We start from the raw sequence: 288,358 nt of genomic DNA on the forward strand, positions 1-288,358 counted from the left end.
TGGCTGGGTTTCTCTCCAATAAAAAAGACTCCTCTGTTTGGTGTCATGATGCTGATCAGGTATTCTCTGAATCTAATTTAAATATTGAACAATCCAATTATACCTTGACTGCTGGTTTCAATACATTGTCTAACCTTTATAAACAACAGATAAGATCAAGTTGGGAAATTGCCTCGCTTGAAAATTACCTTTAAAAAGGACTTATACCTAGAGGCTTGAGGGTTCCCACAACTCCTTCTAATCATGTTGACGAGGATGATTTCATTAAAGAGTGGGAGGAAGCAGCAGGTCAATGCTCAACCCGCTTTATGGAAATCATATGTAAATATGAAAAGAAGAAACTTTTAGACATAGAGACCAAAGATGATAAAGAAATTGACAAGATTGATCAATTTAAAACAGATCCCACCTTTGTCTCTAATGAAACTAAATTGCAGAATAACTTAGAAAAATACCAGATAATTATTAAACAGAGGAAACATCAAAAATTCCTTAGAGATCATAGGGATTTTAAAACTGGTAATGTTTACAAAAAATTGCAACGGAGGAGAAGAGTCGATAGTGACCAGTTATCTACCTCTGAGTATGAGACAAGTGGCTCGGATACTGATTCACAATCGGTCCTATCCACTTCAACTGATCAAAATAGAAGTATTCTTAAAAAGGGGGTTACTTTTTTAGAAAAGAACCAGGGCGAAGAACGCCCCTTCTTGAGACCAAGACAAAAGAGACAATCATATCGGAGAAGTCAATTTTAGAGAGAGACCAAATAGTGAATTTATCTAAGTATACCTTAACCCAGGCAGAATTGGACTTATTAGAAAGGGGTCTATCATTTGTTCCAGTCCCCAGATTTGATAAGTTCACCTGGGTTAAGGATATACACTTATTTGCCGGAAAATTGCTACTTCATAAAACACACGTTCTAAATGATGAAAAGAAGGCAAAAGCATTGGGTCTTGACTTTAAGGATTATCAGTTGACTTTACTCTTAGCAGGACTCTTGGAAGAAAGCGATCCTGTTGAAAGAACATTATGTCCCCTCACAGACCTCTGTCGTAAAAGTGAATATTGCCCAAGAATGGGAGACTCTAAATACATAGAGACTTTTGTAGAAATGGTTTGCAAGGACATCGATGCATTATCCCCTTTGAAGTGTATTCATAAGCCAAACTCTAATCTTCCCGATGCTGAATTAAAAGCCCTAAAAAGTCTTCAAGCAAGGGAAGAAATAACTATAAAACCCTCCGACAAAGGGGGAAATAAAGTAATTCTAGACACCTCGCACTATGTCACCATTACCCAGAAAATCCTCTCTGACAATACAACTTACAAAATACTAAAAACAGATCCAACAAATACATTCTTGTTAAAATTGAAACAAATTTTACAAAGGGGTCTTGATGATAAATTGATCTCTAAAAAAGAATGACTTTATGCTTAACATGAATCCACGCATATCTACATTCTATAGCCTACCCAAAATCCACAAAAGGTATCAAGACCTTACAGGTAGACCTATAGTGTCAGGAAATAATAACCTGACACAAAATGTTAGCATATATTTGGATCATATTCTACGGCCCCTTGTAGAGAAACTTCCCTCCTATCTAAGAGATACCAAACAAGCATTGGCACATTTTAATACCTTGACCATACCTATGGACTCCATGCTCTGTAGCCTAGATGTGGAGGCACTGTATAGCTCGATCCCTCACACCATAGGGCTAAAACATGTACAGTATTTCCTTAGACAGAGAGGCCCACATCTATACCATCACAGTGAATTTGTCATTGAGTTGCTACACTTTGTGTTAACTCACAATTTTTTTCTATTCAATGACATATATTACCACCAGGTGCAGGGTACGGCGATGGGGACGTCTTGTGCGCCCTCATATGCCAACCTGCACCTGGGATGGTGGGAAGAACAAATGGTGTTTACAGCCAATCCCAATCAATTTGTCCGATATATCCTCTCTTGGAAGAGGTATATCGATGATATCATGATTGTGTGGAGAGGCACCACAGAAGACTTTACCAGCTTTGTACAGTCACTTAATGATAATGACTTAAATTTAAGATTCACATCAGAAATGGGTACGCCGAATCTTAATTTTCTGGACCTCACTTTGATTCCAAACACAAAGGGCACCATTAAAACCGACCTCTTCAGAAAAAATACGGCTACTAATAGCCTACTTAACTGGGGAAGTTACCACCCTACCCCTTTGAAGAGAGGTATACCAACTGGACAGTATTTACGCCTTAGACGTAACTGCTCTGATGTCCAAGATTTCAAAGTGAGAGCCAGGGAATTGCGTGCAATGTTTCGAGCCAAGGGTTACCCACATAAATGTCTTAAACGGGCTTACCATAGAGCCCTTATGACTGATCGGAAAGATCTAATTAAAGAGGTATCGTTATCCCCAAGTAAGAACACGTTTAACTCCAAACACTTAAGAGTAATTGCTACATATGACGCAGGATGGGAGCAAGTTAAATCTATTTTAAATAGATACTGGCCCCTACTTAAACAAGATGAACATCTTAAAGAAGTCCTCCCCGCAAATGTGGCCCTTATAGCACGAAGGGGTAGGAATATCAAAGACACCCTTGTACATAGCCATTTCAAACAGTCTAAGAAGACTGCTACTCACTGGCTATCTAACAAACTGCTAGGGACTTATAGATGCGGCAGATGTAAAGCTTGTGATTTCATCTGCAAAGACTCTAAGAGTTTCCCTAACAGTACACAGACCGATACCTTCTATCCGAATTCATTTTTTAATTGTAATTCTAAGGGTTTGGTCTATTTGATAAAATGCCAATGCAACAAATTATATGTGGGCAAGACTTTCAGACAATTTAAAAGACGGATTTTGGAACATATAAATTCCATTAAAACCAGCAGACATATTGAAACCACAGTATCCAGACATGTCAAGAATTTTCATCAAGGTGACCATACGGTACTCCAATTCTTGGGTATAGAATTGGTCAAACTTGACAAAAGGAAGGGGAATTTGGATAAAATCCTTAGGAGGCGAGAGTGTTTTTGGATTTATTGCCTTAATACACTGTCCCCTATGGGATTAAATGAAGGTTTTTCCTACTCCCCCTTCATTAGTGATCTCTGAACATAATAACACCACCTATACATTTATAGGATCTCTATTTAATAAATTTCATGACACTCTAATCACACCATTTTTAATCACCATTATTTGTTATCACGTTTATTATTTTTTGATATTACCTCTAGAATTCAATGTGGGATCATCTCCTATTCTAGTCATACTACATGGGAATTAAAGATAACTCTAGATGCCTATGACCACATATGACATACATATGATATATGTGATATGTGGGTTCGCCCTTTGCCTCAAAAAGAACATATGGTTAATCACCAGATGATATATCTATAGAGATCCAGGTGAACCCTCATAATATACTTTCTTCACATATACGTATGCAGCATCTTAGCCCTAGATACATGACATCTTGCCTAGTCTATTCGGGCTAACATATCTGGTCTTGGGTCTATATATTTTTATTTATTTTTCATTATGACTCCATGGATTGCTGTTTCGAACTTTCGGCACAATATATTTCTAATACTTTGTAATCTGCCATAGTTGTCATATCGGTACTTTCATCCCCACCTCCCCTCGTACGTCCACTTCTTCGGCATACTCGAGCCGGATTGGAGTAAGGGAGGAGCAGATCCCCCCCCATCCCTCCCTTTTTTTGCCGCTCCTGGCTCCGCCCCCGGATACCCACGTGGGTGTAGACGCACACATTGGCGTATCGTTCAGTAGAAGCATCAGATGACGGCCGCTTGCTCCTCCCACAATATGCTCCGTGCATACACCGGCTGACACTTACCGGGTGATGGGACTGTTCATACGATTGGCTACTTAGGATTTAAAAGTCTTCCCACTGACAGAGGTATTTTCAGCCCCTGACGAAGGTGCAGCAGACGCACCGAAACGCGCGTCGGGTTCAATTTTATCACTTTTTTACACCAATGGTAGCACTAGTTGTTTGATTTATTATTTTTTGAAAGCACTGTTTTATTTACTTTGAAGGGATTTCAGCTGCAAACAGTCCGCCTTTTTTGTTTTTTTGCTCCGTTCTCCCATGTAGGGACAGCACAGAACACCCTCGAAGGTGTCTCCTTTAGGAGCTACAGGGATATCAGCTCTCTTTATTTATTTTCTTTTGTGGCAGGCTGTCTTGCTTTACTAGGAGTCATAGGGTTACCTCCTTAGGCTCTTTATTTAGGAGTAAGTAGGTGGAGCTGATTGTGTATATCTCTTCTCCGTTTTCCCATATAGGGACAGCACAGAACACCCTCGAAGGTGTTTTTCTTAGGAGTTACAGCGATATTTGCTCTCTATTTTTACTCTCTTCTGTGACTGGCTGTCTTGCTTCATTGGGGGTCTTTCCCTCCCATTATATAGCAATAAGGGCAGCTCAGTGCACCCTGGAAGGTGCTTTATACAGGAGCCATAGGGTTACTTCCTTGGGCTCTCTATTCAGGAGTAAGTAGGTGGAGCTGTTTCTTGTTATCTCTGGGGACTTACTTATTACTGCTCCTCTTTAAAGCTGCAATTTACCCCCTTATTTTTTGCTCAGTGGTATTTAGCCTCTACAGTTCATTGATATATTGTATTCAGTCCTATTTATTACATTCCATTTAAAGTGTCCTCTCTCCTTTTTATTTACTAATAAAGTTAGTTTCATTTATATTGAGCCACTTTTTGGAGTTATGTAATTCCTTATATCATGCTACATATCATTTGATGCATCTCTAGGTTTAAATGGTACAGTGCTTTCTGGTGTGGTCACCATATTTATTATTGTCCTATTAATTGTATTTAAAAAACAGTTTAGAATCTCTTTCTTGTTATCGAGACTCTATTTTCTTTTCTTTTTCAAATACAGGGTCAAAGTTTACTCAATGATGACGAATAGGGGGCGGATCGAACCCCGCCGCAGTGAACGCGAACACGCTATGTTCGCCAGGAACTATTCGCCAGTGAACCGTTCGGTACATCACTAATGAGATTAGATTATTTATTTACATGCCACACTGGGAGGCCTGGGATAGTTTGGGAAACAAATTCTCAAATTTTTGTGTCCAACTTGTGTCCACACACGCACATCTTGTAGTTATCCATATGGTTTAATCAACTTCATACCTTCTCTGGATAGGAAAGCAACATCAACTTATACTTTTCTGAATTCTGCATCCAGTTTTTAATAAACCCACTGGTTTTGAGCATGTTTTTTACTTCTTGTCCAGCTATTTTAAAGCTAAACTCTGATAAGACAAGTACGGCATCAACCTATGGGGTTAAAAAAAAAGAAAGCAGAAATTGCCGTTTACTATATAATGATATGCATTTAAAAAGTACGAAGATCACGTCAAAAATCATAAATGTTTTCTCAAACATTATGTGTACTTACTGTATCCAGAGCATCTTGTATAAAACTCATTGCCAGTGGATCAGAATTATCAGTTCCTGGCATATCCAAAATTTCTTTACCACCATATAGTAGTTTGCTAGGTACATACACAACAATGCTTTTGATTGCTGCTAATTTCTTTATTAGACCCACTGGTCTATCTTCTTGTTCACGTGTATGTTCTTTTAAAAGCTCCTGTAAGCACAAAATAGGTTTAAAACACACAATCGTGACCAAGATCTGCATTTAAACTAGCGGGATCCAAGTAATGCTTCAATATTCCAAGTGGGTGACCATCAAATGTCCCCTGCCTGTGCAATGTATCCTGAGACAAAGGTAAAGGAGGAGAAAACTGATGTTTGCTTACTTAGTGTGTTAATAGTTTCTAATATGCACTTGAACTGCCAATTGTTCTAGCTATGTTCTGGATTTTTAGTGTACTACAGAAATTCCAAGACCATAAAGGGGGAATCTATTTTTTAATCTTTGTCTTTTTTCTTCTTATTCATTTTAAAAGGAGTGTATTCTTCCCCCAGATGATATATTGCATTATTTTACTTACCTTTGGAGGGTTGTTATGGCTCATATCTCTACCCTTTTTTCCGGCTCCTAGCTAGCAGCCGCTAACAAGCTATTAATCATTGAGAGAGTCGCAGACTTGTTGCAGATTATTGTGAACCGCAGGGATTGCCTCAAACAATACACATTGCAAAGGGACTCAATTATATTTTATTACAGTCACTGAACATGACTAATTAATCAAATATCCACAGTTGCTGTGTACAAAATCAAACTGACGTTTCAACCCAATTCGGGTCTTTTTCAAGATCTTGAAAAAGACCCGGATTGGGTCGAAATGTCGATTTTATTTTGCACACAGCGACTATGGATATTTGATTTATATTAAAGCACCAGCGTTCTATTTGTGAGACATGAGAGTGCAGCCTATTTCTGCTTTCTTTGTACGTATACACACACATATATATATATATATATATATATATATATATATATATATATATATATATACATACTGTGTGTATGTGTACTTACATACACATAGTATCTCACAAAAGTGAGTACACCCGTCACATTTTTGTAAATATTTTATTATATCTTTTCATGTGACAACACTGAAGAAATGACACTCTGCTACAATGTAAAGTAGTAAGGGTACAGCCTGTATAAAGGTGTACATTTGCTGTCCCCTTAAAATAACTCAACACACAGCCATTAATGTCTAAACCATTGGCAACAAAAGTGAGTACACCCCTAAGTGGAAATGTCCAAATTGGGCCAATTAGCCATTTTCCCTCCCCGCTGTCATGTGACTCGTTAGTGTTACAAGGTCTCAGGTGTAAATGGGGAGCAGGTGTGTAAAATTTGGTGTTATCACTCTCACACTCTCTCATACAGAAAGTTTAACATAGCACCTCATGGCAAAGAACTCTCTGAGGATCTGAAAAAAAATATTGTTGCTTTACATAAAGATGGCCTAGGCTATAAGAAGATTGCCAAGACCCTGAAACTGAGCTGCAGCATGGTGGGCAAGACCATACAGCGGTTTCACAGGACAGGTTCCACTCTGAACAGGCCTCGGCATTGTTGACCAATGAAGTTGAGTGCACGTGCTCAGCGTCATATCCAGAGGTTTTCTTTGGGAAATAGATGTATGAGTGCGGCCAGCATTGCTGCAGAGGTTAAACGGGTGGGGGGTCAGCCTGTCAGTGCTCAGATCATACGCCAATCACTTCAACAAATTGGTCTGCATGGCTGTCGTCCCAGAAGGAAGCCTCTTCTTAAAATGATGCACAAGAAAGCCCACAAACAGTTTGCTGAAGACAAGCAGACTAAGGGCATGGGTTACTAGAACCATGCCCTGTGGTCCCAATGAGACCAAGATAAACTTATTTGGTTCAAATGGTGTCAAGCGTGTGTGGTGTCAACCAGGTGAGGAGTACAAAGACATGTTTGTCTTGCCTACAGTTAAGCATGGTGGTGGGAGTGTCATGGTCTGGGCCTGCATGAGTGCTGCCGGCACTGGGGAGCTACAGTTCATTGAGGGAACCATGAATTTCAACATGTACGTTGACATACTGAAGCAGAGCATGATCCCCTCCCTTCGGAGACTGGGCCGCAGGGCAGTATTCCAACATGATAACGACCCCAAACACACCACCATGATGACCACTGCCTTGCTAAAGAAGCTGAAGGTAAAGGTGATGGACTGGCCAAGCATGTCTCCAGACCTAAACCCTATTGAGCATCTGTGGGATATCTTCAAACAGTGTCACGACAGTGACCCCTTCACACAGAGTGTAACCCAGAGGAAGACGTTTACCGGACCTTAGAATGGCCGGGCTTACGTCAGAGAATAGTCAAAGGGAATAGCCAAAGGTCAAGGGAGTACAGAAGACGGACACACTAGATAAACCAAGCCAATAATACGGGAAACCAGAGAGGAGAATAGTCAGAAGGAGAGCCAAGAGTCAAATACCTAAAATCAGTAAGAAATATCAAGAGCGCTAGAGGGATCAACAAGAACCACACTAGGGCGCTGAACAAATGACAGGGGCGCCTTTTTATAGTGTGGGATCTTTAGCTTTGGAATCATGCCCCCAAAAGGTCCGGGAGCGTGGCCATGTCATAAAAATGGGTGTGTTGCGAGTGGCCGGCGTCAGTAAGACTGTGCCGCCTGCCGGAAGGGTGAGCAGAGAACGCCGCGCTGCGCGGGTCTGGCGGGGAAAGGTAAGGTATCGTCACAAACGGAAGGTGGGGGAGCGCAAGGTCTCTAACATCCACCAGCTCCGTGATGTAGTCATGGAGGAGTGCAAGAGGACTCCAGTGGCAACCTGTGAAGCTCTGGTGAACTCCATGCCCATGAGGGTTAAGGCAGTGCTGGAAAATAATGGTGGCCACACAAAATATTGACACTTTGGGCCCAATTTGGACATTTCCACTTAGGGGTATACTTACTTTTGTTGCCAACGGTTTAGACATTAATGGCTGTGTGTTGAGTTATTTTGAGGGGACAGCAAATTTACACTGTTATATAGGCTGTACACTTACTACTTTACATTGTTGCAGAGTGTCATTTCTCCAGTGATGTCACATGAAAAGATATAATAAAATCGTTACAAAAATGTGAGGGGTGTACTCACTTTTGTGAGATACTGTATATATAGATACAATTATGTGTATAATGATGGTTTATGTGCAGGGCCATTAATACTCCTTCCTTATTCATACCTGATGTTATATATATATTCATATCTGATGCTGGTTCATGTAATAATAAATAATGGTATCCTTAAACCCAATCTCATTGCAGAAACCATGGATGCAGAAACCTGCAGATACCTCTGCAGTTTCAAAAAAAACTTCCATTCTGTTTTTAACCATTAGAATGTAAGCATTTATTATTTGTGTACTTATTTGGCTCATGTTTTTTTTTCCAGTCTTTTCTTTGTGAGTTCATTTTAGCTGTGTAAGTCAAAGGCAGGAGTTGTGGTTAATGTTACATAAACAGTGATTTAACTCGTATAAAGGAGAGAAGTTATCAGTGAGTTTACAGAGGAATGATCTATACACCAATTGTTTTGGTAATTAGAGTGTCTCTTTAAGGTAACAATGGTAAAAAATTATAATAATTTAATAGAATACCTTAAGAGCAAGTCTATCTTCAGCTGCATTTATTCCTTTTCCAATGTATAATTCTGTTTTCCCTGCAAATTCTTTGACGTGCTCACAGAGCTGGACGTCTTTAGCAGATTTGAACGATTTGAGCTGACTTTTAAAGCTCTCCTAAATAAAATACAGAGATGAGTTACCGATATTCAGTTTTGTTTGTATTTTATTTTATATTACAATTAAAAGAACAACAAAACATGGAAACAAAAAAAAAAAAAGCCACCTCATCATACTCCGTTAAAACTTCAAGTCTTGCTGTCAACGATGTGACTGCTCTCTCGTTCATTTCTTTGTATACATGTTGAGTTTCCATTTCTTCTGATGCTGTAAAACCAGTTGAAGTTGCTGTTTAGTGGATAGGTGAGTGTGCTGGATCTTGTGTATTGTATGTGCTGTAAAACCAGTTGTGATATCACATTGCATTTTTGTTTTAAGTTAAGTACAACATACTCAGACAATTTTTAATGAGGCTGGACTCACGATACACTTTAAAAATTATGACATGAAATAATAATTATTTTTAAAAAGAGTGATCCTCATTATGGCATTAAATGGTGTAGTATTGAACAGGTCACATTGATAGAACAAAGGACGACAAGTAGCAATACGTTGTTTGGTATACTCCTATAAACTATGCTGTAATGATCTTTGGAAGCTGGTCCAGAGGGGCTGGAGGGGCAGCATGCCCTCACCCAGAGGGTTAACTACAAACCACCAGGCCCCGGTGTGAAAACTGTCCTGGGGCCCCCCATGTGTCTTATTCTCCCCCCCCCCCCCCCATCAATGTGTCTCAATCCTTTCCCCCATCCACTACATGTATATCATTCCCCCCCCAGGCACTCCATGTATCTCTCCCCAAACCCCTCCTGTACCTGCTCACCACAGTACCAAGGCTGACAGGAAGTGCTCTCTCAATGAGTACTTCCAATCAGATTGTGATCCGCTTAGCCACGCTACACACAGTGACAGGAAGGGAGCAGCACAGCACAGCACAGCACAGCTCTCCTTTCCTGCCGGTCAGCCAGCAAATGCAGGCCCTGGGACAGTGTGGGCATGCACTGGCTCTGAAGTTATGGCGGCCCATGGTTGCAGGGGTCACAACTACGGCATTGAGTGAGGGGCCCGGCCACAGCTGCGACCATGGTAGTTATGCCACTGCCCTCACCCACCTTGTAAAAATTAATCAATAAAAATAATATCACTTAGAGTGGAAAGGATTAGTGATAGGTGTTAAAAAGAAACATGTTGCGTTTGTCATGCAGTTTTTTTCACCATTCACTTTATTGATGGCTGGAGGAGATGTATTTCACAGGTATGAAACCCCAAAGATATTTTGATTCAGCACTAAAAGGAGTTCTAATGTGACCCCTAGCGTAACCTTATTTAATACGATTTTACATTGTACAACACCATGACATGCTGGGATGGATGTGGCAAGTCCTGAAGAGCATGTTTGATTTTGGTTCTCAATTGCTATATAAAAGTGGGTATGGAGCTCCAACTTGCTTTTCTCATCCTATCAGAAAACATTAATGTGTAAAAGCTCCCTTTGGTTTTATGTGGCTCTTGGGGCACCCATCATCACATTATGTTGGCTTTTTATTTAACAGGGAGTGGTCAGACCACAAACACATTCATAACACTAGTCATACTTGCACTGCTTTGCTGATCTTCAAAATATTAAGAGGAGTGCACAACAGCTAATATGGTTATAATGGGTGACGTGCTAATTTCCTTCTAAGCCCTTTATCACTGACAGATTGTTCTCACTCAAAACGCCCTTCATGAAACACCACGATTGCTAGCGAAACATGGGTGATCTCTTGTAAACCTGTAAAAACGTCTTTTAGAGTTTTTATCAACCCTGATAATATTAACTAAATTAAATAATATATTTCTACAATAAGCTTTAACAAGTCGTATTCCTAGTGTTTCCCACATAAATACTAATAAAGTCTATGGTACCTGATTTATTGGAATAAATCGTGTAATTGAACCTCCTGACATAGTAAACGAAGGGAAAATGGAAACCTGCATCTTTTGCCATCTGAACATAAGTGTTAGTCCCTCTTTAAATGGTGACAATTCCTTAGTGATATGATATATATATAATAGTGATATCACTGCATAACAATACATTCCATGTACTAGAACATACCTTGATATAATGATACCAGCTCAAACAACTGATTTTGCAATTCCTGCGCCTCAAAGTATTCCACTTTCATTTGGAATGTACAACCATATTTCACATGCAATACACATTTGGTGGTGGACAAAAAGGCTTCATCAACATCCTTCCTGAAAAATCAATAGTTTTACTGTTTGCATAAACTATTTCAATAAGAGCCTAATTGCACAACCACACATTCCTATGGAGATGCAAAGCACTAATTAAAAACATTTGGTATATATTACTGGACATTGAGCCATCATTCTCACACAAAGTACTTCCATTTTTTTAATTACATGGTTCTAATGTGAGCCCACCTTTTTCTCTCCCAGCCTCTATTCAGCTACATTCAACTGCTATGCACTCTGTCACATGCTCCGAACCTGTCGCATGCAATCAGTAGAACTTGTATAGTCCACTGCTTACCTAAATACAATATAACACAATGGTTCAAATCTTCTCTGGTAGATGTTATACACCAAACAGGCACAAGAAATACAATTAATTGGGTCATATTGGAAACGTATTGCCAGGTGCATAGCTTTGTGACCTCTCAAAGCAAGAGCAAATGTAAACATATAAATGTAAAAATATTCAATCTTTGCATTCCTCAAAGAAAAACTTGGAAAGTGGTATGCACCAAAAATATATTCTCTTTATTTACAAGACATAAAAAAAAATAACAAAAATTGTATTAGGGCATGTCTGTGGCACGCAAGTTTTTTTTTTTTTTTTTTTTTAATTTGGGAACACATTAAAAATACAGTTTTGGGTAATAAACAAATCCTTGTTTCTGTATTCCATCATTTCAGTAATTGTGTTAATGGAGATTTATTAAATTTCCAAGTACAAGGAATAGAGAAATGTAGACTTGGCCCAAGAGGAGGAGAATTTGTTAATCTATTAAAAAAGAGAAGCTTTCTCTATTATTACATTAAATACAGCGTCCCTCCCAATAAATCATAAATGGATTTGAGTTGTATATTCCAACAGTTTCATTTTTTTTAGATTGTGTATATACATCTATTGCATATGCATTAGCAATGATATCACATGTGCCAAAAGGATGGTGATATGAAGGAAATTAATATAGCACTCCGTTATGGATAGCATTTATTCATTAAGTGCATGATAGGATTATAATACAGTGGACTTCATTTCAATATGCTTTTTGTTGTTGTGTTCTATATGTACATATTTTTTATTGGGAAGCAGTTTTCATGTCTTTAAGTTTTATCTTATGTTAAACTGTTTAGGTAACAAGTGACCATTTAAAGATATCGGTGGCAGATGACTTTCATCTTTGATTAGAATGGAAGTATCCTTTTGTTTGTTGTATCGTTTCTTTTTGAATTTGTAACATTGTTTAAATTTTCAGATTATATTCTGTTTCTTGTCCCATATGTACATTATCTCGAAAGAAATTCCGACTTGTGAATTAAAAAAAGAATAAATAAATAAATAAATCACACCTGAAATGCTCTTTCTTTGCCTGCAGCATCCCTACTGCTTGCACGCAGCAGGGCTAAAGGCAAAAAGTATTGCCTGCCCGGCCCCCCACTACTATATATTCTGGGCATTGGGCAATAGGAGTTCCACCCCTATAACTGTGCTACGGTATATGAGATATGACTGCCATGGGACAGAGGAGAAGGCTCTGGATAAGAGATGTGACTGAATGAGAATGGAGAAGAGATACTTGTGAAATGGGAAATGGAAGGGGCAGGTCATTTGAGTGGCTGTGGTTGGAGAGCTGTGACAGATTTTGCTAACTGGGGATCAAGTGAAGGGAAGGGGCAGTAGATTAGGCTGACTGAGGAAAGCGAAGGAGATTGTGGAAGTGGCTGCCCAAGGAGAGGGAGGTGGTAAAAACAATGGTTGTCTGAATAGGAAGAGGAGAGTAGGGGAGGGGGGATTTAATGATTTCTTTATTAAAATAGAACATTTAGTGTTTGGAAAAACACCATATGAAAAAAAGACAGAAGATGGAGTTACCACGGTACTCCAAATAGGCAGTAAAATAACAAGGTACAGGTGCAGCTATCCCACCTCACTGTGGCTCCTACAGTGATATATGCAAACAAAGTTTAGAAAAAATGAGGGAAGCACAACCATAAGTGTGTGCAACAAGTGCTACAACTTTAATTGAAGAACAAGCATCTATACAAACATTTCTGGCAAAGCCCTTTCTCAAGGCATAATGTCCAAAATCTTGTCAAATTTTCACTTTTAGGGTGATTTAGGCCAGGGATAGGCAACCTTCGGCACTCCAGATGTTGTGGACTACATCCCCCATAATGCTCTTACACCCATAATGCTGGTAAAGCATCACGGGCGGTGTAGTCCAAAACATCTGGAGTGCCGAAGGTTGCCTATGCCTGATTTAGGCTGTTGGAAAATGGATCATCATTAATAGTGAACAAATGTATGGGGATGTTTGTTGTTTGTTCATTTTTTTTTTATTTCTTAGAGAGCCAGAGAGTTGAGTTAATCGGTATGGAACAATGGTTTGCGCTCTCCGCTGGCATGTGAAGAGTTATGTTTATACTTACTCTGGAAGTAAATAAGGTCCGATACTTAATTGCTCTTTGTCTGTAAAATAGCCACTCAATTTGCTAAATGAATCCTCAGTTTTTCTTAAATCCTGCATGCAAAAATATGGCACTTAAAAAAATAAATAACAGGGAATAAAATTACATTTAAACAAACTTGAAACATGTGGCTTCTTAAACAGATGAAAATATGTGTCTATGTATACTTATATAACTAACACTTCTCTACAGTGTTTGCCCAATGCCTTACCTCAAACAATGTTTAGCACTTTTATAACTTCAGTTTAGGAGTATGTGGAATTTATTCTGAGTTAAAGAAACATAGATTAATCAGACCTTCTTCTTCTTTCAGACCTTTTATGGGACTTTATCAAGACAATGTACGCAAACCAATTACCTAAATTTGTCATATTCTGCAGTGCAGAGAGGAACAAGCAGGAGGAGACAGAAGAGCCAGTTACCAGAGTACCACTGTCAGTGTTAAACTATTGTCAAATGGTGTAACACCCTGAGGTAACATGACTCTTACACATATCTGTCCCCTTAACAACTTTAATGAGCTTAAGTTGCTATGGGGGTTGGAGTGTTCCTTTAAGACACATATACACATTTAGAATAGATTTAGCACGAGTATTTAGAATATCCCCTGCAAACTGTGTAGATCACTGCAAGAGGAGGAACCTATTTGCAATTGCACTGACAACATTGCTGTGTGAGCAGTACATCTACACACACTGCATGTGAGAGACTGCATATATGTGGATTGTTGGTGGTGTTACGTTTGTGCGGATTGTGCGTGTGTTTGTGTGTGGGCTGTTTGTATTATTTGTATGAAGGGAGGCTTATTCTGCATGTCTGTGTATATTTAGCAGTGTGGGTGGCTTCCATGGGGTCCAGTGGGGACCAGGCTGGCCAGGTACAGATCCAGGACAGGCGTGGCAATAGCAGCTGCAACCTGCTCTACTCCAGTGTGCTGGAAAATGGTTTTGATCTTTGTAAATGTGTATGAGCATTGTCCTTCACCACATTTTTGTATTAGCAGATATCTGAAGTTGCACTGGGACTCCTGATAGGCCAGAGCCTGTTTGGCTTTAGCAGCCCTGAGTGCCGTGCAAAGACACCTCGGGTGCCGTGCATAGCACACGTGTCATTGGTTGCCTACCCCTGGTATTATTGCAAATGTAAAAAAAAATAGTAAATAAATAAAAATGCTTTACCGCTTGATCGGTAACTGTTAACAGTCTACATAAAGGTTGTATTAATTTCTTGAAGTCTTCCTCATCATCGTTCACATTGTTAAGAAAATCCCTTATCTGAAACATAAGAAGTTTGCATTCCATAATTGTATACATTCTACAAAATACAATTAAATATGAGAACATAAACTTCAATGCCCTATTTAACCCCTTAAGGACACATGACATGTGTGACATGTCATGATTCCCTTTTATTCCAGAATTTTGGTCCTTAAGGGGTTAAAGATATCTCTAGATATTCTGATGGCTGTATAATTTACATATAATTAGGAACATTAGACCCATTGATAACTAAATAAATGCCCTAGAATATTTAATTTTTCATATTTTCTCACATGATATTTACTGCGGGTCAATTGCATTCTTACCCTACATTCATGTGACATTAACAGATGAGCAGTGATATAATGAATTGTTTGGTGCAAGGATTGTTGGCTACAGAGGCAAAGTTGAATTTTGCCAAATCCCCACCCCCTTGTCCCTTAATCCCACTCTTGAATTTTTTATCCCCTCATGTGTTTTTTTATCCTCTCTTTCGAATGTCTTACACATGTAGTATATCTTATGCCCCATTTTTCCCCTTTGTGCATCTCTTATACCCCCTTTGTGTGCATCTTTCTCCCCTTCCCTAGCCTCTCTGTGTGTTTTCCCTCTCCCAGCCCCTGTATGTGTCTCTTTCTCCACTCTACCACTCTCTCTCCCCCATCCCCTCTGTTTCTGCCCCCAGCCCCTTTGCTTGTCTCCCCCTGCTCCTGCCTGTCTCTTTTGCCCCTTTCATAGCTACTGTCTGTCTCTTTTCCCCTTCCCCAACCCCTCTGTGTTTTTCTTCCCCTTAGCACCTTGTCATTCTGTCCACCAGACCCTCTGTTCGCTTTGTGTCTCCCCTCAGCCCCAGTCTGTCTCTTTTGCCCCTACCCTAACTCATCAGTGTCTCTTTGTGTATCCCCCAAGCCCCTGTCTGTCTCTTCTGCTTCTTCCCCAACCAATATGTGTCTCTTTGTGTGCCCCCTGACCCCTGTGTCTCTTTTGCCTCTTGCCCAACTCCTTTCTGTTTCTTCTGTCCCTTCCCCAACCCCTGTGTGTATCTTTGTGAACCTCCCCTGGAAAAGCCACTTAGTGGCGTAACGCGAGTCAGGAAGCTAGAGTGTGTTTGTGGTTAACGATAAGGGATGATGCTGCAGCATGATTTAAATATGGAGTCATTACCACTACACACCTTGATGTCTATTTTTCCTTTTTTTGTTTGTTTTTTTCTTCTATTTAAGTAATTTTTTTCCTATTGCACTTAGCTACTATTGGTGGATTTTTATTAGTGCTATTTTTTTTTTTTCATCTAGTAGGGACTAGCTTTCCTGCTACTCGATAGAGACTGTTATTTAGTAATTTAGTCATTTATTACAGGATATTTCTGGGGGGCTAGCCTTTTTAAAGGGGTGCCCTTAAAGGCACAGCAGTACAGCACAGTAAATATGGAGATTTCATTGTCTTCTCCTTTATCTGTATTCCCAAGCGGCCTCTACTATTTAGCAGTTTAGCTAATATTCCTTCCTTCACTTCTAGACATATATTCACACAGGTGTTCTGATACCTTGTTATCACTTAGGTGGATACTGTTTCTGTTTGTATAGATAGTTTCTCCTTACAACATTTCTGATACATATTAGCCAGACCAATATACTAGGCAGCTTTATGTGTATGAGTATTCATTTATTTACTTACTTTTGATTTTGTGTATTCAATATCTACTTTAACCCCTTAAGGACATATTATATTAGTATGTATGGTCACATTGTTTCATGTACGGGCATCCCATACAATTTTGGTTATTTATGTTAAGTATAAATAGTCATTCACACATGTTCATTCATAAATATCACAATGACAACGGTGGTACATAAACTGCCACCTACAGGTCGGCAATTTTCATTACTATTCTGAGATGTTACACATCATCTCTACTGATCTTTACAGGTCAGCAAAAAAACCAACATTAAAATAAACTTTGATTGTACAACACATTTTTCTGTATTTCATACGGTCTCTATCTATCTACCCCTATAATAATAGTACATGCCTTACGGAAACTGCGGGTTCATAGAGATATATTGCCTAGATCAATCATGTACGGGCACCACATAGAATTCTAACTCAGGACTCATTAAATACTGTAGTACGTAAACCATGCTACAAATATTTTGCTAAGCAAACTCAGTACGGGACAATTGCATGTTTAATGTATAAATATTACACTACAGCAAGACCAATGGGGGCCTGCGAACACGGCCACTTACAGGCCTGCAAGTACATTAATACATTTACGGAGATTTTACAAACATCATCTCCACTGACCTCTACAGATAAACAGCCAAACATAAATAAGGTAAACTTGGTTTTGTGCCAGATTTTTTTTTTTTCATACGGTCTCCATCTATTTGGTTTACAGGTACTACTGAAACCTATATGGATTCTCAGGTTTCAAAACCATACTTTCAGGTACATACACCTGCTTACACGGTATATACATACCTTATCTCCCCCGGAATAGAAATAGTGTACTGGCAATTAGGTTGATAGGGGCCAATAGGTATTACCCCTCTGTCTCTGAACTACTCCTAAGATTAGTGGTCCCGCGAGGCCAACACCCCGCCTCACACTCGGAGGCATACACCCTTCGGGCCACTCGTGAGATAGCTGCCTCGCACCGTATCATAGAGATGTCACTCTTTCCTATTTTCTGGATACTGTCACCGAGAGGTGAACATCCTGCCACTACGTTTGGTGGCCACAAAAATTCCCTCGCGCCAACGCATAGATAGAGCCTCTCAAGCCACTTGGCAACTAGCAGGGCCTCACCAGTCTCCAAAAACACCAAGCTTAATTGTTTCGCATCACGGCTTAGCTAGCAAGCCAGTACAAGACCCCTGGGTACAAATAATAATTGCAATCTTTATCGTTATTTTTTTTTTCAAGAAGGTGGCAAATAATTATCTCTTCCTAGCACCTCGGCTAGAATCGATACACCTTCACGCAGAGGCTCAGCAACACCAACTTAGGTGACACCCAGGCCATGCTGAAACTCGATTACCTGGTAAAATCAATCCCCCTGACACTCAGGACGTTAACCCTGCACATATGATCCCAGCACACAGTGACAGATATCCTGCAAGGTAAAATATGTCAACTTAACATCTCGACCAATGGCCATCCTAGGCCATGCTAACCTCACTCATGAACTCCATGAGAAAAAAAAATTAACGACAGACTGGCAAATCTCGAGCCACTCACCACAGCACTCAAAGGCTGGGCCTCCCGCTACCATACAACCAGCACCAACCGATACTCGGTTACCTGGTACATAAATTCTTATGACACTCAGGACGTTAACCCTGCACATATGATCCCAGCACAATGGGAAACAAAGCATATATATGTATGTGGGTCAGATCCAGGGATTCCAGGTAAATGGAATCTGACCATCCCTGAGTTGTTTTGACATTTGGCATATATAAAGATGTTATTTGTGCATGTACCCTAACTCTTTCATACCCACAACAAACTTTTCTCCCAACCAAACGGACGATCAATATCAGGCTCCAGGTACCAACACCTCTGGTAGTACGGAGCGAACTACCAGAGACAAATTGGGTGATCCCAATTTATTTTCGGCAAATCCCAGATTTTCAACAATTCTATATTGGTATGTATAGTTGCAGTGCATATAGACTGTTGCATACATGTTCAAATGGTTCAGGGCACATGACAAACCATGTGTCCCAACACAACGTACAAACCATACTTAACGTCTGTAAACATCAGTGCATTTTCAACACTACTGACTCATCACCCTTCCAGACTTTTAGTAGATTTACTTAGCTCTGGATTTTCAGAGGATTCCCATATAGGTATCATACATATACCTTCAGGGAATCAAGAATGGCCTATCTTGCAGTCAGCACTACAGAACCCAACGGCTGTAAACACACTCATAGCCTAAGCATTGCAGAGGGGTTTCTACATGGGCTTTCCCAATCTCCACCATATACAGCATGGTGCACAAACCAGTGGGATTGTCACAGGGAAAACTTCCCTTAAACACAGACTAACCATAGACTTATCGGCACCACACACCTCTGCTACCCCAAGTCTCAACTCCCTCATTCCCTCTGAGGTGTTTTCCCTGCAATATGCCACCATAGATCATGCCATTACAGCCATAACCAAGCAGGTGTCGGAGCCTGGTTAAGTAAGACGGACATCACTAATGCGTTTACACTTCTACCAATCCACCCCACACTCTGGCACTTACATGGCATCAAGTGGGCAGACAACTACTATTTCTTCTCCCGCTTAACCTTTGGGTCAAAAGGTAGCCCCCAAAATCTTTGACATTTTACTGGCTATTACTAAACATCTCCAGATGCACCACAGTCATACATTATCTAGATGACTTCTGCTGGTCGAAGGAAACACCTTTCCCCCAGAAGCCTGTAAGAAGCCATTAGTCTGTTCGACCAGTTGGGTGTCCCAGTATTCCCTAAGAAACCAAAGGCCCAGACACCAGCATTACATTCCTGGGCTTCAACTCGACTCAGCATCCATGCAGGCAAGCTTACCACAAGGGGACATAAAAAACAAACATTCTCAACAGCATCAATCACTACATTATGCTGGGTACTTGCAACCGCAAGGAACTACAATCTCTTCTAGGTTCCTTAAACTTTGCCATGCGCATCTGTTACGGTTGCCTCCAGGCTTGCTGGAAGTTGGACCGTAGAAAGGATGCTCCTAGCGCTCACCAAAGGACCATCAGCACTGCAGACACCATAAACACTGCAGAATCCACAAACCACCGCTGCTGGGTTGGTATCTCGCCATCTGCTATCCAACCTGGACCTACGACCAGGCCCCAGGTTCCAGTAGGTGAACCTCTTCCTTCTGTAGAGCGAAGCAGGATCAGGAACAAGAGCTCTTACAAGAACTCAGTAGCTAAGAGAGTATGAAGAGCATAGCAATCCCTGTAGTGATTATAGCTGTCCCCTACAAACATGAGTCGAGGCTGCAAGTTAGAGGGTCAAGTCATTCTGTTTTATTGGCACCCAAAGGGCCTTCTTTTATGCAGGTTTTCCTTACATAGGACCACCCATGGGCTTTTACGGAACAACCAATCACACATGTACATTACAGAAAACACTCCCAGCAATTACACACAAAATCTTCCCCTCTGCCTGTGATATAATTATGGTACACAATGGGTTAACATAATTATCAGAGGCAGGAAAAATACAGTTTTTATACATGTACTATAACTTTAAAACATACATCCAATCTTCATAAAAACACATATTATTGATCAGCATCCTTTAAATATAAACATACCCAAAAATCATAATCAAAAGTTAGACGGAAGTCCTTTATGACCGACCGCAAGCACATTTTCATGCCCAAAACAGTTCCATAGATTTGGGCTGTGCGGTCGGTCTATTTCAGACTGAAAAAAATCGCCGAATGGGACTCTGCGGCTGAAAGTTCAGTATGGGAGAAGGTACAGGTCAGCGGTGTTCGCGGAAATGTGCAGCCGATTTTAGTTTCATGAATTTGGCTTCACACACCGCTGACTGTATTTGAATGAATAAAGATGGCGCTGCCACGTGTTCGTTTGCGCGAACGGCGGCCACCAGCGTTCGGCAATTTACCTACAGCAATACCACAACCTGGGAGGTAAATTGCCTGCACACTTCCACTTCTGGGTGGTCCGCCTGTGTGGTACTTGGTTCAGTAAGCCCCATTTACTGAACCAAATGGGAAATAGCCAGGAAAAAAGGATTTTCACCAAGTCTGGGGACACTGGGGACACAGGCTTAAAGGGGCAGTGTCCCAAACAAGTCTGGGGACACCGTCTTAAAGGGGCATTGTCCCAATTTTCTCTATGTCCGAAAAATGTGCTTAAAGGGCCAGCACCAGTCCCATAAAAAACTCCATAAGCCCCAATATGCTCACAGACTGTTCTTAAAGGGCCATACACACCTGGTCCATAGTCATGGGGGAGGAGGCTGGCAATTAGGCTCCTCCATAATCCAGGGAAGCAGGGCAAATTGTCATTTAAAGGAACAGTTACAAAAGGCCTTTTGTAACAGCATCATACCACAAGGTTGGGCTTTCATATCCAGACTTCCACACTTCCGACACGACGACCATAGACTGTCCCTAGATATTCAAGCCACAGCAGACCTGCACATGTGTGTTACTTTTATCTCCCCACCAGTCCACATAAGCTCCAAAACTGCACATAAGTTCTAAAAACATGCACCTGTAGGAAAGTGAATACTCTGTCTAAAGGTAATTCTGCCTGTTATAAGTGATGTGGATTGAACATCTCAAGGGCCTTTGTCCTACTAGTTAACACTAATTTTCTCTTTGCTGTGCTGACTACCCCATCCCCTTGTCACAGCTCTAAAACTCTTTTATCTACTTTTCTTTTGTATTTTATATTTATCACAACCTTAATTTTGAAACTGTAACAGTTGCCTCTACATATTTGTGATAAAAAGCATTATTAATTTTATAGGAGACAAATTACTTATTGTATTGTCATTATATTTTTGTTGTTCTTAATTCTATTGTGTATTACAATATAATGCACAAATAAAAAATATAATAATAATAACAAGCACTTGCTTGATACATTATATACTAGTAACAAACGTTTTAATGCTTACCACTTCCGGCACATCTTCAATATGCTCATCTTTCACCATTTTAATTGTTGGGTTTCCTTCAATGTCCTGCATTAAATAATACATCCAGTGGATTTTATTACAGTGGACCATGGTCATATAAAGAACTATGTAGAATAAAACTTTGGTTCATGTTATAGGCAATTTTTCTGTCACTTTTACCACTCCCCTTTTTATTTTTTTATTTTATTGCACTGCAATTCTCTCCTTTATTTTACAGTTTCATATTAGTTCCCTTTTTTAGTTCACAAATTTGTGTCCATCAATCTATACAAAAGAGGCGCAAAAGTGTTGCGTTTATAACAACAAATGTTTCTGCCACTTTGAGATTTGCATGTTTCAGATACACAGTCACATTTTTGTAAATATTTTATTATATCTTTACATGTGACAACACTGAAGAAATGACACTCTGCTACAATGTAAAGTAGTAAGTGTACAGCCTGTATAACAGTGTAAATTTACTGTCCCCTCAAAATAACTCAACACACAGCCATTAATGTCTAAACCGTTGGCAACAAAAGTGAGTACACCCCTAAGTGGAAAAGATACTGTGAGATACTGTAGATAAGCTACTTTTTTTTGTCAATCTCTTTTTTATTGAGGCATAAAAGTATATGGGATACAGAATGAGAGAGGGGAGACGATAATGCTTCATACATAATGGGTATAATACAATGCAGTATATATCATCTGTGCTTAACTTTGAACCTCATTTTTTATTAATAGGAGTTGGTCTAGTAAGTTTAACGTAGTAGTAAAGAGAGTAGTGGTTGGACTTAAGTGAGAAATTAGGCAGCGTCATAGCAATAACACTAAACAGGCAAATAAGGTAAGCTATACATGAGGACATTCTATGTAATAACGACAGGCCTGAGTAGCTTAAAAACAGAGTAGGTAAAGCATTCAAGACATTTTAGAATTCGGTATGTCTATATGATACACAGCGCAAATATACTGGTGTATGACATGGGAGGCTTAGTTCAGTGCTAAAATAATGCAAAAAGGTGATGAGAAACCAACAGATAAAAAATAGTGTTAACTTGCGTAATGCGAGACAATATAAAGGTAGTCCAGGAGCCAAGCACATGTCGCCAGGAGAAGTTTGGCTGTTGAGCCTGTGGGGAGCCCCTGAAAGTTCAGCCTATGCCCTTGGGGTGCTGGATACTGCCCAGGTACGAGTGAGGGTACAGTTCTTTAGTGGCTGTGGTCCCAACATAGTTTGGTGTTCCGGGTTCCCAGGTCTCGGCGGTGTGTGTGCCTGTGCTCGGATCGTATGTTGGTCGTGGGTTTCGCCAGTCAAGGGGCCCGGCGCTGGTTCTCGCTTTTCTGAGCTTCGGCTCTGATGTAGACTGGAGGCCGCTCTGGCATGGCGAGGGGGGTTCCACAGTTGGGTGCGTCGGGTGGTCGGGCGTATCCACGCCGCCACCTCTCTCATCGCCTGCCTGTAGGGTTGTCTCCGGGCTTTGAGCAGCACCCAGAAATAGGTGCGTAGCCGATCAATGAAGGCCCCTATGTGCTTGGGTGGTTTGACGTGTGTGCGCTTGATCCCAAGCCGCGTCCGCGCCGCCATCTTAGCTGGGCCTGCAGGGTCCCGTGTGATTGAAGGAGTTGTCGCTTGGTCCAGTGTGCTTGTGGGGGTGATCGTCCCCAGCGAGGACCGGGATGACCCCCGCCGGTCCAGAGGGGGGGGCAGCAGGGCTGCGACGGGCTTCTGCTTGAGAGCATGTCCTGTGCCAGGAGATCGGCCGCCTCTCCCAGTCCTCAGGCGTAGCTCAGGTATAGGCCGCACGGTCAATTTAGGCTGTTCCGCGGCGCACCGGTGCCGGACTTGTGTTGTTTTGTTCCTGGAGCCTTTCTGCATTTTGTACCGGTCTCCGTTTGTGGCTAAAGCGCGTATTTCGGTCGGTAGCTCGACCATTTTGTCCATTGCTGCAGGAGCTCTTATTGTGTGCGACCGGCCATGTTAGCTGTCAGGCCCCGCCCCCCCAGATAAGCTACTTTTATGTTCTTTCTTTTTGTTAAATGTATAAAATGGCTTTAGTTTTTTAGTGCACCTTTTTTCCTAGTAATAGAAAATTGTAATTTGTCCAATTTTGTGAATATAATTGATGACTAAATTATTTCGGAAAAAAAAAGGAGCGAAAAATTCAAAAGAGTAATAGAAAATTGCAACATTATGTATTACTGAGTTGCATTACAGAAAAGGAAATCCTATGCGTAAAGATTGATACACATGAAAATGGCAAATGAACATAAAACTGGCATGATCATTAAAGAGAACGCAACACTTTTTATACTTAATCCCCATTTTCTGACACAAATCTGTGCTTGCTTTTTTCATAATTATGTGTTATTTCACTATGGGTAGCACGTTTTGATACAATCCTTTTTTTTTTTGTCTTTCCTTGGACTCCCAGTCCCAGTCACTTTTCCTGTATTGTAGCACACAGGCGTTAGTGTGTGCTGATGTCATATCAGGGTTTTTAGGCACACAGCCTTTATTGTGTTATTATCAGGGTTTATAGGCACACAGCCTTTAGTGTGTTATTATCAGGGTTTATAGGCACACAGCCTTTAGTGTGTTATTATCAGGGTTTATAGGCACACAGCCTTTAGTGTGTTATTATCAGGGTTTATAGGCACACAGCCTTTAGTGTGTTATCAGGGTTTATAGGCACACAGCCTTTATTGTGTTATTATCAGGGTTTATAGGCACACAGCCTTTAGTGTGTTATTATCAGGGTTTGTAGGCACACAGCCTTTAGTGTGTTATCAGGGTTTATAGGCACACAGCCTTTATTGTGTTATCAGGGTTTATAGGCACACAGTCTTTAGTGTGTTATCAGGGTTTGTAGGCACACAGCCTTTAGTGTGTTATTATCAGGGTTTATAGGCACACAGCCTTTATTGTGTTATTATCAGGGTTTGTAGGCACACAGCCTTTAGTGTGTTATCAGGGTTTATAGGCACACAGCCTTTATTGTGTTATTATCAGGGTTTGTAGGCACACAGCCTTTATTGTGTTATTATCAGGGTTTGTAGGCACACAGCCTTTAGTGTGTTATCAGGGTTTATAGGCACACAGCCTTAAGTGTGTTATTATCAGGGTTTATAGGCACACAGCCTTTAGTGTGTTATTATCAGGGTTTATAGGCACACAGCCTTAAGTGTGTTATTATCAGGGTTTATAGGCACACAGCCTTTATTGTGTTATTATCAGGGTTTGTAGGCACACAGCCTTTATTGTGTTATTATCAGGGTTTGTAGGCACACAGCCTTTAGTGTGTTATTATCAGGGTTTGTAGGCACACAGCCTTTATTGTGTTATTATCAGGGTTTGTAGGCACACAGCCTTTAGTGTGTTATTATCAGGGTTTATAGGCACACAGCCTTTAGTGTGTTATTATCAGGGTTTATAGGCACACAGCCTTTAGTGTGTTATCAGGGTTTATAGGCACACAGCCTTAAGTGTGTTATTATCAGGGTTTATAGGCACACAGCCTTTATTGTGTTATTATCAGGGTTTGTAGGCACACAGCCTTTATTGTGTTATTATCAGGGTTTGTAGGCACACAGCCTTTAGTGTGTTATCAGGGTTTATAGGCACACAGCCTTAAGTGTGTTATTATCAGGGTTTATAGGCACACAGCCTTTAGTGTGTTATTATCAGGGTTTATAGGCACACAGCCTTAAGTGTGTTATTATCAGGGTTTTTAGGCACACAGCCTTTATTGTGTTATTATCAGGGTTTGTAGGCACACAGCCTTTAGTGTGTTATTATCAGGGTTTATAGGCACACAGCCTTTAGTGTGTTGTTATCAGGGTTTATAGGCACACAGCCTTTAGTGTGTTATCAAGGTTTATAGGCACACAGCCTTTAGTGTGTTATTATCAGGGTTTATAGGCACACAGCCTTTAGTGTGTTATTATCAGGGTTTATAGGCACACAGCCTTTAGTGTGTTATTATCAGGGTTTATAGGCACACAGCCTTTAGTGTGTTATTATCAGGGTTTATAGGCACACAGCCTTTAGTGTGTTATTATCAGGGTTTATAGGCACACAGCCTTTAGTGTGTTATTATCAGGGTTTATCACACACCAATACTATATACTTTGTTTAATTTTTGATTTTCACAATTTCTGTTTCAGTTTCATTTTCAACTACACACCTCATACCACTAACATGAATCCAAATATAACCATACTGATATTCTTCATAACCCTTTTTCAATACAATTTTGTTCACACCACTATCAGCATAAGCACACACCTCAAACTGGAACACAAATCATCATACACCATGGCATGCTTTGTTCCTGTAACTTATCTGCTGAGTGCTGGTGGAGAGTTCTAAAAAATAGCCCTCCTACCCACACCTCACAAAATTATAAAGTATCCCATTCACTATATGCCCAAACAAAAATGATGTCCAAATTCCTATTCCTTATGTTACTTGCCCTTGCAAATTATGTGGAGTCTAACCCTGGTCCCCCAGCTAATTCTAGTCCTAATCTCCCCACTAAAAAAGGCCTCTCTTTTGTGCACTGCAACATCCATAGTTTACTCCCTAAACTAGATGCACTGCAAGCCTGGTGTTCCCATTACAAACCAAAAATCATTGTGCTCTCAAAATCTTGGTTAACGACTAAAATACCAGACACCGCCATTGCAAAACAGGGGTATTCATGTTTTAGAAATGACAGAGCAAAGAGAAGGAGGCATTGTTATTTATGTTGATAATTCCATAAAGTTTACCCCTTTACAAAACCTTAGCCCTCCTGCCACCTTTGATTTCCTCTCTGGCACAATTGAGATCCCGTGCAGTAATTCAATCATTGTTGCAGGAATCTACCACCCACCTAGCTCCCCTGTGCATTCCCTTTCTGACATAGCCCATCTCCTTAGTGAAACCATTGCTCAAAACCCTAAAAGCGAACTGTTGGTCTTTGGAGATTTTAATATTGATTGGCTGAATCCTAAAAATAATAGTTGCACGCTGTTTAAGACTTTGCAGCTAATACAATGAATCTCCTCCCCAACTCGCATAAACATTAAAAGCCTTAACCATACCCTGCTAGATTGGATTCTCTCCACTTCTCCTGATAGAATCCAGGAGGCCGGTGTTCTCCCAAACACTTTCAGTGATCACTGTTTAGTGTACTGTGTGAGCAAAATAAAGGCTATTAAATCCTCTCCCAAGGTTAAAATAACTAGGTCCTTCAAATTTTTTTATCTTGAATCCTTTCTAAAAGGACATCAAGAACCTCCCATGGCACATATTAAACATTATCCCAGATCTAGACTGTGCTGTTGAATTCTTTCAGTCTGAACTCCTACAAATTTGGAATCTGCATGCCCCGCTGCGTAAGGTGAGGGTAAAAGGAGCACATATGAACTGGATCACAGCTGACCTCATCCAAATGTACCAGTTTCGGGATTCTTTGTGGTCAAAGTTTAAGCATACTGGCTCTATGAATGATCACTGTTCGTATAGACAATGGCGAAATATATGCACAAAACAAACAAAATTGGCCAAGGCCCAATATTTCTATGAAAACCTGAACAATAACATCTCAAACCCTAGAAACTTTTGGAAAGTCATAAATAAACTACAAACTCCCCCTAACCACTCCTAACCCTCCACTGTCAAAGTGGATAACCAAACCCTGCAACTTCCCTTAGATCTAGCAAATGCCTTTAACAATTATTTTGTCGGATGCTCTACTGCCCTGATTGCCAAGCTAATAAATGGCACGCATCCTGAAACTACAAATGTGGATCAGGTCTCACTAAATTTGCAAAGTCCCAATATAGACACGTTCATTTTTAGACCTGTACCTGTTAGTGTCATTGAAAAACATCTTAATAATCTAAAACTGAAAAACCAGTCCGGACCTGACCAAATCCCAGCAATGCTGTTGAAGCTTAGTGCGCCGGCAATTGCTAAACCCGTCGCAACTCTAATTAACGAATCCCTGGTGTCTGGATACATACCCAAACTTTGGAAGACTGCGAGAGTAGTGCCTATCCATAAAAGTGGTGACACTACTTTGGTTTCTAACTATCGCCCTATATCATTGCTCCCGGTATTGTCAAAAATCTTAGAAAAATGTGTCCATACGCAACTATGTGAGTATTACCAACAATCAAACTATCTGACCCCTGATCAATCGGGCTTTCGCCAGAATCACTCCAATACAACTGCCCTCTTAAAAGTTTGCAATGACATCCAAACTAGCATGGAACAAGGAGACCTAACTGGAGCTATTTTCCTTGATTTTGCTAGGGCCTTTGACACAGTAGACCACGACATTCTACTGCACAAACTCAAAAACTCAGGTATTGGTGATCATTCGCTAAACTGGTTTCAATCGTATGTATCGGATCGCTCGCAATATGTGTCCATTTCTGACAGCGACTCCCTCTCCCAGTCACGTGTGGTGTTCCCCAAGGTTCCATTCACGGCCCCCTACTATTTTCATTATTTATAAATGATCTGCCTAATGTCTGCAAATCCTCAAATGTACACATGTACGCAGATGACACGGTAATCTTTGCGAGCAATTCCGATCTACCGCAGCTTGAGGCTGTGCTCCAAGACCAGTTTACAGAGGTAGAAAAGTGGATCGCAAAAAACAAATTGTTCCTGAACACTGACAAAACTGTCACAATGATCTTTGGAACAGTACCTAAATTACACAAATTACACAATTCCCACCTATCCATCAAAACAATTTCAAATGGCACACTGACCGCAGTCCACTCTTTCAAATACTTGGGTATAATGTTAGACCCTAATCTATCTTTTGGCCTGCACATAGAAAAGCTTGCATCTAAACTTTATCCAAAACTAGGTGCCCTGTACAGAAACAAATCCTGCCTAAGCCCTTCAGTAAAGGAAAAGATTGTACAGCAAATGCTGATGCCAATAATTGATTATGGGGATGTAGTATATGCATCTGCATCGCAATCCCACATTAATAAACTCAACACATTGTATAACTCGTTCTGCCGATTTGTGCTACAATGTAATTACAGGACCCACCATTGTGACATGCTAAAAGAACTAAACTGGCTGTCGCTGGAATCCAGACACACCCTTCATCTTTCCAGCCTTGTGTTTAAGAGCTTTTCTGGGAAACTCCCACCCTACCTGAACGCAATGCTTTCCCCGGCTGTTCCCACTTCCTATAACCTCCGATCCAGTACCAACACTTTACTTAGTCTACCTCAAGAAAAAAAGAAAGCAGCCCGATCCTCCTTCTCCTACAGAGCACCGCATTTGTGGAACGACCTCCCGCACAAATTAAAATCTTCCCTAAGCTTAAAGTCCTTTTAGAGATCCCTCTCTACATACCTCAAAACAGAATGTACCAGTCATGGTTGATTATATATTTCCTACCTGTTCTATGTTAAATTTTGTATATATTTTATATTAATATTGTTTTAGGTCCTGGGGAGATAGCGCAGCTAAGCGGACAAGGGCACATGTAGGAGTGTGGGGATAGATGCATGGGAGTTGTTTGGAAAGAGTCTGTGGGTGGGATTATGTTCTGTGTAAGTTAGTGTGGGGGAGGTCTTACCTCAGTGCCACTTGGGATTCGGGCCAGCAAACAGCTTCCCTCCCGCCCGCCCTGTCAGTATATTTAGTCACAGCTAGCCGGGGGTATGTCCTTGCCAATTGAGTTTGAGGTTACGTTTAAGTATATGGAATGAGATGAACACGTTTTTTAAGGTCTCAAACCTCCCCTGCTTAAAAGGTTAAACTTTAGGTTGCCTGAGGTCTCGTGCCCATCGAGCGTGGATAAGGTCGGCTTATGGCAGGCATTGGAAGGATTTTTTATGACGAGGGGGGAGGTGAGAGGGAGTGGTGATTAGGAACCACTCTATGGTTTTATTGGCAAGGACGGTTGGGTCACTGTATAACACTATGGGTGGAGTTATATATGTATATATGTTAATTTATGCTTATTTATGTCTAACGTTTTGGTTACAGAAAAGAAGAGATTTAAAAAAAAAATAAAGTTATGGATGTGTTATGCAGTAATTTGGTTTGTGATAATAAATGCTGTGGCCTGTTTCATCCATACTAAGTGGTCTGTCGTTACTGGGGGGGTTGAATGGGGTTAGATTTTGTTCTAGGCTGCATCGCGATTCCCCACTACGTACATACATGTATTTTATTGTACACTAACTGTAACAATGCAATGACTTGTGGACGCAGGACATACTTGAAAATGAGAGAAATTTCAATGTATCTTTCCTGGTAAAATATTTTATAAATAAATGTTGTTTGTCATTTTAGTCCTCCTCTTTAATAAAGACTGTTTTAATTTGTATTATTTGCCACCTTCTTTTGGCCGCAATGCCAGCAAATTTTGCGTGCTTTGGGCACTCTACCTTTTTTGTTGTAATCAATACCAGGGTTATCCACTATTGTAGGTGTGGGTCTGTCATTGTTTCTGACCTACTTTTCTACTGACATATTTTTCCTGAAAGTATTTTTTTACTTTAAGTGAATATGTAATGTCTCGTGTTGGGAACGAAAGGAGTTTGGAGAGTATGTCTAATCGAATATTGCAGGTAAATGGAAATGTCCGAAAGATTTCTTACAACCAGATGACAAAAAAAAAAAAAGATAACCTGTAAGCTCTTCTGATGCTTGTGAACCACTTTAATAGTGAGTGATTCAGAAAATATCCCATACAAATGTATTTACTCCAATTCCAGAAAAAAAGATAGCAATGACAATAGCAATATAACATAAATAGTAAGATTGCATTAAACATTAAAGATACCTCTGGTAGTTTTAACACTCTTGTCTTGTTGTTTTTGCCAGAATCCTCATTATTTTCTGCAGTCAGCAGGAGCAGCAGGTTCAGAAAGAAGCTTTTACCCACAGCTGTATTATACAAACAAGACATTGCAGTAAATGATAATAAAAAAATAATAGTAACAATAATGTATTTAACAGAAAATATAGTACATAATGAGAAGAATGTTTGGTTAACTATGACATTAAATAAGCATACATTTTGTAAAAAAGCAATGAATAATTTATAACAGCGCTCCTCAACCCTCTCCTCAAGGTACACCTACCAGTCCAGGATTTACTGATTACCCAGGTGTGTCTAAGGTGTTAGAGTCTAAAGGTTTTTTCCTCTTTTTCTAAACACCTTAGACACACCTGGGTAATCAGTAAATCCTGGACTGGTAGGTGTGCCTTGAGGAGAGGGATAAGGAGCATGGATTTATAACATACCAAGAGGAATCCTGTCAAAAACGTAGATTTGTGAGCAATAATATAATATATGTAAAGTGTGATTATACTTGAAACATAACTGCAAGCCACTCAAACTATACAGTGCTGAAGTCGACTTGTCTTGCAATAATATTGTGCTTATTGGGATGTTTTTTTGAAGCAGGACTTTTCACCAATATTCACCAATATTTCACCAAAAATTCAGCAATAGTGGAGGCACAAAGCTGTACACGGTGGACCCCAGGTAAGAAGTGAAGTCATTCTCAAACAGTTTCATAACACACAATAGAGGAGCGCCCGAGAAATCCTGACACTATAACCACTACTCAGTCAGTGAATTAGATTGGCTACAGTTTCAACCCCAACTTGGAAAACTCCCACAAGATTCCAAACTGTTACCGGGGCATGTCACTGGGTCTGGCATAAAGACTATGTTAATATACTTTTGGTCATGGAATCTATCTTTACGTTTATATATATATACGTAGGGATAGTGCACACGTAACCTTTTTAGTTATGGTAATGTCATAGAAGAATTGAATAATGAAAGAAAATCTATCTTTCGGCGACGTTACATTTTAAGTTAGTCATTCAGTGATTTGTGATATGATCAAAAATGACCACAGTAAAATATCTGTATGTGATTGTTAATAACATACAGTACTACTGGATTCTAAAGGAGGTTATATAGTTACACTTAAATGTTTCAGCTGGGAACAACTTCAGCTTCTTGAAGTGGTAATGTTTATGAAATACAAAAGTGCATATTACATTGTTAAACAGAGCACAGTAATAATGAAAAGCTGGATTTAAAAGTATAGAGCAATCCATTAAAGGTGTACATCAAATGTATGGATCTAAATGTATAGTCCAAATATGTATCATATTCAAAAGTGAATTGATTATTCTGTCGTTGGATTGCTAATACCTTGCTTTATTAAATAGATTGTCAGTATAAAGATCTTATTCCCCAGAATATCTGAGGAGTTTTTTTTATGTAATATCCTTTGTTTTATTTGTTAAGATTATGTTACTCGTCTGAAATAGACAAAACTAACGATATTGATGCTCCTATAGCTGTACCATCAAAGTTACTTGTTTTAATTTTTAGAATTGCACTGATTCACTTATTGCTTGAAAAAGACCCCTGCGTAGGTTGAAACACCCTCACTGGTTTTTTATACCCAACACATTGGAGTGCTAATCACTGAAGAAAAAAACAGGTGTGCTGGATTAATTTGATGTTTTGAGTGGTGTGCTGGTTTTGTTGAGACCAGGGCTAACTTGCACCCTCCATTTGATAAATGATGTGTGCAAGTGTGTCCTGGCTACTAATTATTTTTCATACTATTGCAGCCCAGCCTCAATTACCAGTGGTGGAGCAGTAGGGGTTGCTAAGGCCATGAGTGCCTGTCACCATGGGCCCAAGAGCTGGCTGACTGGCCTCCGTAGGGTACTCCACAAGGCAGGCCGCTATGCGCTAAGGCAGAGTAGGCACCTGCCAACCCGGACGGCAGGTGCCTACTCTACCCAAATGAAAATTGTGAGGAGAGACGGAGGTGGAAAATCTTCAGAAGATCTTTGTGTTCTTCCTGCACAGCTCCCATGCACACTTGTAGTAATGCATAAAACCGGTATGTGATGTCACCTCGACATTGGCATCACTGAAGGGCGCAGAAAGATCAGAGCAGCCCCACTAGACCCCAGGGGAAGGGTACACTCCAACTCCTTAAATTTAACAATAAAAATAAAAAATATGAATATATAATAAGTAAAGAAAATTACTTTATAAGTGTATGTGAGAGTATGTGTGTGGGTATATGTATGCCAGTGAGTCTGTGTGTTTTAGTGTGTGTGTCTGTCAGTAACAGTGTGTATTAGTTAAACAGTGTAAGTGCCAATGAGTGTGTGTGGGTCAGGGAGAGTGTACACACACACACACACACACATATATATATATATATATATATATATACACACACACACACACACACACATAGAAACATAGAAACATAGAAACATAGAATGTGACGGCAGATAAGAACCATTCGGCCCATCTAGTCTGCCCAGTTTTCTAAATACTTTCATTAGTCCCTGGCCTTATCTTATAGTTAGGATAGCCTTATGCCTATCCCACGCATGCTTAAACTCCTTTACTGTGTTAACCTCTACCACTTCAGCTGGAAGGCTATTCCATGCATCCACTACCCTCTCAGTAAAGTAATACTTCCTGATATTATTTTTAAACCTTTGTCCCTCTAATTTAAGACTATGTCCTCTTGTTGTGGTAGTTTTTCTTCTTTTAAATATAGTCTCCTCCTTTACTGTGTTGATTCCCTTTATGTATTTAAATGTTTCTATCATATCCCCCCTGTCTCGTCTTTCCTCCAAGCTATACATGTTAAGATCCTTTAACCTTTCCTGGTAAGTTTTATCCTGCAATCCATGAACCAGTTTAGTAGCCCTTCTTTGAACTCTCTCTAAGGTATCAATATCCTTCTGAAGATAGGGTCTCCAGTACTGTGTACAGTACTCCAATTGAGGTCTCACCAGTGTTCTGTACAATGGCATGAGCACTTCCCTCTTTCTACTGCTAATACCTCTCCCTATACAACCAAGCATTCTGCTAGCATTTCCTGCTGCTCTATTACATTGTCTGCCTACCTTTAAGTCATCAGAAATAATCACCCCTAAATCCCTTTCCTCAGATGTTGAGGTTAGGACTCTATCAAATATTCTGTACTCTGCCCTTGGGTTTTTACGTCCAAGCTGCATTATCTTGCACTTCTCCCCATTAAATGTCAGTTGCCACAACTCTGACCATTTTTCTAGTTTACCTAAATCATTTTCCATTTGGCTTATCCCTCCTGGAACATCAACCCTGTTACATATCTTAGTATCATCCGCAAAAAGACACACCTTACCATCAAGACCTTCTGCAATATCACTAATAAAAATATTAAAGAGAATGGGTCCAAGTACAGATCCCTGAGGTACCCCACTGGTGACAAGCCCAAGCTTCGAATATACTCCATTGACTACAACCCTCTGTTGCCTGTCACTCAGCCACTGCCTTACCCATTCAACAATATTGGAATCCAAACTCAAAGATTGCAGTTTATTGATAAGCCTTCTATGTGCAACAGTGTCAAAAGCCTTACTGAAATCTAGGTAAGCAATGTCTACTGCACCACCCTGATCTATAATTTTAGTTACCCAATCAAAAACATCAATAAGATTAGTTTGGCATGATCTCCCTGAAGTAAACCCATGTTGTCTCTGATCTTGAAATCCATGTGTTTTTAGATGTTCAACAATCCTATCCTTTAACATGGTTTCCATCACTTTCCCCACTACTGAAGTAAGGCTTACTGGCCTATAGTTGCCCGACTCCTCCCTACTACCTTTCTTGTGAATGAGCACAACATTCGCTAACTTCCAATCTTCTGGGACTACTCCTGTTATCAATGATTGGTTAAATAAATCTGTTAATGGTTTTGCTAGTACACCACTAAGCTCTTTTAATAGCTTTGGGTGTATTCCATCAGGTCCCATTGACTTATTTGTCTTTACTTTTGACAGTTGAAATAGAACCTCTTCCTCTGTAAACTCACGTGTAATAAAGGACTCATTTATCCTTTTTCTTAACTGAGGTCCCTTTCCTTCATTTTCATCTGTAAATACCGAACAAAAATATTCATTGAGGCAGTCAGCTAGACCTTTATCCTCATCTACATACCTTCCTTCTTTTGTTTTTAATCTAACTAATCCTTGTTTTACTTTTCTTTTCTCATTTATGTATTTAAAAAAAGTTTTGTCCCCCTTTTTTACTGACTGTGCTATTTTCTCTTCTGTGTGTGATTTGGAAGCTCTTATAACTTGCTTAGCCTCTTTCTGCCTAATCTTATAGGTCATTCTGTCTTCCTCACTCTGGATTTTTTTATAATTACTAAATGCTAACTTTTTGTTTTTTACTATTTTGGCCACATCTGCGGAGTACCTGTCACGATTTGGGGAACCCAACACGCTAACACACACACACACACAGAAAAGGTGCCGTACCGGACCTTAGAGTGGCCGGGCTAAGCACCCACAGAGTAGTCAGGAGACAAGCCGAGTAAGGGGAACCAGAAGACAGAATAACGAGAAACAAGCCGAGGTCAAAGGGTAGGAGAAAGTCACAAAGTCAGTATAACAAGCCAAAGAGTACGTAACCAGAAAACACACTTTCAGTATCAATACTAGCAAGCAAAGACCACAACAGGGCAGGGAGGAACAGGAAAGGTAAGTATATAAACCCTGTGGTTAATTCTGATTGGATAACTTCCAATCAGAATTAACAATCACATGTGGGAGATATCTATGTCTCCCACTGTGATTGTCATACTGTGTCTTTAACGCCGGGTCAGGTGGCTGACCGCGGCGTGTACAATAGTGGGCGGTCCCCCAGCGTTCAGCGTCATGCATGCTGCCGCTGGGGGACGGAGAGGAGGACGCGGGCGGCACCGAGACTGGGAGGATGCCGCCCAGTGAGCGCATGCCGGGAAAGGACCCGCGGACGGCTGGAGGGTGAGTGCCGCGAGCGGGCTGCAGCCTCCCCTCGCAGCCGCCCGCGGGATCCTGACATTACCCCCCCCTCGAAGACCGCCCGGAGGGCGGGAAGCAGAAGGCTTCAGAGGAAACCGGGCATGAAAGGAGCGGACCAGAGAGGGAGCGTGCAAATCAGAGACCGAAACCCAAGACCGCTCCTCGGGACCGTACCCCTTCCAATCCACCAGATATTGCAACCTACCCCTAGAAACACGAGAGTCGAGGATGGCAGCCACCTCGTACACGTCACTAGAGACAGCACGAGGGGAAACGGGCCGTCCGAGGGGACGAGAGAATCGGTTACACAGTAAGGGTTTCAAAAGGGAGGTGTGAAACGTGTTTGGAATACGCATGGAAGGAGGCAAGTCCAGGGAGTAGGAAACGGGGTTAACCCTACGCAACACCTTGTAGGGACCAAGGAACCTGGGAGCGAACTTCATCGAGGGAACCTTGAGACGGAGGTTCCTGGAGGACAACCATACCCTATCACCCGGAACATAAGTAGGGGCCGCAACCCTACGGCGATCAGCAAACTTCTTCTGAGCAGCCGCTGAACGAGACAGCGCAACATGGACCTGATCCCATATCTTCCGCAAAGAGGCGAGGTGCTGGTCCAAAGCGGGCATTCCCTTGTCGGAGAACACACCGGGAAGGACAGAAGGCCGAAACCCATAAGCAACCTCAAAAGGACTTAAGCCAGTAGACGAATGAGACACCGTATTCCTGGCAAATTCAGCCCACGGAAGGAGGCGAGACCAGTCGTCCTGGTGCGCATTAGTGAAGCAGCGCAAATACAATTCCACAGACTGATTAGCACGTTCGGCTGCACCATTAGATTGCGGGTGATAGGAGGAAGTAAACGACAAGGAGACCCCCATCTCAGCACAAAAGCCCCTCCAAAACCGAGAGACAAATTGAGGGCCCCTGTCAGATACTATATCTTGAGGTACCCCATGCAAGCGGAACACTTCCTTGGCGAACACCTGAGCCAACTGAACCGCAGAAGGAAGCTTCCTAAGCGGTATAAAGTGCGCCATTTTAGAGAACCTATCCGTCACAGTCAATATCACTGTCTGACCATCAGAAGGAGGAAGGTCTACAATAAAATCCATGGATAAGTGGGTCCATGGTTTCTTGGGTATAGAAAGAGGCATCAGTAGACCCTGGGGTCTCACATTAGGGGACTTACACTGCGTACAGACCCGACAAGCCTGAACAAAATCCACCACGTCCTTCTTAAGTGAAGGCCACCAGAACTGTTGAAGGAGGCCCTTATAAGTTTTGGTAACCCTCGGATGACCAGCAGTTTTGGCGGTGTGAAATAAAGTTAACAACTTTTTTCTGTCCTTTGTTTTAACGTATAGTTTACCAGCTGGCGTCTCAGGGGGTGCTTGGGTTTGGTAAGTCTTAATACTATTAAGGAAAGGAGATGAAACAACCAAACGGGTAGCAGCTATTATCTGAGACGCAGGAACAATAGGTACAGGAGTCGGGTTAACAAATTCTACAGGTTCATACTGTCGAGAGATAGCGTCAGCTTTGGCATTACGGCAGCCAGGTCTATAGGTAATAACGTATTGGAAACGTGAAAGAAATAGAGACCATCTAGCCTGCCGGGCAGATAACCTTCTAGCGTCAGCTATATAGGAGAGGTTCTTATGGTCGGTTATAACCATGATTTTGTGTTTAGAACCCTCTAATAAGTACCTCCATTCCTTAAAAGCTAACACAATAGCTAGCAGTTCCCTGTTCCCAACATCATAGTTCTTTTCTGGATCAGACAACCGTTTTGAAAAGAAACAACAGGGATGGAGGGGTTTGTCATACAACAACCTCTGTGACAGTACTGCTCCCACACCCGATTCAGAAGCGTCTACTTCCATAACAAAGGGAAGAGAAGGATTAGGGTGGTGCAGCACTGGAGCAGAGGCAAATGCCTTTTTGAGCGTTTCGAAGGCCTTAAGGGCTTCGGGAGTCCAAACCCTAGGGTGTAGACCCTTTTTTGTCAGCTTCGTTATAGGAGAGATGAGTGGCTAGAAGTTTTTTTATAAATTTCCTATAATAGTTGGCAAATCCTATAAAACGCTGGATAGCCTTAATTCCTTGGGGAAGTGGCCAGGACAGTATGGCTTCCAATTTAGTAGGATCCATACTGAAACCCTGTTCGGTAATTATGTATCCAAGAAATTGCACAGAGGTCTGATCGAACAAACATTTTTCTAACTTACAGTAGAGTCTGTTCTGTAGTAATTTCTTGAGCACCATCCTAACGTGGTTATGGTGTGTCTTCAAATCAGGAGAATACACAAGTATGTAGTCAAGGTACACCACGGCACAGACATGCAATAGATCCCTAAGGACATCGTTTATGAGGTCCTGAAACACAGCAGGAGCATTACATAATCCAAAAGGCATGACCAGATATTCGTAATGCCCACTGCGCGTATTAAACGCTGTCTTCCACTCGTCATTCTCCTTTATACGGACAAGGTTATAAGCCCCCCTGAGGTCTAATTTAGTGAAGAACTTAGAACCTTTCACACGATCAAACAACTCAGTGATGAGGGGGATAGGGTAGGCGCTTTTAATCGTTATATTGTTCAGACCCCTGTAGTCTATACATGGCCTCAAGTCACCTTCCTTCTTTGCCACAAAAAAGAAACCAGCCCCAGCAGGAGAGGAGGACCTTCTAATAAAACCTTTACTTAAGGACTCCCGTATGTACTCCTCCATGATCTGGTTTTCTTTCTCAGAAAGAGGGTAGACCTTACCTCTAGGAGGCATAGTACCCGGTAACAGGTTTATGGCACAGTCATACTCCCGATGTGGAGGTAGCTTATCTGCCTCCCGTTTCTCAAAAACCAATGCAAGGTCTGCATATACAGAAGGGACAGAAACAGAAAGTGGCTTAGCCGTGGGCACATTGAGTGAACAAACAGGACGCACATGGGCCATACAGTCTCGCTGACAAGATTCCCCCCAGGAGAGTATATCTAAACAACCCCAGTCAAGTACCGGGTTGTGTTTAACTAACCAGGGAAAACCCAGAACGATGGAGGCAGTAGTGGAGTCAATTATTTGGAAGGTTAACCTTTCCTTGTGCAAAGCACCCACAGACATAATGATTTCTTGGGTTTCATGGGTTACCAGAGGTTTCTCAAGCGGTCTACCATCTATGGCCTCAACGGCCAAGGGTGTGGCCTTTTGGATCAAAGTCAAGGTTGCGGTTTTGGCAAAGTTCTCATCCATAAGGTTGTCTGCCGCACCTGAATCGATCAAGGCTTTAGTTGTTATGGTGGTTTTATTGACCAAAAGAGAAACCGTAATAAACGGTCTGGAGATGGACACATGAGGGGACAAAGTCATAACACCCGAGGCCGACCCCTCTCTAGGCCTTAGGTGCTGTAGTTTCCCTGTACCTTAGGGCAGGCATTACAGTGGTGCCCCCTCTTTCCACAATAAAGGCATAACCTCTCCCTTCTACGGTACGCTTTTTCAGCCTCAGTTAACCCCGTAGCGCCCAATTGCATGGGTTCAGGGGATGGTGGCCTAGGAGCGGGTAGCGCTAGTAATGCAGGACTGGGTAGAGCGGGTAACACCCGTGTATCTAGCCGTCTTTGACTACGCCTCTCTCTAATACGGTTATCAATAAGGATCACATAGTCTATTACATCATCCAAAAGAACAGGCAATTCCCTGGATGCTATTTCATCCAGTATGTAAGCGGCCAAACCCTCCTGAAAGGCTGTTACGAGGGCGTCATTGTTCCAAACCACTTCAGCTGCTAGAGTGCGGAATTCGATAGTGTAATCCGCTACAGATCTGTTACCCTGTCGGACCCTAAGCAGAGCTTTGCCAGCAGAAGTCACCCTACCGGGTTGATCAAACGTGCGTTTGAAAGCTGTCAGAAAATCCGCAAACGACGTAGGAGACGTATTCTCCCACATGGGGTTGGCCCATGCTAAAGCTCTCCCTGACAAGTGGTTTATCAAAAAGGCTATTTTAGATCTGTCAGTGGGATAGGAACGTGGATTCATCACCAAATGGATGTCGATTTGGTTGAGGAAACCACGACACAATGCTGAGTCGCCGCTGTAGCGCTGTGGCGGCGTCATATGCACTACATGAGCAGGAACGTGTACTGGAGTGAGAATGGGTTCGGATGGGTTCTTTCTTCCTGAACGGCAGGCTGCAGGTGTGCAGTACGAGCCAGTATGGTTTGCAAAGCCTGAGCAAACTGGTCCATACGGTGGTCTAAACCATCCATTCTAGCCTCCTGATTAACTAGGAGCTGTGGTATGTCAGCAGGTTCCATTATGGCCCTGTTGTAATGTCACGATTTGGGGAACCCAACACGCTAACACACACACACACACACAGAAAAGGTGCCGTACCGGACCTTAGAGTGGCCGGGCTAAGCACCCACAGAGTAGTCAGGAGACAAGCCGAGTAAGGGGAACCCGAAGACAGAATAACGAGAAACAAGCCGAGGTCAAAGGGTAGGAGAAAGTCACAAAGTCAGTATAACAAGCCAAAGAGTACGTAACCAGAAAACACACTTTCAGTATCAATACTAGCAAGCAAAGACCACAACAGGGCAGGGAGGAACAGGAAAGGTAAGTATATAAACCCTGTGGTTAATTCTGATTGGATAACTTCCAATCAGAATTAACAATCACACGTGGGAGATATCTATGTCTCCCACTGTGATTGTCATACTGTGTCTTTAACGCCGGGTCAGGTGGCTGACCGCGGCGTGTACAATAGTGGGCGGTCCCCCAGCGTTCAGCGTCATGCATGCTGCCGCTGGGGGACAGAGAGGAGGACACGGGCGGCATCCGAGACTGGGAGGATGCCGCCCAGTGAGCGCATGCCGGGAAAGGACCCGCGGACGGCTGGAGGGTGAGTGCCGCGAGCGGGCTGCAGCCTCCCCTCGCAGCCGCCCGCGGGATCCTGACAGTACCACAGTGGTTTCTTGAATTTTTTGCTTTTACTGACAAGCCTAATGCAATTTTCTGTTGCCTTCAGTAGTGCAACTTTTAAATAATCCCATTTCTTTTGGACTCCATTTAAATTGCTCCAGTCTGATAATGACTCCTTTACACATATTCTAATTTTAGAAAAGTCTGTTTTTCTAAAGTCTAAAACTTTTGTTTTTGTGTGGTGTGACTTAGTCACTGTTCTTATATTAAACCACACTGACTGGTGATCACTGGATCCTAAACTTTCACCTACAGTAATATCTGATACCAAATCTCCATTTGTTAACACTAAATCTAGTATGGCCTCTTTACGAGTTGGCTCCTCAACGACTTGTTTTAGAGACAATCCCAGTAGGGAGTTTAGAATATGTGTGCTCCTGGCACAAGTAGCTATTTTTGTTTTCCAATTCACATCAGGAAGATTAAAGTCACCCATGATGATAACTTCCCCCTTCATTGTCATTTTAGCTATTTCTTCAACTAGTAGATTATGTAACTCTTCAATTTGTCCTGGGGGCCTATAAATCACACCTACACGAGTTACTGTGTGATTACCAAATTCTAACGTAACCCAAACGGACTCTATGTTCGCCTCACTAACCTTTATTAGGCAAGATTTTATGCTATCCTTTACATACAGGGCCACCCCTCCCCCTTTCTTGCCTTCCCTGTCTTTTCTATATAAAGAGTACCCTGGTATTGCTATGTCCCAGTCATTTTTCTCATTATACCATGTCTCAGTAACAGCGACTAAATCTACACTATCAGTTGCCATTATTGCCACAAGTTCATGGATCTTATTCCCTAAACTGCGAGCATTTGTAGACATGACTTTAAGCTTATCATTTTTTAACACACTTGCTACAGGCACCTTCTGTCCTTGTTTTGGGGGACAATTGGATTGATGTTTTATCACCCTTTTGCCCCCCCCTCCTAGTTTAAATACATCCTAGCAAAACCTCTGAACTGCTCACTGAGAACATTTGTTCCCTTTTGAGAAAGATGCAAACCATCTTTTTTGTACAGTTTATTTCAATTCCAAACAGAGCTACCATGAGCAATAAAGCCAAATCCTTGCTCCCGACACCATTCACCAAGCCACAAGTTAAAGTCCCTAATACGCATCCGCCTGTCATTCTGAGTGTTATGCACAGGCAGAACTTCAGAGAATGACAGTGTGGAAGCAACCTGACGTATATCATTGGCAAAAACACTAAAAACTTCCTTAACCTCTGAAACCTCATTGCAAGCCAAGTCATTTGTCCCTAAATGGACAAGTACATCCAATTCCCCTTCCTGCTTTGCTTGCTTAACAATATTACAGATACGTCTCCTATCTCTGTGAGCAGTAGCTCCGGGAAGACACCTCACAAGACCACCATTGTCCATCTCCACACCTCTTATGATGGAATCCCCCAACAACAACTGCTTTCTATTAGGCCTCACCATAGTCTTCAAGCCTCTCTGCACAACACCACTAGCCTCAGTGCCTCTCTGCACAACACCACTAGCCTCAATGCCTCTCTCCACAACACCACTAGCCTCAGTGCCTCTCTCCACAACACCACTAGCCTCAGTGCCTCTCTCCACAACACCACTAGCCTCAGTGCCTCTCTCCACAACACAACTAGCCTCAGTGCCTCTCTCCACAACACAACTAGCCTCAGTGCCTCTCTTCACAACACAACTAGCCTCAGTACCTCTCTGCACAACACAACTAGCCTCAGTGCCTCTCTGCACAACACCACTAGCCTCAGTGCCTCTCTGCACAACACCACTAGCCTCAGTGCCTCTCTGCACAACACCACTAGCCTCAGTGCCTCTCTGCACAACACCACTAGCCTCAGTGCCTCTCTGCACAACACCACTAGCCTCAGTGCCTCTCTGCACAACACCACTAGCCTCAGTGCCTCTCTGCACAACACCACTAGCCTCAGTGCCTCTCTGCACAACACCACTAGCCTCAGTGCCTCTCTGCACAACACCACTAGCCTCAGTGCCTCTCTGCACAACACCACTAGCCTCAGTGCCTTTCTCCACAACACCACTAGCCTCAGTGCCTTTCTCCACAACACCACTAGCCTCAGTGCCTCTCTCCACAACACCACTAGCCTCAATGCCTCTCTCCACAACACAACTACCCTCAGTGCCTGTCTCCATATCACCACTACATTCTGAAAGTGCAGAAAATGAATTATGTAGAGCAACAGACTGTGCAATATGCCTTTTATCCACAACTCCAAGTCTACCAGATCCTACAGTAATCCATCTGCCATTCCTAGTATGTCTCTGCGGCAGTGGCTTTGCAGCACTTCCAGCCTGAGATTGTTTACCAGATAATTTACAAATCTCAGACTTCAAAAATACAATCTCCTGCCGCAAGATAGAGAACTGTCTACAGATTAGACAACAACCAAACCTCCAAAAAGTGGAACGCGAAACAAGCGCATAGCAACTATTACACTGAACTAAGTCTGCCATTCCAATGAGGTAAATAATTTAATTCAAACAAATCTTAACTTATTTATCCTCCTGAATACCTCAGATTACCTCCAGTTTATCTCCAGAATATCTCCAACCACAAACACTTAGAAGCAACACTTAGATGAAGCAACCAAGCTATATGCAACCAAGCTACATGCATGCATTATCAATACATGTGTAGGTATATATAAAATAAGTGTATCTTAAATAGTTTAAATTAAATCTGGATATTGTGCTATATAGCAAATATATAGATTTTTAAAGCTCTTTAAAAATGTGATTCCTCGCTTACCTGTCAATTAAATCCTAAACATTAGACACTATCACAGAAGGATTGAGTGACAGTATGTTCTCTTGATTCGTGTCATTGTTACTCAGACTGCATTTCTCGTGCTTGCTGGGAGAGTATGGGCTGCACTGACACCAATGTGCTGGCAGTGGACGAAGCATGTTAGGGCCAGTACGGGGGATTGCAGTGCCAATTACTCCTTACTCACACACAGCCAAACCCCATACACAATCACACTCCAACAACTACTCACAATAACACTCCGCCAACAAACACAACTCACACTCTGCTGAGCCCCACGTAGAATCAAAGTTAGCCAATACACACATTGCACTTTGGTATATTATTTAGGGGGCAGCCATGGGTATAGGAACCCAAAAAAATCCTGGGGGGGGATAGCATTTTTACTTGCCGGGTATATTCTTATTCCGTAAACTAGGAGTTGTTTATCCCATTGTACAGCGCTATGGAATTTGCAGTCGCTATATAAATGATTAAATAATAACATTAAAGGGTCACTACAGGGAAGGGGTTTTACTTACCCGGATACAGCGCCGGGATCCTCCTGATTAGAACCACCCCTACCCTTCCCATGAATATTAGAACCACCCCTACCCCTTCCATGCACAAAAGAACCCCACCTACCCCTTCCACGCATATTAGTACCCCCTAACCCCTTCCATGCATATTAGTACCCCCTAACCCCTTCCATGCATATTAGAACCCACCCTACCTCTTCCATTCATATCAGTACTCCCCTAAACCCTTCCAATAATTTTTCTACCTCCCCCTCCTCCCATCCATATTAGTAGCCCCCCTAAACCCTTCCAATTATTTTTCTACCTACCCCTCTCCCCCTATCCTTATTAGTAGCCCCCCTAACCCTTTCCAATTATTTTTCTGCCATGTTAACTAGCGCCAGTGCTGGAGTGCCGCCGTGTTTACATTAAAAGGCCTGCAGGGACAGGCTATAGACACCAGAACCACTACATTAAGCTGCAGTGGTTCTGGGGACTGGTTCTGTTTCTTTAATGTGAGGTAAATTAGAGATTAGTGCCACGAATAATATGCTAGATTGCCTACTTACAACCAGATGAGGATGATGATGGGCTCTAGCTGCAGTATGGCTCCACTGGTCTGGTGTAGAACAGGCTCTATGGAGGCGGTTTGTAACTGTGGTCACAAAAATCAATGTTCTGGGAGAACGGGAAGCAGCTCCATTTTTTGGGGCCCCTTTACACAGCTCAAGGTCTGGGTCCCAGGGTCCACCTTCATGTTCCACCAATGAGTTTGTTCACAGGGGGTGGAGTGTGTAGGGCAGTGATGGCGAACCTTTTTGAGCCCGAGTGCCCAAACCGCAATACATGCCAACTTTTTTTTCCTTAGAGTGCCAACACGGCAATTGCGTGTGTGTGTGTGTGTGGTGCGTGTGTGTGTGTGTGGTGCGTGTGTGTGTGTGGTGCGTGTGTGGTGCGTGTGTGTGTGTGGTGCGTGTGTGTGTGTGTGTGTGGGGGTGTGTGTGTGTGGGGGGGTGCGTGTGTGTGTGGGGGGGGGGTGCGTGTGTGTGTGGGGGGGTGCGTGTGTGTGTGTGGGGGTGCGTGTGTGTGGGGGTGCTGTGTGTGTGTGAGGGGTGCTGTGTGTGTGTGAGGGGTGCTGTGTGTGTGTGAGGGGTGCTGTGTGTGTGTGAGGGGTGCTGTGTGTGTGTGTGAGGGGTGCTGTGAGTGTGTGTGAGGGGTGCTGTGTGTGTGTATGAGGGGTGCTGTGTGTGTGTATGAGGGGTGCTGTGTGTGTGTATGAGGGGTGCTGTTTGTGTGTATGAGGGGTGCTGTGTAAGTGTATGAGGGGTGCTGTGTAAGTGTATGAGGGGTGCTGTGTGTGTGTATGAGGGGTGCTGTGTAAGTGTGTGTGGGGTGCTGTGTAAGTGTGTGGGGTGCTGTGTGTGTGGGGTGCTGTGTGTGTGTGTGGGGGGTGCTGTGTGTGTGGGGGGGGTGCTGTGTGTGTGTGTGTGTGTGGGGGGGTGCTGTGTGTGTGTGCGTGTGTGGGGGGGTGCTGTGTGTGTGTGTGGGTGGTGATGTGTGTGTGTGGGGGGGGGGGGGGAGGGGGGTGCTGTGTGTGTGTGTGTGTGTGGGGGGGGGTGCTGTGAGTGTGTGTGTGAGACGGGTGCTGTGTGTGGGGTAGGGGTGCTGTATGTGTGTGTGAGAGGGGTGCTGTGCTGTGTGGGGGGTAGGGGTGCTGTGGGGGGTAGGGGTACTGTGTGGGGGGTAGGGATACTGCTGGCAGGGTATGGGTACTGCTGTGTGGGGGTAGGGATACTGTGTATGGGGGGGTAGGGGTACTGCTGAGGGGTAGGGGTACTGTGTGGGGGGATAGGGGTACTGCATGGGGGGTAGGGGTACTGCTGGGGGGTGTAGGAGTGCTGTGGGGGGGTAGGGGTACTGTGTGTGGGTAGGGGTACTGTGTGTGGGGGGTAGGGGTGCTGTGTGTGGGGGGTAGGGGTACTGCTGGGGGTGGTAGGGGTACTGCTGGGGGTGGTAGGGGTGCTGGGGGGAGGGGTACTGCTGTGGGGGAGTAGGGGTACTGTTGTGGGGGAGTAGGGGTACTGTTGTGGGGGAGTAGGGGTACTGCTGAGGTGGTAGGGGGTACTTCTGGGGGGGTAGGGGTACTGCTGGGGGGGTAGGGGTACTGCTGGGGGGGTAGGGGTACTTCTGGGGGGTAGGGTGCTGCTGGGGGGGTGGGGCTGGGGAGATAGGGGTGGTGCTGGGGAGATAGGGGTGGTGCTGGGGAGGGTAAGGGTACTTCTGGGGGGGGTAGGGGTGCTGTGTGTCAGTATCCCCCCCCTCCCTCCTTCTTACCTTTAATGAAGTGGGGGGGGGGACACAGCCATCCCTGGTGGTCCAGTGGTGGTACAGTCATCCCTGGTGGTCCGGTGGTGGCAGGCAGTGCTTCCGTGTCGGGAGGCAGGGGGAGGGATCTGTGAAGCAGCTCCCCTGTCCTCCCGCGCGATGCTGTGTGGAGCCATGGTAACGCTCGGCAGCGCTCCACACAGCATCGCGCGGGAGGACAGGGGATCTGCATCACAGATCCCTCCCCCTGCCTCCCGAACCGGAGAAGCAGAGTAGGCACCTGCCGTTTCGGGAAGGCAGGTGCCTACTCTGCAGTGATGGCGGACCTGTGGCCGCGTGCCCACAGAGAAGGCCCGGCGTGCCACCTGTGGCACGCGTGCCATAGGTTCGCCATCACTGGTGTAGGGGATGTCCTGATATGTGTGTAAGGAATGCATTGTGTGAATCTGTGTTTGTATGTGTAAGGGCTGCAAGGTGTGTTTCTGTGTGTGTACGGAATGCATTGTGTGTTTCTGTGTGTGTAAGGGTTGCATGATTGTGTGTGTGTGTGTGTGTGTGTGTGTGCACGGGGTCAGGGGCGTATTAGCCGCGAGGCAAACAAGGCATTTGCCTTGGGCGGCATTTTCCAGGGGGCGGCAAAAAAAGCCGCCCCCAAATGCCCAAGGCAAATGTCTTGTTAGCCTTGCGGCTAACAGACATGCCGGCGGGCTGCTGGGCGATCGGGCGGCACTGCCTGGCGGGCGGGCGGCCGGCGAGGGAGCACTTCCCCTGAGCTGTCTGCTCAGCTCCCTCGCCGGCCGCAGAGTGAGGCTGGGAGGCGGAGCCGGAATATGACGTCATATTCCGGCTCCCAGCCTCACTCTGAGGCGCGCGAGGGAGCTGAGCAGACAGCTCAGGGGAAGTGCTCCCTCGCCGGCCACCCGCCCGCCAGCCAGGCAGTGCCGCCCGATCGCCCAGCAGCCACTGGACCACCAGGGAGGAAGAGACACCCCCCCTCCCCAGCATTCCCAAAGGTAAGGAGGCTGGGGGGGGGGGGGGGTGTTAAATAATAAAAAAAAAATGTGTTACAAATAAATTTAAAAAAATGTGTTAAAAAATAAATGTTAAAATTTTTTTTAAAAAAAAATGTGTTAAAAATACATTTTAAAAAAATGTGTTAAAATTTTTTTTTTTTTAAAAATGTGTTAATGTGGGTGGGTGAGTGTGTGTCTGTGTCTGTTAGTGTGTGTGTCTGTGTCTGTTAGTGTGTGTGTCTGTGTCTGTTAGTGTTTGTGTCTGTTAGTGTGTGTGTGTGTGTGTGTGTGTCTGTTAGTGTGTGTGTCTGTGTCTGTTAGTGTGTGTGTCTGTTAGTGTGTGTGTGTGTCTGTTAGTGTTTGTGTCTGTTAGTGTTTGTGTCTGTTAGTGTTTGTGTCTGTTAGTGTTTGTGTCTGTTAGTGTTTGTGTCTGTTAGTGTGTGTGTCTGTTAGTGTGTGACTGTGTGTGTCTGTTAGTGTGTGTGTGTCTGTTAGTGTGTGTTTGCCTGTGAGTGTGTGTGTATGTTAGTGAGTGTGTGTGTCTGCTAGTTTGTGTCTGCTAGTGAGTGAGTGTGTGTCTGTTAGTGTGTGTCTGTTAGTGTGTGTGTCTGTGTCTGTTAGTGTGTGTGTGTCAGTGTGTGTGTCTGTTAGTGTGTGTGTGTGTGTTTGTGTGTCTGTTAGTGTGTGTGTCTGTGTCTGTTAGTGTGTGTGTGTGTCTGTTAGTGTGTGTGTCTGTTAGTGTGTGTGTCTGTTAGTGTGTGTTTGCCTGTGAGTGTGTGTGTATGTTAGTGAGTGTGTGTGTCTGCTAGTTTGTGTCTGCTAGTGAGTGAGTGTGTGTCTGTTAGTGTGTGTCTGTTAGTGAGTGTGTTTGTCTGTTACTGAGTGTGAGTGTGTCTGTTAGTGTGTGTGTGTTTCTGTTAGCGAGTGTGTGTTTCTGTTAGCTAGTGTATGCGTATCTGTCAGTGAATGTGTGTGTATTTAGAATGCGGGGCGGGGGAAAGGTTGGGTGGGGGTGGCGCGGGGGGAGGGGGGGCGCCTGAGTTTTGTCCTGCCTAGGGCAGCACAAAACCAGGATACACCACTGCACGGGGTGCATTGAGTGTGTGTAAGGAATGCATTGTGTGTTTCTGTGTGTGTAAGGGTTGCATGATTGTGTGATTGTGTGTGTGTGATGGATGTCCATCTCTCTCCCTCCCTTGTCACTTTCTTTCTCCCCCTCCATTGTCACTCTTTCTCCCCCTCTCTCCCTTGTCACTCTTTCTCCCCCTCCCTCGCTTGTCACTTTCTTACTCCCCCTCCCTTGTCACTCTCTTTCTCCCCCTCCGTCCCCCCCTTGTCACTCTCTTTCTCCCCCTCCCTTGTCACTCTCTTTCTCCCCCTCCCTCCCTCGTCACTCTCTTTCCTCATTGACGCACCAGCCGGGGCAAAGCTGCAGCCGCCTGAGGCTCTCTGCAGAGCGCTCGGGCGGCTGCAGCATGAGGGGGACCGGCGGAGCTGGGGGGGGATTTCCCCATAACCTGTCCCCCCCGCATGATTTGCTGGGGGGGATGTGTCCCCCCCTTCCCCCCTGGTTCCTACGCCCATGGGGGCAGCAAGGAGTGGCAGTGAGGGGAGACCTTCTTTGATTCTTGCACCAGGGTCTTGTGGGTCTTGTGGTTTCTCGTAACGTCCCTGTCAACTACAATATGCTGAGTGTTATACTAGTTCATACCATATTGTCACTGGAGGCCAGACTGCAAGCTATCGGGGTCTGAACAACATACTTTAGGTACCTTAACCACTTCAATCAGTTGTATGGGTCATCATTCTGTGACAGCAAAAAGGAAAATACGAACCATTGTGAGAAAAAATGGCAATCTGGGTTGTGTTTTCTTTTAACTCAGTTAGCAACGTCTGGATGTTTTGAAATTCAAAAGGGAGAACATCAAATTCTGAGAGTTTTTGTTTCAAAAGGTTTTCAAAATCTAAACTCAATTTATGTATGTTGAAGTCGGCATCTGCAAAACAAAAAATATAAACGTAAGAAAAAGCATACAAATTTGAAACATAGATTGGTGATATTTTCATTATCAGTGTTACTGCACTGTACGGGTTAGTTGCATTTAGAAAATGACTACACACAGACTATATATATATGTATATATATATATGTATATGTCTCAGGTGTGTGAAACGGGTGCACCATGTGTGCCAAGTCACACCCTGATAGAGCTGGAGTGCAGACTGCTGAACAAGGTGGGTGGGAGATCAAAAAAATCTACCAGACCAACAATGTGCAGCCTGATTTTTTTTTCTTTCTTAAGCATGGTGTTATCGATTCTCACACTGTGCAAACTATTTATTGTTGGAGGGCAACCATAAGGCTAAGGCACACACTGCACTCAGTGGTATTCTTCTTATGAGCAGAACTTGTAGTGGGTGGGATGGGATGGATGTGATCTCACATCCTTCGGCTTCCCCATTAGGCTCCGCTCATTAGAAGAATATCACATGGAGTACACCAGCAGATCACTTCTACTGCACTTATACCGCTAACAGCAGGCACCATAAAAAAAAAAAAAAAAACTAATTCTTAAAATACAACACTGCACAGTGCTAAAACTTTTCTGGTTTTTTTTTATGCAGGGTTTTGTGTTTAATTGCTGCAACCTGATATCTCTTTATCTCCTCCTATCACACCCACCCTCTCATCAATCCCTCTGTTATTCTTATTCTCCCATTCATGCCTCCCTCTCTCCCCATACTCCTATTGCTCACACCCATCCCTCCCTATCCAATCTCCCATCAACCATCCCATCAAGCACACACAGTAACTGACAGACACACATACACTAGCTGACAGACACACACATTCGCTGACAGACACACACTCTCAGTGTCAGACATGCATATACAAGACTTCCCTTCCCACTTTTGGGGACATTAGGGAACGGTCCCCAAAAAGTGTAGTGTAAGTGCATCCTTAGACAAGCTCGCGTAGTGTAGTACTCAGGGCTCAAGAATACAATGCTCCCTGCAAGTTCTGCCCTCACTGGACTAGCCTACTTTATTGGGTGGCTGGCCACACCTTTCAATGGAGCCAGTGACATGATCGTGCCAGAACTCCAATGTTTGGAGGGGGATATGTACAGTCCGGCTCTATATCTAAGCCACACGAGAAAAGAAAGCAACTGAATGATTATCATTGTTAGCTGACACTGTAACAAAAAAAAATAAAGCATGTAGGAAAACATTGTATAATGGCGGCAACTGAGTAGCGATACAACCGTATGTGGCCGCTCTGACTTAAATGAGCATGTGCAACAAACTAACAAAGAGCCACGCCCGCCTCACTACTAGCCACGTAAGGAAAAATGGCGACTGGGAGGTTATCGGTTGCACAAGACACATTCATTGAAAGAGCATTTAGGAAAATACTGTATATTGGTGGCAACTAAGGAGCTATTTTCCCACCTACAGAGAAATAAAGGAACCCATGAAAAGGTATTACACACTGACAGGAAAAATTACAGACCTATACAAAATATTATATATATATATATATTTATATAAAATTGAAAAAATTGAAAATGTAACGCTGCTCAATAATCCAAATACCTTACACAGAAAAAAAGGCTTACAATCAATATATAGAAAGAAATACCAGAAAACAAAAATCACAAAAAAAACTAACTATTAAATATATTCTTTAGTGTATTGAAAACAAATGTAATTGCATTGTTCATTACAACATATTGAAGAATTTTGTTAATAATTACCTGATATTATTGGCTGTAAGATTGTTGTTCGATCCTTTATTTGATGGATTAAAACATTGGTTATATTAAACTCCTGTAGCTTTAATTGCAATTGCTCCACATAGCGCGTAAATATGGCTTCACTCCAGCAGCTGGAGGTTGTGTAGAGAATAAAGATATTGCCTGCTACTCCTTTGCTGTTCTTTTTATTGGGACACCACTCAATCTGGGATAATTCCAAACCAGACATCTTTCCGACCTCACATATTATATTCTTCAGTAAATCAGGCTGAAGTTTGTAGAAGACAAGCACTGACTTTTGTGCCTTAATAATTGGAGCAATAATTTTTTCGGGTGTGTAGACAAAAGAATCACACATCCGAATCAAAACTTCCATAGCTTCATCTCGCTTTGGCTTTTTGGAACGTGTTGCCATTTTATCCCCTTATACCATTCAAAAAGTTATGTGGGAAAAAAAATCTTCTAATGTAAACTAATCCACTCTGTTTTCCAGTTTAGCCATCGCTATAAACTATTAATTTAACTATGTTAACAGTTGTACTTCACAATCATTTATGTAGGCAGTAAAAATCTCTCTTTGTAAGTCTAGGTATAAAATAGAACTGCCGCGCTTTTGGAAATGCAAATGTATCGTATATGTAACAAGGAAGCAGTTAATACTTACAGCTTTCATAGTTAACCCCCCCCCCACAAAACAGAGGGAGTGTCTGTTGCCATAGCTAAAAGTTATGGTGAAATAGTCACTCATTTATTTAACTCCTTGTGCCAGAACAGCCAGACAGACAGACACACACACACACACACACACACACACCTTATATATACACACACACCTTAACAGATTTTGTTTTTAATAGAGAATTGACAGGAATTCAGAATGAAAGTGCTTTTTAACTTGTCATGATTCCCTTTTATTCCAGAAGTTTGGTCCTTAAGAAACAAACAAACAAACAAAAAAAAAAACAGTTAAAGAATAAAGTTTATATCGCACTATCCCAAATCCTTAGGCACATTTCATAACTGGAGGTTTTTTAGTATCACTACAATCACGTTCAAGTGTAAGCTCACCTGTTCACAGCAATACCTCTTAGGTGAGTTATACACTAACAATTCACCCTGCTGCTTTAAGCTAAAAGGCAAAATCTCAAATGAGAGCTACTTTTCTAAACCTCTTAAAAAGTATGTTGAACTGGAGAATGTTTCCAGTTTGACTATACATGAACTTCACTTTACATTTACTAAGTATTCCCAGCAATTCTCTCTTTAGTGAATAATCCTGTAAGTTTCGTTTCTCGCATTATACATGCTCGGATTTATTTTCCTGTTGTTTGCTTTTTGGACACGCCTTGCCATCTGACTACAGGTTCCCCTGTGCTTTCTTTCAGTAGCTTTAAGATATACTGCTTGCAGCTATACAGGAAAAGATAAGCTGCTTGTTCGCCCGTTTGAAATATTGAAAAGGGACATCGGATTGCTAAGACAATGGAGCCTTCTCCTAAGAAATCAAAACCTAATACCCCTGACAAGAAAATCTTGATTCGTTTGAGTGATGCATTCATTCGTACTGATGGGAAAATTATCTGCCCTGTCATTAAAGCTCAAAACTCTATTCGTGTTCTATACAAGCTCGATAAAGATCAGTTAATAGAAATATTACGAGATGTAGGATGGGCAACTGGATTGACTTATCAACGTGTTGACTTGAAAACATTCACAGCCAGAGAGATTGAGGGCAATCTATTCATTGAATATTTGTCTTTCAAAAGCATTGTTGAGAAGAAAAAACTGGATGAATTCAAAAGAAACCTCCTATCTAAATTATCAGAGGTTTTGGAAGTAAAAGATATTGTAATAGATGAAGTGAAGGACACCAATGAAATTATCCCACAGCCATTCATTTCAGGTAGAGTATGCAAACTGATTATTAATTGACACTAATAATAAACAGGTAAAGTGTATAGTTTATACTATGTAAAATGAATGGCACATTGAAGTGCTATTTAAAAGGGGGTTCGCAAATTAGTTTCAGCTGTTGCAAACTAATAAAAAGCCTTTTGATCTGCTCCCGAATTAATCTATCCATCCAGGATTTACCTGTGAAGTCTTTTTTAATGAATAATATTCCACAGATAAATCCCAGACAGATCAATTTTTTGGTAGCAGATTAAAAGGCATTTGATTCGTTCGCAGCAACAGAAAAGAATTTGTGCTAGTTTACAATGATAACATCCTCAATATGCTTTATTCATAGTTTGGCTATTTGACTACATATATGTGGACTTGAGTATTTTGCTCTTAAAAATATGCATTATTGCATTTAACTATTAAACAGGTGTTTGCCCAATATTACTGTAACGGAGATTCTCTTTTTGGCTGGCCCGGTTTGCTAAAAGTGTATTTCATTTATGTATTTATAGAAGCCGACTTTGAATTGCACAAATTAACTTTGTGCTCCAATGAAATATCTGATATATCAGATGAGTGTGAAGATAGAATAGATTTATTCATTGCTGCACACAACATCAAAGCAGAACTCGAAGATTTGAAAGAAGATTATACCAAATTTGCGGTTCTCTCTCAGAATGGTAGGTTTCTCTTATGGTATGTCATAATTCTTGTGCTTTAGTACAAGGGTGGTTAAGCTTAGCCATTCCAAATGATGTGGATCACATTGTTTAAGGTTCTTTTCAAACGTTTACTCTTCAGAACTAATATGCTCCAAACAAATCATATTTTACATCTTTGACTGACAGGAACACGACTGCAGTAATTAAAGGGACACTATAGTAACCTGAACAACTTTAGCTTAATGAAGCAGTTTTGGTGTATAGAACATGCACCTGCAGCCTCACAGCTCAATCCTCTGCCATTTAGGAGTTAAATCCCTTTGTTTATGAACCCTAGTCACACCTCCCTGCATGTGACTTGCACAGCATTCCATAAACACTTCCTGTAAAGAGAGCCCTATTTAGGCTTTTATGTCAAGTTCTGTTTAATTAAGATTTTATTATCCCCTGCTATGTTAATAGCTTGCTAGACCCTGCAAGAGCCTCCTGTATGTGATTAAAGTTCAATTTAGAGATTGAGATACAATTATTTAAGGTAAATTACAGGCTCTGTCAATCATAACCAGGGGAGGTGTGGCTAGGGCTGCATAAACAGAAACAAAGTGATTTAACTCCTAAATGACAGTGAATTGAGCAGTGAAATTGCAGGGGAATGATCTATACACTAAAACTGCTTTATTTAGCTAAAGTAATTTAGGTGACTATAGTGTTCCGTTAACTTTCCCCGTAATCAGTCCATGAATGTTCTTGCAATTTTTGGTAAAAAGAGGACTACTTGTAAAATGGGAATTTATAATACGTTTGAAATATATTTGTAACATTTAATGTTTGGTTGCAAAGTTCTAATCTCCTTCCTCCCAGGATAACCTCTCTCAGTGGTCCACCCCCTCCCTTGAACTTATCACTTATGGTCCTACTACTATTTTATAAAGTGAGAGTTTTAAAGGAGCACTATAGCATCAGGAACACAAACATGTATTCCTGACCCTATTGTGTTAAAACCACCATTTAGGTGACTTGCCCCTCTCACCCCCTTAAAAGAATCAGAAAACTTGCCCTATTTTCAGTGCCACGTGGGTCTGTTGGTGCTGACCCCGCCCCTGATCCATCTCCTTGGCTGACATCATCAAAATTGATGATGACAGCCAATCCAAGGCTTTCCTACAGGAAAAGCATTGGATTGGCTGAGATCGTCGCTGGGTTGGCGCCAAACGCCGGCTTGACCAATCAGTATGTCCTCATAGAGATGCATTAAATCAATGTATTACTAAAGGGAAAGTTCAGTGTCTCATTGCAGAGCGTGGAGATGCTGAACACTGACGTCTGCCCCAGGAAGCACTTCCAGCTAAATGTTATATGTTAAATTTCTTCTCCCCTGAATAGAAGGTTTCTGCACCTTCCCTCTTATCGCACAATCTACAGCCTTGATCCTGTTTGCAGACATATTATCCAATCCAATAGTATAGGTTTGCATAATTCCCATACTGTATCAACAGTCTCTCTTCATCAAACATATCTCCTAATAAGGTATTCCAACAAACTGCTTTCAATTCACAAGTACAAATATAATACATTAGTTTCACAGATTGTCGCCTCACTTATAAATTTAATAATTTCAGCATAAATTCTCTGATCTCTATTAGAAAACATAATTGCATCATTGCCCCATGATCAATGGGGTACACTAAAGGAACCATACTTTGGCTAAACCAACAACACTCCCCTAATGAAAATCTGTCGGACAAGGCACTATGTGATGGAAAACTCTAATCAATATTTGATTAGCAACTCTTTGTTTGGCCCATTTCATGTAGGATGTAACAAATGCGTTTCCTGTATAGTCCCATACTATCTAATAATCTTCAGGATCGATGGCATGCAAGGATTGGTTCACTCTTGCCAGCTGTACAGCGTTTGATCTGTTTTGAAAACAATAAAGGCTTGCGTTAATGACATGCATATGTAAACTTTCCCAACAACCAATTTCTCCTATCTGTAGTATTATCTCGGGGTGCTCATAACATACCTTTTAAAGCTCTTGTCGATTCAGGAGCTGCTGAAAGCTTTATTGACAAGAAATTTGTGAATGGCCTTCTTGTCCCCTTGAGGGAGAGATCCACACCTTTTGGCCATTGAGGCCATAGATGGTAAACCCCTTCTGACACCTCTTATAACCCATGAGACCTTCCGTTGTCCTTGTCCGTTGGAATACTGCATAGAGAAAACATAGCTCTACAGGTCATTTCAACTCCTTCATATCCTGTCATTCTCGGATTTCCCTGGTTGGTAAAGCATAATCCGGTCTTGGATTGGGTTAAGGGTGAGATTCATTCATGGGGTACTACCTGCAAAGAATGATGTCTTCTCCCAGTTAAACCTATAGGACATATCAATGTACCCACTACAGCTCCCTTATCCACAGTGGTTCCCCCCCCCCCAATACAGCCACGTAAAGGAAGTATGTACTGTTTGAGCTATGACCAAAACCCCTCATAAACTACCTATGCTGAGAAATTACCCCCGCACCGACCTAATGACTGTGCCATTGACCTTCTTCCAGGCACCATGTCACCTAAAGGAAGGGTGTATCTTCTATCCCCCCATGAGAGTGAAATCATGGAAGAGTATATCCAGGAGGCTCTTGCCAAGAGTTTCATACATAGGTCTTCCTCTCCTGCAGGTGCAGGATTCTTCTTTGTATCTAAGAAAGAGGGAGACCTACATCCGTGCATCGATTACAGACGCCTTAACAAGATCACTATAAGGAACGTATATCCGATTCCTCTTATCACTGAACTATTCGATAGGCTTAAGGGGGCCACTGTGTTTACGAAATTAGACCTCAGGAGAATCTGGTCAGGATAAAAGAAAATCATGAATGGAAAACCATGTTTAATACAAGGAGTGGACAATACGAATATCTCGTAATGCCTTTTGGATTGTGCAATGCTCCAGCGGTTTTCCAAGACCTGATTAATGATGTCTTAAGAGAATATATCAATTCTTGTGTTCTAGTCTATCTAGACGACATCCTTGTTTATTCCCCAGACATTACTACCCACTACGTACATGTATCTCAAGTACTTACTACACTGTTACGCAATGGTTTATATATTGTAAATTCGAGAAATGTTTATTTCACCAGACAGAGGTGCAATTCTTGGGCTACATTATCTCAGTCAAGGGTTTTGAAATGGATCCCAAAAAACTTGAAGCGGTCTTGCAATGGCCCAGACCTAAAGTCTTAAAGTCTTAAAGTCATTCAAAGATTCATTGGTTTTGCTAACTATTACCGCAGGTTTATAAAGGGATTCTCCTCGGTCATATCTCCGATTACTAATCTCACATGTAAAGAGGCTGAAACCCATGTCTGGCCTCCTGCAGCTCTGTCTGCCTTTGAGCAACTGAAGTCTCTCTTTTCTACTGCCCTGGTGCTCATGCATCCTGACCCTTCCAAGCCCATTATATTAGAGGTTGATGCTTCGGAGACAGGGGTTGGAGCTGTCCTCTCTCAACGTGAGTCCCAAGACACTCCACTCCATCCTTGTGGCTTCTTCTCCAAAAAGCTATCCCTGGCAGAGGTTAATTATGATATAGGGAACAGGGAATTATTAGCAATAATCCTGGCTTTGAAAGAGTGGAGGCACCTGCTAGAGGGTGCTAAAGTTCCCGTAAGGATTATAACGGATCACAAGAATTTGACCTTTATAAGTAAGGCTAAACGTCTCTCGTCTAGACAGGCTAGATGGTCCTTGTTTCTTTCTCGTTTTAATTTTATTATGTATAGGCCTGGTTCTCGTAATACTAAGGCTGATGCCTTATCAAGATAGTTTCAAAACCAACTCTGATCAGGATCTAGAGATCCTTCCTATCATACTACCAGAACGTATAGTGGCTACCACTATAATAACCATGTCCTCTTTATTGATGGACAAGGTGCATAATGCTCAAACCCAGGCCCCTGACGACAAACCTAACGATAAATTGTTTGTGTCAACTACAGAGAGGACAGAAATACTCTCCTTGTACCATGATACCAAGTCATTCAGGAATTCAAAAAACATTGTCCTGCATAACTAAACAGTTCTGGTGGTCTTCTATGCATACGGATGTTACTGATTATGTCCAAGTATGTACTGTTTGAGCTATGACCAAAACCCCTCATAAACTACCGTGTGGTCTCTTACATCCACCTCCTGTTCCTGAAAAATCTTGGTCCCACATTGCAATGGACTTCATTGTAGATCTACCACCATTCAAGGGACATACCACCATTTTAACAGTGGTAGATCGTTTCTCGAAAATGGTCCATTTAATTCCTCTCCGTAAACTACCTACCTCTGCTGAGTTAGCCCAGATCTTTACTAAAGAAATATACAGATTACATGGGTTACCACAATAAATCGTATCTGATAGAGGAACACAGTTTATTTCACGATTTTGTAAAAAGATTTGTTCTGAACTTGGGGTTACACTGTCTTTTTCCTCATCATATCACCCCCAGACCAATGGGGTTACGGAATGGGTTAACCAATCTATAGAGGGCTTTTTGAGGTGTTTCATATCCCATAACCATGACAACTGGTATGACCTCTTGCCTTATGCTGAATTCACGCATAATAACACTACACATACTCCTTCCAGCATAGCCCTTTCTTCATTACATGTGGTAGACACCCCCTTGTTATTCCCTCTCAGTTTCATGAGACAGGATTATCCGCTCTTGATTGCCACCTTCATAATCTTCAAGATAGGTGGAAGCTTGTGCAGCGTGCTTTGTCTTTGGCTTCCTCTCGTCATAAGACCTATGCTGACAAACGTCGCTCTATGGCACCTAGTTATGTTGTAGGAGACAGTCTGGCTTTCCACTCGCAATATCAGGTTGAAGGTTCCGACCATGAAGTTGGCGTCCAGGTTCATTGGCCCATATGTGATCTCCAGGAAGATTAATCCTGTGTCATATGCGTTGGCGCTACCTCCGGCCTTGCGTATCCCCAATGTTTTTCATGTATCCCTGCTTAAGCCTTTGTTGTGCAATCGTTACACTAGACACACGTTTCGCCCTTCTCCTGTGTCCGTTGATAGCCGAGACAAGTATGAGATTTAGTCGATTGTGGACTCCAGGTGGTCGCGGGGTGTGTTGCAGTATCTGATTCATTGGAAGGGTTATGGGCCGGAGGAGCGTTTGTGGGTTCCTGCCTCTGACGTTCACGCTGCTTGATTGCTGCACGCTTTTCATGTCCGGTTTCCCAATAAGTCGGCCCTTTCTAGCCCGGTGTGCAGTTTTAGGGCAGGGGTTACTGTCACGCATCGTTCCGGTCTCTTGATCCGCTCATACCAGGGTGCAGTCTGGAACGGCGGGCACATCTCTGTCTGGAGGCATTCCCACGTGGTTATGGGAATGCCGCCCATCACTCACCCCTGATGATGGCTCCTCCTCCTCTCACAGCGGCCGAGTCTGTAAACATTAGAGACGCCGGCTGCTGCAGCTTTGTTAGACTTACTGGTTTTTCAATTAACCCTTAAAGTGCCCTATCATGATTGATCTGTGGGTGTGTATCACACACACCCACAAACACATGCTTCCCTGCAGCCAATCAGGGAGTACCTTAGACTATTTAAACCTGTTTTGTCCATTTTTCTGTGCCCTGTCGTGGTTTCCATTGTGGTTATCTGAGAGTGCATTCCTTGTATCGATTCTAGTGTTTTGACCTTGGCTTCCTTTTTGACTATCCGATCTCTGTACTCGAAATCCTTTGGCTTGGCTCCTGACTAGTCTGAATTCTCCATTCCATGACTCGTGGCTTGTTCTTTATTTCCGTTATTTTCTACTTCTTGTCTTTATCTTGTCTTGTGTTTTTTTCCTTTATACGTTAAATCTGGTCATTCTAAGGCCCGGTAATACGTCTTAGGAATTTTCTTAATATCTACTTTGTATCTAAGTTCTGCGTGTTGGGCATCAGCTATTCCTGACACGAACCAAGAAAGTCCTTTTAGTCAAAGTCCCCAGAGTGGAGTCCCTTATCATTGTGAGACTCCATAGTATCAGCTAGGGTGCAGTCAAGGTTTTTGATGCAGGTGGTGAGTACTTCACATACCTTAGCAGGAGAGTTCATGGCCTGCAGTGCCTTTTCGAACTGTGGTAAATCATTAGTACGGACTATAGTACCATTAGAAGCAAAGGCACAATCCAAAAATAGGTCTTCTTTGGGCTGGCAGGAAGTAGGGATGGTGTCAATATAAGTATTTACAGGATGAGGTGCAGATGTTTCAGGAACAGAAGGTGGAGATTTCTCAGGAGTACAGGGTGTGTTGTTTACCATAGTCTGAATACCCTTTTGTGTCATGGAACGTGGACAGGTCTGGCAGCAACCTTGGCAGTTTCCAGGCTGTGTTGCCGGGACGACAGGACGAGTCCGTAGAGAACCCAATAGAAGAGCTTTAGGCCTCGGTGGGCGAGTTGGGCAGAGAGAGATGAAATGTCCCTTTTTCTCCACAGTATAAACACAGGCCATGGACTCTCCTACGGTCTCTTTCCTTAGGAGGCAACCTAGCTCGGATAAATCCAATCTCCATGGGTTCCTCCCTGTCCACTAGAGTTTCACGGCTTACTTGAGTATAGTCAGGGTGACAAGGCAGGTCCCTAAAGGAAAGTTCATGCTGCAACAGGATGGGGTCATTGTACGCGTGTATAATGTTTATTTTTCTAGGTATCAGAGATCCGCGGAAACCTGGAGCAGACTTGGGAGTTGCTTTCCTGGAGGCAAAGCACTGAGAGTCCATTGCAGTCATGAACGACTCCCAGTTGTGAAAGACAGCGCTTTTCTCCTGCAGCTTCAGGTATGCCCACGCCTTCAGCCGTCCAGAAAGCAGATTAACAGCAGAGCGGACTTTGACAAAGTCGGTGGCATAGGTCCTTGGTTTTAAAGCAAACAGGCGCTCGCAATCTATCTTGAACGTAGCGAATGGGGAACGGGAACTGTTGAACCTGTCAGGCATTATTACAAATGGTTCAGGATAAGCAGGTTCCAGGGTTGGGTGTACCGTTCCTTTAAATACGTCCTTCTGCATCTCCTGAACAGTCTGGAACAGGTTGGTCACTTGCTGAGCAAGGGAGGTGAATAGCTTATATATCTCTGCAGACTCCATGGTCAGTTCACTATATCAGGGTCTTACAGAGATGCAGAGATATACCCTTGCAAATAAGCACAGACCAGGGTGACCAGGTGAGACACCACATGGCCTGTGAGTTTGTGCATGGGGGCTGTCCAGGGATATACTCCAAGTCGCAGGCAAGGACAAGCAGAAGAGTAGTCGAGGAAAGCCGATATCAGGGGAAGCTAGATGTCAGGATAAACGCAGATATAAGCCATGGTCGAAAGCCGGAATCTGCCTGGAGAACACTGGATGGGATACCTGTTGGGCACTTCTGGGGTCACCTCGTCTGGCAGTCTGCATGTCAAGGTGAGAACCGTGACAGGAGGCTTGGCGTTACTTGTAAAGTACATACCAAAAGAGTTGTGGTGTGGATGAAAACCCCTTCCACCTGAAGTAAGTGGATAGTTAATACATTGCTAAAACCAAATACACACACCAGTCGACCCATAAGACTTGTTGAGGATGTGATGTTTTGACGAACCAGGAAGTGGATGTAGCTCCCAGGGTGGCAAATGAATGCAGGAACTAGCTGCACAGCTTATTTTGACCCTGTTTGATATGTGGGTGGAGGCACTTAATTAATGTGAGCACTTTTATGTATATATATATGTATTTGATTTAATGCTATAACTAAGAACATTAGCATTGATAAAGGGCTATGGCAAAAATACATACCTTACCATCAAGACCTTCTGCAATATTACTAATAAAAATATTGAAGCATATGGGTCCAAGTACAGATCCCTGAGGTACCCAACTGGTTACAAGACCTTGCTTTAAAGGGCCACTATAGGCACCCAACCACTTCAGCTTAATGGAGTGGTCTGGTGCCAGGTCCATCTAGGATTAACCCTTTCTGCTGTAAACATAGCTGTTTCAGAGAAACTGCTATGTTTACTTTAGGGTTAATCCAGCCTCTAGTGGCTGTCTTATTGACAGCCGCTAGAGGCGCTTCCGCGCTTCTCACTGTGATTGAGAATGCTTTCCTATGGACTGGCTGAATGCGTGCCGCGCATGCTCTTTCAGCCGAAGATGGGGAAAGGGGGAGGAGAGTCCCTAGCGCTGAGGGAGCCCGGTGCTGGAAAAAAGGTAAGGGATTAACCCAGGGGCGGACTGAGAACCCTCAGGGCCCCCGGGCAAAATAAATCAAGGGCCCCCTTACAGGCCCCAACCATACTCCGCAGCAAGCGCCACCCATGTCCCGCCTCCATGCACCGCCTCCAGCCACACCCTACACAATCTTTAGACACAAGGAACAAAAGTGCAATAATCCCTTCGAGGCCCCAGTAGAGACTACAATTGAGGGCTAATGGGCCATGGAGGGGGGTCTTTCTAGCAGAGGCTATCTCAGTGTCCTTTAGAGAGTGTGTTAGAAAGAATCTCCTCCAGGCCCTATTAGAGACTACAATGGAGTCCAATGGGGCCTGGAGGGGGGTCTCTCCAACACTCTGGTTCCTATTCACAATATAGCAACACAACATAGCTCGCTGATACCTAGGCCAAGTTGGCTCCTCTTACCTTAATTACTGTTGCTGGCTGGCAGTCTGTGGGCTTGCTGGAAGGCTGTGGGCTTACTGGCTGCGGCTGGCAGGCTGTGGGCTTGCTGGCAGGCTGTGGGCTTGCTAGCTACTGCCGGCAGGCTGAGGGCTTGCTGGCTGCGGCTGGCAGGCTGTTGGCTTGCTGGCTGGCAGGCTGTGGGCTTGCTGGCTCCGGCTGGCAGGCTGCACCTGGCAGGCTGTGTGCCTACTGGCTTTGGCTGGCAGGCTGTGTTGTTGCTGGCTGTAGGCCTGTGGCTTGCTGGCAGGCTGTGGGCTTGCTATAGGCAGGCTGGCTGGCAGCCTGTAGTGACCGGCTGCTGGGCTGTGGTTGGCTGCTGGGCTGTGGCCGGCTGCTGGCCTGTGGCCCGGCTGCTGGCCTGTGGCCCGGCTGCTGGCCTGTGGCCCGGCTGCTGGCCTGTGGTGGCCGGCTGGCTTGTGGTGGCCAGCTGGCTTATGGTGCCGGCTGGCTTATGGTGGCCGGCTGGCTTATGGTGGCCGGCTGGTGGCCTGTGGTGGCCAGCTGCAGGGCTGTGGGTGCCTGTGGCCGGCTGGCTTATGGTGGCCGGCTGGTGGCCTGTGGTGGCCAGCTGCAGGGCTGTGGGTGCCTGTGGCCGGCTGCTGGGTTGTGGCTGGCTGCTGTGGCCGACCTGTCGCCGGCTGCTGGGTAGTTGGCCTGGGGCCTGTGGCTGCCTGGCTAGTTGGCCTGGGGCCTGTGGCTGGCTGGCCTGGGGCCTGTGGCTGGCTGGCCGGCTAGTTGGCCTGGGGCCTGCTGGCTGGCCTGGGGCCTGTGGCTTGCTGGCTGGGGCCTGTGGCTTGCTGGCTGGGGCCCTGTGGCTTGCTGGCTGGGGCCCTGTGGCTTGCTGGCTGGCCTGGGGCCTGTGGCTTGCTGGCTGGCCTGGGGCCTGTGGCTTGCTGGCTGGCCTGGGGCCTGTGGCTGGGGCCCTGTGGCTGGGGCCCTGGGGCCCTGTGGCTGGGGCCCTGGGGCCCTGTGGCTGGCCGGGGGCCCTGTGGCTGGCCGGGGGCCCTGTGGGTCTGTGGCTGGCCGGGGGCCTGGGGGTCTGTGGCTGACCGGGGGGTCTGTGGCTTACCTGGCTGGTTGCTGGGCCTGGGATGTGAAGATGGCCGACCCATGTGGATTCCGTTCCCGTGCAGGCGGCGCCCGTCGACGTCATCGTGTCACGTAGTGACGTCGACGCGCCTCCGCGCACAGGACCGGGCCCCTCCTCCTCCTCCTCCTGATACAGCAGTAAGTGAATATTACAGCGCCGGGCCCGGGCCCCGATCTCCACACTGAATAACTTTGCAGCCGTGCACATTATGTGCACGGCTGCGGCGGGCCCCCCTCCCGGCCGGGCCCTCGGACCACGTCCGAAGTGCCCGACCGGTCAGTCCGCCCCTGGATTAACCCCTTCCTCACCCTAGAGCCCGACGGGAAGGGGGCCCAGAAGGTGAGGGGGACCCTAGGACCCTATAGAGCCAGGTAAATGAGTATGTTTTCCTGGCACTATAGTGGTCCTTTAAATATACTCCATTGACCACCCTGTGTTGCCTGTTACTCAGCTACTGCCTAAAACATTAGAATATAAAGATTGCAGTTTATTGATAAGCCTTCTATTTGCGATAGTGTCAAAAGCCTTACTAAAATTTAGGTAAGCAATGTCTACTGCACCACCTATTATTTATTAGTTTAGTTACTTAATCAAAAACGTAATTAGATTAATTTGACATTATCTACCTGAAGTAAACCCATGTTGTCTCTAATCTTGAAATCCTAACTAGTTTAATAACTAGATGATTAAATCTTTAATTAAAACTCAGACTTTATCCAAAGTTAGAATAATTTAAAACTATGCTACCAACCACCAAAGAGAAGCTTACTCTCCACAATAAAAATAATTACATAAACTTCACACTCTGTATCCCTCAAAGGAAAATAAATCACAACAATAAAATATTTTTTTTAGAGTTCTGGGCTTAAGGCAAATATTTTTTTTTTTTTTTTTTTTAATGAAGGGTAGGTAGTTATCAAGCTGTCAACAAAAAAATATCTAAAGTAACCTGCTCAGATAGCGCCTTTTATTGGCATTAGCAACCATGCACAAAGGTGATCTATTACAGAGGTAATCTCAAACTAATCAAATTATATTTTACCTTATTCTCCAACTTATTTGCTGGGATTCACTTGTAAAAACTCTTTCATGGTGACCTATGCAAACATCTATTTCACCTTTGCTGAGACAACAATTTATATAGATAAAACCAGACCAGATGACCACAAGACTAAATGATAATGAGTCCAATATTGCAATTGCAACAGGTGCTCCACTCTGTAGATTAGATCTTGGTTTTCAAATTTTGTGAAACACATTCTGCTTGTAATGACTAATAAACACGCACATATTATTATTATTATTATTATTGCCAGTTATATGGCGCCAACAGATACCGTAGCACTTTACAATATTATGAGAAAGGGGTTGTAACTATAAATAGGACAATTACAATAAAACTTACAGGAACGATAGGTTGAAGAGGACCCTGCTCAAACGAGCTTACAATCTATAGGAGGTGGTGTATAAGACACGGTAGGACAGGAAATATCAATAAAATAAGGTGGGAGTGAAGCAGAGCTGGAGGAGAGAGTAAAGCACTGTCCTATAGGAGAGAGCAAGGGACAGGTATGTGAGGTAGAGGTTACTCTGGGAGGCTATAAGCTTTCCTAAAGAGATCGGTTTTAAGGCCCTTCTTAAATACCGATAGTGTATGTATACACATACACATATATACGTATATATATATGTGTGTAAAAAACAGATACAATTCTATCTTGTAATACCTTTTTTATTGGACTAAGAATTTTGTCATATATATATATATATATATATATATATATATATATATATATATATATATATATACATACATACACACACTGCAACCAAAGTTACTAAACCTTGCTGTTCAGTATTACATAACTAAACGCCATGGAAATCTATCTAAGCATGATTCTCTCATATTTCTGAACCCATATAAACAGAAGAACATTCAATCTCAGAAACATCTATTCTGTCTTTTAGCAACTTAATCTTAAAGGGACACTATAGTCACCTGAACAACTTTAGCTTAATTAAGCAGTTTTGGTGTATAGAACATGCCCCTGCAGCCTCACTGCTCAATCCTCTGCCATTTAGGAGTTAAATCCCTTTGTTTATGAACCCTAGTCACACCTCCCTGCATGTGACTTGCACATCCTTCCATAAACACTTCCTGTAAAGAGAGCCCTATTTAGGCTTTCTTTATTGCAAGTTCTGTTTAATTAAGATTTCCTTATTCCCTGCTATGTTAATAGCTTGCTAGACCCTGCAAGAGCCTCCTGTATGTGATTAAAGTTCAATTTAGAGATTGAGATACAATTATTTAAGGTAAATTACATCTGTTTGAAAGTGAAACCAGTTTTGTTTTTTTTAATGCAGGCTCTGTCAATCATAGCCAGGGGAGGTGTGGCTAGGGCTGCATAAACAGAAACAAAGTGATTTAACTCCTAAATGACAGTGAATTGAGCAGTAAAATTGCAGGGGAATGATCTATCCACTAAATTAGGGAGGATAAATAGGCTGGATAAACATTAGGTATAGATTTCTAAGAAAGAACCATAAGTTTAAATATAGCCTTATATCCTACGGCAAGCCAATGCAAGAACTGACAGAAGGGGGAGACGTGGGATGTGCCATTAAAGACTGTAGTGAGGCAAGTTGGGGGTACGTAAAACCACTGAGAAGCAGATTGCAATAGTCAACGTGAGAAAGGATAGCGGCATGGACCAACAACTTAGTTGTTTCTGGCGTTAATTAGGGCTGAATGCCAACTATATCTTTGAGATGCAAGCAGCAGGATTTGGTGATCGACTGGACATTAAGCGTGTAGTAGAGGTCAGAGTCAAAGATAACACCACATATTACTTTACAGAGAGGGCAGTTGACGCATGGAACAGCCTTCCAGCTGAAATGGTAGAGTTTAACACAGTGAGGGAGTTTAAGCAAGCCTGGGATAGGCCCAAAGGCTATCAAAGACTTAAGATAAGGCCAGGGACTAAATAAAGCATTTAAAAAATTGGGCAGATTAGATGGCTCGAATGGTTCTTATCTGCCGTCACATTCTATGGTTCAAAGATTCCCCTGGCAAGAATTAATAGTGACAAATTAGGGGTGCTATTAGCGAGACAAAAAAAACTTACAGTAGTAGGCAAACATACTTAGGGCAGCAGTATGTATGAACTACTAAAATGCAAGGCTGACGGCTAATAGGAGAGAGGAAGTGTAAATGCAATGCAGGGCATACTGTAAAGTCCAGATGGGAATGCACTGAGGAGGCTAGCTTGAGCAGTAGTGCCCAGGCAGGATTGACCAATGCCAACCTAATGAGTGCAACATTACATGAGTGCTGATAATGAGCTAAGGGACGGGAGAATGCTAGCCTCGGCAAGCTTTCTCCACTTACCACCCTGCTACAAACTGGCGCCAGTACTGAACATACTGTGACCCTGAAGGACAGGAATTGAAGTATACCGAAGGCGACTGCGTTCTTAAGGCACTGGCCGCAGGGAATATATAAAGGGCGGATAAACTTGCTATCATTTTTTTTTCTTTACATTCTTATGTAGTCCATTAGAACAGCTGTCATTCTACTTCTTTTTGTCATTTGATAACAGGTTTCTAAATTATTTTCCTATCAGGAAAGCTGTTGCTGTGTTATTTGCCTTTCTTTTCTCTCTTTTTACACTGCAAACACGCACTGCCCTCATATAAATAGATTTCTTGCTGAATTATGTGAATTCTAGTTGCCCTGTAAGTAAATACGTATTCATAAGGACTAAATGCTTTTATAATCCATAACTGTTATGGAAACTAAATCTATAATACTGCTTATACAACCACCACCTTTGTTTTTATTTTCTTTACATGTGTAGAAATGTGCCCTAATAATAATCTACAATATTCCCACCATAAACCTATAACATGGATATAGTGCCTCTATTTACTGTTCTTTACTAATAAAATAATTTTTGCCATTTTAGGAAAAGGAAAAAGTTTTATCCTTAACCTTCTGATGCTACTGACAGCTGATAATGAGGCCGAATATCGGAAAAATAATGAATATTTAAAGCTACCACAGGTTTGTAGCATGTTTTACACTAACTTAGTGTCACGATTCCGGGAACCAAACACGCTAACACACACACACACACACACACACAGAAAGGTGCAGTACCGGACCTTAGAGTGGCCGGGCTAAGCACACAAAGAATAGTCAGGAGCCAAGCCGAGTAAGGGGAACCAGAAGCCAGAATAACGAGAGACAAGCCGAGGTCAAAGGGAAGGAGAAAGTCACAAAGTCAGATAAACAAGCCAGAGAGTACGTAACCAGAAACACAAGTTCAGTAGCAATATTAGCAAGCACAGACCACAACAGGGCAGGGAGAGACAGGAAAGGTAAGTATTTAAACCATCAGGTTAATTCTGATTGGATAATTTCCAATCAGAATTAACAATCACACATGGGAGATATCTAGAGATATCTAGACCTCCCACTGTGATTGAGGCACTGTGCCTTTAACACCGGGTCAGGTGGCTGACCCCGGCGTGTAATAAATTGGGCGGTCTCCCAGCGTGCAGCGTCATGAGACGTAGAGGAAGACGCGGGCGGCATCCGAGGCTGGGAGGATGCGACTCGCCGAGCGCAAAAGGAGGAGGGGACCGCGGACGGCTGGAGGGTGAGTGCCGCGAGCGGAGTGCAGCCTCCCCTCGCAGCCGCCCGCGGGATCCTGACACTTAGGGTCTATATATAAAATTTATTTACCTTGGGGAAACAAAAGAAATTGAAAGTCGATGGCTACTGGGATGGATGGGAAACACACACTTGCATTTCCTGTAGGCTGGTCACCCCTTGCCCTCTGTGTTTTTCATGGTTAACTTTATGCCTGACATGGGGGATGACAGAATGAAATAATTCCATTGTTGGGAGTGCTATTCCATTTTTGATTGGAAAAGGGTGGTATTTTCTGCACATTTGCAGATATTAAATGAGTGGTCAGTGGCCCCAGGCAAAGAAACGTCTTCTGCATTCTGCTAATGATATCTGGAGTTAAAAATAAGGGTGAGTGATGCTTCATGGACTAAATCTAATTTTGCAAAGTAAATAAAGGTAACAATTTTTATACACAGTTATAAGAGTTAAGGGGTTAATAGCTGTAAACACAATCATCACAGTATGTTGATTAACAACAACTTGAAAATCTGGAATAAATTGTAACAGATTTAGTTCAATCCTGGAGGTTTGCAAAGCTTCAACAAACTGGTCTATAAGAAGTCCTTGTCTAGAATCTTCTCTATTTCTTCAGAATCTATATAAATGGAAATGGAAGTTATTATCCTATTTTGTAGAAAGAAAGTGATGACAAGATACATTATTGGGGAGAAGAAGCCACAGGCTGCAGTCCCAGGTGTCTAGTGGTTGGGGAAGCAGGGACTCCTTTCTGCTTCTCCCTTGGTATGCATTGAAGCAGTTAACACGCAGCTGGTTCCAGCAGCATTTAACTTCTCCCCAGTTGCCTGCTGAAAGAGCTTCCAATTACACCTGGACAGAGAATTTATAAAATTAAAAAGTGACAGGGGGGGTGGAGATGCTCTGCGAAACCACCTCCAGCCTGTCACCGAGGGCGGACCTCCCCCTTTTAGTATGCTACTGGATGAGTGCATGTTAGTGTGACATAAAAACTGTGTGCTGACATATTGATGTGTTTAATATCAGTGTATTGTACAGTGCAATGTTAATGTACCTTTGTTGTAACTGCTCTACACTCTCTTCCATTAAGGAAACCATTAAATATACATGTATATTTTTTATAATTTGTCATTCATTGTTTTTGCTGCTTTTTTTTTTTTAGGACATTCCACAAGATACTCCAATACACCTGATATGTGAAACTGAATTTAATCTTCCAGATGTGGTAAATTTAATTCAATTGTTGCAATTTTAAAAATATTCTTAGTATCACTAGAGCAGGCTTCCCCAAACTCCGGCCCTCCAGATGTTGCTGAACTACAAATTCTCAGCCTATCTATTTCATTCATAGAATCAGTGGTGTATCCTGGTTTTGTGCTGCCCTAGGCAGGACAAAACTCAGGCGCCCTCCCCTCCCCCCCCCGCGCCCCGCGCCCCAACCCCACCCAACCTTTACCCCGCCCCGCATTCTAAATACACACACACATTCACTGACAGATACGCATACACTAGCTAACAGAAACACACAAACACTAACAGACACACTCACACTCAGTAACAGACAAACACACTCACTAACACACACACTAACAGACACACACTCACTAGCAGACACAAACAAGCAGACACACACACTCACTAACATACACACACACTCACAGGCAAACACACACACACACACACTCACAGGCAAACACACTAACAGAAACACACACTAACAGACACACACACTAACAGACACACACACTAACAGACACACTCACACTCAGTAACAAACACACTCACTAACAGACACACACTCACTCACTAGCAGACACACACACACACTAACAGACACACACTCACAGGCAAACACACATACTAACAGACACACACAGTCAGACACACACACACTCACTAACAGACAAACACACACTCACTAACACACACACACACACTAACAGACACACTCACACGCACTAACAGACACACACTCACTAACAGACACACACTCACACTCACTAACAGACACACTCATACTCACTAACAGACACACTCACACTCACTAACAGACACACTCACACTCACTAACAGACACACACACACTCACTAACAGACACACACACACTCACTAACAGACACACACACACTCACTAACAGACACACACACACACTCACTAACAGACACACACACACACACACTAACAGACACACACACTAACAGACACACTCACACTCACTAACAGGCACACACTCACTAACAGACACACACACACACTCACACTCACTAACAGACACACACACACACTCACACTCACTAACAGACACACTCACACGCACTAACAGACACACACTCACTAACAGACACACACTCACACTCACTAACAGACACACTCATACTCACTAACAGACACACTCACACTCACTAACAGACACACTCACACTCACTAACAGACACACACACACTCACTAACAGACACACACACACTCACTAACAGACACACACACACTCACTAACAGACACACACACACACTCACTAACAGACACACACACACACACACTAACAGACACACACACTAACAGACACACTCACACTCACTAACAGGCACACACTCACTAACAGACACACACACACACTCACACTCACTAACAGACACACACACACACTCACACTCACTAACAGACACACTCATACTCACTAACAGACACACTCACACTCACTAACAGACACACACTCACTAACAGACACACACACTCACACTCACTAACAGACACACACACTCACACTCACTAACAGACACACTCACACTCACTAACAGACACACTCACACTCACTAACAGACACACATTCACTAACAGACACACTCACTAACAGACACACACACACACACACACACACTCTCTAACAGACACACACACACTCACACTAACAGACACACTCACACTAACAGACACACACACACTCACACTCACAGACACACACACACTCACTCACATTAACACTTTTTTTTTTTAACTTTAACCCCCCCAGCCTCCTTACCTTTGGGAATGCTGGGGGGGGGGCGGTCATCTTTCTCCCTGGTGGTCCAGTGGTTGCTGGGCGGTCGGGCGGCGCTGGAGGGCGGCTGGCTGGCTGGCGAGGGAGCACTTCCTCTGAGCTGTCTGCTCCGCTCCCTCGCGCGCCGCAGAGTGAGGCTGGGAGGCGGAGCCGGAATATGACGTCATATTCCGGCTCCCAGCCTCACTGTGCGGTGCGCGAGGGAGCTGAGCAGACAGCTCAGAGGAAGTGCTCCCTCGCCAGCCGCCCTCCAGCGCCGCCCGACCGCCCGACCGCCCAGCAGACCGCCGGCATGTCTGTTAGCCGCGAGGCTAACAAGACATTTGCCTTGGGCGTTTGGGGGCGGCTTTTTTTGCCGCCCCCTGGAAAATGCCGCCCAAGGCAAATGCCTTGTTTGCCTCGCGGCTAATACGCCCCTGCATAGAATCATGGGAGTTATAGTTCAGCAACATCTGGAGGGCTGGAGTTTGAGGATGCCTGCACTAGAGCATATTTCTGTAATTATCATACTAGGAAGCACTCAACGCAAACATTTAAAATCCATGCTGATCTTCCATTAGAGGCCTTAATTTAATAAACTTATCAAACAATTCAATATTGTTTGATAGACTTTTCAAAATATGTATCTACAAACAAAATCCCACTGCTTTTAATAAAGACTGCTGTAGATAAATTATTTTGAAAGTTTTTTTTCCTGACAGTATGGAATCATTTGGAAACCTTATTAAATTAAAGTCAAAGTGGACTTAATGTTCCAAAAATGTTAAGCTGATTTGACCTTAAATTTTAACTTCACTTTGAATTCTCATTTTAGTGAATAACCTGATGATATTTATTGGGTGGGTGGATTTTTTAGGGCCATATAGTTGTCTGCGCAATATTATTATTATTATTATTTCTCTCCACAACACGGGCCAATGTGTAGAGTGAGGTGTAGAAGACATTTGCTGAGTTCAAAATGGTAAAATGTTCCCTCTACCTCACTGCATAGGGAGTGAAAAAGAGGCGCTAATCACTGAGCTACAACTGGTTAACTTGTGACCACAGGATCACATGTTTAGTTCTTTAAAAATGTCTCATCCCCAATGCGGCAGGTGATTGTTAGTGAGTCACTGATCTATCTCATTGTTAATATTAATAGTGTATTCTTTCAGTCTCATTATGAGTTATATTTTTAATTTATTTAAATTGCATATCTGGTACTGAAAGGTTCATTTTCCTGCTATCAGGCCTGCCTTGTCAGCATTCAGTAATTTGCCTGATTGTTTATCGGTTTCTATGTTTTGATATAGAATTCCTGTTCTTTGTTTGGAGTCTATTTTTTGTGATTATTTTTTTTTTTCTGACGACTTGCGTATCTCAGCAAATGCTGAGTAAAACACATTGTAAATCCACAAAGCTAAAAGTCTTAGAAAAATAGGGATACTGTTTTTACACTTTAATGTTATCCTTTTAACAAGCAATAGATTAAATTTCTTTTTTTTAATGTGAAGGTAAAAGACTTTGTTAAAGCTGTTGAAAACAAGAAGTTAGACTTTCAGACAATACTTTCTCCTATCTGCCACCAACTTCAAAATGTAGCAGTAAGTATTGTATATTGTATATTTGTAATGTACTAAGCAAAGCATGAAAAGCAGAATGATTTATAACTTTAAAAGGTTTCAATAGCAGATTTGTCATTATAGGCACACTCTGCCTTGGTCAATACAGAGCAGGGTAGCATCTCATGTCTTAAGTCAGGCCGTTACCCGAAAAACATGGAAGCAAATGAATGGCAGCTTAGATTATCCTGGCTGTAACCATTCCTTTTTCTTTTCTGTAACTTTGCTCTTTGGTTCTGTTTTCATATGATTAACTGTTAACTGAAATGCTTGCAGTTTGTTCGAGACTGATGACAACTCTGTCACTCTACAACTTTCAAAAGGAGCAACATACGTTCACTATGCCATGACACAGAAATGTCTGTTCAACGGCCTATGTGATATCTGTTCCAATTGTATAAGCTGGGCGTAAAATGACAGTGACTGTGCTCAAATAATTGAACAAACTGTTAAACCTTGAAACATTTTGAGAAATCAATAATAATCCAAATATGAAAAAAAGGGACACTGTATCCATAAAACACTTTAGATTCGTGAAATGCTCTAAGTATGAATAGTGTGTCCTATATTTTTGTCATTTTATAAAAAGTACAGATTGCAAGTTACCCTTGTTACATCACCCTGACTGACATTCAGACAGGCAATCCTGTTACTTCCTGGTTCGGTTAGCTCAGTGAAGCTAAACTCAAAAGGCAGCAATTGCCCAGAACACCTGCCTTGCAAAGAGTTTTATTAAGCTGCATTGAGAAGTCTGTGATTGGACAGTCACAGAAAATCTGTGCGAGGTTAGAAGAGGAGGAATTGCAAAGGCAGCAGACAAGCTGTTTTAGATTAACCCCAATGAAAAAATGTGTATGTGTTTATTCACACCAGGCTAACCTTCCATTAACTTGGGCAGACATGTCCCCTTTTTGGGTGGGCAGCCTTTTTGGACAGGGAGCTAGTGACATAATCATGTCACTTCACTCCCTTTACCTCACTCCCACCTGTTTCTGATTCTCAGGATGCTGAAGTGGCAAGGTATGCACTCTTCACAAGCTAAAGTGTTTTAGGGCTCTGGAGTGACCCTTTCAAGTATCAGAACACTAAACCAGAACATATTCTGCAATGTACCAAATTTCATTATAATAAGTACATTTTCTAAAATGTAAACTTTCAATGATATAATAGAAATAAAAATACAGAACTCAAGTTCTGAAGTTTCTATCCTTTTGTTTTTGTAGGAGTCCAAGTCTAATGCATCATTGAAATCTCTCGAAAACATTCGCAACTATTTTTCCAAAAAGAAAAGACTTGAGTTAGAGGCATACATTCTTCCTCAGTAAGTAAAAGGAAAACTATAGTGTTATGAATACAAGACTGTACTCCCAACACTATACTGCCATTTGGCCGCCTCCTCCTGCCTTTATTCACTTACCCAAATCCAGCACTGCTGTCCCTCGGAGCTAGGTCTCCACCTCCTTCTACTTCATTCGATACGGAACCTAGCAAGTGCCGCACACCCATTAAGCTTTCCTCAATGGCTTCTTGGATTTTCTCTGATCTCCTCGTGCAGAGTGTGAGAACGTACAACGTCGTTTCACAAAGTCAAACTCTGAAACTCTAGGAAGCACCTCTAGTGGCTTTCTGGTAGACAGCCACAAATGGCAGTCTTAGTGCAGCAATGTAAACATTGCAGTTTCTCAAGAACTGCAATGTTTTACATTTATAGACTAAGGGGGAGAGGGACATTGCACACAGACCACATCAATGAGATGAAGTGGTCTGGGTGCCTAAGCGTCCCTTTAAGTTAAGTTAAATTACTTTATTAAGCCTATAATAGCATTTTTTGACAATTAATTACATGTTGGTAGAATAAAATTAGTATATAATAGAATATCCAATAACTATTAGAAAATAAATAAATAATTAAAAACAATGTGACAAATGTTAACTTTCTTCCATTTCTGGTAAGCCACAGAGTCAGGCTAGAGTAGCAGGCTCATAAATTTGTTTCTCAATTTTACAAAAAAAAATAAAAAATTAAGCCATGATGAATGGATAGAATTCAGTACAGAATTCTGGCTGGGCACGTTTCTCATTGCAATGTATAAATACATGGTTACAGACAAAATCATGAAGCATACATTTCATTGGATAAAAATTGTTAAATGTAACCTTAATTTATACTCTCTTTCTCAAACTTGATGTTGGAGAGTGGTTACGTAGAGCAAAGCTCATTTTGCTAAATTAACATCATTGCTACATCTAAAATGCACAATCTCACTGTGAAAAGCCGCCTCATGGCTGCATGCGTTTCGATCTCCCTACCACCTAGTTAAATTTTCTTCCACAAATGACACAGTTCTACATCATTGTCAAATAGACAGTGCTTAACTGGGCACTATAGCCACCTAAACAACTTAATGAGGCAGTTTTGGTGTATAGACCATGCCCCTGCAGTCTCGTTGCTCAATTTTCCAGCCCTAGCCACACCTCCCCTGGCTTGCTTTAGACGTTCGTTTTTCCTGCTCTGTAAAACGAACGTTAATTACACACAGCTCCTTCGGGGTCTAGAAGACTTAACATAGCAGGAGATAAGACATTCTAAATTAAACAGAATGTGCAATAAAGGAAGTTTAAGCATTAGACCTCACTTTACAGGAAGTGGTGAGGAAGGCTGTGCAATTCACATTTAGTGAGTTGTGACTAGGGTGTATAAACAAAGTTATTTACCTCCAAAATGGCAGAGAATTGAGCAGTGAGACTGCAGGGTCACCAAAATAGCTTCATTAAATGGAAACTATAGTGCCAGGATAACAAAGTTGTTTTCCTGGCTCTATAGCTCCCTATAGTGTCCCTCTTCCTCACCATGGTGCAGAAGTCACTTACCTGATTCCAGCGCCAATACTCATTGGCACTGGTTCAGGCTCTGCCTCCACTCCTCCCCTCCGACATCAGCTGGCAAGAGGGACCTGATTTGCATGAGCAGCGAGTGCCGCAACCACATTAGGACTTCCCCCACAGGAAAGCATTGTATAATGTTTTACATGACGCTGCATGTCTTCATACAAAGCGTGAGGATGTCCAGCTTCAGTTACCGGACACAAAGTCATATTCCATGCATGAGGTGTTGCGCCCCACCATCTAAAGAACCTCACCAGTTTGTTTCTTAATCACCTATAATTGCCATTGTGGTTACATTAATGATTTATTTTATTTCACTGCTAGTAAACATAGTTAGCAAAGTTCAAAGATAGTTGTTTTAGTTGTTTTTATGCTTTTTAGGAAGGAAATACATGGCAGCTATGAATCTACAACAAAGTGCATCATTCACTTGCGATATGGAATGGTTTACCAAATGAGTGTACAGTACTTTGATGCTAAAGAACTTCAAGAACAACTTTTTGAGCTGGTAACATTCGACAAAGAAGGTAACTTGTCTATTAAACTTTGTAAAATCTATTTTTATTGACTCTCATATTTCTGATAGTTTTATATCATAATGAGTAGACACTATTCCCAAGTAAGACAGAAGAGTATCATTTTTGTGCTACTTACACTTATGTCTTTTTCTCTGCTATGTCGATAAAGGCTCTAATCCTTTTAAGACTATTGGTAAATAATTAGGGCTCAGAGTTGCTAACTGCTCACAGTAATGTAATATACAATTGGCTACAGTAATAAAATCAATATTCTCCATGTAACTTGCAAACGTAGAAACTGTCACTTATCACCCAGTGACAAAGTATGGACACTGTAACTGCCTCATTCCATTATAGTGGTTCCAGTGTCTGGAGTTCCATAGCGACATACTCCATTCCATGTTAAACGGTTTGTAATGTTTTAATGCTAGAACACTGAGAACAAAGGACTAAGCGAGCGTAGAATGAAAATACCACATTTGAGGGAGTTAACCCCTAATACGCTCAAACAGACTGCAGCCTAGAACCAAAAAGGTGTTTTCTTATGGGTAAGCTAGTAAGAATACCTAAGAAGGACTAATAAAATGACCAGTAACTAATAAAAATTTGAGCTTAAAATTTACTTTTATTGATATTCACCTTGAAAATCATAATATCAAAATAAACTCAAATACTCTAGTTAAACTAGAGTAAATAGCTTACTTAGTGTGAAGAGTGTACCTAAACCAATAGGGTTACATGATAATCAAGGGAAGAGACAGAATTAATATGTCTAAATTATATCCCTTCAAAAGTAAGGGCAACAAAGGCTACTACACACTATCAGGAAATATTAAAGGTTAACCTCACCCATCTAAAGTGATGTGCTTCAGGGTAACAAATAAATCAATCTAGGCTCTTAGTGTGATAACGACTACTCTGAGAGATATCTGCGATTTTTTGCCATGCTGAAATGAAGCAAAATAACCACTATGTTGCAAAAGCAGGGAGAAATACAGTGAGGCTGTAACCTCAAAAGGACTAAATATACTGCTGCTACTAGTTGGAATAAAAAAATGTATATACTAAATCACTTGAAGATGCAATGTACATATAAAGGCAGTCATGTAACCAAATTCCACGTGTGTCTAAAATTAATGACGATTCATACTGGTAGCTGTCCATGAAAATCCATATGGTGCATTCGAGGGCACTTAACTACAACAAATAGCCATGAAAAAAAAGTATCTAAAAGTCACTAGGTAAAAAGTCTCCCTGTGTACTGAACTCAACACAGTTAAAAAAAAAAAAAAACAAGCTAGAAAATTAAAGGGACACTCCAGGCACCCAGACCACTTCTGCTCATTTGAGTGGTCTGGGTGCCAACTCCCACTACCCTTAACCCTGCAAGTGTAATTATTGCAGTTTTTCATAAACTGCAATATTTACATTGCAGGGTTAACTCCACCTCTAGTGGCTGTCTATTAGACAGCCACTAGAGGTCACTTCCTGGGTTCTAGCACAGGTTTCCTGTGCTAGAGCGTCGCTGGACGTCCTCACGCTGTGTGAGGACCTCCAGCGTCGCTCAAAACCCCATAGGAAAGCATTGAAATGATTTTTCAATGCTTTCCTATGGTGAGACGTAATGCGCATGCGCGGCATTTCCGCGCATGCGCATTAGGTCTCCTCGGCCGGTGAGCGAGATTAGTCTCGCCCACTGGCCGACGTAATCATTAGGAGGAGCGTCGCGGAGGCGGAGACAGCGGCGAGGGACATCGCCGCTGTCCCAGGTAAGTGACTGAAGGGGTTTTCACCCCTTCAGTAACCGGGGATTGGTGGGTGGGAGGGAGAGGGACCCTCCAGTGCCAGAAAAACGGATCGTTTTTCTGGCACTGGAGTTTCCCTTTAAGTCATTAGCGATGCATCCCTGTATATATAATTACATTCACTGGTTCGAAGGATAACCAATGGATAACCGATACACAGTAATAAAAAAAGGGAATGCACCTGAGCTCTGATATGTTTTCACCAGAGAAGACTTCTCTAGGGCTGCACCATTCCTGTGAAACTCCCTTCCATTCTCCGTTAGACACTCACCCAGTCTCCACTCCTTCAAAAAATCATTAAAAATTCATTTTTTCACAAAGCTTTTTCACAAAACTGTTAATGGCTCCAAAACCCCCAAATTAAATACTATTCTACCAATCTACTTCCCTAGTACTTCCCTTACCTTTTGTGTCACTTTACCCCACTCCCTCTAGCATGTAAGCTCATTGAGCAGGGCCCTCAATCCCTCTGTTTCTGTGTGTCCAACATGTCTGGTTACAATTACATGTCTGTTCGTCCACCCATTGTAAAGTGCCACAGAATTTGTTTGCGCTATATAAATATCATAATAATAATCAGCCTAATTCAAAATGCATTATGTTGTATGCAATGTGATCCATCATTATCTATGGATTAATTAATAGTTATATTTTCTTTATTTCAGACAAAAGCAGTGACATAAATGAAGATGTGAATGAGAAAGCTCAGGAATGCTTAAAGGCCAGATTTAAAATTCTGACTGGACAGGACTATAATGCTAAGGTGATTTTCACATCATTCCTTTGCAGATTTCCTTTCATTATTTAAAATACACGCATGCATTATGAGTACAAACCTTTCTCACACACAGAGTTATTCACTAAAGTCCCAATGACCCCGTAACAAATGGGGATAAACTATTGACTGCAGTATTTTTTTAAGTGCAGCTTTTTTAAGTGCTGCTAGTGGGTGAATACTAGCAGGATGAATTTGCTCCCTATTGAGCTTAAAACCCGTGCTTTGTACTTTTTGTGAATCCTACTTTATTGTATAGTGCTCAGATACGGAAAGCAACTTTGGGTAAATGTTTTCAACCCTTATGGTAAGACTGCACTCCGGACTTCCAGGCAGCATAACAACTTTATTGAGATGGAGTTGTTATAGTGCACAGAGTGTCCCTTTAAAGACACTGAAACAATCTACTATAATTGCTGTGCATTCTCTGCAGGGAGTTGGTTTGGCATTTTGGTCTTGGGCTACTCATTTTGGTAGGTCGAGTCTCATGTCCCTCCTATTCCTTCCTACTACTTGTATTGTATCTTTTTTTTTTCCCTACATAAAGTTTTTATTGAACACTTTTCAAAGTACAGCAGTAAAAAGTCTATCAATTGTAACAATCCATTTATCATTCTGAACCTGTAAAAGATGTGGCACCTCAAAGTTTAAAAGCAGGGATGCATTTAGTTTTAGACACAATATTAACAACAAATACCAATAATAACTAGTAAGACAACACAAGAGAAAAAAAAACATAAACAAGTAATACATATCTGGCATACCTACAGTTTATTGGTATTATGTTGCACTCATAATACCAGTTGGCCTGAAATTATGTAAGGGCTAATTGTACCTCTCCGTGACTATGTCTTTTGGGCTTGCTTACAGTGGTGGCTTATGAAAGGTATTCAGTATCTTATTTCTCATGAGACATCTGTTCCCACATTTGTACGGTCTCTTACAGAGTTACATTGAGTTCTGACATTTAACTAAAATGCCAGAAAGAAGTGACATAACAGTTGAGGTAATAATATTGGGTTGTGGGTGATAAATATTCACAAGAGCCATACTGTGCTATACTCTAATGTGGCACCCCACCATCTTGGAAGCAAGGTGGAATCCCCTGTCCGTAGAACTGTTTTAGAAGGGCACTCCAACCTTGTGTAGATATATCTTCCCCTAAACCTGCAATAACTCCAATATGTTACGCCTATTATTCCACTCCTTCAAGCTTGCTGCATTGGAGTTACTTTTCATCTCACACCCAGGCCATCTCCAAATCCTGTAACTTCCACCTTAAAAATATTGCCCGCATTCTCTCTTTTCTAACTCAAAATACAACTAAGGCACTTGTTCATGCAGCCATCATTTCCCAACCTGACTATTGCATCTCAATACTGATTAGCCTCCCAAATACCCGCATTGCCGCTCTTTAGTCTGTAATGAATGCTGCTGAAAGATGTATCTTCCTGACTGACCACTACCCCCAGATCTTGCCCCTTTGCCAATCATTACATCAGCTTCCTGTATCATTCAGGATCTAATTCAAACTGCTAACATTATCTTACCAATCTGTAAATTATATACTACTCCTCATTACATTATCTCTTCAACAAATACACACCTTCTCGTTCCATTTGCTAAAAGAGCAACCTTCTATTCAAGGATTGTCCCGTTTCTAGGTATTGTAAGCGGGTTTATTGTGTAATTTTTTTCACATATGTGATAGTCTTGGAAACGTTATCCCATGCGGATAAAGATAACCTGATTGTTGGTGGTAGCTCATGTAAGGAGGTCTCTGCATGTTTAGTGTTTTATAAAAGAAAATGCACCATCCATGGTGTTATTATATCATCTTCCATGCCCACTCGGGTTTAGACAGCTGACAGGAGCAAATAAAATAACATGCCATGTTTGCATCTACTATTTTATCTGAGTATGTCTTTGTTAGTTTAATATAAATAAATTTGTATGTATTGCAGGAAATATTTAGGTCTCCTGAAGAAATTGTGCTTTCTGGTGAAGTTATGCAGTTTGCAGGAAAAACTGAGTTATATTTTGGAAAAGGGAAAAATTCCGCTCAAGAACGTCTTGCTTTGCAGGTAAAAATATTACAATGTGGTAAATATCTACAATCCAGTATCAAACTTCAAGGATATAACCTATCGATTCAAACATTAGCAATTATTATCTTTGACATTATTAAAACAAAATGTTTGGCAAAATGGATGACAGGACAGCAATTTTTAGGTGATCCCTATTCCAAACATATGGTCACAACATTTATCCAGTATTTAAAGGATTACTATAGGGTCAGGAATAGAGATGTCGCGAACTGTCCGCCGAACTGTTCGCCAACTGTCCGCTGGCGAACAATAGCGTGCTCGCGTTGGGCGAACATATGCGATTTCCGGTCCGCCCCCTATACGTCATCATTGAGTAAACTTTGACACGGAACCTCACAGTCAGCAGACACATCCTGGAAGAGGAAGGGTCTGCTGCTGATTGGCTGGAATGTGTCTGCTGACTGTGAGGTTCCAGGTCAAAGTTTACTCAACGATGACGTATAGGGGGCGGACCGGAAATCGCATATGTTCGCCCAACGCGAACACGCTATTGTTCCCCGGCGGACAGTTCGCGAACAGTTCGGCGGACAGTTCGCGACATCTCTAGTCAGGAACACAAACATGTATTCCTGACCCTATAGTGTTAAAACCACCCTCTAGCCCCCCTGGACCCTTCATACCTCCATAAATATAGCAAAATCTTACTGTATTCAAGCCTGAAGCATGCTTGAAAAAAAGCTGTCTGCTGACATCATCAGAAGTGGTGGCCTGATCCAATCACAATGCTTCCCCATGGGATTGGCTGAGACTGACAATGAGTCAGATCAGGGGCAGAGCCAGCATGATTCAAACACAGCCCTGGCCAAGCAGCATCTCCTCATAGAGATGAATTTAATCAATTAATCTCTATGAGTTAAGTCCAGTGTCTGCATGCAGAGGGAGGAGATACTTAAAGGAAAACTCCAGTGCCAGGAAAACAATCCGTTTTCCTGGCACTGCCGGTCCCCTCTCCCTCCCACCCCCCAATCCCTGGTTGCTGAAGGGGTGAAAACCCCTTCAGTCACTTACCAGAGGCAGCGACATGTCCCACGTCGCTGCTTCTTCCTCCGCCGCCTCTCCTCCTCTGTATTACGCCGGGGAGACCTAATGCGCATCAATGCTTTCCTATGGGGAATTGAGCGACGCTGGAGGTCCTCACACAGCGTGAGGATGTCCAGCAACGCTCTAGCACAGGTTTTCTGTGCTATGATGCAGGAAGTGCCCTCTAGTGGCTGTCTATTAGACAGCCACTAGAGGTGGAGTTAACCCTGCAAGGTAATTATTGCAGTTTATAAAAAACTGCAATAATTACACTTGCAGGGTTAGGAGTAGTGGGAGTTGGCACCCAGACCACTCCAATGGGCAGAAGTGGTCTGGGTGCCTGGAGTGTCCATTTAATGTTTGGATGCCATTTAGGCAGCCATGACCCAGGAAGGATCTCTAACAGCTATCTGAGGAGTGGACAGTGAAGTTATCACTAGGCTGCAATGTAAACACTGCATTTTCTCTGAAAAGACAGTGTTTACAGCAAAAAGCCTGAGGGTAATGATTCTACTCACCAGAACAAATTCAATAAGCGGTAGTTGTTCTGGTGACTATAGTGTCCCTTTAAGTGTTGTTTTTGTAACTACAGTGTCCCTTTACATCCATTCTCTCTCATGCTTACCTCCTGCTAGATTGCATGTTTGTAAGAATTAAGGGGTCTAAGCTTCTGTAGCAGTATGAAATGCTGCACTAACTTTAACGAATTGTTAAAAGTCAACTTGCCAGTATCCCTGCTATATTTTACAGTGTTGCAAAATCTGCTGGCACTCTATTTAACAAAATAATTCTTCAATTTGTGACTGCTCTTCAGGCTATTCTTAAGGACCTAACAATATCTCAAGACGAAGATGACAATGAACCCATTACAAAAATTGCTGCTGTCAAAAAGATTGTTGTCTATTTGCCCAGCAAAATATTACATGGAGGAAAAGAGATTTTAGAAATGCCAGGAACCGACGATTCCGACCCTATGGCAATGGATTTTATTAGAAATGCGTTGGAGGAGGTTAGTAAACTTTAAAATATAAAAAAGCTTTAAAATATAAAAGACGCCCACACATTTTTTACATGTATTGAGCACTGAGCAGTGCTTATGTGTTTGAATGTAAGCATGTTTTGTATGGAGTATGTGTGAGTGAATGTACTGGTGTGTTTAAACATATTGGCATTTGAATGCAGGCATGCATTTTTCTGTAGTGTGGTTTTTGAATATGGTGGTGTTTTTTTAATTATTCTTTATTTTTGTAGTGCAGTATGGTTACAAGGAAAACAATTGATATTCGTGCAATGCTTAGCAAGGTATTTTTTTTTGTTCAACAGGATTACAAGTTATACAGGGAAACCATGTTACTGGTTAGTCAGAGTGTTAGCTGATCAAACGGGTAGAGTACAGTTTTACGGTAGCCCTATAGTGAGTGTTATTTTGTCAATGTGGGTTGAGTCATTATGTGTTCGGTGTGTCTGGTTGTCACTGATGTACAGGATGAGTTCCAGTCGCATCGTATGAGGAGTCCATATTGGTGAGACATCAGTGGTCTTACTGCCCTAAAAGCGGTATGTCGTGGTAGATAATGCGGGTTGGTGTGGAGCCCTTAACCAAGGGGGGGATGCTTATGGAGGGTGGGGTAGTCATGACGCCAGGTAAAGCAATTTGTTGGGCTTTTGCCCTCGGAGCGGGTACGCTACAAGTTGAGACGCTCTGTGATATGTGTGAGTGCAGTGTGTATCTTATTCCTGTCTGGCATTTGCGTTAGAGGGTTCGTCACAGGTAACGAGAGTGATAATGAAAACAATGGAAATAAAATAGAACTAAACAAATGGTTAGAACCAGTCTCGGATAACTTTGTCCCAGTTGTGTCGCTGGGGAGAAGGCTGCCAGTGTCAGTTTGTGGTGTCAGTTGGAAGGCTGCCAGTGTCAGTTTGTGGTGTGGTGTCAGTGTCAGTTTGTGGTGGTGTGTCGGTCCTTGTCTTGCCTCCTCACGGAACCGATTGAGGTGCTTCTCTGGTGTGTGGAACAAAGGGTGTAACAAAGGCTGGATCCCAGGAGCTTTCGAGTTGTCCCGGAGTTGCTGGTAAAGCGGGTAGTCCCAGTTTCTGCAGAAAGGTATCTGCTTTGTCCATGGTGTGTAGGACATGAGTGGTGCCAGCTTGCGTGACCATTATAGAGTTATCAGTCCACCACCGATATGGTAGGCCTGCCTAGCGTAGTTGGGTGGTGACGGTTCCACAAGATTTCCTCCACCACAGGGTTGCCCTAGTTAGGTCTTGGAATAAGGTTAATGTAGAATTCTCAAATGCGAGAGGTGTTTTACCTTTAACGGCTTGCATGATTTGTATTTTGTCCTGAGTCATGAGGCAGCGTAGGGTGACATCCCGGTTCGTGTTGGGTTTTTGCGAGCTGTCGTGGGTATGCGGTATAATCCATCTATGGTCATTTTGTGTGCCGCGGTTGGAGGCAGTATTGTGACAAGGAGGCGCCGTACATAGTGAGGCAGTTCCTCCGTGGTCACGCAGCAGGGATCCCTCGGAGTTTTATATGTGAGCGGCGTTGTCGGTCTTCTATGGCCGTGAGTTTTGCAGATAGGCTTCTCTGGTTCAAGTGGAGTTGGTGGGCCGAGTCCTTAACCGCAGTGAGTTTGGTTTGGTTGGTTACCATGTTGTCTTCGTTGGTCCTCACCTTCTCCCTGACTGCTTGCAGCTCTGTTTTTAGCTTAGCCGAGTCTGACGCCAGTATTTGGTGGATGTTAGCGAGGAGAACCTTCATGTCGCCCTTTGTGGTCGGAGCGGAGTCATCGGTGGTGTCCATGGACGAGGCGAGTGTTGTTGCAAGGCGGGTGTTGCCTCCAGTGTTCTTGTGCCCGACTCGGTACCCGCCGCTCTCCGGTTTTCCTCCGGCCTGCTGGTTCTGTGGGTTAGCAAGCTGGGTTGGCTTTGGTTTTGCCAAGATCGGATAGATTCAACATAAGTTTGGAGGAGCTCAAAAAGATGGTGTCTGGTGGTGTGTTTTTATGTAGTATTGACATTTGGATGCAGGGTTGTTTTTGTGTGTAGTGTAGGCTAAATGCTGAGATCTATGCACATATACACACGTATACACACACTGGCACACATACACAGACACATATACACAGACACATAGGCACACATGTGCAGTAACATAGAAACACAGTCATACTCACATACAGGCAAACACTGACACACATACAGATAGAAACACATATACAAGCACACATGTAGATACAAACACACACACATACAGACACACAGAGAGAGACACAGGCACAGACACACATACAGATACACATACACACACTGACACATACAGATACACATATATCAACACACATACAGATACACAGACACACATGTATACGTGTGTGTGTGTGTGTGTGTCTGTGTGTGTTTGTATAGTGTATGTAGTGTGTTTGTATAGTAAATGCAGTGTGTGTGCTTGTATAGTGGATAATGGAGTGAGGAAGGGGGTGATGGTGAGAGGTAGGGGATAATACTGTGAGGGAGGGGGTGATGGTGTGATGGAAGGAGAGTTGAAGGAGAGTTGTTTGAGGGAGGAGGGAAGGTGAGAGGGGGTCATGTTGTGAGGGAGGGGCGAGTAATACTGTGAGGGAGGGGCGAGTAATACTGTGAGGGAGGGGCGAGTAATACTGTGAGGGAGGGGGGAGTAATACTGTGAGGGAGGGGGGATGATGGTGAGAGGGAGGGGGGTGATGGTGTGAGGGGGAATGATGGTGTGGGGGGTGATGGTGTGAGGGAGGGGGTGATGGTGAGGATGAGAGGGAAGGGGTTGATGGTGAGGATGAGAGTTAAGGGGGGTGATGGTGAGAGGAAAGGGGTGATGATGTCAGGGAAGAAGGTGTTGGAGGGGCGGGGGACTAAATACCTTATTTAATTAGTTTAAACCATATAGTATAATGAGAAATGCTTGTTTTTTTAACCCTTTTTACAGGTGGATGCAGTCATCCTTTTTACAGATTTTTCTTTCAAACTCGCTGAAAAAGAAGTAAAGGATATGTTATCCAATTCTGGTTTTCTGAAAAGGTTTAAGGAAAATCCCCGTGACTATAAGCTCATGCTTCTCACTTATCCAGAAAAGGTATTGCGTTTACTGATTTTCAAAATCCACTTTCTCATGCTGATTGCTTTTGATTGTTTCCTAATTGATAATACCAAAAAAATCCACCTTCACCCCAAAGGGGCTCCACACAGACTGAGATTGCAGGGTGGGGAAAGCCTTAGAAAGCTTCCCCACACCATACAGTTTGACTTAAAGCGCACTGATTGGTTTGCTTAAGTCTCAAGATTTACCTTTCATATTACTCTTATTGGTTGGCTTAAAGCATGCAAACCCAATCCCAAACATTTTTTCAAGTACATCAGACTAGGTTTTTTGCATTCTTTTAGATTAACAGCAAAAACATAAGGCTGAACTTGATGGACGCAAGTCTCTTTTCAGCTATATGACTATGTAACCAATCAGAGTCCTCAAATTGAGTTGTGTGCTTTATAAGGCTTTCCCACCCTGCAACCCAGGAACCCCTTTGGGATGAAGATGGATGTTATTTGGGGGGAATTTTTTTATTATTATTAGGTTTCCACCTGCTGCCAATGGGTGGAGGCCTGAGGGGAGTAAGTTTACCTCCCACTTTATTACTTAGGACCCACCTGCAAGCGATGGGTGGATGACAATAGTTCCACTCCTCATTATTTAGGGTGCTCACCACTGCCAATGGCTAGGAACACTATAATTTTATTTAGGAGCCCCCACCTGTGACTACAGGGAATGAACATATGGTTGCTGCTGGAGTCACAAATTTACTAAGTTTAAACCATTTTCTAACTAAAATGATGTATTCTGGATCGATACTATGGGACTTTACAATAAACAAAAATAATTTGAGACATTGTGACACCTTAATTTCGTTTTATTCTTTAGAATCTAAATTTCCAGTTTGGAGAAAATGACAGTACCAAGATAAGAAAACTGGAACAAGAAGGGATCAAGAAAAGAACAGAGGAACTGAACATTATGAAAAAAATGTTTAAACCGGTATGGGTTTTAAAAAAATACATATAGGCAGTAATATATGTCTGATTTAATGTTTGTTGTGCTAAAAACAATAAAACTTTTTTGCTAAATAAATATGAAAATCCATGCCCTCGACAAGTGACACCTTAAGTTTTGTCTTCAGCAGATGAAATGCATGCTTGATTGGGTTGGGATTCCACTTCTTTGTCTTAAAAAAAAAAAAAAAAAAAACCTCCTGGGTTGCTTTTGCAATATGCTTTGGGTTATTGTTCATCTATAAGGTGAAATACTGTCCAATCAACTTTGCTAAATTTGTCTGAATATGAGCTGACAATATATCCCTACACACGTCAGAATTTATCCAACTGCTTTGGTCTTCTGTCATATCATCAAAAAACACTAGTAACCCAGTGCCATTGGAGGACACGCATGCCCATGCCATCCAATTGCCTCCACAATGTTTAACAGATGATGTGGAATGCTTCTGATCATGCTGTCTCAAGCCTTCCCCATACTTTTTTATACTCTCATTCTGGTACAGGTTGATCTTCTGTTCTGCTGTTCCCTGGGCTGGCATTTTTAGCAAAGTATAATCTGGTCTTTCTATTTTTTGAGGCTTATGAATTGTTTGCACCCTGTGGTGAATCCTCTGTGTTTGCTTTCGTGAAGACTTACTTTTTACTTTTTTTGGTAGACTCGGATAATGATATCCCTACCTCTTAGACAGTATTGTTCACATGGCTGGATGCCATGAAGGGTTTTTTCTTTACCATGGAAAGAATTCTACGATCATCCACCACTGTTGTTTTCCATGGTCCATGATCGTTTGTGTTGCTGAGCACACCAGTGCATTCTTTTGTTTCTCAGAATGTACCAAACTGTTGATTTGACCACCGCTAATGTCCCTGCTATCTCTCTTATGGATTTGACCACTTGTGGTGGGTTCACAACAACAGCTTCTAAATGTGAATGCCACACCTGGCATCACCTCCAGACCTTTTATCTGCATACTTGATGAATAAATAATAAAGGAATAGACCACACCTGTCCATGAAACAGATTTTGAGTCAATTGACCAATTACTTTTGGTCCCATGAGAGCTACATATTAAAGAGCTGTAATTCCTAAACCCTATCTCTGATTTGGATGTGAATAACTTAACAATTAAAGCTGTGAGACTGCACCTTAAGACAATATTCATTATATAACGTGAATTTATTTTGGGAAACAGCCGAAAGAATAAAACTTGTGTCGGTGTCCTAAGATTTCCTGACCTAACTGGATTTGCAAATTAAAGATTTTTTTTTTAAATTCTTTACTTATAACCAGCACCCAAGGAGTACAGTGCCAAAATCATCAGATAAGCATATACCACACATTTCTGTACAAACTATGCATATAGGGGCAGGTTATACAGGTCAGTACAGTATAATTACAAGTGTCATCTCATAATACAAGAATGCGATATGGTAACTCGATTCCCGAGGAGTACTCCTGGATGACAACCTTTTATTATGATATGAATAAAAACAAACAGGGTTGGGGTAAAGGGTCACAAAGAGGGGCGGGAAGGGGCATAGGTTCCACCTTAGATTCTCCCACGAGGAACATCCCAAATAAACATTTTAAAAAGATAATCTGATTCTCACATGTAAAGCATGGGCAAGAGAAATTGATTTATAAAAAAAGGCTTATTGAACATATTTCATGTGTATTGTCCATATTTGTATCTATAGTGTATGTCTTTTTAAACATGTTTTTTTGTTGGTTTGTTTTAGGATCTGCTGAATCAGGATGTGGAACATAACATCATTACTATGTACACATTACCCGTGCTGTACACATCAATTCTTTCACAACAGGTACTACTTTCTTAATTAACAACCTTTACTAGTTGCGTAACTGCTCAACATGTGTATAGATATAGAAACATATCATTTATTAATGTATAAACATGTACTGAATTTAATTGTTACATTATTAGGGTTAGGACATTTCATTTTTTTTCTACAGACGTGTAAATATTATGGCACACATATGTACTGTGCATATACCATGCCAAATAATGTAAACCCTCCCAAATTCCACTTAGTTTCTCATGGTATGAAATAACTATTTCTGTATTGTTTCATGATATTTCACCACTTTAAGTTATAATAAAAACAGACCTGGCTATTTGCCATCTTGGCTGTTCTGGCCAAAAATCAGTAATTTGCTTAAAGTTCACAATTTCTGGGGTTGTCAATACACTCAAATGTTTCATCTTACCTTGTGCTAATTTAACTTTTTTTTTTCTTTTAAAAGGAATTAGAACACAAGGTACTTACTAAATATGAATATTTTTTAAAATATACTGGAATATTCAGTCTCATTGGTCACCTTGATGAGTTTGTTGCATCAAAACACAAATCCAGCTTCAAAGAGGTAAACTGCATTAATTTTAAAATGTTTATTTTATGTTTTATATGCTTGTTATATATATGTGTATGATTAATACAATTAGCATATATTGATTATTTTATTATTTTTTTATAGCACTGCTAACCATTAAAGGCTCATCAGTAAATGTACATTCATAAATTAATCCACACAAACCATGAGAATAAGACCACCAGTGTTATATGTTTAGTCATATTGTTTTTTTCTTCCTTCTGATTTAGATCTAAAACAATCAAGTCTCTTTCTTTCTTACTCTTGAAAGCCATCTATACAGGGACCCCTAGGTTATATAGATTGAAATTCATTAGGATTAAACCCAGGGCCACATTACTATAGGCATGGCCAGATTAACATAGGGGCTGATGGAGCTGCAGCTCCAGGCCCAGGCACATGGAATAGGCCCATTTAAAAAAACTTTTTTTTTTGTTTTTTTTACACACAACTTTTGGATTTGCCACCTGACTTGTATTTTACCAGCACAGCCAGTATTTGGGGTCACTGTGTGCGGGGGAGCAGCTACACAGCACCAGTGACGGATCCAGGGGGGGGGGGCAACGGGGCAATTGCCCCCCCCGAGATTCCCCCCGGCCGGCTAGTGCAGGGCTGGCATTGGCGGTGCCTGCGGACCGGGGAGAGAGATCAGTGATCTCCCTCCCCGGTCCGCAGACACTGTGCTGACAGCCGGCAGGGGAGGGAGTGAGAGAGGACCCGGGAGCTCAGCCCGCAGCTCCTCCGGGTCCTCTTCTCGCGAGATTTAGAGCGTTGCCGCGATTACCACGTCAACGCTCCAAATCTCGCGACAGTGAACTCTAGCCCAGGAGCAAAGGGCTAGAGTTCACCTCACCACCACCGGACCACCAGGGATTCCCCACTGGGACCACCAGGGACTAAGAAATGTCCCCCCTCCTCCCAGTAAAAGGTAAGAAGGGAGGGGGGACATCAATATATACATTTTTCTTAAACAAAAAAATTAAATATTAAAAGCCTCCCTACCCCCCCATACAAACACTGCCCCCCCATACACACACTACCACAAACAATGCCCCCCATACACACACTACCACAAACACTGCCCCCATACACACACTGCCCCCCCATACACACACTACCACAAACACTGCCCCCATAAACACACTGCCCCACAAACACTGCCCCCATACACACACTGCCCCCCATACACACACTACACACACTGCCCCACAAACACTGCCCCCATACACACACTGCCCCCCCCATACCCACACTACCACAAACACTGCCCCCCCATACACACACTACCACAAACACTGCCCCCATACACACACTACCACAAACACTGCCCCCATACACACACTGCCCCCCATACACACACTACCACAAACACTGCCCCCCATACACACACTACCACAAACACTGTCCCCATACACACACTGCCCCACAAACACTGCCTCCATACACACACTGCCCCCCATACACACACTACCCCACAAACACTGCCCCATACACACACTGCCCCCCATACACACACTACCACAAACACTTCCCCCCATACACACACTACCACAAACACTTCCCCCATACACACACTACCACAAACACTGCCCCCATACACACACTGCCCCACAAACACTGCCCCCATACACACACTGCCTCCCATACACACACTACACACACTGCCCCACAAACACTGCCCCATACAAACACTGCCCCCCATACACACACTACTCACACTGCCCCACAAACACTGCCCCCATACACACACTGCCCCGATACACACACTGCCCCCCATACACACACTATACACACTGCCCCCCATACACACACTATACACACTGCCCCACAAACACTGCCCCCATACACACACTGCCCCCCCATACACACACTGCCCCACAAACACTGCCCCTATACACACACTACACACACTGCCCCACAAACACTGGCCCTATACACACACTGCCCCACAAACACTGGCCCTATACACACACTGCCCCACAAACACTGCCCCCATACACACACTGCCCCCATACACACACTTCCCCACAAACACTGCCCCCATACACACACTGCCCCAAACACACTGCACCGCTCACACACACACACACACACACTGCCCCACACATACACTGCCCCCTAACATACACACTGCAACCCTGACATACACTGCCGCCCTCACGCACACACACTTCACCACTCACACACACACACTGCATCTTTCACACACACTTCACCCCTAACACATACCACTGCTCCCATGCCCTATATCGCAGCAGACCCCAGGTAAGTTGTCAAACTGTTCTTAAACGGTTTGACTACTTACTCTGGGTTGGGATCCTGGCACTACTGGCGCCATAACTACTACACTGAGCTGTAGTGGTTATTGTGCCTGGATTATTTCTTTAAATAATCTACAAGTGCCCCTCCCGAGATCAGGCTCTGGATCCGCCACTGCACAGCACAGAGAGTTCAGATAGCAGCTCCCAGTCTGCAGACAGACTACAGCTCAGGGAAGTGAAGGATGGGGGGGAAAGGATTGGGGGGGGAAGGTAGCAGGGAAACATGGGGACACTGAGACACTAGGGGACACTGAGACACTAGGGGACACTGTACTCATAGGGAAGCTGGGAGACACATTGGGGCATGGAGACACTAGGGACACAGTGTCTCAATGTCTCCCAGTGTCCCCATGTCTCCCAGCCAATGTCCCTTGTGTCTCAGTGTCCCCATGTCTCTCAGTGTCCCTACAGTCTCATTGTCCCCATGTCTCCCAGTGTCCCCAAATATCTGTCTCCCAGTGTCCACATGTCCCCAGCCAGTGTCCCTAGTGTCTGTGTCCCCATGTCTCTGTGTCCCTATGTCTCCCAGCCAGTGTCACTAGTGTCTCAGTGTCCCCATGTCTCCCAGTCAGTGTATTTAGGGTCTCAGTGTCCCCATGTCTCCCAGTGTCCCTATATCTCCCAACCAGTGTCCCTAGTGTCTCAGTGTCCCCATGGCTCCCAGTGAAGGATGTGGGGAAAGGCAGGGAAGTGAAGGATGGGGGGGAAGGCAGCAGGGAAACACTTGGGGACACTGTGTCTCCATGTCTCCCAGTGTCCCCATGTCTACCAGCCAATGTCCTTAGTGTCTCAGTGTCCCCGCGGCTCCCAGTGTCCCCTAGAGTCTCATTGTCCCCATGTCTCCCAGTGTCCCCAAATATCTGTCTCCCAGTGTCCACATGTCTCCCAGCCAGTGTCCCGAGTGTCTCAGTGTCCCCATGTCTCCCAGTGTCCCAAAATTCCTCAGTGTCCCCATGTCTCCCAGTGTCCCAATGTCTCCCAGCCAATGTCCCTCGTGTCTCAGTGTCCCTACGGCTCCCAGTGTCCCCTAGTCTCCCAGTGTATGTGTCCCCATGTCTTTCAGTGTCCCTAGTGTATCAGTGTCCCCATGTCTCCCAGTGTCCCCAAATATCTGTCTCCCAGTGTCCACATGTCCCCAGCCAGTGTCCCTAGTGTCTGTGTCCCCATGTCTCTGTGTCCCTATGTCTCCCAGCCAGTGTCCCTAGTGTCTCAGTGTCCCCATGTCTCCCAGTGTCCCTATATCTCCCAACCAGTGTCCCTAGTGTCTCAGTGTCCCCATGTCTCCCAGTGAAGGATGTGGGGAAAGGCAGGGAAGTGAAGGATGGGGGGAAGGCAGCAGGGAAACACTTGGGGACACTGTGTCTCCATGTCTCCCAGTGTCCCCATGTCTTCCAGCCAGTGTCCCTAGTGTCTCAGTGTCTCCATGTCTCCCAGTGTCCCAAAATTCCTCAGTGTCCCCTAGTCTCCCAGTGTATGTGTCCCCATGTCTTTCAGTGTCCCTAGTGTATCAGTGTCCCCATGTCTCCCAGTGTCCCCAAATATCTGTCTCTCAGTGTCCACATGTCTCCCAGCCAGTGTCTCAGTGTCCCCATGTCTCCCAGTGTCCCTATGTCTCCCAGCCAGTGTCCCTAGTGTCTCAGTGTCCCCATGTCTCCCAGTGTCCCTATGTCTCCCAGCTAGTGTCCCTAGTGTCTCAGTCTCCCCATGTCTCCCAGTGCCCCCAATTTTTTTTCGTGTCCCCATGTCTCCCAGTGTCCCCCAAGTCTATGTCCACAAGTGCCCCCATGTCTCAGTGTCCCCATGCCTTCCAGCTAGTGTCCCTAGTTTCTCAGTGTCCCCATGTCTGCCAGTGCCCCCTAGTCTCCTAGTGTCTGTGTCCCCATGTCTCCCAGTGTCTGTGTCCCCATGTCTCTGTGTCCCTAGTGTCTGTGTCCACATGTCTCCCAGTGTTCCCATGTCCCCATGTCTGTATCCACAAGTGCCCCTATGTCTCCCAGTGTTCCTTGGTGTCACCCAGTCCCCTAGTCTCCCAGTGTCTCACTGTGTCCACATGTCTCACTGTGTCCCCTAGTATCCTAGTGACAAGGGAAACACTGAGACATTTGGACATGGGGAGAAATGAGGACACTGAGACACTGGGAGACTAGGGGACTGGGCGACATGGGGACACTGACACTGTAATAGATAGGGACACTGATGCCAGGCTAGCCTTCCAATTCTTTGGACAGACATGCCCCTTTTTGGGCCTGTTTGCCCCTTTTGGCAGTTCTGGTCACGTGATTCGCGTCAGTGGCACACCCTTTTACCCTGCCAATTGACTTCCTGCTTCACTGGACACTGCTGTTCGGGGGTATGGTTTTACTTGAAAGATGAAAGCATAAATTAGAGAGAGATTAGCATAGAGTATGTGTTTTCTTATGGCTGCATCCTTTGAGTTTCCCTCCAACACCATCTCCATCAGATATAAGATGCTTGGGAGGTATGACTGTTTTAGTGTTTTTGGTCAATAAGATTCTGTAATTAGGCCTTAATTGTCAGCACCAGGCCTACTGGGCTCTTAATCTGGCCCTGGCCACAGGGGTTGATGGAGCTGCAGCTCCAGGCCCATGTCCATGGAATAGGCCCATTGTTAAAAGAAAAAAAATAATCTTTTTTTTTTTTACTACTCTCCACATACTCTTGCTTAAGTATGGAAACTTAAGAGGGAAGTATGGGAACAAAACTTGTGTAGACTGTCTGATAATGAAATTAGTTAAGGTAAAGTTGACTTTGCGCACTATGCAAATGCTCTTGCTGCTTCAGTCTCTCTAACACTGTGGCATGTTCCCTTTCTTCTACACTCACTACACTCACTACATACACTTTGTCTCTATCCTAGACTGTATAACAGAAGCTTCTGCCTGCTAGTAAGACGGTAAGGAGAGGAGTGGACAATGAGTGTTAGGGACAGTCCTTAAAAAGCATGGAGTGAGCGCATCATTAGAAGCATCTTTGTCAAGCTCAGTTGGCCAGCCTGCATCATTGAAAGGCAGCCTGACATGCATTCACGTCAGGCTGGCCTTCCAATTCTTTAGGCAGACACGCTTTCTTTTTGGGCATTTTCGCTCCTTTGGGCAGTTCTGGTTACGTGACTCACGTCAGCAGTCCACCTTTTTACCCTGCCCCCTGACCTCCTGCTTCACCGGGTGGTATGGATTTACTTGAAAAGTGAGAGATTAGCATAGGGCATGTGTTTTCTTATAGCTATATCCTGTGAGTTTCTCTCCAGCACCACCTCCGCCAGATACATGACACTTGGGAGGTATGACTGTGTTTTCTGTCGATAAGATTTTGTAATTAAGCCCATTATAATTGTCAACACCAGGCCCAATGGGCTCTTAATATGACTCTGATTAATTCTTATATAACCCATGTGGACTAATTTCCAAAGATTGAAGATTATATTCCAAATTCGTTAGCAAAGTTAAATTAGAAAAAACATAATTCTTTAAATGTCAAAACAGTAACTGTATTGGAAATGTAATTGCATGAAACACTATTAACCATATACTATTTACAGTGTCAACCTGACAAACTGATTAATATCCAGGAAGCGGCCATTAGAGTAAAACTCTATTTCAATCAGATCCTCTCACTGGTACAGCATGGTGTGCATGAGTACTAGCCTCCCGATGCTTTCCTGTGTGAAAGCCATGAATTGGCTGAGAACTATTTTACCTCTGCTGCGAGTATGCACCAAAACGTGTGTCAAGCTCCTAACTTTGTGATTTCAGATTTGTTTTGCTCACTTGATGTACTAGGCTAAGATAGAGATTATGCACTTGGTATGTAGAGAAGTGTTTTCACCTTTCCCTTTGATGTACTTTGCATAGAGTATATTAATAAGACATGCAATGAGAAAGTGAGGAGAAACTAAGGCAAGTCAGAGTGTTTGGTATCTCTTGCAGTTTGGTAATTGCAGAGGAGTTTGTACTCCTTAAGGTAATTTGTCGCAGCAAACAAATGGGATTGGCTCTTATGGAGTGGAGATGTAGCAAGCTTTAGTAATAACCCCCTTCTTTTCTCTTTGTCCACAGCACTCTCAATTTATTGAAAGAACACATGGTGAACTTCAATAGGGTTATGGAATGGCTGCTAGGACTGCAATAGTAATTTAACGCACCCTACCCCCTTCCCTCGACTTTGCTCTACTGTACCTCCTGCCTGAATTATTAATATTTGACTAAACACTGCTGTTTTGTGTACATGTATTCTAACCTCTAGGTTCTTCCATTGAGATTTGTTACTTTTCTGTGTGTTAAATGAAACAATTATCCTCTGACCCGTAGGAGTTGGATAGGAGAGCAGATTCTAACAATATCGGTTATTCTGATTTTTTTCATACTTTTCCTTGATCTCTCAAGTGAGTGGCTGTTTCTCTATCTTACCCTTCAGATGGCTTCTTATTACTGTAGGAGATACAAACTGCTACATATAATATGCAACTGGCATAATTCAGTAATAGTTTTTATATGTATAAGGCTGAAATTGTATTGAGCAGTTTACCAAGTAAGGTCTAAGATCTCATGTTTTTTTTGTTTTTTTTTTAGTGTTTTACAGGAGAAATTAGCCCATACCGAGATAGCTGAAAGCATTGCAGCCAAGGAATGGGAAATTCGCACATTGTGGATTACCCCAAACTTTTGTTTTGTTGTATACCTAAGTTGCAGTTGTTACTGACACATCGTACCACATTGGCTGTCTTTTGCCATTTTCATCCACACATTTCTTCAATCTACTCCAATACTTGAGCAGGGGCAGATTTCCAAACTTTTTGGCAAATCAGTTTCAGGCAGTCACTATTAACAACAACCAGTATTTAGCAGTTGTAGCTATTTATTGACAGGTTTCCAACCTTGTCTTTATTTATTTATGCCAACTGTCTGCCTTAGGCGTGAGCATCATATTGTATTAGGTTGTGCACCCATTATAATTCTACACTAACAATGTAATTAGTGATGTACCGAACTGTTCGCCGGCGAATAGTTCCCGGCGAACATAACGAGTTCACGTTCGCCACGGCGGGCGAACACATGCGCGGTTCGATCCGCCCCCTATTCGTCATCATTGAGCAAACTTTGACCCTGTGCCTCACGGTCAGCAGACACATTCCAGCAAATTAGCAGCAGACCCTCCCTTCCAGACCCTCCCACCTCCTGTACAGCATCCATTTTAGATTCATTCTGAAGCTGCATTCTTAGATAGAGGAGGGAAAGTGTAGTTGCTGCTCATTTGATAGGGAAATTGATAGCTAGGCTAGGGTATTCAGTGTCCACTACAGTCCTGAAGAACTAATCTGATCTCTGCTGTAAGGACAGCACCCCAAAAAGCCATTTTTAGGGCTAGAACATCAGTCTGCTTTTTTTTTCTCTGTAATGTAATTGCAGTTGCCTGCCTGCCAGCTTCTGTGTCAGGCTCACAGTGGATACTGTGCCCACTTGCCCAGTGCCACCACTCCTATCTGGTGTCACAATAGCTTAAGCTTGCATTTAAAACCCCACAATTTTTTTTCACTGTAATAGATTGAATAGCAGTTAGTTGTCTGCCAGCTTCTGTGTCAGGCTCACAGTGGATACTGTGCCCACTTGCCCAGTGCCACCACTCATATCTGGTGTCACAATAGCTTAAGCTTGCATTTAAAAACAATAATTTTTTTTGCACTGTAATAAATTGAATAGCAGTTAGTTGTCTGCAAGCGTCTGGGTGTCAGGCCTTCAGCGTGTGCTCTGCCAACCTCTGCAAGTGTACTTTGCCACTCATATCTGCTGTCTCTATAGCGTGCTTTTACAAAGAAAAAAAAGGTTTTCACTGTAAGCTAATAGCAGTTAGTTGTCTGCAAGTGTCAGGCCTTCAGCGTGTGCTCTGCCAACCTCTGCAAGTGTACTTTGCCACTCATATCTGGTGTCTCTATAGCGTGCCTTTACAAAGAAAAAAAAGGTTTTCACTGTAAGCTAATAGCAGTTAGTTGTCTGCAAGTGTCAGGCCTTCAGCGTGTGCTCTGCCAACCTCTGCAAGTGTACTTTGCCACTCATATCTGGTGTCTCTATAGCGTGCCTTTACAAAGAAAAAACGTTTTGCACTGTAAGCTAATAGCAGTCAGTGTCCTTAAAGCGGGTGTCAGACCTTTAGCGTGTGCTCTGCCAACCTCTGCCAGTGTATTTTGCCACTCATATCTGGTGTCTCTATAGCGTGCCTTTACAAAGAAAAAAAAGGTTTTCACTGTAAGCTAATAGCAGTTAGTTGTCTGCAAGCGTCTGGGTGTCAGGCCTTCAGCGTGTGCTCTGCCAACCTCTGCAAGTCTACTTGGCCACTCATATCTGGTGTCTCTATAGCGTGCCTTTACAAAGAAAAAAAAGGTTTTCACTGTAAGCTAATAGAAGTCAGTGTCCTTAAAGCGGGTGTCAGGCCTTCAGCGTGTGCTCTGCCAACCTCAGCAAGTGTACTTTGCCACTCATATCTGGTGTCTCTATAGCGTGCCTTTACAAAGAAAACAAGTTTTTCACTGTAAGCTAATAGCAGTTAGTTGTCTGCAAGCGTCTAGGTGTCAGGCCTTCAGCGTGTGCTCTGCCAACCTCTGCAAGTGTACTTTGCCACTTATATCTGGTGTCTCTATAGCGTGCTTTTACAAAGAAAAAAAGTTTTTCACTGTAAACTAATAGCAGTTAGTTGTCTGCAAGCGTCTGGTTGTCAGGCCTTCAGCGTGTGCTCTGCCAACCTCTGCAAGTGTACTTTGCCACTCATATCTGGTGTCTCTATAGCGTGCCTTTACAAAGAAAAAAAAGGTTTTCACTGTAAGCTAATAGCAGTCAGTGTCCTTAAAGCGGGTGTCAGGCCTTCAGCGTGTGCTCTGCCAACCTCTGCAAGTGTACTTTGCCACTCATATCTGGTGTCTCTATAGCGTGCCTTTACAAAGAAAAAAAAGTTTTTCACTGTAAGCTAATAGCAGTTAGTTGTCTGCAAGCGTCTGGGTGTCAGGCCTTCAGCGTGTGCTCTGCCAACCTCTGCAAGTGTATTTTGCCACTCATATCTGGTGTCTCTATAGCGTGCCTTTACAAAGAAAAAAAGGTTTTCACTGTAAGCTAATAGCAGTTAGTTGTCTGCAAGCAACTGGGTGTCAGGCCTTCAGCTTGTGCTCTGCCAACCTCTGCAAGTGTACTTTGCCACTCATATCTGGTGTCTCTATAGCGTGCCTTTACAAAGAAAAAACATTTTGCACTGTAAGCTAATAGCAGTCAGCGTCCTTAAAGCGGGTGTCAGTCCTTCAGCGTGTGCTCTGCCAACCTCTGCCAGTGTATTTTGCCACTCATATCTGGTGTCTCTATAGCGTGCCTTTACAAAGTAAAAAAAGGTTTTCACTGTAAGCTAATAGCAGTTACTTGTCTGCAAGCAACTGGGTGTCAGGCCTTCAGCGTGTGCTCTGTCAACCTCTGCAAGTGTACTTTGCCGCTCATATCTGGTGTCTCTATAGCGTGCCTTTACAAAGAAAAAACATTTTTCACTGTAAGCTAATAGCAGTCAGTGTCCTTAAAGCGGGTGTCAGGCCTTCAGCGTGTGCTCTGCCAACCTCTGCAAGTGTACTTTGCCACTCATATCTGGTGTCTCTATTGCATGCCTTTACAAAGAAAAAAAGTTTTGCACTGTAAGCTAATAGCAGTTAGTTGCCTGCAAGCATCTGGATGTCAGGCCTTGAGCGTGTACTCTGCCAACCTCTGCAAGTGCACATTGCCACTCATATCTGGTGTCACAATAGCGTTGATTTAAAAACAATTTTTTTTTTTCACTCTTATAGATTGAATAGCAGTTAGTTGTCTTCAAGCGGTTGTGTCAGGCCTACAGCGTGTACTCTGCCAACCTCTGCCAATGCACAGTGCCACTCCAACTGGTGCCACAATAGCGTGCATTTAAAACCAAAAAACTTTTTTCACTGTTATAGATTGAATAGTAGTTAGTTGTCTTCAAGCGGGTGTGTCAGGCCTACAACGTGTACTCTGCAAACCTCTGCCACTGCACAGTGCCACCCATATCTGGTCTCACAGTAGCTTGCACGCATAGTACCACTAATCCAAAAAAAATGACAGGCAGTGGCAGGCCACCCCGCAGGGGCCATAGTGGTCGTGGTACTGTGATTCCCTTTGGCCCTAGAATAATGCCCAGTTTTCAGAGGCCACGTACCCTGAACTTGAAAAGTTCTGAGGACATAGTTGACTGGCTAACACAGGACACCCAATGTTCTACAGCTTCCGCTCGAAACCTTGACGCACCATCCTCCTCCAGCTTAGCTTCGGGCACCTCTCAAGATACCACTCACCCGCCTGCCGCCACCACCAACACTAGCACCACAGCCGCTTCACTTGGTATGTCAGAGGAGTTATTCACACATCCGTTTGAAGAAATTAGTGATGCGCAACCATTATTGCCAGAGGATGTAGATAACAGGGATATGTCTCAGGCAGGCAGCATTACACACATGGAAGTACGGTGTGATGATGATGATGTTGTACCCGCTGCTGCTTCCTTTGCTTTGTTGTCAGATAGAAGTGAAGCGGTTGATGATGACGATGCGTCCATGGATGTCACGTGGGTGCCCGCTCGGCAAGAAGAAGAACAGGACGAAAGTTCAGATGGGGAGACAGAGAGGAGGAGACGAGTTGGAAGCAGGGGGAGGTCGTCGCAAGGAGCTAGTGGCACAGTCAGACAGCATGCATCGGCACCCGGGGTCAGCCCGACAGCACGCCAATCAACGCATGCTGTGTCCACCACCAGAATGCCGTCATTGCAGAGCTCAGCAGTTTGCCATTTTTTTTGTGTTTCTGCCTCTGACAACAGCGATGCCATTTGCAACCTGTGCCAAAAGAAACTGAGTCGTGGGAAGTCCAACACCCACCTAGGTACAACTGCTTTGCGTAGGCACATGATCGCATATCACAAACGCCTATGGGATCAAAACTTGAGTACAAGCAGTCAACCACTGCTGTCCTCCTTGCCCCCTCTCAACCATCCTCCACTCCGTCTCCCGCCTTGAGCAGTTCCCGCTCATCTTCCCACAGTCAGGTGTCTGTCAAGGACATGATTGAGCGTAAGAAGCCAATGTCAGAAAGTCACCCCCTTGCCCAGCGTCTGACAGCTGGCTTGTCCAAAACTATTAGCCCGCCAGCTTTTACCATACAAGCTGGTGGAGTCTGAGACGTTCAAAAAAATTGTGGCTATTGGGACACCGCAGTGGAAGGTACCCGGCCTAAATTTCTTTTCACAAAAGGCAATCCCCAACCTGTACTCGATTGTGCAAAAGGAAGTAATGGCATGTCTGGCACACAGTGTTGGGGCAAGGGTCCATCTGACCACTGATACCTGGTCTGCAAAGCATGGTCAGGGCAGGTATATCACCTACACTGCGCATTGGGTAAACCTGCTGACGGCTGCCAAGCATGGAATGCGTGGCTCTGCAAAGGAGTTGGTGACACCGCTACGACTTGCAGGCAGGCCTGCTGCCACCTCCTCTACTCCTCCTACTCCATCCTCTTCCATAACCTCCTCAGCTGAGTCCTCTTCTGCTGCTGCGTCTTGCTCCACATCAACGGCAACCCCCCAGCTCCCCAGGTACTATTCCACATCCCGGATACGGCAGTGTCACACCGTCTTGGGTTTGACTTGCTTGAAAGCAGAGAGTCACACCGGACAAACACTCCTGTCCGCCCTGAATGCACAGGTGGAAAAGTGGCTGACTCCGCAGCAACTGGATATTGGCAAAGTGGTTTGTGACAACGGAAAAAAATTGAAGTTGAAGTTGGGCAAATTGGGCACATGTGTGTAATCTGATCGTACAACGCTTTGTGCATAAGTACACAGGCTTACAGGACGTCCTGAAGCAGGCCAGGAAGGTGTGTGGCCATTTCAGGTGTTCCTACACGGCCATGGCGCACTTTGCCGATATCCAGCGGCGAAACATGCCAGTGAGGCGCTTGATTTGCGACAGCCCGACACGTTGGAACTCAACACTCCTAATGTTCGACCGCCTGCTCCAACAAGAAAAAGACGTTAATGAATATTTGTATGACCGGGGTGCTAGGACAGCCTCTGGGGAGCTGGGAAGTTTTTTTGCCACGTTACTGGACGCTCATGCGCAATGCCTGTAGGCTCATGCGTCCTTTTGAGGAGGTGACAAACCTAGTCAGTCGCACCGAAGGCACCATCAGCGACATCATACCATTTGTTTTCTTCCTGGAGCGTGCCCTGCGAAGAGTGCTGGATCAGGCCGTAGATGAGCGTGAAGAGGAAGAGTTGTGGTCACCATCACCACCAGAAACAGCCTTATCAGCATCGCTTGCTGGACCTGCGGCAATGCTGGAAGAGGATTGTGAGGAAGAGGAGTCAGAGGAGGAATGTGGCTTTGAGGAAGAGGAGGAAGACCAACCACAACAGGCATCCCAGGGTGCTCATTGTCACCTATCTGGTACCCGTGGTGTTGTACGTGGCTGGGGGGAAGAACATACCTTCATTGACATCACTGAGGACGAGGAACAGGAAATGAGTAGCTCTGCATCCAACCTTGTGCAAATGGGGTCTTTCATGCTGTCGTGCCTGTTGAGGGACCCTCGTATAAAAAGGCTGAAGGAGAACACCTGTACTGGGTGTCCACGCTACTAGAGCCGCGGTATAAGTAGAAAGTGGCGGAAATGTTACCGAATTACAACAAGTCGGAACGGATGCAGCATTTGCAAAATAAATTAAAAAGTATGCTTTACACAGCGTATAAGGGTGATGTCACAGCACAACGGGAATCTAACAGGGGAAGAGGTGGAAGTCATCCACCTCCTCCCACGACCACGCCATATCTGCCAAGTGACCCTATGTAGGGGGAACAGTCTCTATTCTGCTCTGTGTCAGTGTGTATCAGGGATCCTTAGGATAGGTGTCAATCCATATCTGCCAAGTGACCCTATGTAGGGGGGACAGTCCCTATTCTGCTTTGTGTCAGTGTGTATCAGGGATCCTTAGGATAGGTGTCAATCCATATCTGCCAAGTGACCCTATGTAGGGGGAACAGTCCCTATTCTGCTCTGTGTCAGTGTGTATCAGGGATCCTTAGGATAGGTGCCCATATCTGCCAAGTGACCCTATGTAGGGAGAACAGTCCCTATTCTGCTCTGTGTCAGTGTGTACCAGGGGCTCTGAGGACAGGTGTCAATCCATATCTGCCAAGTGACCCTATGTAGGGGGAACAGTCCCTATTCTGCTCTGTGTCAGTGTGTATCATGGTCTCTGAGGACAGGTGTCAATCCATATCTGCCAAGTGACCCTATGTAGGAGGAACAGTCTCGATTCTTCTCTGTGTCAGTGTGTATCAGGGTCTCTGAGGACAGGTGTCAATCCATATCTGCCAAGTGACCCTATGTAGGGGGAACAGTCTCTATTCTGCTCTGTGTCATTGTGTATCATGGTCTCTGAGGACAGGTGTCAATCCATATCTGCCAAGTGACCCTATGTAGGGGGAACAGTCTCTATTCTGCTCTGTGTCATTGTGTATCATGGTCTCTGAGGACAGGTGGCAATCCATATCTGCCAAGTGACCCTATGTAGGGGGAACAGTCTCTATTCTGCTCTGTGTCATTGTGTATCATGGTCTCTGAGGACAGGTGTCAATTCATACCTGCCAAGTGACCCTATGTAGGGGGAACAGTCTCTATTCTGCTCTGTGTCAGTGTGTATCAGGGTCTCTGAGGACAGGTGTCAATCCATATGTGAAGGTGTCAATATGTCATATGTCAGGTGTCAATCCATATCTATTGTGATTTAGGAATGTTAGGTGATTTCTGCCCTTTATGGATTAAACCCAGACTCTGCATCAACTGTGTAATTTTCCATGGCAGTTTTGCCATGGATCCCCCTCCGGCATGCCACAGTCCAGGTGTTAGTCCCCTTGAGACAACTTTTCCATAACTTTTGTGGCCAGAAAGAGTCCCTTTGGGTTTTAAAAATCGCCTGCCCATTGAAGTCAATGGCGGTTCGCCCGGTTCGCGAACTTATGCGGAAGTTCCCGTTCGCCGTTCGCGAACCGAAAATTTCGTGTTCGCGACATCACTAAATGTAATTAGCGTATAACTATCACAACAACACACGCTAACACATGCTCATTTATGTACAGACTCATACTCATATACATACCAAGGGCTGACTGCCAACTTTGGCCCAGGGGGCAAGGTCAACCCAGAGGTCCATAGTACATTTTAACCAATTTTTGGTTTATGAGGTTTGTGCTAACCACGGGTGGATCCAGAGTTCAATCTGAGGAGGGGCACTTGAAATAGATTTAATCACAGTGTAGCACATAAATAAAGCAAAAAAAAATGCAACAACAATGCATAATGCTGTGTATTTTACATAGGATACCATTAGCAGTAAAAAGCACTTATCTCCAAGACCGAGACCACTGATCCCAATAACATATAATACAATCTGGGTGGAGGGCTTCCCCCGAGCGCTTGGTCCTTCCATGAAGAGGAGAAATGTATTACTCTGAGGAATGTGTTCGGAAATGCAGATGTGAACGTTTTTCGGGAGCTGCTAGACAGTGCAACACGCACTCATATGCAGATGTTACGGTATTCCCAACTGAAACACTGTTACTGTAATTTGTCAAACAAATCCCAAGTACATCAAGAACTGTCCTGGTTTGAGGACTTATGTGCAGAGAATGTTGACTCAGATGGAAGGGTATCAATCCTGTATCAGCAGTTGCTAGTAGGAAACCTGGAGATTTCCTATAACAAGCCGTGGGAGGAACTGCCGAATACGACCTGTTCTGAAGCCCAATGGGAAAAAAATCAAATTTTACAACACAAAAGCTCTATAAGCTCAAAATTCCAGGAAGATCAAGTATAAGTTGATTTTCCAGTTGTATCGAACTTCAGATGTGGTACAGCTCTAGGCACCTAACAGCATATATGATGGGACTGCCTTAGAATAATACCCTTCTGGAATAAGTCAAATAAGTGAAGACAGAGATCATGGGTGAACCACCCCTAATCAATATTTAGAATGTGCTGCTGCATTCAATGCCTCTGACACTTATAAAAAGTAATTTTTCAGATATTTGATGAATGCAGCCAAATCTTTGGTGCCTCTCCTCTAGAAGAAAACACATGCCATACCGACCAAAGAACAGTGGCTGACACGAGTTGATGAGATTCAATTTGCAGACGCCATTCTGGTGGAAATTCTTGGTCAAAGTGTTAAACACGCAGCGTTGTGGTACCCATAGTTTGCATACCTAGTGCAGACAGAGTGACCATGGGGAGCATGTATGGCTATTTGAAGAGGAGCTGGGGAATGTCGTGTGCCTCTTTCATTCTGACTAATCATGGGATGCTCTACTCCTGCCAACAATAACGACTGATATTTAGCTTCGAGTGATGGGATCGTATGCTGTGGTCTAAACACAGTAATCAGCATTAGTAAATGACCAGAGCATTTCTAAATTTCGACATCAGAGTGAGGAGAGAAGTTGAAGATTCATACTTGATGTTACTAAGCATGAGATATCCCTAAGCCTGGCAAAGGGTTTTTCTATTACTCTGTTAGAGGTTGACGATTAGACTGGGCCCCTAGACAAAACCTCTCTCTCGAGCTAAGGAATAACACACAAACTAATTTTTACTGCCCCACCACTAGTAATGAAATGTATATTTCGAAAGATAAAGTAAAGATATGTAGATGTCTTCACGATATGTGAATCATTGATAGGGCCCTTGATGGTACCTTTGACTCCAATAGTTTTTAAAAGTTTAAACTTTACATGTGGATTTGTTACACTCATGATGTTTGTAAAATTCATAGAACTGGATTTGATGTGAGACATTGTGAGGTCCGTATAGAAGAGTTAAGATGGGAGACCTGTGAGTCTCGGTGATTCTCCGTAGTATTCTTATTCGTTTAATTTTGATTTTCATCTGATTCTGTTCTAACTGTATCAATTGTAAAACCCAATAAAAATGTGATTTCAAATTAAAAAAAATGTAGTTCCCCAAAGTACCAATCCTTACCACCCTCCCACCATATTATATCCCTGATATTATTTGCCCACTGCAAGTAGGAAATATAGAAAAATGCCAATCCTTTGGTGCTTGTCTGTGGCAGGACCCAATAAACTGGAAGTTAGCCAGGGATCTTTCTCTACTGTCAATCTGTGGAGGACACCCTCCTCTGTTGTCATCTATGTGTTATCAGTCCCTAAGATATTTTCGTCTCTAATATTTTCTTGCGGCCCCTTCTTTTGTCTATTTCTCTCTCCATGCCACTTCCTCTTCCCCTGTATCACTTTCCTCATTGACCTGTCACCGCCCTTTACCCTAACCACAATATCCCTGATAAATCACAATGTCTCCTCTTCCTAAGTACCCATGTGCCCTACATCAGCATGTCCCCTTCTATTCACATGTCCCCTCCTCTCTCCAATTTCTCTTCTGTCCCTAAGATCCCCTCCTCTTTCCTGGTCTCTATGAAAAACTCCTCTCCAGCAAGTAAAAAAGTATATGCATTTTGTTTACATATGCAGTACTTTAATGCTTTGTAATTTATTTTGTCAGTGTTATGCCTGAAATAATGCATATTTCATTCCATGTTAATGCTCACTTAAAAGCTAAAGACATGTTTAGGATTCATCATCAGGCATCAAGTGTGTTCATTCGACTCACTGATATTGTGATAGCTAGTCAACTATAGCAGTTGTGTTTTGTGAAAATTATTGATTAACTGATTGACATTTTATACAATTTTCGTACCATAGGCGTATGTATATGTATGTATGTATGCATGTATGTGTGTGTATTTATATATAAAATTAAATAGATAATATATGTACATGTGCCCATAAAAATAAAGATACAACATTTGGACCAATATTAACAATACTGACAGATGTATCTATTGAAATAAAGGATTAATGGTCTAAATATTAACAGTAAAGCAAGCTGTTAACGTTTTTCAAACATATTAGTTATATTGGTATAAACATTATTTCTAAACACTATAGGTGCAGACGAGGCTTTCTGACTTTCAACAAGAAATAAATGAAGGAATGAGGGCTGATGATGCAAAATCAATAATACTGTTGCTAAACAACAATGAGTAAGTAATTGTGAAGATGTATTTCTATTAAAGGGGACCATCTGAAACAATATGACCTTTATTTTAATTTTATTTTTTAAGTTGCAGATTTTAAAAATCTTTTAGGGAACTTTATTTCCATATTTGAAATTTGAGGAAGTCCTTTTTCTTCATAGGTTAAATCCTTTTTATTAGAAACCGACAAAATGTCACTTTAAAAGTTAAACCAATTAAAATAGAAATGTGTAACGTGAAGGATGATGGACTCTTACACAGAAAAAAACCTGTAAAGATGGACTCCATGATGTTGGATACATTTACATTGGTTACTGCTCTCGGACTGACCACATTTTAACATTACAAGTTAAAGGAACACTTAAACAAACACTATGGGCACTACAACCGCTGCAACTTAAAAGGACATGCATCACTTGACAATTATTTTTTTTTATTTTTTTTCAATAAGTATTTTATTGGATATTTTTTTTTTTGGGAAAGGGGGTACAGAAGGAAAAAAAGGGGAGGGGAGGTCGGGGAGGGGGAAACAAATATACATATATATGCATTTCTCACAGAAGATGGTACCACAAGTGTGGCAAAGGTACTTACAATAATAGTTCGTTACATATCATAATGGACATAGGGTCTAGATAACAGTACAAGATAACGGTATGTCATGTTACAGTATAGTATATTATATATCACAACATAGGATATCACAATTCAGACGCCCCTATCATCCTACCTCGTTGGAATCTGAGGGCATTTGGAAGTGTTTGGGGGTAGGTACAAGGTGTGCGGTGGCTCCACTGTAAGGATGGAGTGGGGAGTGGGAGGTGTTAGGACGTGTGTACGGTTCCTTCTAGCTCTGCCCACCTCTGCCAGTTGCTTCTCGTGATGTTAGAGTGTTTCAATGTGGTCATAGATAGCAATTCGTATTTGAGGAACTGATTGATCATGCGTTTCACCATTACCAAAGGCGGACACCCTGTTTTTTTCCAATTGCATGCAATGATATACCTAGTTGCCAAAATTGACAGTATCACTAATTGCTTGTCTGCGTGGGGTATAGTACCTGGGAGAACGAGAAAGATACCTATGGAAGGTGTGAATGGTGTGAGTGTAATTCCCAGTTGTTCCCAAATTCTTTGCGTTTCTACCCACAGTGGCCTAATCTCGGGGCAGCTCCACCACATGTGAGACATTGTTCCCTCTTCTGTCTCGCATCTCCAACAATTAGGAGAGGTATTTGGATATATCTTGTGGAGTCTGGACGGTGTGTAGTACCACCTGAAAATAAGTTTCTTGTGTGCTTCAATATGCGAGTAGCAGGAGGTGATGCCTTTCAGGGCATGAAGTGAGGTTAACCATGTTTGACCTGTGGGTGAATAATTGCATTCATTTTCCCACTGTGTGCGGTATGTAAAGGTTGGGGAGGCCTGTCGATTCTGTAGTGTAGTGTAGCAGATTGAGAGGGCTTTGGATTTAGTCGGTGAATTGTGACAGCGCTCATATAGACGTGACAGATCTTGGTGTGGTCTGTGTGTGGCTTGTGTAGGGGTAGTAACCACACTCAAGACCAGACTCTTCAACTGAAGGTATGGGAAGATGAATGACAGGGGTAGCCGGAATTTGTGTTGTAGTTCAGGGAATGGCATAATAGTTCCTGCCTGGCAAATGTCTGTAATGCGGTTCACTCCCATGTCTGTCTATCTGTGCAAGGAAAGCCACGGGGAGACCGAGTTAAGGGCTGTGAGTGGGGCCCATGGGGAGAATGTCGGTTCTGTTGTATGGGGGTTATGCAGGTGATCCCATGCGTGAATTGCATAAGTAGTGAGTGGCAGGAGCGCCCTGCATGTACCTCTAAGGGGTTTGGGTGTCCACATCAAATCAATAGCCGAGTGTTTGGGGTCATAATTATTCTCTATGTCTGCCCACTGTAGAGCATGAGGTGGTGCATGCAATTTTATTGCACCTTCTAGGAGAGCAGCCTTGTGGTATTTTGCGATGTTGGGGAGTCCCAAGCCTCCCTTCCTTGTAGGGAGTTGTAGGAGAGATATGGGTAATCTCGGCTTCTTTTTAGCCCATACATAGGTGGAGATTATGCTTTGTAGCTGCTTGCATATAGTGGGCGATAGGGGTATCGGTAACATCCGAAACACATAAAGCAGCTTTGTGAGAAGAATCATCTTCACAGCATTAATCCTGCCTAACCAGGACAGTAACACATTTTTCCATTTGTGGAGGGTTTGTTTGCATATCAACGGAAGGGTAGAAAAATTATGTGTGCTAATACCTCTATACGTTGCTGCAATTTTCACCCCCAGGTATGTTAGGTGAGTCTGTCTCCAATCAAAGGAGTGTGTAGATTTAAGCTTTAGGATATCTGTCACGGGGAGGCGGATTGGTAGTGCTTGGGTCTTAGTTTGGTTTAGTTTGTAGTAGGAGATCATGCTATATTCGTTGAGTGTGTCAATGAGGTGTGGTAAGGAGCGGTCTGGTGTAGTGAGGGAAAGGAGAATGTCATCTGCGAACATAGATAATTTATATTCTACTTTGTTGATGGTGACACCCTTTATGTCATTATGTGTTCTAATTTTGTGCGCCAAGGGTTCTAGCGATAAGATGAATAGCAGAGGGGAGAGCGGGCAGCCTTGGCGGGTGCCATTCGTGATCGGGAAAGGGCTCGAGAGGAATCCCGCGTTGGATACCCTCGCGGTCGGTTTAGAGTATAATGCCATTATGCCAGTTATGTAGGATGTAGGAAAACCAAATTTGAGTAGTACTTGTTCCATGTATGCCCAGTTGAGCCTGTCGAAGGCCTTCTCCGCATCCAGCGCTAGTAGAAGGCCTTCCATTCGGTTTGTTTCCATATGTGCTAAGATGTTCAGGACTTTCCTCGTATTATCCGAACCTTGTCTGCCTTTAACAAAACCAGACTGGTCATTGTGTATGATGCGGGATAATATATGTGTGAGGCGGTCCGCTATGATCTTAGCATATATTTTAGTATCACAATTTAGTAATGAGATCGGCCTGAAATTTTGGCAGGCTGTGGGTGGTTTACCTGGCTTAGGGAGCGTGGAGATGTGCGCCTGAAGCATGTCGGGGGGCAGTGCGTCTGTGGTAAAGCAATGGTTAAGAAGTTGTGTGAGGTATGGGGTCAATGTGTCCGAGAAAGTCTGGTAATAGAGATTGGTAAAACCGTCCGGTCCTGGTGATTTATGCGGGGGAAGTTTTTTAATCGTATCATTTACTTCTTCTACTGTAAAGGGTTTAGTGATTGTGTCAATGTCTGATTGGGTGAGCGTTGGCAGTTGTACGGTGTCTAAGAAAAGTCGAATTTGTTCCGGTGACGGTGGAGGTGAGGAGGAGTCATCTTTGAGGTTGTAGAGAGAGCTATAGAATTGTGCAAATGTTTCTACTATTTCTTGTGGGTTCATGGCTTTTGTCTTGTCTTGCTTAAAAACGTATGCCACTCTAGAGTTGGCCATACGTTGTTTAAGTTGGGATGCCAGGGTCGCTCCCGCTTTATTCCCGTGGGCAAAGAATTTATGTTTAAATTTTTGTAGGATATAGTTGGTTCTATCTAGTTCAAGATCAGCGAGTTTGGATTGTAGGGTTCTCAATTTTGCATAGTGGTCTGGTGAGGGGGTAATTTTGTTGCAATGAGTAAGGACTGCTATTTGTTGGATTAGGTCATCAAACTCTCGCTTTCGCTGCTTGCTAGCGTAACTAGCGTGTTTGATGAATAAGCCCCTAATGACAGCTTTATGTGCTTGCCAGAGTGTGGTTATTGAAATATCATCTGATATGTTGTGCTGGAAATACAATTCCAGTTCCTGCTTGATTTGTTGCGTTATGAGGGGTTTTCTGAGTAGCGACTCATTCAAGCGCCAGGAGCTTCGCCCCGTAGTGGGGAAGCGGGTCGATATTGACATAGTTATAGGTGCGTGGTCAGACCATTGTATGAGGCCTATTTGTGTGGATTGCACTTTAGATATTAGGGAGGAGTGTAAGAGGAATCTATCGATTCTTGAGTAAGAGTTGTGTGCTTGTGAATGGAAGGTGAAGTCTTTGTCAGAGGGGTGTAGGGTCCTCCAGACATCTATATATTGAGCTTTGTGCAAGTGTGACCCTATGGCAATGGTAGAGTGAGTGCGTCTATTAGCAGTTTTGCGAGAGATTCCCGCAGTGGAAGATGTGTCTAATACATCGTCTAGGATAAAATTCGTGTCACCTCCTATTATTACAGTTCCGAATTTATGGGTATCCGCTAACAACAATATTTTCTCTAGATAGGGTAGCTGGTTATCATGCGGACCATATACGTTGATGAGGGTATATTGCTCATTATTAATATTGCATTGTAGAAGAATAAACCTTCCTTCCTTGTCTCCAATTTTTTTTTGTAGGGAGAAGGCCACATCCTTACTAATCAGGATGGAGACTCCTCTCTTTTTTTTGGCATAACCTGTGTGAAATCCTATGGGATAGTATTTGGATGAAAATTTAGGTTTTTTAGCATTCAGAAAGTGAGTTTCCTGAAAGAAGGCTATCATAGCTTTCGCCTTCTTGGCTTCTTCGAGAGCTAGTCTCCGTTTGTGGGGGGAATTTAGGCCTTTAGCATTCAGTGAAAATATGTTTAAAGCCATGGAGTTACAACCAGTGTGCTGAGTGTGGCACAGACGTGTACAGGTTTTTCATGGGACAGTCCATGAGTTAACGCCCTATGTATCAACAGGTGTCGTGGAATCTTAAAGCAAGTTACCATTTTCGCAGGCGGCTTAAGACTGGATTGTGCATAAAGTACATTTGTGGGGGGACAAAGGGTTACATTAGGGGTGGGGTAGACAATATGGTATTGAACAAAAACTATATACAAAGGAGGAGTCAGACAGGGGGTGTCTGATCCAGAAAACGAGTTTAGCGGCCCCATGGAGCCTAGGTGGAGGGGAGGGCAAACTGTGGGTTGAACTGCCCGGAAAATTAAGGCGGCAGTACTGAGGGTCTGTATAGAACCATCAATATGTAGCGGGGGTGTACGGCACAAAATGCATCAGAGACACGTATGTAGTCTGGCTCTCTATATTGCTAGGTATCCGAAAAACCTTATAATGCACAAACATACACTTTAGCATTGGAGAATAGAGCATAGGAGCACAACAACATAATGGAATCATATGCTTACATATCTTCAGGGCACGGTGCCATAATCAGGTCTATACAGTTCTTTATGTAATGTCAGTCTATGTTACTTGTGTTTTGTCCCAGTGGACCATTCGTTAGGTATTTTCAGAGGAGATGAGCGGAGACCTTGAGATGGAGCCTTGGCGTCTTGTAGGGTCACCGGTATGTTCCAACTCTGGAGTAGTTTCGCTCCTTCTGCTGCTGTGCATATGTGGTAGTCTGTGCCATTCCGCTTGATGATGAGGCGGGTAGGGTATCCCATTTATACAGGATCTCTGCATCTCTGAGTGCCATCGTGATTGGGTTCAGTTCTTTGCGCTTAGTTAGCGTGGCGGCGGACAAGTCCACGAACAGTTTAACATGTTGGAATTCAGGTGGTATGTTATCCGGGTTTCTTGCAGCTCGCATAACCAGTTCCTTGGAGGTGAAATAATGCATCCGCAAGATCACATCTCTTGCTGCTGTGGGTTGCAGAAATTTCGGTCGTGGTAAGCGGTGAATGCGGTCTAGTCGGAGGTCTCCTTCAGTGAGGCCTGGGCACAAGGCCCTAAAGAGACCGATAGCATAATCCCTCAATTCTGAAGGTTTGATTTCCTCCGGTATGCCTCGCAGGCGAATATTGTTGCGCCGGTCACGATCCTCGTGGTCAGCAATCTTGGCTTCCAGATACGCCATTCGAGCAGCTATCGTATCGTGCGATGCCGCTAGATCATTGTGAGCACTGATTACTTCCTCCATTTTGTCTTCAATTGCACTTGTGCGTTCACTGATCTCTTTGATATCAGCTCTGACGTCGCAAGCCAATTTAGCGAACTCCATTTGTAGATTTTGTTGTAAATCTTGTAGCATCTTGTGCAGGGTGAGTTCTGAGGCAGGGGCATTAGTCCCCATAGAGATGGAGGTGCTGTCGCTGGTTTCAGACGCTGCTGTTGGTGATTCTGGGCCTCCGGCGCCATCTTGGATTTTGGTGCGCGGCGGTGTGAAGGAGGATACCCGGGTCACTGCCGGTCGAACTTTCGTTCTCTTGGGCGCTTTCTGGGACATGGTGGTACAGGTTGTCGTAAGCTCTTTGACAAACCTAAATCAGGGCAGATATTGCTCTTGTAATCGCTGTTTAGTAGGAGCCCTCACGGGAGCTAACAGATCACGCGTCCATCTCCGCGCGCTGCCAGGCCACGCCCCCGACAATTATTTTTTTTTTAAACCAGCAAGCAAACACTTTTAAACAAATATAAAAAACAAAATAAACCAAGAAAAACATTTGAAAGTATGCAATAAATGCTTGTAAACTTGCTATAAATTTGGTCACATTACATTATTTGGCACGCCTCTCAGCTAGGGGTGTTTTTTCAGATCTTCCCTAGGAATGCTGGAGTGGGCATCGAAAGCCTAAGAAAGAAGAAGCAGGTAAATATGAAGAAACAGAAATCATATTTACCTGCTTTATTTCCGCCTACAGAGTAAGACAACTATCTAATTCAAAGGTTATGCTTTTAACTGGATAGTTGTCTCAAAGTGATGCATATCCCTTTAATGTTGTGGTTCTGGTGTCTATAGTCTTTTCCTGCAGGCTGTCATGTTGAAAATCACTACAGGGACTTTCTGGGTTTGGTCATACAAAGACTGTAAGACTGACGTTCAACATCTCCTTGTTCTGCATGGAGACGCTGAATGTTCCCCCCAAACTCTAAGAGGAAATGTTGACATGCTTTGGATTGGCTGAGATTATCAGGATTGATGAATTCAGCCTGGAGCCAAAAAAAGGTAAGTTAAACTGCTTTATTTCAATACACACAGAGGGGCCCGAACATCTAAATAGTTAGTAGAGCACAACTGCATTAGAAATTAGAAATACATGTTTGTACTCCTAATGCTATAGAATTCCTTTAAACAGAAAGGCATAATGCAATGCAATTTATAATTTAGAAATTATCATTATATAATTAACCACAGGTTCAAAGCCACGTACGAACAAGAAATGTTTACAAATCATGAACGTTTGGCTGCTACCCTAAAGAAAGACATTGAATCGTTGTTCTTGCCTATGTCTGTGATATCTAAAAAGGTGAGTTTGAAATGTAACTGTTTATTAGTTTCTTAGAATGCAATGACTGTAGAATAATTGATACCTATATTAAAAATAAATGCCAGGTTAACAAGATTTTTTTTCCTGCTATTGGTGAGGATATCTGCCAGTTATAGAATGATACATTCATCTGCCTAACATAACCTGCTGACTAAGCAACAAAATTATAACAATGATAATATTTTATCAATAGCAGAACAGAAAAGGACATCCAATAACAGTCTGTCATAATTCAAGAGCTTTCACGATATTACAATTATTTATATAGCGCCAACATATTCCTCAGCACTGTTTAATAGATACAACAAGACAGACAATGAATTCTAGCAAAGCATGTTTGTTATATGAAAACAGTAGGTGAAGAGGTCCTGCCTTACAATCTAAATTTTAAAGAAGGAAAAATTAAACAGTGTCTTTTTTCACACTACGTACATGAAAGGAGCGCTATAAGGTCATTATAAAAAATAAACATCATTTAATTAAAAATAAACTGTAAAAATATTTATTTTTTCAAATTTAAAAAATTATATATACATGTAATTTTATTCTAACTTTTTAAATATCAAAATACACTTAGAATGGATTTTTATATATATATATATATATATATATATATATATATGTGTATATCCCCTTAACGAATGTGGACGTATTATGTAAAACTAGTTTTCCTGGCAGTATAGGGTCTTTAGGTCCCCCCACCCTCCGAGTCCCACTCCCGCTAGGCTGAAGGGGTTAAACACTTACCTTTCTCCAGCGCCGGGCTCCCTCGGGGGTATTGTTATATTCGGGAGACTTTGCGGAACACAAATATGAGTGTTTAAAAGAGTAAAACTTATCATGACTATGAAATCATCAGTAAAAGTGCAGTTTTTGTGTAAAAAAAAAATGCATAAAACAAATATGAACGCAAATTTTGACAAGCATTTGTGGCTAAGTGGTTACTACAAAAGACTGGACATACCCCATTTTTAATACCGTGGGTTGTCTACTTTTACAAATGGTATGCCGTGATGGGGTTCATTTTCATTCCTGGGCTGCTATACAGTCTCAAAGGCAACAGTAAACCAACCTGGCAAATTTCAATGTGCAAATATTTGACCCCTGTAAGTTCGCAAAAATCCTTAAAACCTGTACATTGGGGGTACTGTTGTACTCGGAGATGTTGCTAAACACATTTTGGGGCGTTCTTTGTCAGTACCACATAATAGGAACTGAGATTCCATGCCTAAAGTACAATGTGAGAGAAAAATAACACAAAAAAAATGACTACCCAAAAGTTTGACAAAGACTGGTGGTAAAATTAGTGGAAAGTGTTAAAATACCATACCATGTGAAATACCCTAGATGTCTACTTTTCAAAACTATATGGTTTGATGGGGCTTAATTACAATGGCAGGTTTCAAAAATGTCCCAAATAGGACCTGGGTGCATGATGACAATCTGTGAAAATTCCAAGTTGGAAAACTGGAATGCGCACCCTCCAAATAAGGTCTTTAAGCCCCCAAAGAACCCAACACACCTATACATTAGTGGTATCACTGTACTCAGGAGATGTTGCTGAACACATATTGGGGTGTTCTTTGGCAGCAATTTAAGAATATATGTACAGAGAACTTTAAGAGTTACTTTGTGTGTCAAAAAATCACCAAATATTATTATTTTTTAAAAATTTGGCATAGATTGGTGGTAAAATGGCTGCATGAAAAGAGTCAAAATATCCCAAGTTTAATACCTTAGGTTGTCTTCTTTAAAAATATATATACATGTGAAGGGTTATTCAAGGATTCCTGACAGATATCAGTGTTACAACGTGCGTTCATTTTGAAAAAAAAAAAAAAATGGTTTGGAAACAGCAAAGTGCTACTTGTGCTAATGGCTCTATAACTTTCCAACAATAGCTAAGAACATGTTAACATTGTGTATTTCTAAATTCAGGACAACATTTAGAAACTATTTAGCACGTGTGTTTTTTGGCGGTTGTAAATGTGTAAGATTTTGGGGGTCAAAGTTAGAAAAAGTGTTTTTTTTTATTGTTTCATTATATTTTATAATTTATTTTATAGTAAATTATATGATATGATGAAAATAATGGTATCTTTAGAAAGACTAATGGCGAGAAAATCAGTATATAATTTGTGTGGGTACAGTAAATGAGTAAGAGGAAAATTACAGCTAAACACAAACACCGCAGAAATGTAAAAACAGCCCTGGTACTTAACGGTAAGAAAATGAAAAAACGGTCTGGTCACTAAGGAGTTAAAACGCCCGTCAGCGGCATCTTGGTTTCTATGCGTTCCACCTGATATCCTGACATGTATTTCCTGTACACGGTTCAAATCGCATTTCCGTGCGTTCCGTTACAAAGTCCAAGTGTATCAAATACAATTGTTTGCTCAGATCTGCTTATTTCAACTATATAAATTGATTTTAACCCATACTATATCCTTCATCACCTTACTAGTTTTAAATATAATTTCTTCTAGCAATAGTATTACTTTTAAACCATCTTTGGAGAGAAAAATCTCATCATTCTGCTGGTGTTTTGAAACCCATTTATTTTTCTTTTATTTTTTTCTCATTATAAAATATCTTTTCATAATTTTTTGGGGGGGTTATTCCTAATTTCTTTTAGTATTGCAACTAATAGATGCTTACAATGCACACTTCTTGGATATGTATATATGTGTATATATATAATATATATATATATATATATATATATATATATATATATATGAATACCCAAGTTTTGTCTATGTGTTTGTATTTCACCAACAACATTTACATATCTTACTATATCTATCACCAAAAATTAGCAAAAAATAGCAAGATATACAATAAAGAAGATAAGAGGAGGAAGTGTAACCTCCAATGTTAGACCCGAAAGAGTGAAAATTATGTGTAACGTATACTGTTCCAAGGCCAAGAGAATTACAAAAATTAACACCCACTCTATAAAACACAAACGAAATCTATATCTACATTGAGTCTCATGGGCTCCAGTGTATGCAATCTGTGGATCCAGAAGGATTCCAGCAGGGAGAGTTGCCTTAGTCTATCTCCTCCTCTCCAGTGGGGTTTAATACTCTGTATTCCTATACATCTGAAGTTCTTAAAATTGAATTTGGGGCACGAGTTGCAGTACACTGGAACTGAATGTGACGCAAGATTTTTCTTAATATTGTTGGCATGTTCCATGAATCAGACTTTTAATGCCCTCTCTGTTCGACATATGTATTGCCTGCCACACAGACACTGCAGAAGATACACTACAAAATCCGTGTGGCAGCCAATAGCGAATTCCATAGTTTTAGTTAGATTCATGGTTAAACACTCTTTGCATTTGCCACATCCCTTAAAAATATTTTTTCAATGGCTGGGGTTTTATTTTATTATAGCATAACTAGGTGCCAGAATATTTTTCATATTTTTTTTTTAAAAAAACTGTAGGTTGTTATGGTAGCATGGTTCCCAAAATTGGATCCTGTAGTAGAATCGGCCAATATTTACGCAGGCCTTTCTTAATCCTCCAATGATCTTTGTTATATTTTGCTAAAACGGCTTTCTGAAACCAGGTTTGTTTAATGGGTTTTGGTTTGTCCAACAGTAAGTCACTTCTTTTTTTGGTAGCAGCCAACCCTATCTCTTTCTACACTGAATTTTTATCATATCCTTTTTGTATCAATTTCTTTTTTATATGTTCTGCTTGTGTTACAAAATCCTGGGACTTTGAGCAGTTTCTCCTTACTCTCGTAAATTGGCTACAAGCAATTCCTCTCAACCACGGTTCATGGTGACGCCTCTTCCTATGTACATAACTATTTCCCTCAGCTGGTTTAAAAAAAACATTTTGACTTTACGCTTTCACCTTCACTGAACAATGTGACATCTAGGAAATTAATAGTTTAATTGCTCCATTGTGGGGTAAATTTTAAATTAAATTGATTTTGATTTAGGTATTGAAGTAAAGTAGAAAAAGATTGTGAAGTGCCATACCAAATAATAAGAATTTTCATCTATAAAATGCCGCCAGATCACCAAGTTCGCCCTCCAGTCATGATCCGACCACACAAAAAAGTCTTCCCACCTCCTCATGCATATGTTGGCATAACTGGGAGTGAACCTGGTGCCCATAGCGATCCCTGTGATTTGCAAATAAAACTGGCCAGTAAAGAAAAAAATATTGTGTTCTAAAATAAACTTAACTGCAAACAAAATGAATTTTTTAAGCTCTCTATTGATTTCCCTATCTTCGTCCAAAAATGTGGAAAGGGTCTTCAACCCCAGATCGTGACTAATCACCGTATATAGAGAAGTCACGTCTAGGGTTGCCCAGCTGTAATTCCCATTCAATAATTTCTAATTCTTGTAATATTATAGTAGTGTCTCTTATGTATGAGTTTGCCATCTGGGCATAGGTTTGTAGATATAAATCTGCAAATGATAAGTTGGCTGTCTGTGAATTAATGCCACTTACGATGGCGCATCCTGGTGGTGTACATAAACATTTGTGAATTTTGGGCAAAAAATAAAAGATGGGATTAATAGGTTTCTTCTTAAACAAAAATTCAAAATTCTTCAGTGAAATTGTATTATTTTCTACCCCACAGAGCAAGAATTCTTTTAGTTCTAAATTAAAAGAATGTGTGGGGTTTTCTTTTAAGATTGTGTATAAGTAATAATATTGCTGAAGAAATGATATTTAACATTTTACTTATTGTTTTAAACCAAATAATTTTTTTGTAATACTACTTACTCATGGTGTTCCTGATACCTGTTCATGTGAATGGAATACTAATAGAAACTCCTCATCCGATAGCAACACAGGGGAGGATTTGTGATATGCGCAAACTTCTTTGATGTCTTTGAGTGCAATCATTACAGCAGTGTATTTATTCTCATATACAGTGTTGCATGTCCGGTTTATGTTTATTTTTTTAGGTATACGACTGTATCCCACTTTTCCTTGATATTTCTAACCTTTTCAGACATGTCTGATTTTTTAGTTAAACTGCTGCAGGTTGAGATTTGCACAGAGGGAAATTTTGTTTTTGTTTGTTTTGTATTGATTCCATTTTTTTCTAATTTTAAGTCATCTAAAATTTAGAAAAAAACAAATTTTCTTTTATAAATTTGTTTATTTTCGAATTTCGGAAGCCCATTATTCCCTAGGGCAAGGGGAAAGAAGGTGGCCATCTCAAAGTTTTCAAGAGAAGTACTAGAGAGTTATCAGCTAAACTGCTGAAATTTCAAAATTAAGAAAAGCGTTGCATGAAGTGGTTCTGGTAATAATTGGAGAGAATATGGAAGCCAGCTTTTTATCTTTATCTTTCCTTTTTTTCCCAAAGGTTTCTCTTCCTTTTTCTTTTGATATTTATTCTCACCTTTATTATCTCCAGTTTTTTTAGTTGCCATTGATGTTATATTAGTGTTTAGAGAAAGTAATTTTATATCCTTACCAGAACCACTTCAAGCGACGCCTTACATAGCCTAATTGATGAATTTATGGCAATGGGTGACAAAGACTCAGATAAATCTTATTTAGATTCCTCTGGGGAATCAAAATCACAGGTATCCACCCTTGACTCCCTAAAAATATACTTGGACAAACAATTTGCTCAGTTACAAAATGATATGGTCAAGAACACAAAAGAAATAATGTCAGAAGCTAAAAGATTGGAAGAAAAAATTGAAAAAAACGAAATCCAACTATCAGAATGTAAGACTAAACTGAATACTGCTGAAGAAACAATGGCTAACTTACAAGATAAAATCAAATCACTGGAGCTTAATGTTCAGAACCTGGAAGACAGACATAGAAGAATAAACCTGCGAATACGAGGACTCACAGAGGATATACAATCTCAGGACCTTGAAGAATACTTCACAGAATTTATGTCTGTTCTAAAAATTGGAGACCAATATAAAGAAATATCATTCAAGAGAATACACAGAATACCCAAGCCAAAAGGCGTTCCAGAGTCTGCTCCAAGGGATATAATTATAAAATTCCATACTTATAAACACAGATCTACTCTCACAAGCTTTCAGAGATGTATCAGCATTTCCAAAGAAATCCCAACCCTTAAGATGTTTCCCAGACCTGTCTAGATCCACTAGAATAATCAGAAGATCTTTCTATGAGACTACCACCATTTTAAGAAACAACAACATAAAATATAGTTGGGGTTTCCCAGCAAAATTGGTTGTTCACTATGAGAACTCCTCTATTGTGTTTGACTCTGTCCAAAAAGCCACTTCTTGGCAGAAGTCAAAAAACTTTTTTCCTAAATGAGGCTAATGATAAAATGTATTGCTTTGCTTATGTTTTTCTCTCCTCCCGACTATAAAGTATAGTTAATTTAGTATACCTACCCCTTCTTATGATAAATGCTCTTTACAGAATCACTATTGATAATGGTATCACAAATATGTACAAATATGCTATGATTACAGTTGGCACTCTAATAAACTTGATAAAATTTGAAACAGAGTTGGTAAGATTAGATAAGGATGAGAGGGGGTAAGAGAAAAGGGAGGGGTAGGGAATAGACATATGATGGGAGGGATGGGGTATGCATATGGAGTGGAGATAATGGAATAAAATAATTTAGATATTTACAATAATGGATAAAAAAATGTTTTATAGTTTAATTTAAATTGCACAAATATGGAAAGTTTGACTAAGTTTGTAAGAATGGATAGATAATGCAATATCTATTAATTAAACATCATAGTTTAAATATAATACTCACACAATTTAAACGTTGGGATATATTTACGAGTACGTTTAACTAATTTTGATATTTACTTATGTTTAATAATGGATGAATATGTATTAATATTGCAGAATAAATAACGTAACTACTCATTAGGGGGATAGAATAAAATAAGGGAAACAAGAAGGTTGCAATTAGATAGGTAGAGAGAAAGACAAGAGTATTATTCTACAGCATTGGGGCCCTCATGATTAACTATATCAAGGAAAGATAAAAGTAACTAAGTATACATGTTCAAATTGGTTGAGACTAAGGACAAAGAAAGGGGGAAAAAAGAGAAAATGTCATAGGGTACATTAAATTTAATTGCAAATCGTACTATATATGTGACCACGCTCATTTTAAAGAAAAAAGGAAAGAGGAAGAAAAGGAGAAAGGAAAGAGGGAAAAAAAGGGGGGGGGAGTTTAAATATCTGCTAATATGAATAGGTAATAAGGAAATATCTGAATTGCACATAAATTATTGAGGAGAATATAGACACGTTAAATTATCTTAAATAAAGAAGTAAATGCACATGAAATAAAATTAAGAAAATCTAGAAAAAAGTTCATTAAAGTAGGAAAGAAGAATTAATGTGTACAAGAAAATGTATTTTTTTTTATATACATTTTTAAAAACAATATCTGCTTTCCGTTGCCCTACTGTACAGCTCTTGATAGAAGAGCTGACGAAAAAAGTGTCTAGTAAGGGGAAGGGGGTAAGACACACTATTTGGGACAATGGCGCTCGTAAGGGTTTTTCAAGAGTCTTTTTTTTTTCTTTCTAAAACCCTTTGAGGTTTTTTTATGTTATATGGTTGTATTTGTCTTATATGTTGAGCGGATTGTGCGTGGCCAACTTGAGGAATTAAGTAGCACAGGGAGGATTAATGTTAGAAGGGAATAATTAGGATTATAACTTTGAACGTTAAGGGTTTAAATACTCCACAGAAACACGTAAGCTTTTAGTAGATCATTTATGGAAAAAGAAAATTACTGTTGGATTTATACAAGAAACACACTGGAAAGCTGGAAACTCAAAAATGAAAAGTTTCTATTATCCAACTCTTGTTTCCTCAGATTATAGCTCTAAAAACAGAGGAGTTGCAACTTTTATTTCAAAGAATGTAACTTATAAAGAAATATATAGAGAAGTGGATAAGATATGTGTTTTTGATCTGTGAATTGCAGGGGAAAATCTACTCACTACTTAATATATATGCTCCAAATAAACAACCTGAAAATGTATTAATAACATATTAACCAAGTTCAAAAACAAGGTACAGGGGTCCTTTATAGTTGGAGGAGACCTTAACTGTGTGGTAGATGTATCAATGGATAAAACGGTTCCACAAGAAAGGAAACAACAAAATATCATTAAAAAAAATTGGTACTGCAGAATGTCATATCTAAATTTAATTTATATGACATGTGGAGTGTGAAACATCCTGATGAAAAGGAGTTCACTTTCTACTCTAAACCTCACTTGTCATACTCTAGAATAGATTATTTTTTGGTTAAAATACAGTTAATTCAACAATGCTACCTAATTAAAATTGAGGATATCATCTGGTCGGACCATTCGGCTGTGATTATGGAAATAGGACTAGATGTTAATGAACCACGATCTCAATGGAGGCTGAATGAGAGATTATTTACTGATTCTAAAACTATTGACTATATGTCGGAGAGGATTAAATTATACTATAAAGAAGATATGACACAAGAAATCTCAAAGCAAATCTTATGGTGTGCCTTTAAGAGTGTAATAAGGGGTTATATAATTAAACTGGGGTCTGAAAAAAAAAAGGGAACAAGGCCTATCTTTAAATCAACTATATCTTGAATTCTATAATTTTAATAAAAACATCTCCCCTACAAAGGAGTTGGATCAACAAATATCAGAAATATCCAAGAAGATCAATACTATTTTATTGGCAAAAGTGAACTTCGCTTTACAAAAGCTAAATCAGAATTGGTACCATAAAAGTGACAAAGCTGATAAAATGCTTTCCAATAGACTAAAAAATAGAAAAGCTAGATCGAGAGTTGAAAAGATCATAGTAGATGGTCATAATTATAAAGACCCAAAATCAATAGGTAATGCCTTTAATAAATTTTATGCACAACTTTATAATCTCTCCTCCAGCCCCCAGGAATTAGATATGTCTGAGTATCTGGATGGGATTAAATTGCCAACTCTTACAGATGGCCAGCAGAAAGCGTTAAACTTACCTTTCTCTGAATCTGAGGTTAGTCTGGTAATTAACAGGCTTAAGATGAGCAAAGCCCCAGGTCCTGATGGGTATACTAATTGTTTTTTTAAGAAATGTAAAAATGAGCTATTGCAACATCTAGTAGATACATTTAACAAGATTAGAGAATCGGGTCTCCCTTTGAAAGAATTATTACACCGATATTAAAACCTGATAAGGACCCAACTAATCTGGCTACTTACCGGCCTATATCTCTTATAAACTCAGATATTAAAATTTACTCTGCTGTCATTGCAAATAGACTAAAATCAATTATTCCATCTTTAATTCATCACGACCAAATAGGTTTTGTTCAGAATAGACACCTAAGTAATAACACTCGAAGATTGACTGCCCTGATAGATTATGTAACAAGGAGCAAGATCCCTATGCTGGCCCTGTCACTGGATGCCGAGAAGGCGTTTGACAGGGTCAGCTGGAGTTTTATGAGCCAGACTCTGGACAAATTTGGATTTGCTGGCTCTATTAAAACTGCAATAATGGCTCTTTATTCTAGTCCAACGGCTAAAACCGTGGGCCCTGGCATCTCCGCAGATTGGTTTACAATTTCTAACGGGACTAGGCAGGGATGTCCCCTGGCCCCGCTTTTATATAAATTGACTCTTGAACTGCTCGCAGTGAGCATAAGAAACAGCTATCAAATTAAAGGAGTTATTCTGAACCACTCTGAATTTAAGATCAGCCTATATGCTGATGACATAATATTAACATTGTCTGATCCGGATTTCTCACTAGGGGCCTTGTTTCGGGAGTTGGAAGACTATGGTAAAGTTTCAAACTATAAATTAAATATTGGTAAATCCCAAGTTATGCCCATCAATTTAGATTTAATGACAATTAATAGATTATCAGTAAAATATCCCTTCACTTGGTCCTCTCAAGGTTTTAAATATCTTGGGATTCATTTCTCTTATAACTTAAAAGAAATGATTGATAAAAACGTGGATAATCCTATAAAAGATACCAGTGATAAATTACTCAAAGAGTGAGGAAACATAGGAATTTCATGTTTGGGGAGAATAAATATCATCAAATCATATATTCTACCTCATTGGTCATACCTGTTTAGAATGATCCCTTTATCTATAACAATTACTAAACTTAGGCAGATTCATAAATTATTTCTGAATTACATATGGGATTATAAGAGGTCAAGGATCTTGATCTTACACGTAATGAAAATGCCTAGTAAGGGTGGCCTGGCTGTCCCAAATCCTATTAAATATTACGAAGCCTCTAGGCTGTACCATCTGTGGAGATGGCAGCCAAACCTCATTGGAAGAGCCTTGGTGTAAAATTGAATCCTTTTTGTGTCATTCAAAAGATCTTTCTAATATGTTATGGATTGACGTTGGGGCAAGTGCAAAATTCATCTCCAACATAGAAACTTTATACATAAAAGATATCTATGAAATTTGGGTAAAATACAGGAAAAGAAATCACATTTTAAATAAAATTTCTAAGTATAGTCCAATGAAGACAATGGCATATAATATTAATGACCTAAATTTAGGTAATTGGATCAACTAAAATAGATGATTTATTAGAATTGAATAAAATAAGGTATTTTTTACATCTTCAGTTAAGTCTTGACCTTAATTCAAGAGAGTTATTCACATATCTAAGAATCAAAAATTATTTGGACAACCATTTGCTTAAAAAAATTAAATCATCTATTTAAAAATAATACTAATCGTAAATCGATATCTAGTTGGTATGAATTATTGAGAGAGGAAGAAAAAGAGTCTAAACCAAAAGCATGGAAAAATTGGGAACAAGAAAGGGGGTCTTCAATCGAGTTAGAGCAGTGTTATAGATCAATTCAAGAAGTAAAAAAAATTGTTGCATTGTTTAAATATCATAGAGCTTCATTATAAAATTCTTCATCAATGGCATAGAGTACCAAAAATTCTAAATAGAATGAACCCTGATAATTCCAAACTTTGTTGGAGATGTACTTGTGCTGAAGGTAGCTCTAAACATATCTGGTGGGGATGTAAGCTTTTAAGACCTATATGTAATAAAGCATTTAGAGTTATATCAGACTTCGTGGGAGAAGTTTTGGACGATAACTTATTGGTTGCTCTTTTCCATTTTAACTTAAGAAGATTCTCAACTCAAAATAGATATCTAATAATCCAATTTATGATGGCCATAAAAATAGAAATATCAAGACATTGGCTACAGAAAAAGACTCCATCTTGGACCCCAGTGCTAACTCAGCTTAAATACCAACACGATATGGAAAGGGTTCAATATGATAGCCACTTTAAATTTGATGAGAAATGGTCACCTTGGCTAGATAATCTGATATAACTGTATACCTTGGCGTTCTCTGTTATGAATATCCTTATATATAAAGATCACTCTAGTTCTTCCCTATGGCACTGTATTCAGGAAAGTTATGAAGTAACTTAATTATAGTTTAGGCCCGCCTAACCCGCTCAATCCTTTTAAAATGTGATTAGTGATGTACCGAACTGTTTGCCGGCGAATAGTTCCCGGCAAACATAGCGCGTTCGCCGCCGCGGGCGAACACATGCATGGTTCGATCCGCCCCCTATTCATCATCATTGAGCAAACTTTGACCCTGTGCCTCACGGTCAGCAGACACATTCCAGCCAATCAGCAGCACACCCTCCCTAGCAGACCCTCCCACCTCCCTCCCAGCACCCATTTTAGATTAATTCTGAAGCTGCATGCTTAGATAGAGGAGGGAAAGGGTAGCTGCTGCTCATTAGATAGGGAAATTGATAGCTAGGCTAGGGTATTCAGTGCTCACTACAGTCCTGAAGGACTCATCTGATCTCTGCTGTAAGGACAGCACCCCAAAAAGCCCTTTTTAGGGCTAGAACATCAGTCTGCTTTTTATTTATTTATTTTTTTCTGTGTAATGTAATTGCAGTTGCCTCCCTGCCAGCTTCTGTGTCAGGCTCACAGTGGATACTGTGCCCATTTGCCCAGTCAGTGCCACCACTCATATCTGGTGTCACAATAGCTTATGCTTGACATTTAAAAAGAAAACATTTTTTTTTCACTGTAATAGATTGAATAGCAGTTAGTTGCCTGCCAGCTTCTGTGTCAGGCTCACAGTGGATACTGTGCCCATTTGCCAAGTCAGTGCCACCACTCATATCTGGTGTCTCTATAGCGTGCTTTTACAAAGAAAAAAAGTTTTTCAGTGTAAGCTAATAGCAGTCAGTGTCCTTAAAGCGGGTGTCAGGCCTTCAGCGTGTGCTCTGCAGACCTCTGCCAGTGTACTTTGCCAGTTGCCACTCATATCTGGTGTCTCTAGCGTGCTTTTACAAAGAAAAAACGTTTTTCAGTGTAAGCTAATAGCAGTCAGTGTCCTTAAAGTGGGTGTCAGGCCTTCAGCGTGTGCTCTGCAGACCTCTGCCAGTGTACTTTGCCAGTTGACACTCATATCTAGTGTCTCTATAGCGTGCTTTTACTTACAAGAAAAAAAGTTTTTTCACTGTTATAGATTGAATAGCAGTTAGTTGTCTTCAAGCGGGTGTGTCAGGCCTACAGCGTGTACTCTGCCAACCTCTGCCACTGCACAGTGCCACTCATATCTGGTCTATGTCTCAGGCAGGCAGCATTACACACATGGACGTACGGTGCGTTGATGATGATGTTGTACCCGTTGCTGCTTCCTTTGCCGAGTTGTCAGATACAAGTGAAGCGGTTGATGATGACGATGTGTCCATGGATGTCACGTGGCTGCCCGCTAGAAGAGAAGAAGAACAGGGGGAAAGTTCAGATGGGGAGACAGAGAGGAGGAGGAGACGAGTTGGAAGCAGGGGGAGGTCGTCGCAAGGAGCTAGTGGCATAGTCAGACAGCATGCATCGGCACCCGGGGTCAGCCCGACAGCACGCCAATCAACGCATGCTGTGTCCACCACCAGAATGCCGTCATTGCAGAGCTCGGCAGTGTGGCATTTTTTTGTGTGTCTGCCTGTGACAACAGCGATGCCATTTGCAACCTGTGCCAAAATAAACTGAGTCGTGGGAAGTCCAACACCCACCTAGGTACAACTGCTTTGCGTAGGCACATGATCGCACATCACAAACGCCTATGGGATCAACACATGAGTACAAGCAGCACACAAACTCAAAGCCGCCATCCTCCTCCTGCTCCAGCATCTTCAGCCACGTCAACCACTGCTGTCCTCCATGCCCCCTCTCAACCATCTGCCACTCCGTCTCTCGCCTTGAGCAGTTCCCGCTTATCTGCCCACAGTCAGGTGTCTGTCAAGGACATGTTTGAGCGTAAGAAGCCAATGTCACAAAGTCACCCCCTTGCCCAGCGTCTGACAGTTGGCTTGTCCGAACTATTAGCCCGCCAGCATTTTAGATTGATATGCATTTTAATTTCTTCTTAGAGAACAAAAACATTCTGAGACGACATTGGCAGGGCTATTCACTTGTGTGATCTGTCATGAATTGTAATTTGAATGTTAATTTGAACTGTGGGGCACAAGAACTTGAATAGGAAACATCTTTAAGCCAACTATGTTTTTACTAAGCTTAGTGAATAACTAACATTAACGAGTCGGATTAAACGCACTCTGCACTCGAGGTATGATCTGTTTAAATGACCCCACTCTGGGCCCTAAATGGTAAAACGTTTCACATGGGCATACGAAAGGTACACATGGCAATTAAAATCAGAAAATATGTAAAACATTTTTAGATATACTGGAAATTAGTACCAGGGCCGGTGCTACCTGTAAGGCGGACTAGGCAGCCGCCTAGGGTGCCCCTTGGGAAGGGGCGCCGCCAGGAGCGCCGGCCCCCCTAATGCTGCAGCCGCCCAAGCGCTCTGCAGAGAGCCTCAGGCGGCCGCAGCCTTGCCCGGGCTGGTGCGTTCATGAGGGCGCACCGCCCGGGCGCAGCCAGAGGAGAGGGACTGACAGGAGGGAAGCGCTCAGCGCTCCCTCCTGTCACTCCCTCATTGTAGCGTGGCCGAGCGCTGTATGGTCCACTGGTACAGGGAGCATCTGTCTCCTGTACCCGGCCGGACTAACAGGAAGTGAACACTGAGTGTTCACTTCCTTTTAGTCCCGCCGGGTACAGGAAACAAAAGCTCCCTGTACCCGCGGACCATACAGCGCTCGGCCACGCTACAATAGAGGTAGGGGAGGGAGGGGGGGGGAGAAATAAAGGGAGAGGGAGGGAGGGGAAGAAATAAAGTGAGAGGGGGGGGGGGAGAAATAAAGGGAGAGGGAGGGAGGGGAAGAAATAAATGGAGAGGGAGGGAGGAGGAGAAATAAATGGAGAGGGAGGGAGGGGGGAGAAATAAAGGGAGGGGGAGGAGAAGAAAAAAATGGAGAGGGAGGGGGGGAAGAAAAAAATGGAGAGGGAGGGGGGGGAAGAAATAAATGGAGAGGGGGGAGAAATAAAGGGAAGGGGGAGGAGAAATATATGGAGAGGGAGGGAGGGGAAGAAATAAATGGAGAGGGAGGGAGGGAGGGAGGGAGGGAGGGGGAGAAATAAAGGGAGGGGGGAGGAGAAATAAATGGAGAGGGAGGGAGGGGAAGAAATAAATGGAGAGGGAGGGAGGGAGGGGGGAGAAATAAAGGGAGGGGGAGAAATAAATGGAGAGGGAGGGAGGGGAAGAAATAAATGGAGAGGCAGGGAGGGGGGAGAAATAAAGGGAGGGGGGGAGGAGAAATAAATGGAGAGGGAGGGAGGGGGAGAAATAAAGGGAGGGGGGAGCAGAAATAAATGGAGAGGGAGGGAGGGGAAGAAATAAATGTAGAGGGAGGGGGGAAGAAATAAATGGAGAGGGAGGGGGGAGAAATAAATGGAGAGGGGGGAGAAATAAAGGGAGGGGGGAGGAGAAATATATGGAGAGGGAGGGATGGGGGGAGAAATAAAGGGAGGGGGGAGGAGAAATAAATGGAGAGGGAGGGAGGGGAAGAAATAAATGGAGAGGGGGGAGGGAGGGGGGAGAAATAAAAGGAGGGGGGATAAATAAATGGAGAGGGAGGGAGGGAGGGGAAGAAATAAATGGAGAGGGAGGGGGGGAGAAATAAAGGGAGGGGGAGGAGAAATAAATGGAGAGGGAGGGAGGGGGGGGGAATAAAGGGAGGGGAGGAAAAATAAATGGAGAGGGAGGGGAGAAATAAATGGACAGGGAGGGAGGGGGGGAGAAATAAATGGACAGGGAGGGAGGGGGGGAGAAATAAATGGACAGGCAGGGAGGGGGGGAGAAATAAATGGAGAGGGGGGGGGGAGGAGAAATAAATGGAGGGGGGAGAAATAAATGAAGAGGGGGGAGAAATAAATGGACAGGGAGGGGGGGAGAAATAAATGGACAGGGAGGGGGGAAATACATGGACAGGGAGGGGGGAAATAAATGGACAGGGAGGAGGATAAATGGACAGGGGGGGAATAAATGGACAGGCAGGGTGGGGGGAATAAATGGACAGGGAGGGGGGGAATAAATGGACAGGGAGGGGGGGATAAATGGACAGGGAGGGGGGAATAAATGGACAGGGAGGGGGGGAATAAATGGACAGGGAGGGGGGAATAAATGGACAGGGAGGGCGGGAATAAATGGACAGGGAGGGGGGAATAAATGGACAGGGAGGGGGGATAAATGGACAGGGAGGGGGGAATAAATGGACAGGGAGGGGGGATAAATGGACAGGGAGGGGGGAATAAATGGACAGGCAGGGTGGGGGAATAAATGGACAGGCAGGGTGGGGGAATAAATGGACAGGCAGGGTGGGGGGAATAAATGGACAGGCAGAGTGGGGGGAATAAATTGAAAGGGGGGGGGAAATAAATTGACAAGGTGGGGGGAAGAAATTGACAGGGAGGGGAATTGACGGGGTTAGGAGGAGGAATGAGAGTGGGGAGGGGAGAAGAGAGTGACAACGGGGGAGACGAGAGTGACAAGGGAGGGGGAGAAGAGAAGGACACGCAGGGGAGAAGAGAGTGACAAGGGAGGGGGGAGAAGAGAGTGACAAGAGGGGGGAGAAGAGAGGGACAAGGGGGAGGGGAGAAGAGAGGGACAAGGGGGGGAGAAGAGAGTGATGAGGGAGGGAGAGGGGGAGAAGAGAGTGACAAGGGAGGGGGGAGAGATTGACATCCATCACACACACACAATGCACCCCTTGCACACAGAAAAACACACAATGCATTACACACACAGACACACACACACACAAGCAATTCAACCCTTACACACAATGCATCCCTTAACACACACAGAAACACACAATGCATTCCTTACACACACTCAATGCACCCCTTACACACACTCAATGCACCCCTTACAGACGCACACACTGCATCCCGTACATACACAGAAACACACAGTGCAGCCCTTACACATACAAACACAGATTCACACAATGCATTCCTTACACACATATCAGGACATCCCCTACTCCTGTGAACAAACTAATTGGTGGAACATGAAGGTGGACCCTGGGGCCCAGACCTTGAGCTGTGTAAAGGGCCTTAAAAAAATGGAGCTGCTTCCCGTTCTCCCAGAACACAAACAGCCTCCAGAGAGCCTGTTCTACACCAGACGAGTGGAGCCAGACTGCAGCAAGAGCCCATCACCATCCTCATCTGATTGTAAGTAGGCAATCTAGTATATTATTCGTGGCACTAATCTCTAATTTACCTCACATTAAAGGGACACTTTAGTCCCCAGAACCACTGCAGCTTAATGTAGTGGTTCTGGTGTCTATAGCCTGTCCCTGCAGGCCTTTTAATGTAAACACGGCGGCACTGCAGCACTTGCGTTAGTTAACATGGGGCATTGTGATGTCATATGGGGAGGGGGGGGGCGGCAAACTTTACTTTTGCCTAGGCAAAAATCCTTGCACCGGCCCTGATTAGTACACCGATACGATTAAGCACGTTGATTAATAAACTAAAGAAATGTTAATCTATCAAAGCGGCTTGAGAAAATATATGATTAAAAAGATACAAAAATATCAAAATCTGCTTATAAAAAAGAAATACTGCCTTAAAATTCAAAATGCAAGTATGAATATTAGCACACACAAGCTATCTACCAAATGTGAAAACTATTATTTAGCTTTTCTGGCAACTAAAAGTAACATACTACAGAGTTTACTATATTCAGTGCAATATCTAAAGGAAGTACTGGCTAAAAAATTAAATGCAAACCTAGCAAACTTGTAAAAAACTGTATTAAGTCGGTTGTTTTCTTTTTATCTGGTGAATAAAATGTTTCTACATTATATCAGACAGCTATTTGTCGTCTTCAAAAAATTCTTCTAGTGGTTTTGTCTTTCAGGATTCATGTTTGCACGTTTTTTTTGCGAATTTGCCAGGAATCTATTTGAGGACAGGCGTCAATCCATATCTGCCAAGTGACCCTATGTAGGGGTAACAGTCTCTATTCTGCTTGTTGTCAGTGTGTATCAGGGGCTTTGAGGATAGGTGTCAATCCATATCTGCCAAGTGACCCTATGTAGGAGGAACAGTCCCTATTCTGCTCTGTGTCAGTGTGTATCAGCGATCCTTAGGACAGGTGTCAATCCATATCTGCCAAGTGACCCTATGTAGGGGGAACAGTCTCTATTCTGCTCTGTGTCAGTGTGTATCATGGTCTCTGAGGACAGGTATCAATCCATATCTGCCAAGTGACCCTATGTAAAGGGAACAGTCTCTATTCTGCTCTGTGTCAGTGTGTATCAGGGGCTTTGAGGACAGGTGTCAATCCATATCTGCCAAGTGACCCTATGTAGGAGGAACAGTCCCTATTCTGCTCTGTGTCAGTGTGTATCAGCGATCCTTAGGACAGGTGTCAATCCATATCTGCCAATTGACCCTGTGTCGGGGGAACAGTCTCTATTCTCCACTGTGTCAGTGTGTATCATGGCCTCTGAGGACAGGTGTCAATCCATATCTGCCAAGTGACCCTATGTAGGGGGAACAGTCTCTATTCTGCTCTGTGTCAGTGTGTATCATGGTCTCTGACAACAGGTGTCAATCCATATCTGCCAAGTGACCCTATGTAGGGGTAACAGTCTCTATTCTGCTCTGTGTCAGTGTGTATCAGGGATCCTTAGGACAGGTGTCAATCCATATCTGCCAAGTGACCCTATGTAGGGGGAACAGTCTCTATTCTGCTCTGTGTCAGTGTGTATCAGCGATCCTTAGGACAGTTGTCAATCCATATCTGCCAAGTGACCCTATGTAGGGGGAACAGTCTCTATTCTGCTCTGTGTCAGTGTGTATCATGGTCTCTGACAACAGGTGTCAATCCATATCTGCCAAGTGACCCTATGTAGGGGTAACAGTCTCTATTCTGCTCTGTGTCAGTGTGTATCAGGGATCCTTAGGACAGGTGTCAATCCATATCTGCCAAGTGACCCTATGTAGGGGGAACAGTCTCTATTCTGCTCTGTGTCAGTGTGCATCATGGTCTCTGAGGACAGGTGTCAATCCATATCTGCCAAATGACCCTATGTAGGAGGAACAGTCCCTATTCTGCTCTGTGTCAGTGTGTATCAGGGATCCTTAGGACAGGTGTCAATCCATATCTGCCAAGTGACCCTATGTAGGGGGAACAGTCCCTATTCTGCTCTGTGTGAGGAGGAGGAACGGGAAATGAGTAGCTCGGCATCCAACCTTGTTCAAATGGGGTCTTTCATGCTGTCGTGCCTGTTGAGGGACCCTCGTATAAAAAGGCTGAAGGAGAAAGACCTGTGCTGGGTGTCCACGCTACTAGACCCCCGGTATAAGCACACAGTGGTGGAAATGTTACCGAATTACAAGTAAGAAAGGATGCAGCACTTGCAAAATAAATTAAAAAGTATGCTTTACACAGCGTATAAGGGTGATGTCACAGCACAATGGGAATCTAACAGGGGAAGAGGTGAAAGTCATCCTCCTCCTCCTCCTCTTACGACCACGCCATATCTGCCAAGTGACCCTATGTAGGGGGAACAGTCTCTATTCTGCTCTGTGTCAGTGTGTATCAGGGATCCTTAGGACAGGTGTCAATCCATATCTGCCAAGTGACTCTATGTAGGGGTAACAGTCTCTATTCTGCTCTGTGTCAGTGTGTATCATGGTCTCTGAGGACAGGTGTCAATCCATACCTGCCAAGTGACCTTATTTAGGGGGAACAGTCCCTATTCTGCTCTGTGTCAGTGTGTATCAGGGTCTCTGAGGACAGGTGTCAATCCATATGTCAAGGTGTCAATCCATATGTCATATGTCAGGTTTCAATCCATATCCATTGTGATTTAGGAATGTTAGGTGATTTATGCCCTTTATGGATTAAAACCAGACTCTGCATCAACTGTGTAATTTTCCATGGGAGTGTTGCAATGGATCCCCCTCCGGCATGCCACAGTCCAGGTGTTAGTCCCCTTGAAACAACTTTTCCATCACTTTTGTGGCCAGAAAGAGTCCCTGTGGGTTTTAAAATTCGCCTGCCCATTGAAGTCAATGGCGGTTCACCCGGTTCGCGAACGTTTGCGGAAGTTCCCGTTCGCGAACCGAAAATTTTGTGTTCGCGACATCACTAATTGTGATATTTGTGTTTCTGTGTGTGAAGTTTACTCAACAGTTCATATATCTTTCTATTGTAAATCAAAGTCTATATGTCTAATTCTGAACTGTTCTTGTCTGTGATGTTACATATGTAAAATCTGCAAAAAGAATAATAAAAACAATAAAAATTAAGAAAAGCCCAATCTTTCAGTTGTTTAGTAGATAACTTGCTAATTTGCTATTTTTGCGTGGGATTGCATGTAAGAATAGCAAATTCAATTCCAATTAAAATAAGTGAGCAATCTGTGCCCTAATTTGGTATCCTATGAATATGGCAATCCCACATAAGGGTACCAAATTAAGGAGCTGTTGTGTTTAGTAGATAGCTCCCCAATTTGCCACCCTGTGTATATGATGTGTATATATACATACAGCACATACATTCTGTACATTTGCATGCAGCACATGTATACATTCTATATGTATAACACCCTATTTGGTACTTTTAGCCTACCTAAGGATAGAAAATTAGGGAGTTATCTGCTAAACAGCTCAAAGTAAAAAATTAAGAAAAGTCCTTTCCTTAATTTTAATCTTTCAGCTGTTTAGTAGATAACTTCATAGTTTTCTATCCTTTCGTTGGGTAATTAAGGATACCAAATTAGGGATCTATCTACACAAAAGATAAAATATTTTTGCTACTAATATTGACTTTTCAACTGTTTAGTGTATGCTTATTACATTTGGTATGCTTATAAAAAAGATGGATCAGAAAAGTGTTGTTTTGTTAACAATTTGTTATTTTTTTTAATTCGGAAATTAGTTTCATCTACAATTAATGAATTCAACCAAATTTGTCTAAATGTCAATTGTATATCCATAGTTACAGGTACATAAATTCTTTACCACAAAATATATCTGTGTACCTGAAATTTGTCCTGGAACTGGATACATTTTTCGTGGACAGTGCCGGAAGTCTCAAAGAAATAGAGACCGAACTGAAATAATAGTTCAAGTAATAGAAGCTGCGATTCTAGGACAACAATGTGCGCAACGACTGTTTTCATGTATTTATGTGATTGTGAAAATATTTTTTGTATCAGTAATTTTAATTTGTAATATAAATGGCTCCATTGTTTGTTAATACATCAAATTACATAAAATATTTTCTTAAAATTTGAATAAAAAACAATATCCTTATGTGGTCTAGATAAAAGAGATACTGGAAGTAACCTTACAACTTGCAATGGCTCGGTGGAAAGTAGATAAAAACAAAGTGACATCCATTTCACTTTACAACCCACAGTTTAGTGGCAGACATCCCGCATTCAAGGTAAGATTATTTCATTTAGATGCAAAAATGTATTTATTAACCTGGTGTAAACACTGTCAACAATGCAAACTCCTGTGCCAAAATGTTATATTCACATCACAATCACAATTGCAATGTGTTAATGTTAGTTCCATTAGTTTGCTCGTGTTCCCAACCATCTAGAAAATATTCTGAAATATTTTTCTTTTTTTAAAGTTTGTATTGTCTTTTCTAATTATAGGGTTATTAACCCCTTCACTGCCATAATTGTATATAAACAGTTTTACTAGATTTGTGCAAGGACAGAAAATTTAGCTTAGAAAACTTTTCGGTGAGCCGAAGTTCAGTCACGCTCTGGTTTGCTGAGCCCGAACTCTGCTTGCGTAATTGTATTTCAAGAAGTGGGGATAAACGTGACTTTAATGACTTACCCTGTTGGTTATTAAATAATGAAATTAAATAATCACTATGACCCCCACATTAGTACAAGGGAGGTTTTATACTTTTCCCATACCCCGCACTTGCCATGCTGTGGTTGAGGACATGTATGCTAAACAGCAAACAGGGGCTGCTTGTTTTAATTAAAGACTAGTGACTGGGCAGCTATTGCTGCTCAATTGCTGGTAACATATATTCCGACTGTGCACCCAAATGTAGGCATCAGCTGGGTGCTTCAATTTAAAGAATGAGGGACTGAGAACTAACCACGCTACATGCTGCCATGGTGAGGCTATCAATTAAAAAAAAAAAAGAATGCAGGGATATAGTCCACACACTGTCCAAATGATAATGCTGGGGGCATAGTGTCCTCCCACCTTTTGCCAGTGGGTGGTGGGTATAATTACAATGAATGGGAAAGACTTGGTGTCCTCCCTGGTCCCCACTTGAGGTAATTGGGTGGGGACTCTACTATTGATTATCAGGGAGGAACTAGTGTCCCCCTCATACCCTATCCATGGGTGGCAAGAGGAGGCTATAATTGAACATACTGCAATTTCCAGAAAAACTCTCCATGTCTTTAAGCCCTACTCCAATTAAAAAAAAAAACATGCCTCCAACCTCACCCTAATAATAGTGAGAGCCCAATGGATCTAATTTTAAAAAAAATGAAAAAAAATTCCCAAACAAATTTTGTCTCTTTAGTGGTTTCCTTTATCCGAGTTTTGCCCAACATATTCAATTCGATTTTTGATTCCAACTCAAGCTTTTCTTAATTTTGATCTTTTAGCTGTTTAGTAGATTTCTCTCTAAATTGGTGCCCTTATGGGGGATTGCCATCTTTAAACTAACACTCCACGGACAAATGACAAATTGGGCAGAAAAGGTGGAATAACTATTTAGTAGATATAACCCAATGAATACACTCATAATTTTTTCAGTCATTGGGGGCAGCCATTTTTTTTTCATTCATTAATTCATTGCAGCCTTAGCAAGCCCTCCCCTTTTCCCATGGAAAATAGACTTTTAGTATATTCATGGGGTTAGGTTGTTGTTTTAATGCTAGTGTGGAGGGCTGAAAAAAATATTTGTTTGTAAAAGTGTGATTTCCTCTAGAGTTTGGTAACTATCGGCAAGATCCTTGCTGTGTTTTTCTATTCTTTGTATTGAAGAAGCCTTTCCAGTGGTGTTTTTAGGGTAGATGTTATTTTTTTAGATATTGTCCTTTCCTTATTGCCCTTTATATCTCTATCCCCAGCATTAGAGCAGATGTGGCATTATCTAATATCCTGGCTGTAGGTATTACATTGTTTTGTGTGATTGGGATGGAAGCTGCAATTGTAAATATGAATATACATTTATTCCGTCTTGATTGAATTAATGTCATCCACATTTGCAATCATATATTGGCTGTTCCAAATCAGCAGGATATTGCTTTGCTACAGAGGGATTTGGATAGATTGGGGGACTGGGCACTAAAATGGCAGAAGAAACTTAATGTAGAGAAATGCAAAGTTATGCACTTTGGGGTCAAGAATCACAAGCAACGTAAACCCTAAATGGTAGTGAATTAGGGATAACCACAAACGAGAATGATTTGGCAATTGTTATAGACAACAAATTAGGCAGCAGTATGCAATGTCAATCTGCAGTTGCGAAGGCCAGTAAGGTTTTGTCATGTATAAATATTGATACCGGAGAAACTGACGGAAGCCAAGCACAGAGAGATGGACACAGGTTTCTTCAGGAAGGAAGAGATTCTTTATTGGATCACCGATCGGGACTCAGAGGGACTAGCGTCACCAAAATACCACAAGTTCTGATCCTCGGACAATAGTGCAGGCTCCTTATATAGGCATATAACTCCTCCCATATTAAGCTCCACCCGCACATTCTCTTAACCAATCAACACAAATAAGAATTAACTTCCTGTTTGACCGCATGGCTTGTCCAGCACAATGGAGGAGGGGAATACTATATCCTGTATTCTTGCACATGCTCCGTACACTACTGATCGTATCTTGCCTCGTGCAACCAACTGATCGATACGTCAGCATATGCACGTACACATGCCACGTGGTAATCTCGGCCTACTAAATTTATTTTTACCGAGATTCCACCACATTCCCCCCTTTGATGCCTCTTGATATTTTACAATTACTTGAGGCATCACATAACCTTAGTTTTGCTTACACCGCAAGTTACCTTGAACCAGACCAGACTTATCTTATGATGTGAATCTTTTAACACTCATCTTCCTGCATTGGTTCTCCTTGATCTAGAGCCTTATACTTATATATCGCCATTATCTGTGCAGCAGCCTTCCTCTCTGCTATACTTCCTATCAGGCTTTGCACAGACCTAACTACTAAGGGTATAAGACACGGTAGGAGTAGACACAACAGTAAAATCAGTAGGACTCCACCTACCACTGCCTTAAGCCCTCCAAACCACTCATACCAGCTACCAAACCAACTACTTGGATTGTACCCTTTCCATACCTGAGTAGGCACATGCGCTAGTTTAACCATATGGCTAGTAAGCTCAGCTATTGCTTGCCCTTCGTCATCTATTTGAAGACAGCAATTGCTTAGGTTAAACTTCCCACATACACCTCCCTCTACTGCCAAAAGGTAATCCAAGGCTAATCTATTCTGGTATACTGCTGTCCTCATCCTGGTATTATGTTTCACTAGGAGATTGAGCGCTTGTGATGTTTCATTAGTGATAATCTCAACCACCGCCTGTAATCTTATAATGCGGTTGAGCATATAAATAGGGGTTCTATAACCAAAGGTACCATCTTCTGCCCACGTGGCTGGCCCATAATAATCTATGATACGCTGGGGAGGCCATTCATTATCTTCCCAGGTGCCTATCTCTAAGGGTCCCCTTTTCTTCCTATGATTCACATCATACACTTTAACACCTAAAGTCTCACCTGTTTCAATCGGTAACAAGAAGAAGGATGGTTTGAGCATACCCAACACACATGCCCCTTCCCAGTCCTGTGGCAACTCCGAATAGGCTTTCTTACCACAGATCCAGTACAAATTTGCTGGGGCTTTCCAGGTAGATGTGATGGATAAATCAAACCACACATCCTTTAAACTGGCATATCTAGCAAACGGGTTAGATGGTTCTGAGACATTTGAAGCCGACCACCAAGTTGTATTTTTAGTATCATCATCATAAGCTTTTTGCCCTAGACAAGTTAATTCTCCTACAGATGTATTATACATTATTCCTTTCCTTGCTATGCAAACATAACCTATGATGGAGGTCTTTAATCTCCACTCAGATTTACCTCTAACACTCAAATGATAATCGGCTTGTGTAGATATTAGTTGGTCAACTGCCTCAGAACCGGACATTACCTCCTTTGCTTCCCAAGGCCATTGGTCTCCCATGTTAGTACCTCCACACACATAGCAGTTGGTAACATTAAGACTACCGGCAATACTTTCAGCTAGGTCAATGAACAGGTTTTTAGCGTTATGGGGGATCTTATTATCTATACTCATCTCTTCATAAAAGGAATGGTATACTTGATGAGTCTGGGAGGATACCGTATCAGTCTCTATTCCTATAAACAATAATGTCCCAGGATCTAAACCCGTCCCGTATATCTGAAACCCAAATAAATTTCCATACTTATCTAGGAACTTGTCGGGGTTATTAATAAGTATATGGACTGGGTTGCATTCCATAGACTTACAATAAGGGCTAGTCGGCAACTTAGTCACTATCATGTCTTTATCTACTGTCTGTCCCCAAGTCGCCCACCCCACACAAGACCAATATGGGCAAAAGTTATAGTCGTTATTTGGGCATCTAGGACTTACATATTTATTTTTACTACTGGGACAAATATATTTATCATTAGACCCATACGTCCTCTCCCATCTAAGATCCCCACATACATTCCACGGTTTTCTACCACTTGATATCGCCTTACATGCATCAAATAGCAGAACACCCGAAGAATATACGGATTCTAACACCGTCTTATTAATTAGGGTCCCCTGAGGATCTCCATTCCTGAGAGTCAACCAAATTGTACGAGGTTGATACTCTGGACTGAAGCACTTAGGTTCTCCTACTCCTAAATGGCACACACTATAGTCTATATTTAGGTATCTACATCTTGATACCTCTCCTTTACATTCGTATTGTGAATGCCAAATTAGGGTTTGGGAAATATGGTTACCTGTTCTCGTAGTCTTAATGCATACCTCACAGCTAGGAGTGTCGGTACCTCTACCTTCCTGAATATAAAAACACATGTAAATAAACACAATCAAAAGCACATCTTTCGCCGTCATCCTCAGTCTTCGTCCGTGCGATGGAACCTCAGCTTCCAGGATGTGAGGGCTGCAGGGAATGGAGTTCTGCTCGTCTTCACAGGTGTCCCTTCGAGACTTTCCTGGCTTATACACTATGTGTTGGTAAGCGGACAGGCTTTATTATGGCCTTCTCACTCACACCTGTAACAATAAAATTTGTAATCCACAATAATTCCTCGTTACTCCGACTGAGTAGTGCGTTTCAACCGGATCTTGCAGGGATTCTCTGGATCTGCTGTAACTTGCCAAGAATCGACTGCTGCTGGTTTAACCCTGGAGTGATGTATCCACGGAGTTACTTCGGCTACTTTTATCGCTGTAGGGGTAGACAAAAGAACAACATAAGGACCTCTCCACTTGGGCCCTAACGGTACATTATTCCACTCTTTAATCCACACTTGATCTCCTGGATGATAACTATGAACAGGGGGATAAATATTCACAGGTAATCTATCTTGTACCCATTTCTGTACCTCCTCCATAGTCTTACCCAACTCTACAACCTGCTGCCGGGTAATTCCTTCTCCCAACTGACTCAAATCCCCCCTTAAGTTACCAAGTACGGGAGGTGGTCGCCCATACATAATTTCAAAAGGAGAGAGGCCCATCCTTCTGGTAGGGGTACTGCGGATTCGCAATAGAGCTATGGGTAAGAGAACGTTCCACTTAAGTTGGGTTTCCTGACACATTTTAGCCAACTGGTTCTTAATAGTTCTATTCATTCTCTCTACCTTACCAGAACTCTGGGGTCTATATGCAGTATGAAGCCTCCACTTTATACCAAGCATATGAGTCAGTTGTTGTAGGCACTGGTGAACAAAAGCTGGACCATTGTCCGATCCTATAGAACAGGGTAGTCCATATCGGGGTATTATTTCTCGTAGCAGGAATCTTACAACTTCTCCTGCTTTCTCTGTACGAGTAGGACATGCTTCTACCCAGCCTGAATAGGTGCACACAATTACCAACAGGTAACGATGTCCACCCGATTTAGGCATTACTGTAAAGTCTATTTGTAGATCGGACATGGGGAGTCCCCCCATAAACTGGACTCCTGGTGGCTTTACTGGTCCTTGTCTTGCATTATTCTTAGCACACGTTACACATCTGCGTACAATGGCCTGAGTCAAGTTGGACAATCTTGGTATGTAGAAATGTTTCCTGAGAGATTCTTCAGTACTGTCTCTCCCAGAATGTGTCCCGTTGTGATAATTTTGGACAATTTCTACCGCTAGTGATGCTGGTATGACTATTCTTCCATCTTCTAGCTGATACCACTTGTTCTCCAAATACTTTCCCGGTTCAGTCTTTAACCACTCCTCTTCTTGAGCTGTATAAACTGGAGTCCATTGGGACAGTGGAGTTGGTATAAGAGCAGCTATATGCCCCACATACTCCTGTCTTCCTGATTCAGCAGCACGCTTAGCTGCACTATCTGCCATCCGATTTCCCTTGGTTACATCACCATCTCCTCTCAGATGCGCTCGACAATGTATGATACCGACTTCTTTCGGCTCCCACACTGCTTCCAATAGTTGTAGGATTTCGGCTGCGTATTTGATTTCTTTGCCTTCTGAATTCAGTAGTCCTCTTTCTTTATACAAAGCTCCGTGGGCATGAGTGGTTAAGAACGCATACTTAGAGTCCGTATAGATATTCACTCTTAAACCTTCAGCCAATTGTAACGCTCGTGTTAGTGCTATTAATTCTGCCTTTTGTGCTGATGTTCCTTTCGCCAGTGGCCGAGCTTCTATCACCTTGTCTATTGTTGTTACTGCATATCCTGCATAGCGGATCCCTTCTTTCACATAACTACTGCCGTCGGTATAATATTGAACATCGGGGTTCTGGATGGGAAAATCACGAAGATCTGGTCTACTTGAAAATACTTCATCCATTACTTCCAAACAATCATGTTGACTTTCAGTAGGTTGCGGCAAAAGGGTAGCTGGATTTAAGGTGTTTACAGTCTCTAAATGCACTCTTGGGTTTTCACACAACATTGCTTGATACTTGGTCATACGGCTGTTACTAAACCAATGATTTCCTTTGTAATCCAACAACGTCTGTACTGCATGTGGGACTCGTACATAAAGTTCTTGACCCAGAGTGAGTTTATCGGCTTCAGCTACTAGCAGGGCGGCTGCAGCTACGGCTCTTAGACAAGGTGGAAGTCCACTGGCCACTGCATCCAGTTGCTTAGACATGTAGGCAACAGGTCTTTGCCATGATCCCAAGTACTGTGTCAATACTCCCACAGCCATTCTTCTTTGCTCGTGTACATATAAGTAGAATGGTCGTGTGTGATCAGGTAGACCTAATGCTGGGGCACTCATCAAAGCCTTCTTCACATCTTCAAATGCCGTTTGCTGTTCTTGGGTCCATAAGAAGGGGTCGTGCTCTGTACCTTTGATGGCTGCGTACAGAGGTTTTGCCAGTATCGCATAGCTGGGAATCCATATCCTACAGAAGCCTGCTGCCCCCAAGAATTCTCGCACTTGTCTTCTATTCTTGGGTATTGGTATTTGGCAGACAGCTTCTTTTCTCTCTGGCCCCATAATCCTTTGACCTTCAGAGATATGGAATCCCAGATACTTGACAGTTGGCAAACACAACTGAGCCTTCTTCCTGGACACCTTGTATCCTGCCTTCCAGAGAATATGTAGTAGATCGTGCGTTGCTTGCTGACATTTTTCTTTTGTAACTGCTGCTATCAACAAGTCATCTACATATTGTAACAATACACATTCTCCTGGGATAGACTCGAAATCCAGTAGATCTTGACTTAGAGCTGAACCAAATAGGGTAGGTGAATTTTTAAACCCTTGGGGCAGTCTTGTCCAAGTCATTTGGCGTTTTGAGCCCGTTACAGCGTTCTCCCATTGGAAAGCGAAAATACATTGACTTTCTGCGGCAATTCGGAGGCAAAAGAAGGCATCTTTGAGATCTAAGACTGTGAAGTAAGTAGCCCCGCCCGGAATTAAAGCAAGCAGGTTATATGGATTGGGTACAACTGGATGTATACTAACAACCGCATCATTGACTGCTCTCCAGTCCTGCACAGGTCGATACTCATCTGTACCGGGCTTTTGAACAGGCAGCAATGGGGTGTTCCAGGGGGAAGTACAGAATTTTAGGATACCATACCGTATGAACTTATCCAGATAGGATTGGATGTTCTTCTTAGCCTTCTGTGGGATGTGGTATTGTCTTAGGCTCACTGGATAAACCCCAAGTTTCAGTTCAATTTTTATAGGTGGAATATTGCGGGCCAGTCCTGGTGGGTTGTTCTCTGCCCAAACTCCTGGTATGTTAAACAATGTCTCATCACTCCTAGGGTTTTGGCTAGTCAACACTGTATAAAGTCGCCACTCTTCTTCCTTTGGTACGGATAAAGTCATAATACCTGAAGGTCCATTAAACTTTAAGGATGTTGTTCCATTTGGTAGGAACGTAATCTGCGCTTGTAATTTTGATAGCATATCACGTCCCAGCAATTGGACTGGACATTCAGGCATATAAAGGAATTGGTGTTTTACTACGTGGCCTCCCAATGTACAGAGTCGACTTTTAAGAACCGGTTTTTCAGCACTTCTTCCAGTTGCTCCTATCACAGTAATAGTCCTTCCAGATGGAGGAGCAACTAGATTAGTCACCACTGAATGTTCAGCACCAGTGTCGATCATGAACGCACTCCTTTTTCCCCCTATTGATACATCGACCATAGGCTCCGCTCGACCAAGGGGGATGGAGCCCGGTCGGTATCAATAGTCCTCCATGACCGTGTCAGCCAATCCTACAAAGTCCCTACCTTCTCTATCGCGGGACCTTTGCGCTGCTGGAATATACCTGTCTTCCCTAACACTTCCTCTGTTCCCATTACTCCCTCTATAACCATTACTCCCTCCGGGGCCTCCTCTACCTCTCGCTCTGCCTCTAAAGTTTCCGTAGCCTGCCCTGGGTTGGTCTCTCTCGTACTGCTCTCTTTGCGGACATTCGTTCCTCCAATGCCCTTCTTCCTTGCAATACGCGCATTGATCCCTACTCAAAGGCTCCCTACTCCATCTATTATTGCCTCTATCTGGGCCCCGTTTATCTACGCCTGCGATCGCTACCGCTAGCATATCAGCCTTTTTACGCATCTTGCGCTCTTCCTCTTTCTTACTTTCTGTATCCCTGTTCATATAGACCTTATTTGCTACCTCCATTAGTTGGGTGATGGACATACCTGCAAACCCTTCTAACTTTTGTAGCTTGCGCTTAATATCTCCGTAAGCTTGGCTGACAAAGGCGGAGTTCACCATTCGGGAATTGTCTGCGTCTTCCGGATTAAAGGGGGTATACAAGCGGTATGCCTCCAATAATCGGTCATAAAAGACACTGGGCGCTTCATCGCTTTTCTGGATCACCTCAACTGTCTTCGACATGTTAATGGCTTTCTTTCCTCCTGCTTTCATGCCAGCAATTATAGCGTCTCTATAGGCTCTGAGTTGAACCATATCAGCACCATTTACGTTCCAATCGGGATCAGTGTTGGGATAATGTGTTGCGGCCCATGCTGCTGGATTAGCTTGGTTCAAAACACGGGCTCTATCCTCTAGTGCTTTAATGGCTGCTTGGTTAATTCTTGTCCTTTCCTCATTGTTAAATAAAGTCATTAGTAACTGCTGGCAATCAGCCCATGTCGGATTATGCGTCTGTACTATTGAGGTGAACAGATCAGTCATAGCTTGTGGTTTCTCAGTATACGAGGAATTATGGGTCTTCCAGTTTAAAAGATCGGTTGTGGTAAATGGGACATATACGAAGACTGGGTCAGCGTGTGCCATTTGACCTGCGGCATCGATATAAGCTGACCCGGGATTCAGACGAAGAGGCATCTGATAGTGCTTTTATTGTTGGGCACCAGTCAACTGTCGGGTTTGGATGGGGCTACGTAGAGAGGCGTCAGTCATGGGTTCCGGTCGGGGAGAGATAGGGTATGGGGATGTGGGAGGTTGGTTTTGGGAAAAGGTCGTAAATAAAACACTTCGAGCCGAGCTAGATGAAGCTTGACCGGAAGTCTGAAGTGGCGCCAAATCAGGATATTCGTTTCTAATGGGGGTGGGTTCTGGTTCCGGAAGGGGAGATTTAGTACGAGGGGGGGTGGATCCTGTACTGGAGGAGGAAGCGGAAGTGGATGGGGGTAATGAGGGGAGGGCTGCAGGACTTCCTGCGTTTGCGTCACTTCCTCTTAACGGAAAGTAAGGGGGCGGCAAAGGGATCTCGGACTCAGGGGGCGTGTCCAAAATGGGCCTAACACCAGTCCTAGTGGACGAACAAGTCCTAGCTACCATGAGGCGACACTGCTCCTCGTGGCATGTCTGGAGCCATTTTGGCGAGTCATTTACGGCCTGTCTCCAACAGTCAATATAAGGAAACTGGCCGTAAAGTTCAGGCCTACCTGATACAGCCACGTGTAAGCGCTGTACCAGAGTTAGATCCAAACTGCCACGTGGCGGCCATGCCGCAACCAAAGTAGGCCACTCCCTAGTGCACAAAGTAACTAAACGCACAGGAGACATCTTAACCCCAAAATCACAAGTTTTGAATCCCTTTTTAAAATTCTTCACCATACAACCTAAGGGATCCGGAATCGTTGACTGCGACGCACCCATACTTAACAATGGAACGTCGTCGACAACGAATACTATACACGCGTACTATTCAACAGTCACACCCGTTTCCTCTGGCAACAGCACCACGTGGTACGGTTACCAAGTGAAACGTACACAATAACAATAAACACTCAGGGAATTCCCGTACACACACAGCTGCTACACCAGTCACTATATAATCAATATTATGCCCTTTGGCGTAACTATACAGTCACCCACGCTATAATTCTCTATATACGAATTACCCGTCTATAACACACCCCAGTAACATCGTCTTTTACAAATAGCGGTTACAGTACGGTTAGCATAGGTCAAAGCACAAATTAAGGTCACAATACAATTATTAGTGGTTATGGTGTTAAACATGCAATGGACAACAATGATTAGTACTTATATACAGTGTCAGTAAATATACAGGGTTATGGTACCGTGCACTATAATACAGCAACACACTATTAACACTCTCGCTAGACGGCTGAGCTCGCGCTATCTAACAAGATATACACTTTACTAAAACAATCGTTAACACATTTACAATTCCCAACTAAACTATTGGCCAGTACCTTGAATGGACTACCTAAAACTATATACACCCGTTTTGGTTAGCCACACTGCCCAATCACCACATATATAGCGAGCTAGAGAACCGAATTTACACAGACTAACCAAATCAAACGGTCTGACTAAAGAGCGTTCGATCGAGCGGTGCGCCTTCGCTCCTTCCCTCCGACAGAGGGGGCAGATACACAGATTCAAAACCCCTTTGGGCCTACCGCACAATCGGTATACCCCTAGTGGGTCCTGCCGTCTAAAACAGCAGTTGTCTTACCTCCTCGTTCCTGAACCTGAGTTCACACTCATCGACGGGGACACCCCAGCACTTCTCACGTAGAGGCCGATGATCTCCTGGACAACAGACCAGTGGCGCCGAGACGAAGGGAGGTCCACGCAGAAGTTCAGGGGTGCAGCCGTAGAGAACGTGGGCAAAGATAGACCGTCTCACGCCTCTGCCTCTCAGCTACCGTTGAACGATGAGCTTCCCGGCCAATGCACCAAATGATACCGGAGAAACTGACGGAAGCCAAGCACAGAGAGATGGACACAGGTTTCTTCAGGAAGGAAGAGATTCTTTATTGGATCACCGATCGGGACTCAGAGGGACTAGCGTCACCAAAATACCACAAGTTCTGAGCCCCGGACAATAGTGCAGGCTCCTTATATAGGCATATAACTCCTCCCATATTAAGCTCCACCCGCACATTCTCTTAACCAATCAACACAAATAAGAATTAACTTCCTGTTTGACCGCATGGCTTGTCCAGCACAATGGAGGAGGGGAATACTATATCCTGTATTCTTGCACATGCTCCGTACACTACTGATCGTATCTTGCCTCGTGCAACCAACTGATCGATACGTCAGCATATGCACGTACACATGCCACGTGGTAATCTCGGCCTACTAAATTTATTTTTACCGAGATTCCACCACAATATGGGCATACATTGTAGAGATGAAAATATAATTTTGCCTCTTTATAAATTGCTGGTAAGACCACACCTTGAATATGTTGTGCAATTTTGAGCACCTGTGCTAAAGAAGGATATCATGGCACTAGAAAAAGTGCAGAGACAAGCTACAAAATTGATAAAAAAAAAAATGGTGCCTCAGAGGGGATCTGATAACATTATATAAATCTATTCGGGGCCAGGACAAACCATTATCTGGAAATCTATTTATAAACAGGGCTATACAAACAAGACTTCAAGCATTTAGGCAGGAAGAAAGGAGATTTAATCTAAGGCAAAGACATTTTTTTTTTTTACAGTAAGAGCAATAAGCATATGGAATTCTCTGCCTGAAGAGGTGGTTTTGTCAGAGTCCATACAGATGTTTAACCTCCCTGGCGGTATAATTATGTCAGGAATTTCGTACCAAAAGCGGTACCATTTTTGGAAACATTTGAATATATAATTTATTTTAAATTTTGTTTCAATATTTTATTTATTTAATTATTTTATTTATTTATTATTGTAATTATACGTATGTTAAAAGGCCTGAACTTGTGGAGGCCTGAATTTGTGGGAGGAGTAAGTCCCTTACTTAAACTCCCAGCCCCTACTCACCTCTGCCTTTCAGCTGATTGTTTTGTCCCCATAGCAACCAGCACTTCCTGTCCAGCTTCCCTCCAGAATTTTTTCCTGTTTCCAGCAGTCAGACGTCCTGACCAGTCCTCTGTCCGTTTGAGGCCTTCCACTCGGTTCCCGGTCAAGGTACCCGGTTTCCGGTCACGAGACCGGCACGTTCACGTAAGTTAGGCGTAGGAAATAGCGCCCCGCTATTTCCCGCCGTTCGGGCCTAAAAACGTAGGGGTAGGCTCCCTCTATCATATTCGTACAAATACACGCTTTTTTAACCGATTTCAGTGTTCACGCCAAAACAGACGAACGCTCGGCACTTTATCACTGCTTTTACATATTCGTACGGAAACTACCGAATCTATTATTATTTATATACACAGTAATATTATTACGGGCATTCTCTTATTTCCGTTTGGTCACCCAGGACCAATCTATTTCGTACGATTAAAACACAAAAACACCTTGCTCTAAATCCATATTCGGCTAGTTCTTATTCAAATAGGCTACAGTATGCACTAAGTTCTATTTCACGAATTCTACTTTTCTTTACGTATATTCCCTGTTCGGTCATATTGCTACTGATACCTTTTTTGTCAGTTTGGGGATATAATTAGCTTGTTTAAAAATCTGCCTTGTGATTTTCTTTCTATGTTAACCCGTTAATTTGTTTTACTACTTTTTAAAATATCCACGTCTATCATAAACGTACGGTTTCTATACACTGTGGCAGGATGGCCAGGCTCGTCACAAACTTCAAATGCAACAGTCAGGATAAAATAGTACTGCAGTTTATTGTCACTTTCCACAATATATACAAGGTTGTGCTCTCCCACAAAATAAAACAAAAAGAAAATAAATCCTACTCCAACTTGGAGACTTGCTAAACAACAGTGTTACTAACTATCCAACTGGCCAGCTAATCTAGTTCCCAGTTTTAAACAAAATGAAATACAGCACTTTAAGCAGGTTTCACACAGTACCTTTGTCTCAGGCTTAACTGCCTCCTCTCTCCCAGCTGTTAGACTCTCTGATATCTTCAGAGGCTAACCTTTTAAAACCCTAGTGCTGGTTAATTACATTCACCTGGTATATAACATTCAAGGGGTGACTCCCACCAATTAACCCCATCATGCTGGGAATAGAGCACTCCAATCTATTACTAACATAGAAAGCCTCTATGACCTTGCCACAACACATATTTACCTATTAAACACTTAATTTTGTCACATATACTAATAAATACTGTTTATAAACACAATATCCGGCACATAAACGTCTGTACTATTCATTTTCCATATAATCACGCTGTCACATATTTTTGGCTTTACAGACTGCATGGGTTTTTCGCTTTTTCTGCGCTAAAGTTGTTTATTTCAAGGTCTTTTATTACAGGAACAGGTATTGTATTTTATCACTTTGCATTATAAAGCCATAGGCCTAAAATGTTTACATATTGGGTTTTATTACTTACCTCCACACCTGTCGTTAACTATGGAATTTTTCTTCGGTTAACCCTTAGCTCCAGTATTATTCTAGGCTTCCCCCGGTTCTACACAGTTAAACCGTTTCGCATAACGTAATTTCTTTATGTCAAACCAAGGTATAGTTCACAACTCGTTTGTTAATACACCTCATATAAAACCTATCACGGTCTCAAGTTCATTACTACTTTTCCACAGGCTTACGCCCACGGTACGTTAATTCTTTACTATTATTTCTACTCAGACATACGGTCATACAGCCATCAGGCTCCGGAAAACACCAAAACCTGACCCGGTACTCAGCCATACCTTCAGGTACTTACGTCTATACCCAAATACGTCCAATCGTCACCCCAAGGCCTCATCCAGCCTTCTCACAAATATCTATTTCAGCCCAGTCACACACTTAAACCTTCCAGATCCCTCAATGCAGGATCTCACGTTGCGCCCCTAACAAACAACCTACTCCCAATTCAAATCATACGCCACCACGATACGCATAAATACGTCAACATCTGTCTTAAAGCCTCAGGACTCTTCCTCAAGGACCGCATAAGACGAGACTTACCACACTTATTACCACCAGAAGGTTCCAGATACCATTCGCAAGAAGTCAAGGTTAGTATCTACACAACATTCCAGTCCTCTCACCTTATCCTTAAATATACAATCGAACTGGCTACAGGGTCTAGGCTAATGCCTTAGCGCACCCTATCAGAAAACTCGTCCCAGCGAGGCCTTCCATCCCCCCCCCACCTCAACACGGAGGTACGGCCCCACGCCCAAATCATAGTTACAAGCCTCGCATGCCCTACTACAGGGCGCTAGTCAGGGCCTCACCTGTCACGGCCACACGTTTTGATTTCTCTCTACTGTCACCGAGAGGCCAACATCCCGCCACCACGTCTGTGGCAACTACGTCATAAGCCAAATCATAGGTAGAGCCTCTCACCGCCACTTGGCATTAGCAGGGCCTCACCTATCCAAACATTCAACAGTTAAGTTTTTCGCTTTGGCATCTAGCATTACAGTCCAGTTCTTCCATATACACCACCCCACATACCCCGCCTACTTACCTTACGCCCCTTCTAATATATCTTTCACATAATCATTCCTTTTAGAATGTCCCAAGAACCTATTCCAACCAAAGAATTGACAGAAGAAACTCCATTCACGCCTACCAGACCCGGGTCTCCAGGCGAATCACTCACTCTTTCAACCCCCACGTCCTTGAGAGCATGGACTAGTCCCAAAATTACGGCCGAGCTTAGGCTCAGGGGAATCCCCTTTCCGGCCACAGCTAGGAAGGCTGAACTTTATAGGCTACTTACTCACCAAGCCCCCGAGCCCAGGCCAGGGACTAGCTCTCAAGGACAACCACCAAGCAACAGCACGGCCACCCAGGATACCCTGGCAGAGATCTTGGCCAATCTACAGACCCTCAATAGCAGGCTATCTAAGGTGGAAAGCGCCATCTCCTCCCCAGGTACTACCACGGTAGTCCCAGTCGCTTTCACGGCTGTACCTACTATACCAACATGCCCTCCTATACTCCCCCCTCCAGCACCGGGCACAGCCATTACACCATTTGAGTCACCAGCACACTCCGTCCCTGACTCTATCAGGAAAGATATCCTAGACGGGAAGGATGTGTGTCTGGTGTCCTTGCTCATAGCCTCACAGGATGTACTTGAGAACAAGGCATTCAATTATGGTGATATCTCTGTGGTGCTCAAGACAAGGGATCCCAGGCTTAATCATCTGGTGGATTATCTCACCACAGGGTTCACTAAAGGGTTTCTCACGGGTATTGTAGCCATTCCCCCAGGTACACTAGAATGCCCTAATCTCCAGTCAGCACGATTAGACCCAGTCTCCATAGACACTCTCATTGCCTCTGAAATCACCAACGGTTTCATGATCGGCCCCTTCACCTCTTCACCATTCTCCTCCTGGCACACTAACCCCATTGGTATTGCTATTCACAAATATTCTAATAAAAAAAAAAAAAAAAAAAAAGTCTAATTATTGATTTATCGGCACCGCACTCCTCTTTTGTTCCAAGCATAAACGCACTCATTCCAGCAGACAAATTCTCACTTCAGTACGTAACCATCGACGACGCCATACAGTCCATCATATCATCTGGTAATCGACCCTGGCTTAGCAAAACAGACATCACAAACGCGTTTAAATTACTACCCATGCACCCCTCACTCTGGCACTTACACGGTGTTAAATGGCGAGGGAAATATTACTTCTCTACATGACTCACTTTCGGTTCTCGAAGCAGCCCCAAACTGTTCGACATTTTCGCAGAGTCACTATGCTGGCTGCTTCTGAACGTCACCAGGTGTCACTCCGTTATCCACTACCTCGACGACTTTTTACTAATAGAGCCAGGGTCACCTTCACCCACAGCAATCAGAAGAACTACTGCACTATTTTCCACACTTGGAGTCCCTTTGTCCACAGCCAAAACTATAGGCCCCACAACTAAATTGACCTTTCTGGGGATAGAACTGGACTCGGTTAACCTCAGAGCTAGCCTCCCCCACGACAAACTGTCACGTTTGAGAGGGGAGATGACTTGTTCCTGCGGAATGATGTTTGCACTAGAAAAGAACTTCAGTCCCTTCTCGGATCCCTGAACTTTGCGATGCGCATCATTCCGTAGGGAAGGTCTTTCATATCCAGACTCCTTTGCCTGCTGCACGGAGTTCCGGACTCTGGCACAGTTTCTTTGGACCCCCACGCCAAGGCTGACTTAGCTATGTGGGGGAAGTTTTTGAAGGACTGGAATGGAATCTCCATGTTTATTCCCCCTCTCTCTACCTCTTCACCCATCATCCACACAGACGCAGCAGCCAATACCGGTTTTGCAGCCATTTTTGGGAACCACTGGTTCAGGGGCCATTGGCCCACTGATACGGATGCCTTGCCAGGATTCAGAGAGACCTCAGCACTATTTGAAATTTATCCCATTGTGGCGGCCGCACACACCTGGGGTCATCTCTGGTCTGGCAAGGCAGTCAAATGCTACTCTGATAACTCGGCAGCTTGTGAAATCGTGAACAAAGGGCGATCATCTTCCCTGACCATCATGCGGCTGATTCGCAAGCTGACCTGGTTGGCAGCATCTGGCCAGTTTCACTTAGTTTGTTTTCACATCCCGGGTATTCACAACACGGCCACTGACGCTCTTTCTCGTTCTCAATTTCAGGCATTTTCTCAGGCACTCCCAACGGCTCACCTACAACCATCCAGGACACCACGGTTCCACGATCTAATCCTGGATTAAGCACACTCTTGAACCACGCTAGAGCACTCACTCACCAAGCATTATCACCAAACACGGCTATCACTTACAATAGGGCTCTTAATATATTTAATAAATTCACAGCAGAGTTCGGTTTACAAGGTGACTTCTCTATTCAAACCATGGTGGCTTTTGCCTCTTTTTTTCCACCTACACCTTAAACTATCTCACAACACCATTAAACTATATCTCACGGGGGTCCAGCACCACAGCTTCACCTTTTTTTTCCTAACACACCTTTCCTGTCTTCATACCGCGTCAAAAAGGTTTTGAAAGGAATATCAAAGGTTTCACCTCCACTCTCTACCATTAGATTACCTATAGATGGGCCTATCTTCAGGTCACTTAGCAATCTCCTTGACACAGCCCCATTCGACATCGGCACAAATACGGTGATCAAATCTGCTTTATATCTCGCTTTCTACGGTTTTCTCAGACCTAGAGAGTTCACCGTAATTTTTCAAGGAGATACGAAGCTAAGACTTAAAATATCACACCTCACTAAAATAGAGGATCACTACCAACTTTCGATCCCTACAACAAAAACCAACCGGTCACTACACCCTACTATAATTCCTCTCTTCCCTACTGATAATGCCTGGTGTCCGGTAAAAGTACTAGACCACCTACGGTCAACTCTGCACGGTCACCTACTGGACTCTCCGCTCTTAACACTACAAGGGCACCCGTTAACCACAGCAAAATTGATGGTTCATATCAGAATTCTGTTATCTAAGCTCGGACACAACCCGATTGCATTCTCTAGGCACTCCTTCCGTATAAGAGCCACCTCTGCAGCCTCTAGCACTAACACACCGGTCCATATCATCAAGAGACTGGGGCGGTGGAAATCCTCCATATATACTGCATATATTCCACAGCCGGAGAAAGAGCTTCGCCAAGCTTTCAGCAACTTGGTTTTGTAAAAAATGCAATTAAGTGTGTATTTCTCGAATTTATCTTTTTGCCCTCTTTTATTTACAGGCCCACTCGTACGTTGGTTTCGGCACACCACAACCAACTTTGCTCACAGTTACTATCCATTACGTATTTAAATTCCGAGCACAAGTTAAAAGGCCTGAACTTGTGGAGGCCTGAATTTGTGGGAGGAGTAAGTCCCCTACTTAAACTCCCAGCCCCTACTCACCTCTGCCTTTCAGCTGATTGTTCCCACCCACCTACACCCTGTTATAATTACATTCTCCTTGGTGGGCCCTCTTTTATTTACAGGCCCACTCGTACGTTGGTTTCGGCACACCACAACCAACTTTGCTCACAGTTACTATCCATTACGTATTTAAATTCCGAGCACAAATATATATATATAATATATATATGTAGATCTATTATATATATAATATATATACATATTATATATATGTAACGTCATTCTAAGTGTATTTTAATACTAATATATATACTAATATTAATATTAAAATACATTACGTATGACGTTACATATATATAATATGTATATATATTATATATATAATATATATACATATATTATATATATATATAAAAAGGCATTTAATTTATTTTTTTTAACATGTTCATTTTTTTTTTTTTTTTACTTTCCCACCAGCAGGGGGACTGTCTGATATTTCAAACAGTCTCCCTGCTGGCAGATCCACAGCCAGCTATAGGGGGCCATGTGATCGCTCTTTGAGAGAGATCACATGGCCCCCGGGGGCCTCATTTGCCGGAGGGGGGCTGCCTGGGCTCTCAGGCAGCCCCCAGAAGAGGATCGCGGCGGAGGTGAGTACACCTCTCCTCCAGGGGCTGCAAGCCCTTTAACCCCTTAAGGACACATGACGTGTGTGACATGTCATGATTCCCTTTTATTCCAGAAGTTTGGTCCTTAAGGGGTTAAAGCCGCGACGGCATAGAACGCCGTAACGGCGTTAAGGGGGTAAGGAGACCCCTCTCTGTTATCTATCCCGAGCGTGACTCGGGGTTACCGCTTTTGGCAGCGAAAATTAACCCCGAGTCACGCTCGGGAATACCGCCAGGGAGGTTAAACTGCAATTAGATAAATACTTGCAAAAACATAACATACAGGGATATAATTTCAAATTAGTGGGGTAATAGCTGCTTGATCCAAGGAGACATCTGACTGCTATCTGGGGTCAAGAAGGATTTTTTTCCAAGTGGAAGCGCTTCAGACTACGTTTTTTACCTTTTTTTGGATCAACAGCAAAAACATATGTGAGGAAGGCTGAATTTGATGAACACAAGGCTCTTTTCAGCTAGGTAACTAATGAATGACTAAATCATTTGAAATAATTGAATCCATCATGTTATTTGAGATTTAAAAAAAAAGAAAAAAAAACATAGACAAGAAAAAGCAATTAACCCCTTAACGCCGTTACGGCGTTCTATGCCGTCGCGGCTTTAAAGGGCTTTAAAGCCGTTGCGGCGGCATAGAACGCTGTAACGGCTTGCAGCCCCTGGAGGTCCGGCGTACTCACCTCCGCCGCGATCCTCTTCTGGGGGGCTGCCTGAGAGCCCAGGCAGCCCCCCTCCGGCAAATGAGGCCCCCGGGGGCCATGTGATCGCTCTCAAAGAGCGATCACATGGCCCCCTATAGCTGGCTGTGGATCTGCCAGCAGGGGGGCTGTCTAAAATATCAGACAGTCCCCCTGCTGGTGGGTAGTGTAAAAAAAAAAATAATGAACATGTTATAAAATAAATTAAATGCATTTTGATATATATAATATATGTATATATATTATATGTATTAAGGCCGTTTGGCCTGTATTTGTGGGAGGGGCTTAAGTTAACTTAACCCCCTATATAAGCTACACCTCTTACCTGACTCCTTACCGATCAAGGTCAGCGTCTGAATGCACTTCCGGTTCATCCAGTCGCCATTTTGGAATACTTCTATCTTCTCACGAGGTCTTCCACGCCGAAACTGTGTCCTGGAACCAGCAGCAGGTTTCCGTCCCACCAGCTTCAAATTCTTCTGTTTATCGCCGCGGATTACATCCTAGGCACGAGCATACCGTAAGTTGACCTACCCGTTCCGCCAGGCTACAGTCCCACGGCGTCGGTAACGGGCCAGGTCCACACTTTACCGCCGGAATATTTTAAAACCCCATCCCCGGTCCGGGCATACAAAATGTTAAATAAATGCGTCCTTTACACCCCGTTTTTCGGGCTCACGGTGATAACACGGGTTTACAAATAAACTACTGCAAACATACCTGTTCCTTACACATATCGGTTTTATTTTTCGGGCTCACAGCATACCCACGGCTGCTACCCTAGTCCTTGCAAACTCATGTTGCCCGATTGGGCAGTATCAAACAGCCCAGCAAGATGTCCACTTTTACTGTTATACCACATATGAAAGTCTGTTTTACAACAGACGGGGGCCGCCAGTAGTATCCTCACAGATAGAATTATCTTATCAATGACTGATTTTATATACATCTGTGTAATACCTAAAACTCACGGCACATAAATAGTTGCCAACATACCTGTTTAGATAGTATACCATGCCGCCAGCACTCGGTCACACCGGCGTAAATCACTTCCACGCCGGAACTACATTCCCCAGAATGCACCCACAAGAAACCGCCCAATCACATACCCCCTTGCATTTACAGTTAAAATCTTACGCCGGAACACGCAATTAAGGGGGCTTTACGCCAAACTCACCAGCCACGTGATGTTAAATAAATCCCATACTTAACCCTCTATCTATCAAGGTATCCATACCACATTGTCATAATTACCACACACCGAGTTACAAGGGTCTTATCCCAAGTATGTCTTCCACAAGAATTACTTCACACATACATTCTGCACATAACCACAGCGCCACCTACAGGGTATTTTACATTACAGCAGGGGCCACATAAAAGTCACATAAAGAATGATTCAATTAGTCATAAATTTCTTAGATAATCCTGACAATAAGATGATTTTACATACGTCAGGAACAATCTCTCAAAATACCACATAAGGGCCATATGGCACGATTGTTCATCATACCATTAATACACTTGACGATTGGGTTCTACGGCATATGATTATCCGTGGGTGCTTATATAATTTAATCATATCATTTCCTGTATATACGGCATACATACATAAGCATATTATAGGTCTATGGAACCCCAAACAATTAAAGAGATAAATGATGCACTCACACACATATATAAGTATGTATATATACATATATATATATATATAACAAAAATCTTAAGTAATACACCACTCACATAACAATAGGGGTACTCTCAGACACCCCACAAACACCACCCCCAAGGATCTCCCTGGGGCAAATAGATAAACATTAATACAAATGGTTTATGCGTTGTATTTGTTTTCATACGGTCTCCATCTATTTAGTTGCAGGTATCTACTGCCACCTAAACGGATTGTCTAGAAAATCTTTAATTAGACTACCAGGTACGTACACCTGCTCACAGAATATCCAAATATTAACCCCAATAAATAGATAAAGTACTGGCAGTTAGGGTCATAGGGGCCAATAACGTTATATCTCCCTCTTGGCATTATGCTTCGGATTAGCAGTCCCGCGAGGCCAACACCCCGCCTCATACTCGGAGGCATACACCCCTCGAGCCACACGTGAGCTAGTCGCCTCGCATGTTTCATAGAGAGGGCCTCACCAGTCACTCCGTTTCCCCTTTTTCTGAATAAATTCACTGAGAGGCCATCAATCGGCCACCACGAGCAGTGGCCATATAAAAAACTCCATCGCGCCAACGCATAGATAGAGCCTCTCAAGCCACTTGGCACTAGCAGGGCCTCACCAGCCACCAACTTAGGAATAATCGTTTCACCTTACGGCATAGCTAGCAAGCCAGTACTAAAACACCCGGTTCAAATAATAATTTCACCTTTTATTTTAGTTAAACATGTCTCATGCCAGTGGTGAAGAGCTATCGCTCCCTAGTACCCCAGCTAGGGGCGAGACACCTTCTCACAGGGGAGATATGACCAGTCCAGCGTCAATCAGATCCTGGACAATACCACGTATTACCACCGAGTTAAGGAGACGGCAAATTCCCTACCCTGCTACGGCAAGGAAAGCAGAATTATTTAGACTCCTTAGCACGACAACAAACAACATGGAAGCAGGGGAAGGCCCCAGCACCACCAGATCGGGAGACATCCAGGCTATGTTGGCCTCACTCATGAGCTCCATGGGCAAGGTCAACGACAGACTGGCTAACCTCGAGGCGGTGACCACAGCCCTAACCAAGGCAGGCCTTCCCGACACCGCTCAAACGACACCAGTCGAACCACTGGCTACGGGAAACGGTAACTCTTCAGATACCCATGACGTTGATCCCGCACACACTATCCCAGCCCACATCAAGAAAGACATCCTGGAGGGCAAAGATGTCAACTTAGCATCCTTACTAATTGCCTCCCAGGATGTGGTAGAAAACAAAACCTACATGTATGATGAGGTATCGGTGGTGGTCAGATCTAAAGACTCCAGGTTGAACCGTAAACTGACCATCCCGGAATTTGTCTTAGCCTTTGGTATTTTCAGAGATGTTATGTGTGAAGTGTACCCTAACAGAAGAGAGGAATTCGACCGTTACATGCACAAGCTGGTGGACCTTGGTAACAAATATGGCGGGTCGGCCTTTTACGATTATCACAGGTCATTTTCCACCAAAGTGGCTGGCGCTCTTTCCCAGTATGGTACCCGTATCAATTGGAGCAGGCTAGACACAGAAATCTTCTGCAGACACTTCGCAGGGCTCAAGACACTGGCTTGTGTATCATGTTCTTCTACTACACACACCACAAATTTTTGTTCCAGCACGGCAGACGACCACAGCCAAGCTCCCAACACTAGCTATGCCGGTAGAACAGGAAAGAACGCCAGAGACAAGCTGGGCCGTCCTATCATTTTCTTCGGCAAATCACAAATTTGCAATAACTTTAACGGTGGCACATGTAGTTTCAGTGCATGTAGATTGTTGCACATTTGTTCTCAATGTTTCAGGGCACATGCCAAATCCATGAGCCCTAATAAAATGTACCCTAAACCGTACCTAACGTCTGTAAACATTGATGTTCTAGCAGCACTACTAGCCAATCACCCATCCAGACACTTGGTAGATTTTCTTGTCACAGGATTCAACGAAGGGTTCCACACAGGCATCATACACATGCCCACTGGCCAACTAGAATGCCCCAATTTACAGTCGGCAAACCAGAACCCAACAGCAGTAGATACCCTAATAGCCCAAGAATTGGCAGAAGGGTTCGTGTTCGGTCCATTCATAACCCCACCATTTACATCATGGCGTACAAACCCCATCGGGATTGTCACGGGAAAAACTTCCCTCAAGCAAAGACTCATTATTGATCTTTCAGCCCCTCATACCTCCCCTACCCCAAGTCTCAACTCCCTCATTCCCTCCGAAGAATTTTCCCTGCAATACGCCACCATTGATCACGCCATTACAGCCATCACACAAACTGGGGTTGGAGCTTGGTTAAGTAAAACGGACATTACGAATGCCTTCAAACTGCTACCAATCCACCCTGCACTCTGGCACCTACATGGTATAAAATGGGCAGACAAATACTATTTCTTCTCCTGCTTAACCTTTGGGTCAAAAAGCAGCCCAAAGATTTTTGACACTTTCGCTGAAACACTCTGCTGGTTACTACTGAACATTTCAAGATGCCCCATGGTAATCCATTACCTCGACGATTTCCTGATGATAGAAGGGAACTCACTTCCGCCCAGCAGCCTCAAAAAAGCCCTTAATCTATTTAACCACTTGGGTGTCCCAGTATCCCTCAAGAAAACCGAAGGTCCTGACACCATCATAACATTTCTGGGTATACAACTGGACTCAGCATCCATGCAAGCAAGCTTACCACACGACAAAATTGTCAACATTATCAATAGCATAAACCACTACATGTTTCTGGGTACATGCAACCGCAAGGAACTCCAGTCCCTTATAGGTTCATTAAACTTCGCCATGCGCATCATCCCCCAAGGAAGGGCCATCATATCCAGACTGCTTTGTCTTTTTCCCCACTTTCAACACGAGAACCACAGATTGTCCATGGACCTACAAGCCACAGCAGACCTACAAATGTGGAGGAGGTTCTTGACCAGCTGGAACGGTAAAAGTCTGTTCCTCCCCGCACTATCAGAGACGTCACCAACCATATGGTCAGACGCAGCATCCAACAAAGGTTTTTCAGCCATTTTCGGTACCAAATGGCTTTGGGGCGCATGGCCAGAAGAAGTCCGTGACGTAGAAGGCTTTTTCACAACCTCAGCCCTCTTTGAAATCGACCCTATTGTAGCAGCGGCTGTGGCATGGGGACATCAATGGTCAGGCTTGTCTGTTCGCTGCCACTCAGATAATCAAGCCACATGTCACATAATAAACAAAGGCCGTTCGTCATCCCTTACAATCATGAGGTTTCTTAGAAGACTCACGTGGTTGGCAGCATGTCACAACTTCTACTTGGTTTGCTTTCATGTGCCAGGTATTAGTAATGTAGCAGCTGACAGCCTGTCTCGTTTTAAATTTCAGGACTTTCGACAAGCACACCCGTCAGCAGCTCAAGCAGCCACAGTAGCACCCCCGTTCTCACAACTAATCATGGACTAGACATTATAATGGCACATAGCAGGGATCTAGCCACATTAGCACTATCACACAACACTCAAGCTACATACAACAGAGCCTTCACACTATATAATAGATTTCTCGCAGATCACAACATATCACAACCATTCCTCATGACATCCATCATAGCTTTCGCTTCCTTTTGCCACCTCAAATTACACTTATCATATAACACAATTAAATTATATCTTACGGCATACAACACCATATACTAACCATAAAACCTAACACACATAGCTTCATGTCAGAGCCTTCACACTATATAATAGATTTCTCGCAGATCACAACATATCACAACCATTCCTCATGACATCCATCATAGCTTTCGCTTCCTTTTGCCACCTCAAATTACACTTATCATATAACACAATTAAATTATATCTTACCGGCATACAACACCATATACTAACCATAAAACCTAACACACATAGCTTCATGTCATCATACCAGGTAAAAAACATACTCAGAGGTATTCAAAAATCCGTACCTCCACGACCACCACAACGATTACCTATAGACAATAAACTTTTTCCATCATTATCCGACCTATTAGATTCCAGACCTTTCCATGCTACCGCCAACACAGTCATCAAAACAGCCATGTATACAGCCTTCTATGGGTTCCTCAGGCCAAAGGAGTTCACCACCGTCACAACTAATCAAACGGATAGGTGCCTGCTACACAAACACCTAATAAAACATGGCGACCACTACATACTCGCTTTACCCCAATCAAAGACAAGCCAACATGCGCATCCAGTAGATATCACATATTACCCTACCCTAAACAAATGGTGTCCAGTAGCAGCCTTAGACTCCTATCTTCTTAACACCACAGCACTACCATCACAACCGTTATTCCAACTGCAACACACAGTACTCACCACCACGGCATTCATGAGATATATACGATCCCTGCTAACAATGCTGGGTCTCAAACCTTCCCACTACTCTGGTCACTCGTTTCGCATAGGAGCAGCCTCCACCGCATCCAGCGCAAACGTACCAGTACACGTCATCAAGGCATTGGGACGTTGGAAATCATCCGCCTACTCTACATATATACCCAAACCAACACAAGAATTAAGAAATGCTTTTAAAGCCATATCTGGATAAATTGTATATATTGTTGACTGTAATAAATACCTTGTTATTCACTTTTGCCCTCTTTATTTACAGGCCTACCGTATCGTCGGTATCGGCACACCACAACCGACTTGCTCTTTTACACTATTCCTGTTCCTACTGAAATCTCACTTCTTATACAAGTACTTGGCCCCTTACACAAGTATTAAGGCCGTTTGGCCTGTATTTGTGGGAGGGGCTTAAGTTAACTTAACCCCCTATATAAGCTACACCTCTTACCTGACTCCTTACCGATCAAGGTCAGCGTCTGAATGCACCTCCCACCCACTCCTCATTTCAACACTTTTCTCTTTCTTTTCTTTCCATTTTCTTTACTCACATACTACTTTGTGGGTCCTCTTTATTTACAGGCCTACCGTATCGTCGGTATCGGCACACCACAACCGACTTGCTCTTTTACACTATTCCCGTTCCTACTGAAATCTCACTTCTTATACAAGTACTTGGCCCCTTACACAAATATAATATATATATATACATATTATATATATGTAACGTCATACGTAATGTATTTTAATATTAATATTAGTATATATATTAGTATTAAAATACACTTTGAATGACGTTACATATATATAATATGTATATATATTATATATATAATAGATGTACATATATATATTATATATAAATACGTCTAATTAAAATAATAAATAAATAAAATAATAAAATAAATAAATAAAATATTGAAACAAAATTTTAAATAAATTATATATTCATATGTAATTTCATTCTAACTGTATTTTGTTATTAATATATATATATTGGAAACAGAATACACTTAGAATGACATTCTATATAAATCTATTTATATATAAAATACAAATAACCGCAAATATATATATAGAGATAAATACATATAATTACATAAAAGATTACATTAGTATACAGGTAGAATTTAAATACCTATAAATGCATATATATTAAAATTCTACGTGTATATTTAAGTAATTTTTTAACATAATTATGTCATTTGATTAATTAAAATTTGATTGACATGCCTGACAACACAGAGAAAGTGCAGATAATGTAATTCGCAAGCACTATATTTGACCCTGTAACTCTCCAAGACACCATAAAACCTGTATATAGGGGGTACTGTTTTACTCAGGAGACTTCGCTGAACTCAAATATTAGTGTTTAAAACTGGTAAATTGTATTACAACGATGATATTTTAAGTAAAAGTGAAGTTTTTTGCATTTTTTTTACAAACAAACGGCCCTTTTATGGACTATATTATTGTTGTAATATGTTTTACTGTTTTAAAACACCAATATTTGTGTTTAGTGAAATCTCCCGAGAATAACAGTACCCCCCATGTACAGGTTTTATGGTGTTTTGGAAAGTTAGAGAGTCACATATAAGGCTTGCATTTCATTTTTTTGACATTGAAATTTGCCAGATTAGTTATGTTGCCTTTGAGACCGTATGGTAGCCCAGGAACAAGAATTACTCCCATGATGGCATACCATTTGCAAAAGTAGACAACCCAAGGTATTGCAAATGGGGTATGTCCAGTCATTTTTAGTAGCCACTTAGTCACAAACACTGGCCAAATATTAGTTTTTTGCTTTTTTCACACAAAAACAAATATGAACGCTAACTTTGGCCAGTGTTTGTGACTTAGTGGCTACTAAAAAAGACTAAACATACCCCACGTTCAATACCTTGGGTTGTCTACTTTTTTAAATGGTATGCCATTATGGGGGTATTTCTCATTCCTGGGCTACCACACCGTCTCAAAGGTAACATTACTAATCTGGCAAATTTCAATTTGAAAATGGAACGTTCTCTATTTGACCCTGTAACTTTCCAAAACACCATAAAACCTGTTAATGGGGGGTACTGTTATACTCGTGAGACATTGCTGATTACAAATATGTGCATTTTGTTGCAGTAAAACCTAACAGTATTATGACATTTACAGCTAAAATGTGAGGCGGAACTCCAAATTAAAAAAAAAATTAAAATTTCTCAGTTTTTTTTAATTTTATTCATAATAAATTGTTTCATATATAAATATTTTATATGAAATGAAAGCCCTGTTTCTCCTGAACAAAATGATATATAATAAGTGTGGGTGCATTTAATATGAAAGAGGGGAACTACGGGTGAACAAACATATAGCGCAAATTTCAGTTTTTGTTTACGTTTTGTTTTGATCAGAACGTGTACTATTGACTCCGTCCTGAAGGGGTTAATGGATATAAGCAAAATATTATGCAAAATATATTATTTGATAGATGAATAAAAGATTACCATTGAGTTCCTTGAGATGACTAATCAAACATGGCCTCTATGTTCAAAGTAATCACTTATCAGGAAAAAAATTACAAAACCTCCTCTGCATCTGGCTATTTCCCACATTTTATCTGCTCTTTAAAATTTAGTAAATAGCATTCCAAGCTAAGATTTTTGGAGAACAGTATTTGTGTTTAACAGTCTATTAAATCAATCCAATTTATCTAAATAAATGTGTTGCTATGTCTGTTTACAAAGGTTTTATAATGGATTTGCTTCTATTTATAGGTTAGGTTATTTTACACTTTTTTTGAAGACCTGGAAGAAAAAAAAACAGAACTATCCCATTTGATTAAAGATCAAATAGAAGTCTGTCTTCAGAAATATAAGGTTAGTGCAATTATTGTTTGGAAGTTACAGGACAAATATTGCAAGGAGTGCATTACATTTTTACAGGGATATTAGCTAAAGTCCAAATGGGAGAGGCGGAGCCTAACCACGAAGCGGAGAAGTCGCATGGCGCTGAAGCTCCAGCGATATAAGCATAATTTAGACTGCCAGAGACCTAAACACCACCTCCAAATCACCACAGGTGCCGATGAGAAGCGGCGGAACCGATATGGGGCGAAAATCAAAAAAAGTAAAGCCTGACCAGCCGAGACAAGATATCGGGGCCATGTAGAGACAGGCCCATGAAGCAACAAGGCCCAAGATGGCCGACCACATTGATACGTACTCCGACTTCTTGGATGATTTCTACCAGGAGGAGGACATGCCTGACAACACGCACTTACCTATAGCGGGGGCCAAGCCTCCAGACCCGGACAGCGCACCGGTAACCACGTCAGTGCTCAAAACCCTGTTGGCGGGCCTCCAGACCACGCTACAAGCGGACATGGCCGCCCTCCGCACGGAGCTTCAGGGAATAACGGGAAGGCTGGGAACCCTGGAGGACGCCTCCGCGGCGCGAGAAGCGCACATCACCGATATGCAGGCGGAGATCAAATACTTACAGCCCAAAAACGCAGAATATGACAGACGGTTCGCCGCCGCAGAAGAAGAGCGCAGAGCGGCAAATATAAAGATAAGGGGGCTGGCGGAAGATATACCAGCAGAAGAGCTGCCACATTATGTACGCAGACTCCTAACGGAATTACTTACACCGAAACAGGCCAAAGCCACCCACATTGAAACCTTATTCAGAGTCCTGAAACCGGCTAGAGCCCCAGTCACTGCAACCCGCGACCTTATAGTCCGCTTCCACCAACGCAAGGACAAGGCCGCAATCCAGGCAGCAATTAGGAACAGAGCTCAAGTCACGTTCGAAGGACACTCCTTAACATTCTTTGCGGATTTAACAGGCGGTACACTGGCATGGAGAGGGTCGCTAAAGCCCTTCACTGCCCTCCTCAGACAACAAGGTATAAAATATAGATGGCGCCTCGATCGGACACTCATAGTCCTGAAGGGAGATGACAAACATATGGTGCACTCGCTACAAGGTGCAAGAGACCTGCTACACACTCTAGGAATAACCCAAGACGCTCTTCAAGAGAACACAAGCCAGCAACACAGATGGGACCCAGAACAAGCCAAAATCTTCGTACCACGACGACCCAGGCAGCCCCCCTCCGAGGCGACAGGCAGCTGAGAAGCCTCCGGAGACCCTCAGGTTGCAGACAGCACTGGTCGGGACTATATAACACTCAGCCGCAACTTCGTGGCACCATGACTCAATGTTTATCAGTATTGTTTCTCACCAGTAAAATTTCTTATTGTTTTAGTATTGTTTTATTGAGGCACACAATAGCTCTAGATCGCGAGCGCCATACCGGTAACTCCCCTATCCCACTACATCTATCATGCGCAGCTCAACACGCTCAGAGCTCCTTCCCTCCCTCCCCCCACTGGCCTTGGGTAGCCGCGGGGGAGCGAGCGAAGAGGCAGAGAACAAGTACAACAAACCCATACACAAGAGACAGGCACATGCCTAGATGTCATACGGATGTGCCTTGAAACATTATACGCTCATGGACGTCCTTTGTAATACCGCATAGTCCTACATTTAGCTGCGCCCGTAAGCTAATATGCAAGATAACATTACATACGTATCCTGCAAATGCCCACAAATACAAGTTAAGAATACCAAGGTTCCTAACAAATCTCGCAGACGCAGCAATGTTTCGCCCACTACACCTGACACGCGCATGTTTTATTTACGCTATTGTTATATCGCTACTTCTTATCACTTTATAAAAAACAATGTGCATGAGTCATTACAATACCCCACTGTTATCATTGTATCTAATTTAAGCGAATGGAATGCCTTTGGGGCACCGTTCACATGCCTGTTACGCATCTATGCATGGAAAAATAAAGAATGTAAAAAATAAATAAAGTCCAAATGGACCCGTATCGAGTGAGGCACGACCATTTAGATATGTACAGGGCCATTTGGACCACAACATTTGGACATTGTCCATGCAGTATAACAATGTCCAGATGAGTAATTCAGGCCCTGAATGGGCCTGAATCTGCACTGGATTTCAGCCACACCAAATCCTGCTGAACGGCTAAAATCTTGACCAAATGCTAAAAATCTGGGCCAGAGGATTCAAATCTGGGTCTGGGTTTAAAGGAACACTATAGTCACCTAAATTACTTTAGCTAAATAAAGCAGTTTTAGTGTATAGATCATTCCCCTGCAATTTCACTGCTCAATTCACTGTCATTTAGGAGTTAAATCACTTTGTTTCTGTTTATGCAGCCATAGCCACACCTCCCCTGGCTATGATTGACAGAGCCTGCATGAAAAAAACAAAAACTGGTTTCACTTTCAAACAGATGTAATTTACCTTAAACAATTGTATCTCTTTCTCTAAATTGAACTTTAATCACATACAGGAGGCTCTTGCAGGGTCTAGCAAGCTATTAACATAGCAGGGGATAAGAAAATCTTAATTAAACAGAACTTGCAATAAAGAAAGCCTAAATAGGGCTCTCTTTACAGGAAGTGTTCATGGAATGCTGTGCAAGTCACATGCAGGGAGGTGTGACTAGGGTTCATAAACAAAGGGATTTAACTCCTAAATGGCAGAGGATTGAGCAGTGAGGCTGCAGGGGCATGTTCTATACACCAAAACTGCTTCTTTTTGCTAAAGTTGTTCAGGTGACTATAGTGTCCCTTAAAAAAAAAAAAATTCAGAACTATTTATCTACTCATAGCACTAAATAGTAAAAAAAACCTCAGCGATGCAAGAGTTATATATCTGGCAGCACACCAGTGCTTGCCAGCCAGCTGCCACATTAGACATTTTATTTTTAACCCCTTAAGGACACATGACATGTCTGACACGTCATAATTCCATTTTATTCCAGAAGTTTGGTCCTTAAGTGGTTAAAAAAGTCTAGGGGGCTCAATAAGACTCACATTACTGTAAGGGAGGTTTTAAACCTTCCTAAGTCCCCACCTGTCTGGGCATTAGGTGGGGGAGTTTTAAATAGAGGTCAGTGGGTGGGTATATGTGTTAAAATAAAAGGTAAGGGGCATCCTTTGGTGCCCACAACAGATCAGGTATATTCAGGAGCGAGGACCTAGTGTTCTCCCCGACCCTCACTGGCTTTTTATTTATAGATGTATTACTTTTTTAATGTAGCAGCTGGCTAGCTTTTGCTGGCCACGTAACCTTGCTGCACTAAGAGTTATTTAACTATTTGGTTGTTGGCTGCTAGTACTGCCAATATTATCGTTCACTTGCATGAAAGCCTGGGTCTAGGTGCAAGCTACTGGATGAAATCTGTAGAATTCCTCTGAAGATTTTAATCTTCTCCCATCCTCCCCAATTTTACTTCTACTTCACTTCCTACAAGTCTTACCCAATCTCTTCACAATCACCCCTTTCTCTTATATCTTTCCTCATCATCTCTTTTTTATCATCCCCTGCCTTTTGTCTTTCCCCATTAATCATTTTCCCTGTGCTACATTGTTGCTGCCATGTAATTGAATATGTTGAAGGCTGTGGGCCAGTGGTCTTGAATGTATGGGATTTGACTGTTTCACAATCCTGACCAGTGTCACACTTTGCTTTTTTTCTTGCCCTAGCTAACCCTAGTTTACCCTAGCCCTAGTTAACTCTTAACAATTAACTCTTTAGTAGATTGACCGCCAGGCTGATTGGATTCTGCAAGAGATAATCACAATGGTCACATTGCCTAACTGAGTGCTAAGGCATGTGATTACTGTGATTGACCACTAGAATAGAGATGTCCCGAATAGTTAGCTGGCAAATAGTTCCTGGCGAACATAGCTTGTTCGCGTTCGCCATGGCGGGCGAACATATGCGATGTTCGGTCCGCCCCCTATTCGTCATCATTGAGTAAACTTTGACCCTGTACCTCACAGTCAGCAGACACATTCCAGCCAATCAGCAGCAGACCCTCCCTCCCAGACCTTCCCACCTCCTGGACAGCATCCATTTTAGATTCATTCGGAAGCTGCATTCATTTTTTTTTTTATATTATTATTATTATTATTATTATAACTTTTTTTTATTCTAAATGCAAAACATTGTTATACAGGGGAATATTCACTAAATGCCAAACATTGTTATACAGGGGAATATTCACTAAGTATCAAACATTGTTATATAGGGGAATATTCACTAAATACCAAACATTGTTATACAGGGGAATATTCAGTAAATGCCAAACATTGTTATACAGGGGAATATTCACTAAATACCAAACATTGTTATATAGGGGAATATTCACTAAATGCCAAACATTGTTATATAGGGGAATATTCACTAAATACCAAACATTGTTATATAGAGGAATATTCACTAAATGCCAAACATTGTTATACAGGGGAATATTCACTAAATGCCAAACATTGTTATACAGGGGAATATTCACTAATTTATACAGGGGAATATTCACTATATGCCAAACATTGTTATACAGGGGAATATTCACTATATGCCAAACATTGTTATACAGGGGAATATTCACTAAATGCCAAACATTGTTATACAGGGGAATATTCACTAAATGCCAAACATTGTTATACAGGGGAATATTCACTAAATGCCAAACATTGTTATATAGTGGAATATTCACTAAATACAAAACATTGTTATACAGGGGAATATTCAGTAAATGCCAAACATTGTTATATAGGGGAATATTCACTAAATGCCAAACATTGTTATATAGGGGAATATTCACTAAATGCCAAACATTGTTATACAGGGGAATATTCACTAAATACCAAACATTGTTATATAGGGGAATATTCACTAAATGCTAAACATTGTTGAACAGGGGAATATTCACTAAATGTCAAACATTGTTATACAGGTGAATATTCAGTAAATGCCAAACATTGTTATAAAGGGGAATATTCACTAAATACCAAACATTGTTATATAGGGGAATATTCACTAAATGCTAAACATTGTTGAACAGGGGAATATTCACTAAATGCCAAACATTGTTGAACAGGGGAATATTCTCTAAATGCCAAACATTGTTATATAGGGGAATATTCACTAAATACTAAACATTGTTATACAGGGGAATATTCACTTAATACCAAACATTGTTATACAGGGGAATATTCACTAAATACCAAACATTGTTATATAGGGGAATATTCACTAAATGCCAAACATTGTTATACAGGGGAATATTCACTGAATGCCAAACATTGTTATACAGGGGAATATTCACTAAATACCAAACATTGTTATACAGGGGAATATTCACTAAATACCAAACATTGTTATATAGGGGAATATTCACTAAATGCCAAACATTGTTATACAGGGGAATATTCACTAAATGCCAAACATTGTTATACAGGGGAATATTCACTAAATACCAAACATTGTTATATAGGGGAATATTCACTAAATACCAAACATTGTTATATAGGGGAATATTCACTAAATGCCAAACATTGTTATACAGGGGAATATTCACTAAATACCAAACATTGTTATATAGGGGAATATTCAGTAAATGCCAAACATTGTTATAAAGGGGAATATTCACTAAATACCAAACATTGTTATATAGGGGAATATTCACTAAATGCTAAACATTGTTGAACAGGGGAATATTCACTAAATGCCAAACATTGTTGAACAGGGGAATATTCTCTAAATGCCAAACATTGTTATATAGGGGAATATTCACTAAATACTAAACATTGTTATACAGGGGAATATTCACTAAATGCCAAACATTGTTATATAGGGGAATATTCACTATAGGGGAATATTCACTAAATGCCAAACATTGTTACATAGGGGAATATTCACTAAATTCCAAACATTGTTATATAGTGGAATATTCACTAAATGCCAAACATTGTTATATAGAGGAATATTCACTAAATACCAAACATTGTTATACAGGGGAATATTCACTAAATACCAAACATTGTTATACAGGGGAATATTCACTAAATACCAAACATTGTTATATAGGGGAATATTCACTAAATACCAAACATTGTTATATAGGGGAATATTCACTAAATACCAAACATTGTTATATAGGGGAATATTCACTAAATACCAAACATTGTTATATAGGGGAATATTCACTAAATGCCAAACATTGTTATATAGTGGAATATTCACTAAATACTAAACATTGTTCTACAGGGGAATATTCAGTAAATGCCAAACATTGTTATATAGGGGAATATTCAGTAAATGCCAAACATTGTTATAAAGGGGAATATTCACTAAATACCAAACATTGTTATATAGGGGAATATTCACTAAATGCTAAACATTGTTGAACAGGGGAATATTCACTAAATGCCAAACATTGTTGAACAGGGGAATATTCTCTAAATGCCAAACATTGTTATATAGGGGAATATTCACTAAATACTAAACATTGTTATACAGGGGAATATTCACTAAATGCCAAACATTGTTATATAGGGGAATATTCACTATAGGGGAATATTCACTAAATGCCAAACATTGTTACATAGGGGAATATTCACTAAATGCCAAACATTGTTATATAGTGGAATATTCACTAAATGCCAAACATTGTTATATAGAGGAATATTCACTAAATACCAAACATTGTTATACAGGGGAATATTCACTAAATACCAAACATTGTTATACAGGGGAATATTCACTAAATACCAAACATTGTTATACAGGGGAATATTCACTAAATACCAAGCATTGTTATATAGGGGAATATTCACTAAATGCCAAACATTGTTATATAGGGGAATATTCACTAAATGCCAAACATTGTTATATAGGGGAATATTCACTAAATGCCAAACATTGTTATACAGGGGAATATTCACTAAATGCCAAACATTGTTATACAGGGGAATATTCACTAAATACCAAACATTGTTATATAGGGGAATATTCACTAAATGTCAAGCATTGTTATACAGGGGAGTATTCACTAAATGCCAAACATTGTTATACAGGGGAATATTCACTATGTACCAAACATTGTTATATAGTGGAATATTCACTAAATACCAAACATTATTATATAGGGGAATATTCACTAAATACCAAACATTGTTATATAGGGGAATATTCACTAAATACCAAGCATTGTTATATAGGGGAATATTCACTAAATGCCAAACATTGTTATATAGGGGAATATTCACTAAATGCCAAACATTGTTATATAGGGGAATATTCACTAAATGCCAAACATTGTTATACAGGGGAATATTCACTAAATGCCAAACATTGTTATACAGGGGAATATTCACTAAATACCAAACATTGTTATATAGGGGAATATTCACTAAATGTCAAGCATTGTTATACAGGGGAGTATTCACTAAATGCCAAACATTGTTATACAGGGGAATATTCACTATGTACCAAACATTGTTATATAGTGGAATATTCACTAAATACCAAACATTATTATATAGGGGAATATTCACTAAATACCAAACATTGTTATATAGGGGAATATTCACTAAATGCCAAACATTGTTATACAGGGGAATATTCACTAAATGCCAAACATTGTTATACAGGGGAATATTCACTAAATACCAAACATTGTTATACAGGGGAATATTCACTAAATGCCAAACATTGTTATACAGGGGAATATTTACTAAATTCCAAACATTGTTATATAGGGGAATATTCACTAAATGCCAAACATTGTTATACAGGGGAATATTCACTAAATACCAAACATTGTTATATAGGGGAATATTCACTAAATGCCAATCATTGTTATACAGGGGAATATTCACTAAATGCCAAACATTGTTATATAGGGGAATATTCACTAAATGCCAAACATTGTTATATAGGGGAATATTCACTAAATGCCAAACATTGGCATATAGGGGAAAATTCACTAAATGCCAAACATTGTTATACAGGGGAATATTCACTAAATACCAAACATTGTTATATAAGGGAATATTCACTAAATACCAAACATTGTTATATAGGGGAATACTCACTAAATGCCAAACATTGTTATATAGGGGAATATTCACTAAATGTCAAGCATTGTTATACAGGGGAGTATTCACTAAATGCCAAACATTGTTATACAGGGGAATATTCACTATGTACCAAACATTGTTATATAGTGGAATATTCACTAAATACCAAACATTATTATATAGGGGAATATTCACTAAATACCAAACATTGTTATACAGGGGAATATTCACTAAATACCAAACATTGTTATATAGGGGAATATTCACTAAATGTCAAGCATTGTTATACAGGGGAGTATTCACTAAATGCCAAACATTGTTATACAGGGGAATATTCACTATGTACCAAACATTGTTATATAGTGGAATATTCACTAAATACCAAACATTGTTATATAGGGGAATATTCACTAAATGCCGAACATTGTTATACAGGGGAATATTCACTAAATGCCAAACATTGTTATACAGGGGAATATTCACTATGTACCAAACATTGTTATATAGGGGAATATTCACTAAATGCCAAACATTGTTATATAGGGGAATATTCACTAAATGCCAAGCATTGTTATATAGGGGAATATTCACTAAATGCCAAACATTGGCATATAGGGGAAAATTCACTAAATGCCAAACATTGTTATACAGGGGAATATTCACTAAATACCAAACATTGTTATATAGGGGAATAAAAATAATGAGGGGGGGAGACCTACTGTCCTCCCCCCCCTCCCCCACCCCAGCTTGGTGGGTGGGGGCCATAAAAATAATGAGGGGGTGGACCTACTGTCCCCCCGCCCCCACCCCTGCGTGGTGGGTGGGGGCCATAAAAATAATGAGGGGGGGACCTACTGTCCTTCCCCCCTGGCCCCCACCTCTGAGCAGTGGGTGGGGGCCCTAATAAACCCCCCCCCAATCAAAGGTGACTCGGGGTCCCCAAGCCCCTAGTCACCCACCCCCTCACCCCAAAAAAGGTTACCCCCTACCTATCCCCCTCACCCTAAAAAATAGTGAGGAGGGAATAAAATAACTAACCTGTAAAGAAAAATTAAACTTACCATTTGACGTCTTCTTTTTTCTAATATCTTCATTTTTCAGCCCCAAATAAAAAGCCATCATACCCGTCGAATTTAAAAATAAAATAAAAGACCTGAGCGCAAAAAAAAAATCCGAACGAAAAAGAAAAAACCCGACGCCAAAAAAATTCATCCGTCTTCACCCATGGAGGGCTCCGCACAGACTGAGCTCTGCAGGGCGGGGGAAGGCTTATAAAGCCTTGCCACGCCCTGCAATTAGGCTAAGAGCTCAGTCTGCGCAGAGCCCTCGCCGGGTGAAGATGGATTATTTTTTTTGCGCTTGTTTTCTCTCTCTCTTTTTTTTTTTTATTGCGTCGGTTATTATGGATATTTATGTGGCCTTTTTTGGGGCTGAAAAAAGAAAATTTTAGAAAAAAGAAAACATCGAATGGTAACTTATTTTTTTTACAGGTTCTTAGTTAAATCTCCCCCCTCATTATTTTTAGGGTGAGGGGGGTAGGTAGGGGGATCGTTTTTTTTTTGGGGGGGGAGGGGGTGACTAGGGGTTTGGGGACCCCTAGTCACCTGGGGGACACATTTTTTTTAGGGCCCCCACCCGCCGCTCAGGGGTGGGGATTGGGGAGAGTACAATAAGTCCCCCCCCTATTGGTATTTAGGGCCCCTACCCGCCGCTCAGGGCCCCCAACAATTAGGTCCCCCCTATTGGTATTTAGGGCCCCCACCCGCCGCTCAGGGGTGGGGGCCGGGGGGAGTACAATAGGTCCCCCCCTATTGGTATTTAGGGCCCCCACCCGCCGCTCAGGGGTGGGGGCCAGGGGGAGGACATTAGGTCCCCCCTGATTCTTGTTTAGGGCCCCCACCCACCGCTCAGGTGGGTGGGGGCCCATCACTATTGTGGCCAGAAAGAGTCCCTGTGGGTTTTAAAATTCGCCTGCTATTGAAGTCTATGGCGGTTTGCCCGTTCGCAAACATTTGCGGAAGTTCGCGTTCGCCAATCGCGAACGGAAAATTTCATGTTCGCGATGACACCACTATACTAGAATGATCAGCAAGCCCATTAGCTAATCTATGGTTATTGCTTGACTGCCTCACTAGTGAAACAGCCAGCAATAATTAGCTCATCAATGTCTGATGTTGGCATGTACTGCTGCAGCCAGGCATCTGCTGTCAATCATGACTTAGAATCTCTGTAAAGGGGCGGGGCCAGGCGGCCATGCCGGCTGGACGCATGTAAGACCAGCTCCTGCTATGGCCCAGCTTTCTGAACCAGTTGGTGGGTTCAGCCTGGCATCCAGAGCTAATGAGAGAGATCCCATACCAACCAGGGGTGCTGCCACAACCTCAAAACCCGAAACTGATGTACTGCTCCCCGTGGCACAACATCCAGCATCTACGGCCTAACCGGGTGGTGAGTGGAATGGACGGCTGCCATTCCACTATCCTGCCTGGAGGCAGTAAAACGACAACACCTTCAAGCTTTGGGGGCCCCCGGCCCTAATCCCCCACCCCCACTGGACCGGGGGGGTTATCTCGGTCCACCCTGAGGCCCTATGCAGGCCAGAAATGATCGGAGGTCACACTCACGCAAGATGGCGGCAGAGACTGCTCCGAACCTCAAGCACTCTGCGAAGACGGCAGCCTCTCTCGGGGCTCTTGGCACCCTTTGCGGGCAAACATGGAAACCGGATCATTTGCGGCTTTGGGCCCAAACCGGGCGCTACCAATCGACACCGAGGACACATGATGGAGATCGCTAGATGCCCTGCAGCTGTACCACTACACAATCGGAGTGGAAAACAATGAGGCTCAAGATATGCATCCTCTGTGAGAGGGAGACCCTGCAGCAACGCAAAGTAAAATTGTGGGACACAGCCAGGGTGGCAGTCTGGATGTGTGCTGGCAGTCCCATACCGGTGTGTTGGGACAGGATCCTGATGGTGGAGGGGACTGAGTGATCTCTATGTGGGGATTGGGGGCACCTCTTCATGCCTAACACGCTAACTCCGCTTATCTAGGTTTGCTATGCATTATTTTCAATACACTCAGCTGGCTAGCAAAAACCTGGTGGGGCTCAGGGAACCTTAACAACATTGGCATATGTACTTCTGATCTGCTCTAGCTTGTTATTTCATATATCACATGCCACACCACGTTGAGTATTTCTGTTCTGTTCCACATAATATGCAGTTACTAAAATGTAAGCAACTTTTCTTTTTCCTAAAAATGTGCTATGACCTTACATGCCAGACATTTGTAATACCGATGTTTATGAGGCTAGCAATAGCTGTTGTGGCATTGCCATCCTGTTTGTACAACCTATGCACAAATAAAATAAATAAAAAAATAAAAAAAAGAATCTCTGTAAAATACTGTCAGACCAGTCCTATGGTGTGTAGGAATCACTGAGGCTAGGGTGACAGTTGTTTGAATCGAAAAACACATTTCAACTCTTCTTCTTGATATTTTAATGATTTCACTTTTTCTCCAATTTTCTGTTTCACTACTTTGTTTTTTGCAAATTTGGATATTATTGGATGGTTTAAAAATACTTTGACACAAAGTGATTTTATAGCCTGCAATCATGTTTCTAACATGTTTTTATCACCCTCATCATTCCAGGTCACGTAGATTTGTGTCCTTTTTAATAACAGTGTAACATTAATGTGGGTCCTTTAATTTGTTTACTTGTACATATACCATTTCTGCGAATATCCAAAGACTCCAAGATTGACCATGAGTTAATTATTATTATTGCCATTTATATAGCGCCAACAGATTCCGTAGCGCTTTACAATATTATGAGAGGGGGGATTTAACTATAAATAAGAATAGGTTGAAGAGGACCCTGCTCAATCGAGCTTACATTCTATTGGAGTTTGAATGAAAGTTCTATATGAGTGTCTTTCCTGTGATGTGTGAAACACTATTTCACAGAGTTACACTGTATACAGGGTATTTTCTAAAGTGAGAATTCAAAGTTATTTCAAGGTGAAATTTTAATTTAAGGCCAGAGTAGCTGATCTGAAAGCATTTGAAAGCCACTCTGAATTCCCTTTGAATTTTCACTTGTGAAGAATATAGTATAGTGAATAACCCTAAATATTTTTTTCTCTTGTTCTCTTACTTTACCAAAAGTGTCAAAAGCAAAATCTACAAGTAACAACTTGATGATATATGTATTTAAATATATTATTTGCACTGCAATATTGATGTGACTTGTATTGTTGGCGCATGTCTAATTTTTGAGTTTGTTTATATATTAAATACAAATACCTTAGAAGATAATTCATTGGTTGCGGTCTACTGTTTTTGTTAACGTTTGTACCTTGTAGGAAAAAGCAATTTCACAATGCAGTCAAGACCTCAATAGGTTGCTCAGCCATCTGGACAGGAATACTGTTTCATCGGACTTTGTCAGAAAAATCGTTAGCACTAATCTGGATATTGCTCTGGGATGGTATGTAATGATAATTCAACAAACATTCTCTTTTCACCAAAACTTTCTAAACTTGAGATGCATACATTGTTTAAATAAAGAAAAACATTTTAGCAAGCAACCATGTTTGTTTATTTTTTTTTTAATTCTTTATTTTTGACGTGTATAGGTACATTAAGGATATGTGCATAGTATTAATAGAATAAGAAAGGTACACAGTCATAATCTTCAAAGACAAACAAGAAAGAAACTGCACTTTTTTTGTTTTCTTTTGACAGGAACAAGGGGAGCACAGCGTTAGCAGAATGTAGGCAGTAGGAGTACCGTATATAGATCTATCATAAGCACTGTGTGCTAAAGGATTGAGATGATCACTTAAAGAAAACATGCTTGGTCACAATGTCAATAAAGTAGCGGTCAGGAGTAGGAAGAAGAGTAAGGTGTCTAAACTGACATGGTATCATGGTATGCCATGGTAGAGTAACTAGATTATCATATCTCAAGGAGATCGTAACAGATGAGAAAAATTGAAAAAATAATAATAAATATATAATAATAAAACATAAAAAAATTAGAACAAATCAATAATTGCTTAGAGCATGCTGTACTGCTTGTAACACATATGGAGTGTGCATGTAATGTAGTGGACAAGCAGTAATACAGGAGCCGTCCCCAATAGTGTGGGAAAGACCACTGTGCCGCCAGGAGCCAGCCGATGCCTGCATTGGAGAACTGCTGGTGCTGTTTGCTAGAGTCCATCGAGACAGGGACCGGAGCAATGTCCTGAAAGGTAAGTAGCAGTACCTCACCGGAAATCTTCTGGGCTACTGCGGTTCTTCATCATCTGGAGTGGAGATGTGGAGGGTTTTGGCTTGTGTGTGGGCCTCAGTCTGACAGCTGATCCCCATAGCCTTCGGATTAAGTGCAGTAGCACCATGCTGTAGAAGGAGGACTTCAGCTTTGGGAGAGTCCAGATTGCCCTTTGAGTCAGATGCCGGTAGCCCAGTTGGAGCTTCCTCATGGTCACCAGCAGGTGAGGGAGGATTTGGAGACCCCGGATGACCCCTCTGTTTCTCTGCCATGTGGGCCATGACAGCTGCAAAGATGGCGTCCAGGCGCTGCAATGTAGAGGTGGGCTCTCCTGCATCAGAGGGCCCGACCGAGAATTCCGCCATTGATGGGACACAAAGCCTCTGTTGGTCTGGGCACATGAGAGAATGGGGACCATCTCCTGGGGCCAGGATAACCCCCGCCGACCCAGAGGGGGATGGACAAGGGCCCAGACCCGAGCTTCCAGCATGTTGCAATGGACAGGAGAGTGTCTGTGTCTGCCGCACCAGTCATGCTTGTAAGCCGTGGACAGAATGCGGCAAATCCCTTTCAAGAAGGACCACTTGGTATCTGAATGGACATCATGATCTTCCCCACTGCTTGGCAGCCAATATCTGCCAAGTTGTATTTTTCATGTGTAGAAATTCAGCGTTATGTGCTGGGATATGCAGGAGCTGCAGTACTGAGTGTCTGCACTGCTCAGCGGTCAGGCCCCACCCCCGCTGACACTTTTTTTTAACAGACACTATTGTCACCAAAAAAACTTTAGCCTAATAAAGCAGTTTTAGTGTATAGATCATGCACCTGTAGTCTCACTGCTCAATTCTCTGCATTTTAGGAGTTAAATAATTTTGATTATACAGCCCTAGTCACACCTCCCTGCATGTGACTTACACAGCCTTGCTAAACACTTCCTTAAAAAAAGTCATCTAATGTTTATATTTCCTTTATTGCAAATTCTGTTTAATTTACAGTTTCTTATCTCCTGCTCTGTTAATAGCTAGCTAGACCATGCAGGAGCCTCTTCGTGTAATTAAAGTTCAATTTACAGAGCAGGAGATAAAATTTTTTTACATCTGATTGGAAATGAAACCATTTTGTTTCAATGCAGGCTGTGTCAATCACAGCCATGGGAGGTGTGGCTAAGACTGCATAAACAAAAGTGATTGAACTCATAAATGGAAGTGAATTTAGCTGTGAGGCTTCAGAGGCATGATCTACACACTAGAACTGTTTCATTAAGCTAAAGTTGTTTTGGTGACTATAGTGTTCCTTTAATGGTTGAAACTGCAGTCAAGTGTTTCACTACAGCAACGATTTTAGTGTATGTTGAGTACTCTCAATGAAAACACTAGGGGCCCAAAATTTCAGTCTGTCACTTAATCTCTCTAAAGCTTCTCAAAAGGCTGCAAGTCTATGGTTTGGTTTTTGTGTTTAACTTTTTTTATTGCATTTATTTAATATCTACACAATATATATTTATAATTAGAGCCACCACCAGTTTGAAATATCACTTCCAATATAGTTGTAGTTTTATGTATTAATGGAATAACTGTGTTTGCAGTATTTTAGAAATGACTGAGCCATAATTCGGTCCAGATACAATAAATTTATTTTTTTAATTAAAGACAGAAGTGTTCTAATGGAGAGCAGGCATCTTTTGCAGAGGTGTCTGCACTGATACGGTAGCTACGGGGATTAGTTTCTGCACTAATTACTCAGCCCCTTTGTGCCCTGTAATGATGCTGGAGCCATGATATGATGCAACTTCAGCACGGTACAGAGTATGTATAATGCTATCTGTGTGTGTGTGTGTTTGTATATGAATGTATGTATATACATCAGGGCTCGGGTCCTGCTGGAACGCATGGGAACGGTGTTCCTGCACTTTTACAACAGCAGGAACGCCGTTCCCATTTGTGGTCCAGCAGGACTTGTTTGCCTGCGAGGCAAACAAGGCATTTGTCTTGTCAGCCTCGGGGCAGGCGGGCGGCGAGGGAGCGCTGATCTGTGATGTCATATTCCAGCTCCCTGCATCACTCTGCGGCACACAGATCAGCGCTCACTCACTACCCACCTGGAGTTTAACCGCCTGCCTACCTTCCTGCCCGCACAGACCGGCCAGCATCCCCACTGGACCCCTGGTAAAAAATCCACCCAGCTCTCCCAAATGTAGGGAGGCTGGGTGGATTTAAAAAAATTATCTGTGAGTGTTTGGGGGAAATGTGTGCGTGTGTGTGTGTATATGTATGTATGTATGTATGTATGTGTGATGTGTGTGTGTGTCTGGCTGTCAGTGAGTCTGTGTGTATATCTGTCAGTGTGTGTCTGTGAATGAGTGGGCATGTGTCTGTCTGTCAGTGAGCTCCCCTACCGACCTCACAGTCCCCCTACCTACCTTACAACCCCACTACAAACTTCACAGCCCCCTACCCACCTTACAACACCCCTACCCGCCTTACAACACCCCTACCCACCATACAGACCCCCTACCCACCATACAGACCCCCTACCCACTTACAGTGTCAGGGTGGCGGTCCGGTGCCCGGGACCCAGACACTGTAGTAGGAGTCACAGTGTGGAGGTGGATTAGCAGGGTAACCGCACGCCCCCTGGTGTTGAGCACCAGCATTTGTGCAGCCACATACCAGAACCCTGATGCAGCTTCAGCGGATCCCAGGAACTAGGAGCAGGAATTAATCAGACCTCCCAGAGCTGAATAGGGAGACTCTGCAGCTGGAGTGTATCCAGTACAGAAACAAGACAAGATTAGGAAAGGCACCAAACATGGAAACAAGACAGAACTAGGAGAACCCAGAACCGGAGAAGGATAAGAAGCTAAACCCAGAACATGTACACAAGACATGAGGGAAACATGAACATAACATGGGCATGACTGTACAGGACTGTACATGGACTGGGTATACAAACTAAAACAAGACAAGATAAGATAAGCAAAACAAGAGGAGAAATAACTAAGCACTATATATGAAAATCATGGGGATATAGTCACATTATATGATCATGCATTGCATAAACCTGCCAACAACGCCAATGTAAAACATATCTGGCAGGTCCTACTCTGCCTAATGTATGCTAAAACAACCAAAGAAGACATATATAGTACTTACCTGCACTGAAAGGGCAGAAGGCTTGAGCAGCTGCCTGCAGGAACACTGAAACAAAAAGAATGATGGAAAACAAACGGGTGTGGCAACATAAAACAAACATTTAAATGAATCCAAGAGACTGGGAAATCCAGGGACGGAATAAAAGGAATGAACCCAGAAATCCCAGCATAAAGAAAACCAGACATAGAATAGAAAACTAAAAAAACAAGAAAAACTAAACAAGAATTTTAAAAAGAGTACTGGATACCAGAAGCCATAGCCAGAATGATCCGCAGCTAGGAACAGGATGTGACATACAGACCCCCTACCCACTCACAGCCCACTACCCTCTCACAGCCCTCTACCCTCTCACAGCCTCCCTACCCAAACATTGTCACAGCCATCCCCACCCTGTCTCCCCACACACCGTCACAGCCCCCTCACACACCCTGTCACCTCTCCACACACACACCCTGTCACACCCCCCATTCATGCACCCTGTCACTCCCCCTATACACGCACCCTGTCACCCTTCCATACACACACACTGTCACCCACCCACACACACACACTCTATCACTGACAACCCTTCCATACAATATCACCATCCCCAATTACTTTCAGCCTCCACACACTGTCACCTCTTCACCCAACCATATATATGCATACGAGCATATAATTTTTTTTGGGGGGGGGGGGGGTGGATTTTGGGTGAGTTCCCACACTTTTTTCCCCAGGACTTGACCCCAGATGTACATGAATGTAAATATTTGTGAATATGAATGTGGATGTATATATGAATGTCAGTATGTGCATGTAATTTGGGGATTTGAGGGGGCAGAGCCTAACAGCCGGTCGCACTTCTTGTAAGCTCCGTGCTTAAATGCTTTTATTCAGCCAAATTCACTAAACTTAGACTGGAATTTCAGCTGCCGCGGTGCCCCAGAGAAGGGAAGTACCTGCTGCGACTGCATCCATAGTGATGAAAGAGGGTCGGCCCTATATAAGTAAGAAAAAGAAAATAATAATAATAGGGACAGCAAGAAGGGGTAACCCTAAGTAGATAAATGCAAGAAACGAAAGTAGAGGACTGTCCCTAGATAATATCGAAGAAAGTCTGAGAAAAATATATATACTTTATTAGGTAAAACTAAAAACACACACAGACAGAATCACTAGTCACTACTGCCCTAATAATGGATACCTGGGGTAGAAAAATTGACTGCAACTAGACAAACAGAGTGAGGAAAATGTACAAACGAGAAGTGGGTACACGAAACATACATGGACACATACAGGGCAAAAACCGCAGTAAGAGGTTTAGTAGATACGTCCCCACTAAGATAGCTGTATGCTGCACACGATACAATTGCCTAAGGGTTACTAAATGGCAAGATCGTACAATGTAGGTGCAGTGTAGCAAACTACCAATATACAAAAACTGGATACAGTATACCAGCTGATGCCCTACAGAATAGAGGGCTCGTATAACCAGCTATGTGGTAGCTGGAAAAATAAAAAGTAGGAACGACTATATAGGTAAAGGCCCTAAAAAGAGAAAGGAGACCAAAACTAATATCCTCCTTAGGACAACCCCGCTCGAAAAATAGATCGAATACACCGGGGTCCCAGGTGGTCTAGCGGAGGATATCACCGTTGGTCTGCACACTAATAATGCTCGAGTTAGAAAGAATAAGTGTGTGTATGAGTGCAGTGTGTGTGAGTGCAGTGTGTATGAGTGCAGTGTGTGTGTGAGTGCAGTGTGTGAGTGCAGTGTGTGTGTATGAGTGCAGTGTGTGCATGAGTGCAGTGTGTGTGTGTGAGTGCAGTGTGTATGAGTGCAGTGTGTGTATGAGGGCAGTGTGTGTGTGAGTGCAGTGTGTGTGTGAGTGCAGTGTGTGTATGAGTGCAGTGTGTGTGTATGAGTGCAGTGTGTGTGTATGAGTGCAGTGTGTGTGTATGCGTGCAGTGTGTGTGAGTGCAGTGTGTGTGAGTGCAGTGTGTATGAGTGCAGTGTGTGTGTATGAGTGCAGTGTGTGTATGAATGCAGTGTGTGTATGAGTGCAGTGTGTGTGTGAGTGCAGTGTGTGAGTGAAGTGTGTGTGCATGAGTGCAGTGAGTGTGTGTATGCGTGCAGTGTGTGTGAGTGCAGTGTGTGTATGAGTGCAGTGTGTATGAGTGCAGTGTGTGTGAGTGCAGTGTGTGAGTGCAGTGTGTGTGTATGCGTGCAGTGTGTGTGAGTGCAGTGTGTGTGAATGAGTGCAGTGTGTGTATGAATGCAGTGTGTGTATGAGTGCAGTGTGTGTGTGAGTGCAGTGTGTATGAGTGCAGTGTGTGTGTGTGAGTGCAGTGTGTGAGTGAAGTGTGTGTGTATGAGTGCAGTGTGTGCATGAGTGCAGTGAGTGTGTGTATGCGTGCAGTGTGTGTGAGTGCAGTGTGTGTGAGTGCAGTGTGTATGAGTGCAGTGTGTGTATGAGTGCAGTGTGTGTATGAGTGCAGTGTGTGAGTGCAGTGTGTGTGTGAGTGCAGTGTGTGTGTGAGTGCAGTGTGTGTGTATGAGTGCAGTGTGTGTGTATGCGTGCAGTGTGTGTGAGTGCAGTGTGTGTGTATGAGTGCAGTGTGTGTGTATGAGTGCAGTGTGTGTGTATGCGTGCAGTGTGTGTGAGTGCAGTGTGTGTGAGTGCAGTGTGTATGAGTGCAGTGTGTGTGTATGAGTGCAGTGTGTGTGAATGCAGTGTGTATATGAGTGCAGTGTATATGAGTGCAGTGTGTGTGAGTGCAGTGTGTGTATGAGTGCAGTGTGTGTGTATGAATGCAGTGTGTGTATGAATGCAGTGTGTGTGTATATGAATGCAGTGTGAGTGTGTGTGTTGCACATCCTTGGTGGGGGGTGGGCATTTTTATTATTATTAATTTTTAAATAATTTTAATAATTTTTTTGTTTTATTAATATTTTTTTATTATTATTATTTTTTATTTTATTATTTTTAATATTATTTTATTATTTATATTTATTTTTTTTTCGTCCCCCCTCCCTGCTTGTTAGCTGGCCAGGGAGGGGGTCTCTCACTCCCTGGTGGTCCAGTGGATGGGCACTGTGTAGGAGGGGGCTGGCAGAGTGTTAACTTACCTTTCCTGCAGCTCCTGTCAGCTCCCTCCTCGCGCCGGTCCGGTCAGCTCCCTCTGCCAGCTCACACTGTATGTCTCGCGAGAGCCGCACTATGACCCTGCGGCTCTCGCGAGATTTACAGTGGGAGCTGACAGAGATGCTGAACGGACCGCGCGGAGGAGAAGGGAGCTGACAGGAGCTGCAGGAAAGGTAAGTAAATGCTCTCTGCAGCCCCCAGAGCCCCCAGTCTGTATTATGGCAATGTAAATTGCCATAATACAGACACTGACTCGAGTATAAGCCGAGTTGGGGTTTTTCAGCACAGTGTGTGCATGAGTGCAGTGTGTGTGTATGCGTGCAGTGTGTGTGAGTGCAGTGTGTGTATGAGTGCAGTGTGTGTATGAGTGCAGTGTGTGTATGAGTGCAGTGTGTGAGTGCAGTGTGTGTGTGAGTGGTGTGTGTGTGTGAGTGCAGTGTGTGTGTATGAGTGCAGTGTGTGTGTATGCGTGCAGTGTGTGAGTGCAGTGTGTGTGAGTGCATTGTGTGAGTGCAGTGTGTGTGTGTGAGTGCAGTGTGTATGAGTGCAGTGTGTGTATGAGTGCAGTGTGTGTGTATGAGTGCAGTGTGTGTGAATGCAGTGTGTATATGAGTGCAGTGTGTGTGTGAGTGCAGTGTGTGTATGAATGCAGTGTGTGTGTGAGTGCAGTGTGTGTGTGAGTGCAGTGTGTGTGTGAGTGCAGTGTGTATGAGTGCAGTGTGTGTGTGTGAGTGCAGTGTGTGAGTGAAGTGTGTGTGTATGAGTGCAGTGTGTGCATGAGTGCAGTGAGTGTGTGTATGCGTGCAGTGTGTGTGAGTGCAGTGTGTGTGAGTGCAGTGTGTATGAGTGCAGTGTGTGTATGAGTGCAGTGTGTGTGTGAGTGCAGTGTGTGTGTGAGTGCAGTGTGTATGAGTGCAGTGTGTGTGTGAGTGCAGTGTGTGTATGAGTGCAGTGTGTGTGTATGAGTGCAGTGTGTGTGAGTGCAGTGTGTGTGAGTGCAGTGTGTATGAGTGCAGTGTGTGTATGAGTGCAGTGTGTGTGAATGCAGTGTGTATATGAGTGCAGTGTGTATGAGTGCAGTGTGTATGAGTGCAGTGTGTGTGAGTGCAGTGTGTGTATGAGTGCAGTGTGTGTGTATGAATGCAGTGTGTGTATGAATGCAGTGTGTGTATGAATGCAGTGTGTGTGTATATGAATGCAGTGTGAGTGTGTGTGTTGCACAGCCTTGGTGGGGGGTGGGCATTTTTATTATTATTAATTTTTAAATAATTTTAATAATTTTTTTGTTTTATTAATATTTTTTTATTATTATTTTTTATTTTATTATTTTTAATATTATTTATATATTTTTTTTTTCGTCCCCCCTCCCTGCTTGTTAGCTGGCCAGGGAGGGGGTCTCTCACTCCCTGGTGGTCCAGTGGATGGGCACTGTGTAGGAGGGGGCTGGCAGAGTGTTAACTTACCTTTCCTGCAGCTCCTGTCAGCTCCCTCCTCGCGCCGGTCCGGTCAGCTCCCTCTGCCAGCTCACACTGTATGTCTCGCGAGAGCCGCACTATGACCCCGCGGCTCTCGCGAGATTTACAGTGGGAGCTGACAGAGGTGCTGAACGGACCGCGCGGAGGAGAAGGGAGCTGACAGGAGCTGCAGGAAAGGTAAGTAAATGCTCTCTGCAGCCCCCAGAGCCCCCAGTCTGTATTATGGCAATGTAAATTGCCATAATACAGACACTGACTCGAGTATAAGCCGAGTTGGGGTTTTTCAGCACAAAAAATGTGCTGAAAAACTCGGCTTATACTCGAGTATATACGGTAGTCGTTCCTACTTTTTATTTTTCCAGCTACCACATAGCTGGTTATACGAGCCCTCTATTCTGTAGGGCATCAGCTGGTATACTGTATCCAGTTTTTGTATATTGGTAGTTTGCTACACTGCACCTACATTGTACGATCTTGCCATTTAGTAACCCTTTGGCAATTGTATCGTGTGCAGCATACAGCTATCTTAGTGGGGACGTATCTACTAAACCTCTTACTGCGGTTTTTGCCCTCTGTGTTCACATGTATGTTTCGTTTACCCACTTCTCGTTTGTACATTTTCCTCACTCTGTTTGTCTAGTTGCAGTCAATTTTTCTACCCCAGGTATCCATTATTGGGGCAGTAGTGACTAGTGATTCTGTCTGTGTCAGTGTGTGTTTTTAGTTTTACCTAATGAAGTATATATATTTTTCTCAGACTTTCTTCGATATTATCTAGGGACAGTCCTCTCCTTTCGTTTCTTGCATCCATAGTGATATTTACTGAGATCTGCACTTTCAACATGGATTGACCTGTGGCCTACAAGAGGCCTACTCAGACAGCGTGAGGGAGGTGGCCGATCCCTCTAACTGCCTGGTTCACTTGAGGTCTCCTATTCACTTGCTCTCTCCCCCTCCCATCCCCGCTGCCGGCGAGGAATATGCCGGCAACCTCCACCATTACTACAGTGGCTACACACCTACTCCAACTTACCTGCAACAACAAGCTGGCTGGAAACATTATGGCGGACACCTCATGTGCCACATCAAACTGAGACAGGCAACCTATTCTTGAAGAAAAACTGTTTGCCAACTTCTGGGCCATGCTGTCCTGTCATCTGGGCATTCCTGACACAGCCGCTCTGGAACTAACTCCTAAGCAGACCTCACAACATTCTGCATCTCCTCAGCAAGGAGCCGACACTGCACTGATGGAGCAGAGACAGAACCTTGAGCAGAGAGAAACATAGTAGGTGCCAAGGCACCGAAGTCTCAGCTCAGCTCAGCATACCATGAGATCATTCCCTAATTGTCTCACTCACCCTCGGAAGGTCACTATTTATCGAGAGAGGAGACAGCCTGATAGGAGACACCAAGACTGAGCTTGACTTGTAAACTGGTATGGGACTGAAGAGTCTGCTCCAGGTGGAGAGAGTACCTGTGACAAGCGGCAACAACTGAAGCAGCCCAGACAGGCAGCTGCAGTGCATCGCAAGCCAGGATGTCGTGGCTTTCACAATCCTACTTGGGCAAAGACCCATATGTTTGGCACACACCGTGAGACACCAACACCACCACTAGGCATGTATTGCCTTGATGCCAGAGTACCTCTCCAGCTGACACTGGAGGTCAGACCAAAACGGGACTGTTCAGTAACCCTGCAAGGAGTCCTCTGACTCATGCCGCTGCACTCTGCCTTTTTTACCCTCTTAACCTTGCAACTCATGTATTAAGCTGCATGTCAGTTAGTGAAGTCAGACTTAGCCCCTTTGCTCCTGTGTTCTTGAATTTCTCTGCTGACATATATTGTTATACATTTTTATCAAAAATAAGTGCAGTTTAGCCTGATGTTACTTGTTATATAAGCATGTCTTTCCTCTCTGTTTACATGCACAACCAATGTCTTTATTTACATCTGTACAAACACTGCACGCCAAAAAAAAAAGAATTATTAAAGAAAATAAAAGGTAGTTTAGTGTGGTCTAGAGGGATACACAGAAGAGTTATATATCTATTTGTTGGTTGTTTTTGTTTGATTTTTAGGTATGAAGGAAAAACAAAGCTTCCCTTCAATAGGAAGAAAATTGAAGAAAATTTCCGAATGAGCCAGCAGGAAAGTCTGAAAGACATCATATTGAGGCCAAATTTCAACAATAATACAGTGGCAAATGCTAAAATTCAGGTACGATGGAGGCTTAGGAAAATTTCCATAAATCATAAAAAAAAAAGAAGCTTAATTTAGAATTGTATTATACAAACTATATGAGCATTGTTGTGTTTCATATATACATTTATATATATATAGATAGATAGTTTATATAAAACAGATTAAGAAAAAGTACGCAATTATGCTCTTAGAATAATAAAATGAGAAATAATCTATAATTACTATACTGGGTAATTAACAAGGGGACTTGGAGAAAATTTTCTAACTCAGGTGTTCTACCAAGTCTGCTATTATAATCTGAAATGTGTTCTTCATTTTTCAACTCTCGATCATTTTTGAGAAGGTTTAAAAATAAACTAGGCTTAAGACCAGCTAAATTTAATGTGTAGTTTAAAGCAAAACTGTAATTTCCAAGTTTATAAGATTGTTTACTTATCCATTAATTTAATAAATATGTATTTGTGAAGTGTAAAAACTAAAATGAAAAAATACGGACATTGTTAACCCTATTCAGGCCACCTGGGGGGAAAGGGACATGTTTCTATTTGGGGCATGGTCAATGGCATGTTCACCCCCCCCCCCCCCCCCCCATTGCATAATTATCAGGGATGTGCATGGGCAAAAAATTTGGTTTGGTTCGGCATTCCAAAATTCGGGACTTTGGCAATTCGGGACTTCGGCAACTCAGCACTTTGGTTCGGTTCGGCATTCCGAAATCCGGGGCTTCGGCATTCCGGCACTCTGGTTCGGTACTTACGAAATTCGGGAATTTGGAAATTCGAGAATTTGGAAATTCGAGAATTTGGAAATTCGAGACTTTGACAATTCTCTAACCCTACCCCTTAACCTAACTCTACCCCATAACCCTACCCCACCCCTAACCCTACCCCTAACTCTAACCCTACCCAACCCCTAACCCTACCCCTAACTCTAACCCTACTCCTAACTCTACCCTTAACCCTACCTCTACCCCTAACATACCTCTAACCCTACCCCTAACCATACCTCTAACCCTACACCTACCCCTAACCCTTACTCTACCTCTAACCCTACCTCTACCCCTAACCTTAACCCTAACCCTACCTCTACCCCTGACTCTACCACTAACTCTACCCCTAACTCTACCCCTAACTCTACCCCTAACTCTACCCCGAACCTTAACCATACCTCTAACCCTACCCATAACCCTAACCCTATCCCTAACCCCACTAGGGTTAGGAGTAGGGTTAGATTCCAGTCATCATTCTCTTAATTTTACCGCCCTCTCCTGTTTTGCCACTTTTCAGAAATCTAAAGCACTTCAGCACTTCTGAAATTCGGCACTTCGGTTCGGAACTTCCGAAATTTGGCACTTCAGCAATTCGGGACTTTGGCAATTCGGTTTGGTTCGGCACTTCTGAAATTTGCCACTTCGGCAAATCGGTGCTATGGCAATTCAGCACTTCTGCAATTTGTACATTCGGAAGCATCCAAATGTCCGGATTGCCTAAATTCGTCCGAATTTAAATGCGGACCGAAACTAATTGCACATGTCTATTAAGCATTCAGAGCCACTGTCCATTGGTGAGTTCAGGGGGAACACTCTAGGTCTTCACCCATGAATACATGCCTCCAATGGGTGGAAGCCGGGGCGAGGTCACTAGATTCTCCCCTATTGACATTATAATTAGTATTCCCCACCTGCCACCAATGGGTGGGGGTTGTGGAAGGGCACTAGGTCCTCTTCCATTTAAAATTATACATAGGGTTCATACCCGCCATCAATGAGTGGTGGCTGCGGGAGCATACTAGGTCATCCTAATTATTGGCTATTTAATTAGGCCGACACCCACCACCAATGGATGGTGTACACTAGGTCCTCTCCCCTTTAATATTATAAATAGTTGCCACCTATTAACCACAGATACCCCCCTTTCTTATTAAATAGCCCCCACCTTTGTCCACCAAAGATCTGTCCACCCCCATTATGTATTTTAAAGTCCCCCAACATGATCCATATGAGAAGCATAGTCATTTTCCCTCTCATTTAACAGGCCCCATCCCAGTAACAGCAATGACTTCCCATTTGCAAAACGATATGCCCCCACCTTTCATATAGTAATATGGGGATCTTTTTGACATAGGCTTATTTATTCATTTTAACTTTTTTAATGGAGCAGCTGGCTAGCTGCCACATAATCAACCCTTACATTGCAGGGGTTTATTTAACTGTGTGCCTATTGTCTGCTACTGCTGCCAGTAGGTCAATAGTACAAAAACAAAAGCAAGTAAACAATAATTTGTGATGAATTCATTTGTTCCGAATTTTATTAAAACCTATGCTTTCTTCCGAAATAGGAGTCGGATATGAAAGCACTGTTTTTAATCTGGACACTAAATGCATCCAGGCAACTGCTGCTAAATTTGCTTATTTTCACTTGATTTTGTCCTTCCAGACAAAATCTGGTGTTTAGTCAATAACTCTGTAAGTATGAAATTTAAGAAAAATATACAAAATATAGAATATATGAAATCAGGTTCCTCCAATATGCTTTGAAATAAACTGTCAGGGGCATCATGACTGGCATAATATTTGCATTTGCCCATAACACTTGCACTCTCCAAAAGATATTACAGAGTTCAAGTAATTTGATTGATAGAGTGGTTTGAGTTATAATAATCACAAACCAACAACACATGGAGAGTTACAATTGTATTAAATAGCTAGGTGAAAACCATATAAACACTCCCTCAAATGTTTCAAATATCCAAATATCTATATAATATAGAATGCACACTATAACAATTTAAAAAAACTAGCTTTATTATGTACAAAAAGTACCAAAGTAAAAACATACAAAAAAAATAAACACAATGACAGAAGCAAAGACAAATACAATAATGTAATGGTAAAATAGCAAAAAGGTTCTTACAAGCCACAAGACAGAATCACGAGTCACCAAAACCCCCAACGTTTCGGCACCAACTGGCTGCCTTTATCAAGGGTACCTGTATCCATGTTCAGATGTGCCTGCTTATAAAGCCCTCTTGCAGCTGATGGCCATCAGCATAAAGGTGTTACCAACTCCGGAAGTGACATCATCACTTCAAGTGCTTGTACATTATTTTAATAATAACATAACAATATCATACCAGAATCAATTGTGTGCACTGAAAACATTCATAGAGCAATACAAGTCACATTACCTAGAAAATAATAAATATTAGTGCTCTGATAACGAACCTCTAGTAAATATACAATTAATAAGCATACTCACGCTATATCTGGCGTCTATAATCGCCATTTTACTTGCTGGCAAGCGAGCGCCTATACCAATACGCCCTGCAGGCATCATGACTGCCATCGCGCATAACAATATCCCGCGCATGCATTCTATAGTGAGTGCCACGCATGCGCGTAGCGATGTCTCGTTCGCACATGCGCATTATGGCAAACCGTTGGTGCAGGCGCAGCGCTTCCGCCCAATAGTACTAGGCTAGCGGATGCTGTATTATCAACCACTGAGGCACTCTATCATTCCGAGAGCCCGCCCACTCACAGTAGACGGTAACTAATGTCTAGGATAATTAAATAAACCATCAACACTCTAACTACTAGTGGATACCATCCACCATGACATTCATCATACTCCATAAATATCAGTACACCCCATGCAAATATACAGAATATGTATTACATATGTACATGCCAAAGAGTACTAATAAAATAAATAATAAAGAAATAAAAAAAAAAATATTAATAGATCCACCTTAAAAATAGAGTGTGATCAGTGAACCTATATATGAAACCATCTCCCACAAATATTACAAGACAAAACACAAAAGAAAATAACAAAGTGATGTGTAAAGAATATTTTGTAATTAATCAAACACCCAATGTGTGATAGATTGATCGCTACAGGTGCCAAATACGCAATGATAATGCAATACATAGTGGTTCTCCATATGGTACATGTTAACTACTTAGCTACGTAGTGTTAATTCATCCAAGCTCTAAAACTAATTGTTCAATATATTTGAAAGATAATTATATTACCATAATTATTTACACAAAAAAAATGTATGCCACGTACAGGACAATATAATTCAATGTGACCCGCATATTGAAAAGGCCATTAATTGTCAACTATAAAGATATAACAATATATTTAAAGAATCCATTATAAGCGTATATCATATTAGAAAAATTATCATTAAATAATCATTCAGAATCAACTATAGATATATATCAATATTATTATCATATTGGAAAAATCATTATTACCTCACCTCCATCAACATATACACTGGCTATACTCATACAAACAGCATAAACATAGCATGGGTAAGCAATATTGTATCCCCCACAAAAAAACACTACTCGTGGCATAAAGCTCTCTTAGTCATAGGTACCATCGTTCAATATTGTCAATATACTCAATATATTTATTTATTTATTATTGCTATTTATAAAGCGCACACAGATTCCGCAGATTATTAATTAAATAATTATGAGTCATACTTCCATCCCTAGAATTTATATAAACAAAACAGCTATAGTATGAGATACAAAACTATACATGTACAAAATGGGTCATCATAACAAAGACGTGAGCCAATCCAACGTGTATGATGATACATTCTAATCGATTCAATATCTTCCGGCACTCCAACGTCACAAGTACCATGGTCCAAATGGCCACTGTAACCCCAATCGAAAAAAGATAATAAAAACAAAATATAAAGATACAGACAATACGCAGGCAGAGTAAAATATTGCCAGAATTATAGAAATGGTGATAGATCCTTATCCTCATTCAGACCCCATAGGATACAAAGTCTGCAGCTCGTAAATCCAGTATACCTCATGTTGTTTTAGCCTAGTTACTTTCGAAATGAGGATTTTATACAAATACAGCTAAAACCAAAATCCCAATTTTTTCCAAAATGCATGATTTCTGATGAAATAAAAGCATTCGAAAAAATGGTAATGAAGGAAGCACAAAATATTAAGAAACTAAATAAATTTCTGAAAAATTTTACGTTGGCAGAATTCAAAGCTGTAAACAATTTAATAAAGGACGACAACCTTGTCGTGAAGCCGGCAGATAAAGGAGGAGGGGTGGTTGTGTTAAAAACAGATTGCTATGTTCAGGAAGCGGATAGGATCCTTTTGGATATTAATACATATAAAAAAGTATTAATAAATCCAAGTAGTGACATACAAAAAAAGTTCCAAACATATATTGAGAAAGGAGTACCCTTAGGAATTTTGAAAGAAGATGAAAAAAGGTACTTATTAATTCCACATCCAAAAACGCCAGTCTTCTACTATTTACCAAAAGTTCACAAAAACAGAAACAACCCCCCAGGAAGACCGATTATTTCTGGGATAGATTCTGTCTCCTCAAGGGTCTCAGAATACATTGATAAGCTGCTACAACCAATAGTTATAAAAAATCCCTTGTATCTAAAAGACACTATGCATATGTTACAAATTATGGATGAATTGGAATGGCAAGAGAATTATATTCTAGGGACATGTGACATAAGCTCCCTGTATAGTATAATACCCCACCATCTGGGAGTAGAGGCAGTGCAATATTTTTTGGAAAAATCAGGTTTTAAAAATACACAAATAGATTTTATCTTGGAAGGTATTTTATTAATTTTAACAAACAACTATTTTTGGTTTAAAGATTCATTTTTTATGCAAATCACGGGTACGACGATGGGCACTAAGTTTGCACCAAGTTATGCAAACTTATTCATGGCGTACTGGGAGGAAAAGATTATACTACCCAGTACATATGCAGCGAACTTGGTGTCCTATCGCCGCTACATAGATGATATATTTTTTATATGGAAAGACGGTGAAGAAAAACCTGAAATGCTTTTTAGACTTTTCAAACAATAACGATTGGGGTATTATTTTAACATCAACATCCAGCACCAGTCAGATTAATTTTTTAGACCTTGAGATTTTTATTTTAGAGTCAAAAATACACACGAGGAACCATTTTAAGGAGATAAGTGCCAACAGCTATATCGACAAAAGCAGCTGTCACTATACCCCCTGGCTGGCTAATGCCCTAAAGAGTAAATTTTTAAGAATAAAGAGAAACTGCACGTTAGATAGTGAGTACATATCACAAGCAGAGAAAATAAAAGAGCAGTTCATAGAAAGGGGGTATGACGCCATGCAACTAACGACCTGTATGGAGGACGTAGGGAGAACCAAAAGACAAGATCTTATTAGACATAAAGGAGACAAATCGAAGAAGACACAACCGGTGGAAGGGAATATAAGCAACATTCACTTCAACTACAGTGGGAATAATGTGAAAATAAGGAAAATTATTAAAAAATATTGACTGATTCTGCAAGATGACCCAATTTTGAAACAAATCTTACCCCCCGAACCAAAGATAGTACATAGGGGTTGTAAAAGTATGAAACAGTTGTTAGTGAAAAGCAGTTTTAAGACAAAACAAACAGAGCATTTTTAAAACATAAATTAAGGTTTTTATGGTTGTGGATCTTGTTTAGCCTGCAGAGAAACAAATCAGAAAAAAGGCACATCACCTCTTTTTATTATCAAAAGGATAATTAATTTAATATTAACAATCAGTTAACATGTTTCTCGAAAAATTTAATTTATATTTTAAAGTGCCCCTGCAACCTCATCTATGTGGGAAGAACCGCTAGATGTTTACATATTAGAATAACGGAACATATAAGAAATATTAAGAAAGGTATGGAAACACATGGTGTTTCAAACCATTTTAAAATCCATCATAAAAAAGACCCAAGAAATATGTTCTTTGAATTATGTAATTTTTTATCGTAATTTATAATTGGTTTTAAATTAGTTTAGATCCCATTATAATTTTCCTTCCAACTTTTAAGAAAGTGATTCATTCATATGGGTGAAGGGAAACCTACACCCTATGAAGCATCCTGTGACTGTAAATAAGAGACTTTTGCAGTTGTTACCTCACTCTCTGAACCATATAGAAAAACCCAACAAGTTAATACTGCCACTTTAAATAGCTTCGGTTTGTGTGTACCATCTCGCCAAGTGTGATTCAATATAACACATATATTATTGTGTTGTCACTTTAAATTTTGGTATTTTACTCTGTGTTATCTTACATAACATATATTAAGGCTATACTGTCACTTTAAAATTTGGGATTTTTTTTTAATATGGAACCTTGTTGGGAGAATCACCATTCTAGTAGCACTGTCACTTTAAATGGGCAATACGATGACAATATAGAAAAAATGTATTTAATTATTCAGCTATTAGTCTATCCTTTAAAAATGTGGGATTCCTTTTTTTTATTTTTGCATATGAAACCTTGTAGGGAAAAGCACTATTCTGGCTGCACTGTCACTTTAAATGGACAATATGATGATAATATGGAATAACATGGATTAAATATATTTAATTATCTAGCTATCAGTCTATTCTACTAATATAAGCAAATCAGTAAAGAGGAGTGCTATGGTTATGGACCAAATATGGACTAAATACTACACTGAGGTGTAGTGAAGATTTCTGTTGAGGTGCATCATCCAAGAGGCTTTCCCTCACTACAACATGAGGGTTGGTGAAACGCAAGTGCGTTCCACACATGCAGAGTATGTACTGCCGAGGTGAATACTAGTAATGGAATGCACGGTGCGTTCCACCCACGGCGGACCTCCACGTGACCGGAACAAGGAAGTGGAGTGCGGACGGACGAAGATGCATTCCACCGATAAAAAAACGCAAAATTAATACACAGACAACTATATAAGTTGCGACTAGTTCCTATCCAGTAGAAGGACCCTGTCCTTTCTGAGGATAGGAAATAGCTTGCTCAGTGTGAGAGAGCTAGTTCCTATCCTTCTAGAGGACCTTTTCACCCCCTACTGGTCAGGTCCTGTATAGGGATAGGAACTAGACGGTTCACAGTGAGTTATCTAGTTCCTATCCTGGTAAAGGACCTTTTTGCCCCTAGTGGTCAAGTCCTGTATAGGGATAGGAACTATCCTGCTCACAGTGAGAGAGCTAGTTCCTATCCTGTTAAAGGACCTATTGCTCCATAGTGTTCGGGTCCTCTTAAAGGATAGGAACTAGACGGTTCACAGTGAGAAATCTAGTTCCTATCCTGCCAAAGGACCTTTATAGCTCCAGCTTACACAGGTCCCTTACAGGGATAGGAACTAGACGGTTCACAGTGAGAAATCTAGTTCCTATCCAGCAGAAGGACCTTTCTAGCTCCAGCTTACACAGATCCCTTACAGGGATAGGAACTAGACGGTTCACAGTGAGTTAGCTAGTTCCTATCCTACTAAAGGACCTTTTTGCCCCTAGTGGTCAAGTCCTGTATAGGGATAGGAACTATCCTGCTCACACTGAGAGAGCTAGTTCCTATCCTGCTAAAGGACCTATTGCTCCATATTGTTCGGGTCCTCTTAAAGGATAGGAACTAGACGGTTCACAGTGAGAAATCTAGTTCCTATCCAGCAGAAGGACCTTTATAGCTCCAGCTCACACAGGTCCCTTAAAGGGATAGGAACTAGAGGGTTCACAGTGAGTTAGCTAGTTCCTATCATGCTAAAGGACCTTTTTGCCCCTAGTGGTCAAGTCCTGTATAGAGATAGGAACTATCCTGCTCACACTGAGAGAGCTAGTTCCTATCCTGCTAAAGGACCTATTGCTCCATAGTGTTCGGGTCCTCTTAAAGGATAGGAACTAGACAGCTCACAGTGAGAAATCTAGTTCCTATCCTGCCAAAGGACCTTTATAGCTCCAGCTCACACAGGTCCCTTACATGGATAGGAACTAGACGGTTCACAGTGAGTTAGCTAGTTCCTATCCAGCAGAAGGACCTTTATAGCTCCAGCTCACACAGGTCCCTTACAGGGATAGGAACTAGACGGTTCACAGTGAGTTAGCTAGTTCCTATCCTGCTAAAGGACCTTTTTGCCCCTAGTGGTCAAGTCCTGTATAGGGATAGGAACTATCCTGCTCACACTGAGAGAACTAGTTCCTATCCTGCTAAAGGACCTATTGCTCCATAGTGTTCGGGTCCTCTTAAAGGATGGGAACTAAACGATTCACTGTGAGAAATCTAGTTCCTATCCAGCAGAAGTACCTTTATAGCTCCAGCTTACACAGATCCCTTACAGGGATAGGAACTAGACGGTTCACAGTGAGAAATCTAGTTCCTATCCAGCAGAAGGACCTTTATAGCTCCAGCTCACACAGATCCCTTACAGGGAACTTGCCCTAGACAAGTTAGTTCTCCTACAGAAGTATTAAACATCATTCCTTTCCTTGCTATGCAAACATATCCTATGATGGAGGTTTTTAATCTCCACTCAGATTTACCTCTAATACTCATCTGATAATCGGCTTGTGTAGATATTAATTGTTCAACTGCCTCAGAACCGGACATTACCTCCTTTGCTTCCCAAGGCCATTGGTCTCCCATGTTAGTACCTCCACACACATAGCAGTTGGTTACATTAAGACTACCAGCAATACTTTCAGCTAAATCTATAAACAGGTTTTTAGCGTTATGGGGAATCTTATCATCTACACTCATCTCTTCATAAAAAGAATGAAATACCTGATGAGTTTGGGATGCTACAGTATCGGTCTCTATCCCTATAAACAATATTGTCCCAGGGTCTAAACCCATCCCATATATTTGAAACCCAAATAAGTTACCATATCTATCTAAGAATTGGTCAGGATTATTTATAAGAACTGGGTTGCATTCCATAGACTTACAATATGGTTTGGTAGGCAACTTAGTAACAATCATATCCTGGTCTGCTGTCTGTCCCCAAGTTGCCCACCCCACACAAGACCAATATGGGCAAAAGTTATATTCCCTATCTGGGCATCTCGGACTCACATACTTGTTTTTCCTACTGGGACAAATATACTTATCGTTAGACCCATACGTTCTCTCCCACCTAAGATCCCCACATACATTCCACGGCTTTCTACCACTTGATATCGCTTTACAAGCATCAAATAGCAGAACACCCGAAGAATGTACGGTTTCTAACACAGTTTTATTTATTAGGGTCCCCTGAGGATCTCCATTCCTGAGGGTCAACCAAATTGTACGGGGTTGATACTCTGGATTGAAGCACCTAGGTTCTCCTACTCCTAAATGGCATACACTATACTCTATATTTAGATATCTACACCTAGACACATCACCTTTACACTCATATTGTGAACGCCAAATTAGGGTCTGGGAAATATGATTACCTGTTCTAGTAGTCTTAATGCAAACCTCACAGCTAGGAGTGTCGGTACCTCTACCTTCCTGAACACAAAAAGACATATAAATAAACATCATTAGCACATCTTTCGTCGGCTGCATCCTCAGTCTTCGTCTGTGCGATGGCACCTCAGCTTCCAGGATGTAAGGGCTGCAGGGAATGGAGTTCTGCTCGTCTTCACAGGGGTCCCTTCGAGACTTTCCTGACTTTTTATAAAACGTTGGTGAGCGGACAGGCTTTATTATGGCCGTCTAAGCACTCACTTACCAATCTCTGAAACAATAATATTTGTAATCCACAAGGTTTCCTCGTCACTCCGACTGAGTCGTGCGCTTTAACCGGATCTTGCAGCGATTCTCTGGATCTGTTGTAGCTTGCCAAGAATCTACTGCTGCTGGTTTAACCCTGGAGTGATGAATCCACGGAGTAACTTCGGCCACTTTTATTGCTGTAGGGGTAGACAAAAGAACAACATAAGGACCCCTCCACTTAGGCCCTAACGGTATATTATTCCACTCTTTAATCCACACTTGGTCTCCTGGATGGTAACTATGAACAGGGGGATAAATATTCACAGGTAATCTATCTTGTACCCATTTCTGTACCTCCTCCATAGTTTTACCCAACTCTACAACCTGTTGCCGGGTAATTCCTTCTCCCAACTGACTCAAATCCCCCCCTTAAGTTACCAAGTACAGGAGGTGGACGCCCATACATGATTTCAAAAGGAGAGAGACCCATCCTTCTGGTAGGTGTACTTCGAATACGCAACAGAGCTATGGGCAAAAGCACATTCCACTTGAGTTGAGTTTCCTGACACATCTTTGCCAACTGATTCTTAATAGTTCTATGAGTTCTTTCTAGTTTACCAGAACTCTGAGGTCTATATGCCGTATGAAGTCTCCACTTAATACCAAGCATATGAGTCAGTTGTTGTAGGCACTGGTGAACAAAGGCTGGACCATTATCCGATCCTATTGAGCAGGGTAGTCCATATCGGGGTATTATTTCTCGTAGCAGGAATCGCACAACTTCTCCTGCTTTCTCGGTACGAGTAGGACATGCTTCTACCCAGCCTGAATAGGTGCACACAACTACCAGTAGGTAGCGATGTCCACCAGATTTAGGCATAACTGTATAGTCAATTTGTAGATCGGACATAGGGAGTCCCCCCATATACTGAACTCCTGGTGGCTTTACTGGTCCTTGCCTTGCATTATTTTTAGCACATGTTACACATCTTCGTACAATGGCTTAAGTTAAGTTGGACAATCTTGGTATGTAGAAATGTTTTCTGAGAGATTCTTCTGTACTATCTCTTCCAGAATGTGTCCCGTTATGATAATTTTGGACAATTTCTACCGCTAGTGATGCTGGAATAACTATTCTCCCATCTTCTAACTGATACCATTTGTTCTCCAGGTATTTTCCAGGTTCCGTCTTTAACCACTCTTCTTCTTGAGCTGTATAAACTGGAGTCCATTGAGACAGTGGAGTCGGTATAAGAGCAGCTATATGTTCCACATATTCCTGTCTTCCTGATTCAGCGGCACGCTTAGCTGCATTATCTGCCATCCGATTTCCTTTGGTTACATCACCATCGCCTCTCAAATGCGCTCAACAATGTATAATACCAACTTCTTTTGGTTCCCATACTGCTTCCAATAGTTGTAGTATTTCAGCTGCGTACTTGATTTCTTTGCCCTCTAAATTCAATAGTCCTCTTTCTTTATACAAAGCTCCGTGGGCATGAGTGGTCAAAAACGCATACTTGGAGTCCGTGTAGATGTTTACTCTTAAACCTTCAGCCAATTGTAACGCTCGTGTTAGTGCTATCAATTCTGCCTTCTGTGCTGATGTTCCTTTTGACAGTGGCCGAGCTTCTATCACCTTGTCTATCGTTGTTACTGCATATCCTGCATAGCGAATCCCTTCTTTCACATAACTACTGCCGTCTGTATAATATTGGACATCAGGGTTCTGGATGGGAAAGTCACGGAGATTTGGTCTACTTGAAAATACTTCATCCATCACCTCCAAACAATCATGTTGACTTTCAGTAGGTTGTGGCAAAAGGGTAGGTGGATTTAAGGTATTGACAGTCTCTAAATGCACTCTTGGGTTTTCACACAACATTGCTTGATACTTAGTCATGCGGCTGTTACTGAACCAATGATTGCCTTTGTAATCTAACAACGTCTGTACTGCATGTGGGACCCGTACATAAAGTTCTTGACCCAGAGTGAGTTTATCGGCTTCAGCTACCAGCAGGGCGGCTGCAGACAAGGTGGAAGACCACTGGCCACTGCATCTAGTTGCTTAGACATATAGGCAACAGGTCTTTGCCATGATCCCAAGTACTGTGTCAATACCCCCACAGCCATTCTTCTTTGCTCGTGTACATATAGGTAGAATGGCCGTGTGTGATCAGGAAGACCTAATGCTGGGGCACTCATCAAAGCCTTCTTCACATCTTCAAATGCCTTTTGCTGTTCTGGAGTCCATAGGAAGGGATCGTGTTCTGTACCCTTGATAGCTGCATACAGAGGTTTCGCCAATATCGCATAACTGGGAATCCATATCCTACAGAAGCCTGCTGCCCCCAAGAATTCTCGCACTTGTCTTCTATTCTTGGGTATTGGTATTTGGCACACAGCTTCTTTTCTCTCTGGCCCCATTATTCTTTGACCTTCAGAGATATGGAATCCCAGATATTTGACAGTTGGCAAACACAACTGAGCCTTCTTCCTAGACACCTTGTATCCTGCCTTCCAGAGAATGTGTAGTAGATCGTGTGTTGCTTGCTGACATATTTCCCTTGTAACTGCGGCTATCAACAAGTCATCTACATATTGTAATAGTACACACTCTCCTGGGGTGGACTTGAAATCCAGTAAGTCTTGACTTAAAGCTGAACCAAATAGGGTAGGTGAATTTTTAAACCCTTGGGGCAGTCTTGTCCGCGTCATCTGGCGTTTCGAGCCCGTTACAGCATTTTCCTATTGGAATGCGAAGATACATTGGCTTTCTGTAGCAATTCGGAGGCAAAAGAAGGCATCTTTGAGGTCTAAGACTGTAAAATAAGTAGCCCCACACGGAATTAAAGCAAGCAGGTTATAAGGATTGGGCACAACTGGGTGTATACTTACAACCGCATCATTGACTGCTCTCAAGTCCTGCACAGGGCGATACTCATCTGTACCGGGCTTTTGAACAGGCAGCAATGGGGTGTTCCATGGGGAAGTACAGAATTTTAGGATACCATACCGTATGAACTTATCCAGATAAGATTGAATATTCTTCTTAGCCTTCTGCGGGATATGATATTGCCGTAGGCTCACTGGATAAACCCCAAGTTTTAATTCAATTCGAATGGGTGGAATATTGCGGGCCAGTCCTGGTGGGTTGTTCTCTGCCCAAACTCCTGGTATGTTGAATAAGGATTCATCACTCTTAGGGTTTTGGCTAGTCAACGCTGTATAAAGTCGCCACTCTTCTTCCTTTGGGACTGATAAAGTCATAATACCTGAAGGTCCATTAAACTTTAAAGATGTTGTCCCATTTGGTAGGAACGTTATCTGCGCTCGTAGTTTTGATAGCAAATCACGTCCCAACAATTGGACTGGACATTCAGGCATATAAAGGAATTGATGTTTCACTACGTGGCCTCCCAATGTACATTGTCGACTTTTAAGAACTAGTTTTGCAGCACTTCTTCCAGTTGCTCCTATTACGGTGATAGTTCTTCCAGATGGAGGAGCAACCAGGTCAGTCACCACCGAATGTTCAGCACCAGTGTCGATCATGAACGCACTCTTTTTTCCCCCTATTGATACTTCGACCATAGGCTCCGCTCGGCCAAGGGGGATGGAGCCCGGTCGGTATCAATAGTCATCCATGACCGTGTCAGCCAATCCCACAAAGTCCCTATCTTCTCTATCGCGGGATCTCTGCGCTGCGGGATAATACCTATCTTCTCTTACACTTCCTCTATTACCATTACTCCCTCCGGGGCCTCCTCTACCTCTCGCTCTACCTCTAAAGTTTCCATATCCTACCCTGGGTTGGTCTCTCTCATACTGCTCCCTTTTTGGACACTCGCTTCTCCAATGCCCTTCTTCTCTACAGTATGCACACTGATTCCTACTCAGGGGTTCCCTATTCCACTTACTGTCGCCTCTATCTGGTCCCGTCTGTCTACGCCTGCGATCGCTACCGCTAGCATATCTGCCTTTTTACGCATCTTGCGCTCTTCCTCTTTCTTACTCTCTGATTCCCTATTCATGTATACCTTATTAGCTACCTCCATTAGTTGGATGATGGACATTCCTACAAACCCTTCTAACTTTTGTAGCTTGCGCTTAATATCTCCGTAGGCTTGGCTGACAAAGGCAGAATTTACCATTCGGAAATTCTCAGGGGCTTCCGGATTATAGGGGGTATACAAGCGGTATGCCTCCAATAATCGGTCATAAAAGACACTGGGCGGTTCATCACTCTTCTGTATCACCTCAGCCGTCTTAGACATATTTATAGCTTTCTTCCCTCCGGCTTTCATGCCAGCAATAGCGTTTCTATAGGCTTTTAGATGAACCATATCTGCGCCATTAACATCCCACTCAGGATCAGCGTTAGGATAATGGGCTGTGGCCCATGCTGCTGGATTAGCTTGATTTAATGTACGGGCTTCTTCTTCCAGCACTTTAATGGCCGCTTGGTTTATCCTAGTCCTCTCCTCATTGTTAAATAATGTCATTAGTAATTGCTGGCAATCAGCCCAAGTAGGATTATGCGTCTGGACTATTGAGGTGAACAGGTCGGTCATGGCTTGTGGTTTATCAGTGTACGAGGAATTATGGGTTTTCCAATTTAAGAGATCGGTAGTTGTGAACGGGACGTATACGAAGACTGAGTCAGCATACACCATTTGACCTTCATCATTAAGGTGTGCTGCGCCGGGAGCCAAACGAAGTGGCATCTGATAATGCTTAGGTTTTAGGGTACCAGTCAGTTGTCGGGTTAGGATAGGGGTTCGTTGAGGTGCGTCGGTTAAGGGTTCCAGTCGAGGGGTAGTAAGGCATGGGGATGTGGAAGCTTCATTGTGGGGAAGGTCGGTGAATAAAATATTCCGGGCCGGGCTAGAGGAAGCCTGACCGGAAGCTTGACATGGCGCCAAATCAGGATATGTGGGTTTAACGGGGGTTGGTACCGGAAGGGGAGGTTTAGCAATGAGGGGGATGGACTCTGAACTAGAGGAGGAAGTAGGTGGGGACAACGGGGACAGGGGTGTAGAACTTCCTGTATCACTTCCTCTTCCTGTGGAGGAGGAGTAAGGGGGAGGCATAGGGGTCTCGGACTCAGGGGGCGTGTCCGAAATGGGCGTAACCATAGCCCTAGTGGACAAACGAGTCCTGGCCACCATGAGGTGACATTGCTCCTCGTGGCATACTCGGATCCATCTTGGCGCGTCGTTTACGGCCTGCCTCCAACAATCAATGTATGGAAACTGTCCATAAAGTTCAGGCCTACCTGATACAGCCACGTGTACACGCTGTACCAGATTTGGATCCAAACTGCCACGTGGCGGCCATGCAGCAACCAAAGTAGGCCATTCCCTAGTGCATAGTGTAATTAAACGTACAGAAGACATCTTAACCCCAAAATCACATTTTGTAAATCCCTTTTTAAAATTCTTTATCATGCATCCTAAGGGATCCAAAATCGTCGAATCCGACGCGCCCATACTTAGCAATGGAGCGTCGTTTCCAACAAATACTATACACGCACTCTTATTCAACAGTCACACCCGTTCCCTCGGCAACAGCACCACGTGGTACAGTTACCAAGTGAAACGTACACAATAAAAACACTCAGGGAATTCCCATACACACACAGCTGTTACACTAGTCACTAAATAATCAATATTATGCCCTTTGGCGAAACTATACAGTCACCCACGCTATAATTCCCTATATATGAATTACCCGTCTATAACATACCCCAGTAACATCGTCTTTAAAAACAGTAGTTGGGGGGCGGAGCCTGAACGCCGAAGTGAACGGTCGCATGTGCCTGTAGCTCCGAGCTTCACCCGGGGAAATCAACGACTGGCCCTCACCCCCTCACCCTCCAAACGACAGGAAAGGTCCCCGAGATTACATGGGACGAAAAACTAGAAAAACGGTACCGGGCAAGCCCACCCCAGGGCTAACGATCGGAGACATGTGGCGGCAAGCAAGCTACGCAAGCGGGCCCAACATGGCGGCTCTCCATGGCGGCTGCTCCGACTTTTCGGATGAACTGTCTGAGGATGCAGAGGACGAACATCTACCTGCTCCTGCCCCAACGCAAACGCCTAAACGCAGCAAAAAAAGCGCAGATTCTGAGCCGGTCACCACGGCGATCCTCAAGTCTCTATTAGCAGACTTGCAGAGAAATATCCTAGCAGATGTCACGGCGCTTCGAAATGACCTACAGGGCCTGACAGGCCGCATCGGCACATTGGAAGGGTCCACACAAGCTCAGGCACAGAACATTGCCACGCTACAGCAGGCAGTGCACGACCTCCAAATGCAGACCCAGAAGCTAGAAATCCGCTCTGCGGCACAAGAAGACTCCAGACGGAGACACAACCTGAAAATCAGAGGGGTCTCTGAGGCAGTACCGGAGACCGAGCTGCCACTGGTCATGAAACGTCTGCTAACAACCATCCTCCCGACCAGGCAAGCTAAAGAGATCAACCCTGCAGACCTCTTTCGGATCCCCAAGCCCGCAAAAGCACCAGCCACTGCCTCCAGGGACGTCATACTTGCGTTCCGAAATGGCCGAGAAAAAGCTGCAGTACTCGCGGCCCTGCGAGGGAAAACGCCCCTCCATTTTGAATCCATGGAGCTGACGTTCTTTGCCGATTTATCCAGCAGCACCTTAGCCTGGCGTCGGTCGCTCCGACCGCTAACCACCCTGCTTCAACGCCACAAGATCGGGTACCGCTGGCGACTCCCCCGAGGTCTCCTAATTCAACAGGGGGCAGACACACACCAACTCCACGACATCCAGGATGCCGCAGCCCTGCTACAGACCCTGGGCCTACCGCAGGACTCACTCTTACAGGGGGGACCACCTACCCCCGCTTCTACCACCTGCAGCTGGGACCCAGCGAGGATCACGCCATTCTTCCCCACGGGCGCAACACCGGACTCCTATGCAACGGTCACCACCTAGATGCTGCAGACATCCCTGGCGGCTTGCTGGAAGGCCCCAGGACGCCCCATTTAGTAGGGACACTGGGGATCCACGACAGGACTCACCCACGGTTGGACAGCTCAGTCACCCCACGAGGGGGAGTACGACTCACCACACATCCACGCCCGCGGCCGGCCCATAACAAGGGCATAGGTTGATAACGACAGGGCAACTCACCGCAGCTCTGCGTTCCACGCTGCAAGCCCTCTACTGCCAGAGGACACGGACTAGCCCCTGCCGAACTCACTTACCCATTTTCAACTATTAGCCTCATTCGATTTTTCGTTTTTTACCTCTCTCCCCATTCTCTTATTTTATTTTACTAGGCTGTCTACTACCTGTCTTTCCTATAGAGCATTTAGGAGGTCCCAGGACTTCAATGGGCTTAAAACTGTTTATTTTTGTGCAAAGTCTTATTAACATATTTGCATGCTAGCATTCAGCCACACTATAATACAACCCTGCAGGCAATACACTGTGTCTAAACATGCGCAGCTATGAATGCAACACTGTTAACTTGCTTAGCACACTCTATGACCGTTGAACTAACCTAGACTGTTGAAAGACACAAACGCTTACCTCACTTACCTAGCATATATTATAACGCAATATGTCTTACTCTAGATGACAGTGGCCTTACAGCCGTTTGCTGAATGTTCACAGTTTACCACACACAAGTGGAAGTTAACATGTTAGCTTATAGATGCTCACTAATATGAGCTACTGGAGCCACCGTAAAAGAATAATGCTCAGTTTAGTTTTTATGTTGGTTACCATTTTGGCTGTTATATGGCACATACGCTCTTTTTTCTATCCTGCATATTTGACCAAGATTGCGTCTAATTTTTGACACACCTAATACCACTGACGTGCTGTATCATAAACGATCTGTAGTAACCTGGCATAACCGAACCATACTACAGCAACATGATATATCTCAACTCAGCTTATTCCTAAGCTAGTCTTTTTTATCACAATTCCATCTAATTCCCGATACACCTAATCGCGCCTCATCACACTGGCGTATTGTACTAAGCTATATAAATGATCTATATTAACCTGGCCTAGCCAAACCATACCACGTCACACACGGTATGTCTTAGCTCATCCTGTGGTTAGCGGAGCATGTTGAACCAAACCCAAGTCTCACTCTCAACATAATTATAATGCGTAGTTCTCAACTAGCCCACATTGGAGCACCTCGCTCGGTATACGCCTCGCACACAGGCCAATGGTGACCGCTCAGCGCACCACTGCGCTCCAACTGTTTTACCATCACTCACGTCTCTAGCCTAACATTACTAAGCGAAGAGCTCAGTTCCCTTTTGGTTTTCTTTTTTTTTTTACGTGTTACTGAACCTAGTATTTAGCCAAACTGACTAGTTAGCGCAGATTAACTCAATAACATTGACTGTAACGAGCAACGCAATGACGACCCATGTTTTGTTTTTACAATCATATATAAAAATGTGCACTGTACAAAGCCACTACTGTACTATCGTGATGATATGTTTATGTTTATGACTGCTATTGTGGCAAGGTAAACTGTTTTGCATACCCTTGCACTCAAAAATAAAGAATTCAAAAAAAAAAAAAAAACAGTAGTTACAGTACGGTTAGCATAGGTCAAGGTACAATTTAAGGTCACAGTACAATTAATAGTGGTTATGGTGTTAAACATGCAATAGACAACAAGTATTAGTATTTATATACAGTGTCAGTAAATATACAGGGTTATGGTACCGTGCACTATAATACAGCTACACACTATTAACACTCTCGCTAGACAGCAGAGCTCACGCTATCTAACAAGATATACACGCTACTAAACAATCTTTAACACATATACAATTCCCAACTAATCTATTGGCCAGTACCTTGATGGACTACCTAAAACTATCTACATCCGTTTTGGTTAGCCACACTGCCCAAGCACCACATATAGCGAACTAGAGGGCGGAATTCACAACAGAACCCTCTTAGTCTATTTACTCTATCAAAAGTCTAGTGGGTTCCAAATTTACACGCCTTCCCACTTAGCCAAGATAGGTTGAGAGCTAGCGGACCGAATTTACACTGACGCCGCTAAGTCTCCCGGTCCCTCCGACCTAGCGAACGTAATATACACCCTAGAACGCTAGTCTAGACAAGACACCGGTGTCCGGCTAGGGCTATTTACACAGAACCCCGTCTGACTCCAAACCAAATTAAACGGTCTTTCTAAAGAGCGTTCAATTGAGCGGTGCGCCTTCGCTCCTTCCCTCCGACAGAGGGGGCAGATTCCAAATACAATTGAAACCCCTTATGGGCCTACCGCACAATCGGTATACCCCTAGTGGGTCCGCCGTCTAAAACAGCGGTCGTCTTACCTCCTCGTTCCTGAACTTGAGTTCACACTCATCAACGGGGACACCCCAGCACTTACTACGTAGAGGCCGATGATCTCCTGGACAACAGGCCAGTGGCGCAGAGACGAAGGGAGGTCCACGCAGAAGTTCAGGGGTGCAGCCGTAGAGAACTTGGGCAAAGATAGACCGTCTCACGCCTCTGCTTCTCAGCTACCGTTGAACGATGAGCTTCCCGGCCAATGCACCAAATGATACCGGAGAAACTGACGGAAGCCAAGCACAGAGAGATGGACACAGGTTTCTTCAGGAAGGAAGAGATTCTTTATTCGATTCACCGATCGGGACTCAGAGGGACTAATGTCACCAAAAACAGCAGAGATCTGAGCCCCGAACAATAGTGTAGGTCCCTTATATAGGCATATAACTCCACCCATAATCAGCTCCACCCACACATACTCTTATCCAATCAACTGAACAAAGACTAACTTCCTGTTTGACCACATGGCTTGCCCAGCACAATGGAGGAGGGGAATACTATATCCTATATTCTTGCACATGCTCCGTACACTACTGATTGTATCATTGCCACGTGCAACCAACCGACCGATACATCAGTATATGCACGTGCACATACCACGTGGCAATCTCGGCCTACTGAATTTATTTTTACCGAGATTCCACCACATTACAGTGATAGGAACTAGACAGCTCACAGTGAGAAATCTAGTTCCTATCCGGCAGAAGGACCTTTATAGCTCCAGCTCACACAGGTCCCTTACATAGTTTTTATACTGCTAATGGACTGTAAACCTTAAGCTAATAGTGATCCTTTACAAGGATAAGAATTCCTAGTTTTTATACTGCTAATGAACATTTATTGATTGCAAACTTCTCAGCTAGAGGGAATGATGTGGAGCACAAGACAGCACGTACTGAGATCTGAGTTTGTTACATGCAAAGACCTGCTACAGCCCTTGCGGCTCATGATAACTGGATGCTGCGGGCCGGTAGGGAGACTGAGTTGCTCCCAACTTCATAAAGCTGTAGCAGTGTGGAAAGTGGGGGACAGTGCTTATGTGGGTGCAGGTCAATTTGAAAGTAAAGGGATGCAATTGCTGGCAATGGAGAAATTGAAGTGGGCAGTATATAGACCCACGCAAGGTGAGGGAAGATATATGGCACTGTGATTAGATACAACACCCATATTCATGTCATTGCTTTGAAATAAAATTCACATAAACACACTGAACTGTTAATGCTGAGATTTTCTTTTCTTCTTTTGACTTCCGCAGTGTCATTATATACCTATATTTATTGTTTAGTTTATGGGTACTGGTCTGGTTCGTTTCTGACTCCAACATTTTTTCATTTGTCGTGGACTCATAGAGGGTGATTTTGTCCATGGAGCGGCAGCCGCAAGTGTCAGGAAAGTGAGGTGCTTTGGCTGTTATATTTATAAAATCCATTGCACTGGTTTTATACTTCACACAGCACATTTGGCTTCTGAAATTGAGACTCTGCCACGCACAGTTTGGTGGAGATTATTCTAGATAATTCCTAGAGGAATTCTAGGCAAATAGCACCAGAGCAATCCCTACTTTTGTCATGACTTCATGCTGGAAATTGGAGCACACTAAGATTGTGCCACTATTGGGCACCATTTCTTTCAGCACCACCTATAAAAATCCTGACACATTGCCCTTTAACTTTACACCTGTGTGGTCTTTCTATTTACTCACAATCAATCTTCATCTGAGGTGCAGAAACTCCCGGCTGTCTTTAAAAATTTTGTAGAACATTTGTAAAACTTGGTGTACCCCAGTTGCTGCAGAAAATGGCACTATCTCCTATTCAAGTATTAACTTTTTCCTAGTCAGCCATATGTTTTACAGATTAAATACGTGTTTACATATTTAAAAAAAATAAAAATCTTCTTTTGCAATGGTTTGCCATTTACAGGCTGGTGTAGGCCATTTTGTTGCTTATTTTGCAAGGGATGTGGTAGCTTGTTGTCAGTTGGCTGTAATGACTTGTGGTTTTTTTTTATGGGTATTTTTATACACTTTGATAAGGACATGTTAGCCGAAGATTGTGAAAAATAAAGAAAACTGGTTTATTTTATCTGACACTTTGTAAAGCGGAATGGGTACTGTGTTTACTACTCACATCTGCTTGCCATGATTTGAAAGGCTAGAAATATCGTAGAAAAATTGTTAATTATTTATTTTCATTTTATTTATTCAATATTCTTCCATCTACCCTGGACTCACTGTGTCCTTCCACCTTAAACTGTGTGGTCTTTAAACATCTAGCAGAAGAAAAATGCAGTTATTGACCATATTTTCTACCATGGATATTCTACCTTGCTTTTAGGACAATATACAGCTGTGCTAGTTCACATCACCTTTGTACATGTCCACTACACAATACTTTGAAGGCAGCATCTTATGCCTGGGCTCCTATTTCACAAACCACACCTGCTACTATGTGGACTTAATCCGCGGTTAGTTAGGAGTCAGGTTGTTGTTTTTTCTAAAACTAACAAAGTTATATTTTCAACAACAAAAATATAATTCTTAAAGGGACACTGTAGGCCCCAGAACCACTACAGCTTAATCAAGTGGTTAATTTCTGTTCAGCTGAATCATAAGAGTAACAACATGTACATTGAAAGGACGTCACATACGTAGTATGGCACATGACCATCTTTGTTCCCCCTCTTCTAGTAAGACCCTATCGCTACACCCTCCTATTCTAAGAACACCCTGCCTAGTAATGCCCCCTAGATAAACTTAGAATCAATTTGTTGCATATTTTATGCTGTTAGTTAATAGTTGTCAATATTTGATTGATAATTAATGATACTCCCACTAGACCCCCCCTAAGATTTATAAGCAGTGTTCTGTTTAATACATCTTGGAAATTTACTGAATCAGACTCCTTTGTATGGTCTCAAGAGTGTCTCCAAATACTTGAGGTCGTGGTACAGTTTGGTTAGAACTATAAGACCATGGCAGGTAATTCTGCTGATCATCAAGGACAGGACATGTTCCAACACTTAATATCGTGATTCTGGTGTCTATAGCTTGTCCCTGCAGGGTTTTCAATGTAAACACTGCCTTTTGAGAGAAAATGCATCTCTATGAGTAGATGGTGATTGGCGCAGTGAGGCATTTTTGCCACGCATGCGCAGTAGTCTCCTAATGCTACCCTGTGGGAAGCAATGGACTGGTTCAGATCATCAAGAATGATTATTAGCCATTGAGGCAGGGCCAGCCACTGCGAGCCAACACAGCGTGGGAAAAAAGGTGAGGGCGCCAGTCATACTCACTGACAGACACACACACTCAGTGACTGACAGACACACACTCACTAATTTGACACTCACTGACAGACACACACCTATCGTACTGTGCTGCGGAATTTGTTGGGGATTTATAAATACTAATAATAATACTGGCGCACACACACACACACATTCTCTCGCACTCACAAATTATTAGTTTTTTAATTTAATGGCACCCAGCCTCCCTACGTTCCTTTCCCTCGGGTCCAGTGTGGGGTTGCTCTGCCTCTTCGCGGGCTGGCTTCCGGCATCACAGCAGAGCAACAAGATCACAGCTCCTTCACCGCCCCCTCCATTCTCCCTCAGCCCCCTGAACGCACTGACAAATACCCAAGCGCCAAGAGAAAATTCCTAGTCGCCATGGCGATCTGGCGCCTGGGATTTGTTGAGTCTTGATTTAATCTATTAGATTAATATACCCATGTGACTAAAAAGTAATTGTTTGGTTGTGGGAGACTGTTCCTGTCCGTGAATTCCTATGTGCTATTCTCATGTTTTGCCCTGTATTCATATGCTTTGCCTGCTCCCCTTTCGGGAGCGCCATATGAACGGGTTCCGTTCACCTCCTTAATGGGGACCACCACGAAACCACATTTAGAATGTTGTTGTAGAACGTTCAAACCGCGTTACGAGGTGTCAAAACCACAGACCGCAAGGGAAGCCTTGGCGCGTGCCGACCCTGGGTGACAGCCCGTTCATTAGACGAACGTCATCCAGGGGGAGCATTTGCTGATTCCAATGCTCCCTGGCATGCTCACACCAATCAATTAGAATGTTGGCAACTCGCAACATAAGTGTGAAACCGCAAGGGAAGTAATTAATGAGTGCTTCCCTGGGTGGCCGCCATTCGTATAGACGAACGGCATCCAGGGGGAGCATTTGTGTGGCCAAATAAAGTGGTTGTTGTACCCCTGGAACAGTGTGTCGTCCAGTTACTAGGGGAAAATGGGTCTCTTCATTCTGCATCAGTTGATGTAACCAGTCGGGTTACCCTCGGCCCGCTACAGAGACTAACATGGTTTCCCACATGAGAAGAAAAACAGTATAGGCATATAGTTAAAAGAAAACAAACAGATTTTAATTTAAATTTCTTTTTTTATTAAAAGTAAACAGGAATAAAGTTTAACATTGTGAAACATGTACAGTTGTTGCTTTATTCTATTCTATTCCCATAAACATATTAAAAGGATAACTCCAGAATGAATGAACACTGATATAAATAATAAAAGTTAAATTAAAAATATATATTTACCGTATTTATTGGCGTATAACACGCACTTTTTCTCCCTGAAAATAGGGGGCAAATGATGTGTGCGTGTTATACGCCGATATACATATTTTTCGCTCCATAAGACGCACTTTTTTTCCCCTCAAAAGTGAGGGGAAATGTCTGTGCGTCTTATGGAGCGAATGTGAAGGTTTACTTACCTGTCTTGAAGCGTGGGCCGGTGTTCAGCGCTCACCGCGGTACTGGAACTTCAATTTCAGGTTCCGGCGGGACTGAAAGGAAGTGCGCACTCAGTGTGCACACTTCCTTTCAGTCCCGCCGGAAACCGGAACCTGAAATTTAAGTTCCTGTACCGCGGTGCGCGCTGTGAAGCCGGCCCACGCTTGAAGACAGGTAAGTAATTATGGGACAAGGGGAGGGGGAGAACACTATGGGATGACGGGGGGAACACTATGGGAGGGTGTGGAAAATACTATGGGAGGGGGGGAGAATACTATGGAAAGGCGGGGGGGGGGGAACACTATGGGATGAGGGTGGGAAATTTCCTTCTTAAAATGAGGTGCGTGTTATACGCCGGGGCGTGTTATACGCCGATAAATACAATATATTACAGAAAATCTAACTAATTATGTTAAAAAAATTTCATCAAGTTTCAACATGCAGTAGTAAAAAACATTCATTTAATTTTTAAAATACTTCCTTTAAAATTTTTTTATTATTAAGCTTCTCAAGGGAGGTATACTCCTATTTTGAGTCCCCCTGAGAGAATTTTATTGGACAGTTTTGGTGATACATTGAGCACATGCACTTTGCACAAAGTGGATTGACCTGCAGATGGGAGTAGCAACGCACACTCCCAGGCAGTCCGCAAGGAATGGGCGCTCACACATACGATAGGTGGGTGGTAAAGACATATACACAAATACATGAGATACAACACTCAATGATGAGTGGACATTAGATTAGGGTAAACATTTATTTTTTTTAATAAGGGATATTTTTCATAAATATAGAGTTAAAATTATACAATTTATTTGTTAACAGAGTTTGAGAGCAAGCTTAGAAGATCAAGTTGCTAGGTCCCTTACTCGGGGCATAAGTGCCCCTGAATAAAACAGTGATGTGGTCTGTGGGTGACACTCACACTGAGGCAGTGCTGGTGCTAGACTATTTTCCACCCTAGACAAGACCAGATACTTGCACCAGCCCCAAAAAACAAAAATCGCCAGCTTTGTGTGTCTCTCTGTCCCTCTTAGCCCTGTGTCTCTTTGCCTCTCTGTGTGTCTTTTTATCTCTAAGCCCTTCTGTGTCTGACACCCCAGCCCTTCTGTGTGCCTCTTTGTCCCCCTTAGCCCCTCTGTGTGTCTGTTCCCCCAAGTTTGTCTCTTTGCCCCTGCGTGTCTTTGTCCCCCCAAAGCCCCACTGTGTCTCTTTGCCCCCCCCACAGCTCCCTTTGTATGTCTTTGTCCTTCCATGTGTCTCTTTGCCCCTCTGTGTATCTCTTTGTTCCTCCAGCCCTGTGTGTCTTTATATCTCCCCCAACTCTTCTGTGTGCCTCTTTGTTTAGCTAAGTCCCTCTAAGTATGCTCCTCCTTGTCTCTTTGTCCCCGCCAAACCCTCTGTTTGTGTCTTTGCCACCTAAAGCCTCTTTGTGTGTCACTTTGCCCCCTGTGTATCTCTTTGCCACCCCTGCCCCACTATGTGTCTTTTTGTCCACCCTCAGTCCCCTATGTGTCTCTTTGTCCGTCCGCTCTTTTTGCTGTCTTCCTCCTTCTGCAGTGCCAGCTTACCTACTTGTAGCCTGGTCGAGTGAACTGTGGTGGAGAATCTCTGTATCCACTATTCTGTCTGGGAGCACTTCCGGTTAGACTGGATAGAGGATACAGAAGATTCTCTACTGCGGTGCCTTGGCCACGCTACATGAAATGATTGGCAGGAGGGGAATGAGTGGGACAGAGACACACTGGCTGTGCGTGGCTGGGAGAGAGACACGCTGGCTGTGCGTGGGTAGGGGAGAGAGAGCGACACACACACACACCGGCTGTGCGTGGCTGGCAGAGAGAGCGACACAAACACACAGGCTGTGCGTGGGTGGGGGAGAGACACGCTGGCTGTGCGTGGGAGAGAGAGAGAGAGAGAGAGAGAGACACGCTGGCTGTGCGTGGGAGAGAGAGAGAGAGAGAGACACGCTGGCTGTGCGTGGGAGAGAAAGAGAGAGAGAGACACGCTGGCTGTGCGTGGGAGAGAGAGAGAGAGAGAGACATGCTGGCTGTGCGTGGGAGAGAGAGAGAGAGAGACACGCTGGCTGTGCGTGGGAGAGAGAGAGAGAGACACGCTGGCTGTGCGTGGGTGGGACAGACACACTGGCTGTGTGTGGGTGGGTGGGACAGAGAGAGACACACGCTGGCTGTGCGTGGGTGGGGGAGAGACACACGCTGGCTGTGCGTGGGTGGGAGAGAGAGAAAGAGAGACATGCTGGCTGTGCGTGGGAGAGAGAGAGAGAGAGACACGCTGGCTGTGCGTGGAAGAGAGAGAGAGAGAGACACGCTGGCTGTGCGTGGGTGGGACAGACACACTGGCTGTGCGTGGGTGGGAGAGACAGACGCTGGCTGTGCGTGGGTGGGAGAGACACACGCTGGCTGTGCGTGGGTGGGAGAGACACACGCTGGCTGTGCGTGGGTGGGAGAGACACGCTGGCTGTGCGTGGATGGGAGAGACACACGCTGGCTGTACGTGGGTAGGAGAGACACACGCTGGCTGTGCGTGGGTGGGAGAGACACACGCTGGCTGTGCGTGGGTGGGAGAGACACACGCTGGCTGTGCGTGGGTGGGAGAGACACACGCTGGCTGTGCGTGGGTGGGAGAGACACACGCTGGCTGTGCGTGGGTGGGAGAGACACGCTGGCTGTGCGTGGGTGGGAGAGAAACACGCTGGCTGTGCGTGGGTGGGAGAGAAACACGCTGGCTGTGCGTGGGAGAGAGAGAGACATGCTGGCTGTGCGTGGGAGAGAGAGAGAGAGACACGCTGGCTGTGCGTGGGTGGGACAGACACACTGGCTGTGCGTGGGTGGGTGGGACAGAGAGAGACACACACTGGCTGTGCGTGGGTGGGGGAGAGACACACGCTGGCTGTGCGTGGGTGGGGGAGAGACACATGCTGGCTGTGCGTGGGTGGGAGAGAGAGAAAATGGTTGTGCGTGGGTGGGTCAGACACACTGGCTGTGCGTGGGTGGGAGAGACACACGCTGGCTGTGCGTGGGTGGGAGAGACACACGCTGGCTGTGCGTGGGTGGGAGAGACACACGCTGGCTGTGCGTGGGTGGGAGAGACACACGCTGGCTGTGGGTGGGAGAGACACACGCTGGCTGTGCGTGGGTGGGAGAGACACGCTGGCTGTGCGTGGGTGGGAGAGACACGCTGGCTGTGCGTGGGTGGGAGAGACACACGCTGGCTGTGCGTGGGTGGGAGAGACACGCTGGCTGTGCGTGGGTGGGTGGGAGAGACACACGCTGGCTGTGCGTGGGTGGGTGGGAGAGACACACGCTGGCTGTGCATGGGTGGGTGGGAGAGACACACGCTGGCTGTGCGTGGGTGGGTGGGAGAGACACACGCTGGCTGTGCATGGGTGGGTGGGAGAGACACACGCTGGCTGTGCGTGGGTGGGTGGGAGAGACATATAATCGTCCAGCGTGCCGGTTTGGCGGTGTGGGGAGCCTCCCAAGGTGTTAGCCTTCTTGTTGCGGACCATTTTGGAGGGCTCCATGATAGAGGTGCGGATTTTTCGCTGATTAAGGGCCGGGAGGTGAGGAGCTCTGTTTTCAAGCGTCCTTCTCCATGCTCAGTCCGGCCACGCCCCTCCCCCCCCCCCCCCCAGTGAGTATGCTTATTAATTGTATATTTACTAGAGGTTTGTTATCAGAGCACTAATATTTATAATTTTCTAGGTAATGCGACTTTTATTGCTCTATGGATGTTTTCAGTGCACACAATTGATTCTAGTATGATCTTGTTATGTTATTATTAAAACATTGTACAAGCACTTGAAGTGATGATGTCAATTCCGGAGTTGGTAACACCTTTATGCTGATGGCCATCAGCTGCAAGAGGGCTTTTTAAGCAGGCACATCTGAACATGGATACAGGTACCCTTGATAAAGGCAGCCAGTTGGTGCCGAAACGTTGGGGGGTTTGGTGACTCGCGATTCTGTCTTGTGGCTTGTAAGAACTTTTTTGGTATTTTACCATTACATTATTGTATTTGTCTTTACTTCTGTCATTGTGTTTATTTTTTTGTATGTTTTTACTTTGGTACTTTTTGTACATAATAAGGCTAGTTTTTTGAATTTGTTGTAGTGTGCATTCTATATTATATACATATTTGAGTTATAATAATAATTTTGGAATATGAGTAAATGTATGAAGGGCGACATGGACAGTGACCTCCTTGAACCATAATGTATGCAAAGTTGTTAAGGCTCATGGAATCATGGAATGTCTCTTTCAAGAAATGTTTGTCCCTACATCAAAACAAAGGTTCATCCATATAATGAAAATAAAAAAAAAATATTAAAGATAGGACACAAATGTAAGCTAATTGAATGCAGTGCTTAAAATGTGAAATTGTAACATACAGATAATTTGCTCTTTCATTTCATTAAAAAAAATATAAATGTAATTTCAATTAATGGTTATATAAAGTATCTATTCTCAGTAAAGTGATCCTGTTTAGGAAAATATTTCTTACCTTAAATTACCCATTATATATTGAATACACCATATATCACAAAGAAAAATACATGATGTACTCAATGGAACATATTGAGATATATTAACCTCCATTCCAGCGCCAACATCTTCAGAACTTCATGGGTGTTGCTCTTGATATAGCACTGTCAGGTCCCCTCTCCCCTTACCTGTCAGCGAGCGGCGTCCTCTCTTCCTGACACGCCGCTCGCGTCCTCCTCTTCTCCTCCCAGCAGCAGCATGTAGAACGCTGCACGCTGGGAGCCGGCACAAATATCTGAACGCCGGGGTCACTCACGTGACCTGGCGTTAAAGCTACAGCACAATAATCACAGTGGGAGGTATAGATATCCCCCACGTGTGATTGTTAATTCTGATTGGAAGTTATCCAATCAGAATTAAGCACAGGATTTAAATACTTACCTTTCCTGTCTCTCTGTGCCCTGTTGTGGTCTTTGGTTACCTGTATTGCTGTTTGCTTGTGTTTCTCTCTGGTTACCGATTATTTGGCTTGTTTCTCCGACTCTCCTGTATTCTCCATCCCTTTGACCTCGGCTTGTTTCACGTTCTCCTGTTTTCTGGCTCCCCTTACTCAGCTTGTCTCCTGACTATTCTTGGTGTGCTTGACCCGGCCATTCTAAGGACCGGTACTGCACCTTTTCCTCTCTGTGACCTGTTAGCGTGTTAGGTTCCCAAAATTGTGACACCCACCCACCTCTCGTCCTTCCACAGCTCCTCCTCATTTGTCCTGTTTGGTAACGCTTTCCCAAAAAGGGCATATGTCCTCAGTGACATAGATACTCTGGCTTTGGAGTGATGCCACTGTTCCTATACTCTCTAGACAGCGCTAAAAGCTGTTGTGGATATGCTTGGAAGAGTAGGAGAACTACCTGTGGTAGGACCATGCTGCTCTCCCTTGTCAGTCAAATTATCAGCATAGAGTCTATGCCAAAGATTTGACTATAATAAGGGAGAAATACCTATGTTTAGCGCATGAGTGGTTTGTGGTTGATAGGTATACTTTAATAGTAACTTGACGTTTCCATATAAATATGACTTATACTAAAAGAGAGAGGATTTGTTGTATGTACTACTATTTAAATACAATTTAATTTTCCTACCTATTTTTTTTTATTGCTTGAAATAGACTGAGAAAAATTTAGAAGATTGCATAGAAAGTGTGGAAGAGTATTTCATCACAAATCTGCAAAAACTGCATGCGAACAGGTAAGGACCAAACCCTGAAAATAATCAGAAAGTTTGTCCAATATAGAGTTGTAAAGAAGTACAATTAAAACAACACATAGGAATAATTTCAACCGTAGCCATAGGCCATTCCTTTTACTAACAGTCAGTAGATATTTGCAGGGGAAAAAATACCAACTGGTTTCCAAACGACATGTGAAATTTGTTTAGTTCCGACGTAAATTCGAACGAATTTCGTCAATTCGGACATTCAGATGCTTCAGAATTGCCGGAGTCCAGAAATGCCGAATTACTGAATTTCGGAAGTGCCAAACTGAACCAAATTGGCGAAGTGCTGAATTTCGGAAGTTCCGAAGTGCTTTGGATTTCTGAAAGGTTGCAAAACAAGAGAGGGAGGGAAAATGATGTGACTGATGACAGGAATCTCGACCAATAAGCTAATTCCTGGCACAGGGAGCCCTATAAATGTGTAAGTGGTTATGGTGGCAGTCCAGGCACCTACCCATACCTCCCTCCAACCTTACCCCTAACCTAACCCCACCCTTATACCCTAACCCTACCTCTACGCTATCCCTAATCCTACCCCTATCCTATCCCTACCCCTAACCATACCCCTAATCCCACCCCTAACCCTATATCTAACTCTACCCTAACCCTACCCCTAACAATACCCTACCTTAACCCTATCCCAAGCTCTACCCTAACCCTAACCCTCCTCTACCCCAACCCTACAGATGTGTAAGTGGTTGTGGTGGCAAGAGAGGGATGGTTTTGAATGTCTGAATTCCCGAAGACATGAATTCCTAAAATCCCAAATTCCCGAATTGGCAAATTGCCGAAGTCCCGAATTTCAGAAGTGCCGAACCGACCAAATTTTTGGCCCATGTACATCCCTAAATTTCAATTTAGCTTTAGTCATAATCTTTTAACTTGAAAGACATTTAATTTTTAGGTGTATTTTAGTAATCTGAATTGTTTTAGTCTGCTAAATCTCCAGTATCTAATGGGTCTAGTTATAGCCTCTATCTGTCTCATTTGTCCCTTCCCCAGCCATTCTGGGTGTCTCTCCCAAGCCCTGGTCTGTCTCTTTTGCCCCTTCCCCAGTGTCTCGTTGTGTCCCCCCAGCTCCTCTGTGTGTCTCTTTCTCTCTACAGCCTCATTTGTTGTCTCTTCCCCACAGCACCTTGTCCCTTTTCCCCCAGCCCTTCTGTCACTTTTGTGTCCCTCCAGGCCCTCCATGGATCTCATGTCTCATGTCTCATTCCCCCAGCCCCCCATGTGTCTCAATTCTCCCCCCTCCACTCTTCCACATGTCTCATCCCCCCCAACCCCTCCATGTTTTAATTCCCCCCCCAGCCCTACTCATGTGTCTCACTTCCCCAACCCCCTCATGTTTCTCATTCCCCCAGACTTCTCTTGTGTCTCATCCCCCCAGTCCCCTTATGTGTCTCATTCCCCCAGCCACCTTATGTGTCTCATTCCCCCAGCCACCTTATGTGTCTCATTCTCCCAGCCCACCCATGTGTCTTTTTCTCCAAGTCCCACATCTGTCTCATTTTCCCAGCCCCCAATCTATCTCATTTTCACAGCCCCCAAATCTGTCTTATTCCTGCAGCCTCCCATGTGTCTTAATCCCCCAATCCCTCATGTGTCTGATTCCCTCAGTCCCACATGTGTATAATGTTCTCTCTTCCTTCTGCCATGTGTCTTACCCACTAGTGTTCATTTTGGCAGCAAATTACAACTAAAATGGCTTTTTAGTCAAAAGACTATAACTAAAACTAAATTACATTTTAAATCTATCCATGAAACCAAACTGTATCCATAGCTGCAAGTTACAGGTTTTTTTTTTTCTTTGATTTACATTTTCCAGTTTTTTAATTATTTTTGGGGAATTTTGTTTTGATCCTTTTTTGATTCCTTTGGGTACTAACTTTTTTTTATTTTTTCACTACGTAAGGATCATTGCAGGATAATAGACAGCAGGAACTAAACAGTGCTCCATTGTTACATATTAATAAAAAAAAATTTGTGGCGGGGTGTACTTATGGTTTCTTTCGAAAAATGTTGGCAAATTTTGGTTTATGGATAGGTATATATACACCATCAATATCATACTTCTATTGAATTGCTATATATTGTTATCTGTTATGTTGGTAAGGGTGGCTTGTTCAAGTTTTCAGCACTTTAAAAATTCTAAATAAATATAAATAAGCATAAATAATTGGAGAGTATAGTATCAGTTTTTTTTATTTTTTTTTAAATATATTTTAAGGCATTGTTTGGAGTGTATGCCCTGATACCAGCACCTGTAGTCAATAGAGTGATAGCAGCATAACTTTTTTATTTTTTTGCATTTAGTCGTATTTTAGTTATCTAATTGTTTTAGTTTTTGTCTAGTTTTAATCGACTAAATCTCAAAAATTTTAGTCGACTAAATCTGACAAAAATGGAAACATTCAATTACAACTAACACCTCTGTATAACATCTTTGATAAATCATTTGATAAACCATTAAAGAGTTGAAAGTTTAAAGATTATGAAGGTGTGTCCATTTATAAAGTATGCATACTATATATATTTGTTATGTGAATAAAATACAACATTATGCAGACTTTCATAATATACACCTTGGATAACGTGTTTGTTTTTTGTTTGTTTTTTGTTTTTTACAGTTGGAAACGCCTCAAGAACAAACTTTTCATGCCCAATGGATCTTATAAGATGTGGCAGCAAGTGATACAGTCTATAAAGACTCTAGCCAAAGACAGTGAAGGAGATAACCACAGGGAACAAATAGCCAAGTTGAATATCATGGTAATATTTCCCATTTTAAACTTTTATTGCTATACCAGTAAATTGGTGCAGTAAGGATATTGCATAAATCTGTCAAAATGTTGCCTCCTGTTACAGCATGAGCAACAAAAGTATGCTAAATACAAAAGTATCCAAGTTCGTGGCCTCAAATTGCCGGACTTCATGATGGCCCGGGGTTATAGGGAGGACCTACTTGAACTCTGCCTCTTGCTGACTAGCAACCCCCTAAGCATGCCAAGCCAGGGCATCGGATTATCTGGGACCTGCACCCCAAGCATGATATGCTTGAATACCCTCTCTCCCCCCCCCCCCCGCCTCGATTTCTCTCACATATCTGCCTGTACCCACTGATCCACCAACATAACACAGCACAGAGCAGACATACACCGGATACATGACAAGCACACACTTGGCACTACTACACACTGGCACTGACAGATGCACCCTCGCTTGAAACACCTACCTACACACCTGTGAGAGGGAATAGCTGCTGACCCATACTGCATAATCACACACATTTTGATTCTGAAAAATATATAGCCCACACATGAAGTCTGAGCAAACCATACGCAAGCTCTAGCCTGTCGCGTTCAATATATAGTTGTACCTGCTATTGGTTTCTGTTTTACTCTCTTGTTTATAATATCATAATAAGGTGCTAGTTTAACCTGTTATCCCAAATATATTGCATGGTGCTATGCCAGAGGAAGGCCGCACCTCAGGCATTTTTGTATTTTTCTTAAGCACAACAAAAATGAAAAAATAAAATTACTGTAATTCTAATTCTTAATACAGTAAAGGGACCGTAAAATATTAAATTACACGTGTTATACATGTCCCTTGCTACCAATGATTGAGGAGAGTCATGTTAATAGGCAGGAGGTGCATCTCTTGACAGGTTGCCACCATTACTCTATCTTTTACTGACCTGTAGGACTTTCAGCATGATGGTGGGAGCTGTGATGAGGTATAAACTGCGATACCAGCAGCTGTGGGTGGAACAAAAAATATTAAAGAACAATAAAATAATAAACATCAAGTAATGTATATTATAACAAACCAACACTTGCCAACAATGGTATTGTGGCAGACTAATGCAATGCATGATTGTAGAATATTACATACTCTGTGTTCTTATTAGGTATGGATATCTAATGGGTTAGAAAGAACAGATGGTAGTTTGCTATTCTGTGTATAACAAGAGGGTTGGGGGTCTTCATATGTCATTATACGGCTAGAGTTTTAGCTATAAATTCTGATGTCATTATAGTCATGTTGTTTATAAGAACAGTAGACAAAGGACCACTTTCTGGACAAAGATGCTTACACTCTATCGAAGATTGATCTCTCCCTAACATCCATTAAGCTGTACCATTTGTTAGGTTTTTGCATTGTGTGTAGAAAACATTTATTTTTTTTATAACGAACTTCAGATTTTGTATTATATAAAGAAAGATATTACATCGAGCCATTAAAGAGAAGACAGTATATACATAAAGTATATATACATAAAGACATATTCATAACCCTTAACATATACATATTTATTAAAATGATCATATACTGTAACTAAAACCCCATAGTTTTGCCTAAGTCAGGTTAAAAAAATCTGTGTGCAACATAATTAAGAAAATGTGTTTAGTTTGTTTGTTTTTCTGATAGTGACAGTTCATCTTTCCTTCACCTCTGTAAATGTTGTTGAAACATTTGCTGCGGTGAGCAGTGCAAAGAAGTCAAATATGAACAAAGCTAACCTCCTCTTCATTTCTGAAAGTCAATCATCCTCTGAAGATGCACAATTCTGCTCCGGTGCTCTATTAAGACATGCACCTACACATAGCCCAAGTGCATGGCATAATGTGAATCATAGTAATTTAGATTGTATGCCAGGCTGTCTTTGGTATTGGGTTATGCAAATGACTCTGAAAATACAATTGCCTTTTACCATCACCAAAATAGTTGTACATTGGCTAAAAGCAAATAGCTGCAGAATATAGTGGACATTATCAATAAGGTATTAATAATACTGTACATATAAAATAATGCTTATCCCTCTGTCTGTTTGTCTCTCTATCTTCCTTCTATTGATTCACTGAATTTTACAACAAATTTGATATAGCAATTTTATCTACAGCAGTTATCTATATATGTTCACTGTGCAATTAATAATTACGAAGTTCAAAATCATTTAACACGATACACGCAAAGCAAAAAGTAGTTTTTTTACGATAAAATAGGTGATACAAATTTTAAGAGGTTATTTGCTAAACCCAAAGGACAGGTGTCACCTCAAAACTATTTCTAATATGATAATCCTTTCATCATGTATTAAAAAGGAATATATATTTTTTTTAATTAAAGGGAAACTCCAGTGCCAGAAAAACGATCCGTTTTTCTGGCACTGGAGGGTCCCTCTCCCTCCCACCCCCCAATGCCCGGTTACTGAAGGGGTAAAATCCCTTCAGTGACTTACCTGGGACAGCGGCGATGTCCCTCGCCGCTGTCTCCGCCTCCGCGACGCTCCTCCTAGTGATTACGTCGGCCGGTGGGCGAGACTAATCTCGCCCACCGGCCGAGGAGACCTAATGCGCATGCGCGGAAATGCCGCGCATGCGCATTACGTCTCCCCATAGGAAAGCATTGAAAAAGCATTTCAATGCTTTCCTATGGGGTTTTGAGCGACGCTGGAGGTCCTCACACAGCGTGAGGACGTCCAGCGACGCTCTAGCACAGGTTTCCTGTGCTAGAAACCAGGAAGTTCCCTCTAGTGGCTGTCTGATAGACAGCCACTAGAGGTGGTTAACCCTGCAAGGTAATTATTGCAGTTTATAAAAAACTGCAATAATTACACTTGCAGGGTTAAGAGTAGTGGGAGTTGGCACCCAGACCACTCCAATGAGCAGAAGTGGTCTGGGTGCCTGGAGTGTCCCTTTAAGTATATGTAAAAAAAATAATGACCGGATTCTTCAGCCATGTGGTATTTCATCCCTGCTTCTATGCGGGAGAGAAACCGGGAACGCTGTTAAGACTAACTGCGGGTTTTCAAAAACCTTCTGACCCGAGGTACATGTATATGGCTGTAGGATCCTGTCATATAATAAAGGTATGGATTATTTTATCTATTTTTTTTTTTTACATATATTTCATTTAAAAATATATATATATTTCCTTTCAAAACTTGATGAGATTGTTATTATACGCGTTGGGCCAAAATTCAGAGTCAGGCTTTAGGATTCGATTATTATTTTTTTATTAATAAACCAATTTCAATGACATTACATACAATGAATGCTTAATATATGGAGATTTGTTTGACTAGGTATTAGGAATGATATCTTTTAAATTAGATCCATTTGACACCTTGCAAAGGCGGGTTCTTTTGATTTCATTGTCCTTAACATTAGTTAATGTTTGAAGCTCTAGTGGTCGAGTTACTGCACAGGTATTCTCCTTGAGCTGCTCAAGTGTACACGGTTTGTTCATGTACACCTGCTCCTTCAGATATCTCCACAATAAGTAATCAGGAGCTGAAAGGTCGGGTCAGCAATGTGGCCAATTAATCTTGGAATTTCTTCGAAATTATCTGCTCATCGAAAAGATGTCTCATGAGGTCCATTGTGGCCATGGTTGTACAGGCCTTATTCTGTTTGGATTTAGTGGTGAATTATAACCTCTTCTACTCACTGAAGGCCTTGAAATCCAATTTCTGCAAAGTCTCTTGCTCATTTGAACCTTGTAAACAGCTACTTCAAGAAGCTCTTGACAAGTTGTCACCTACTGACGTGAACTCGCCACACAATTCCAAAATGGAGTGAATTTAGTCAGGATTAAAACTATTCAATAAATACATTTGAAACATTTAAGGTACGTGGGAGTTAAGCTGCATCTGGCTCTCAGGTTTTATTCCCCTAACTTGGGTCATAAATGAGTTATTTGTGCATTAAGTTCTTCATATAAAAAAAGGTAAAAAAATCACAACATGTTTGGTTTGTAGAAAGCTCAATTAACACACATAATAACATACAATACTTTAATTTATTTCCACACAGATGTCAGAAAAACATCACTAAACCTCAATAAATGAGATGTTACAGAAGAAGAAACCTGTCAATGGAATATATTTGGAAACTGATACAACTTTCTTCACATGTTTTAGCATTTTAGTATAACTAGAGAAAAACACTTTGTTAGAATGTATACGTAACGATATAAGTACAAAACTGTTTACATGCAATGTAAAGAAAATGTGAAAAAGTGCATGAACCAGGAATAACTTAGAGTAAATGATTTGGAGTAAAACGTTGAAGCCCACCAATTGCAATTTATCACACCTGCTACTGTTAATCTAGAAAGTGTAGGAATATAAGTTTTTAAATATGTGTGCACGTTTTTAAAGGTTAGGTATATTTGATAAACCTGTTAAAAACAACTTTCATAAGTAGTAATTGCGTTATATAAACACTTAATAAACAAGATTTATTTTATCAATACCAGTCCTCGGACATAGCCAACTTTAAAAAAAAAAAAATGCATTGCGAATGAAATGTTCTGGTGATGTAAGAAATCTACCGATACTCTTTACTTGAAGTTTATTTACTAAACAGCGAAGTGTGAGGAAACAAAAGCCAGATTACAAGCCAGAAGTCCTCAAACTCGGCTATATTAAAAACTTGGATCAACCTTCTGCAAATTCTATTTTTTAAATTTTCCCCCAATGCACTGTATGTTGAATATACACACCCCATATATATTATTTTTGTGTGTGTGTGATGTTGTCACTTTTATATGCGTTGAATAATGTTGCAACATGCATGAATGATAGACAGTCCAGACTGTAGATGGCATTTAACATTTTCCACAATAGAAGGTCAATTGTTCTGAAGGGACAGGACATGCTAAGTTAGAGCAGACCAGCACACTAATAAACTTGCCATTTTGAGTGCTAGGGTTTTTTTCCATCTTAGGCCTCCTGGTAAAATGCCTGTGGTCACACCACCATAATATGTATGTATAAAAATACTACTATAATAAGAAAAAAATGAAGACAAAAAAAAAAATCTAAAAAATCAGCTGTTTGTTTCACTACACATATTTTGATGTAGTGAGACCTCCTTTTTTTACACTGGATTTTATTTTTTATTTGTTTGTATTTTGTGATGCAAAAATTATTCTGATTCATTAGTAATCTGAATAAATGTAACCTGTCATATTCAATCTATTTTACACAAGTATATTTTATATAGTTATTCAATAAATAAGTAACTTGAGAGTTTGCTGTATGTCTTTTTACCAAAAAAAAAAAATATTTAAACATTCATGAAGTCTACATGGAGCAGATGAGTTCAACATTCAGCAATGCCAAAGGAAGAAAGTATAGTTAAACATAGTCAGACGTAACAGAGGTATCATGTAACAGTAATTACCAAGTCTGTCCTGAAAGGCAACATATTTAATAGGAGAAAAACTACCTCAACAAGAGGACATAGTCTTAAATTAGAATGGCAAATGTTTAAAAATATCAGGAAGTATTACTTTACTGAGAGGGTAGTGGATGCATGGAATAGCCTTCCAGTTGAAGTGGTAGAGGTAAACACAGTGAAGGAGTTTAAGCATGCATGGGATAGGCATAAGGCTATCCTAGCTATAAGATAAGGCCAGAGACTAATGAAAGTATTTAGAAAATTGGGCAGACTAGATCGGCCGAATGGTTCTTATCTGCCGTCACATTCTATGTTTCTATGTTAACATTGCGGTAAATGACACTTGTACACCCTTTTTTGATATGGAAAGAAAAGGGAGAGATAGGGGAAGAAGAGGAGTGTGATGGAGCTCCCTGTACCCCTGCTTGGTACCTCCGCCAAGGACCACTTCCTAGCTCGAACAGTGGACAAGCCACAGCACTTGTGCCCACAGTCTTCGTGGCTTGACTGGGGCCCTGGAACCGCTCTTTCCTGGAGCTGAATGGGAAAATCGCTCTAGACACCCCCAGGCACTGGACGACACTCAGTCCTGGTAGCTCTAATCCTTACAAAGACTTTAGGGGTTAAATCTTCCTTCCCTCCAATAACAGGATGACACAGTTTTGGAGTGCAAGCTGGAATGATTTAATGGCAGCTACAACTGGTCTTATATGCATGTCCCAATGCAAGGGGCACTCCCCCTGGACCTGAGAGTAAACCACAGTAGAAAAAAATCCACAATTACATTGGCTCTCAGATCCAGGACACTCCCATACAAAATCAGATAATCCCTCCTCTGTGCCTGGGAGATCAGGAACTGTACTAATCTGATCTATTTATCTCACAGCACAGAAAAAAACATACTTTTACCCAAACACCCCAAAAGTACCCTAAAAACACATTTAAACTCCCCCTCCCCCCTCCCCACACACAAAATTTACATACCCTGATAGCCCTGATCTAGGTGACCAACATATCCAACAATCACCCAGATCAGTTCTGGAAGTCATAATTTGACCGACCATGCACATGGTCCTATGCCCAAAACAGTTCCATGAAATCAGTGCTAACAGTCGGTCAAGTACGGTAGTCTACTCTTTTACAGGTTTCCCTGCACAGGGCCCATTGTCTGTGGGCAGGAGGCTGGCAAGCAAGCTCCTCCAGGAGCTCGTGGCAAACTCACGTGGGAAAGGGAGTTTGTCACAAGAAGAGAGAAAGGGTAAGGGAGGAGGCGCGAAGGGGAGTACTGGAGATTGGGGTCTTTGTCATTCATCTGTGGCAGATATGAAGCTGCATGCAACAGAATCCATAAGCGGATTCATTGTGGAGGGGAATGAAAATGACTGTTTCCTCACCCGTGTGGGTGTTTTAACACATATATCTCAATCAGCTCAGCATCGACTATGAGCACAGCTGTCAGACTGCCTCAGAGCATGCCAAAAGATGGGCTCTATTCTAGATATGTAGACTAAACAGGAATTTTTGAAAAAAACATTTTGTTAAAAAGGAGTTTTGTTCAGATAGTACTCTCAACATATCCAGTCCTCTTTCCAAAAGTTTTTTTTAGGCATTAGATCCTGTCTGGCTATTTTTTATAGAATTTTGTGCCGTCTATAATTTGTATACCTTAGTTTATGGTTGCAGCAGTGTGTTTTAAACAGTTTCTGCTGAGTGCCATTAAGGCTATTATAATTATATGATAAATGAAATATGTTGATGTCTGGCAATATTGTTAGGAAAGAGCTGTAAAGGCTTCGGGGGTCTTTGGAAGGTCTATATTTGTACAGTCTCATATTGTTTTGGCTATATCTCAATCAATATTGAGACAGTTTTGGGCAGGACCACCAAATATACAGTATGCTGCCTGTATCTGATGTATCATACATCTCCTGTATGACAAACACATCGTAAACACTGACAAAACTGTCACGATGATCTTTGGAACAGTACCCAAATGACAAAAAAACGTCTCTGCATTCAAACAAAATCAAATAGCACATTGACCATAGTCCACTCTTTCAAATACCTGTTGTTAGACCATAATCTATCTTTTGGCCTCCACATAGAAAAACTTGTATCTAAACTTTATCCAAAACTAGGTGCCCTGTACAGAAACAAATCCTACCCAAGCCCTACAGTAAAGGAAAAGATTGTAAGCAAAATGCTGATGCCAATCATTGATTATGGGGATGTAGTATATGCACTTGCACCACAAACTCCTCTTAATACACTTAATGCATTGTATAACTCGTTCTACCGCTTTGTGCTACAATGTAATTACATGACCCATCATTGTGACATGGTAAAATAACTAAACTGGCTGTCGTTGGAATCCAGACGCACCCTTCATCTTTCCAGCCTTGTGTTTAAGAGCTTTTCTGGGAAACTCCCACCCTACCTGAGCAAAATGCTCTCCCCGGCTATTTCCACCTCCTATAACCTCCGATCCAGTACCAGCACTTTATTTAGTCTACCTCAATACAAAAAGAAAGTGGCTCGATCCTCCTTTTCCTACAGAGCACCACAATTATGGAACAACCTCTTGCACAATTTCAAATTGTCCCCAGGCCTAAAATACTTTAAGAGATCCCTCTCTACATATCTCAAAACAGAATGCACCTGTCATGGTTGATTATATATTTCCTACCTGTTCTATGTTAAATTTTGTATATGTTGTGTATTAATATTGTTTTTGTGTTTTATTGTACCCTATTGTAACAATGTAATGTTTTGTGGACCCAGGACATATTTGAAAACGAGAGAAATCTCAATGTATCCTTCCTGGTAAAATATTTTATAAATAAATAAATGTAGCCAAGGATTTTGGATTTCTGTATTTTAGGCGGGCAGGGACAATGTATCATCTGCATAAAATATTTCTAGTAAGTTTCTATATGAGAGGCACACAAAGTAAGAGGTTTATGCCCTTGGACAATGATTTTCCATGTTGAATCACCTAAAGTATGTTTGATTTTGCTTTCCCAGGTTTTGGCAAAAGGAAATGTATGGTGGTTGGTTTCATTGAGATCTGGTTGGTTTTGGGAGGTTTGAGTTTTAGACAAATTTTGTCTATGTCCACCATGTGTTGCTCAGTTACCGGTTCCCAAGCTGTGAGAGAGTATTTTTGTCAAGCTAAGAATACATTTGTATGTATGATAATTCAGTAACATTAGATATACCATAAGTGATTTTTTTATTTGTTAAATGCAAAAAATTATTGAATTTAGGATGTGAATTGATGTAATACCAGAGTGGTAACATGGTTTGTGAATAAAGTCTGGAATAAGTGAAGTTAATGCTGCCACGGGCAACAAAAATATAATCTAGGAGTGTGGTATGGCACAACACCAAAAGGGGAAATAGTTTAACCTAGTGCAGCCAGTGGCGTACTAAGGGGGGAGGGGCGGAGGGGGCGGTCCGCCCCGGGTGCCATCAGGGTGGGGGGTGCCATGGCCCTGGTCTGGGTGCTGGAGGGGGCTGTGTGAGCTGTACGGTCGCACAGAACCCCCCTATTGCAGTTAGGGTGCCGTGCGGCCAGAACAGCTCACACACAGGCAAAGAGCTGCTGAACTAGCCGCACGGAGGTAAAGTGGAGGCGGAGCTAAGTAAAACTGGGGGTGGAGCCAAACCGGCAGCAGGGGCAGGGCTTAATATGGCCCTTCCCCGATGGAATCCCTGCTTCTCCACAGGCTTCAGAGAAGGACTTCAAGGAATCCAGTCCTCCTCCAGCCCACTGTCTGTAAGTAAGAGTGTGTGTCTGTGTGTTTGACTGTGTGTCTGTGTGACTGTGTGTGTGTAAAACTGTCTGCCTGTAACTGTGTGTGTGTGTGAGACTGTCTGTGTGTAACTGTCTGCCTGTAACTGTGTGTGTGTATGTCTGTGTGTGTAACTGTCTGCCTGTAACTGTGTGTGTAACTGTCTGCCTGTAACTGTGTGTGTGTGTATGTCTGTGTGTGTAACTGTATGCCTGTAACTGTGTGTGTGTGTGTGTGTCTGTGTGTGTAACTGTCTGCCTGTAACTGTGTGTGTGTGTGTATGTCTGTGTGTGTAACTGTCTGCCTGTAACTGTGTGTGTGTATGTGTGTATGTCTGTGTGTGTAACTGTATGCCTGTAACTGTTTGATGTTGCCTGTAGCCATGTGTGAATATCTGTCTGTGACTGTGTGCATGTGACTGTCTGCTGCTGTGGTGTGTGTGTGTCAATGTATATGTGACTGTCTGCCTGTAACTGTGTGCATGACTGTCTGTGACGTTATGTGTGACTGTCTGCATGTGACTGTGTGCCTGTAACTGTGTGTGTGTGTGTGTGTGTGTGTGTGTGTGTGTGTGTGTAACTCTCTGCCTGTGACTGTGTGTGTGAGTGACTGTCTGTCTGTAACTGTGTGCATGACTGTCTGGCTATGACTGTGTGTGACTACCTGTAACTGACTGTGTGTGTAACTGTCTGCCTATAACTGTGTGTGTGACTGCATGTGATTATGTATGTGTGACTGTCTGCCTGTGACTGTTTGATGTTGCCTGTAACCGTGTGTGACTGTCTGTGACTGTGTGCATGTGACTTCTGTTTTGTTTTGCTCTAACTGACAAGTCATTACATGCATAATTATACCAGCCTCATAATATTTCGTTATATTTGGATAGGTATCTATATCCATTTTAGGAACATTAATATATAGTGCATTTGATTTTGTTTTATTTAAGTTATAATTTGAAACTGTACTATATACATTGTGACAGATCCATCTGTACAGACTAATGTTGCTGGTTCGTCTGTTTGCCTTTATTTCGTTGGATTTCCTGTCCGTATGCCCCTGTTCGTGTGATTCCCGGAATGCTGATTGAAACTACCGAACGGACGGCCACCCAGGAGAGGTGAAAAACATCACTAAACCTCAATAAATGAGATGTTACAGAAGAAGAAACCTGTCAATGGAATATATTTGGAAACTCATACAACTTTCTTCTTGACTATTCTTCACATGTTTTAGCATTTTATTATAACTAGAGAAAAACACTTTGTTAGACTGTATACGTAACTATATAAGTACAAAACTGTTTACATGCAATGTAAAGAAAATGTGAAAAAGTGCATGAACCAGGAGTAACTTAGAGTAAATGATTTGGAGTAAAACGTTGAAGCCCACCAATTGCAATTTATCACACCTGCTACTGTTAATATAGAAAGTGTCGGAATATACGTTTTTAAATATGTGTGCACGTTTTTAAAGGTTAGGTATATTTGATAAACCTGTTAAAAACAACTTTCATAAGTAGTAATTGCGTTATATAAACACTTAATAAACAAGATTTATTTTATCAATACCAGTCCTCGGACGTAGCCAACTTTAAAAAAAAAAAATGCATTGCGAATGAAATGTTCTGGTGATGTAAGAAATCTACCGATACTCTTTACTTGAAGTTTATTTACTAAACAGCGAAGTGTGAGGAAACAAAAGCCAGATTACAAGCCAGAAGTCTTCAAACTCGGCTATATTAAAAACTTGGATCAACCTTCTGCAAATTTTATTTTTTACATTTTCCCCCAATGCACTGTATGTTGAATATACACACCCCATATATATATTATTTGTGTGTGTGTGTGATGTTGTCACTTTTATATGCGTTGAATAATGTTGCAACATGCATGAATGATAGACAGTCCAGACTGTAGATGGCATTTAACATTTTCCACAATAGAAGGTCAATTGTTCTGAAGGGACAGGACATGCTAAGTTAGAGCAGACCAGCACACTAATAAACTTGCCATTTTGAGTGCTAGTTTTTTTTTTCCATCAGACGTAACAGAGGTATCATGTAACAGTAATTACCAAGTCTGTCCTGAAAGGCAACATATTTAAAAGGAGAAAAACTACCTCAACAAGAGGACATAGTCTTAAATTAGAATGGCAAAGGTTTAAAAATATCAGGAAGCATTACTTTACTGATAGGGTAGTGGATGCATGGAATAGCCTTCCAGTTGAAGTGGTAGAGGTAAACACAGTGAAGGAGTTTAAGCATGCATGGGATAGGCATAAGGCTATCCTAGCTATAAGATAAGGCCAGGGACTAATGAAAGTACTTAGAAAATTGGGCAGACTAGATCGGCCGAATGGTTCTTATCTGCCGTCACATTCCCCCCCCCCAACAAAATTTACATACCCTGATAGCCCTGATCTAGGTGACCAACATATGCAACAATCACCCAGATCAGTTCAGGGGTTCACTAATGTCCTGGAAGTCATAATTTGACCGACCATGTACATGGTCCTATGCCCAAAACAGTTCCATGAAATCAGTGCTAACAGTCGGTCAAGTACGGTAGTCTACTCTTTTACAGGTTTCCCTGCAGGGCCCATTGTCTGTGGGCTGGAGGCTGGCAAGTAAGCTCCTCCAGGAGCTCATGGCAAACTCACATGGGAAAGGGAGTTTATCACAAGAAGAGAAAAAGGGTAAGGGAGGAGGCGCGAAGGGGAGTACTGGAAATTGGGGTCTTTGTCGTTCATCTGTGGCAGATATGCATCAGAATCCATAAGCGGATTCAGTGTGGAGGGGAATGAAAATGAGTTTTCTCACCCGTGTGGGTGTTTTAACACATATATCTCAATCAGGTCAGCATCGACTATGAGCACAGCTGTCAGACTGCCTCAGAGCATGCCAAAAGATGGGCTCTATTCTAGATATGTAGACTAAACAGGAATTTTTTAAAAAACATTTTGGTAAGAAGGAGTTTTGTTCAGATAGTACTCTCAACATATCCAGTCCTCTTTCCAAAAGTTTTTTTTAGGCATTAGATCCTGTCTGGCTATTTTTTTATAGAATTTTGTGCCGTCTATAATTTGTATACCTTAGTTTATGGTTGCAGCAGTGTGTTTTAAACAGTTTCTGCTGAGTGCCGTTAAGGCTATTATAATTATATGATAAATTAAATATGTTGATGTCTGGCAATAATTGTTAGGAAAGAGCTGTAAAGGCTTCGGGGGTCTTTGGAAGGTCTATATTTGTACAGTCTCATATTGTTTTGGCTATATCTCAATCAATATTGAGACAGTTTTGGGCAGGACCACCAAATATACAGTATGCTGCCTGTATCTGATGTATCATACATCTCCTGCATGACAAGCACATCGTAAACACTGACAAAACTGTCACGATGATCTTTGGAACAGTACCCAAATTACAAAAAAACGTCTCTGCATTCAAACAAAATCAAATAGCACATTGACCATAGTCCACTCTTTCAAATACCTGTTGTTAGACCATAATCTATCTTTTGGCCTCCACATAGAAAAACTTGTATCTAAAGTTTATCCAAAATTAGGTGCCCTGTACAGAAACAAATCCTACCCAAGCCCTACAGTAAAGGAAAAGATTGTACAGCAAACGCTGATGCCAATCATTGATTATGAGGATGTAGTATATGCACCTGCACCACAAACTCATCTTAATACACTTAATGCATTGTATAACTCATTCTACCGCTTTGTGCTACAATGTAATTACATGACCCATCATTGTGACATGGTAAAATAACTAAACTGGCTGTCGCTGGAATCCAGACGCACCTTTCATCTTTCCAGCCTTGTGTTTAAGAGCTTTTCTGGGAAACTCCCACCATACCTGAGCAAAATGCTCTCCCCGGCTATTTCCACCTCCTATAACCTCCGATCCAGTACCAGCACTTTATTTAGTCTACCTAAATAAAAAAAGAAAGTGGCTCGATCCTCCTTTTCCTGCAGAGCACCACAATTATGGAACAACCTCTCGCACAATTTCAAATCGTCCCCAGGCCTAAAATACTTTAAGAGATCCCTCTCTACATATCTCAAAACAGAATGCACCTGTCATGGTTGATTATATATTTCTTACCTGTTCTATGTTACATTTTGTATATGTTGTGTATTGATATTGTTTTTGTGTTTTATTGTACCCTAATGTAACAATGTAATGTTTTGTGGACCCAGGACATATTTGAAAACGAGAGAAATCTCAATGTATCCTTCCTGGTAAAATATTTTATAAATAAATAAATGTAGCCAAGGATTTGGGATTTCTGTATTTTAGGCGGGCAGGGACAATGTATCATCTGCATAAAATATTTCTAGTAAGTTCTATATGAGAGGCACACAAAGTAAGAGGTTTATGCCCTTAGACAATGATTTTCCATGTTGAATCACCTAAAGTATGTTTGATTTCGCTTTCCCAGGTTTTGGCAAAAGGAAATGTATGGTGGTTGGTTTCATTGAGATCTGGTTGGTTTTGGGAGGTTTGAGTTTTAGACAAATTTTGTCTATGTCCACCATGTGTTGCTCAGTTACAGGTTCCCAAGCTGTGAGAGAGTATTTTTGTCAAGCTAAGAATACATTTGTATGTATGAGAATTCAGCAACATTAGATATAACATAAGTGTTTTTTTTAAATTTGTTAAATGCAAGAAATTATTGAATTTAGGATGTGAATTGATGTAATACCAGAGTGGTAACATGGTTTGTGAATAAAGTCTGGAATAAGTGAATTTAATGCTGCCACGGGCAACAAAAATATAATCTAGGAGTGTGGTATGGCACAACACCAAAAGGGTAAATAGTTTAACCTAGTGCAGCCAGTGGTGTACTAAGGGGGGGCCGGAGGGGGCGGTCCGCCCCGGATACCATCAGGGTGGGGGGTGCCATGACCCTGGTCTGGGTGCTGGAGGGGGCTGTGTGAGCTTTAAGGTCGCACAGAACCCCCCTATTGCAGTTAGGGTGCCGTGCGGCCAGAACAGCTCACACACAGGCAAAGAGCTGCTGAACTAGCCGCACGGAGGTAAATTGGAGGCGGAGCAAAGTAAAACTGGGTGCGGAGCCAAACCGGCAGCAGGGGCGGGGCTTAATATGGCCCTTCCACTATGGAATCCCTGCTTCTCCACAGGCTTCAGAGAAGGACTTCAGGGAATCCAGTCCTCCTCCAGCCCACTGTCTGTAAGTAAGAGTGTGTGTCTGTGTGTTTGACTGTGTGTCTGTGTGACTGTGTGTGTGTAAAACTGTCTGCCTGTAACTGTGTGTGTGTGTGTGTGTGTGTGTGTGAGACTGTCTGTGTGTAACTGTCTGCCTGTAACTGTGTGTGTGTATGTCTGTGTGTGTAACTGTCTGCCTGTAACTGTGGGTGTAACTGTCTGCCTGTAACTGTGTGTGTGTATGTCTGTGTGTGTAACTGTATGCCTGTAACTGTGTGTGTATGTGTGTGTGTGTGTGTGTGTGTGTGTGTGACTGTCTGCCTGTAACTGTGTGTGTGTGCATGTCTGTGTGTGTAACTGTCTGCCTGTAACTGTGTGTGTGTGTGTGTGTGTGTGTGTGTGTGTGTGTGTGTGTGTGTGTGTGTAACTGTCTGCCTGTACCTGTGTGTGTGTGCATGTCTGTGTGTGTAACTGTCTGCCTGTAACTGTGTGTGTGTGTGTGTATGTTTGTATGTCTGTGTGTGTAACTGTATGCCTGTAACTGTGTGTGTATGTGTGTGTGTGAGACTGTCTGCCTGCAACTGTGTGTGTAACTGCCTGGCTATGACTGTGTGTGACTACTTGTAACTTACTGTGTGTGTAACTGTCTGCCTGGCTGTCTGCCTGTGACTGTTTGATGTTGCCTGTAGCCCTGTGTGAATATCTGTCTGTGACTGTGTGCATGTGACTGTCTGCTGCTGTGGTGTGTGTGTGTGTGTGTCAATGTATATGTGACTGTCTGCCTGTAACTGTGTGCATGACTGTCTGTGACGGTATGTGTGACTGTCTGCATGTGACTGTGTGCCTGTAACTGTGTGTGTGTGTGTGTGTCTGCCTGTATGTGTGTGTGTAACTCTCTGCCTGTGACTGTGTGTGTGAGTGACTGTCTGTCTGTAACTGTGTGCATGACTGTCTGGCTATGACTGTGTGTGACTACCTGTAACTGACTGTGTGTGTAACTGTCTGCCTATAACTGTGTGTGTGACTGCATGTGACTATGTATGTGTGACTGTCTGCCTGTGACTGTTTGATGTTGCCTGTAACCGTGTGTGACTGTCTGTGACTGTGTGCATGTGACTGTGTGCTGCTGTCGTGTGTGTGTGTCAATGTATATGTGACTGCTGCTGCTGTCGTGTGTGTGTGTCAATGTATATGTGACTGTCTGCCTGTAACTGTGTGCATGACTGTCTTTGACTGCATGTGTGACTGTGTGTGTGTGACTGTCTGCCTGTAACTGTGTGTGACTGTATGCCTGTATGCTTGTAACTGAGTGTGTGACTGTCTGCCTGTAAATGTGTGTGCAGAGCTGCAGGGATTTTATAGAAGGGGCAGGGGTTTTGTATTGGGACAGGAGTCTTTATAAGGGGGGATAAGCAGGGGATTTGTGGAAGAGGGTTGCGGGGGTTTTGTAGAAGGGGGCAGGACAGGGGTTTTGTAGGAGGGGGCCGGGCAGGACAAGGGTTTTGTAGAAGTGGCTGACAGCGGTTTTGCAAAGGTTACAAATTGTAAAAAAAAAAAGAAAACATTTAAAAAAATTTACAGGTTTTTTTTTTGGTTGGCAAATCTTGTTGGGGTCATATACCATAAGTTGCTTAATTTAAAGTAAGTTTCTATCAACGTGAGTGAATGAACAAATTTATTAATGTTCTAAATAGACGATACCCAATCTTTTCCACCTATATTTATTCTTAAATCCGTATTCCATTTACTAATGGCTATACGTGTATCTGTAATATTATTTTCTTCTATTCGTTTAACACATCTGGAACATAGCTGTTTTACTTTATTCTGATGTAATATTGTTTTAATTATTTTATATAGATTTCCTTCAGTTACCAATTTGACTTTCTCTATAAAATGTTTGACCCTGATGTAAGTAAAGGTATCCTTGCCCGTCAAGTGAAACTCTTCAATCAACAATTTAAATGGGTTTATTTTGTTCTCTCGAATTGAATCTTTCATTATTTTTATATGTTTGACTTTCCATGAGTTTAAGGAAATATTCTTCATTATTATTTCTAGAGAGTGCAAACTTTGGAAATCAAATATTTTATTCTCTATATCCATTTTTTTATTGCTTTTATACCATATTGGAATAATTTGGTTAAGAATATAAGATTTAGATACATTGCACTTTTTTGTATTCCATATTAGTTCAAGTGGGTCCATCAATTGACTACAATCCATTTCTATATCCAACCAAACTTCTGTTTGTTTTGCTCTAACTGACAAGTAATTACATGCACAATTATTATAGCCTCATAATATATATATATAGTGCATTTGATTTTGTTTTATTTAAGTTATAATTTGAAACTGTACTATATAAATTGTGACAGATCCATCTGTACAGACTAATGTTGCTGGTTCGTCTGTTTGCCTTTATTTCGTTGGATTTCCTGTCCGTATGCCCCTGTTCGTGTGATTCCCAGAATGCCGATTGAAACTACCGAACGGACGGCCACCCAGGAGAGGTGAAAAACATCACTAAACCTCAATAAATGAGATGTTACAGAAGAAGAAACCTGTCAATGGAATATATTTGGAAACTCATACAACTTTCTTCTTGACTATTCTTCACATGTTTTAGCATTTTAGTATAACTAGAGAAAAACACTTTGTTAGACTGTATACGTAACGATAGTGATGTACCGAACTGTCAGCTGGCGAACAGTTCCCGGCGAACTTAGCGTGTTCGCATTCGCCGCGGCGGGCGGACACATGCGCAGTTCGATCCGCCCCCTATTCGTCATTATTGGGCATACTTTGACCCTGTGCCTCTCGGTCAGCAGACACATTCCAGCCAATCAGCAGCACTCCCTCCCTTCCACACCCTCCAACCTCCCTCCCAGCATCCATTTTCGATTCATTCTGAAGCTGCATGCTTAGTGAGAGGAGGGAAAGTTTAGCTGCTGCTGATTAGATAGGAAATTGATAGCTAGGCTAGGGTATTCAGTGTCCACTACAATCCTGAAGGACTCATCTGATCTCTGCTGTAAGGACAGCACCCCAAAAAGCCCTTTTTAGGGCTAGAACATAAGGCTGCTTTTTTTTTTTTTTCCTGTGTAATGTAATTGCAGGTGCCTGCCTGCCAGCTTCTGTGTGAGGTTCACATTGGATACTGTGCCCACTTGCCCAGTGCCACCACTCATATCTGTTTTTACAATAGGTTAAGCTTTAGATTTAAAAGAAATAATTTTTTTTCACTGTAATAGAAGAGCAGTTGCCTGCCTGCCAGCTTCTGTGTCAGGCTGGATGCCTTGCCCATTTGCACAGTCAGTGCCACCACTCATATCTGTTTTTACAATAGCTTAAGCTTTAGATTTAAAATAAATAAAAAAATTTCACTGTAATAGAAGAGCAGTTGCCTGCCTGCCAGCTTCTGTGTCAGGCTGGATGCCTTGCCCATTTGCACAGTCAGTGCCACCACTCATATCTGTTTTTACAATAGCTTAAGCTTTAGATTTAAAATAAATATTTTTTTTTCACTGTAATAGAAGAGCAGTTAGTTGTCTGCAAGCGTCTGGGTGTCAGGCTTCCTTCAGCGTGTGCTCTGCAGACCTGTGCCAGCGTGCTTTGACAGTTGCCAATCATATCTGGTGTCTCTTTAGCGTGCTTTTACAAAGAAAAAAGGTTTCCAGTGTAAGCTAATAGCAGCCAGTCAGTGTCCTTCAAGCGGCTCTGTCAGGCCTTCCTTCAGCGTGTGCCCTGCACAACCCTGCCAGCGTGCTTTGACAGTTGCCAATCATATCTGGTGTCTCTTTTAGCATGCTTTTACAAAGAAAAAAGGTTTCCAGTGTAAGCTAATAGCAGCCAGTCAGTGTCCTTCAAGCGGCTCTGTCAGGCCTTCCTTCAGCGTGTGCCCTGCACAACCCTGCCAGCGTGCTTTGACAGTTGCCAATCATATCTGGTGTCTCTTTAGCGTGCTTTTACAAAGAAAAAAGGTTTCCAGTGTAAGCTAATAGCAGCCAGTCAGTGTCCTTCAAGCGGCTCTGTCAGGCCTTCCTTCAGCGTGTGCCCTGCACAACCCTGCCAGCGTACTTTGACAGTTGCCACTCATATCTGGTGTCTCTATAGCGTGCTTTTAAAACCAAAATTTTGTTTCCACTGTAATAGGAGACGCGGAAGGTATTAAACTGATCAGAACAATACTAAACTCACCACTCCTATCTGGTGGCACATTAGCTTGCCCGCGCAGTGCCCCAAATTTCAAGTAAGAGGACCGACCAAGCATCTTCTTCCATCTCCCTGTTACATAAATCAATGCCATATCCATAGAAATTGTAGAGAATATCCAGGATAGTTTTACAGGGCCAAATCATGTCGCCTGTTGAAGAGGTGACCTTGCTCGGGTCCCAGGTGTGCGGTTCCTAAAATGGCTGCCATATACACGTCCACTGATAGGAGACGCAGAAGGTATTAAACTGATATGAACAATACTCCACTCCTATCAGTAGGTCCATCCCATTGTGATTTATGCCCCCCACCCACCGCGTAGGGATGGGGGCCGGGGGGGAGGAAAGTAGGCCCCCCCCATTGTGATTTATGGCCCCCACCCACCACGCAGGGGTGGGGGCCGAGGGGGGGAGGACAGTAGGTCCCCCATTGTGATTTATGGCCCCCACACACCGTGCAGGGGTTGGGGAGGACAGTAGCTCCCCCCAGCGTGTATCATGGGCTTTGAGGACAGGTGTCAATCCATACCTGCCAAGTGACCCTATGTAGGGGGAACAGTCCCTATTCTGCTCTGTGTCAGTGTGTATCATGGTCTCTGTGGACGGGGAAAAGTCTCTATTCTGCTCTGTGTCAGTGTGTATCATGGTCTCTGTGGACAGGGAACAGTCTCTATTCTGCTCTGTGTCAGTGTGTATCAGGGGTTTTGAGGACAGGTGTCAATCCATATCTGCCAAGTGACCCTATGTAGGAGGAACAGTCCCTATTCTGCTCTGTGTCAGTGTGTATCAGGGGCTTTGAGGACAGGTGTCAATCCATACCTGCCAAGTGACCCTATGTAGGGGGAACAGTCTCTATTCTGCTCTGTGTCAGTGTGTATCATGGTCTCTGTGGACGGGGAACAGTCTCTATTCTGCTCTGTGTCAGTGTGTATCATGGTCTCTGTGGACAGGGAACAGTCTCTATTCTGCTCTGTGTCAGTGTGTATCAGGGGCTTTGAGGACAGGTGTCAATCCATATCTGCCAAGTGACCCTATGTAGGGGGAACAGTCCCTATTCTGCTCTGTGTCAGTGTGTATCATGGTCTCTGTGGACAGGGAACAGTCTCTATTCTGCTCTGTGTCAGTGTGTATCAGGGGCTTTGAGGACAGGTGTCAATCCATATCTGCCAAGTGACCCTATGTAGGAGGAACAGTCCCTATTCTGCTCTGTGTCAGTGTGTATCATGGTCTCTGTGGACGGGGAACAGTCTCTATTCTGCTCTGTGTCAGTGTGTATCATGGTCTCTGTGGACAGGAAACAGTCTCTATTCTGCTCTGTGTCAGTGTGTATCAGGGGCTTTGAGGACAGGTGTCAATCCATATCTGCCAAGTGACCCTATGTAGGGGGAACAGTCCCTATTCTGCTCTGTGTGAGGAGGAGGAACGGGAAATGAGTAGCTCGGCATCCAACCTTGTGCAAATGGGTTCTTTCATGCTGTCGTGCCTGTTGAGGGACCCTCGTATAAAAAGGCTGAAGGAGAACAACCTGTGCTGGGTGTCCACGCTACTAGACCCCCGATCTCTATTCTGCTCTGTGTCAGTGTGTATCAGGGGTTTTGAGGACAGGTGTCAATCCATATCTGCCAAGTGACCCTATGTAGGGGGAACAGTCTCTATTCTGCTCTGTGTCAGTGTGTATCAGGGATTTGACTATCTTTATTCAGATTCAAAAATTACAATTCCAGGAAAAATTTAACAAATATTTACAAGAACATGTTATGCACATCATAGAAACAACGTGAACCTCTTTAAAGCCACAAACTTAAGACAAAAAATACGTACACACAATGTGTAAGGGTTTGAAAGAATATTCTGAATCCTTACATGTTTACTTTATCGTTTGTTTGATTTTTGTGAACCATATATAAACTACAAGCAGCGTGAAAACTATAAAAACTCAAGTGGCCATGCTGATCAAATTAAATAGTATGCTTTACACAGCGTATAAGGGTGATGTCACAGCACAACGGGAATGTAACAGGGGAAGAGGTGAAAGTCATCCTCCCCCTCCCACGACCCCGCCATATCTGCCAAGTGACCCTATGTAGGGGTGACAGTCTCTATTCTGCTCTGTGTCAGTGTGTATCATGGTCTCTGAGGACGGGGAACAGTCTCTATTCTGCTCTGTGTCAGTGTGTATCAGGGGCTTTGAGGACAGGTGTCAATGTTAGGTGATTTCTGCCCTTTATGGATTAAAAGCAGACTCTGTGTAAAATCAACTGTGTAATTTTCCATGGGAGTTTTGCCATGGATCCCCCTCCGGCATGTCACAGTCCAGGTGTTAGTCCCCTTGAAACAACTTTTCCATCACTTTTGTGGCCAGAAAGAGTCCCTGTTGGTTTTAAAATTCGCCTGCCCATTGAAGTAAATGGCGGTTCGCCGGTTCGCGAACATTTGCGGAATTTCGCGTTCGCCGTTCGTGAACCGAAAATTTCGGGTTCGCGACAACACTACGTAACGATATAAGTACAAAACTGTTTACATGCAATGTAAAGAAAATGTGAAAAAGTGCATGAACCAGGAGTAACTTAGAGTAAATGATTTGGAGTAAAACGTTGAAGCCCACCAATTGCAATTTATCACACCTGCTACTGTTAATCTAGAAAGTGTAGGAATATAAGTTTTTAAATATGTGTGCACGTTTTTAAAGGTTAGGTATTTTTGATAAACCTGTTAAAAACAACTTTCTTAAGTAGTAATTGCGTTATATATAAACACTTAATAAACAAGATTTATTTTATCAATACCAGTCCTCGGACGTAGCCAACTTAAAAAAAAAAAATGCATTGCGAATGAAATGTTCTGGTGATGTAAGAAATCTACCGATACTCTTTACTTGAAGTTTATTTACTAAACAGCGAAGTGTGAGGAAACAAAAGCCAGATTACAAGCCAGAAGTCCTCAAACTCGGCTATATTAAAAACTTGGATCAACCTTCTGCAAATTTTATTTTTTACATTTGCCCCCAATGCACTGTATGTTGAATATACACACCCCATATATATTATTTTTGTGTGTGTGTGATGTTGTCACTTTTATATGCATTGAATAATGTTGCAACATGCATAAATGATAGACAGTCCAGACTGTAGATGGCATTTAACATTTTCCACAATAGAAGGTCAATTGTTCTGAAGGGACAGGACATGCTAAGTTAGAGCAGACCAGCACACTAATAAACTTGCCATTTTGAGTGCTAGGGTTTTTTTCCATCTTAGGCCTCCTGGTAAAATGCCTGTGGTCACACCACCATAATATGTATGTATAAAAATACTGCTATAATAAGAAAAAAAATTAAGACAAAAAAAAAATCAAAAAATCAGCAGTTTGTTTCACTACACATATTTTGATGTAGTGAGACCTCCTTTTTTTACACTGGATTTTATTTTTTATTTGTTTGTATTTTGTGATGCAAAAATGATTCTGATTCATTAGTAATCTGAATAAATGTAACCTGTCATATTCAATCTATTTTACACAAGTATATTTTATATAGTTATTCAATAAATAAGTAACTTGAGAGTTTGCTGTATGTCTTTTTACCAAAAATAAATAAATAAAAATATTTAAATATTCATGAAGTCTACATGGAGCAGATCAGTTCAACATTCAGCAATGCCAAAGAAAGAAAGTATAGTTAAACATAGTGAGACGTAACAGAGGTATCATGTAACAGTAATTACCAAGTCTGTCCTGAAAGGCAACATATTTAAAAGGAGAAAAACTACCACAACAAGAGGACATAGTCTTAAATTAGAAGGGCAAAGGTTTAAAAATATCAGGAAGCATTACTTTACTGAGAGGGTAGTGGATGCATGGAATAGCCTTCCAGCTGAAGTGGTAGAGGTTAACACAGTAAAGGAGTTTAAGCATGCGTGGGATAGGAATAAGGCTATCCTAGCTATAAGATAAGGCCAGGGACTAATGAAAGTACTTAGAAAATTGGGCAGACTAGATGGGCTGAATGGTTCTTATCTGCCGTCACATTCTATGCTTCTATGTTAACATTGCGGTAAATGACACTTGTACACCCTTTTTTGATATGGAAAGAAAAGGGAGAGATAGGGGAAGAAGAGGAGTGTGATGGAGCTCCCTGTACCCCTGCTTGGTACCTCCGCCAAGGACCACTTCCTAGCTCGAACAGCGGACAAACCACAGCACTTGTGCCCACAGTCTTCGTGGCTTGACTGGGGCCCTGGAACCGCTCTCTCCTGGAGCTGAATGGGAAAATCGCTCTAGACACCCCCAGGCACTGGACGACACTCGGTCCTGGTAGCTCTAATCCTTACAAAGACTTTAGGGGTTAAATCTTCCTTCCCTCCAATAACAGGATGACACAGTTTTGGAGTGCAAGCTGGAATGCTTTAATGGCAGCTACAACTGGTCTTATATGCATGTCCCAATGCAAGGGGCACTCCCCCTGGACCTGAGAGTAAACCACAGTAGAAAAAAATACACAATTACATTGGATCTCAGATCCAGGACACTCCCATACAAAATCAGATAATCCCTCCTCTGTGCCTGGGAGATAATTGGATCAGGAACTGTACTAATCTGATCTATTTATCTCCAAGCACAGAAACCCCCCCCCCCCCCCCCACACACACACACAAAATTTACATACCCTGATAGCCCTGATCTAGGTGACCAACATATCCAACAATCACCCAGATCAGTTCAGTGGTTCACTAATGTCCTGGAAGTCATAATTTGACCGACTATGCACATGGTCGTATGCCCAAAACAGTTCCATGAAATCAGTGCTAACAGTCGGTCAAGTATAGTAGTCTACTCTTTTACAGGTTTCCCTGCAAGGCCCATTGTCTGTGGGTAGGAGGCTGGCAAGCAAGCTCCTCCAGGAGCTTGTGACAAACTCACGTGGGAAAGGGAGTTTGTCACAAGAAGAGAGAAAGGGTAAGGGGGGAGGTGGGAAGGGGAGTACTGGAGATTGGGGTCTTTGTCGTTCATCTGTGGCAGATATGAAGCTGCATGCAACAGAATCCATAAGCAGATTCATTGTGGAGGGGAATGAAAACTACTGTTCCCTCACCCGGGTGGATGTTTTAACACATATATCTCAATCAGGTCAGCATCGACAATGAGCACAGCTGTCAGACTGCCTCAGACAGGGGTCAAGTCCTGGGGAAAAAAGTGTGGGAACTCCCCCCCCCCCCCCACCGAAAAAAACAAAACAAAACACTCGTATGCATATATAAACGCGTGCACACACATACTCAGACACTCACACAGTGGTGTATTTTAATTTTGTGCTGCCCTAGGCATTACTATACCTGAGCACCCCCTTAACCTAAATTTACCACCCCTTCCTGTCAAGGGCGCACTGCTTCCTGATTAAGAACCCACCCCTTCCTCTTTAGACTCCACCTTTTCCTGCTCCTTTTAAAGAAATACTATAGTGCCAGGAAAACAAAGCTGTTTTCCTGGCACTATAATTCCCTATAGTGCCCCTCTCCCCCACTCAACACTGAAGGGGTTAAAATCCTATGGGTAATTAGCAGATGCTGGATGTCCTCATGCACAGGGTGGGGACGTCCAGCATCAGTTAGGCGACTTTTGGTCACCTAACCACCCGAAAGTCCCTCTAGTGGCTGTCTGGTAGACAGCCAGTAGAGGTGGAATTACCCCTTCTGAGAAACCGCAATAATTACACTTGCAGGTTTAAGGGGACTGGGACACTGCACCCAGACCACTTCAATGAGCTGAAGTTGTCTGGGTGCCTATAGTGTCCCTTTAAGCACACTCTCTGACATACACCCACACTGGCAGATACACACTGACAGTAACACACACACTCAATGACAAACACACAGACGTTACTGATTTGACACGCACACATTCACTGACACACACTCATTCATTGACAGAGAGACACACAAACACACTGACAGACACACACTAATAGTCACACACACACTAAATGACAGACTCTCATTGATTTGACAGACACTTACAAACATACACCAACAGAAGCACATACACTCATACGCACACACACGTAAACATACACATGCATACACTAACAGAAGCACATACACTCATACATGCATACACTAACAGAAGCACATACACTCATACACACACGTACATACACTAACAGACGTAAGTACACTCATACACACACACTGACACAAACACACACATACACTAACAGACATAAACTAACAGAAATACACACACATACATAGACTAACAAACATACACACACACACATACACTAACAGACATACACATACACACTAACAGACATACACACACATACACACACACTAACAGACATACACACACATACACACACACTAACAGACATACACACACATACACTAACAGACACACACAGACATACATATATACAAATTATTAATATTATTAAAATTAACATTGCCCACCCACCCAGCCTCCCTACCTTTTAAGAAACCTGTCATGGGGGGGACACCTGATGGATCCCCTCCCCCCCGGCGGGCGGCTCTCTCCCTGTCACACGCGGCGAGGGAGCTGTGTCCTCTCTGCTCCCTCTCGCCGCGTGCCGTTTTCTAATGCAGGGAGCCGGAATATGACGTCATATTGTGTGACAGGGAGTGTGCCGCGTGTGACAGGGAGAGAGCCGCCCGCCGGGGGGGAGGGGGTCCATCAGGTGCCCCCCCATGACAGGGGGAACACAGGGCATTTGGGGGCGGCATTTTTTGCCGCCCCCTGAGTGCCTGCAGGGGGAACGACGTTCCTCCTGTGAAAAAAGTGCAGGAACACCGTTCCCACGCGTTCCTGCAGGACTCGAGCCCTGGCCTCAGAGCATGCCAAAAGATGAGCTCTATTCTAGATTAGTGATGTACCGAACTGTTCGTTGGCGAATAGTTCCTGGCGAACATAGCGTGTTCGCGTTCGCCGCGGCGGGCGGACACATGCGCGGTTCGATCCGCCCCTATTCGTCATCATTGAGCAAACTTTGACCCTGTGCCTCACGGTCAGCAGACACATTCCAGCAAATCAGCAGCAGACCCTCCCTTCCACACCCTCCCACCTCCCTCCCAGCATCCATTTTCGATTCATTCTGAAGCTGCATGCTTACCGAGAGGAGGGAAAGTGTAGCTGCTGTTCATTAGAGAGGGAAATTGATAGCTAGGCTAGGGTATTCAGTGTCCACTACAATCCTGAAGGACTCATCTGATCTCTGCTGTAAGAACAGAACCCCAAAAAGCCCTTTTCATGGCTAGAACATCAGTCTGCTTTTTTTTTCTTCTTTGTAATGTAATTGCAGTTGCCTGCCTGCCAGCTTCTGTGTCAGGCTCAGTGGATACTGTGCCCATTTGCACAGTGCCACCACTCATATCTGGTGTCACAATAGCTTAAGCTTGCATTCAAAACCAAAAAAAGGTTTTCACTGTAATAGATTGAAGAAGAGCAGTTAGTTGTCTGCCAGCTTCTGTGTCAGGCTCAGTGGATACTGTGCCCATTTGCCCAGTGCCACCACTCATATCTGGTGTCTCTGTAGCGTGCTTTTACAAAGAAAAACAGTTTTCCAGTGTAAGCTAATAGCAGTCAGTGTCCTTAAAGCAGGTGTGTCAGGCCTTCCTTCAGCGTGTGCCCTGCAGAACCCTGCCAGCGTACTTTGACAGTTGCCACTCATATCTGGTGTCTCTGTAGTGTGCTTTTACAAAGAAAAAAAGGTTTCCAGTGTAAGCTAATTGCAGTCAGTGTCCTTAAAGCGGGTGTGTCAGGCCTACAGCGTGTGCTCTGCAGAACTGTGCCAGTGCACATTGCCACTCATATCAGGTGTCACAATTTTGTGCATTTAAAACCAAAAAACTTTCTTCACTGTTATAGATTGAATAGCAGTTACTTGTCTTCAAGCGGGTGTGTCAGGCCTACAGCCTGTGCTCTGCAGACCTGTGCCAGTGCACATTGCCACTCATATCTGGTGTCTCTATAGCGTGCTTTTACAAAGAAAAAAAGGTTTCCAGTGTAAGCTAATAGCAGTCAGTGTCCTTAAAGCGGGTTTTTATTAGGCCTACAGCGTGTGGTCTGCAGAACTGTGCCAGTGCACATTGCCACTCATATCTGGTGTCTCTATAGCGTGCATTTAAAACCAAAAAACTTTCTTCACTGTTATAGATTGAATAGCAGTTGCTTGTCTTCAAGCGGGTGTGTCAGGCTTACAGCCTGTGCTCTGCAGACCTGTGCCAGTGCACATTGCCACTCATATCTGGTGTCTCTAGAGCGTGCTTTTACAAAGAAAAAAAGGTTTCCAGTGTAAGCTAATTGCAGTCAGTGTCCTTAAAGCGGGTTTTTATTAGGCCTACAGCGTGTGCTCTGCAGAACTGTGCCAGTGCACATTGCCACTCATATCTGGTGTCACAATAGCGTGCATTTAAAACCCAAAAACTTTTTTCACTGTTATAGATTGAATAGCAGTTACTTGTCTTCAACCGGGTGTGTCAGGCCTACAGCGTGTGCTCTGCAGAACTGTGCCAGTGCACATTGCCACTCATATCTGGTGTCTGTATAGCGTGCTTTTACAAAGAAAAAAAGGTTTCCAGTGTAAGCTAATAGCAGTCAGTGTCCTTAAAGCGTTTGTCAGGCCTTCAGCGTGTGCTCTGCCAACCTCAGCAAGTGTAATTTGCCACTCATATCTGGTGTCTCTATAGCGTGCATTTAAAACCAAAAAACTTTCTTCACTGTTATAGATTGAATAGCAGTTACTTGTCTTCAAGCGGGTGTGTCAGGCCTACAGCCTGTGCTCTGCAGACCTGTGCCAGTGCACATTGCCACTCATATCTGGTGTCTCTATAGCGTGCTTTTACAAAGAAAAAAAGGTTTCCAGTGTAAGCCAATAGCAGTCAGTGTCCTTAAAGCGGGTGTCAGGCCTACAGTGTGTGCTCTGCAGAACTGTGCCAGTGCACATTGCCACTCATATCTGGTGTCTCTATAGCGTGCATTTAAAACCAAAAAACTTTCTTCACTGTTATAGATTGAATAGCAGTTACTTGTCTTCAAGCGGGTGTGTCAGGCCTACAGCCTGTGCTCTGCAGACCTGTGTCAGTGCACATTGCCACTCATATCTGGTGTCTCTATAGCGTGCTTTTACAAAGAAAAAATGGTTTCCAGTGTAAGCTAATAGCAGTCAGTGTCCTTAAAGCGGGTTTTTATTAGGCCTACAGTGTGTGCTCTGCAGAACTGTGCCAGTGCACATTGCCACTCATATCTGGTGTCAGAATAGCGTGCATTTAAAACCAAAAAACTTTTTTCACTGTTATAGATTGAATAGCAGTTACTTGTCTTCAATCAGGTGTGTCAGGCCTACAGCATGTGCTCTGCAGAACTGTGCCAGTGCACATTGCCACTCATATCTGGTGTCTCTATAGCGTGCTTTTACAAAGAAAAAAAGGTTTCCAGTGTAAGCTAATAGCAGTCAGTGTCCTTAAAGCGTGTGTCAGGCCTTCAGCGTGTGCTCTGCCAACCTCAGCAAGTGTAATTTGCCACTCATATCTGGTGTCTCTATAGCGTGCATTTAAAACCAAAAAACGTTCTTCACTGTTATAGATTGAATAGCAGTTACTTGTCTTCAAGCGGGTGTGTCAGGCTTACAGCCTGTGCTCTGCAGACCTGTGTCAGTGCACATTGCCACTCATATCTGGTGTCTCTATAGCGTGCTTTTACAAAGAAAAAAAGGTTTCCAGTGTAAGCTAATAGCAGTCAGTGTCCTTAAAGCGTGTGTGTCAGGCCTACAGTGTGTGCTCTGCAGAACTGTGCCAGTGCACATTGCCACTCATATCTGGTGTCTCTATAGCGTGCATTTAAAACCAAAAAACTTTCTTCACTGTTATAGATTGAATAGCAGTTACTTGTCTTCAAGCGGGTGTGTCAGGCCTACAGGCTGTGCTCTGCAGACCTGAGCCAGTGCACATTGCCACTCATATCTGGTGTCTCTATAGCGTGCTTTTACAAAGAAAAAAAGGTTTCCAGTGTAAGCTAATAGCAGTCAGTGTCCTTAAAGCGGGTTTTTATTAGGCCTACAGCGTGTGGTCTGCAGAACTGTGCCAGTGCACATTGCCACTCATATCTGGTGTCTCTATAGCGTGCATTTAAAACCAAAAAACTTTCTTCACTGTTATAGATTGAATAGCAGTTACTTGTCTTCAAGCGGGTGTGTCAGGCTTACAGCCTGTGCTCTGCAGACCTGTGCCAGTGCACATTGCCACTCATATCTGGTGTCTCTATAGCGTGCTTTTACAAAGAAAAAAAGGTTTCCAGTGTAAGCTAATAGCAGTCAGTGTCCTTAAAGCGGATTTTTATTAGGCCTACAGCGTGTGCTCTGCAGAACTGTGCCAGTGCACATTGCCACTCATATCTGGTGTCACAATAGCGTGCATTTAAAACCAAAAAACTTTTTTCACTGTTATAGATTGAATAGCAGTTACTTGTCTTCAACCGGGTGTGTCAGGCCTACAGCGTGTGCTCTTCAGAACTGTGCCAGTGCACATTGCCACTCATATCTGGTGTCTGTATAGCGTGCTTTTACAAAGAAAAAAAGTTTTCCAGTGTAAGCTAATAGCAGTCAGTGTCCTTAAAGCGTGTGTCAGGCCTTCAGCGTGTGCTCTGCCAACCTCAGCAAGTGTAATTTGCCACTCATATCTGGTGTCTCTATAGCGTGCATTTAAAACCAAAAAACTTTCTTCACTGTTATAGATTGAATAGCAGTTACTTGTCTTCAAGCGGGTGTGTCAGGCCTACAGCCTGTGCTCTGCAGACCTGTGCCAGTGCACATTGCCACTCATATCTGGTGTCTCTATAGCGTGCTTTTACAAAGAAAAAAAGGTTTCCAGTGTAAGCTAATAGCAGTCAGTGTCCTTAAAGCGGGTGTGTCAGGCCTACAGTGTGTGCTCTGCAGAACTGTGCCAGTGCACATTGCCACTCATATCTGGTGTCTCTATAGCGTGCATTTAAAACCAAAAAACTTTCTTCACTGTTATAGATTGAATAGCAGTTACTTGTCTTCAAGCGGGTGTGTCAGGCCTACAGCCTGTGCTCTGCAGACCTGTGTCAGTGCACATTGCCACTCATATCTGGTGTCTCTATAGCGTGCTTTTACAAAGAAAAAATGGTTTCCAGTGTAAGCTAATAGCAGTCAGTGTCCTTAAAGCGTGTGTCAGGCCTTCAGCGTGTGCTCTGCCAACCTCAGCAAGTGTAATTTGCCACTCATATCTGGTGTCTCTATAGCGTGCATTTAAAACCAAAAAACGTTCTTCACTGTTATAGATTGAATAGCAGTTACTTGTCTTCAAGCGGGTGTGTCAGGCCTACAGCATGTGCTCTGCAGAACTGTGCCAGTGCACATTGCCACTCATATCTGGTGTCTCTATAGCGTGCTTTTACAAAGAAAAAAAGGTTTCCAGTGTAAGCTAATAGCAGTCAGTGTCCTTAAAGCGTGTGTCAGGCCTTCAGCGTGTGCTCTGCCAACCTCAGCAAGTGTAATTTGCCACTCATATCTGGTGTCTCTATAGTGTGCATTTAAAACCAAAAAACGTTCTTCACTGTTATAGATTGAATAGCAATTACTTGTCTTCAAGCGGGTGTGTCAGGCCTACAGCCTGTGCTCTGCAGATCTGTGCCAGTGCACATTGCCACTCATATCTGGTGTCTCTATAGCGTGCTTTTACAAAGAAAAAAAGGTTTCCAGTGTAAGCTAATAGCAGTCGGTGTCCTTAAAGCGGGTTTTTATTAGGCCTACAGCGTGTGCTCTGCAGAACTGTGCCAGTGCACATTGCCACTCATATCTGGTGTCACAATAGCGTGCATTTAAAACCAAAAACCTTTTCACTGTTATAGATTGAATAGCAGTTACTTGTCTTCAAGCGGGTGTGTCAGGCCTACAGCCTGTGCTCTGCCAACCTCAGCAAGTGTAATTTGCCACTCATATCTGGTGTCTCTATAGTGTGCATTTAAAACCAAAAAACGTTCTTCACTGTTATAGATTGAATAGCAATTACTTGTCTTCAAGCGGGTGTGTCAGGCCTACAGCCTGTGCTCTGCAGACCTGTGCCAGTGCACATTGCCACTCATATCTGGTGTCTCTATAGCGTGCTTTTACAAAGAAAAAAAGGTTTCCAGTGTAAGCTAATAGCAGTCGGTGTCCTTAAAGCGGGTTTTTATTAGGCCTACAGCGTGTGCTCTGCAGAACTGTGCCAGTGCACATTGCCACTCATATCTGGTGTCACAATAGCGTGCATTTAAAACCAAAAACCTTTTCACTGTTATAGATTGAATAGCAGTTACTTGTCTTCAAGCGGGTGTGTCAGGCCTACAGCCTGTGCTCTGCAGACCTGTGCCAGTGCACATTGCCACTCATATCTGGTGTCTCTATAGCGTGCTTTTACAAAGAAAAAAAGGTTTCCAGTGTAAGCTAATAGCAGTCAGTGTCCTTAAAGCGGGTGTGTCAGGCCTACAGTGTGTGCTCTGCAGAACTGTGCCAGTGCACATTGCCACTCATATCTGGTGTCTCTATAGCGTGCATTTAAAACCAAAAAACTTTCTTCACTGTTATAGATTGAATAGCAGTTACTTGTCTTCAAGCGGGTGTGTCAGGCCTACAGCCTGTGCTCTGCAGACCTGTGTCAGTGCACATTGCCACTCATATCTGGTGTCTCTATAGCGTGCTTTTACAAAGAAAAAATGGTTTCCAGTGTAAGCTAATAGCAGTCAGTGTCCTTAAAGCGTGTGTCAGGCCTTCAGCGTGTGCTCTGCCAACCTCAGCAAGTGTAATTTGCCACTCATATCTGGTGTCTCTATAGCGTGCATTTAAAACCAAAAAACGTTCTTCACTGTTATAGATTGAATAGCAGTTACTTGTCTTCAAGCGGGTGTGTCAGGCCTACAGCCTGTGCTCTGCAGACCTGTGCCAGTGCACATTGCCACTCAAATCTGGTGTCTCTATAGCATGCTTTTACAAAGAAAAAAAGGTTTCCAGTGTAAGCTAATAGCAGTCAGTGTCCTTAAAGCAGGTTTTTATTAGGCCTACAGCGTGTGCTCTGCAGAACTGTGCCAGTGCACATTGCCACTCATATCTGGTGTCAGAATAGCGTGCATTTAAAACCAAAAAACTTTTTTCACTGTTATAGATTGAATAGCAGTTACTTGTCTTCAACCGGGTGTGTCAGGCCTACAGCATGTGCTCTGCAGAACTGTGCCAGTGCACATTGCCACTCATATCTGGTGTCTCTATAGCGTGCTTTTACAAAGAAAAAAAGGTTTCCAGTGTAAGCTAATAGCAGTCAGTGTCCTTAAAGCGTGTGTCAGGCCTTCAGCGTGTGCTCTGCCAACCTCAGCAAGTGTAATTTGCCACTCATATCTGGTGTCTCTATAGTGTGCATTTAAAACCAAAAAACGTTCTTCACTGTTATAGATTGAATAGCAATTACTTGTCTTCAAGCGGGTGTGTCAGGCCTACAGCCTGTGCTCTGCAGACCTGTGCCAGTGCACATTGCCACTCATATCTGGTGTCTCTATAGCGTGCTTTTACAAAGAAAAAAAGGTTTCCAGTGTAAGCTAATAGCAGTCGGTGTCCTTAAAGCGGGTTTTTATTAGGCCTACAGCGTGTGCTCTGCAGAACTGTGCCAGTGCACATTGCCACTCATATCTGGTGTCACAATAGCGTGCATTTAAAACCAAAAACCTTTTCACTGTTATAGATTGAATAGCAGTTACTTGTCTTCAAGCGGGTGTGTCAGGCCTACAGCCTGTGCTCTGCAGACCTGTGCAAGTGCACATTGCCACTCAAATCTGGTGTCTCTATAGCGTGCTTTTACAAAGAAAAAAAGTTTTCCAGTGTAAGCTAATAGCAGTCAGTGTCCTTAAAGCGTGTGTGTCAGGCCTACAGCGTGTGCTCTACAGAACTGTGCCAGTGCACATTGCCACTCATATCTGGTCTCACAGTAGCTTGCACGCATAGTACCACTAATCCCCCAAAAAATGACAGGCAGGGGCCATCGTGGTCGTGGTGCTGTGATTCCCTTTGGCCCTAGAATAATGCCCAGTTTTCAGAGGCCACGTACCCTGAACTTGAAAAGTTCTGAGGACATAGTTGACTGGCTAACACAGGACACCCAATCTTCTACAGCCTCCGCTCGGAACCTTGACAACCATCCTCCTCCAGCTTAGCTTCAGGCACCTCTCAAGATACCACTCACCCGCCTGCCGCCACCACCAAAACTAGCACCACAGTTGCTTTACTTGGTATGTCAGAGGAGTTATTCACACATCCGTTTGAAGAAATGAGTGATGCGCAAATATTATTGCCAGAGTATGTAGATAACAGGGATATGTCTCAGGCAGGCAGCGTTACACACATGGACGTACGGTGTGATCATGATGATGTTGTACCCGCTGCTGCTTCCTTTGCTGAGTTGTCAGATACAAGTGAAGCGGTTGATGATGACGATGCGTCCATGGATGTCACGTGGGTGCCCGCTCGGCAAGAAGAAGAACAGGGCGAAAGTTCAGATGGGGAGACAGAGAGGAGGAGGAGGAGATGAGTTGGAAGCAGGGGGAGGTCATCGCAAGGAGCTAGTGGCACAGTCAGACAGCATGCATCGGCACCCGGGGTCAGCCCGACAATCAACGCATGCTGTGTCCACCACCAGAATGCCGTCATTGCAGAGCTCAGCAGTGTGGAATTTTTTTTGTGTGTCTGCCTCTGACAACAGCGATGCCATTTGCAACCTGTGCCAAAAGAAACTGAGTCGTGGGAAGTCAAACACCCACCTAGGTACAACTGCTTTGCGTAGGCACATGATCTCACATCACAAACGCCTATGGGATCAATACATAAGTACAAGCAGCACGCCTACTCTAAGCCGCCATCCTCCTCCTGGTCCAGCATCTTCAGCCACATCAACCACTGCTGTCCTCCTTGCCCCCTCTCAACCATCCGCCACTCCGTCTCCCACCTTGAGCAGTTCCCGCTCATCTGCCCACAGTCATGTGTCTGTCAAGGACATGTTTGAGCGTAAGAAGCCAATGTCAGAAAGTCACCCCCTTGCCCAGCGTCTGACAGCTGGCTTGTCCGAACTATTAGCCCGCCAGCTTTTACCATACAAGCTGGTGGAGTCTGAGGCGTTCAAAAAATTTGTAGCTATTGGGACACCGCAGTGGAAGGTACCCGGCCGAAATTTCTTTTCACAAAAGGCAATCCCCAACCTGTACTCGATTGTGCAAAAGGAAGTAATGGCATGTCTGGCACACAGTGTTGGGGCAAGGGTCCATCTGACCACTGATACCTGGTCTTCAAAGCATGGTCAGGGCAGGTATATCACCTACACTGCGCATTGGGTAAACCTGCTGACTGCTGCCAAGCATGGAATGCATGGCTCTGCAGAGGAGTTGGTGACACCGCCATGACTTGCAGGCAGTCCTGCTGCCACCTCCTCTACTCCTCCTACTCCATCCTCTTCCATAACCTCCTCGGCTGAGTCCTCTTCTGCTGCTGCGTCTTGCTCCACATCAAGGCACCCCCCCAGCTCCCCAGGTACTATTCCACATCCTGGATACGGCAGTGTCACGTCGTCTTGGGTTTGACTTGCTTGAAAGGAGAGAGTCTCACCGGACAAGCACTCCTGTCCGCCCTGAGCGCACAGGTGGAAAAGTGTCTGACTCCGCAGCAACTGGATATCGGCAAAGTGGTTTGTGACAACGGAAGAAATTTGTTAGCGGCATTGAAGTTGGGCAAGTTGACACATGTGCCGTGCATGGCACATGTGTGTAATCTTATCGTACAACGCTTTGTGCATAAGTACACAGGCTTACAGGACGTCCTGAAGCAGGCCAGGAAGGTGTGTGGCCATTTCAGGCGTTCCTACACGGCCATGGCTAACTTTGCCGATATCCAGCAGCGAAACAACATGCCAGTGAGGCGCTTGATTTGCGACAGCCCAACACGTTGGAATTCAACACTCCTAATGTTCGACCGCCTGCTCCAACAAGAAAAAGCCGTTAATGAATATTTGTATGACCGGGGTGCTAGGACAGCCTCTTGGGAGCTGGGAATTTTTTTGCCACGTTACTGGACGCTCATGCGCAATGCCTGTAGGCTCATGCGTCCTTTTGAGGAGGTGACAAACCTAGTCAGTCGCACCGAAGGCACCATCAGGAGGAGGAGGAGGAAGACCAACCACAACAGGCATCCCAGGGTGCTCGTTGTCACCTATCAGGTAACCGTGGTGTTGTACGTGGCTGGGGGGAAGAACATACCTTCATTGACATCAGCGAGGAGGAGGAACGGGAAATGAGTAGCTCCGCATCCAACCTTGTGCAAATGGGGTCTTTCATGCTGTCGTGCCTGTTGAGGGACCCTCGTATAAAAAGGCTGAAGGAGAACGACCTGTACTGGGTGTCCACGCTACTAGACCCCCGGTATAAGCAGAAAGTGGCGGAAATGTTACCGAATTACAACAAGTCGGAAAGAATGCAGCATTTGCAAAATAAATTAAAAAGTATGCTTTACACAGCGTACAGTGGCGTATGACCCAGGTATGTACCCACAGGGCCAGCCTCTTCTCCTGGGGGGCCCAAGAGCCGGCCACCTCAGGGCCCCCCGAGGCTGGCCCTGCTGTCACCCGGCTGGCTGGTCCTGCGGGCGCGCGAGGGAGCACTCTCCCCTGGGTGCTCCCTCTTCAGCTCCCTCGCGCGCCGCACTGAAGCCAGCTCCGATATCTTCCGGCTCCGATATCAGTACGCGGCGTGCAAGGGAGCTGAAGAGGGAGGGAGCACCCAGGGGAGAGTGCTCCCTCGCGTGCCCGCAGGACCAGCCAGCCGGGTGACACCACTGGACCCCAGGGAATCCCCTCAGCTCTCCCACAGGTAAGGAGGCTGGGGGGATTAAATAAAAAAAACAAAAAATAAATAAACGTGTGTGTGTGTGTGAGTGTATGTTAGTGAGTATGTTAGTGTGAGTGTATGTTAGTGTGAGTGTATGTTAGTGTGAGTGTATCTTAGTGTGAGTGTATGTTAGTGAGTGTGTGAGTGTATGTTAGTGAGTGTGTGAGTGTATGTTAGTGAGTGTGTGAGTGTATGTTAGTGAGTGTGTGAGTGTATGTTAGTGAGTGTGTGTTAGTGTGTGAGTGTGTTAGTGTATGTTAGAGAGTGGGTGTTAGTGAGTGTGTGTGAGTGTGTGTGAGTGAGTGTGTGAGTGTCTTAGTGTACGTTAGTGAGTGTATGTTAGTGTGTGTGTATGTTAGTGAGTGTGTGTGTGTGTATGTTAGTGTGTGTGTGTGTGTGTGTGTGTTTTAGTGTGAGTGTATGTTAGTGAGTGTGTGTGTGTGTGTTAGTGTATGTGTGTTAGTGAGTGTGTGTGTTAGTGTTAGAGTGTGTGTGTGTCTTAGTGTTAGAGTGTGTGTGTGTTAGTATTAGTGTTAGTGTTAGTGTGTGTGTGTGTGTGTTAGAGTGTGCGTGTGTGTGTTAGAGTGTGCGTGTTAGAGTGTGTGTCTGTGTGCGTCTGTTAGTGAATGTGTATGTATGTTTGTCACTGAGTCTGTGTCTGTCAGTTAATGTGTGTGTCTTAAGCAGGGGCGGACTGAGAACCCTCAGGGCCCCCGGGCAAAATAAATCAAGGGCCCCCTTACATGCCCCACCCACGTTGCCGCAAGCCCCACCCTTGCCCCGCCTCCAGCCACACAATCTTTAGACACAAGGAACAAAAGTGCAATATGTTCTAAACAAGTGTCATTTAATTAACGAATGCAAAAACCAAACTGTGCAAAATAAATAACAAATGCACAAACAAAGACAATTGCATAGTTCTACAACATCTGGGTATCTACCTTTTGGGCACCCCTGCTATAAACTATACAAAATCCAGTACACTCACCCAGAAGCTTAAAAGTTTTTAAAAATATAATTGTTTTTTAAAAAAAACACAGGAATGAAGCAAAAATAGAGGTACTCTAGCTACAGTATACGATCATCTGCATCAGCTTGTCACAAAGTCAATGTGTCCCATAATGTAAGCTCATTTAAGAGATTGCAGATTCCAGGTTTCATATATATGTGCTCCGTGAATGTTATAGGTGATTTTATATTTTTTTTATTTTATATTTTTCTAACAAAAGTAAGTGTAATGCATGGCTTCATAAATTTGTTTGGAATCTAGGAGTCAACTAAAAAGTTGGGAGCCAGTCTTTTTTAAACGAAGAAAGCTTCATTTTGAACATGAAAAACACAATTCTTAAGGGGACGCTATAGTCATCAGAACCACTGCAACTTAATGTAGTTGTTCTGGTATCTGTAGCATGTCCTTGCAGGATTTTTAATGTAAAGACTACCTTTTCAGAGAAAAGACCGTGTTTACATTGCTGTCTTGGGACGCCTCTTGTGGCAGTCACTCACGCTTAGTTTCAGCCTCTGCATGGAGGCGCTGAATGTTCCCAATAGAGATGCATTGATGCTGATTGGCGCAGAACAGCCTTTTTCTGCACATGCGCAATATCCTCCTAAAGCCTATAGGAAAGCATTGACTTAAAGATTGATGATATCCGCCATGGAGGAAGGACCAGCCATAGGGTCGGGACCAGCTGCGGCAAAACAGGCAAAGCGTAAGAAAAAAGTAAAAACACATGGCGACCTGGGATTTGTCGAGCCCTGCTCTAATAGAAAAATACATTAAGTGTATAAATGCACTGAAGCACAGAGAAGCTCCCCTAAGGAGATTCTTATCCCTGAAATTCCTCGATCCCACAACAATGGACAAACAGCAGGAAGTGAAGTAGACTGATCTACAGGGACCTGGAGAGGGGTATATCTAACAGAGACCCTCTCAGTGTCCTTTAGAGAGTGTGTTAGAAAGAATCTCCTCCAGGCCCCATTAGAGACTACAATGGAGTCTAATAGGCTTGGAAGGGGGTCTTTCTAGCAGATGCTATCTCAGTGTCCTTCAGAGAGTGTGTTCGAAAGAATCCCTCCAGGCCCCATTAGAGACTACAATGGAGTCTAATGGAGCCTGGAGGGGGCGTCTCTCCAACATTCTGGTTCCTATTCACAATATAGCAACACAACATAGCTCGCTGATACCTAGGCCAAGTTGGCTCCTCTTACCTCAATTACGGTTGCTGGTTGGCAGGGTGTGGGCTTGGTGGCTGCGGCTGGCAGGCTGTGGGCTTGCTGGCTCCGGCTGGCAGGCTGTGGGCTTGCTGGCTCCGGCTGGCAGGCTGTGGGCTTGCTGGCTCCGGCTGGCAGGCTGTGGGCTTGCTGGCTCCGGCTGGCAGGCTGTGGGCTTGCTGGCTCCGGCTGGCAGGCTGCACCTGGCAGGCTGTGTGCCTACTGGCTTTGGCTGGCAGGCTGTGTTGTTGCTGGCTCTAGGCCTGTGGCTTGCTGGCAGGCTGTGGGCTTGCTATAGGCAGGCTGGCTGGCAACCTGTAGTGGCCGGCTGCTGGGCTGTGGGTGCCTGTGGCCGGCTGCTGGGCTGTGGGCGGCTGGGCTGCTGACCTATGGGCGGCTGCTGGCCTGTGGGGGCCGGCTGGCTTGTGGTGGCCAGCTGGCGGCCTGTGGTGGCCGGCTGGCGGCCTGTGGTGGCCGGCTGCAGGGCTGTGGGTGCCTGTGACCGGCTGCTGGGTTGTGGCTGGCTGCTGTGGCCGACCTGTCGCCGGCTGCTGGCCTGTCGGTGGCTGGGTAGTTGGCCTGGGGCCTGTGGCTGTCTGGCTAGTTGGGCTGGGGCCTGTGGCTGGCTGGCATGCGGCCGGCTGGCCTGGGGCCTGTGGCTGGCTGGCCGGCTAGTTGGCCTGGGGCCTGTGGCTGGCTGGCCAGCTAGTTGGCCTGGGGCTGGCTGGCCTGGGGCCTGTGGCTTGCTGGCTGGGGCCTGGGGCTTGCTGGCTGGGGCCTGGGGCTTGCTGGCTGGGGCCTGCTGGCTGGGGCCTGGGGCCTGTGGCTTGCTGGCTGGCCTGGGGCCTGTGGCTTGCTGGCTGGCCTGGGGCCTGTGGCTTGCTGGCTGGCCTGGGGCCTGTGGCTTGCTGGCTGGCCTGGGGCCTGTGGCTTGCTGGCTGGCCTGGGGCCTGTGGCTTGCTGGCTGGCCTGGGGCCTGTGGCTGGGGCCTGGGGCCCTGTGGCTGGGGCCTGGGGCCCTGTGGCTGGCTCCGCCCCGGATCCGCCTCTCAGCTCCGAATGCGCATTTGTGGCAAGAGCCACGCGCGCATTCAAACCGCCCATAGGAAAGCATTACTCAATGCTTTCCTATGGACGTTCAGCGTCTTCTCACTGTGATTTTCACAGTGAGAATCGCAGAAAATCCTCTAACGGCTGTCAATGAGACAGCCTCTAGAGGCTGGATTAACCCTCAGTGAAACATAGCAGTTTCTCTGAAACTGCTATGTTTTCAGCTGCAGGGTTAAAACTAGAGAGACCTGGCACCCAGACCACTTCATTGAGCTGATGTGATCTGGGTGTCTGTAGTGGTCCTTTAAGTGTATGTGTTTATGCATGCACTGGCGTACATACCGTGGTCGCAGGGGTCGCAGCCCTGCGACCAGGTGCCCGCCGCCATGTGTTGCGGCCCCAGCCCGCGCAGAGTAAGCGCGCGCGCGGGGGGGGCCCACGGATCAGTTTTCGCACCGGGGCCCCATGGGTTGTGTGTACGCCACTGACAGCGTATAAGGGTGATGTCACAGCACAACGGGAATCTAACAGGGGGAGAGGTGGAAGTCATCCTCCTCCTCCCACGACCACGCCGGCAAGGACAGGACGCTTTAGGGAAATAGACGTCGGAAGCCCCTCATCTCCCTTTGTCTCCTTCTTAGTTAGCACGCTGTGTGCGGTCACCGGGTCTATTCCCTTATCTAACTACTTAACTATGTACAATGTGGGTGTTTGTTCCGTTATGCCCTGTAGATTGTTTAACCTCAGCTTGGTATACCTCAATGTTGGCTGTTGTACCATGGTGTTTGGAGTCGTTGACTCTCTGTGTCAGAGCAGTTAGGTCTTAGGAGTGGTACTATTCATCCTTCGTGTATATATATATATATATATATATATGTGATATGTTATTGTTCTAACACGACCCCCTCCTCCTCCTTCCTCAGATACGCCTCCCATATGTTCCTGGCTTCCACTATGTGGTGTGGGGGGTGTAGCCGCTGGCAGGTTTTTGTTTCATATGCTAGGTTTAGGGAGATCTGTTGGAGAAGGCTAGATCTCTCCGGTGGCTGTTGTTGTTTCCACCCTCTGGCTATTAATAAGTTGGCAGCAATCAAAATATGATATGTTAGGTCGGCATGTGCTTTTGGGAATGGGTCAATCGAGATGAAGAGTAGGGCATTTTCTGGTCTCAGGTTGGTTCTCGTGACCAGTGCCTCTTGTATCACCCCCTCAACTGCCTTCCAGTATCCTCTGATGGCCGAGCAGGCCCACCAGATGTGGAGCATTGTGCCCTACTCTATTAAACATCTCCAGCAAAGTCTTGAGGTGTTGGGATATATGGTCGCTAGTCTAGTCGGTACCAAGTACCACCTATATTGTATCTTGCGCATTAGCTCTAGGTGGGATGCGCATCTGGATCTACCTTTATGGGCTATGAAGGCTTGGTTCCATTGTTCTTCTGAGAAGACTGTACTCAAATCATTATGCCATGCCTCCCAGGTGTGCGGTTCCTAAAATCGCTGCCATATACACGTCCACTGATAGGAGACGCGAAAGGTATTAAACTGATAAGAATAATACTAAACACGCCACTCCTATCTGGTGGCACATTAGATTGCCCGCGCAGTGCCCCAAATTTGAAGTAAGAGAACCGACCAAGCATCTTCTTCCATCTCCCTGTTACAGAAATCGCTGCCATATCCATATAAGTTGTACATAATGTCCAGGATAGGTTTCCAGGGACAAATGTTGTAGCCTGTTGAACGAGGTGACCTTGCTCGGGTCCCAGGTGTGCGGTTCCTAAAATCGCTGCCATATACACGTCCACTGATAGGAAACGCAACAGGTATTAAACTGATAAGAATAGTACACCACTCCTATCAGTAGGTCCCCCCCATTGTGATTTATGCCCCCCACCCACCGCGCAGGGGTGGGGCCCGGGGGGGAGGACAGTAGGTCCCCCATTGTGATTTATGACCCCCACCCACCGCGCAGGGGTGGGGGACGGGGGGGAGGACAGTAGGTCCCCCCCCCAGTGTGTATCAGGGTCCCTGAGGACAGGTGTCAATCCATATCTGCCAAGTGATCCTATGTAGGGGGAACAGTCCCTATTCTGCTCTGTGTCAGTGTGTATCAGGGATCCTTAGGATAGGTGTCAATCCATATCTGCCAAGTGATTGTATGTAGGAGGAACAGTCCCTATTCTGCTCTGTGTCAGTGTGTATCAGGGTCCCTGAGGATAGGTGTCAATCCATATCTGCCAAGTGACCCTATGTAGGGGGAACAGTCCCTATTCTGCTCTGTGTTAGTGTGTATCAGGGATCCTTAGGATAGGTGTCAATCCATATCTGCCAAGTGACCCTATGTAGGGGGAATAGTCCCTATTCTGCTCTGTGTCAGTGTGTATCAGGGATCTTTAGGATAGGTGTCAATCCATATCTGCCAAGTGACCCTATGTAGGGGGAATAGTCCCTATTGTGCTCTGTGTCAGTGTGTATCAGGGTCTCTGAGGACAGGTGTCAATCCATATGTCAAGGTGTCAATATGTCATATGTCAGGTGTCAATCCATATCCATTATAATTTAGGAATGTTAGGTGATTTCTGCCCTTTATGGATTAAAACCAGACTCTGCATCAACTGTGTAATTTTCCATGGGAGTGTTGCCATGGATCCCCCTCCGGCATGCCATAGTCAAGCTGTTAGTCCCCTTGAAACAACTTTTCCATCACTGTTGTGGCCAGAAACAGTCCCTGTGGGTTTTAAAATTTGCCTGCCCATTGAAGTCAATGGCGGTTCACCCGGTTCGCCGGTTCGCGAAAATTTCGGGTTCGCGACATCACTATTTTAGATATGTAGACTAAACAGGAATTTTTTAAAAAACATTATTTTAAGAAGGAGTTTTGTTCAGATAGTACTCTCAACATATCCAGTCCTCTTTCCAAAAGTTTTTTTTAGGCATTAGATCCTGTCTCGCTATTTTTTAGAGAATTTTGTGCCGTCTATAATTTGTATACCTTAGTTTATGGTTGCAGCAGTGTGTTTTAAACAGTTTCTGCTGAGTGCCGTTAAGGCTATTATAATTATATGATAAATGAAATATGTTGCTGTCTGGCAATATTGTTAGGAAAGAGCTGTAAAGGCTTCGGGGGTCTTTGGAAGGTCTATATTTGTACAGTCTCATATTGTTTTGGCTATATCTCAATCAATATTGAGACAGTTTTGGGCAGGACCACCAAATATACAGTATGCTGCCTGTATCTGATGTATCATACATCTCCTGCATGACAAACACATCGTAAACACTGACAAAACTGTCACAATGATCTTTGGAACAGTACCCAAATTACAAAAAAACGTCTATGCATTCAAACAAAATCAAATAGCACATTGACCATAGTCCACTCTTTCAAATACCTGTTGTTAGACCATAATCTATCTTTTGGCCTCCACATAGAAAAACATGTATCTAAACTTTATCCAAAATTAGGTGCCCTGTACAGAAACAAATCCTACCCAAGCCCTACAGTAAAGGAAAAGATTGTACAGCAAACGCTGATGCCAATCATTGATTATGGGGATGTAGTATATGCACCTGCACCACAAACTCATCTTAATACACTTAATGCATTGTATAACTCGTTCTACCGCTTTGGGCTACAATGTAATTACATGACCCATCATTGTGACATGGTAAAATAACTAAACTGGCTGTCGCTGGAATCCAGACGCACCCTTCATCTTTCCAGCCTTGTGTTTAAGAGCTTTTCTGGGAAACTCCCACCCTACCTGAGCAAAATGCTCTCCCCGGCTATTTCCACCTCCTATAACCTCTGATCCAGTACCAGCACTTTATTTAGTCTACCTCAATACAAAAAGAAAGTGACTCGATCCTCCTTTTCCTACAGAGCACCACAATTATGGAACAACCTCTCGCACAATTTCAAATCGTCCCCAGGCCTAAAATACTTTAAGAGATCCCTCTCTACATATCTCAAAACAGAATGCACCTGTCATGGTTGATTATATATTTCCTACCTGTTCTATGTTAAATTTTGTATATGTTGTGTATTGATATTGCTTTTGTGTTTTATTGTACCCTATTGTAACAATGTAATGTTTTGTGGACCCAGGACATATTTTAAAACAAGAGAAATCTCAATGTATCCTTCCTGGTAAAATATTTTATAAATAAATAAATGTAGCCAAGGATTTGGGATTTCTGTATTTTAGGCGGGCAGGGACAATGTATCATCTGCATAAAATATTTCTAGTAAGTTTCTATATGAGAGGCACACAAAGTAAGAGGTTTATGCCCTTGGACAATGATTTTCCATGTTGAATCACTTAAAGTATGTTTGATTTCGCTTTCCCAGGTTTTGGCAAAAGGAAATGTATGGTGGTTGGTTTCATTTAGATCTGGTTGGTTTTGGGAGGTTTGAGTTTTAGACAAATTTTGTCTATGTCCACCATGTGTTGCTCAGTTACAGGTTCCCAAGCTGTGAGAGAGTATTTTTGTCAAGCTAAGAATACATTTGTATGTATGAGAATTCAGCAACATTAGATATACCATAAGTGTTTTTTTTAAATTTGTTAAATGCAAGAAATTATTGAATTTAGGATGTGAATTGATGTAATACCAGAGTGGTAACATGGTTTGTGAATAAAGTCTGGAATAAGTGAAGTTAATGCTGCCACGGGCAACAAAAATATAATCTAGGAGTGTGGTATGGCACAACACCAAAAGGGGAAATAGTTTAACCTAGTGCAGCCAGTGGCGTACTAAGGGTGGGGCGGAGGGGGCGATCCGCCCCGGGTGCCATCAGGGTGGGGGGTGCCCTGACCCTGGTCTGGGTGCTGGAGGGGGCTGTGTGAGCTGTACGGTCGCACAGAACCCCCCTATTGCAGTTAGGGTGCCGTGCGGCCAGAACAGCTCACACACAGGCAAAGAGCTGCTGAACTGGCCGCACAGAGGTAAAGTGGAGGCGAAGCTAAGTAAAACTGGGGGCGGAGCCAAACCGGCAGCAGGGGCGGGGCTTAATATGGCCCTCCCCCGATGGAATCCCTGCTTCTCCACAGGCTTCAGAGAAGGACTTCAGGGAATCCAGTCCTCCTCCAGCCCACTGTCTGTAACTAAGAGTGTGTGTCTGTGTGTTTGACTGTGTGTCTGTGTGACTGTGTGTGTGTAAAACTGTCTGCCTGTAACTGTTGTGTGTGTGTGTGTGTGTGTGTGTGACTGTCTGCCTGTAACTGTATGTGTGTATGTCTGTGTGTGTAACTGACTGCCTGTAACTGTGTGTGTGTATGTCTGTGTGTGTAACTGTCTGCCTGTAACTGTGTGTGTAACTGTCTGCCTGTAACTGTGTGTGTGTGTATGTCTGTGTGGGTAACTGTATGCCTGTAACTGTGTGTGTATGTGTGTGTGTGCGTGTAACTGTCTGCCTGTAACTGTGTGTGCATGTCTGTGTGTGTAACTGTCTGCCTGTAACTGTGTGTGTGTGTGTGTGTGTCTGTGTGTGTAACTGTCTGCCTGTAACTGTGTGTGTGTGTGTGTGTGTGTGTGTGTGTGTGTGTAACTGTCTGCCTGTAACTGTGTGTGTGTATGTGTGTATGTCTGTGTGTGTAACTGTATTCCTGTAACTGTGTGTGTATGTGTGTGTGTGAGACTGTCTGCCTGCAACTGTGTGTGTAACTGCCTGGCTATGACTGTGTGTGACTACTTGTAACTGACTGTGTGTGTAACTGTCTGCCTGACTGTCTGCCTGTGACTGTTTGTGAATATCTGTCTGTGACTGTGCATGTGACTGTCTGCTGCTGTGGTGTGTGTGTGTGTGTCAATGTATATGTGACTGTCTGCCTGTAACTGTGTGCATAACTTTCTGTGACTGTATGTGTGACTGTCTGCATGTGACTGTGTGCCTGTAACTGTGTGTGTGTGTGTGTGTGTGTCTGCCTGTATGTGTGTGTGTAACTCTCTGCCTGTGACTGTGTGTGTGAGTGACTGTCTGTCTGTAACTGTATGCATGACTGTCTGGCTATGACTGTGTGTGACTACCTGTAACTGACTGTGCGTTTAACTGTTTGCCTATAACTGTGTGTGTGACTGCATGTGACTATGTATGTGTGACTGTCTGCCTGTGACTGTTTGAAGTTGCCTGTAACCGTGTGTGACTGTCTGTGACTGTGTGCATGTGACTGTCTGCTGCTGTCGTGTGTGTGTGTGTGTCAATGTATATGTGACTGCTGCTGCTGTCGTGTGTGTGTGTCAATGTTTATGTGACTGCTGCTGCTGTCGTGTGTGTGTGTCAATGTTTATGTGACTGTCTGCCTGTAACTGTGTGCATGACTGTCTTTGACTGCATGTGTGACTGTGTGTGTGTGACTGTCTGCCTGTAACTGTGTGTGACTGTATGCTTGTAACTGAGTGTGTGACTGTCTGCCTGTAAATGTGTGTGTGGGGCTGCAGGGATTTTATAGAAGGGGCAGGGGTTTTGTATTGGGACAGGAGTCTTTATAAGGGGGGATAAGCAGGGGATTTGTGGAAGGGGGTGGCGGGTGTTTTGTAGAAGGGGGCATGACAGGGGTTTTGTAGGAGGGGGCGGGGCAGGACAAGGGTTTTGTAGGAGTGGCTGACAGCGGTTTTGCAAAGTTTACAAATTGTAAAAAAAAAAGAACACATTTAACATTTTTTACAGGTTTTTTTTTGGGTTGGCAAATCTTGTTTGGGTCATATACCATAAGTTGGTCAATTTAAAGTGAGTTTCTATCAACGTGAGTGAATGAACAAATGTATTAATGTTCTAAATAGACGATACCCAATCTTTTCCACCTATATTTATTCTTAAATCCTTATTCCATTTACTAATGGCTATACGTGTATCTGTAATATTATTTTCTTCTTTTCGTTTAACACATCTGGAACATAGCTGTTTTACTTTATTCTGATATAATATTGTTTTAATTATTTTATATAGATTTCCTTCAGTTACCAATTTGACTTTCTCTATAAAATGTTTGACCCTGATGTAAGTAAAGGTATCCTTGCCCATCAAGTGAAACTCTTCAATCAACAGTTTAAATGGGTTTATTTTGTTCTCTCGAATCGAATCTTTCATTATTTTTATATGTTTGACTTTCCATGAGTTTAAGGAAATATTCTTCATTATTATTTCTAGAGAGTGCAAACTTTGGAAATCAAATATTTTATTCTCTATATCCATTTTTTATTGCTTTTATACCATATTGGAATAATTTGGTTCAGAATATAAGATTTAGATACATTGCACTTTTTTGTATTCCATATTAGTTCAAGTGGGTCCATCAATTGACTACAATCCATTTCTATATCCAACCAAACTTCTGTTTTGTTTTGCTGTAACTGACAAGTCATTACATGCATAATTATACAAGCCTCATAATATTTTGTTATATTTGGATAGGCATCTATATCCATTTTAGGAACATTAATATATAGTGCATTTGATTTTGTTTTATTTAAGTTATAATTTGAAACTGTACTATATAAATTGTGACAGATCCATCTGTACAGACTAATGTTGCTGGTTCGTCTGTTTACCTTTATTTCGTTGGATTTCCTGTCCGTATGCCCCTGTTTGCGTGATTCCCGGAATACGATTTAAACTACCGAACGGACGGCCACCCATGAGAGGAGTGTGCTGCTGGTTAACCTCTTGGCCCCAATTAGAACGTTGTGGTTAACCGCAGACACCTCTCCATTCCAGCCGTATGGGTGGTCGTCGTTCTTATGCCGACCACGAGGCGGCGGCCATTTTGGGACACGAGGAAGATCAGAGGTGTTCGGTGAAGATTCTATGGAACTAAAAGCAGCACTTTGACTACCGAACACCACTGGAAACTGCCGCCTACCTTCTATTTTGTCGGGGCATACGAACACCGGTCCGTTCTGGAGTTTTGTAACGTACATATGGACTTCACCCAGATAGCCGTCCCATGGAGTCATTCGTATACCGAAAGACTTGTGAGAGACTTTGACTCCATGGCGATTGAACTGTGTACATCGGATCTGAGCGCTATTCGGTAGAAATATGCGCTCAGATCCAGGCTATCCAGGGATACGTTACACAAACCATATTTATTCGGTATTTCCTCTTTCATGTATTTTAATGTATTTTTCGTATTGTATCTAAAATGGTGATTTGCCTCTATCCTTGGAGATAATTAGGTTTCTTCCCAATTATCTCCAGGATAGAGAGAAATGAATTATGGGTATAATGGGGAGGGTTTACACCTGAGCCACTGTTATTGGCTACTGTCCTATATGTATTACAGTCTTCCATTTGGTCCCCTAGGGGAGTGTCCACCAGATGGGAGACCTGCATAAATACTGGGCGGGTAGCCCTGAGTAAAGCAGATTCCTGTTTGACCCTCAACACAGAGCTTGGTCTCGTTTGTGGGGGGAATTATTATTGGGAAAGCGCTTTTCGTTATTTCTAGCTGTGAAAGGAGTTCGGCTGATTTGATGGTCGGGAGTTGCCGCGTTCACGTATACTCCGTTCGGGAGTTTGACGGTCGGCTGTACAGAACCTGCATTCCTGGAAAAGATGATTATTTACTAAACGGCGGCTTCATCTATCCGGCGGTGAGTGTCGTAACATAAATCTATTTCTGACATCGTTAGGCAGGGAAATAGATGGAGTGGTTAAATATAGAATTGTATCATTAGTGTACAGTGACAGCTTTAATTATTTTTTTTTTTAAATTAAAAAAACTTTAATCTCTGTACTCTGTATAATTCTATTAGCCAATACTTCTATAGTTAGTATATAAAGAATAGATGATAGTGGGCATCCCTGTCTGGTCCCATTATTCAGATTAAACCAATTTGAGCATATATTGGGTCCAATCATTCTAGCCATTGGGTCTTTATATAGGTCCATTATAGCAGTTAAGAGACATCCTGATACACCAAATGCTTCTAAAGTATATTCCATAAAATCCCAGCTGACCCTGTCAAAGGCCTTTTCGGCGTCTAGTGACGGGATCAGCATGGGACTTAAATTCTGTTGTGATATGTCCAATACATCAATCTTCTAATATTGTTATTTGCCATTTTTTCCGGTACGAACCCTTTTTGATCGGAATGAACTAAGCATTTCAGAATTTCTTTCATTCTATAGGCTAGGATAGAAGAGATTAGCTAAATATCTACGTTTATTAATGATATTGGACGGTATCTTTTTACATTTGTAGGATCTTTCCCAGGTTTTAATATTGGTAAAATGTTTGCTTTCAACATTTCATTTGGGAACCTTATTTTAGGTTATTAAAGCTATTATTCTTTTAGTGTTATAAAAGGTATTCTTTAGATGACCGATTATTTGAGTTTTCATCCAGGGCCGGACTGGGGATACGGAGCAGCCCTAGAAAAAAATCTATGCCAGCCCCATAAATCATTGTGCTATCTAGTGTGTGTTATATATATATATACATACACACACACACACACACACACATGTATATATATTATTTATACACACACACACACACACACACACACATATATACATATATATATATTTGTATGGTTGATGGTTCTTTCTCTAATTTTTTGATCTTTTTTTTCTCTTTTTTGCGGGCATCTTTTCTGTAGATTTGGTAGTCATAATATGTAATTGTTTTATAATTCTTTCTATCGGAGTCAGGTAATAAAAGTTGAGTTAAAGGTGGTATACTTGAGTTACTACTTTAGTGTACCTGCCCCTTTTTTTTTTTTTTTTTTTTTTAACTCAGCTTTAATTCTCTTAGGAATTTTTAATATGAGATAAGTTATATTTGTTTTTTTTCCAGCTGATTTCTCTTTAATCTGGTTTTCTTTTTCCTTCTTTCCCCTTTTCTTCTTTTTTATCTTATTATTGATTGAAGTATTTTCACAACCAACAGATTATCACCTTTTTCAGTGCGTTTAAAGTCAGTTATTAAACCTTTTTCATGCGTTTATAGTCAGCTTATATTGGCAGATGCCACTTTAACTTTGAAATCGCCAGCTAGATTCTGGTTCAAAGCAGCCATAAAACATCACTTTAGTTGGTTTAAAACAATTTCTCTCTTGCCGGTTTCTTTAATTTTCTTTTTCTATCTTTTCCTCTCCCTTTTCCTTCCTTCTTTATTGTCCTTCTCCTTTCTCCTGTCTTTTTCCCCTTTCTATCGCCTTTAGTATTTAATGTAGTCTTTGCCAAGGTAAAAAATATAACGCTTTATCCCTGCCACGCAAGCAATAAACGTCCATTTTGGTATGTTTGGAATACTTGAAGCACTCACTTTTTTAGGTGCACTTGTTCCCGTGAGGTAGTTCAATTGCTGCAGCCTCTTGGCTTTGCTCTTTTCACTTTCCTTCAGCTCACTCTGTATGAAGCAATGACCGTACGTTCTGCTTTGGACACACTGCCTCAAGCTTCTCTGCTGTCAACCTTGCTGTTCGAGACCTTGCTGCTCGCAGTCATTCCATTGCGTAACCTCCGCCTCCCCGTCTAAGGATGCGTGTGTTTGTGCTCCTTCTACGTCATCATGCAACCCCAGACTGATTTTTTTTAATGCAAATATAATTCTAATGACTGGTTAGCCCTCTCAGCCATACCATTGGTCTGGGGTGGTAAGAGGATGAAAAAGACAATTCAATGCCCAATTGTTTATTGAAAGCCCTCCAAAACCAGGAGACAAACTGAGAATCTCTATCCGATACAATATTGTGAGGAATGCCATGTAGTCGGACAATCTCACGGATAAAGATCAGTACCAGGTCTTGTTAGGACGGTAATTTCTTGAGTGGGACGAAATGAACCATTTTATAAAAACGGTCAACTACCATGAGAATAGTGGTATAGGCATTAGAATTAGGAAGTTCAACAATGAAATCCATGGACAAGTGGGATCATGGAACATCAGGAACGGAAAGAGGATGTAACAAGCCACAAGGAAGTTTATGAGGTACTTTGGAAAATGCACATACAGAACAGGCCTGTACATAACATGCTTAACATCTTTCCTAAGGGAATCCCACCAAAATGATCTCATGATCGTGGATGTGGATTTATTAATTAACGGGTGTCCAGCAGTCACGTTGTTATGAAACACTTTCATGACATTTACCCTTTCACCCAATAGAATGAACAATCTGTCCCGTGGTTTACTGCAACGTGCCTGAGACTGAGCTTCCATGATGAGCCAGGCAGGGGAGATGACAAATAAAGGACTGTGGAAGCAGAGATACACTCAGGGGGAATGATAGGGGATGTTTCTTCTTCCTTTATAGACTCAGTATCAAACTGTCTAGATAAGGCGTCAGCCTTAACATTTTTAGAACCAGGCCAGAAAGTTAAAGCGAGAAAGGAACGGTGACTATCTAGCTTTTTTGGAAGACAATCGTTTAGTATCTCCTATGTAAGCCAAGTTTTTATGGTCAGTAACAACCAAAAGAGGGTCCTTGGAACCCTCTAAAAGATATCACCATTCTTTGAGAGCTTGAATAATGGCCAACAATTCTCTACTGCCAATATCAGAATTGCGCTCAGCAGGCGACAACTTTCTAGAGAAGTAATCACATGAATGCAAAGGGGTATCCTGGCTCTTCCTCTGGGAGAGAACAGCCCCCACCCCAGTCTCAGAGGCATCAACATGTCACAACAGTGACCCCTTCACACAGAGTGAAACCCAGAGGAAGACGTTTACCGGACCTTAGAGTGGCCGGACTAGCGTCTGAGAGTAGTCAAAGGAATAGCCAAAGGTCAAGGGAATACAGAAGACGGGCACACGATAATCCAAGCCAAAATAATGGGAAACCAGAGAACAGGATAGTCAGAGAGAGTAAGCCAAGGGTCAGATACCAAAAAGACAATCAGAAATAAAGAGCACTAGAGGACTCAAACAAGAACCACACTAGGGCGCCTAACAAGTGCCAAGGCTGCCTTTTTATAGTGTGGGATCTCTAACTGTAAAGCAACGCCCCCAAAAGGTCCAGGAGCGTGGCCACGTTTGAATTTTGGCGGCAATATTTTGCTGACGTCGGCGCGCATGCACCATGTCATAAAAATGGGAGTGTTCCGAGCGGCCGGCGTCAGAAGGACTGAGCCTCCTCCCGGAAGTATGGGAGGAGAACGCCACGCTGTGCGGGGCCGGCGGGAAAAGTAAGTGATCGTTACACAACCATTATACGAAGAAAATGAAACGAATTAACCTAGGGCCAAAATTTAGATATCACAAGGTAGAGGGCACAAAAAAGGGGGTAACCCCTAAATGGTGAATATCATAGAGAATAAACAAAGAAAAAAATGCAATTCTACCTGTGTATGATTTACTGAGAAAATTATAGGCTTAAAAAGTAACTTTTAATAAATAAATCTAAAATGAAAATATATTAAAGAAAAATCATATGAACAACAGGAGTGGGTGGAGACTATACAGTGAGTTAAACTCTGACTACTTATACAAGCTATAAAAGTGTATACATAATAACACTAATGCTGAAGCAATACTGTTTTGCTACAATAGAACATCAGTGTATTCCCAAGTAATAGAAGTTATACTATATTATATATCACTAATTGCTGTAACAAGAGGGGGGTGAGATAAGACGACTGCTAAACCAGTGCTGTCAATAGTTAAAAGATTTATGGATAAGTAAATCCCTACATGATAGTACAACTAACGACATGGGTTAGCTCCACATACAATAATTGATAATGTTCTATGGTGCTTACCCTCAGAAAGATCCAAGATAATGGGTCAGCTAAGACAGATTTCTGACAGACGGCGATTAGCCAGTTAAATATCACAAAAGCTGCCTAGATCATAGCAGCGTATTGATAATAAATAGGTTTCTGTCAAGCAGTAAAGTGTAAAATAAGGGGTTGCTGACCTGGCTCTGTTTTTTCTGCAAGATACCCAGCAGTATATTCTAGTGTAACAACGGCTGCCTGCACTGAATGATGTTATCTTATGCTTGACCACGGTGGAGCACAAAGTAGTAGCTCACCTGTGAAGGACTGCTGACAGGCAGCAGTTAACCGGTTAAAAGTCACATAAGTTGCCTAAGTGCTAGCTGCATCTAAATAATAGGTCAAAGTATAAAGAGAGGGTTTGCAAACAGTTTTGAACAGGTTGTCCTAGATAGTAGAAAATATACAGACAGTGACAGAGGAAGGCATATAGAATAAAGATTCCTGAGTCTTGTGCCTTCGAGGGCACCCCTTAATAAAATACCTGATCTTATCAATCTCCCCCCATGAAGATAATAAAGGAAAAAGAAAGAGAAATAAAGTATGTACAGAGTACACCAAATTAGTGTTAAGAGTCTCCAATATGCACTCCTGAGATGCTGGACATGAAAGAACTTGATGTCGGTAATTTAGCAATTGATAAGCAGAGAGTTAGGTGCCGACACCAATAATGTGTCAGTATGTGTCCAGAGCCCCTGACGTGCACGTTTCGCCAGTGAAGCTCATCAGAGGGGGACCAGATACAGGCAAGTATAGGAGTATTTAAATCATAAGCTCTTAATTGATTGGGAGATTTTCAGGATTCTGACCAATGGTAGCTTGGGGAGGGAATCTCAACCATTAAGAAATAATTGACTAATTAACCCTATGTTTACCTGAATCTTATGGTTTTTTACTGAATATTAAAATGATTGATTATAAAAAAAAAGGTGGAAAAGTGTAAGTAACAGTGATTATCAAAATTACAGTAATGTCATTATTATAACTTATGTGATTAACAATAGTGACATAGTTAGTTGAACGAACATAGCAACGTTTATCTGCTAAACTATTTACTGATTAGTGCAGATATATTAGTGGATTCCTAAACTTGTTGACTAAAATGTAACCTTAATGAAAGTTTTTAGGATTTTAAGATTTTAGGAAAGATAATGTTTGTAATAGACCTAAATTAATATTGATAATGAATAATTATGCATTTATTTGTGAATGAAGGGGGTAAAATTAAATTCTTCATTTAGTCCCAAGGGGGATAAGGTCTTACATTCATGTATCCATCTGGATTCTTTCCTTAATAGGGTGAGATTAAAATTACCCTTTCTAGTGTTCAGGTGGATACGTTCTAAAACCTGAAATGTAAGATGAGATGCATCCGAGTTATGGAAGTTCCTTATGTGATTGGAGACAGGAGTGGAAATGTTTAGGTTTGAGACGGAATTTACATGTTGTAGGATTCTCCTTCTCAGTTCTTGGAAGGTTTTTCCTATATATTGTAGTTTACAGCTACAAGTAATGATGTAAACTACTTTTGTGGTGCTGCAATTAACAAAATCATTAATCGGATGTGTTTTCTGCATATTGGTGCATAAGACTGATTTTGATGGTTTGATAAACCTACATGCCTTGCATTTCCCACATCTAAAAATTCCATTTGTTTCTTGTAGCCATGTCTTAGGTGATGGTTTTGGTTCAAGATGACTATGAACTAGCAGGTCACGCAGATTGTTAGCTCGTCTTGCTGTGATACTTGGGAATATAGAAAGATTAGTGGCCACCTCTTTGTTGTGGGTGAGTATCGGCCAATTGTCTGCATAGATTTTTCGAATGGGATTCCATAGTTGATCATAAGTGCCTATGCATCTAATTGTAGGTTTAGTATCCTTCACTTTGTAATTTCTGAGACTAGTTGATCTGTCCATACTAGAGACTCGTTGGAATGTCTTTTTAAGGATTTTGTTTGGATAGCCTTGCTGTTTGAAGCGAAGCCTTAGGTTCTTAGCTTCTTTTATAAAGGTTTCTTCTTTCGAGCAGTTTCTTTTTGCCCTCAGGTATTGCCCGTAGGGAATACCTGCCTTGAGTTTGTAAGGGTGATGGCTGTTCCAATGTAAGAAATTGTTGCACGAAGTAGGTTTTCTGTAAAGTTCGGTATCTACTTCAACCCCTTGGGATAGATTAATAACCAAATCCAGAAATTCTAGTCTGTCCTCACTGATGACATGAGTTAATTGTAGGCCAATAGTGTAACACTAATTTTATGTGCTCTGTACATACTTTATTTCTCTTTATTTTTCCTGTATTATGTTCATGGGGGGAGAATGATAAGACCAGGTATTTTATTAAGGGGTGCCCTCGAAGGCACAAGACTCAGGAATCTTTATTCTATATGCATTCCTCTGTCACTGTCTGTATATTTTCTACTATCTAGGACAACCTGTTCAAAACTGTTTGCAAACCCTCTCTTTATACTTTGACCTATTATTTAGATGCAGCTAGCACTTAGTCCTTTACAGGTGAGCTACTACTTTGTGCTCCACTGTGGTCAAGCATAAGAACTCAGTGCAGGCAGCCGTTGTTACACTAGAATATACTGCTAGGTATCTTGCAGAAAAAACGGAGCCAGGTCAGCAACCCCTTATTTTACACTTTACTGCTTGACAGAAACCTATTTATTATCAATACGCTGCTATGATCTAGGCAGCTTTTGTGATATTTAACTGGCTAATCGCCGTCTGTCAGAAATCTGTCTTAGCTGACCCATTATCTTGGATCTTTCTGAGGGTAAGCACCATAGAACATTATCAATTATTGTATGTGGAGCTAACCCATGTCGTTAGTTGTACTATCATGTAGGGATTTACTTATCCATAAATCTTTTAACTATTGACAGCACTGGTTTAGCAGTCGTCTTATCTCACCCCCCTCTTGTTACAGCAATTAGTGATATATAATATAGTATAACTTCTATTACTTGGGAATACACTGATGTTCTATTGTAGCAAAACAGTATTGCTTCAGCATTAGTGTTATTATGTATACACTTTTATAGCTTGTATAAGTAGTCAGAGTTTAACTCACTGTATAGTCTCCACCCACTCCTGTTGTTCATATGATTTTTCTTTAATATATTTTCATTTTAGATTTATTTATTAAAAGTTACTTTTTAAGCCTATAATTTTCTCAGTAAATCATACACAGGTAGAATGGCCTTTTTTATCTTTTTTTGTTTATTCTCTATGATATCGTAACGCAACCTTTCAAGGTTTGCTGGTGTCGGGATGTATCAATATGTCGGCAGAGGCAAACCTTTGTTTGAGAAGTTCAAAAGCTTCATTAGCCTCCTTAGACCATATCGTACTGCTAGCCCCTTTGCGTGTCATATTGGTGATGGGGGCTATTACAGAAGAAAATCCTTCGATAAATCTTCTGTAATAATTGGCAAATCCAATGAACCTTTGAATGGCCTTCAATCCATTAGGTGATGGCCACTGCAGAACAAACTCTAGTTTATGAGGATCCATCTGAAACCCTGAGGCAGAAATGTTAGATCCCAAAAAGTGCACTTCTGTATGATCAAAGGTACATTTTTCCCATTTACAATAAAGTAGATTTTTCAATAAGGTGTGCAAAACTTGTTTAACATGATTGTGGAGAGTTTGAAGGTCAGGGGAATAAATAAGGATGTCATCCAGACAGACTAAGACAAAAGAATAAGTATAATCCCTGAGTACGTCATTAATAAAATCCTGGAATACAGCTGGAGCATTACACAACCCGAAGGGCATCCCAAAGTACTCATAGTGTCCACTTCTGGTATTAAATGCTGTTTTCCACTCATGGTTTTCCTTAATAATCACTAAATTGTATGCGCTCCTTAGGTCAAGTTTAGTAAAGATTTTAGCATCCTGGAGTCTGTCAAACAATTCAGCAATAAGGGGAATGGGGTAGGCATTCTTAATGTTGATTTTGTTCAATGCCCTGTAATCAATACATGGACGTAACGCACCATCTTTTTTAGACACAAAAAAGAATCCTGCACCAGCAGGCGAGGATGACTTGCGTATATGGCCCTTCCTCAAAGAGTATTTAATATACTCCATTATTCTACTCTTCTGTGGGGACAGAGCATAAACTGCTCCCTTAGATGGCATAGCGCCGGGTAGTAAGTTTATGGAACAGTCATTTGGTCTGTGAGGAGGTAAAATATTAGACTGAGTTTTGCTGAACACCTCCTTAACCTCCTGGTATTGTGTGGGAACTTTGTGAGTTTCAGGCGTAGTATTGAGTAATTGAATGGTGCCCACTCTCTTGGTGATGTGTAACATACAGTTTTCATTACAATATTTACCCCATTCCAATATTTCCCCATTAGCCCAATTGATATAAGGATTGTGCTTACTAAACCAAGGAAAGCCTAATAAGATGGGCAAGAAGGAGACGTAATAACTTGGAATGTTATGTCTTCCTTGTGTAAGGCACGAGTAGGCATGTTAATGGGCAAGGTTTCGTGGGTGATTAATGGCTGAGAGAGTGGTCTCCCATCAATAGCTTCAACAGCCATAGGTGATAGTCTCTCCTTGATAAGTATAGCGTTACTTTTAACAAAATGAACATCAATGAAATTGCCGGCTGCACCTGAGTCCATCAGGGCTTTGCTGGAAAAGTTATTTGTCAAGTATGATCATATAAATCGAGGAGAAAACTATTTTTGTTATTCCCAGAGGATGTATCCATTACAACGAAAAACCCTTAAGGTTCTTAGGTGTGGTAGTTTTCAGTATGTATGAGGCATAGGCATAGGCCTTCTCTTCTCTTATATCGTCTTTCTGCCTCCGACAGCATGGGTTCGGGTTCAGACTGTACCGGAAGGTCAGGGACAATAGGTCTGGTAAAGCGGGGTGCTAAAGGCATAGTCATACGTCTGGTCTTGTTTCTAGTAGCTTCTCTAGTAGTTTTTAGTTCTTAATCTATTATCAATTTGAATGACAAATGTGATAAATTTGTTCAGTTTTTTGGGTAGGTCTTTGGCGGCAATATCATCCAACATAGTCTCAGATAATTCTCTCTTAAATGCTGAGATTGATCCACTGCTAGTCCAGTCTACCTCGGAAGTCAAGGTGCGAAATTCTATGGCATACTCCGAGATAGACCAGTTCCCTTGTCTGATATGCATTAGGGCAGTGGAGGCGTCATTCTCCCTGCCTAATGGTTCAAATGTAAGTTTAAATTCTGTAAGGAATTCCTGGTAATTGTGTGCCACACTCCTATTACACTCCCATAACTTATTGTCATGCTGGGAAGTCCAAGAGCGTCTCATGCGCAGCCTTCATGCAGAAGAATGCAAATTTTCTGCCAGTATTTTATGATAACATGCTGCATTCATCTTGCCATCAAGACGGCTCAAACTATTAAGCACAACTGTGTATGAATGTATGTGTCTGTGTACATGTGTCCATATGTGTGTTCATTAATGTTAGTATGTGTGAATATGAATGTTTATTGATACATATTTGTAAATGTATATGAATGTCAAATAGAGCGAGCTAGACCGTCAATTTTTTTGACAGATTCGAGAGGGGTGTCAGAATACTTTTCTGCCTGTGGTGCAATGTAACTTAGGTACACCTTTGGTTACCAGTTCATTACCACATTTTGTAAATGGCACAACCACAAACATTTATATGTATATATCATGCTTTCATTTGGTTCATCTAAATTTAATTTGAATGTTTTAATTTTCATATTTAGTTTCAAATTAAATTAGTACAAACCAATTTCATTTGTAACCTCTTTGTTGGTGAGTGAGAGAGTAAAAATAGAAGTGGCAGAGTTCCCATGTTTGTTTCAGTTTCATTTCTTCTTTCACCTAAATAATAATAACTTCCTGCTGCCTTTGTGCTTATCTGAATACCTGAATACTACCCCTCCTCTTTACACACAGTGCGTTTACAGCTTCGTTACACAGAACTTTATTTGCTTTCCAAATGGTGGACAGAATGCTGTAAAAGGAATCGTTACAATTTTAAACAGAAACATTATGGAACCTCCTTTTAAAAAGGCAAAGCTTGGAGTCTCTCCAGACATCAAGGTGCTGATTCGTCTGGGCGATGCATTCACCCGCACAGATGGAAATACTATTTGCCCTGTAATTAAAGCAGAAAACTCCATTCGGGTTCTGTGCAAATTGCGAAACAAATTATTCAAAGACATCCTACGGGAAGCATCAGAAGGTATTGGCCTGAGACGGATTACCCTTCACATGAGATCCCAAAGATGTCACAGTGTCACAAACAGCAATATTTTTATTGAGTGTGAAGTCTCACAGAATGTCACTGATGATAAACTGAAGCGATTCACGGAGCTACTGACTGATGTGGTTAGGAAGAAGTCAGAAGTAAAGCACATTTTGATTGATAAGGTGGAAGACTATGAAATTATACCGCAACCTATAATCTCAGGTAAAACATAATATTTTTTCTAGGATGGGTTTAAACTGCTTTTATTCTTAAAAACAAATTGTAAAATTACAATAATGGTTTAAGCGCTAGAGAATCTGTTGGCACTATATAAATGACAATAATAATAATAACAATAGCTGTGGTTCTTTTGTTTGTCCAAGTTTCCAGTTAATATGCATTAGTTCAGTGACCAAATTTTCAAATTACCTCAGTGTTCTATTATATTAATATTCTACTAAATTAATTCTAGAGATATTCACAGGGCTGGCAATGCAGTGTTGTTACAGTAACCTGCTTATTGTGTGTATTTGTCTGGGGCGAGGAGAATATAATAGATCTGTAGTTCCAAGCATAAGGATCCACTGAAATAGTAAACTCTAATCCAGGGTTTAAAAACTACAGATGTAAAGACTCAATGCAATCAGGGGGGAAAGAGTTTAGTTTAACCCCTTAAGGACACATGACATGTGTGACATGTCATGATTCCCTTTTATTCCAGAAGTTTGGTCTTTAAGGGGTTAAACAGAGAAATAAAGATTTGCTTAAGGATATGAAAAGCCATTTGCACACTGCATTGTTATATCTTGGAGATAACAAATAATGACTCACGAGAGTGAAACTGGAGAAAAACAATTTTACACATTTTAAATAAAAACTGTATTCTTATTGGCTGTGTTTGGTATTCTCAGCAAATCGGTTAACAGGAAGAATTCAAATGCAGTTTATTGACATGTAAATTCACAGATAAAACATATTGCAACAAATGTAACACTAGAAACACAAACCAATACATGTATAGGGATGCAATTGTGCACTCTAATACTATATATATATATATAAAGGTCATTAGGCCTGAATTTGTGGGAGGAGTAAGTCCCCTACTTAAACACCCAGCCCCTACTCACCTCTGACGTTCAAGTTCAAGTGTTCCTTGTTCTACTTCCGGTTCGCGAGTCTTCACGTTTGCGTCATTTCCGGTCCTGACGTCCCCTGTATCAGTTGCACGGCTGAATCCTCCGTGCTACCAGCGGTCCTGCTCAGTGCTACCGGCGGTCCTGCTCAGTGCTACCGGCGGTCCTGCTCAGTGCTACCGGCAGTCCGGCAGAATCCCCCGTGTCCTGCTTCCTAACCCGCTGCCTAATCGTGAGTCCTCTCATTTCCGGTCCCCTCCACATCGCTCGGTGGTTCAGCAGGGGGCCGGAACACTAAATGACAGAAAAATCTTACCGGGGACCACCCACGCTCCCCTCACGCCACGGTCTCTTTCAAACACCCGTCTGGGGGGTTCTACACCCCCCCTCCCCCCTCCTCAACCCCTCACGGTCTTAAAATCCGAAAAACGTTATTTAATGCCAGGGGTATACATATATGGAAATTAAAACTCATACTGTTATAAGAAGCCATGCTTTTACTATGTGGGGGAAAGAAAGTCTTGCCAGTTTTCCATATTATGCATTACATACGTATTACAAACGTTCATTCATACTTTTTCAATATATTTTGTGTAGCAGTTCACATACCTGGTTTATTGGACTGACTTCGCCACCTAGTGGTTTTTTATGGTACTTACTGTTATTCTGTATAACATACAGCTTCCCTGCTATTAATTACTATTTACATAACATTTTACTATGCCTTAAACGTGCAAAATAATCTCTGCCCTGTTAAAAATAAATCTCTTTGATCTCCACAGATCGCACTTTGCCACATAGTACGGCAAAATTGCAATAAAAAACTGGGGTTCTTATCCTTAATCCAGTTTCCTTTCTACGCTAGTACCAACCGTTCGCTCATTCTATATTTCAAACCCTGCTTCTTGTCCTTTAATCCAGGTATAGTATTTATTTTTTACTTTTATTCTCTGTTTGAGGTAACTCAGGCAGCCAACAAGTTACACTTGTCAACTCACTCTGCGCTCATACGTTACGCCCACTCAGATTTACATCTGTCTCAAACCCTTAGGTTCTACTACGATAGCATCAACAACTTGCCCGTCTAAATTCGGAGGAATCCTCGATAGTTGTACCTTATCCAGGTATAGTTTTCTTTAAATCTTCAATATAGTACTTCAGTTTCCCATGAAAAGGCCACAGACAGCCTTCACGGTCCATGCCCCCCCCCCCATTAACCCATATGGCACCCTTTCGCCACGCTCACACAGATCACCATCTGTCTCAAACCCCTTAGGCTCTGCTACGACATCACGAACCACTGGACCTCTCTCTCATACACTTGAAGAAACAAGTCCACGGGTATAATCTCTATCAAGGTTAGTATCCTACCAGTACATAAAACGCCAATTACCCCATAGTTGTTACGTGAACTGGCTCACAGGGTCTGAACGCCAGACCTAGCTCACCGAGGCATTTACAAATCATCTCCCAAACCTCAACACGGAGGTACGGCCCTACGCTCAAATCATAGTTAATCGCCTCATTCGCCCTCCTAAAGGGCCGTAGTCAGGGCCTCACTCGTCACGGCCACACGTTTGAAACCTTTTAAATGTCACCGAGAGGCCAACATCCCGCCACCACATCCGTGGCAACATAATCATTGATAGAGCCTCTCACCGCCACTTGGCATTAGCAGGGCCTCAACCGTCACTAGTCTAAGTTAAGTTTTTCGCTTCGGCAATAATCCTACAGTCCAGTTCATATAAGCTATTCCCCCCCCCCCCTCCCCACCCCTTGAAATAGTTTTCTCAGACGCCCCTACTAAAACCAACTCAATTAATTCATTTCTAGAATGTCACAAGACACATCTCCCATGGGCGAGGTACCTGATGAGGATATTATATCAACCCCTATCAGACCACAGTCCCCAGGAGTTTCTCTCGCCCTTTCTACCCCTACGTCTTTGAGAGCATGGACAATACCTAAAATCACTGCCAAACTTAGGCTCAGGGGCATCCCCTTTCTGGCTACAGCCCGAAAGGTGGAATTATACAGACTGTTAACCAACCAAGCCCCAGAGCCTAGGCCAGGCACAAGCTCTCAAAGCCAAGTTTCTGGCGCTGGCATTGCTACCCAGGACACCCTTACGGCATTCCTGGCCAACCTGCAGACCCTAAACAGCAGGTTAAGCAAGGTGGAAAGTGCCATAGCCTCCCCAGGTAACCTCCCTGTTCCTATAGCCCCAATCCCGGCTGTACCTATGGCACCAACACCCGTACCTACACTTCCAGCTCCAGCTCCTGCTCCAGTACTGTCGCCTTTTGTGTCACCAGCTCACTCCATCCCAGACTCCATTAGGAAAGAAATCCTAGATGGGAAGGGCGTGTGTCTGGTGTCACTACTTATTGCCTCCCAAGACGTACTGGAGAACAGGGCTTATAATTTTGGCGACATCTCAGTGGTCCTAAAAAACAGAGATCCAAGGCTCAACAAAAAGTTGTCTATCCCCAATTTCGTGTTGGCCTTTGGGATATACCGAAATGTTATCTGCTCGGTATATCCCCACAGGAGAGAGGAACTGGACCTCTATCTCCATAAAGTGGTGGATTTGGGCGTTAAGTACGGGGGCTCATCTTTCTACGATTATCACAAATCGATATCAGCGAAAGCGGCGACCCATCTGAAACAGTTTAATGCCAGAATTAACTGGTGTCAGATGGATACGGAACTATTCTGTCGCCATTTCGCTGGTCTGAGGCCCCCGTCCGGCGCTATATGCAATTCCTCAACCCACTTGGCTGATTTGTGCCCTTCTATGGCTGACCCAGCCACCCCTTCTACCACCCCTCAATCCTCTTCCACTCCCCACCTTAAACAGAAAGGCGGCCAGAGGGACAAACTGGGGAGGCCCATCTCCTTTTTGGGGAAGGCGCAGGTGTGCAACAACTTCAATGCAGGTTCCTGCAGCTTTAGCGCTTGTAGATTGTTGCACATCTGCTCCATCTGTTTCAGGGCACACACGAAGACCATGTGTCCGGCCAGGTTGTCCCCTAACAAATGACTAACCGATGTTAATATCGACAACCTGGCCTTTTACCTTAAAGACCATCCAAGCAAACATCTGGTGGAGTACTTAATAACAGGGTTTACTCAGGGTTTTTTCACGGGTCTCGTAGCCATCCCCCCAGGGATACTGGAATGCCCTAATCTCCTATCAGCCTGTCTAGACCCAGAGGCCACGGATCTTCTCCTCTCCACTGAAATCACTCAAGGGTTCATGATCGGCCCCTTCACCTCCTCACCATTTTCCTCCTGGCGCACTAACCCTATCGGTATAGCTGTACACAAGTATTCTAATAAAAAACGTATGATTATCGATTTATCTGCACCGCACTCCTCTTTTGTTCCTAGCATCAACGCACTCATCCCCGCACACGAATTTTCACTACAATACGTTAAAATAGACGACGCCATACAATCCATCATGTCAACTGGCAGCAACGCTTGGCTTAGCAAAACAGACATTACCAACGCTTTCAAACTGCTGCCCATGCACCCATCACTTTGGCACTTGCACGGTGTTAAATGGCGAAACAGGTACTATTTTTCCACGCGTCTCACTTTCGGTTCCAGAAGCAGCCCCAAACTCTTTGATATTTTTGCGGAAACGCTATGCTGGCTGCTTCTGAACATTATTAGGTGTCACACAGTCATTCACTACTTGGATGACTTCCTCATCATAGAACCAAGCACACGCACACCCACCGATATCCGCAGCACCTCTGCACTTTTCACCACCCTCGGGGTACCATTGTCTCCCGCCAAAACAATTGGCCCCACCACTAAACTCACTTTTCTGGGCATAGAGCTAGATTCTGCTACCTTCCGCACCAGCCTTCCCACTGAAAAACTCGTCCGCCTGAGAGGGGAAATAGACATGTTCCTGCGGAGCGATGTATGCACCAGGAAAGAACTTCAGTCCCTATTGGGGTCCCAGAATTTCGCGATGCGCATCGTTCCGCAGGGCAGATCTTTCGTGTCCAGGCTCCTTTGCCTGCTTCACGGGGTACCGGACGACTGCCAAATTGCGTTGTACCAGCACGCCAAAGCTGACCTACTCATGTGGGGGCAGTTTTTATCCCCTATGGAACGGTATCTCCATGTTTATCCCTCCCCTCTCAGACTCCTCTCCCTGCATTTACACTGACGCTGCAGCCAACACGGGGTTTGCAGCTATATTTGGTAATCACTGGTTTAGGGGTCACTGGCCAGCTGAGACGGATGCCTTGCCGGGGTTTAGAGAAACTTCAGCTCTGTTTGAGATTTACCCCATTGTGGCAGCCGCACACACTTGGGGTCACCTCTGGTCCGGCAAGGCAGTAAAGTGTCAGCTTGCGATATCATCAATAAAGGGCGCTCATCCTCTCTTACCATCATGCGGCTGATTCGCAAGCTGACCTGGTTGGCAGCAACCGTCCAGTTCCACCTAATTTGCCTTCACATCACGGGTATTCACAACACGGCTGCTGACGCTTTATCTCGATCTCAATTTCAGGTGTTTTTCCAGGCACTCCCGTCAGCCCACCATCAACCATCCAGAACACCGAATTTTCACGAACTAATCTTGGACTAAACACACTTATGCACCACGCCAGGACACTCACGCACCAAGCACTATCACCAAGCACTGCAATCACCTACACTAGGGCACTTAACATTTTCAATAAATTTACTGCTGAATTCGGATTACAAGGCGATTTCTCAAACCAAACCATGGTGGCTTTTGCTTCCTTTTGCAATTTACATTTAAAACTTTCACACAACACCATTAAATTATACCTCACGGGGGTGCAGCACCATAGCCTCACAAATTTCCCTAACAACACCCCCTTTTTATTATCATATCCCATAAAGAAAATCTTAAAGGGGATCTCTAAAGTATCGGTTCCATCTATCACCACCAGACTACCTATAGATGGGCCTATCTTTAGATTACTAAGCAACCTCCTCGACGAATCCCCGTTTGATCCCAACACTAACCTGGTGATCAAATCTGCAATCTATTTGGCTTTTTATGGGTTCCTAAGACCTAGGAAATTTACTGTCGTTTGTCAAGGGGATACCACTCACAGCCTAAAAACCTCACAACTCACAAAAATAGACAACTATTACGTTCTCACAATCCCATCTACCAAAACAAATCAGTCCCTACACCCCACCATCATTCCTCTCTTTCCAACAGACAATACTTGGTGTCCAGTCAAGACACTGGACACATTACGGTCAGCTTATAGCACACACCTACCAGACTCACCACTATTACAACTACAAGGACACCCACTCACCACAGCAAAATTTACCACACATGTAAGAAACTTACTGGGAAAATTGGGCTACAACCCAACTTCATTCTCCGGGCATTCCTTCCGTATAGGAGCCGCTTCAGCAGCTTCTAGTACTAACACCCCGGTCCACATCATAAAGAGACTGGGCCGCTGGAAGTCCTCCATTTACAACACGTATATTCCACGACCAGAAAGAGAACTTCGCCAAGCCTTCAGGAACTTAGTTATGTAATCAAATGCAATAAAGTGTGTTTTTTTCAAACTTCTCTTTGCCCTCTTTTATTTACAGGCCCACTCGGACGTTGGTTTCGGCACACCACAACCAACTTTTATCTCTGACACTATCCATTACATATTAAATTCCGAGCACAAGTAGAAAGGCCATTAGGCCTGAATTTGTGGGAGGAGCAAGTCCCCTACTTAAACACCCAGCCCCTACTCACCTCTGACATTCAAGTTCAAGTGTTCCCCACCCACCGACACCCTTAGTGCATACAATTCTCCTTGGTGGGCCCTCTTTTATTTACAGGCCCACTCGGACGTTGGTTTCGGCACACCACAACCAACTTTTATCTCTGACACTATCCATTACATATTAAATTCCGAGCACAAATATATGTATATATATATATATATATATATATATATATATATATGTGTGTGTGTATATATATATATATAAAAAGACCAGACTCTGGCACTCAACCCCCCCAAAAATATATATGAATCAAAGTAATATTACCCGGGTGCCTCCAGGCCAATAAATAAACGCTGTCAAACAGGAGCACTCACTTGGATTTTTCAATAGTGTATTTACAAAGTGTTCATCAACCTACATCAACGTTTCGACCCTTCCGGGTCTTTATCAAGATGATAACAACGTGCAAAATATGCATATATATAACAAAATATCAAATATCTAACTTACCCTATCTGTGAAGTGATTCCCATAACCCGTTGAGTGCTGATCGGCAGTGCGCGTGCATAGTGACGTTTGCGCATGCATACGTGATGGCATGCCCCTAACGTGATCCTGTGTAAACAATCGGTGACCATAGAAACCACGCACACCTCGTACTGAATGGAGGATCTAATACAGAGAAATGAAATACCATGCACGATGGAACTAGGATAATAGTTAGCCTTGTGGACTAGTCCAGGGTAAAAGAGATGCAAAGTCTAAATACTAATAATAGAACAAAAAGGGTTCTGAGGCATAGAATGTGTGAGTGCAAACGTCAGTGAAAGAATGAAACCTTGTGTGTGTAAACAGTGAAAGTGTGAAAATACAAAGTACAAACCCCTTAATATGATGAAAAGCACAAATCACAATATTAATGATAATCAATCAGATCTCTAGAATCCCACAATCAACTGGAGGTCTCAGCATATAGGCTAACTACTGTCTATACAAATAATACATAAGGGTATGCATCCCTCTAAATAAAGCTAGTCCCAAATAACAAAAAACAAAATGTGTATCTAAGGACTCAGCAGTGGGTGTACCAGTAACACAATACATACAATATAAAGTATCCATGTGTCCAAATTAAAAGATACAGGATGCTGAGACTGAACATTACCCAGCTATAAGAAACCAAACTGGAACTAATCGCCTAAATGAAGAATAAGAAAAACAAAACAAAACAAAAAAACAAATAGCAGTAAATTGACAAATGTGAACTCAGCAAGTATCCAAAAATGAACTAAACGAAATATACTCGTTTAACCCTTTAGGTTGTAGGGTGTCCAATTGCTTAATCGAAAAGGTCTCTTTCTGGAGCAATAATCTGGAACGGTCCTCCCCTCTCGTTAGGGTAGGTATCACATCTATAGCGATAAACTTAAGAGTGGTTAGTCTGTGGTTAAATGCAAGAAAATGTTTAGCCACCGGTTTGTCTGTTTTCCCATCCCTGAAGGCAATCCTGTCACGAAGAGTTAGGTCTGTCTTGCCAACATAGAATAGTCCACAGGGGCAAGAAATTAGATAGATGGCATGGTCTGTAAGGCATGTGATATGATGTGTAATCCTATATCTTTTACTGGAGTGTGAATATACAAACGATGAGCCTGTCAACATATGTCCACAAGTGACGCATCCCGTGCACTGAAAGCAACCCATCCTATTAGATTCAATCGGAACCAACATATCTCTGGGAAAATCTGTCTTCATGAATAGATCTTTCAAACTCTTGTTCCTAACATAGGCTTTCCTGGGGGGATTAGAGAAGATAGTGCTGATGGTTTTATCAGCTGATAACATTTCCCATAGTTTTTTAATACTTCTAGAAATATTCTCACTTGCTGAGTGGAACTTCATTGGAATGGTGATATGTGTGGCATTGATGCGTCTAGAGCCTTTTTCAAAAATCTCATATGCACAATCCAGAGTTTTATCCAAGATATACTTCTGATAACCCCTTTCTAGGAAGGACTGTTGCATTGTCGCAATCTGTAAGTCACGATTGGTATCCTCCGAATTTTTCCTCAGTACCCTCAGGAACTGAGAGATCGGTAAAGAGTTTTTAATGCAGGAGGATGAAAACTAGTATAATACAATAACATGTTTCAATAAGCAGGTTTCTTATAAAGGCAATAGTCAATCTTGACATTACACCTGTACACCTCCACATCCAGAAATTGAATTTTTTCGGTGCTACAACTGAGACTCAAATATATTGGAGATTCATCATTATTGATTGCTTCAATCATAGACTTCTTTATGCATTCTGACACTCCTACAATCACTTTTGCACTCACACATTCTATGCCTCAGAACCCGTTTTGTTCTATTATTAGTATTTAGACTTTGCATCTCTTTTACCCTGGACTAGTCCACAGGGCTAACTACTATCCTAGTTCCATCGTGCATGGAATTTCGTTTCTCTGTATTAGATCCTCCATTCAGTACGAGATGCACTGAGGTGCGCATGGTTTCTATGGTCACCGATTGTTTACACAGGGTCACGTTAGGGGCACGCCATTATGCACGCATGCGCAAACGTCACTATGCACGCGCACGGCCGATCAGCACTCAACGGGTTATGGGAATCACTTCACAGATAGGGTAAGTTAGATATTTGATATTTTGTTATATATATGCATATTTTGCATGTTGTTATCATCTTGATAAAGACCTGGAAGGGTCGAAACATTGATGTAGGTTGATGAACACTTTGTAAATACACTATTGAAAAATCCGAGTGAGTGCTCCTGTTTGACAGCGTTTATTTATATATATATATATATATATATATATATATATATATATATATTTGTAGATAGTGATCAGCACTCTCGGACTTGATAAGGTTTAAAACTTACAGTTTATTGAAAATCCATTTAAAAGATCAACGTTTCAGTTCCTTCTGGAACTTTCATCAGGATCAGGCATCTGGCATTAATAATATGGCATTAATATATATAGAAGGCTTGGCCTGTAATCGTGGGAGGCACTATCTATGATCCCTATTTAAACCCAGTAAGCCACTGCTTACCTGTCGTCGACGATCTCGGAAGTAATGCTGTATACTTCCGGTTCACAGTGACATAATTTGCCCGCCCGCCGGTAGTCCGGCTTTCAAATACTCTCGCTGCCTACTGAGTTCGTGAGTATAACTATACAGCCAGCAAACGAACGGCTAAACCGTAAGTGATACTAGATTAGTCATACGTTTCCCTATACTCATTTTCAATCACACTTGCGTCTTAAATTTTCATTCTTCTTGGACACTCACGTTATCGTTCGTTTACTTACCTGCAATTCATATAGTCTGGCTTTCATTTAAATGTCGTATATTTAGTCGCCCTTTCACCTAAAT

General features: G+C 42.7%; 2 protein-coding genes across 3 annotated transcripts in view; both read left to right on the top strand.

Moving 5' to 3' along the window:
* The first annotated feature begins 52,551 nt into the window (after positions 1-52,551).
* On the top strand, positions 52,552-220,379 carry LOC134615225 (uncharacterized). The gene is made up of 22 exons (XM_063459717.1): positions 52,552-53,010; positions 53,525-53,692; positions 67,445-67,542; positions 69,314-69,376; positions 72,683-72,772; positions 74,014-74,111; positions 76,058-76,203; positions 78,665-78,762; positions 80,739-80,858; positions 82,717-82,911; positions 85,870-86,016; positions 86,857-86,970; positions 88,728-88,811; positions 89,254-89,373; positions 106,768-106,862; positions 113,985-114,096; positions 134,862-134,984; positions 163,680-163,781; positions 176,249-176,373; positions 186,997-187,135; positions 217,450-217,529; positions 220,184-220,379. The coding sequence occupies exons 1-22, from the start codon at positions 52,590-52,592 to the stop codon at positions 220,377-220,379; spliced, it is 2,934 nt and encodes a 977-aa protein (XP_063315787.1). The 5' UTR covers positions 52,552-52,589.
* Positions 220,380-277,757: 57,378 nt separating this feature from the next.
* Positions 277,758-288,358, top strand: part of LOC134614241 (uncharacterized) — a 142,378-nt gene continuing 131,777 nt past the window's right edge. For both annotated transcript variants that reach the window (XM_063457814.1, XM_063457815.1), the window contains exon 1: positions 277,758-278,299. In XM_063457814.1, the coding sequence (XP_063313884.1) occupies positions 277,879-278,299 (421 nt within the window). In that variant the 5' untranslated portion in view covers positions 277,758-277,878. The remainder of the gene's footprint in view (positions 278,300-288,358) is intronic.

The sequence above is a fragment of the Pelobates fuscus genome, chromosome 6 (genome assembly GCF_036172605.1).
Source record: "Pelobates fuscus isolate aPelFus1 chromosome 6, aPelFus1.pri, whole genome shotgun sequence".
In the NCBI taxonomy this organism is placed as follows: domain Eukaryota; kingdom Metazoa; phylum Chordata; class Amphibia; order Anura; family Pelobatidae; genus Pelobates; species Pelobates fuscus.

What these genes read in the sequence shown, in the direction of transcription:
- LOC134615225 (XM_063459717.1), top strand. Translation starts at nt 52,590, where the DNA reads ATGGAGCCTTCTCCTAAGAAATCAAAACCTAATACCCCTGACAAGAAA. An exon ending in AAGAACGTCTTGCTTTGCAG is followed by an intron (nt 80,859 to 82,716) that starts GTAAAAATATTA and finishes ACTGCTCTTCAG; the next exon opens with GCTATTCTTAAGGACCTAAC. An exon ending in CATCAATTCTTTCACAACAG is followed by an intron (nt 88,812 to 89,253) that starts GTACTACTTTCT and finishes TTCTTTTAAAAG; the next exon opens with GAATTAGAACACAAGGTACT.